This window comes from Diabrotica virgifera, chromosome 7, assembly GCF_917563875.1.
Source record: "Diabrotica virgifera virgifera chromosome 7, PGI_DIABVI_V3a".
Taxonomy (NCBI): Eukaryota; Metazoa; Arthropoda; class Insecta; order Coleoptera; family Chrysomelidae; genus Diabrotica; species Diabrotica virgifera.
Genome location: NC_065449.1, coordinates 137,090,184 through 137,378,541, shown reverse-complemented (window position 1 = coordinate 137,378,541; position 288,358 = coordinate 137,090,184). Strand labels below are relative to the sequence as shown.

Below are 288,358 nucleotides of genomic sequence, written 5' to 3'. Positions count from 1 at the left end.
GGAACCTTCGCTGGTTACACCTCCGAGGCTTCTACAATTTGCAAGCCATACGGATGCTGAGACTAAGGAAGATGAGGGAATTCTACAATTTACAATTCACGTCCCATCTGCTCAGCGCGGTAAAGTTCCAACGACAATGGTTCCCTTCATACTCCACACAGAGTAAATGTAAATCAAAAATGAATAACCATTTTCAATTTCGTTGCAAAACGAAAACACAGCCGAACCATATTTTAGTCCAATCAGAGAGTGCTGCAAGCACCCCTACCCGTTTCGAAACTTATTAGTCTCTCATCAGGAGGCACATATGCTGCTCTCCCTGATCCAACCAAAACAAACCCCAGCATGCAGTCCCGGATTGCAACGAACGAAATGGCATAGATGCCCTAGCGGCAACTGCTTGCAAAAAGACTAAGTTTTCACTCTAATGGCATATGAAACAACATAATGCTATTCTACACCCCACCAGAATGAAAACAATGGGAACCTTCTCTGGTTACACCTCCGAGGCTTCTACAATTTGCAAGCCATACGGATGCTGAGACTAAGGAAGATGAGGGAATTCTACAATTTACAATTCACGTCCCATCTGCTCAGCGCGGTAAAGTTCCAACGAGAATGGTTCCCTTCATACTCCACACAGAGTAAATGTAAATCAAAAATGAATAACCATTTTCAATTTCGTTGCAAAACGAAAACACAGCCGAACCATATTCTAGTCCAATCAGAGAGTGCTGCAAGCACCCCTACCGGTTTCGAAACTTATTAGTCTCTCATCAGGAGGCACATATGCTGCTCTCCCTGATCCAACCAAAACAAACCCCAGCATGCAGTCTCGGATTGCAACGAACGAAATGGCATAGATGCCCTAGCGGCAACTGCTTGCAAAAAGACTAAGCTTTCACTCGAATGGCATATAAAACAACATAATGCTATTCTACACCCCACCAGAATGAAAACAATGGGAACCTTCTCTGGTTACACCTCCGAGGCTTCTACAATTTGCAAGCGATACGGATGCTGAGACTAAGGAAGATGAGGGAATTCTACAATTTACAATTCACGTCCCATCTGCTCAGCGCGGTAAAGTTCCAACGAGAATGGTTCCCTTCATACTCCACACAGAGTAAATGTAAATCAAAAATGAATAACCATTTTCAATTTCGTTGCAAAACGAAAACGCAGCCGAACCATATTCTAGTCCAATCAGAGAGTGCTGCAAGCACCCCTACCGGTTTCGAAACTTATTAGTCTCTCATCAGGAGGCACATATGCTGCTCTCCCTGATCCAACCAAAACAAACCCCAGCATGCAGTCCCGGATTGCAACGAACGAAATGGCATAGATGCCCTAGCGGCAACTGCTTGCAAAAAGACTAAGTTTTCACTCTAATGGCATATGAAACAACATAATGCTATTCTACACCCCACCAGAATGAAAACAATGGGAACCTTCTCTGGTTACACCTCCGAGGCTTCTACAATTTGCAAGCCATACGGATGCTGAGACTAAGGAAGATGAGGGAATTCTACAATTTACAATTCACGTCCCATCTGCTCAGCGCGGTAAAGTTCCAACGAAAATGGTTCCCTTCATACTCCACACAGAGTAAAAGTAAATCAAAAATGAATAACCATTTTCAATTTCGTTGCAAAACGAAAACACAGCCGAACCATATTCTAGTCCAATCAGAGAGTGCTGCAAGCACCCCTACCGGTTTCGAAACTTATTAGTCTCTCATCAGGAGGCACATATGCTGCTCTCCCTGATCCAACCAAAACAAACCCCAGCATGCAGTCCCGGATTGCAACGAACGAAATGGCATAGATGCCCTAGCGGCAACTGCTTGCAAAAAGACTAAGCTTTCGCTCTAATGGCATATAAAACAACATAATGCTATTCTACACCCCACCAGAATGAAAACAATGGGAACCTTCTCTGGTTACACCTCCGAGGCTTCTACAATTTGCAAGCGATACGGATGCTGAGACTAAGGAAGATGAGGGAATCCTACAATTTACAATTCACGTCCCATCTGCTCAGCGCGGTAAAGTTCCAACGAGAATGGTTCCCTTCATACTCCACACAGAGTAAAAGTAAATCAAAAATGAATAACCATTTTCAATTTCGTTGCAAAACGAAAACACAGCCGAACCATATTCTAGTCCAATCAGAGAGTGCTGCAAGCACCCCTACCGGTTTCGAAACTTATTAGTCTCTCATCAGGAGGCACATATGCTGCTCTCCCTGATCCAACCAAAACAAACCCCAGCATGCAGTCCCGGATTGCAACGAACGAAATGGCATAGATGCCCTAGCGGCAACTGCTTGCAAAAAGACTAAGCTTTCGCTCTAATGGCATATAAAACAACATAATGCTATTCTACACCCCACCAGAATGAAAACAATGGGAACCTTCTCTGGTTACACCTCCGAGGCTTCTACAATTTGCAAGCGATACGGATGCTGAGACTAAGGAAGATGAGGGAATTCTACAATTTACAATTCACGTCCCATCTGCTCAGCGCGGTAAAGTTCCAACGAGAATGGTTCCCTTCATACTCCACACAGAGTAAATGTAAATCAAAAATGAATAACCATTTTCAATTTCGTTGCAAAACGAAAACGCAGCCGAACCATATTCTAGTCCAATCAGAGAGTGCTGCAAGCACCCCTACCGGTTTCGAAACTTATTAGTCTCTCATCAGGAGGCACATATGCTGCTCTCCCTGATCCAACCAAAACAAACCCCAGCATGCAGTCCCGGATTGCAACGAACGAAATGGCATAGATGTCCTAGCGGCAACTGCTTGCAAAAAGACTAAGTTTTCACTCTAATGGCATATAAAACAACATAATGGTGTAGAATAGCATTATGTTGTTTTATATGCCATTAGAGTGAAAACTTAGTCTTTTTGCAAGCAGTTGCCGCTAGGGCATCTATGCCATTTCGTTCGTTGCAATCCGGGACTGCATGCTGGGTTTGTTTTGGTTGGATCAGGGAGAGCAGCATATGTGCCTCCTGATGAGAGACTAATAAGTTTCGAAACCGGTAGGGGTGCTTGCAGCATTCTCTGATTGGACTAGAATATGGTTCGGCTGTGCTTTCGTTTTGCAACGAAATTGAAAATGGTTATTCATTTTTGATTTACATTTACTCTGTGTGGAGTATGAAGGGAACCATTCTCGTTGGAACTTTACCGCGCTGAGCAGATGGGACGTGAATTGTAAATTGTAGAATTCCCTCATCTTCCTTAGTCTCAGCATCCGTATGGCTTGCAAATTGTAGAAGCCTCGGAGGTGTAACCAGAGAAGGTTCCCATTGTTTTCATTCTGGTGGGGTGTAGAATAGCATTATGTTGTTTCATATGCCATTAGAGTGAAAACTTAGTCTTTTTGCTAGCAGTTGCCGCTAGGGCATCTATGCTATTTCGTTCGTTGCAATCCGGGACTGCACGCTGGGGTTTGTTTTGGTTGGATCAGGGAGAGCAGCATATGTGCCTCCTGATGAGAGACTAATAAGTTTCGAAACCGGTAGGGGTGCTTGCAGCACTCTCTGATTGGACTAGAATATGGTTCGGCTGTGTTTTCGTTTTGCAACGAAATTGAAAATGGTTATTCATTTTTAATTAGGTTATTGTTTATATTACTGAGTAGACAATGAAATAACCTTTCAAATAAAAAACGACCTGTCTGAGGATTTCTCTTTAAATTTGCCCGTACTCGAGATAATGAATTTATGCAAACTCAAACGTCCTCACTGTATACCTATGGGTTTTCCCTCGTTATATAAAAATAGTATATTGCACAATCACGCACCGTACTATCCGTTGCAAGATAATTCGGATGGAATTCCGACAAAATATGTACAAAATAGTATATTGTACAACAAGAGAGAAAAAAGACATATTTCTCACGAGCGCAGAAGTTTGTTGGCACGAGGCGAGTGCCGCAAATCAAGCGAGGGAGAAGTATGTCGTTTTCTCACGTGTTGTACACTGTACTTTTTCTATGAATGCGTTTTTGTCAAGAGTTCAATCTTCAAAATTAAATAATTTAGGTGCTATTATGTAGATTATATGCTAAAATTTAAATAAAATACATATTATATACATATGTAGGTATTTAATATTCTCAATATTTATATACTTTTAGTTATTTAAAATTATTGTTACCAGTTATATTTGAACAGTTTTGAAAGGTAATTCCTGGTAAGTTTTGATTTGACACATTTTATTTGACAAAAATATTTGTTTTTGTATTGTGCATGTTACCATGGAAGTCGCGATTCTACGTATGGAACCCGTGAGAAAAAATATTTCTTACTGCAATGGCCGACTTTTTTCACAGCCTGAGACATTGTTCGTTTTGAATGTATGTAAGTAGTGAGAGAAGTTGCACATTGTATAGCATCCATAGAAAAAGTACATATTTTGTCGGAATTCCATCCGAATTATCTTGCAACGGATAGTACTTCTCTAATAATTGTCACCATGCACTGTACTGGCCGCATGGAACCGTCCGTTGGGCCCGTTTGCCCTGGCCCGTGGTCCAAACAGTATTTTTTCAAGAAAACGAGAACATTCTGTAACACGTGGTTTGGTAAAAAAACGTGGTTAACAGTGAGTAAAGAAAAACAAAGTTTATTCTTTTTTATTGTTTCGCGGTTGAAGGGTTGTGAACAACTGTAGGTTGTAAATATCTCAAACATTTAAGTAAGGGAATTAAGACACATGAAGAAAGTGCACTTCATTTAGAAAATGCGTGTAAATTTACACTATTTGGTACTGTCAACATTGCTTCAGCGATGGACTCTGCTCATAAAATTTCAATTCAGAAACAATGAACAGGTCACAAAGAATAGGCACATATTAAATAGAGTTATTGAATGTTTAAAGTATTGCAGCCGTCATGAACTAGCATTGAGAGGACACAATGAAGCACAGGAATCGGCAAATCGTGGAAATTTTTTAGATTTATTCTCCTTGCTTAGTAATCTTGAAGAGTATTAGAAGAACATTTAAATAGTACATCAGTTTTAAATTTACCTCGCATATTATACAAAACGAACTATTGCATTGCATGTATAAGGTTTATTGTGAAGAATTAATCAAAGATATTCATTCTGTCAGTTTTGTAGCTTTAGAAACTGATGAAACAACTGACATATCCTGCAAAAGCCAATTTGTTATTATTTTGCGATATATTAAGGGTGATAAACCTGTTGAACGGTTTTTGTCCTTTGAAGGCGTGCAAGATCGAACAGCTTTCGGCCTCAGTGAGGTTCTAAAAAAATGCCTAGAACCTTACAATATTGGAAAGAAACTCGTAGCTCAAGCATACGATGGCGCCGCAGTAATTAGTGGCAACAGGAGGGTGTTCAGACCCTGATGCAAAATTATTCTCCTTACGTAAAGTATGCACACTGTTACGCTCATCAACTAAATTTAGTAATAAAAAGTGCTTGTAGCAAGAACATAAAATCAGTTAAGATATTTTTCGCCAATATTACCGGGTTCACTACTTTTTTTCTACTTCGCCTAAATGCAGTGATCTTGTAATGGGTAGGCTCTTTCAAGACGACAGACTCAGTAAAACGCAGGTTAAAAACAAAGTAAATATATTTAAGATATTTTTCTATTCTCATACTATATCAATTATAATTTCACTATAGTTTATTTTTTAACCAGGAGGAGTAAACTAAAAAGACAGATTCACACCCAAGAAAGTCACTAGAATAATAACCAAATACATCTTTTTTGGTTGATCTAGTCGGCCCTCAACGGTAATCCATAAATATTATATTAAATTAATACGTCATCGCTAAAGAGTTCCAAAAACAACTGCTTTTTATATAAAAGTAGACTAACAATCTAAAAATTAAAGGAACAACGCAGAAAACACAAAAATCTCCGATATAACTTAATTAACCTATGAAATGTCACTAGTGTCAAAATTTGATAAATGTCATTAGTGTCAAAATTTTATAACAGTGGAGTAAACTTGCCTGCGGTTGTACCAATTACAAACAAGCAATACAGCGCGGTAAATTTGAATCACTCCTCTTGGTTAAAAAACAAACCATACCTGTATCATAATGAACTTCATTACGATACAGATTTTTAACCAATAGAATCGCGATGAAGGTGGCACACGCGACCAATGGCGAGTCAAATACATACGCTTTGAGAGTTCGCAATATGCAAACAAACTGACAAACTACTTAATTTATTTGCGTTACAAAATTAATACATTTGAATATACACTCACCGGCATGAAAAACGGGCACCCCAAAAAATGGGTCATTTTGGATGTCTCGTATCTCCTAAACCTGTTGTCCGATTTAAGTAATGTTTTCAACATGTTATAGCCTTATTCTTTATCAATATCGCTGTTATAATATTGTTGCTAGACAGGTAAATTTTGATTGTATACCGGGTGTACCAATCAAACTGGGTTTTTTTCTCAATATTCACAACACCCTGTGGAATATTCTAGCCTTTATAAAATATTGAAATTAAAACCCAACTATAGCCCCAGGTTTTCTTAACATTCTTTTTTTTTATTTATTCACTTATGTTGGATAATAAAAAAGTTAGGGACTTAAACAACTAGCCATGTTCTTTATCAATACAGGGTGTTTCTAAATAAGTGCGACAAACTTTAAGGGGTAATTCTGCATGAAAAATAACGACCGTTTGCTTGTTAAACCTATGTCCGCAAATGCTTCGTTTCCGAGATACAGGATGTTGAATTTTTTCTTACAAACTATTTATTTATTGCTCTAAAACCGGTTGAGATATGCAAATGAAATTCGGTAGGTTTAAAGAGGTAGTTATTGCGCATTTTAACATACAATTAAAAATTTTATATTCACCAGTGGCGTGCATGCGGGTAATATGACTCGTATGCACGCCAATGGTTAATATAAAATTTTTAATTGTACGTCAAGAAATGCGCAATAACTTCCTCTTAAAACCTACCAAATCTCGTGTGCATATCTCAACCGGTTTTAGAGCAATAAATAAATCGTTAGTTTGTAAAAAAAATCAACATCCCGTATCTCGGAAACGAAGCATCTGCGGACATAGGTTTATCAAGCAAACGGTCATAATTTTTTCATGCAGAATTACCCTTTAAAGTTTGTCGCACTTATTTAGAAACACCCTGTATTGAAAAAGAACATGGCTAGTTGTTAAAGTCCCTAACTTTTTTATTATCCAACATAAGCAAATAAATTAAAAACAAAATGTTAAGAAAGCCTGGCGCTATCGTTTGGTTTTAATTTCAATATTTTGGCTAGAATATTCCACAGGGTGTTGTGAAAATCGAGAAAAACACCCAGTTTGATTGGTACACCCGGTATACAATGAAAATGTACCTGTCTAGCAACAATATTATTACAGCTATATTGTTAAAAAATAAGGCTATAACATATTAAAAAAATTACTTAAATCGGACAACAGGTTTAAGAGATAAGAGACATCAAAATGACCCATTTTTTGGGGTGCCCGTTTTTCGTGCCGGTGAGTGTATTTTTTGTTGTGAATGATCATAGAAAAAATCGCGTATACAACTCACATTTAATTATCATTTTGAAGCTCGTACTCTATACGAAAGTCGTATCCCTAGGCGGCTCGTTTCGTATCCCTCATACTCGATTCATAAGGTCCATCATTAAATGCTCGTAGCATAATATACTGTTATATACAGTTCAAAATAAATAAAATATAATTATATCTTCTGTAAAGGAAAAATAGCATTATACCTGCTTATTACTGTCATCAAAACATAATAGTAATATTAAAATGATACAATACACAACACAATATATACAATAGCAATCTCGCTATACGGAATCAACCTATCTACACATTCAGACTCGGAGCCACCGCATTTCAATCCAATGCGATAACATTAAACAGCGACACACCGCTGCCCGTCCATCGTCACCACCGCTCACTGCGGTAACGGTTCCGGTGGAACGTCACATCAATATTGAAGAGCCTACCTCGACAAAGTACCGAGTACAGGCTCAACCCGCCGCATCTCTGCCATTGAGCCCTTCTTGATTCAATTTGTCAAGGACTGATTTTACCATTCTCCTCCTCGTCTTAAATACACTGTCGGTGCCACTTCTCCTTCGGTTTCGTCTAGTGATGTATGTAGAGGGGATGCGCCAACATGGATTCTCCTTTAATCATCTACGGTTGACCTGCCGATCGCTAGCTGTGGTCATCATATCATTACACTCCCTTCTCTTTGGAAAACAAAAAAAAATATAGCATACATTTTTTTGTGCCGTGTATGCTACACGGCTTGGACTCATCAACGGTGTGGTCTTCGTCGGTTCTTCGTTACTTAATAAACTGGTCCTGGATGGCTGTCAAGAAGATGCTTCCCTCTGTAGATCTTGGGAGTGGTCCCCTCAAATCCATTGCGACAGTGTGCCAAGGCTTTTCTACAGCAGATGGTCGCATCTTTCTTGCTTGTTTTATCAGCGACAGTTTACTTTCGGTTCGGTTCATTTTCGGTTTCTTTAGAATCTAAAAACAAAGAAACTCGATCATCTTTGAACGGGTTCTATGTATCCACGACGTGCATGTAGTGGACCTGTTACTGAGTCTGTGTCTTGGCCCGTTGTCAAATTGTGACGTTTACTTGTATAATGTCTTATTTTTGCACAGATGCCAATTTGTAACGGGTAGCTTATTAAACGCAGCGCAGGTTAAAAACAAAGTAAATATATTTAAGATATTTATATACAGTTCAAAATAAATAAAATAAAATATAATTCTATCTTCTGCAAATGAAAATAACATTATACTTATTACAGTCATCAAAACGTAATAGTAATATTAAAATGATACAATACACAACACAATATATACAATAGCAATCTCGCTACATGGAATCAACCTATCTACACAATCAGACTCGGAGCCATCGCGTTTCAATCCAATGCGATAACATTAATCAGCAACACACAGCCGCCCGTCCATCGTCACTACCGCCCACTGCGGCAACGGTTCCGCTGGAACGCCACGTCAATATTGAGGCGCCCACCTCGGCAAAGTACCGAGTACCGGCTCAACCCGCCGCAGGGACGCCGCATTTCTGCCATTGAGCCCTTCTTGATTCCATCCGTCAAGAAGGACTGATTTTATGATTCCGCTTAGGGATGCTCGATATACATCGATGTATCGAAAAACATCGATATTTACCATTCGATGCATCCAATCAATCCGATACATGTGGGATACGGTGAATATTTATGATATATCGATGTATTTTTTTCGATGCATCGAATAAACTAGTCAAATTCAAGTCATCTTTTCCAACCAATCCTCTCTTTGTTTCATTCTGTTTTAGCTCAAGCGCAGAGTTGTTTTAGTCTTCTTTTTTTTTCTCCTGCCTTATCCATTGTGGATAATGGCATTAACTTCCTCCTCTTCTCTCATTTTTCCAACATCAAACCCGTTTTCATTCCATGCGCGTGTCACATGATAATTGACACGCACATACGCACTTGATGTTTTATCGATGCATCGAAAACATCGATGTAATAATTCGATGTATCGAAAAACATCGATGCATCGCAAAAAACATCGATGTATATTTGAAATGAACACCCCTAATTCCGCTCGTCTTAAATACGCTTTCGGTGCCACTTCTCGTTCGATTTCGTCTAGTGGTGTATGTAGAGGGGATGCGCCAACATGGATACTCCTTCGATCATCTACGGTTGACCTGCCGATCGCTAGCTATGGTCATATCCTACTTATATATACCTTATCCATGGTCATATAATTACAATTTTTTGCGGTCACTGGTCAGTCTAATAATCGCATTCCCACTATTTCTACAAGGAGATGAAACTTTCAGTCGCATGTCGTGAACGCTGTTTATGAAAATAAATCTGATTTATTGGAATGCTTTGAGAAGATCGAGGAGGAAAATAATTGGGATTCTATCACAACGAGAGAAGCCTATGGTTTAAAAAATTTGCTTCTCAATACACAATTTCTGTTTTTTCTTGATTTCTTTTAATTCAGATGCGAAATGCCAATACAATTACAATATCTAATGCATTCCACCACTTTGAAATAACTGTATCCAAAATACGACAAAATATAGGAATGGATCCAAATGGATGCCAAAGAAATATGTGATATTGGGGTTGGTCAAGTTAAAGACCGATTTGGACAATCTGAAATATTTGCCACTTTTGAAATTATTGACCCAATTTTTTTTTCTATATTCAGAGAAGTGTTCCCAGAAACTTTAGTCAGTACTTTTGCGTCAAGTTTAAATCCCTTAATTTGTAAAGATACATTGAAAAAGGAACTTTTAGTGATATATCGCAACGACACATTAAAAAATATGTGTTCAGTCAGTGAACTTTTTAGTTTTTTCGTCCAGTATTCCTTTGAAGAATCATTTTCTGAAGTTTACAAACTGTTACAAATTTCATTAACCACTCTAGTTTCAACAGCAGAAGCAGAAAGAAGTTTCAGCACTTAAAAAGGAATTAAAACTTTTCTTCGGAATACTATGGGCCAAGAAAGGCTGAATTCACTTGCTGTCTGTTCGATTCATAAGGAAGTAGGTACTTAGTGAAATTCCTAACTGTAACAATAGAGTTATATCGACATGTTTGCTAGCCAGAAAACCAGACGTGCTCAACTTTTGTACAAGTAAAGCTGCTATTGGGTAATTTAATAACGTGGCAGTTGAGCATCGTAGTACCGACAGACGTGGGCTTGATGGCCACACCTTTCGGGCGCTCAGCCGTCGAGGAGAACAAAATTTATTTTGCTAATTCGGCGGCTGAGTGACCGAGCACACACTGTCCGGACAGCGGAACACCGACTTAGAACGGTGCCGTGCTGTCCGGAACTCGATTAATAGGGAGAAAGGCTTTTCTAGCTATCCCTAAAATCAGGTGGATCGTGCTATAACTTGGAGGTCAGACAGGTACCACTCCATTACGGAGTAGGACCGGTTTGATCTTCGGACATGTGGTTCCCACTGTTCCATTGGAACACGCATGTCCCTCGAGGCTGGGGTTGTACGAGTATGTGTGTGTGCGTGCTATTGGGCCAGTTCAGTACAGTCTCTCTCTCTCTCTCTCTCTCTCTCTCTCTCCCTCTCTCTCTCCCTCTCTCTCTCCCTCTCTCTCTTGTCGTTTCCCCATTACTGAGGATCGTGATTTCTTCCAATATTCCTAACACTGTTTCTCCATTGGCATCTATCTTCAGCTGCTCTAAGAGCTTCGCAGAATGAGTTTCCAGTTGAATGCTTTATTTGGCCAGACCATCTAGTTGGTGATCGTCCTCTTGATCTTCTCCCCGGAACGTTTCCAGAAACAATTAATCTCTCCAAACTGTCGTCACCTCTGCGAACCATGTGACCAAAGAATTGCAGATTTCGTTGCAGACATATTGTGAACAGCCTTTTTTTTTACTATTGAGTTGGTTTAGAATGGAAACGTTTGTCCTATGAGCTGTCCAAGGTATGCGCAGCATTCTTCTCCGGCACCACATCTCAAAGGCATCAATTTTTTGGCGCTCTGGTCCGTATAGAAATATTGAGAATACAAGGGCATTCACCAGTCTCATCTTGATATTTTGAGAGATAGATATGTCTTTCCAAACTTTAGTTAGGCGACTCATCGCATTTTTTGCCATACCAATACGTCTCCGAACTTCTGCTTCACAGTTACCATCGTTAGTTATACTAGACCCAAGATAGACAAAGGTGTTTACTATCTAGTATTCCTGTAACATGTTAGTCAGTTGAATAGTGTCGAATCTGTCGACCACCATTATTTTTGTCTTAGCTTTATTGATTTTCAGACCAACCTTATTGCTTTCGTACTCAACTCTTCGCAGAAGAGTACAGTAACTGTACTTATATATTTTTTTTAGTCATGTTTTCCATTCTTCATTTTTAGTATTATAATTTCGTCAAATTTATATGCGGCCCAGGCTCCACCAACTGAAATTGTCACGAGGCACCACTAGTAAAATCGTCAGATTTTTTAAATATAGGTACACTTGTACTTACCTTATCTTAATAATGATATCGAATTTTCTGAAAAAATTCCACTTCCCGTCTACCTGAACAATTTGATATTTTCTGAAGATATTAATATATTAAAAACAATTTACGAGCATATCAAAAACTGTAAATATAGATTGTAGCAATAAAATTTACCCTGTATTTAAGAAATTTTGTTAAAACAAAGCAGGCATGTTTGTTAAAACAAAACAAACATGTTTGTTTTGTTGTTATTTTGTTTTAAACCCTGTAGATTTAAGTAATTATTGTATATTATAATTGAAAAAAGAAAAGAACAAAAAAAGAGAAAAGAAAAGAAAAAAAACAGAAAAAATAAAAAAAGCAAAAAAAAAAAAAAAAAAAAAAAACTAAGAAGATGTAAACATCCGCGAGGATGAATCGGGTTTACGTCTTAGCGTAGTAAAAAAAACAATTTATAAAAAATAACAATAAAAAAAATAATAAAAAAAAACAAATTAACAATATAACAAAATGCAACAAAAAATACAAAAAAAATAAAAATTTACAAAAAAAAATGAACAACCAAAACAGAGTATTATTTAGATAATAATTGTAGATAATAATGTTAGTTTGTTATGTATTTAGAGTTAGAAATACAAAAAAAATTCCTCTGATTGAAAAATCAAATTTGTTTGTTTTTAAAATAACAAAATGTCTGGCTAATTGGCTCGGCCAAGGCCATCAAATTCACTCAAAAAAAAAAAAAAAAAATTTTCTAAGGACAGAATTTTTTTTCGGGTCCCCCTTAACGAACTCTGCTGTATTAAGAGTCCATATATGGTAAGGGTACATTTACAGGGTACAAGGTTTCTCCCCATGTGGTTTTCTGACGCGTTCGAGTCACTGCAAGAATCCCCGCTTGGGCTCCCCTATTATAAGTACATAATAGGATAGTCATAATACGCCAGTCAATGGGAGCAAAAATAGGATATACGTCTGATTTATATCCTAATGCATGGATTTTGTTGGGATTTTGGAAATATGCGCTCTACGTACCTCCTAATTCAAAGTCTAACCTATGCCGATATACTTTTATTATTTTTTAGGAGTGAAAACTACCCCTTCTTGCCAACATTGAATAAAACTAGTTGTAACGTAAAACAAACTACTTTCTACGCTTTAATAGCGTTTGATGAAGTTATCTAAATATCTTTTAATATTTTAAGACAATATTGTTGGATAGCTGAATAATTTAACACTTATATAAACCACCCCCTTTAATTTAATATATAATTAATACCAATTTTATATCAGTAATTTGGAGTCAATGTTATTTTCCTTTGTCTTATTTTTGAACTCTTAAAACAACCCATATTTTAATAAGATAAAAATAAAACATACATTTGAACATATCATTTATTTATCTCTTTGCTTACATGACATTGATACTTTTTGAAGTGAAAACTTCTTTAGGGGCGTTGTGCGATTTTTATATAGGGGAAAATGCATTGAATTCGCGACCGTCGACGTCGCGGACCGTCATCGCTTATACTATATATTATGTATATATATATATATATATATATATATATATATATATATATATATATATATGTAGAGGCATTTAAATTTAAAATAAATGTAAAACCTATTTTAGGATAGGGAAAAGGGATTGATTTCGCGGCCATCACCGCGACCGTCATCGCGTCAGCGAAATAAATTTTTTAGATATATTATGTGTATGTATATAATATATAAATTGTATAAAAGTATTTAAATTTAAAATAAATGTAAAATCTATTTTGGGATGCGGAAAAAAGATTGATTTCACGACCGTCATCGCTTCGACGAAATAAATTTTGTACGTGTATTATTATAATGTACGTATAATAATAATAATATTATTGAAGTGAAAACTTCTTTAGGGACGTTGTGCACTTTTTAGATGGGGAAAAAGTATTGAATTAGCGACCGTCATCGCCTTGTCCAAATAAATTTTTGAAGTGAAAACTTTTTTAGAGACGTTGTGCACTTTTTAGATGGGGAAAAAGTGTTGAATTAGCGACCGCCATTGCTTCTGCGAAATAAATTTTTGAAGTGAAAACTTCTTTAACGACGTTGTGCACTTTTCAGATGGGGAAAAAGTATTGAATTAGCGACAGTCATCACGTCAGCGAAATAAATTTTTGAAGTGAAAAGTTCTTTAGGGACGTTGTGCAGCTTTTACATGGGGAAAAAGTATTAAATTAGCGACCGGTATTTGTTCGACGAAATAAATTTTTGAAGTGAAAACTTTTTTAGGGACGTTGTGCACTTTTAAGATGGGGAAAAAGTGTTGAATTAGCGACCGTCATCGCTTCGGCGAAATAAATTTTTGAACTGAAAATTTCTTTAGGGACGTTGTGCACTTTTTGGATGGGAAATAGGTATTGAATTAGCGACCGTTATTGCTTCGACGAAAATAAATTTTTGAAGTGAAAACTTGTTTAGGTACGTTGTGCCCTTTTTAGATGGAGAAAAAGTATTGATTTATCGACCGTCATCGCGACCGTCATTGCTTCGACGAAATAAATTTTTGAAGCGAAAACTTTTTTAGGGACGTTATACACTTTTTAGATGGGGAAAAAGTATTGAATTAGCGACCGTCATCACTTCGGCGAAATAAATTTTTCAAATGAATACTTCTTAGGGACGTTGTGCACTTTTTAGATGGGGAAAAAGTATTAAATTAGCGACCGTCATTGTTTGACGAAATAAATTTTTACAGTGAAAACTTCTGTAGGGACGTTGTGCACTTTTTAGATAGGAAAAAAGTATCGAGTTTGCGACCGTCATCACTTTGCCGAAATAAATTTCGTACGAACATAATATATATTATGTGTATGTATACACACATAAATAGCATAGAACGTACGCAACGCTTATATAATATAGGTATAGCACTTCTTTTTGGATGTGGAAAAGCTTTGAGCTTGCAATTTATATACTATAAGAAGTTTTCACTTCTGTGGGCACTCCCATGAGTGCTTTAAATTTTTTTGTTATTTACAATAAACATATCTTTTTGTAATATTACATCCCTTAGAATTACTCCCCATGATGGAAAATATAAAAGTAGAGAAAAAATGATCTTTGCAGAAAAAATATAATAAAACTTAGGTATACAAAATATAGAGCACCGTTTTGGCAGGTAATACCTGCATGTCCCCCATATGTAGCGTCAGATAAAAGCCCGATCTTTCTGCAGGTGCATGAAGCGCTGCACCTTTTTTGCATTTGCAAAAAAAATTCTAGTAATTACTGCAGTGCAGGTGACATGCATTTTTGTGGCCTGCAAGTATCCATTAGCATTATCCCATCGCCATTCAATTGGATTGAGAGAATTCAATTTTAGAATAGAATAGAAATACGCTTTATTGTCACTGAAAATTTTACAATTTTATGGACAAAGCTTACATACAGTCAAAAAAAAATATCAGTAACAAATAACAAATACAATTTACTAGAATTAGATAAATCGTCAATATCAGTATATAATAGTATTCAAGTAAAGCAAAAACAAAAACAATATATTGAAAAATTTATATAAATTACAAATTAAACATCAACAAATAAAATCAACATTAGGAACTAATAAGTTTAAGTTGCTGCATATGAAACCGAATTTTCTTAGTTATTCATTAAGAAATTCTTCTATTGAATAATATGGTATTTTAAATAGATAGGCTTTTGTCATTTTACGGAACTTTGGGAAAGTTGTTGCAGATTTAAGTTGTAATGGGAGATGGTTGTATAGTTTTTTTGCTGACTATAATATAGATTTCTTTACTAACTCAGTGGACGGGATCGGTAAATAAATATCAAAGGTTGAATTTCTGGCGGAGTAGAGATAATTATACCTTGCTGGAAAGACATGAAGGTGTTTACAAATTAAACAAACCGTTTCTAGAATATATAAAGATGTTAAAATTCCGTGATCTCTGAAGTAACTTCTGCAATCTGTAGTTCTTCTGACTTTACAGCAGTGCTTTTCACCACCAGCTGTGAAAACTGAGTAGTCGGTATCCTTAGTTCTCTTTCATATTTGCTCATTTTCATATTTGCTCCAAAATTGAAAAATAAGTTTTTTGGTTTTTTACAATAACTCAGTTCATTTTAAAGATACCGTATCCATTCAAAAACCATTTTATAGGCAATTTCAAGGACTATAAAACCACATTGATCACATATTTTCAAAATCTTTAGTTTTTAATAGGTAATTGGTTAAAGGGCGCAAGAAAGGTGATTAACCGCGCCATTAGTCTAACTTAAAGTAGTGGTACCTCTGACATATTTTATACTACAGTAATGAAAAAACAAAATTTTTGTAAAAAAACCCTACATTTTTATATTGAATCATATTCAAGTTGCATGGAGAAAAAGGCATATTTTTAAGAAAACTTAAAAATGCGCTCTATAATTTGATATACTTTTTTTCAAAAACCATACATTTTAAACCAGTTCAACTTTTTGAACAAAGAAATAACATCAGAATAAAAGTTATTGTAGAAAGAAAACGATGTATTTACAATTCTGGTGGATGCGGTGTTAAATATCTTACTAATTTTTTCTTACAATATTATATGAGTCATCAATATTTCAAACACAACAAAATATATTCTCGGTATTATATCCGTAAAGTCGACAATTTTTCGGTTATTTCAAGTTGAATGCACTGATTCGAGCATGCACAAAAAATCTCCTTTCACCTACCATATCTCTGTGTCTTGTAGCTAGAAGATTTATGAAAAACGAATATCTTTGTTTTTTTTTCATAAGCTACAAAAACGTTTGTGAAATTTTCTTTCTTGTCGATGCGTATTTTTTTAGTTATTCGCAAAAAATCGTCCGAAAAGGTGTTACTTTTCAATGAAAATGGCAAATTTTCAACCACGAATAACTCAAAAAGTATTGATTAAAAAAAATTATGGAACCGGTTTGGCTTAGAATTAGGTTCCCTAACCACTCCAGTAGTTACTTTGACCAATAAATGTTCTACCCTGAGAAGGGATGAGAGCCGCGCCAATTTAAAAGCGTATTTTGGCATAGGGTAAACTTTATTTCTTCAACTATTCCCTACAGACTGGGCAAATATCAAGTAAATTGATACATTAGGATAGAATTCGGAGCCAAATATCCTCATTGACGACACTAGGAATAATTATATTCGCTATAATATACCTACTCCAAAGTTAGCAGGACCACTTAATATAAATAAAAATTGCACAACTTAATAAAATTTTTTGATAATTCAAAAATCCGCCATTTTTTTCGTAATTGAAAGGAATATAAAAAATTCAATCCATTCAAACAAAACTTTTACTAAAACATAACATTTCAGCGAAAACCGCATATTTCTATTAGACCGGGAGATATTATACAGAAGTTCAGCCACGATTTTCTAAGTCCTGCCTTTTGCAATAGTGGAAGGGTAGACGAGGTACTTACAATTTGTGGATTTTCCTGTAAAAATTAGATTTTCCCAAAAAATAAAAATAGGGTTTTGCGATGAATTTCTGAGTCCTGCCATATCAGTAGAATGACAGGATACTATGGATTTTATGAAGAAAATTTTTTGGGCAAGAGGGTTGCAAACGGGCTAACGGAGTATATACACTGTGTCCGTAAAGTATGGAACAAATTCTTTTTTAGCTAAACAGAGCATTTTAAGAAATAATCCTGAAACACGTCGATTTTTGATTTTAATTTACCGTATTCTAAAATAATATTCTAATACACTGGGTGAATTAGTTTCGAGTAACGACGTCACCGTCATTTTTTTTAAATGGAATGCCCTCATTTTGTCTCAATTTTCGGATTACTCTAGCTGAGCTGATTCCAAAAATGTATCACATGTTGATTCAAATTGGTACAGGGTGGACAAAAATACAATAAATAGTTTTGTGTGTGCTCATAAAGTAACGCGTTAGTTAAGTTAACAATATCAAAAATACTTATTGTCTAGCGGACATAATATGAAAAAAATTATTTCTTATCAATTTAAAAGAAACATAGTAGGCTATGTTTTTGTTAAATGTCATTATTTGTTTAGTAATATATTGATGTTCAGTGATAGTTTAGTACTACAATATTTTTGGTATTTGTGAATGTTTTAATTATTGCTTAGATTTAATTTGAAGTAGAAATGGAGTTAAGTGTAAAGCAAAGAATTGAAATACTTGTGATGATTGGGTATGGAGGCAGATCACGAACTCAGATGGAAGTGTGCAATTTGTTTAATGATAAATATCCAGAAAGACCTCTAACGCGTTCAACAGTCAGTAGGATTGAAAATAAATTTCGAGAAACTGGTAAGGTTGAAAATGCACGGAAATCAGGTCGTCCCTCCGCAAATTCTGATACAGCATTAGATGTTTTACTTAGTTTTGAAGAAGATGCGCACACTTCTGTGCGTACAGTTAGTCGCGATATCGGTGTTAGCAAAACAACGGTACACAAACTATTAAAGCTTGAAAAATGGCATCCTTATAAAATCAAACTTGTACAGTAATTAAACGAAGATGATTCCGATAGAAGCATTCAAATTTGCGAAGCAATGATGGATAATTGCCACCGAGACCCTCTCTTGGTACAAAACATTATTTTTTCTGATGAGGCCACTTTCACGTTAAATGGCGAGGTTAACCGTCAGAATTGTAGATACTGGGCAAAAGAAAACCCCCACTGGATGCGTGAGCATCATACACAATACTCGCAAAAGGTAAATGTATGGGCTGGAATTGTAAGAAATCGAATCATCGGACCCTACTTTATCGAAGATAATTTAAACGGGGCAACGTACCTTGAGTTTTTAAGGGGGTATCTCGTACCTACTTTACGTAATTTGTTTCCCAGCAGACGTAATCCTGGAGGTTTTGATGAAAGTTTATGGTTTCAACAGGATGGTGCACCTCCACATTATGCTGCAGATGTTAGAAGGTACCAAGATGAAATTTTTCCGAACAGGTGGATTGGTAGACGTGGACCTATTGAATGGCTAGCGAGATCACCAGATTTCAATCCTTTGGATTATTTTATGTGTGGCCATCTGAAGAATGTTGTGTATCAAACGAAACCAGCAAATATTCAAGAATTAAAGCAGAGAATTCGGACAGCAATAAACAATATTTCTCAAGACACAATAAACAAGGTTCAACAAGAATTTGTACAACGATTGGGTCACTGTCAAATACAGCAAGGGCTGCAGTTCGAACATTTATAAAGTCATGTATTGTATCATATTCTGTCCGCTAGACAATAAGTATTTTTGATAATATTGTTAATTTAACTAACGCGTTACTTCATGAACACACACAGAACTATTGTATTTTTGTCCACCCTATACCAATTTGAATCAACATGTGATACACTTTTGGAATCAGCTCAGCTAGAGTAATCCGAAAATTGAGACAAAATGAGGGTGTTCCATTTAAAAAAAATGACGGTGACGTCATTACTCGAAAGTAATTCACTCTGTATATTAGAATATTATTTTAAAATACGGTAAATTAAAATCAAAAATCGACGTGTTTCAGGATTATTTCTTAAAATGCTCTGTTTGTTCCATACTTTACGGACACAGTGTATGTATACAAACATGTAAGGAAAATAGTGAAATTTTCATGATTTTCTGGGTCCTGCTAACTAAATAAATTAAACATATTTATTTCAAAATGATCAAAAAAAATGTTGGCATGACGTCTCCTACTGTTTAAGTATACTTGGAAAATTATGCGCAAAATTTTTACCCTGATTCCGTGATTTTCTGAGTCCTGCCTTTAAAAAGTTATAATACTCAAATGCAATCAATACTTTTTCGGTACTCGGCAGGAAGGTTAAACGGTTCTTGTAAGACGGCAGCGGCAGGAGTCCTGGATTTGTAAGAAAATTCGTGAAAAATTCCACGATGTTCTGAGTCATGCCATTTTGCATATGTTTCAAGAATCTTAATATAAGTCTATTTACAAAGAGGCAGGATGGTTTTATAGTTATTTCGTATACAGGGTGGGGCATTAGCGTGACAAAGTCCAATTACTCGTTTGTCGTAAGAGGTACGAAAAAAAGTTATTTAGGTAAAACTTGGGGCAAAGAGAGGATCATAATTTAAAAATATTTTCTAATATACAGGGCTACCCGTATTGACAGGGCGACACAAACTTATCTTTTTTTTAAATGGAACACCCTGTATATAATTTTAAGATTCCTAAGATAATTTTAAGACAATTTAACACAATTCACATAATCCAAAAATGTTTCCTAAGGGAGCTAGAGCTCTTTGAAGATGACGCGTTGACATTAGATTTTTTTTATCTCCAGAACGCTTCCATTTCGATAGACAAAAACTGGTCCGCCTTTTTATCTTCCAGAGATAAATCGATTCCATCAATTGCGAATCTCTAGTACCGGTCATACGAGTCCGTTTTGGGTAGGACAACGGTTATTTTATCGCATAACTTTTTTGTCTTTACCTAAGCATTTTTGACACTATATTATTAAATCCTGAGGTATTCTAGTACTAAACGGTACTCTTACTTTAAGTCGGTAGGATGCACCATTTTCTAGAAAAATCAATTTCAAAATTTTTCCTATTTTGAATTTAAGAAAAATTTGAAAAAATAAAAAAGAACGGTGTATTTACCAACTTAAAGCAAGAGTAACTGGTAGTACTAGAATACCTCATAATTTAATACTCTACTGTCAAAAATGCTTAACAATTAAAGCAAGTTATGAGATTTCGTTGATCTACCTAAGACGGACGCCTATGACCGATACTAGAAATTGACAATTGATAAAATATTCATCTCTGGAAGAGAAATAAACGTACCAGTTTTCGTTTTTCTAAATAGTTTTTTTTATTTTCTTTTCAAATTCAAAAACCGAAAAATTTTTCAAATCCATTTTTCTAGAACACGGCGTATCCTACCGACTTAAAGCTAGAGTACCTTTTAGTACAAGAATACCCCATAGTTTAATGATCCAGTGTCAAAAATGCTTAACAGTTAAACACAGAACAGTTATGCGATAAAATATCCGTTTCCCTACCCTAAACGGACGCCTATGAATGGTACTAAAAATTGACACATGAAGAAATCGATTTATCTCTGGAAGATAAATAGGTGTACCAGTTTTCGTTTTTCTAAATAGAAGTATTCTGGAGCTATTTAAAAAAAACTAATTAGAATACGCCATCTTTAAAGAGCTATAGCTTCCTTGGGAAGCATTTTTGGACGAGGTGAAATGAGTTAAATTTTCTTAAAATTATCTGAGAAATCTCCGGGCTTCGATTGTTAAAAGAGTTTCTGGACACTCTGTATAATAGGTATAATCCCTACTATAACCAATTAATTGTAAAATTATTGATTTTCTTCCTATTACTTTTATTACGTTTACTTAGATACAAATATGATCTAATCGCTTAAAATAAATATCAGGTTACAGTTTGGTATTAGATTCGAAAGGTGTGTAAAAATCCGAGAAATTACTCAGGAAAATAATATTTAATACCGTACGATTCTTTTAAAGATGTAAAAATTAATTTTTATGTATTAAATATCTTTGCGGTTATCCTGCCACGCTGTAAACGGTTTTAGATTAGTGTTTTTTAAGCATACTTGACATGGCATGACTCAGAAAATTGTGGTGATATGAATATGTTTGTATAACAACCTGCAATAATTTTACTGACTTAAAATTTTATTTTTATACACGAAATAACTACACAACCATCCTGCCTCTTTGTAAATAGCTTTATATTAACATTTTTGAGATATGTCCAAAATGGCATGACTCAGAAAATCGTGTAACTTTCCACGAATTTTCTTACACATTTTTAAATATGTGTAGTAAAAAAGGTGTAACTAAACATCCTGCCATTTTGAATAATGTTTACTTAAATTATTTATTGTATAATAAAATTTATTTTATGACTCACGGAAGCAGTGTGAAAATTTTCCATAGAATTTTCCAAGGGACAAGTGCAGTTAAACATTAGAAGACGTCATGCCAACATTTTTTTCGATCATTTTCAAATAATTATGTTTAATTTATTAAGTTGGCAGGACTAAGAAAATTATGAAAATTTCATTACTTTCATTACATGTTCGTATACCCATATACACTCTTAGTCCTTTTGCAACCCTCCTGCCCAAAAAATTTTCTTCATAAAATTGATAGTATCCTGTCATTCTATGGATATGGCAGGACTCAAAAATTCATCGCAACTTCACATTTTTTTCCTCGTGGAAAATCTAATTATCCCAGGAAAATGTCACAGGAAACCCGTGGATTTTTCCATAAATTGTAAGTACCTTTTCTAACCTTCCAGTATTGCAAAGGGCAGGACTTAGAAAATCGTGGTTGAAGTTCTGTTAATATCTCCCGGTATATATCTTGATCCGTTTAGAAGTTATACGCAGTTAAAATGGGGGAAATATGAGTGGACACCCGGTATTTACCTTTACCTCGAATAGGTATAAATATTTCGATACCTAATTGTGGCACAGCATATTATTCACAATTATACATTATTATACATAATTATTACATTATTATACACAATTTTTTAGTTAAATTGTGGCTTATTTCCCATTTAGAACAGTTAATTACAAAAATGCCACAAAGAAATAGCTTATTTGTCAGAACAGCATATTATTCATCATGATCATCATTATCTCTACTTTATCCCTATGCGGGGTGGGTTTCCCTAATTGCGTTTCTCCATATGTTTCTATCTTGGATCATATCAATTTAATCCCCTGCTTTGGTCTTTCTTTCCTACTCCTTCTAGGAACCTGTATTTCACCAATTTTTGTATTGATTGATTAACGTCTCGACGTTGAACATGACCAAACCATCTTAACCCATGCTCTCTCATTTCGGCATCGTTTGATGCCATCCCTAGACTTCCCCTAATTCTTTTTTAATTTTATCTTTATTTGGCACTTCACTCATCCATCTAAGCATTCTCATTTCTGCCACATGCATTCGCTGTTTCAATTTCTTTTTAACTGTCCAACATTTGGTTGCTTACATCATAGCCGGTCTTATGGCTGTTTTATAGAATTTTCCCTTCAGCTTCATTAGATTATTTCTGTCACACAACACACTACTCGCTTCCTTCCACTTTATCCATCCAACTTTAGTTCTACTGCATGAATCTCCATATATTTCCCCATTTCTCTGTAATATCGATCCTAAATACTTAAAATTATTGCTTTTCCAATAATTTCACCATCTAAAGATATCATTTTAATTGTAGTAATTCCATCTTTAAGTGAGCATTCCAAATATGTACTCTGTTTTTGTTCTACTAAGTTTTAAACCTTTTTGCTCAAGAGTTTTTCTCCACTGTTCCAGTTTTTGTTCTAAGTCGCTTTCACTATTTCCTACTAACACTACCATCATCAGCATACATTAAGCACCATGTAATGTTACCGTCTAGTTTCGCTGTTATCTGGTCCAAAATTAATAGAGAATAAATAAGGACTAAGCACCGAGCCTTTGTGCAATCCTACTTTCACATGAAATTTATCAGTCTCTCCCACATCTGCCCTTATCAGTCAGTTCCTTATATTGTACCTATTTTATTTTATTTGTTGTATGTTCAATTTGCAATTTATATATATTTTACAATAAATTGTTTTTGTCTTGGCTTTTATATCTTATACTGTACATTATTGACGATTTATCTAATTTTAGTAAATTGTAGTTGTTATTTGTTATTTATATTATGTTTTTCTTTTGACTGTATGTAAGCTTTGTCCATAAAATTGTAAAAATTTTCAGTGACAATAAAGCATATTTCTATTCTATTCTATTCTATCACTAATCGTTACTCCCTCATACATATCTCACACAACACAATCTTTATGTATTTACCAGGTACCCTTTCTTATTAAGTGCCCACCAGAAAATCTCTCGAGGAACTCTGTCATATGCTTTCTCAAGATCAATGAATACCATATGAGCGGTGGTTTCTTTATCCCTGTATTTTTCCATCAATTGCCTTATAATGAAAATTGCACCTGTTGTTGCTTCGGCTTCTTCACGTATTTGTATTTCAAACATTCTCTCCCATATTTCCATGGTGTGACTAACGTATAAACGTATATCTCCCTTGTTTTTGCAAACAGGTGCTAACATACTGCTTCTCCATTCGTCTGGGATTTGTCCAAATTCCATAATTCTATTAAATAAAACTGTTGGCCCAATTTGTTTCTGTCTCTCTTAATGATCTCCATACTTCTCCGGGAATATCATCTGATCCAACTCCTTTTCCTTTCCTTATTTTTTGTAGTTCTTGAGCCACTTCCTTGTTTGCTATTTTGGTGACCATTGCTGTAACTGTCTGTTAATTCAACTGGTCAAGTTTTTCTAGCAAATGTCGCTAGGGCATCCCTGCCATTTCGTTCGTTGCAATCCGAGACTGGAGGCCGGAGATTATTTTGGTTCAGTCAGAGAACGCTGCCTATGCACTCCCTGACGAGAGACTAGTAAGTTTCAAAACCGGTAGGGGTGCTTTGCTGCCTCTCTGAATGAACTAAAATATAATACGGCTTTTCCCATTCCCTCAGGCCAAAAATATTCAGGTAGCCTTTCATGTTTTGGTGACGATCCTAGGGGAGAGCCCTTAGCTGGGGTAGTTAATCAGGATACAAAAGTATTTACTCATCACTTATTTATTAATGCTCACTAATTACAAAAATTACAGTTACGTCGGCTAGTACTTAATTGAGAATGTACCGAGCGTTACTTGACACCTTTATCAGATATCCGTAGCTCAACTTACTGATATCCGGTTTTAATATTAAATGTGTCAGATCTCCCGCGTGCTTCTATTTATAACAACAAATGTTATGTGACACACCGTCCTACGTGGGTCAGGTTGTGTATTATACAAATGTGTTTATATTGCAAATTGCAAGGGTTAACAGAAAAGCATTGTGTCATCGGGCACGCGTGTAGTATGAAATTATGCGCTCCAATTTAAAAAGTAAACAAAAGTTATTGCAATGTTTTTGTTTCTATAATTAAATACATATTATTATAGTAATTCGGTATTTATTTAATATTTTAAGATTCTAAGTATTTGTATATTTAACTTACCACACTTCTGGTGGCAGTAACATTATTTCAAACAATGTTTTTCAACCACAGAATGCTAGAGTCCATAAGATCGAGACCAAAATTTTTTTTTTTATTTAGAAATAACCGCATTAACCACGAAGGTCATCAGCGGGGTAACGAGAATACAATTAATAAGTTTACAAAAGTATGAAATTGTGTACAATTAAATCTTACTTACTAGGTTACATTTATTAAGGAATTGGAAAAGAGGTTTACAGTCGGTTTGCAGGTTAAGAATGTCTCATATTGTTTGAATAACCAGATATAGATTGTTTGTAAGCGGCGAATTCATCACATTCTGTTAGCACATGTTTTACTGATACTGGTATATTACATCTTCTGCATTTTGGTGCTTCGGTATGGGTAATGAGATGCTCATGAGTAAGTTTACAGTGTCCTAACCGAAGACGAGATAAGATGACTTGGTTCGATCTGTTGGTTGTATGTGGATTCCATGGACCAGTATCTTCTTTAACGTCTCTTAACTTGCTCGTGGATGTTTTCCATTTTTCACTCCATAAATTGAGAGTCATTGATTTTAGTAATTGTTTTGTATCTGCGGCTGGAATTGATTGTTCTGCCAATGTTGGTAATTGCGCAGCTGTGTAAGCCCAACGATCAGCGTTTTCATTTCCCTCGATTCCAGAATGAGAGGGAACCCATAGAAAAACTATTTTTGAGTCTGTTTGATGCAGACTGTGTAATATTTCTTTGATTAATATGACTATTGGATTTTTCGTAAAGGTTTGTTGTATGAGTCTCAGTGAATTGAGTGAGTCAGATATTATTAAGGAGTGTTTGGTTTGTGCATTGGAAATGTGCTTCAACGCTTGTAATATGGCATAAAGTTCACCATTTAAGATGCTGTAGGAGCTGGGAAGCTTAAATAAATATTTGGTTTCATTGTTTATGTATACTGCTGCTCCTACACCTTGGGAAGACTTAGACGAATCAGTGAATAAGTGGGTATAATTTTTATATTTTGCGACTATTTGTTTATAATTTTGATATATAAGACGTGGATTGGTATCGTATTTATTATATTTCGTCAATTGGGTGTTTACATGTGGGGTTCTGATAATCCATGGAGGAATGCTGTGTTCATTCATTAACCACGTTCTGGGGAAATTTTGGAGATTTAACGTTGATATATACCGGTGAATTCTAATATAAAAGGGTGGTGGAGAGGTGCTATGTTGAAAAGTTGATTTGAAACGATTACAGAACGTGTTTTTGTGAGCAGGAATTGATGGTATTGATGCTATTCTGGAGGCATAGGATAAACTAAGAATTTGTCGTCTGAAAGATAGAGCTGGTTCGCCCAGTTCGCAGTATAGGCTTTCTACAGGCGTTGTCCTGTAAGCCCCTAGAATTATTCTTATTGCTGTGTTGTGTATAGTATCTAAGCATTTTAATATTGAAGGACGAGCAGATGTGTATGCAATACATCCATAATCAATTTTCGATCGAATAAGGCTTCTGTATATTTTTAGCAGCATTAGACCATCAGATCCCCAAGACTTGTTTGCTAAGCATCTTAATAAATTTAAGCCCTTTTGACAAGAAAGAGTTAGTGTTTTAATATGATTTTTCCACGACAGACGTTCGTCGAATATCATGCCCAGAAAATTTATGTGTGGAGTATAGCTTAGTTTCTGGTTGTATAGGAATATTGATAGTCGATGCTGCTCTGGTATGTTTCTTTTTGAGAATAATATGCAATTTGTTTTGTTTGGGGAGAAATTGTACCCAGACATTATAGACCAACGTTCGAAGGATGTTATGCATTGCTGAAGGCTTTGAGCCATGGTGCTAAGACATCTTCCCTTGATAAACACGATCATGTCATCTGCGTAAAGTCTGGCTACAACTGGTTTCTTTAAATCTTTTAAGACATCATTCATAGCAATTAAAAATAAAGTTGGGCTGAGAATTGATCCTTGTGGTGTGCCGTTTAATTGTCTCTTGGTTGATGATATTGTTCCAGAAATTCGGACTTGGAATTCTCTTTGAGATAAAAAATTGCGTATGAAATTTATTATATTGCCTTTCAATCCCCAGTGATGTAGTTTATTTAGGATGATTTTATGGCATGTAGAATCAAAGGCTTTATTAATGTCAAAATAAATTGCTAGACATTTATCTTTAGTAGCAAATGCTTCGTGAATATGACTTTCTAGGTCAATAATGTTATCAAGTGTGCTTCTAGATGGTCGAAATCCGGATTGTTCGGGAATTAATAATTTGTGAGTTTCCAAAAACCATATTAGTCTCTTGTTGATTATTTTTTCTAGCAATTTACTCATGGAGCAGGTTAGGGAGATTGGCCTGTAAGATTCAGGCAAGAGTGAAGATTTGTTAGATTTAAGTATGGGGATGATTGTTGCTTTCTTCCAGATTAAGGGGAAGTCACTATTATTCCACATGTGATTAAAGATATTAAGCAGGATTTGTTTCGCCGTTTCTGGGAGATTTTTTAGAAAAACTGGAGGGATGTCATCGGGACCAGAAGAACTGTCTTTTAGTGATGAGAGAGATTCCTCCATTTCTTCCTTTGTCAGTGGCTTGTTTAGAGAATTAAGGTTTGCCAGCTCTTTGAATTCCGTAGGGAGGGCAATGTTATCATTAGTTATATTTCTGTTTATGGAAAGCTTATGATAATAGTCTGCGAATGCTTCACCTATTTCTTTTGTTTGGTTTATTCGTTTGCAATCATAATCTAATGCTTTAATGACATGGTAAGTTTTGTTTCCATAAATACCTTGTATCTTCCTCCATGCCGATGATATTGTAGTGTTTCTGTTTATGCTTCCTACGAACTTCTTCCATGACTCTTTTTTACTTTTGTTGGTAATATATCTTGCTTTTGCCCTATGTTTTTTGTATTCAATTATACTTGTTGCGGTTTTCTCCCTCCTACATCTATTTAGAGCAGATTTGCTGTTTTGTATTGCTTCGGCACATTCGTCATTCCACCAAGGCACAGGTTTAAATTTCTTGATATGTTTTGTTTTTCCTATTGAAAATTCAGCGGCTTTTATGATTATTTCGTTAAGTTGAGTTACTGCTGTATTTGCGTCCTTCCACTCATTAATTTTGTATATGTTATTCTCAATGGTTTTTGAGAAAGAGCTCCAGTCGGCTTTCTTTATTTTCCATTTCTGATGGATACTATCTCCGTTTGATATTTTGTCTTTTATAATTGAATTCGTTAATTTTATAGGAAAGTGGTCACTGCCTAGTAAGTCATCAATAACTCTCCATTTAAGGTAAGGACTAATAGTTGGGCTACATAATGAAAGATCGATGCAAGAAGAATTGCCAGTAGCTATATTGAATCTAGTATTGCTGCCATCATTCAGTAAACTTATGTTCATGGTGTTGAATATGTTTGATAGAATTCGTCCCCTTCTGTCTGTTTTTTGAGAACCCCAGGAGTAATTGTGGGCATTAAAATCTCCTAGAAGAATGAAAGGAGTTGGAAGTTGATTAACTAGAGACTCCAGTTCATCCTCAATTAAATAATGGTCAGGAGGAATGTATATGTTGCAGATGGTGTAATTTAGTTGTGCTTTAATTTTTACGGCTATCGCTTCTAGGTTTGTATTTATTCTAATTTGTGTTGCTTGTAGATTCTTTGAGACGTAAATGGCTACGCCGCCACTCGCAACTTGTACATTTCGGTTTTTAACGAATTCATTGTATCCCCTCATTTTGTGGACATTTTCGTCTCGGAAGTGAGTTTCTTGTAGACACAATATGTCCAGAGAATGGAGGGCTATGATATGCTGTAGCATATTTAAACGGGTATAGTACCCATTTAAGTTCCACTGGAGTAATGACTCGAATGTATTTATTGGGTATCTTGAGATGTATTTGAGATATCAGATTGGGTATCACTTAAATCTTGGGATTGCTTTAGTAATTTCTTTTTTAGCCTTGTGACACGAGTTTTTAGTTTCTTAGTGTTTGCGTGAGGATGTAGTTCTTCTAACATATCTATTAGTTTTGGAATATCTTCTGTGAAGTCTTCCGCAATGCTAAGAACATCCCTCGATCCGTATGTATTTTCTAGGAGCTGTTTAAGCTGATGGCTGTTGATTATGAAGTGAGGAGAATGAGAGTCGATATAGTTTATAATAGATTCAGTAAGTTCTATTTCTGGATCTGATGTATTAGATTTGGGTTTTTTGTTTTTCTGAACGACTGTTTGGGAAGAGAGAAGGTAGAAGTATTGGGTGGCATTTGTTCTTCTGGAGTGGCTGGGGTCATATCTTCAGCTGTTCGCTTTGTTGCGGATGAAGTTGTTGACTTAGTAGTTTTGTCCGAGGTTGGGATATTTTCAGATTGAGCAGTGTGATCTGGATTTGTTACCAGATTGGATGTGATCAAAGCAGTATTGGCGACGTTTGCACAATTTTCTACTACTGAGGAACTTTCGGGTAGAATATTATTTATTGAGTGGGAATTTAAGTCATTAGGAGATGTTTCATCCGGTTGAGATATTGACGAGATTGGAACATTATGTGTGGGTTGTGATGATTGTTGGGAATGTGGGTTAATATTGCCCGAAGGGCATTGGGATGCAACATGACCCGATAATTTGCAGGTGAAGCAGCGTTGACTGTCTAGGGCTAAAAAGATATGATATGATAGATTATCATGTGTTATTTCTAAGAATTCGGGTATGGTAATATCTGGGGAAGGAGCGATATACACCTGTCTTCTGAAGCTGAGTATGTGTTGGTATTCTGGATTTGATGCACCTATTCTAAGAAAGTTTATTGGAGAAACTAATTTTAATCCAATATTTTCCAGTAAGGTTACAAGAGTTTCGTGTGGGATCGTTGGGCTTACATTCGATAATACTAGTCTGTCTGCTGGTGAAATTAGACGTCTTGCTTTAATGACTTCATTATTGACAACAATTTGACCATGATTAGTTAAAAACTCATCAACCAGTGATTTATTGGTTAGATAAACACATATTCTGTTGTGTGAAATTCTGCTACAGAAAATTATGTTTATTGGTTTTACCAGAGGTCCCAATTGGAGAAGATAATCTTGAAGTTTTGCTCCCTGAATGGAGCCGAAGATAAGTGCCTGGTCTTTGTTAGGATACTTGTAGATATTTTTTGAGACAGTGCTTGCATAAGATGTGTTGGAGGTATTCATATTATTTAAATTATTATCTGGGTGAGTGTTGGTGGATGAAGATTGATTTGTAAATGTTGGTTCTGACATTTTATTTAAAATATTCAAATTTGCTAAGTTATTTTGTTAAATATAATTATTGTCCAAAACATTTTTCCCAGGCCGACCCTGCCTTTTGTTGTTAAAAATTCTTTATTTCTCTAGGCGAGTTTTTACTAGCTAATTACTTTTCAGTCTTGTGTATCTGATATCTAACTTCAATCAGCCTAACAAAAATCGTCTGGATGCAGTTAATATTAAAAATTTACTCACAGTTGCTGTTCTTGGTATTTTATGTCACTGCACTAGTAAAACTTAACTATTAAAAGGCTTTTATTTAGCGGTAATTTGTTTAAATCGACCGTAAATTATAAAACGTGTGTTTACAAACAGGTCTCACAAACAAGTCGAGACCAAAATTTAATTTACACTTAAGTACACTTAACCTAAAAGGATCAGGTTAGGAAATTTTTCCAGAATTTTCCATAGAGGTAAATATTATAACATAGTGAGCCTACCCTCCGCGCTTCCTGACGACAAGATATCTTGCAGTGGTTTGCGGTATCTCTTTCTAGCACATTGTATCGAGAAACTAAGATGACATTAAGTAAGTAAGAGTATACGCTCTGAGCTTCGCTGGTGTCGCTCATAGGGGACTACTAATTCAACTTTCACCGGTAATTTTTAAATTTATTATTTAATTGTTATCGCTTAATATTTACAACTCAAAAAAGTAATTAAATTGTAATCGATTTTTTTTAAGATTTTGCTAATCATTTTGACGTTCTATTGATAAAATATGAATTTCTTACTTCGGATACTTTCACAATTATCGTGTAGATGGCGCTAAGATTAATAGATTAATTTATAATTACATATTACGGAACATTAAAAAAACTTAAATTCAGTATTTAAAACGTAAGTATATTTAAGGTAAAAATATATACAACAACTTTGACCAACTAATATTTTTTATAATCAATGTTTTTAATTTTAAATTAATCACTTTGACATTTATGCCAAATTTCCGGTAAAGGTTTACAGACTTGTCACTACTGGCGCTCGCGAATTTGTAAATATCTCCGCTACGTACGAGCTCACAGCGTATACGCTCTGAGCTTCGCTGGTGTCGCTCCTAGCGGATTACTAATGCCGTTCACCGGTAATGCTTAAATTTATTATTTAATTGTTATCGCTTAATATTTACAACGCAAAAAAGTAATTAAATTGTAATCGATTTTTTAAAGATTTTGCTAATCATTTTAACGTTCTATTAATGAAATATTAATTTCTTACTTCGGATACTTTCACAATTATCGTGTAGATGGCGCTTAGATGAATTTATAATTACATAATATTACGAAATATTAAAAAAACTTAAATTTAGTATTTAAAAATTAAGTATATTTAAGGTAAAAATATACACCAAAGCTTTGACCAACTAATATTATTTCCTATTAATGTTTTTAATTTCAATGTTTTGAATTAATCACTTTGACATTTATGTCAAATTTCCGGTAAAGGTTTACAGACTTGTCACTACTGGCGCTCGCGACTTTTTAATTATCCCCTCTACCTACGAGCTCACAGCGTATAGGCACGGAAAGGGAGTACCATAGATAAATAATATATAGTATTACCGGAGGGAGTACTACTGTCGCAACTTTACTATGCCTACGAGTGAAACAGCACTGAACCAAATAAAAAAGATGGTGTCGTCACTTCGCTCTGAATGACACTCTGTCTATGATAATATATAAGTTTATGTAATTTTCGAATCTAATTTTCTCTTTATTTTTTGAGAACGATTTCCGGACTGGTAATCGAAACGTTACTAAACAGTAGTTAATTAAGAAATGCAATTTCCATTACACCAACAATTCTGGTTCAATCCCATATAAACATACCTACTAAAATATACGTATGACGTCGAACATATTTTTTATTTCGCATAATGTAAAAACTGATTGAAGACAATACAGCAAATGTAAATAAAAACAGTTTAATTAGTATGTAGTAATTTTTTAATCCAAAATTAAATTATTGATCAAGAATAATTTCTACTATGATTTGAGACGTCGCATAAACTGTTGTCAAGATGGGATATTAAAATAAAATGTTTTCCGACGTCATACGTATAATTATGATTGAAGTCAACTAGCCACGTATAAGAACTACCTTTATCTCGTACTATCTCAGAATTTAATATGTTTTCCATCTTTTGAGTTATTTTGCTGGTTCTTAGCGCACTCATCACTGTATTGAAGTCTTCTTGTGAACTCAGCGTTGTCGAGGAACTGGACGCCTTAAGATTTGCAACATTGTGGAGTCATTGTTCGTGACTACTTACCATATTTTTGATGATTCTAGTTACTTTTTCACATTCAGGTATTCAGGTGCTTTGTCGAGAATGTTTTTGTGGATCTATCAAGGAGCATCAAAGACGTTCTTCCGTACCTACTTTATTTTAAAGCCTCTGTATGATTTCGATGCACCTTACTTGACATATCCCCATAATTGTCAGGCATAATTATATTATATATACAAGGTGATTGATTATTGTGATAAAGCTCAATAGATCCACTATATGGGTCATTCCACGAACATACGCCTGTTTTGGATTACTTCGACAACGAATATTTTACTGTGCAACATAAGAAGCACGAAAGTAAATGGCGCTAATAATTATTCCAATAAACAACAATGTAATTTGCAATTTACTTTCGTTCTTCTTATTTTGCACAGTAAAATATTCGTTGTCGTAGTAATCCAAAACAGGCGTATGTTCGTGGAATAGGGTATAGTAATAGATAATAATAACAGCAAAACACTTGTACATACGTACAAAACCTTCATAAGACCAATAATCGACTACAGATCGTGTCTCTATACTCTGCTAAAACCACGAGCCAACAACAGAATTGCTGCCACAGAACGTAGGGTTCTGAGGAAGTGCCTGAGGAAGGGAAGGCTGTATCCGTCTGTACTAGTACATCCACTCGCTAAAATCCCCAAAATAGTCGACAGAATACGTTCTCTCGGCAGCAAGTATACAATGCGCGTCATCAACGGCTCTAACATTAGAGCCAAAAACATCCTAAAAACACCTTGCAATAGGCGCGGTTTTAGACTCACCGGGATTCCCAAAAATAAAGTTCCGTTCCCTCCGGCTAAACTTCTTCAATTAGCTAGAAACGAACTTCCCGATGAGTTCCACGAAATTCTAGAAAACACTCCCCTACTATATCGCAGATAACCAAACTGCATCCCAAAAGCTGAATCCAAGAGCCGTTCCACAAGTGACAGCTACCTTCGCTGTTTGGCGGGTATCTAACGCAGAGATTAGCAAATACAGGACATAGCATTTCTTCTCGCTCGCTCCAGCTAGCCCAGCACATAGCAAAAAAAATCACCGTCTAAACCCACACTTCTCAACAACATGCTTCCCTTTGGAATCAACCATGTTCCACACACTCCCGCAAAACAAAAAGGGAGTTCCAGTACCCTGAAGAGGCTCAAGCCTAAACGGGGAATAAATAACATGTCTTGATTGATTGATACCAAAAAAGTTAATAACCAAAATTGTAACCAACTTTGAAATTCACATTATAAAATTAGTTAGAATGTTACAGGGTGTTCGATAACATAGTGGCAGACCAAACATTTTTTTTAAATAGAACACTCTGTATTTTATTTTATATTCGAAATCTTCTTAACTTCTCCATTACAAAAATATAAAGGTTTGTTATGTTATACAGGGTATTTACAAAGTTATATGAAAATCGTAACAAGTTAAACAACTCACTGTATAAATAAAAATAAGCACAACTGCAATGGATTATTGATGCCATATTTTTTTATTTATTGTCAAAATTTTCAAAAATTATTGATATTGCTAATTTTCTTTATATCGAATACAGGGTGAGTCAAAACGCAAGTACATTATTCTAACAGTAATTTTAAATGGAACACCCTATATTTTATATCGAAACTATCACTAGCGAAAAGTAGCATTACCGTACTTTAATTTTTATATAGGTAACATTATCTATGTCTACATTTATTAGTTTTCGAGATATTTTTAGTTTTCACGGCAGATTATTAATTAAGTGTCTAAATTTTTTCCAAATTTTAAGTAAGTCATGACTGAATTGTCTAAAACTGACGATTTACGATTACTGATTATCAATACGGTAATTACCATAAGAATGTAGCAAATAAAGAAAGAAAAATAATTTATTAATAATAAATTTTACAAAATAAACACAACCAAAAAATACAACATTTTTGAAACAGTTAAAAACTACTGTTGTATGCATGTATTATTAAAAATATGAACACGAAATACATTTTTGAAAAAATTAAAAGCTACTTTTAATAAAATATTTTAAATATTTAATTACATAAGGCGTTCAAAATGATCCGAACACATTTATGCACATCTAACGATGGGCACTGAATGAGTTACTTACACTACGTAAACTAACACTTCGAAATACCCTTTGTATTCTATTTTTCATCTCATCCCTTGCTGTTATAGGTATTTTATAAGCTTCATCCTTAACGTAACCCCAAAAAATGAGTCCAGTTTATCTGCCACGCTACTCGCCCATTTCTTACAATCCATCTGTCAGGAAACCGATCGTCAAGTTTACTTTTAATTAATGCATTATGGTGAACAGGAGCACCGTCATGCAAAAATCGCATTTTTTCACGTAAGTATACGAAGTGGAACGTCTTCCAACAATATGGGAAATCGATTCACCAAAAAATTTAAAAACATTTCACCATTTAGATTTTTCTTTTAAAATATGATTCCACATTGTTACCAACAATACCTCCCCACATATTCAGCGACCATCTAGTTTCTAGTTTGACGGTGTGTAACTATGTGGTATGGATTAGTTGTGGCATAATAATGAAAGTTATGTCTATTAACTGAACCGTTGTAAAATATCTCGAAAACTAATAACTTTAGCCATAGAGAATGTTATATAAAAATTAAAGTACGGTAATGGTACTTTTCAATAGTGATATAAAATACAGGGTGTTCCATTTAAAATTACTGAGAAAATAATGTATCTGCGTTTTGACTCACCTTGTATTTGATATAAAGAAAATTTGCAATATTTCTCATTTTTGAAAATTTTGACAATAAATAAAAAATTTGGCATCAATAAACTATTGCTGTTGTGCTTATTTTTATTCATACATGGAGTTGAACTTGTTACGATTTTCATATAAAATTGGTTATAACTTTGCAACTACCCTGTATAACATAACAAACCTTTATATTTTTGCGATGGAGAAGTTAACAGGACTTCGAATATAAAATAAAATACAGGGTGTTTTATTAAAAAAAAAAAACATGCCAAGTTTGGTCTGCCAGTATGTTGTCGAACACCCTGTAACATTCTAACTAATTTTGTAGTGAAGATCAAAATTGGCTACAATTTTTGATATTATCTTTTATTGCTATCTATTACTATAGCGTATCTACGCAGCTTTATCACACTAATCAATCACCCTGTATATGTTTATGTATTTTTTAATGGCCTTGGCATATCCAATTGACCAGGTGTTTATGTAGTGGGAACATATTTTTTTATCTAATCTCTCATCGTGTATAATATAATGTACATTGTTTCACAGCGGATCACTTTAGCATCAGAGGTGATACCCAATGATATTTGGACATCATGTATTCTGACCGAAATTTTTTAATTCTCTTGTTTTAAAGTTGCCATTAATTGACCCCGTTTCCTTAGATAGTACATTTCTTGGTTTAAAAAGGATTTTGATTGTCATTTTGAAAACAGGTTGCAGCTTATTGGTTTAAAAGTATTTTCTCAAAAATATTGTCTCATTGATATTAAGTAGTGATAATTTGTATGTGGTATATTCATTTAAAACACTAATCTAAAAAGACCATGGAACTCATCTTCATTTTTTTATATTTTTTTGTGTCCTTTTGTATTTAACTTGTGTTAGATTGATAGATTATACATATATAAAACATTTTTATTTTGAAACAAATAATTCATAACAATTTAAAAAATAATTTGGATTTCGACAATTGTCATAAGAATATTGATTCTGTATATAATTTATAATTAAGAACAAGTATAAATTGAACAAGATAGAATAGGGCAAAATATAACAATAGACCCATATAACTTTGAAAGGGTGGAAAGTTTTAAATATCTTGACAAGCACCGCAGATAACGATATTACGGAAGAGCCAAAAGGGATAATTCAGGAAACAAACAGATGTATATATAGCCTCCACAACACTATTAAATTCAAGAGCCTAACACGAACCTAAAAAATCAGGATATATAAAACAGTGACTAGACCGGTGCTCATGTATGGGTGTGCAAACAGATGTATAGGGCTAGCGGCGTAGTCCAAGAGATTAAATACCAACGTCTAAGATGGGCTGGCCATATCCATAGACTCACTAACTCACAATAACCGCCTAATTTGGGAGGATTCCCGACAGAGAGAAGGCCCTCGAACCCATGAATCCGATGGAGAGTTACTATATGGTCAGATTTAAGAAGAATGGGGCTATGCACTAATTCAACTATCAAGGACGACCGTTCGAGATGGAAGCGGGTTTTGCAGTCAGACAAAACCCTTCCCGGGTTGCAATGCTACGAGAAGAAGATGAATAACTTGAACATGTCCACCATTTGGAGTCATCGATTGTAAGCATACACTATTTTATATCAAATTGAGATAAATACCACAAGAAAAAAGTTTTAGAAAAATCAAATATCAATATCAATCAATAAAATACACTTCAAATGGAGGATTAAAAATTAAGATAACAAAATTAAAGTGATGATTGTTGACAGGTTCACCAGCATTCAAACAGGACCAAAACAAGCTAAAAAAATATAAGATTATTCTATAGCGCGTTTCGCAGTGACTTTGCAGTAGGAGCAACATAGGGCTATGTAAATCTTACGGAACCTTGGAGCCCAGTGTTGCCGGTTTTATAATTTTTAACTAATTCATAGATACTATGAAAGGTGTTTATACGATATTAACTATACAATAATTGCCATTGCATTATTTTTGTTTTGCCATGGAGCATATTGTGAAACATTCGCAGGGAAAGGCATTATACGTTGGCGAAAAACAGATGTTGATGAATCTGGTGAATATATCGAATAAACCAAGGGAAACATTCATATTCAACGGTAATCAAACATATATTTGAAGAAACAGGCATTTCCGAAAGAACAATTTATGCTATACGCAAAGAAAGTTCTTCGGCTATTGGATCGCAGCAAAGAAACGAACAAATGGTAGAGAGCTGTCTACATCGCGAGAGAAAACCTACGACGAAGAAACCAGAAGCGCTATCCGCAGAAAAATTCACGGATTTTTCTTGAAAAACATACCTACGTCGTACTGTTGCAGCTACAGTAAATGAGGATGAGGATTTACCCCATTTTCAAGAACAACGCTGTATAGATTGATGAAGGATTTGTGTTTGCAAAAAGAGGTAGGAAGTCAATATTAATAGAAAAACCTGAGATTATATCCGGGCGCCATCAATATCTTCGTCAAATTCGAAGGCGCCGCGAAGAAAATTAAAACATAGTCTACATATACAGAGTGAGTCTGTAATTTGGAATAAATTCAATATCTCAAATACTAATTGTTTTTTTGAAAAATGCTCAGACTTGTCGATTAGTATTTCAAATTGTCATTTTTGACATACAATAATAATGTCTACAGGGTGTCCCAATTTAGAGATATGACATCATCGTTGATTTTCTTAAATAGCAACACTGTCATTTTAGTAGCTGTTTTGATAGGGTGTGTAAACTGTGTAAAGTTAAACATAACTGCAACATTTCAAATTTTTATTCCCTACCATTTACAAGATAATAAAAAATAACAAAGCTATGAAACACAAGTAATCAAATAATAATTGAATTTAATTATTTCAATTAAGCAAATGCTCATAATGTTGCCCGCATTGACTATTTGAGAAGAATTGAGGACAACATTATGAGCATTTGCTTAATTGAAATAATTAAATTCAATTATTATTTGATTACTTGTTTTTCATAACTTGTTATTTTTTATTATCTTGTAAATGAATAAAAATTTGAAATTTTGCAGTTATGTATAACTTTAGACACCCTATCAAAACAGCTACCAAAATGACAGTGTTGCTATTTAAGAAAATCAACGATGACGTCATATTTCTAAATTGGGACATACATTATTATTGTATGTCAAAAATGACAATTTGAAATACTAATCTACGGGTCTGAGCATTTTTCAAAAAAACAATAGTATTTTAATTATTGAATTTATTCCAAATTACAGACATAACTTTGTTATTTTTATTATCTTGCAAATGGTAGAAAATAAAAATTTGATATTTTGCAGTTATGTATAACTTTAAACACACTATCAAAATAGCTATCAAAATGACAGTGTTGCCATTTAAGAAAATCAACGATGACGTCCTATCTCTAAATTGGGACACCCTGAATAGATATACCCTGTATAGAAACTGACTTCATTTGCGGCAAAATGCCAGAATTGCATACGAGAGCTGCCCTTTTTACCTATAAAACGCATTTTAATTTTTGCGGATAGGACATTCTAATAAAAAAAATTGGATTTTTACCATCGAGTCGATACACATTTTATTTAAAAAAATTATTTAGCTAATAACTAATAACCCCCCCCCCCCCATTCGATGAAAGTTTTAGGGGAAAACCCGGGGGTAGGAATAGCAAACTTTTTTGCCTCTTTTTTGGGATCCCAAAATTAACATTCACAGCAAGATTCAGCTGGTTTCTATGATTTTTGGGGGTCAAATATATAACTATTGCACTTACAATATTTTGGAAAATGTACCTACAGTAGAACGTCAATAATCCGGATTAATTGGGACCGGACCCCATCCGGATTATCAAATTATCCGGATTATCGAAATTACCTCAAAAAAAGACCAGTATACACATTAAATAAATAGTTAAACAAATAAAAGTACACAAACGTTTTAAAATTTTATGTTTTCTCTTGTACAGTAAAGTGTCTAGAGGTGAAATTAAATAAAACATTTTTTATGTTTAAACACTGTATTGTAATTAATTTATAATAGCACCATGTGTACAGTAAAACATCAGACACTATTTGGGCTTTTAAAAAAATGTGTAAAATATTTTTGAACTGCGGTAGAGGTTCGTTTTTCACAGCGAAGTTGTTAATTTATTTTATAAGAATCAGGTATTTTTGCTAGATACAAATCCGGATTATTGACGTCCGGATTATCGACGTTCTACTGTATTAAATTTTTGAAAAATTTTGGAATGTGTTTAATTCGGAAAACAATTTTAACGTTTGTTTTTAATACAGATTTCAATCCTCTACATCTACAAATATTTTCTCATGACTTTTGATGTAAAATTATTAGGGAAGCAGGAATTCAACCATTTAGAATTTCCCATTGAGTTTCTTATGACCCGTTTGACGATTCAACACCCGGTATATACTCTTAGCCCTTTTGCAACCCTCCTACCCAAAAAATTTTCTTTATAAAATCGATAGTATCCTGTCAATCTATGGATATGGCAATACTCAGAAATTCATCGCACCCCACTTTTTTTCACGGAAAATCTAATCTTCACAGGAAACCCGCGAATATTTCTACAAATTGTAAGTATACTACATTCGCTCTCGCGAGATTCCTTTTGACACATTCGGAATAGGAAACATACAACACAAAAATTCCTACCTCACACTATTAACTGCTAAAATCAACTCAAATCAACTTAATCTTTTATTAAAAAAAGAAGAATTATTAGAAATAGTGGGAGTGTCTACTAATCTCATAAAATTTTGTGAAGTTTATTTCTACAAAATATTTTTATTTTGTACAATAAAAAATTTATGATTTGTTGGAAGCAGGTGCCTTGGTTGTGTAGTAATTTCCACTCACTTCTGACAACTGAATTTCTCAAAAAAGAAATTACTAACGTCAGTGTCAAAGTGAATCTCGATAGAGCGAATTCAGTATACCTACTCTAACCTTCCAATATTGCAAAGGACTCAGCAAATAATGGCTGAATTCTATCTAATATTTTCCGGTCTATGATAAGCTTAATGTAGGTAAGGTATTGTATAGGCAACACTGTTCTTTATAAGAGCAGAAAAGGGTCTGTACTGCAAAGTGACCGCGAAACGCAGTATGTTTCATCCTAAGGTGGTGATCTCCAATAAACGCCGTATGCTTTATGGAATAAATAATTGATGCGGTCTTTTATTGTACGCCGAACGCAGCGTGCAACTACTGTACAAGCATACAGACGCAAGGTATGGCGTAACGTCATACGCGGTATACGGCGTTTATTAGAAAACACCGATTAAAGGCTGATTTATGTCAGAACGGGCCGTATACGAAACAGCTGTCTTGCGGGGCACGTTGAAAAATCTCGTGATATGAAAGACGTTGGGTACAACGGGACGGGGCGACGAAGACGGGCCCCGTCGACCGGTCGTGCTTGCTCCGTCGGTGATCATCCTTCTCCCGTACCCGTCCCGTTCCCTTCTTACATAAACTACTTGTCAGCGTGCTTTTCACGGAGAACTATTGTATTTCAATTATTGTTTTTGAACTATCCGGTTTGTCGGTATGTTTATATATAACTAGTGATTTTACCCGTCGCCATGCGACGCGGATACAATCAATAGGGAACTTGCATAAAATTTAAAATTCGAAAAAAATGGTATAAATCACAACAGAACATAATTTAGAACCTGTATCAAAAATAAAAAAGTTTTGTTTGTCTTTCGTTTGGCCCCTAGAGACGACTAAAAATTCAACTTATACCAGCCACCCCAAAACGCGTCGTGACGTCACGGGGTTGTATGCTTACATTCTACACCAATTGTATTATATAATTTTAAATTAGACATTATAAACGTCAGTAGAATATACAGTTATGTGACGTTACAAATGTTTTTGATCGTTTGAACTATTCATAGAAAATTTGTACTTTTACAAAATGGTTTTATTTTCAATAGTAAACCTTCTTTCCTTTCCTTCAAAAACTGTATCAAAGTGCAATCTCAACAAACTGGTATATTTTATTACAATGACATACGATAAATGCCATAAGAATATAAATATTTTTCCTTTATTCCCCGACGACGATCTGGCTAAATACCCAAGTAGGTGAAGGCCAATAAACTAAAGAAGAAGAAGAAGAATATACGTAAATATAACCATAAACTGAACCACATAGTTAAACTCTGTGACGTCACGGCTCGTTTGAACTATTTTAAGATAAAGAAGACTTTAAATTTGTACTTCTAAGTTATTATGAGTTTTTGACGCGTGAAATTTTGGAAATCTCATTTTTATACAAAACTGAACATTATTATGTAATAAAAAAATGTGCAAGTTCCCTATTGCCTCCTACAGTTACTGCACTCATTTTTTTACTTCCTCCTATTTTATCGTATCTCCCTCAAATTTTTTCTGGCTCCTTCTTATTTTTCTGGCACCCTCCAATTTCTTCTGACACCCTCCTATTTTTTCCTACTCCCTCAAATTTTTTCACCCCCCTAATTTATTTTTATTATAACCAGCTTCGTACGACCTTTCACTAGATGTAGCAAAACAGTTTGGCTGATTTTGTCTTCAGATATATGTTTGAGGAATCCCTTTTGGGGGACTGATATATGTATGACATTTCTCAAGCATTAAATCACATTCATATGCTTTTTCTCATGAGGATCTTTCAGTGCGTCACAGTTTTTCGATTTCTTTCTAATGCATTAAATTGCATGTGATAGAAAAAAACGTAGGTCGGTGATTACATTACGTCGGTGACATTTATAACATTTATTCTAGTTGTCAATAGATGGCGCCATAATCGAAATTTTTTTTTTTACGAATTATATAATGTATCTACGAATATAATGTGTACAATTTATAAGACTATACAAATCAAAGAAAATGCCATTTTATAAATGCAATAAACACAATTGATTTGATTTTATGCCAAATTGCAAATAAAATGTGACAACTGTCAGATTCAACTAAAATGTCATGTCACTAAAATGTATATTATCACGGACTTACCTTTTTTTCTATCATTTGTGACGCACTGAAAAATGCTGATGAAAAGAAGCATAGTAAATCGTTGGTAGGTATATAGTCTGTCCAATGTTATGGTAGGTACATGAAACTATTTTAAATTAGCCGATTTTGTCACTTTCTTTGATCTATGTTAAATATAATATAAAATGTCATTATTATCTTATATTTATTTTTAATTACTTAATTTTTATTATTATTCTATTGTAAAAATAAAACTACTGGTTTGTGACGAATAAAAGGAGATTAACTATTTTATTTTAGTTTATTTTATTCATCATTTTGTTTATTTATTATCATTATTATCTTGGGTAGCGATAAGAAATATTCGCTTTAAAAATCACAAGTTATGTTAAATATGAAGTAAATGTGGAAGATATACATACACTGGTTACTTATTTCATTTTAATTTGATTGATTTTTTAATCATTTGTAAGATTATGGGCCGGTTGTTCGAACGCTAATCAACATTGATCACTATCAAATATTTAATTACTGTCACAACTGTCAATGTCAACTTTGGTTGGGTTGCTGAAAACATAGTTAATTATAATTATGCGATTAGTTAGTCAATTAACATAACAATTATTAACATAATTGATGAACTAATTTCATAATTGTCATCAATAATTATGTTTTCGGCAACCCAACCAAAGTTGACATTGACAGTTGTGACAGTAATTAAGTATTTGATAGTGATCAATGTTGATTAGCGTTCGAACAACCGGCCCTTAAAATAACAAAAGATAAAAAGTTATAGGTATTTAAAAAATAAAAAAAAATTCTCACTGCTAGGAACTCGAACTCATTCGCGATCAAAATAAATAAATAGACGCTAAGATGGCTGCAGTTTTTAGTGACGTCAATCTAAAGGAGTTTATTATAACTGTATATGAAAATTTCCAATTTTATCACATTTTCTCAGCTTTAAACCTTCCTTGGATGTCTACAAATGTTTCAAAATAGAAATGAGCTAAATGGATTCAGCCGTTCTAAAGCTGTTATAAAAAAATATAAAAAAATAAAATGACGTTTATTAAACGTCATTTAACGTTTACATTTCGACAAATGCCCCGGAAAGACTGCGGTATTTGTCGCATCAGGCTTTTATAAGATTAGAATATATTATACGGATTACCAAAAAAATATAAACTAATTGTGACCTTAAAACAACACTCTGCATATTGAAATTTTCAAAATCCGTTTGCACATTTGAAAAGTTCTCAAGAATTTTGCGCAGACAGACATTAATTTTGAAATTATATCGAAATTTTGTTAGTTCTCAGAGTGCTTAAAAATCCGGACATAATTTCAAAATTAAAGTGATTAAATTGCCTGGTTAAAAAATTGAAACTAACCATTAAATTTAGTTTTTTGTGCTCCTTTCAAATATAAAAACGGACTTTGAAAATTTCGATGTACAGGGAGTTGTTTCAAGGTCACCATGATTTATATTTTTTGTTAATCTGGACCTGGATTTTTCTTGTGACATATGTGTACGAAATATCAAAAAATATACACGGTGCTTCTAAAGATACGGATCCAGAAAGGAATTGGTAAAACCGATAGAACACCCTGTAACTCGGTTATAAAAATCGGTGGCGCAATAAATGTAGTATATCTAGAACCGCCCAGTGACATATTCACCATTCAAGTATTTCCGTTTCTCAATGAAACACCCTGTAGTTAGCAAGGTTGTAAAATTGTTTTCTTGTGACATGTTTCATTTAAGTACAGTAGAACCCCGCAAATCTGAACTAATTGGGGGGACAGCCTGTTCGGATTCCGAAAAGTTCGGATTATCCGAAAGTTAGCCTTAACTAGTAGTTCAAAGCTTTCATTGTGATTTTGAGTAGCCAAACGTTCTCGCAAGAGTGTGGACAATATTTTTGGACTCAAGTTGACTACGAGAGAACCAAAGTAAGTTTGTGTTTAACCTTTATAAACACTTTATAAACCTATATATTAAAGTATAATATTTATTTTTAAGAAATTTTAAATGTCAAAGTCCTAGTAATCCTACATTGTCCAATTTTCTGGCTTTACTCTGTATAATAAACATGTTTTTAAGTTTTTGTCTTGAATTTTTAAATTTTTTTCACTTTCCGTTGGTTCGGATTTGCCGAAAGTTCGGATTCGCGGGGTTCGGATTTACGGGGTTCTACTGTATTATTTTTATATGGGATTTAGTAACAATTATTGGTGTAATGAAAATTACATTTTTAATTTACTAATTTTTTGACGTTTCGATTTCCGCTCCGGAAATCGTTCCCAATAAAAAACTTTCCCAGAATTTCTTTTTCCTTTTTTTAGAGAACGATTTCCGGAGTGGAAATCGTAACGTCAAAACATTAGTTAATTAAAAATGTAATTTTCATTACACCAATAATTGTGGCTAAATCCCCATATAAACATATTACCTCTATTATAGTTACATTTTAAAATATCCAAAAGTTTAAAAAAGTATAAAAGATCCAAAAATCCCAGTTAATTTGAAGCGAAAGTTTTTTGACACATATGTATCCTTCCTGTCATGACTTATGCAATGGAGACCATAACGCTTACTAACCACTCTCTCTAGACTTGGAACATTTCAGAAAGCTTTTGAGAGACTTATGAGAAATATAAGCTTAAGAGATCATTATATGAGAAACGAAGATTTAAGAAGAATAACCAAAGTAAAAGATATTATCGAAGCTATTAAAAAATCTAAATGGAAATGGACAGGTAAGAAAAAGCGAAGATAAGTACGAAAATAGAATAATACAATGGCGACCAAGAGCACATAAACAAGACAGAGCAAGAACGCAAAAAATGGATCGACGACATTGGAAGAAACTAGCACCAGATAGCACAAAGCAAGCGAATATGGAAAGCACAAGGGGAAGCCTATGTCCAAGACTGGAGGACCAGAAGAGGCTTCTAACGAAGAATGTTGTTCTGAAGGTATTTCCTTGTGGCATTTTTATAATCAACTATTTTCAATGGGAAATAAGCCACAATTTTACCAAAAAAATGATTAACGTTTCGAAGCCCAAATCGGGTTTCGTTGTCAAAATACAAAATACTACTAAAATAAACAAAAATGTTGTTGCTAAGTAAAAAAATTCTTCTAATAATTTATTTAATGTGACTCATTTATATTGGCAATTTAGACGTATATTATACATTTTAAAGTAGAAGACTTTAAAATGATATCGTCAATATTTATGAGTTGCGTTCCTAGGAAGATTTTACTAAAAGATAGTTCATTCGATTACATGAAATCAATCCCAACTCAAGAATATCCGTCACAAAAAAATCATAGCATGTGATCTGTCTTTAAAAAGACAACCAAATGCAACGATGACAGTAAAATTATCGCGCTAGAGATTCAATAGTAAATCACGAGGGAAAACCAGAAAAAAAAAAAGAAAAAAAACCTCGTGATACTATCCCGACATCGTAAGTACAAGGGGAAGCCTATGTCCAAGACTGGAGGACCAGAGGAGTAATACGATTCTTACATTTAATTTACTTTCAAAAAACTAATACCAAATGCTGACTTTATTATGTTTAAATTATAAATAATATTAATAATACATAGATATACAATAAGTAATACTAAAATATAAAATTTGTATTAACTCGATATGTTATTGACTTACTAATCGTGGTATTTTCTTTCTATTGACTTCCTCTTTCAGTATGGGTAACCCCATCCTACTGCATTCTACCGAGGAATTTGCGACACAATTGGTTTCATTTAGCATAATTAGAGCCGCTTATTTGATTTTTCTCTTTTTATTATCTGATTCTTTCAGGACTATACTTGAATCACTCCACTGAACTCTATGTTCATTATCCCATGCGTGTTGACATATTTGAGATCTATCAAATTCTCTATTTTTAATATAAGACTGATGTTCACTTATTCTAACGTTTAAGCGTCGTGATGTTTCACCTAAATAAAATTGTTCGCATTCACAAGGTATTTGATAAATGCAATTCTTTGTTCTTTCTTGTTCATTGTTAGGTTTAGTTTTAGATAGAATAGATCTCAATGTGTTTGTTGTTTTGAATGTTGTTGAAATGTTGAATTTATTTCCTATTGTTTTAAGTTTCTCGGATAGTCCTTTTATATATGATATTAATATTTTCCTCGTATTATTTCTTGTGAATGTTGTACGATCCCGTTCTAAGTTGTTCTGTTCCATTGGATCCAATCTTGACAATTCCTTATTTATAAACGATAAAGGATAATCATTTTTTAATAAAACAGATGTTAACAATTGTTTTTCTTCTAAAAATGAATTTTCAGCTTTCTATACACTTGAGTCTCATATCCAGTATCCTTCTTTGAGACTAAAACATCGAGGAAAGGCAAAGTGTTATTGTATTCCTTTTCCATTGTAAATTTTATTGTCTCTTCTTGATCGTTTATAATATTCAGGAATGTATCCAACAATTCTGATCTATGAGGCCATATTGAAAACACATCATCTACATATCTCCACCATACTGTGGGTTTTAAATTTTGTTTAGAAATGATATTAGTTTCGAAATCCTCCATAAATATATTAGCCAATAATGGAGATAAAGAAGGGCCCATTGGTTATTATTAAACCCAATGGCTTCGAAACGTTAATAAAATCATTTTTTTTTTGTAAAATTGTGGCTTATTTCCTATTGAAAATAGTTGATTCTAACGAAGAAGTTGCATTCTACATGAACGATGAACATTTTTTAATTGAGTGCGCAAGGAATGATAACCCAGCTATATCCATGCTGGGTAGACTGCCCATCGCCTTTTCCTTCTTTCATTTTCAACCAAAGCTACAGCTATCGCTAGCAATTCCATGTTTGTAAAATTAATTTAACTAATTTAAACTAGGTATTTTAACTAATTAAAAAAAAACCGTGCAGAAGCCGGAAGCGACTCGTCGGTCGTAGTATAAACGCCGGCGCCCACTTATACGGAACAGCCCGCTACGTAACGGACCACAACGATCGGAATTCTTTTGCCGTTCGCCGTAGTGCAGTGTAGTGATTCGATACCCAGTGTATAGTTAGCGCTTCCACAACGAAACAACAAACAAGTGGGCGGTCCAAGGTTGTCTTTATTTTATGTAAGCAGATGTTAGACTAAATGCTGAATTCAATGTGATGCTATCGGAAATCATTATAAATAATGGTATTAGTTTTCAAAGAAAGCATAGTATGATTTTTAAAGTGAAAGAATTAAATGTATTTTGTTTTGTTAGATGAGTTTTTATAATAGATCCGAGTTCTTGATGTTTTTCGTAACTCATTCTGAATTATTGATAAAATTTGTTTTGATGATCGATTAAATCAGGAAATAAAATATGTAGCAAATTCCCTTTCCGTGTTTCGATTTTACAAATTTCATGCACTCCTTTATTTTTGAAAGTTTATTTTGTTGGTCCTCTTCCACGCACAAAAATAGAATAGGATGGAAATATGTTTTATTGTCATTGAACATTGTACAATTTTATAGACAAATCCTAAAATAAGTCAGAAAAAAAAACAATAGCAAATACGATATACTCAAATTACATAAATCGTCAATATAATTAAAAAATAATGAAATATAACAAAAACAATCTGTTGCAGAATTTTAATAAATTGCAGATTGCATAATCAACCTTATAGTCCAAGAGGCAGCGCTGAAAAATTTCTCTGAATTTACTAAAGCTAGTTATTTCACAGTTTATTACTGTGATTGTGTAGAGAAACATACTGCGGTCGGTCAAGCGAAACGTAGAACAGATGGTACTGACAGCTTGTCAAAGTTGCTTACCTGCGGAGGTAATTAAATCCATTTACTAAGGCTGAAAATCAGTACACATATTCTAAATTGAACATAAATAAAAGTTATTATACTCGGTCAGCTGTATGATGGGATAGAGCCGCTCGGTCGGCCCCCAATGAATGTACAGGGTTATTCACTACATTTTGACCTCCCTCTAAACTGCTTTTTTTACAGAATTAGAAAAAAATGTAAAATACAAAACTTATTCAATTTTTCAATTATGATTTTTTGACATATATATCGTACTAGTGACGTCATCCATCTGGGCGTGATGACGTAATCGACTATTTTTTTAAATGAGAATAGGGGTCGTGTGCTAGCTCATTTGAAAGGTTATTCGATTCCCTATTCAGTAATATTAACATTAACATGATTGTTTATACAGGGTGCCCAAAAAATTTTTTTTAATTAAATTAATTGTTTAATTATTAATTCAAAATTTTTTTTGGACACCCTGTATAAATAATTATCTTAATGTTTATATTACTGCATAGAGAATTGAATAACCTTTCAAATAAGCTAGCACATGACCCTTTTCTCATTTAAAAAATAGTCGATTACGACATCACGCCCAGATGGATGACGTCATTAGTACGATATGATTAGCCCCAGACTAATTTATCCAGACTATATCTCTTAAACGAATAGAGATTTTAATACACTTTAATATGGCGTAGAAAAAATCATCCCCTAAATATTCATCCCTTAGTTACAACCCCTAACTTAATTTTTTTTAATAGCATCCTGTATATTTTTTATAGGTTTGGATGTGGTCTTCTATTGTCTATTCAACAGATTTTTTAAAAATAAAATCGGTTTGTAAATAATCAAGAAAATATTAGTTTATTTTTTATTTTTGTTATCTGTCCCAGACTAATTTATCCAGGCTATATCTCTTAAACGAATAGAGATTTTCGAGTGGGACAAAAACTTATATATTCCATTTGTAATACAGTTTAATATTGCGTAGAAAAAATTTATTCCCTAAATGTTCATCCCTTAGTTACAACCACTAACTTTAATTTTTAATAACTACACCATAATTAACAGAAATTAAAAATAAACTGATATTTTCTTAATTATTTACAAACCGATTTTATTTTTAAAAAATCTGTTGAATAGACGATAAAAGACCACATCTGAAACTCTAAAAAAAATACAGGATGCTATTAAAAAAATTAAAGTTAGGGGTTGTAACTAAGGGATGAATATTTAGGGGACGATTTTTTCTACGCCATATTAAAGTGTATTACAAATGGAATACATCAGTTTTTGTCCCATTCGAAAATCTCTATTCGTTCAAGAGATATAGCCTAGATAAATTAGTCTGGGACACATAACAAAAATAAAAAATAAACTGATTATTTCATTCATATGAGATTCTGACCAATAGAAAGCTACAGAAATCTAAATTAAACTGATTATTTTTTGATGATTTTAACTTCCAATCGTATAGTAAGATATTTGATCACGTATTTAATTATGTCCAAGCAGATTAAAATTATACTGAGAATTATCTACTGTAGAAAATTACCGATATAATTTACCAGTTTCCTAGTTTTGACAACTGTCACATTTAACAAAATATCCATAATACAGGGTGTCCCGGAAAATAGTGCGTTCCTTTAAGGTATGGAGAGAATACACAATTTGGAACAAAAAAGTCCTATACCATTTTTTTCTAAAGTTAACCGTTTCCAAAAAAAGTTAACATTGTTTTCCATATATGTACCTGTATTTTAATGTTTGGAAATTTTAATAAACTGGCAACATCGTACGCACTACGGAATAATAACAGATAATAAAAACTCGTTTGTGATTGTGATTAACAGTATTTAAAATAATCCAACCTAATAGTAGGTAATACTTATGTATTTACGATTTGTTTACTAAAATTATTTTCTTTTGAAATGTAGTGAAATACCTATTGCATAATTTTAAACGAATTACACATCTTTTAACTGAACTAGTATTATGTATTTAGTAAGGTTTAAATGGGTTGAATGCTGAGTATTGCTGAGGGCTTTAACTGAATTACATAGTTTTAATAGTTTACAGTGGAACATAAATACACAAGATAATGTCTCAGTAATTTGTTTACTTGTGAACTGAAATAACTAAGTTGTACTTACTTGAAAATAATTATTACACCGAATAGATGTTTCAAGTAACCTTTCACAAACACCATTCATAGGTAATAACATAATAGGTAATACACTCACTATTCGAAAACATTTTCGGCATTGACACTAAACAGGATTCTTTAAAACTATCTGTTTACTAGCTATGTATCTTCTATCTATTTACATGGGACTGTCTATGCTTAAATTTGCGTACCGCACATAGTTGTCAGATTTAAATTTACATACCAAAATACATTTTAATTTTTTGGTCAAACGGTTGCATTTAGAAAAAAATGTTATAAGAGTTTTTTGTTCTAAATGGTGCCTTCTACCTATACCTTTAAGGAACGCACTATTTTTCGGGACACCCTGTATATGTATGTATTAAAAAATAATCTTACGAATATCACACGACAGTAAGAATAAATAAGAAAATAATGCTTCATTTTTTTTCAAATTTGTTGTCATTGGGCAATAGCCACACGAGCCCTGCGGGCTCTCGTGTCTATTGCCAGACAAAAAATTTTCGAAAAACTGTCGCATTATTTTCAATTTATTCTCACTCTCTTGTGATATTATACCCGATAATTTTTGATAATTTCCCGTCGTCAAGTATATTACGTCAGATGCCCTTCGTTACTATGAAAAAATTTATTCAGTGACATTAATGACAATTAATGTTTTAAAAATTATAAAAGTGATGACTTTCAACCGTAAAATATTTATAACAACTGTGTGTTTAATTGTACTAATTTGTACTTACATAAATAAATTACAATAAAATTTTGGTTTTGAACAGTTTTATTCATGAAATAATCGCAACAAATTGCACTCGATCTCTAAAATTAATATAGAATTTTAGAGCTCTTGTGCAATTACTACTGATAATTCCTTGATTATTTACGAACCGATTTTATTTTTAAAAAATCTGTTGAATACACGATAGAAGACCACATCCAAAACTATAAAAAAATGTACGGGTGCTATTAAAAAAATTAAAGTTAGGGGTTGTAACTAAGGGATGAATATTTAGGGGATGATTTTTTCTACGCCATATTAAAGTGTATTACAAATGGAAAATATCAGTTTTTGTCCCATTCGAAAATCTCTATTCATTTAAGAAATATAGCCTGGATAAATTAGTTTGGGACACCCTGTATATGTCAAAAAATCATAATTAACAAATCGAAAAGTTTCGTAGTTTACATTTTTTTCTAATTCTGTAAATAAAGCAGTTTACAAGGGGGTCAAAATATAGTGAATAACCCTGTACATTCATTGGGGCCGACCGACCGGCTCTGTCCCGTCATACAGCTGACCGACTATAATAACTTTTATTTATATTCAATTTAGAATGTGTGTACTGATTTTCAGCCTTAGTAAATGGATTTAATACTTCCGCAGGTAAGTCACTTTGACAAGCTGTCAGTACCACCTGTTCTACGTTTCGCTTGACCGACCGCAGTATGTTTCTCTACACAATCACGGTAATCAACTGTGAAAAAACTAGCTTTAGTAAATTCAGAGAGATTTTTAGGCGCTGCCTCTCCGTCTATTAGGAACTAATAAGTTTAAGCAAAATAACAAACTAACAATAATAATTTTTGGATCCATCTTCTCGGAAATATGTAAATACACTGACTGACCTGACGAGTCGATAAATGCGCACTTGGGCATTTAATTCTGGGCTGTAGCTGTGCGTTCCGTTGCTGACCGATTCGATCTAATGAGCGCAGACCTTAAATCAAATCCCGTACGAAACCCAGTTGTTTCACGTCCCATGTCGTCCACGTCCCGTTCTAACATAAATCAGCCTTAAAACAACACGTTGCAACAACATAATAACAAGAGTTTGGAAATACATTTACATTACCAAACTAAAGACGGTTAACACTTTGATAGTATTGTCAGGTTTTGAATTTTTTAACTTTCGAGAAATTCTGAAATATTTGAAAATAAATCATTTGAAGTCTTTCAAATTTTTCATCTTTCAAATATTTTATAACATAATATGTGTTTGAATAGATGTTATAAAACCAACTTGAAAAGGTCAATGCATAATTTTTGATGAACAATAAGCTGTACGATATAGTTTTTCCATTTTATCTTTGCCCAAACGTCATGATTCATTTTCAAACAAGTTATATCAAAACAATAAGTGAAACGTACGTCGATTGATACGTATTGTCAATGTAACAATTAGGAAATGGCTATTATCTCGGTGACGTATTTTAAGTTATTTTATTGAAATGTTTAATCTTTTTTCACTATTGAGGATATTGATGGACTCAACATTAAACAGTTAGAACATCATACCGACTATAACTAGTATAAAGATAAATATAGAACGGTAATAAATAAATAAAAAAAAAACAAAAAGTTAAACAGTAATCTCTAAAATAAATAAGTTTCCATTGGACAGAACTAAAGCCACATTCATGTATTATAATGACAATTTGTAGGTTAAAAAATATTACTTGTCACATTTGTGTAAAAAATAAATAGGTACTTACCGGAAGTAATCAAATAAGTAAGAGAGCAACAATAGTCGTTCTAACAATTATGCTTGAAAATGACATACACAAATACTAAAAACAAATACTACAAATAAACAATAAATTTAAATAAAAAACTAAACAACAAATGCGCTAATGTCACTCTCACTGAAAATTATAACCATCAAAATTCATAGTAAGCAAGGTATCAAAGACAGAGATATTGTTTATCCTTGTTTAACTTATTTTGGTTTCTATGTACAAGCGGCTTAATTTACTATTTGCTTAATACTAGTTTCTGTGAGTAAAAAAGAGACCTAGTATAAAAAGTAATTCATGAATAATTCCATGCATGGGAAAAGATAGAGTGGAAGAACTATACTTAAAATACATAAATGTGGTTTTATTAGTACGAATTCACAAAAAGTTTTTCACACTCTTTTTGGTATAAAATGTATCAGTATATTTTAAAATTTAAAATACATCTAGACTTATTTTTCTTTGTTTAATGCTTGTATAAATTCTTCTAATTTTTCTTGAATCTGCCTCACTCTCTCTGAAACAATGATATGAGTTAATATATCAAAATAGTTTTTGAAAAATAATAATATGTTTATGAACAGATAGAATATATGTATATGTTACGGGTAAAGTTAGGTAAATGGGTAATTCTAGGATTATCCGTTAAAGTGCGAAGTACTCGCGAGGGATCGTTAATGTCCGATAATAAGTCCGAAATATAATTTAAATAGTTAAAATTTCGGGCTTTACTCTAGTAAAACACATTCTACCTGCTGCCTCTTGGATACATGCTTAATTGGGCATACTAGTAATGACAAGGCCGTAACTGTTTGAAAGATATCTTAATTGAAGCAAAAAACGCATTTTATAAAATTAAGGAAAGTCAAACTATAAACACTGCAGAAATAAAAATTATAATCTATTTGTTAAAACAAGACCAGCTGTTGAGTTACATATTTTTCCAGCAGCTTTACAATTGAATTTATTTTAACGAAACCTGGCGAATAGTTCGAACTTTACCCGGGTAATCCTAGATCTCCCATAACAATGCAGTTATTATGATAGAGGTATATATTAACATAGAGTGAGCCTACCCTCCGCGCGTCCTGACGACAAGATCTCATGGACTGGTTTGCGGTATCTCTTTCTAGCACATTGTATCGAGAAACTAAGATGACATTAAGTGTGAGTATAGGCACGGAAGGGGGAGGACAACTGTCGCAGCTTTACTATGCGTAAGAGTGAAACAGCACTAATCCAAATAAAAAAGATGGTGTCGTCACTTCGCTCTGAATGACACTCTGTCTATGATAATATATAAGTCTATATGGTTATTATATTAACCATATTTTAAACTGTCATTTTTATTTTATCATTTATTGTTTAAAAATCAATAAAGTTAATAAGATATCCCCAGTTGAGGAGAAAGTATTAAAAATAAAGATGTTTTATTCAGTCAATAGTGTGCGCACTGATAGTTAAATAGTTACATGTGGCCTAATTTTTACACACATACCTACTGTGACAAATGTATTATATTTTTCAAAATTTTGGAATGTGTTTAAATCGTAGAACAATTTTAACTTTTGTTTTTAATGCAGATTTCAATCCTCTACAAATATTTTCTCATAACTTTTGATGTAAAATAATTAGAGAAGCAGGAATTCAACAGTTTAGAATTTTACAACATTGAGTTTCCTATGGCCCGTTTTACGATTCACCACCCGGTATAGTTTTGGTATATAAACCCTATAATTTGGAACCATATGGGAAACTTTTTTATTATCAATTTTACGAAAAAAGTTATTCTTCATAAATTACTCTTCGTAGAATAAAATCTAAGATCTAATCATCAGATATCTAATGTTATCAACAGTGTACAAGATATTAGGTCTGGATCCCGCGTATGAAAAAAGGTTGATTAATAGCAAGCTGAAAATTTGTTAATAACTTAAGGGTGTCTAGTCGGACAAACTTTGATATATGGGAACACTGGAACAGGGGAAGTTTTAATTGTGGAACAGGGGAAGTTTTAATTGTGGAACAGGTTAAAAATTTGGAACGGTGAGACCACGAAAACGTCACATGTATTTTGTCCGACAGAACTTCCAATTGATTTGTTACCCTTTCATTAAACTCTCATACAAAAATCAGACTGCTATTTAACACCTGTCATAATTCCTGTAATTTGACATATTCTACGTGTTCCACTCATTATAATTCCCATTTGATGATAAATAGCAGCCTGATTTTTGCATGAGAGTTTAATGAAAGGGCAACAAATCAATTGGAAGTTCTGTCGGACAAAATACATGTGACGTTTTCGTGGCCTGACCGTTCCAAATTTTTAACCTGTTCCACAATTAAAACTTCCCGTGTTCCAGTGTTCCTATATATCAAAGTTTGTCCGACTAGACACCCTTAAGCCATTAACAAATTTTCAGCTTGCTATTAATCAACTTTTTTTTCATACGCGGGATCCAGACCTATATGTTAAAAAATATGAATTTCACTCAAGAGTAAACTACCTTTATATTTCAGAATATCGAAAATTGTTATTAAAAAAAGTTGTTTGGAATTATGTTATAATATGCAATTACATTCTTCTAATTGAAATTTTTTTTTTGGAAATTATTCTCAAATTATGGATAGAGGCTGTGTCAAATCAAGTGGCGAGCCCTTCCACGAAATAGTTTATCGCGCAGATAATTGAATATCAATTAATATGACCGATGCAGTAGCGTTGCAATATTAAACAATGTGAGAAGAATGTATATTTGAAACCGCACTAATTACAAAATTATTACTTACTTAAATAATAAATGGAGTTTGATTTTACACAGATTGTTTTATAGGTACCAAAATTTTAACAAAATGTAATAATACCATCTTTAATTCATACTCTATAAAGTTTGGTAAAGGTTGCAATTTTTTTAATTTAGTATCGGTTACCTTAAAACCGTAATTATAAAGTCAATATTAATGACCCTTAACGACTCATTAAGGATATAGAAAGAACTGAATTTCTAGTCACCGGGCTTAAAACGAGTTCGTAATTTAGTATCATTATGTTGTTGAGTCTCTTGCGCTGATCCAGCCAATCAGCCATCTTTCAATTTTGACTAAGAAACGCAAGAGCGTCCAATATTCCAGGATAGTTTTAACACACAAAAAATTAAAGAATTAACTCAGAACAACAGAAAAAGAAAACCGGGAATACTAAAAGAGGACAGAATACATAAATGAATTGTTCAAAGACAATAGAACAGAGGAGATGGAAGTCGAAGTAGAAGATAATATGGTGTTAAAGATATTAAAAGAGGAAATTAAATGGGCATTAAAAAACAGCAAAAATTGTAAAGCAGTAGGTCCAGACCAAATCCCAGTAGAAAGCTTAAAATGCATAAATGATGAAACCTTATGACATTATCGTAGACTTGTTTAACACAGTGTACAAAACAGGAAATATACCAAAGCAGTGGTTACTCTCCACCTTTTGTGCTATCCCTAAAAATACAAACGCTAAAGATTGCAGTGAATACAGAACAATATCATTAATAAGTCACATTCTCAAATTATTCTTGAAAATAATACATGGCCGTATAAATAAAAAACTGGAAGAAGGAATAGATGATAATCAGTTTGGGTTCAGAAACGGACAAGGAATCAGAGAGGCGTTATTTGCTTTTAATGTGTTAGCTAATGCATGGACATGAATGTGGATGTGCATGATGTTACGGTGATTTTGGGAAAGCATTTGACAAAGACATGAAAAATTAGTCCAACAATTCTAAAGACAAAAAACATAGAAAAAAGGGACTTAAGAATAATAACAAACCTTTACTGGAATCAAAGAGCACAAATTGTAATAGATAACGAACCCAGTCCAGAAATTGAAATCAGGAGAGGGGTTAGGCAGGGATCTATTATGTCTCCATTACTCTTTAATGAAGAAAATGAAGAAAACTAAATAATGGAAAAAGTCAGATCATTAAATAAATTAAAAAACAAAAAGGGCGACATAACAACAAATAGAGAGGAGCTTTTAACAATAGTAGAAGACTTCTATGGAGAACTTTATAAAAGCAGACGAACAAACCAAACACAGCTAAAAGATGCAATAAACTAAACAATATTAAATCAAAGCTCTGAACTCATGCCAGAAATAACTCTCAGTGAAATTAGACAAGCGATGAATAAAATGAAATCCAATAAATCGCCAGGAGACGATGGAATAGTGATCGAGGCTGTTAAGAATGGCGGTAAACCTCTAATGAGAAAAATAAAAGATCTCTTTAATCTATGTTTGGCAAAGAAATCCATACCATCTGAATGGAATAGAGCCAAAATAATTCTTCTGCACAAAAAAGGAGAAAAAACTGACCTGGAAACTTACCGACCAATCAGTCTGTTAAACCATCTTTATGAACTTTTCACGAGAGTAATCACCACAAGATTAGACAAGAAATTAGACCTATATCAAAGTAGAAAACAAGCTGGATTCAGAGCAAACTTTGGAACCAACGATCACCTCCAAACAATAAAACAACTCATCGAAAAATCCATAGAATATAACAAGCCCTTAGTTTTAACATTCGTAGATTTCCACAAAGCATTCGACTCAGTAGAACTCGACAGTGTTATAGAAGCACTAAACGAGAGCCGCATTGATAGCCGATATTCGAGGCTAATATGTAATATATATATAAAAATGCGACAAGCTCGATACAACTACATGCTAACAGCAACCAAATAAAAATCCAAAGAGGTATCCGACAAGGTGATACGTTGTCACCTAAACTTTTCATATCGGCTCTAGAAAAAGTGATCAAAACCCTCGAATGGGGTGACAAAGGAATAAATGTGGACGGAGAGATGCTACACCACCTAAGCTACGCAGACGATATAGTACTGATTGCAGACGATTTGGGACAAACAAAGAAAATGTTGGAAGAACTTAGTACAGCCTGTCATAACATAGGCTTAAAAATTAATATAACAAAAACAAAATATATGACGAACTTAGTACCAAGTAAACACCTTGAAATACAAAATGAACAAATAGAACTGGTGGACAAATATATATATATATATATATATATATATATATATATATATATATATATATATATATATATATACAGCGTGTCTACTTAAGTTGGAAACATATGGGAAACTTTTTTATTATTAATTTTACGAAAAAAAGTTATTCTTTATAAAAAGTTCTGCATACCCCAAAACCTAAGATTCAACCATCAGATATTAAATTTTCTCAATATTATACGAGGTATGTAAAAAAATATTAATTTCGGTCAAGGGTAAAGTACCTTTATTTCTCTCAATATCGAAAATTCTTATGATAAAAAGTTGTTTGGAATTAAAACCTAAGATCAAATATGCAATTACATGCTTCTAATTGAAAAAAAAAATTTCTCAAATTTATGGATACCCAACATCGTTTTTAATTATTACAAATATGATAACTCGTTTATTATTCATTTTACGAAAAAAAAGTTATTCTTCATAAAAAGCTTTGCATGGTCTAAAAGCTAAGACACAACCATGATATATCAACTTTTATTAATTTTATACGAGGTGTGTCAAAAAATATGAAATTCGCTCAAGATTATAGTATCTTTATATTTCACAATATTTCAATTAGAAGGATGTAATTGCATATTGAAACATAGTTTTTAATTCTAAACAACTTTTTTAATAACCGTTTTCAATATTGTGAAAAATAAAGGTACTTTACTCTTGAGTGAAATTCATATTTTTTGACATACCTCGTATAAAATGTGATATCTGATGGTTGCATCTTCGGTCTTAGGACATACAGAGCTTTTTATAAAGAATACCTTTTTTTCGTAAAAGTAATAATAAAAGAGTTATCGTATGTGTAATAAATAAAAACGAAGTTAGTATCAATAAAGGACATCGCACACATCTTATGGAAAATATAATGTCACTCAAATTCAATAAAATTTATACGAATAAATTCGTTTTAAATTAACGGTCAAATCTTATCATTGCGCCAACTCTATATTTTCAATATTAAGAGCAGAAATTGATATAAATAAATCTGAAATCAAATGGGTACGTACATAAGTTAGAGAGAGAAAAAATATTTTAAAACACCCAAATTGTCGGTACTCCATAAATCAGCGGATTAGTTTCACTAATCCGCTTAGGCCCAGCGGGGTTTAAGCTCTTTTAAATAGCACCCAGAGCAATAGTGATTGTAACTGACACTTTTACTGACTCCAAAAATGTGATTTCGATAAACTTTAATTGCAATTTACGCCGTAATTAATCATAATTAAGAGTTGGCGCAATGATAAGATTTGACCGTTAATTTAAAACGAATCTATTCGTATAAATTTTATTGAATTTGAGTGACATTATATTTTCCATAAGATGTGTGCGATGCCCTTTGAGAAAAATTTGGAAAATATTTTTTTCCAATTAGAAGCATGTAATTGCATATTTGATCTTAGTTTTTATTTCCAAACAACTTTTCATAATAAGAATTTTCGGTATTGAGAGAAATAAAGGTACTCTACTCTTGAACGAAATTCATATTTTTTGACATACCTCGTATAATATTGACAAAATTTAATATCTGATGATTGAATCTTAGGTTTTAGAGAATGCAGAACTTTTTATAATGAATAACTTTTTCTCGTAAAATGAATAACAAAAAAGTTTCCCATATGTTTCCAACTTAAGTAGACACGCTGTATATATCTGGGTCACGAAATTAAGATAGGTAAGGACAATCAAACAACCGAAGTATCCAGAAGAATAATACAAGGATGTCTTAGGAATGTTTTTAAGAGTGACATTCCAACTAATATGAAGAAAAAAGTTTTCGACCAATGCGTGCTACCGGTGATGACCTATTGTGCAGAAACATTATCGCTCACAAAGAAAAACGCACAAAAACTAAGAGTAGCGCAGAGAAGAATGGAGCGATCAATGATAGGGGCCACCCTGCGAGACAGGATTAGAAACGAAGATCTACGAGCTAAGACCAAAGTCATAGACGTCACTGAAAGAAGCTGTAACTTAAAATGGAAATGGGCTGGACACGTTGCCAGAATGAAGGACGGAAGATGGACTGGCAAACTAGTCGAATGGAGACCAAGAGCCGATAAGATAAACGTAGCAGAGGAAGACCACCAACACGATGGCAAGACGACTTACGAAAAACAACAAAAAACTGGATACAGCAAGCACAAGATAGAACACTTTGGAGACAAACAGGGGAGGCCTATGTCCAGCAGTGGATTGAGAGAGGCTGATGATGATGACTCTTTAATGCAGATAGTGAAGCCATTTTTGAAGAAGCATTACTATCTCAAAGTGAAGGAATAATAATTAACGGAAGATCTATTAAGAACATAAGATATCATGATTATGGCAAGTTCTGCTGAGCAACTCCAATTACTACTAAATAAAACAAACGGTTTCTGTGAAGAATATTGACTAAAAATGAATATAAAAAAGACCAAATACATGATAATAACTAAGAAAACAAACATACAAGCAAGCATACATTTGGGAAATGTACCGATTGAAAGGGTTGATAAATACAAATACCTAGGGACCTGGATTTCAGAGAAAAATGATCAAACAACAGAAGTAAAGACCAGGATAAAAATAGCAAGAAATGCGTTTGTAAAAATGAAAACAGTTCTCTGCAACAAAGATCTTAGCTTAGAACTGAGAGTAAGAGCTTTGAAATGCTACGTGTTCTCGATACTGAAAGCTGAACATTGAAGCAAGAACACATAAATAAGTTAGTCATTTGTGGTGTTAAAGAAGGATCTTAGAATAGCATGGACAGAGAAGAAAACGAACACGGAAGTATTGCGAGAAATGGGCAAATAATGCGAAATAACAAACACAATAAAAGTAAGAAAGTTACAGTATCTGGGACACGTAATGAGACAGCGATATGAAATGCTAAGACTGATAATATAGATAAAGATAAGAGTAGGAAAGAGTATAGGAAGAAGGAAAGTGTCATGGTTGAAGAATTTAAGGAACTGGTTTAAATGCAGTTCGATAGAACTCTTCAGAGCAGCGGTAGATGGAGTAAAGATAGTGATGATATCCAACCTCCGATTAGAAGACGGCACTTAAAGAAGAAGAATATCACCATTGTATCTTTAATATATTTTTTTAGTGTCCCTGACGATGTTAACGACTGCTGACGAAATATAAGATTCCGTAGAAAAGAGTATACGTAGTCTTTATTGAGCTGTCTACCCAATAATTTTAGTGATTTGTTATATACACATACGTTGAGTAAACAAACGACACGGCCTAGAATTTGCATTGTAAAAAATTCAACGCCATACTTACAAAATCAACGTGATACTTACTTAACTCTTCTGCTAGTGTAACTCTTCTACCTGTAAGTAACTGAATTTTCTTATCATTATCTTGGCTATAGTCTTCTAACACCTCTTTAATCTCCTTGTCTAATCTTCTAGCTATAAAAATATATAAATAAATTTTAATAATGTTCAGGGAGTATTTCTTTTTAATTAAGTCGGCATATGGGAAACTTTATTATTGTAATATGGAAAAAAATATCGAATATGTGAAGAGGATTTCTTTTCCAAATGCGATTTAAAAAATGTCAAATACAAATGCTCGATCGGATTTAGATCTGATATGGGCTACATGGTGGCCAATATAATATTTTAAACTGAATCTCATCAAGTTAGGTATTCACCATTCTAGAGACATGAGGACGTTCGTTATCGTTCATTAGCACGATTCTGTCATATCCCATATGGCTGGCAAATGACAAAACATGACCTAAAATGTTTTCAATCTACATGTCAGCTCTCATTCGCCTAATCACCTCCACAAGTGCGTTATGTCATTTCCAAGTAAGTAATACCGCTGCATAGTACTATGACGCCACCATCAAAACTAACGCTTTGTATGAGGTTGCAACTGGCAAACCGTTCGCCAACTCTTCTATAGACGAAATGTCGTCTATCTCACTTCCCTACAGGGAACGTTATGTCAGTTAGAACCTCATACAGAGCGTTAGTTTTGGTGGTGGTGGTGGTATAGTGCTATGAAGCGATATTGCTTGGAAACGACATACTGAATTTGTGGATGTGATTAGGAGAATACACATGTATTATAGGTACATGCCAGACAGCTGGCATGTACATTAACCCTTTGACTGCGGGGACTACGCATATTTGCGTAATTTCAGTAGTGCACGAGATGTGCGGGAAACGCATTTATGCGACAGGGCTAACCGCTTCGCTGCGGTTAGCGATTATTTGCGGATAGACAAAAAATAACGTAAACAAAATATAAAATATAGTGTCATCAGATGTTTTCTTAATGAATGGGCGTGAACCGCCCACCTAAAGTGCCTCGAGCGGGATGAGTAGGAGGGGTAACTGAGAAGGTGTTTAGTATTGCGAATGCGTTAGTACCGTAAAGTGAAATTGTCGCTAATTATTACGTTTTGTTTGAGATAAAAAATACTGGTAATAACTATTACATTATGCCGCTGCCACCAAAAAGGGGTAAACATTATTCGATGGCGGAATTGGAAGAACCATAAGAACAAATGAACACTATCATTTGTTTTACTACATTATTTATTATATATATATATATATATATATATATATATATATATATATATATATATATATATATATATATATATATATATATTTGTTTGACCTCTTATACAGTCCCAAAACGTCATACTTCACCGCCTATTCAGTCCAAAAGTGACGTTGTCAGACCCGGCTTCGGGTCTGACAACGTTTACTTATAGTATTGGATTCTAGGGGTGTAGGGGGTGCAGGGGGTGAATTTTTAGCTGGGCTTGAAAAATCGGTAATACATCATATTATATACAGATTTAGTTCACCGTTCGGCAGATTCGAGGGCGCTTCGGTCGCGCTCAACTAGCTGTATATATTTCGCATAGTTAACATACGCCTAGAAGCCCTACACCTGGCAACACCGTATGGTGTATAAATAAACCAAGAATATATATTCACAGGGCTCATACAGTCCCGATACACTAAAACGACCTAAAACTTATTTGATCCAAAATTTAACAAGTTTTAAGGATTATGAGGCTTTTAAATATACGTTGATTGGGTATATATCTACAGTTCTGATACAGACCCGATATGCTAAAACTGCCTACTAACTACTGTTTTTTTTATTATTTCGCGCTGGTAACGATGATACATTTGTGTTGAATTATTCCCCAAAAAGAGAACAAAGTTTTGTTTATCCAAAATGCGATATTTTATTTTAGAAAATTGAAAAAAAAACATGAAATATTGTAACAGTAATTTTTACAGATTTTTCTTTGAGATACTCAAAACACATTCACAAACATGCAATATTCTCGTTTAATAAAAAAAAACTAAAATTGTTAACTAAAAATTAAAAGTAAAAATTAGACTTCAAACTTATATGAGTTTAAATTTATTTGTAAAAGAGAGCTTACATAAAGGGTAACATAATCTATTTTGCGATTAAGCAGGCGACATTTGTGGATATCATAAATGCATAAAGAATTGCATTTATTTTCGACGAACGAAACTTGTTCATTTTTTAAATAATATACTGTTATTTTTGATAGTTCGTTAGTTTAAATCAGCGAAATTTTATATATGTATAGTCTTTTTACTACAAAAGCAAGATTACGTAGGTCAAAATTTCTGGCGTAACAGCACTGTCAAACATTTGAATGTAACTTTTCATCATGGCCACGTTTATGTCATTACTTGTCAGATTTTTTTGTTTACTATAAAAATAATAGCTACGGTTATTTATTCAAATTAATGATGTCAATTTGTTTTTCATTACATGCCGAAATATATTATTTACCAACAATATTACCACAATGTAGGTATAATCATTAAAATAGATTATTTAATATTTTTAAAACTAAGTACTGCAAACGCTAAAATTCATAAGAAAACTTTCAGATCTTTAAATATAATAATAAACTTATTTCTAATAATAGGTCTGGATCCCGCGTATGAAAAAAAGTTGATTAATAGCAAGCTGAAAATTTGTTAATAGCTTAAGGGTGTCTAGTCGGATAAACTTTGATATATGGGAACACTGAAACAGGGGTAGTTTTAACTGTGGAACAGGTTAAAAATTTGGAACGGTCACACCACGAAAACGGCACATTTATTTTGTCCGACAGAACAGACTTAAACTCTTCGAACAGAGATTAAACTCTCATGCAAAAATCAGACTGCTATTTATCACCAAATGGGCGTTTTAATGAGTGGAACATGTAGAATATGTCAAATGACAGGAATTCTGACAGGTGATAAATAGCAGCCTGATTTTTGCATGAGAGTTTAATCTCTGTTCGGAGAGTTTAAGTCTGTTCTGTCGGACAAAATAAATGTGCCGTTTTGGTGGTGTGACCGTTCCAAATTTTTAACCTGTTCCACAGTTAAAACTACCCCTGTTTCAGTGTTCCCATATATCAAAGTTTGTCTGACTAGACACCCTTAAGCTATTAACACATTTTCAGCTTGCTAATAATCAACTTTTTTTTCATACGCGGGATCCAGACCTATAAAGCTAATCTGAGAAATCTAAATTCTTTAACTTACATCTATTCTCTGCAGTTAATGGTAAAATGGAATCCAATTTTTCGTCCTTGTTTAAAAATAAATAATCTATTAAAGAAGCAAGAATGTTTCTCAATACGAACACAAACACAATAGTATAGGTACACAACAATAATTGCAATAGTTTTTAAATTAAGGTATATTTTAATATGTGTAGGTATTTATAAAAACAGTACCTACAGTGTAGAGCTATATTTTGAATCAAATTGTGTAGGAAATGAAGAAAAATGTAGCAACACAGAACTGTTACATCAGTACGATTACAGCGTTACAGCGTACGATTGTCTGATATATTTAAATAAAATTATTATTTTCTGGAGTATTTAACTTAAAGGAATGTTTCATAAAATTTATATTATTAATAATAAAATATGTTTTTGGTTATTTAATTAATATAATTCTAAAATTCTCAATGTACTCGCGATTACGTTTTTCTTATAGGGCTTTCATCGATTGTCATTTGTTTCGAGCTTCCGTCATATGTTGTATAATCTGTGTATAATATTAATATACCCGGATTATACAACATATGATAGAAGCTCGAAACAAATGACTGTGAATGAAAAGCCCTATTATTATATCATTTTGACACTTTTGCAAGATCGGTCAGTTCGGTCAGCTAAAGAAATGTCAATTTTAAAGTTGATTTAATTAACATTACAAATATTTCGGCGTATTATTAATATATTTCGGCAAGAAATGAAAACCGATTGACATCATTAATAGGAAAAAATAATTAGATATATTATTTGTACAGTAAACAAAAACAAAGAAAATATCTGACAGGTAATGGCATTAACGTGGCCATGACGAAAAGTCACATTCTAATAATTTGTCAGTGCTCTGACGTCAGAAATTTTGACCTACATAACCTTGCTTTTGTAGTAAAAAGACTATACCTACCTTTAGCCCCGTCGGGATAGCAGTCGACCTTGCATGCCAAGCTGTCCCAAATTAAATTTTTCTAATCTTTAAGAAGGGTTAATAGTAATATAAATTTAAAATCTCGACTGAATTCCGCTGTAGCGTTAGCCGCCATCTTGATTTTAAACGAGAACGGTTTTTGCTCAATATCTCCGCCATTCTCAACTTTTCGACAAAACGTGTAAGTACTAAAATTGTTGAAAATTCAATTTTCGATCATTTTAATTTTTTTCGTGCGGTCGATATTTTCCGAGTTATGGGGGAAGCAGTGAGTTGGAGCATAATTATTGAATTACTTCTTTTATTATTAGTTTTACGACAAAAATGTACCTATACAAAAATAAAAGTGAATTAAATTTTATACAATTTTCATTTGATCCATTTTTTTCATAAAATCAATATTTAACGTAGTACGTATGCGGTAAAGGCGCGAGCGTAAGACCTGATTGGTTTTATAGTAAATGTTTTTGTTCCATATCTCCGCCATTTTCAACTTTTCGACAAAAATCTTAAGGACTGAGTTTGTTACAATAGCGAGTTACCACAATTTTTCGAGAGTACCAGTGAACCTACGAAGGCTCGTTCTCTGGCTAGAGAGACCACAGAACCTACGAAGGGGGAGGGGTGGGGAAATTTCCCAAACAGGGTCCAAAATTAAAAAAAAAATATTAGAACAAAAGTATATTCAGTTGACAAAAAACTTAATGGAAGTTTCAAAAACTGTATAAAATATAATTCTCTTTATTTTTGTTTACGTACAATCATGTCCTTAAATTAATGATACACGAGACAATTATTCAATAATTATGCTTCCCCTCCGCTTTCACTATTTTACCCCTTAACTCGAAAAATAGTGATCGCATAAAAAATGTGCAAAAGAAATTGTAGGAGATTGCATTTCCAACAATTCTATTCCTACCATTTTTTCAAAAAGTTGAAAATGGCGGAGACATTAAGCAACAACGCTTCTTCTTTAAAATCAATATGGCGGCTAACGCAACGGCGGAATTCAGTAGCAATTTTAAATTTACACTACTATTGACCTTCCCTAAATGATAAAATTATAAAACTTGGGATAATTATGCCTCCCACCCCTTTTTACTATTTTTCCGCTTAACTCCAAAAATATCAACCGCACCAAAAAAATTGTTAATGAGAAATTGTAGGAAATCATATGTGGAACAATTTTAGTTCCGGCCGTTGTTATCGAAAAGTTAAAAATGGCGTAGATGCTGAACAAAAACCATTGCTATAAAATGAATCAGGTCTTACGCTCGCGCATTTACCGACTACGTACTACCTTAAGTATTGATTTTAGCAAAAAGGTGAAAGAAATCAAAATTGTATAAAATTTAATTCTCTTTATTTTTTATCGGTACATTTTTGTCGTAAATCTAATAATAAACGAAATATGTAATTCAATAATTATGTTCTAACTCTCATTATTTTCCCCCATAACTCGGATAATATCGACCGCACGAAAAAAATTATAATAAAAGAATTTATAGAAAATCGAATTTTCAACCATTTCAGTTCTTACACTTTTTGTTGAGAAGTTGAAAATGGCGGAGATATTGAGCAAAAACGGTCCTCGTTTAAAATCAAGATGGCGGCTACTCAACGGCGGAATTCAGTCGAGATTTTAAATTTACACTATTATTAACCATTCCTAAAGATTAGAAAAACGAAATTTGGGGCAGCTCGACATGCAAGGTTATAGGCCTTTTATTCGTCTAACCCGACTGGACTACTTTGTATAATTTAAATATAGTAAATAATGAATCCCAAGGTCATGATACTTTATGGAGACAAATTTATTAACTTCTAAAAATCCAATAATTGTGACCACTTAGGGATTGGTATATGGTATAACATTTTCGACCAACGCCACGAATCCCGATTGTCTGGCAACACCGCTGGGTCTGGTTACGATGGTGGGATATTATCAAGTAGTATATATGGGCTCGAGAAGGTGGTAAAATGAATTAGGTTTAAAAACTGTTATTCGGTATGCAACTTTTTATGTAAAAAGAAATGTTTTCCCCTCTAAGCATGCTTAAGAAGTTATATTTTCGAACTGCTTATTTCCTGTTTATATACACACCTAAATCATTTGGATTAAGTGGGTCTTAGGTAGCCTGAATAATATAGCGGGACTGAAAACGTGGGCCGGATAAATATATATATATATATATATATATATATATATATATATATATATATATATATATATATATATAACAGGTATATAATCTTTGCTGAACAGTTAGGAAACAAGGTTGAAATATTGGGGTAGCAGCAATCTCAAAGAAAACTCTTTATAATAATTCCAAGCTTTCGATAATGTTTATTCTCATCTTCAGGAAACTACAAATATAAATATACAGTATTTAACAATTAGTCTAACTAAAATCAATAAAAATTGTTATCTTTGTGCCATCAAAAATCCAAAACACCATAGTTTTTTCTCTCACTAAACTAGGTGTCTAGGATCCCCAGAAACACAAAAATAACAAAATATTGCTCTGAGAAATGCAGAGCTAATACTCTCACTATAAACACCGCATATCACAGAACAACCTTACTAAAAAATTATTTATATGTTTTGGTACTTACATTATTTGAGGATGTAGAGCCTAGTTGTTAAATACTGACATAACAATGAAATTTTGTCTTGGTAAATAGTAAATAATATAAATTAAAGTAAAAACTATTTAAAAACTTATAAAAATCTGAGTATAAAGTGATAAAAGCTAAAATATTTTTTAAAAAATTATGTATGTCTAATTGGCATTTTACAAAATGTCTAACAAAATGTTATGGATGTTTATTCATTTTTCTTTGAATTCATACGGAAACGTCACATTCACTGAACCAATTATAATTTTGTTATAAATTTCTAATAATTTTGAAATAGGAAAAGAGCGAAATGATAATATAAAAGTTTTAATAAATGCAAAATTGTTTCATAGTCCTTGTCATTTATTATTATGTAGTATACTGAAAAAATCTACAAATTATGTATCAAATTAAAGAAGAATCTGAATTATTAAATTTAAATTGGTTATTTTTGTCTAAAGTGAGCAAATAAGAATAAATTTCACTGAGATGTCTTACATCTGATTGTTTGTTTATCGAATTTTCTTCTTGAAAGATAAAAGCCATTTCCAAAAAAAGTCTTTTTTTATATGAGTTCTCAGAAGCTAGTACTTTAGTATGTTGATAATCCATTACATGACCCTCTTTGGAAACATGTTCTGCTAAAGCACAACGTTCAGGATGTAGTCTAGAATCACTTTTATGTGAAATTATTCGAGATGATAAAGTTCTCGAGGTGATACCTATATAGCTCATATTACAACTACGACATGGTATATTATAAACTACATTTGAACAAGACAATGCAGGAGTTTTATCTTTCAGTCTAGTAAAAATTGAGTTAATAGATAATGTGATACTATTAGCTATTTTTATGCCACTAATTTGATTAAAGATTCTGCTTAGCTTTGGTGTGATGTTCTTAATGTAAGGGAGTGAAAAATATTTAAAGTTAATGGGTTCCTGGTTTTCTGCAACATTAGTAAGATTATTTAAATTTTGGTTGTTAATACTATTATTATTTGTGTATGAGATGTCAGATGTATTAAAAAGTAATTTCTTTATAAGGGTTTTTGGATAGGAATTGTCAATGAATATATTATATAATATTCTTAGATTTGTATTATGAAATGAGTTGTCTGATATTTTTAAAACCCTTGATTTCATTTGTTTTATTAAATTAACTTTTTGAGAAAATTTATGGTAAGACCAGTAATTCATATACCTGCCTGAGCTTATTGGTTTTTGGTACCAGTCAATCATTAAGGTGTTTGTAGTAGTATTACGAATAAATTTAGTATCTAAGAAAGGTAGAGTACCATTTTCATCTTCTCTTTCTAAGGTAAATTGAATGTAAGGATCATAACTGTTGAAGATGAACAAGATTTCATCCAAGGCATTGGAAGGTAGGCTAAGTATTATGTCATCAACATATTTCTTAATAAAACAAAGGTCAAAAGGTAGTACTGGTATTACTACGTCCAACAAATCGTCCATCACATAACATGCAATAATAGGTGAAATTGTCGCTCCCATAGGAGTACCAAATTTTTGAGAATAATATTGATTATTAAAAGAAAAATATGTGTTATTAAATAAAAAGCTAATTAAATTTAAGAAAGTGTCTTTCTCAATGTTACAGAAATTACGAATAGAAGACCATTTTTTTATTAATAGCTCTTAGAGCTGCATCTAAGTAAACATTACTAAAAAGGGAAACAACATCCAAGCTTGCAATAACATAATTAGGTGGAAGTTTAAAGTTGTTGAATTTGTTAGCAATTTCAAAAGAATCTTTTATGTAGTAATCATTATTAGTGTCATAAGCTTTAGTCAATATATCAGTTAAAAAAGAAGCCAAAAACTGTGTAGGAGCATTAATACAAGCTACTATAGGACGTACTGATAGTGTAGGTTTATGTATTTTAGGAAGAGCATAAAATTTTGGTGAAATACCACTATAACACATAAGTTTCTTTTTTGTATTAGGATCTATTTGGTTTGTATCTACTAGTGATTTTATTAATTTATTACATTTTTGTTGAATAGAAGAAGTAGGGTCCTTTGATAACATAGAATAGGCTTCTCTATTATTTAGTATATTTGAAGATAATTCTAAATATTGTTCTTTATACAAAATTACTGTTATATTACCTTTATCAGATTTTGTAACAACAATATTAGGATTATTTTTCAGAAAATATTTAGTTTTAACTAGTAGTTTATGGTAAAAGACAGATGCGCTACTTTGGTACCTCCCATAATTGTGAATTTGATTAGTAATTACGTTTGTAGATTTAGCTATCAGTACATTCCTTACAAGTGTATCAGATATAGACGAGGTGATGTTGTCGATACAAGATAACATTTTTTTAATAGGAATGTGTATTCCTAGTATAGGTTCAATACTAAATTTGGGGCCAAGAGCCAAAAAACGAAAAATATCATCTGGTATCACAACCTCTGTTAGATTTTTTATCCAGTTTGGTTTAATATTTAACAAAGTATCAACATTATCTTTATATAGCTTATCAAATTTTTTTAAATTATTATTTTTAATTATGTGAAATTTACGGTTATATACTCGTTGTTGTTTTGATTGGAAATTTAAAAAAATTAATTCTGATGTTAAGTTAATAATGTCTATTTTAAATTTTGTTAAATCTGATTCTAATTTATTAATAAGTTTATGGTTAGATTTAATTTCAATATTCAGAACCTTAGATCCCATTTTATTACATAATCTTATAGATTCCTCAGTGTAGGTATTTTGTGAGAGGATCGGTTTCGTACTATGTCTAATTAAATATTAGACATAGTACGAAACCGATCCTCTCACTGATCCATAGACGAAATACCTACACTGAGGAATCTATAAGATTATGTAATAAAATGGGATCTAAGGTTCTGAATATTGAAATTAAATCTAACCATAAACTTATTAATAAATTAGAATCAGATTTAACAAAATTTAAAATAGACATTATTAACTTAACATCAGAATTAATTTTTTTAAATTTCCAATCAAAACAACAACGAGTATATAACCGTAAATTTCACATAATTAAAAATAATAATTTAAAAAAATTTGATAAGCTATATAAAGATAATGTTGATACTTTGTTAAATATTAAACCAAACTGGATAAAAAATCTAACAGAGGTTGTGATACCAGATGATATTTTTCGTTTTTTGGCTCTTGGCCCCAAATTTAGTATTGAACCTATACTAGGAATACACATTCCTATTAAAAAAATGTTATCTTGTATCGACAACATCACCTCGTCTATATCTGATACACTTGTAAGGAATGTACTGATAGCTAAATCTACAAACGTAATTACTAATCAAATTCACAATTATGGGAGGTACCAAAGTAGCGCATCTGTCTTTTACCATAAACTACTAGTTAAAACTAAATATTTTCTGAAAAATAATCCTAATATTGTTGTTACAAAATCTGATAAAGGTAATATAACAGTAATTTTGTATAAAGAACAATATTTAGAATTATCTTCAAATATACTAAATAATAGAGAAGCCTATTCTATGTTATCAAAGGACCCTACTTCTTCTATTCAACAAAAATGTAATAAATTAATAAAATCACTAGTAGATACAAACCAAATAGATCCTAATACAAAAAAGAAACTTATGTGTTATAGTGGTATTTCACCAAAATTTTATGCTCTTCCTAAAATACATAAACCTACACTATCAGTACGTCCTATAGTAGCTTGTATTAATGCTCCTACACAGTTTTTGGCTTCTTTTTTAACTGATATATTGACTAAAGCTTATGACACTAATAATGATTACTACATAAAAGATTCTTTTGAAATTGCTAACAAATTCAACAACTTTAAACTTCCACCTAATTATGTTATTGCAAGCTTGGATGTTGTTTCCCTTTTTAGTAATGTTTACTTAGATGCAGCTCTAAGAGCTATTAATAAAAAATGGTCTTCTATTCGTAATTTCTGTAACATTGAGAAAGACACTTTCTTAAATTTAATTAGCTTTTTATTTAATAACACATATTTTTCTTTTAATAATCAATATTATTCTCAAAAATTTGGTACTCCTATGGGAGCGACAATTTCACCTATTATTGCATGTTATGTGATGGACGATTTGTTGGACGTAGTAATACCAGTACTACCTTTTGACCTTTGTTTTATTAAGAAATATGTTGATGACATAATACTTAGCCTACCTTCCAATGCCTTGGATGAAATCTTGTTCATCTTCAACAGTTATGATCCTTACATTCAATTTACCTTAGAAAGAGAAGATGAAAATGGTACTCTACCTTTCTTAGATACTAAATTTATTCGTAATACTACTACAAACACCTTAATGATTGACTGGTACCAAAAACCAATAAGCTCAGGCAGGTATATGAATTACTGGTCTTACCATAAATTTTCTCAAAAAGTTAATTTAATAAAACAAATGAAATCAAGGGTTTTAAAAATATCAGACAACTCATTTCATAATACAAATCTAAGAATATTATATAATATATTCATTGACAATTCCTATCCAAAAACCCTTATAAAGAAATTACTTTTTAATACATCTGACATCTCATACACAAATAATAATAGTATTAACAACCAAAATTTAAATAATCTTACTAATGTTGCAGAAAACCAGGAACCCATTAACTTTAAATATTTTTCACTCCCTTACATTAAGAACATCACACCAAAGCTAAGCAGAATCTTTAATCAAATTAGTGGCATAAAAATAGCTAATAGTATCACATTATCTATTAACTCAATTTTTACTAGACTGAAAGATAAAACTCCTGCATTGTCTTGTTCAAATGTAGTTTATAATATACCATGTCGTAGTTGTAATATGAGCTATATAGGTATCACCTCGAGAACTTTATCATCTCGAATAATTTCACATAAAAGTGATTCTAGACTACATCCTGAACGTTGTGCTTTAGCAGAACATGTTTCCAAAGAGGGTCATGTAATGGATTATCAACATACTAAAGTACTAGCTTCTGAGAACTCATATAAAAAAAGACTTTTTTTGGAAATGGCTTTTATCTTTCAAGAAGAAAATTCGATAAACAAACAATCAGATGTAAGACATCTCAGTGAAATTTATTCTTATTTGCTCACTTTAGACAAAAATAACCAATTTAAATTTAATAATTCAGATTCTTCTTTAATTTGATACATAATTTGTAGATTTTTTCAGTATACTACATAATAATAAATGACAAGGACTATGAAACAATTTTGCATTTATTAAAACTTTTATATTATCATTTCGCTCTTTTCCTATTTCAAAATTATTAGAAATTTATAACAAAATTATAATTGGTTCAGTGAATGTGACGTTTCCGTATGAATTCAAAGAAAAATGAATAAACATCCATAACATTTTGTTAGACATTTTGTAAAATGCCAATTAGACATACATAATTTTTTAAAAAATATTTTAGCTTTTATCACTTTATACTCAGATTTTTATAAGTTTTTAAATAGTTTTTACTTTAATTTATATTATTTACTATTTACCAAGACAAAATTTCATTGTTATGTCAGTATTTAACAACTAGGCTCTACATCCTCAAATAATGTAAGTACCAAAACATATAAATAATTTTTTAGTAAGGTTGTTCTGTGATATGCGGTGTTTATAGTGAGAGTATTAGCTCTGCATTTCTCAGAGCAATATTTTGTTATTTTTGTGTTTCTGGGGATCCTAGACACCTAGTTTAGTGAGAGAAAACTATGGTGTTTTGGATTTTTGATGGCACAAAGATAACAATTTTTATTGATTTTAGTTAGACTAATTGTTAAATACTGTATATTTATATTTGTAGTTTCCTGAAGATGATAATAAACATTATCGAAAGCTTGGAATTATTATAAAGAGTTTTCTTTGAGATTGCTGCTACCCCAATATTTCAACCTTGTTATATATATATATATATATATATATATATATATATATATATATATATATAAAACAGATGAAATAGAGAATGTGGAAAAATCCCCTTACGAACAGTTCACACATCCACCATTTCGGGTTGGGAAAAATTTTTTTGAATAGAATCAAAGATCCAAAATATATATATATATATATATATATATATATATATATATAAATATATATATATATATATATATATATATATATATATATATATATATATATATATATATATCCTCTTAACATTGCGGACTCGGTATTAAGGTTTTGACCATACACAACGGACTCGAGCGATTTACGGCCTCAATATACGGAGTCCGTAATTTTTTTCATGTATTTCTTTTAACTGGTTGTCATTTTCTACCAAAGTTTTGTTGAATGAGAAACTAGAGACCTCTACCTACCAAACAAAAATGTTACAAATCTTGTTGGTGTCTTAGAATTCCTGTAAATCTTAAAACAAAATGAGTCCGTAACGTCGCTTATAGTTCAGCCATTTGCCGTTGGAGGTCGCTTTTATGTGTATATTCAATGTGTATATCCTTCATGTGTTAAACTATCATACGACATTATGGCCTCGACTTAGCTGGCAACACTGTTGCTCGACTATTGAATCATTCTATCCCGCATATTTTACAATCGTCTTGCTTACAGGTGATTTACTGGTATTGTTCATTTTTATGTGTTAGAAAATGTATTGAATTGCATTAGGTATATTTTATTTTATTAATAGTCATACGCGAGGATATTTTGTTTCACAGAAATTTTCCACAATTCTTTAAATTTTCATTAACACATGTATTAAGGTAGGTATGTATATATGTTTGTAATTCAGAATATAACTATCGCTGTTACATAAATAAAAATAAATATTGTTTTCGCCCATTCCAAAAAAATGTGAAAACGTTGAATTTATGCATGTCTGTCTGTCTGTCTATAAACACAACTTCTTCCCGTCATTAGACCAGATAGAAGGATAATAAATGAGGCTAAATGCAATGTTGAATGAAAGCTTATAACCTAAGGATGGTATTAATCAATCAATCAGCCAATCGCGTCCACTGCTGGACGTAGGCCTCCCTCAGTTCTTTACAGTATTCTCTACACTGGGCCTCTTGTAGCCAGTTTCCTGCAATGTCGTCGGTCCATCTAGTCGGTGGTCGTCCTCGGCTTCTTTTATAGTTTCTGTGCCTCCATTCCATGATTCGTTGTGTCCATCGTCCATCTTGTGTTCTAGCTAAGTGCCCTGCCCAGTTCCACTTAAGCGTCGTATCGTTTTCGATGACGTCTTGAACTCCTGATCTTTGCCTGATTTGTTGGTTTGTTATGTAATCTCGAAGGCTCACGTTCAGCATTGCACGTTCCATGGCTCGTTGTGTGACTCTGATGTTATTTGCTGATTTTTGCGTCAGTGCTAAAGTCTCTGCTTCATAAGTTTGTACTGGCAAAACACATTGGTTATAAACCTTTCGCTTAATACACCTAGGAATTGAGCTTTTTAGAATATGGCTTACTTTGCAAAATGATGCCCATGTAAGGCCTAATCGCCTCTGTGTGGATAGTATTAAATGTGGTAAATTTGCCCTTGCACTTCCGGTTTTATAGTTACAACCGGAAGTACTGTTATAAAGTCACCGAAATAGTCCATGCGATATATTATTCGACGCACCTTAGCAAGATGAGAACAAATTAATATATACTTCCGGTTTCATGCCTGTCCGTCCGTCAGTCTGTCTGTCGGCGAATATAACTCCTCCGTTATTAAAATAAATAGTGACAAATGAGGTGTCGAATGGAAATTTCTAACCCAAAAATTTTATTAGAGGTATATTAGAAATTTGATTTCCGACTTCCGGTTTTACAGTTGAAACCGGAAATATTGTTTTAAAATCGAGGAAATAGTACAAGCGAAATATTAGTTGACAGGCCTTAGCAAGACGAAAACTAATATATACTTCCGGTTTCATGCATGTTTGTCCGTCCGTAAACACAACTTCTTCGTCATTATACTAGGTAGAATGACAAATGAGGTGTCAAAAGAAAGTTTATAACCAAGGAAGGTACTAAAGGGGGTAGAAATTTGACCAAGGATTTCTGGTTTTAGAAATGAAACCGAAAATACTGCTTTAACATCGTCAGAATAGTACAAGCGATATATTATTCGACGCGCCTTAGTAAGACGAGAACAAATATATATTTCCGGTTTCGTGACTGTCTGTCCGCGAATATAACTCTTCCGTTATTAATACCGATAGAATGACAAATGAGATATCGAATGAAAGCTTGTAACCCAAGGGTGGTATTAAAGATGAGAAATTTGACGCCCGACTTTCGGATTTAGAGTTGCAAGCGGAAGTACCATTTTAAAGTCACCTAAATAGTATAAGCGATATATTATTCGGCGTGCCTTAGCAAGATGAAAACCAATGTATATTTTTGATTCTTACATCATTTCCGATTAAATAATTCTAACCGGAAAGTGCCATATTATAGTTGCAGAAATAGTACATTGTGACATAGCAATCGAAGCTTATTGAAAAGTCGAGCATGAATTTTTAGTTCAGGTTTGGAAGTCAGTTCAGGTTAAACAGTTATGACCGAAAGTTTAGTAAAAATTACTCAAAATTAGTGAAATCGTATATCAATCGACGGACGCAAAGTTACACGAATAGTTCAAATATCGACTTCCGGTTCTACTTTCGGTCACTTTGGATAAAAACCTAGGATTTACGAATTCCAATTACTTGTTTTGAATAGTAAGAAGAATAATCGCAAAAACACTATTGGACAGATAAATGAGTACTGAGATTAGACACATATGCAGAATAAACAACATCAAAGAATGAGTGCAAAAAAGAAGAAGAGAATGGAATAGGCTTACCAGTAAAATGTAAGAAGACAGAATAGTTAGAATAATACGGGATAAATAGCATTTCAAAAAGAAGCACATATCTACAACGAAAGAGACGAGATGATAATATTTCATTTGAGTAGGAGGCACAGCCGAAGAAAAACAGGCATTTTGCCTATTAGGTAAATGACGGATTTGCTTGAAAATATGGATTTAGGTTCCTTTTCCCCTTTACTTCAGTTTTGGACGTGAGCCCAGGGTTGCTTTTACTTGAAGGGTGAAAGCCACCCCTTCTCAAAAATGGATAAACTGACTAATTCTAAGCAACTTTTGTTTTATTGGATCTTTTCACGTTTAAGATAATACTTTTTGAGTTATTTGCGAGTGAAACTGTCCATGTTTCAACAAAAAAAAAAACACAAATTTATAGACGGTTTTTCACAAATAACTCAAAAAGTAAGTATTTTATCCAAAAAAATATTCTTAGCAAAAATGTAGCTTATAAAAACATGAAAAAATAGAATATGAATTAAGTCTGTAAACCCCGTAGAAGCAGAGTTATGAAAAGTAGGTTCTTAGTCGTCAAATTCCAAATTGAACATGTCAACGTTAAATAACCAAAAAATTAAGGACTTTTCAGGGAAAACTCATCAAAATTTTTTAAAAGTGTTTAATAAAAGCTTTGTTTTTGATTTTTATAACATTTTTAGCACCAAAATTAAGCAAGTGACGCGACGCTCAAAATAAAGTTGTTCCCTTTTAGTGGAGTCACTGAAGGTGGATATGAGCTATTACCTCCGATTTCGTTGAACCTCCATCGATTTGTATGAAAATTTGTGAGTAGTTAGAGGATATCTCAAGGAACAAAGGTGACATGGTGCCAACTTGCGCTTTTACCCTGGGGTGGATGTCACCCCTTCTCGGGGGTGAAAATTATTTTATTCAAAATAACCCCATAATTCGATAGAGGAACAAATTCTAAGCAACATTTGTTATATAAAGTTATTAAAATAAATGTAAACTTTTTGAGTTATTAAAGATCATAGATTTTAATTTTTCTTGAGAAAAATACATGTTTTTAACCGATTTTTCATCAATAGCTCAAAAACTATAAGATTTTACAAAAAAGTTATTATTACCAATATTGAAGCAAATAAAAAACGGAATAAACTCCTTACTAGAAAAACCTTTTAGTGTTAACTAAAAGTGAGTTATAGGTGATTGAATGTATATTTTTTTCGGCGAGTAAAAAATCTAAGTGTTCAAGCTGAAATAACGGAAAAATGATGCATTTTATAACATAAACTTATTAAACATTTGTCAAAGTACTTAAAAATATCTATCAAATGAGCCCCGAACATGTTGATGGCATTAAAATTTATGCTCCAAAATTTTTTCAAAATTTATCTTTTAAAAATGTTTCCAAAAAATGTTATGTTTTTTTTAATACCTCCGTCCACTTTTACGATATCATGTTCACCTAAAAACCGTTTGAAAGTTAGTTTGAAGGGCTATTTCACCACGTAAAACTTAATCTTTTATACCTCTTACTTTTTTAAAAATAAAAGGTTAATTCAAGATTTAAACGTTTCTATCTCGGCTATTTTTTACCCTATAGAAATAGTAAAATATTTGACAGAAAAAACTAAAATTTGGTTCTATATAATTTTTTACGTATTTTGATTATTTTTGGAGTTATTATCAAAAGAATATGAAAATTACAATAATTTGAAAAATTATGATTTTTTTAAATTATATCTTTTTTTCAAAAATATGCATTCTAAACCGGTCAAAATTATTGAAATCATTACTTATGCTAATATAAAGAAGTTCTTGTAAGGATTATTATAAATTTTAATTTTTGTGGAAATGGAATTTTTTTGTGAATTCCAAGGGGTTCTCTTATTTTCATAATAACTTGCTTAATTTTGACGCTATTAACTTATTCTTAAGCTCATTTGATAGGTATTGCGAAGTACTTTGACAAATATTTAGCAGGTATATTTTATACATTGCATCGTTTTCCCGTTATTTAAGTTTGAATACTTAGATTTGACTACTCGTCGAAACATGTATGATCTTTAAGTTTCACCCACCGGTTCAAAGTGCTTATTTTTGAAAAGAAAGTGGTTACTGATAAAATAAAAAAAAACTTCGAAATGTTGAAAAAAAATGCTTTTTTTAAAAATTATATTAAAAAGTGTTAGTCATAAGAAAGGAAAAATTTAGAAAAGTAAATAAAAGTTTTGAGTTTTCTGCATATTTTCCCAAAAAGTGCTTCATTTTTTGGTAATTTCACGTTGAAATACTCGATTTGTAATTTGAGTCTACAGACTTCATGAATGTACCGCTTTCTATTTTTTATAAGCTATATATTTGCTAATATTATTTTTTTTCAAATTATTTAGTTGTTGAGTTATTTACGAAAAACCGTCTAAAATCGTGGTTTTTTTCGTTGAAAAATTAACATTTTCACTCACAAATAACTGAAAAGTATTAACTTAGAGCAAAAATTCTATAGCACAAGAGTTGCTTAAAATTAGCTAATTTATCCATTTCCGTACATTTTTTGAACGTACGTTTTTCGCCTACAAGATTTCAACTCCCAAGTAAAAGCAACCAATGGCACAAGTTCAGAAGTAAAGTTGAGTACTTATAAGAGGAACCTATATCCAAATTTTTGTGAAATTTTATCGCCGTATTTCACGTTAATTCATCGCCGTATTTCATTTTACTGACCTATATACAGGTTGTCCCGAAAAGATTGGTCATAAATTATACCACACATTCTGGAGTCAAAAATAGTTCGATTAAACCTAACTTACCTTAGTACAAATGTGCTCATAAAAAGTTACAGCCCTTTGAAGTTACAAAATGAAAATCGATTTTTTTCAATATATCGAAAACTATTAAAGATTTTTTATTGAAAGTGGACATGTATCATTCTTATGGCAGGATCATCTTAAAACAAAATTATAGTGAGATTTGTCCACCCCATAAAAATTTTATGGGGGTTTTGATCCCTTAAACGGCCCCCCAAACTTTTGTGTACGTTCCAATTAATTCATTATTAGTTAAACACAACGTTTTTAAAACGTTTTTTGCCTCTTAGTATTTTTTTGATAAGCGAGTTTTTATCGAGATGCGGCTTCTTTTTAATGTATTTACATAAATATTTTATGGGAGTTTTGTACCTTTAAACCCCCCAAATGTTTGTGTACGTTCCAAATAAACTATTATTGTGGTACCATTAGTTAAACACAGTGTTTTTAAAACTTTTTTGCCCTTAGTATTTTTTTGATAAGTCACCTTTTATCGAGATGTGGCTTCTTTTTTTAAAATATACCTAAAAATGTAAATTATAAATAGGTTATTAACAAATTTTCAGATTATTAACAGGTCTCTATAATCGTACTTAGACATATACAAAGATGTGGTGGATTCGATAAATATTCAAAATATCTCGATAAACACTGGATTATCAAAAAAGTCTTAAGAGGCAAAAATTTTTTAAAAACAGTGTGTTTAACTAATGGTGCCACACTAATAATTGGAACGTACACAAAAGTTTGGGGGGTTTAGGGGAACAAACCCCCCATAAAATTTTTATGGGGTACACAAATTTTACTATATTTTTTATTTAAGATGCTGCTGCCATAAGAATGCCACATGTCCATTTTCAATGAAAAATCTCTAAGAGTTTTCGATATATGAAAAAAAAATTATTTTCATTTTGTAACTTCAAAGGGCTGTAACTTTTTTTGTGTGCTTTATTTATATAGGTAAGTGAATTTCAATCAACCTATTTTTGACCCCAGAATCTGTAGTATAATTTATGACCAATCTTTTTGGAACACCCTGTATAAAAAATAAATTTAATAAAAATTCAAGAAATTTGCTTTCTAGGTGTATATTAACTACGAATCTAATTATATTCTATATTACCTAATTATCTAATATAAAGTTAGATTCTATATATTTATGTATTATCGTTGAGAAATTAAACGAATGAACAACGTGAAATATTAAAAAAGTATTACATTGACCCAACCAAAATTATTATATTTCTTTCAATACAAATTATCGTGTTCAGATTATTTTTAGAAGTCATTAAAATATTTTACCAGTAAAGTTATAAGCGTTTGTTTAAAAATACAGACTATTAAATTATTATACTTTTGTCGATTTTAAAACCATATGTTCCGATTTCATGTATCCCGTTACTTAAACAATCGCGAAATAGGAAATAACTTCGTTGAAATCACAAAGGGGAAACCCCAAATTATCTAAATACGCAGTGAGCGAATTGACAACACTGTTTGAGTCTATAATGTTGTGTATATGAGGCCGCAACACCACAATACTGTTTAAAATTATACTCATGAGGCTGCAAAAGTAAGAAATCGTAATGAGTTTATAATGATAACGGAACCAAAAAGACAAGTATATATTAATTTTCATCTTATCAAAATAGAAATTTGGGCATTAAGAATGTTTTGTCACTAGATTCAATATATTCGATAATTAAAATATTATATACACCTCTAAATAGGAGAGGCTGTACAGTTGCGGTATGGATTGAGTCCTTAAGAATAGTAGGATGTAAATATATATATATATATATATATATATATATATATTATATATATATATATATATATATATATATATATATATATATATATATTAAAATAGTTCCAGAATTGGCAATAAATAGTTGAAATAAAATAATAAAGTAAAACAAATGATAGAATTCCAACAATTAAGTCAACTGTAACCTAAAAGCCAAAAATATTTGCTTCACTGCGGGAGACGTCTATTAGCGCCGCAGTGACGAGATACAAATACTCTCAGTAGCTCCGCAGCGAAAGGGTTAAAAACATTTTAGATAATGTTTTGCCATTTGTCAACATGATGATGACCGGAACGAAGCAATTTATTAAAATCGCTTTCTACCCATCGTACTACCATTGATTATAAATATTCCTGTACTTATTAATCAATGGTACTACTGAAGTATTTAAATATTTACTTCTTCTAGAACAGCGCTCTATTGATTGTATGTATTACATGAGAACGATTTGTCAGCCTTTGAGTTTTAAATTGTTCTCATCCGCTAAGGTTATCTGAATGCAACCTAAACACAAAAGCCAACGAACGTCTCCTCAAAACTTTCCATTAAGTAGTAGTAAATGGCGCCATCGTACGATTATTCTTGTGTTAAAAAGGAAAGAGAATAAGGAAGGAAACAAGGTATTACTGCAGAAATTGTTAAAATGCAGAAAATGCATTAAGTGGTTAAATTATTCTCTCGATAATATTATTATGCACAACAATTATACCTTCTCTATTCGTAATTTGTTGTCTTAAGGCATTCGATGTCACTTTCATCATCTGTTGTATCCTATGAAATAATACAACATCTGAACAATCCACATCACTCGCTTGTTGATGGTAGAGATAGAAAGCTTTTCTACAGTCATAAGCTCTTGTTAAAGATGCATTTAGGAAGTGCCGTCGATATACAGCATTCCAAACTTCCCTTATAAATTCATTATCGACTTCAATACTAGAACGTTGAAGATTGTTTCTTATTGTAGTTAATTCATCGTAACTTAATCCTGGTGGATGTTTCTAAAAAAAGGAAGACGATTGACAAATACTTAAATATTTTATGATTATTTTTATAATGGTATTTTGAGAACGATTTCGGATGTCGAAATCGAAATGTATAACAACTTTCAATGAAAATTGTAGTCTATTGCCATGAAATAGAGTAGATATTTTAATCATAAAAGGAAACACTGTGATTAGGCCTTAATATCCACTTATCCAAAATTATTGTCATCACAGTGGGCTCTCAAGGACAGAGCGCATGTCAGTAGTCAGCGCAGATATACTTGTCAATTTACGTCAACTTTGACTATGTTCAGATATACTTGTCAGTTTACGTCAACTTTGACTTTTCAAGGTTTAGTAAACAAAATTACCATTAAAAATGGTTTTCACGAATGAATAAAAGCGATCAATGCTCGAAATGTTATTTAAAAATGGCGAAAGAATTAACGGAAAATGGGTTTACTCCAACCGAGATGCCTTTGAAGATTTTATTGAAGAATTTCCCAATGTTGCGGTTCATTATGACGTCTCTTGCAGAACTATTCGTCGCGTTGTAGACGTTTTAGCCCAATCGGGATAGCATTTGACCTTGCATGCCGAGCTGCCCCAAATTTGATTTTTCTAATCTTTAGGGGGGTCAATAGTAGTGTAAATTTAAAATCGCGACTGAATTACGCCGTTGCGTTAGTCGCCATATTGATTTTAAACGAGAACCGTTTTCGCTCAATATCTCACCAATACAAATTTTCGACAAAAAGTGTAAGAACTGGCATTGCTAAAAATGTGATTTTCTATAATTTCGTTTATTACAATTTTTTTCGTGCGGTCGATATTTTCCGAGTTATGGAGGAAAATAGTGACAGAGCTTAATTATTGAATTATCTCGTTTATTATTAGTTTTACAACAAAAATTTACCTATACAAAAATAAAGAACTATTAAATTTTATACAATTTTGATCGCTTTCATTTTTGAAGTTATACTTCTTTAGGCGCGATTGAGAGTAAAATTTCATAATACTGCGCGCAAGCGCACACAGACAGTATGGCGTTTAGTTGCTAAATCTTTCTAGTTATGTATGTATAAATATATCAGTGCAAGAAAAGGTGTGAAAAGAATATATTACTGTTTTTAGTAAATATATTTATTATAATTTTTGTGTCTTTGGATTTGTCTTCCTCAGGAGTAAGATGAGTATTATTAAAACATTTTATCTTGTCTGTTTGTTACCGTGAATTGTTATTAGGTACGTTCGAACCGATACAGACACAGTCCTCGTAGCGTATTTGGTATAGCATTCGGCCAGAGATCGAGAGGTCTTGAGTTCGAATCCAGTGCAATCCTATACTTTTTTTATTTTTTTGAAAGCGGTAAGCACAAAATTAGTTTGGTGTTTAAAAAAAATTAAAACAAACCGTTTAAAGTATATTTATTTTTAAGAAATCATATAATAGAAGTATAACTTCTTACGTGCGTACAAAGTACACACACATTCTTTTTTGCTAAAATCTATATTTAAGGTAGTACGTATGCGGTAAATGAGCGAGCGTAAGACCTAATAATTAGTTTTATAGCCACTGTTTTTGTTCAGTATCTCCGCCATTTTCAACTTTTCGACAAAAAGTGTAAGGACTGAAATTGTTACAATTGCGATTTACTACAATTTTTTGAGAGAACCGGTGACGGATCAACGGGGGGGATGGAGAAATTACCCCCAATAGGGTCCAAAATTAAAATATATATATTAGCTGACTTGAATCTTATATCGACAGACAAATTCAACCAATAAACTCGTTAGTTAATAAAATTAAGTGAACTTAGCAGATTTATTATTTATGTCTTATGTAGTTTGGTTAGTGTTTCATTGAAACATCATCATTGGTTTCATGATTTTCAAAAATGGTATAAAATATAAATCTCTTTATTTAATTTTATGTACAATTATGTCGTAAAGTTAATAATAAACGAGACAATTCAATTATTATGCTTCCCCTCCGCTTCCACTATTTCCCCCGTAACTCGGAAAATATTGATCGCAAAAAAATTGGGCAAGAAAAATTGTAGGAAATTGCATTTCCAACAATTTTAGTTCCTACCATTCACGTCGAAAAGTTGAAAATGGCGGAGATGTTAAGCAACAACGGTTCTCCTTTAAAATCAATGTGCGGGTAACGCAACGGTGGAAGTCAGTCGCGATTTTAAATTTATACTACTATTGTCATTCCCTAAAGGTTAGAATTACAAAATTTGGGGCAGCTCGAAAACACGATTCAATTCAATAATTATGCTCACCCCACCCCTTCTTACTATTTTCCCGCTTAACTCGGAAAATGTCAACAGCACAAAAAAAATGTCAAAGAGAAATTGTAGGAGATCATAATTATTTGGAACAATTTTAGTTCAGGCCATTTTTGTCGAAAAGTTGAAAATGGCGTAGATATTGAACAAAAACAATTGCTATAAAATCAATCCGCTCAAACGCTCGCGCCCTTACCGCAAACGTACTATCTTAAATATTGATTTTAGCAAAAAAAAAATAAAAGAGATCACAATTGTGTTAAATTTAATTCTCTTTATTTTTCTATAGGTACATTTTTGTCGTAAAGCTAATAATAAACGAATAATTCAATAACTATGATCTACTTCTCACTATTTTGCTCCATAACTCTGAAAATATTAACCGCACGAAAAAATTGTAATAAAAGAAATTATAGAAAATCACATTTTCAACAATTTTAGTTGTCATACTTTGTGTCGAAAAGTTAAAAATTGCGGATATATTGAACAAAAACAGTTCTCGTTTAAAATCAAAATGACGGCTAACGCAACGGCGGAATTCAGTCGCGATTTTAAATTTATACTACTATTGACCTTCCCGAAAGATTAGAAAAATAAAATTTGGGGCAGCTCGGCATGCAAGGTTAGGCCTGTTATAGGGGAGACCGAGGAGAGTTGAAACAAAGGTAAGTTGAAACAACAATAATTTCTCGGATCCTAAAAATATTAGAGAACTGGCAACGTTGTTAATTTGCCTCTCCCGTCACCACCCAACCCAAGCAGTCAGTACCAGTACTAGTTCAAGCACCACAATCGACGGTTACTCTGCTAGAAAATCTCGAGCGAAAAAATTTATAAAAGTAAGTTTTTGTTATAATTTTGTCTTTATCTAAATTCTGATTAAGCAACTGTTTTATCCTAAGTTTTTTACGTTATGAGCAAGCTTATTCATTGAAGATTTAAGAGGTAATAAAGATTTTGCTTGAATGTGTTGTGTCACAGGGTTATGCCAAATCAACTGCAATGGCGGCCGATTTATGTACCTTAGGAGAGTTGAAACAGCTTGTTTCAACTTACCTCGTTTGCAATTTGTTTGGCATTGGAATTTTTTTTGCGTTGTTGTTTTGATTTAACAATTTTATTAGCATATTCGAGACTAGCTAATTTAATTTAGATAAAATTTTGATAAATAAAATGATAAGTAACCATGATTACAAACTATACAGTCTGCGTTAGAGCTGTAAGTTTTCCAAATAAATAAATACAATAAGTAAATAAGTAAAATAAATAAATATTTTTTGAGAGTTGAGACTTCTGAACTTCTGAGCTTCACCGATGAGGCATAAGGATGCTGAAATAGCTATATGGAGATGGTGGTCCAACTCTGAATCAAATATAAACAAAACCTGCCTTGATCTTTTTTATCCAAATATTTTTTTGTTTGTTATGTTGTACATGGCGCTTAGTTGTCATGTATTTTTTGTTTTAGGATGCCGAACATATACAAACGGAAGACTGACCGGGGTATGGCAAGCAAAGAAATATACGAATTAGCCGCCGAAGAAGTAATCATACGCAAAAAGTCTCTTCGTGATGCTGCCAAAAGCTATGATTTGAACTACACATCGCTTTATAGATACATAAAAAACAAAAAATCCTATGAAAGCAATGAAACAACCCAAGCACCATCAGTTGGATATCATAAGCCTACAGTTTTTTTAAATGATGAAGAAAAATCTCTGTGTGAATACCTATTGACGTGTTCTGATGCTAATTTTGGGTTGAGTACAAAAGAAGCCAGAAAACTTGCGTATAAACTCGCTGTGGCATATAACAAAAAATGTCCTCCTTCCTGGATACAAAACGAAATGGCTGGTGAAGTTTGGCTCAAATTGTTTATGAAACGCCACGTTGTTTTATCTTTGAGAATACCACAAGCGACCAGTATTGCTCGTGCAACCAGCTTCAATAAAACCAACGTAAAATTATTTTTCAAAAATTATACTTCTATACTGGATAAATACCACCTGGAAGCAAAGGACATCTGGAATGTCGACGAATCTGGAATAACCACGGTACAAAAACCAGATCGAGTTATTGCAAGACGAGGTCAAAAACAGGTCAGTGCCATGACCTCGGCAGAAAGAGGCACTTTAGTCACCATAGCGTTAGCTGGTAATGCCCATTTTAATGACCATTTCATTCGTGACGGGCCATTTGGATCCATTGGATCAGCTAACGGATCTGGATGGATGCAAGAAGATGATTTTTATTTATTTCTGGAACATTTTAAAAATCAAGTCAGACCTTCTAAAAATAATGTGGTTCTTTTGTTACTGGATAACCACGCCTCTCACACTGCAGTCAAGAATATAAATTTCTGCAAAGACAATGGAATTATTTTATTAACATTCCCGCCCCATTGTACCCACAAACTCCAGCCCATGGATCGAGCTATTTTTGGCCCCGTGAAAAAGGCAGTCAACACAACATGTGACAACTGGATGCGCTCATACCCGGGAAAAGTAATGACAATATATGATATTCCAGGGATTGTCAAAACTGCCTTTGACATTGCAATCACCATAAAAAATGTGACTGCGGGATTTCGGACGACTGGTTTATGGCCGCTTAATACGGAAATATTTGGAGATGACGAATTTTTACCCAGTCAAGTGACTGATCGAGCTTTGCCGCCATCAATTGTGCAAGAAAATCCTGTTGTCCAAGTAGATCCACCTGGAATTGAAAGAGAAGATCATCGAACTCCAAGTCCTTCGATCATTGATACAAATGCAGCTGAAGTATCATCGCATTCTCCTAACTTGATGGCATCAGTTCCTCGCGCTATTTCAACTCCATCTCCAAACGATGATTCAATGCCAACAACTTCGAATATTGCTCGTTGGAATGTCCCTTCAACTTCAAACGAATCAACAAAAACACCAATAGCTACTGCAACTGCTGTATTTTCTCCAGAAACGGTCCGTCCTCTACCGAAAGCAGAGCCTAGAAAAGGCACACAAAATAGAAGGAAGGTAAAGTCTGCCATATTAACTGACACGCCAGTGAAAGACGAGTTAGCAGCTATTGAAGCCAGAAGAAAGTGTAAGAAATTAAAAAGACCTGCCTTAGACCTGGATAAGAAACTTACAAAACCTGTGAAAAAAACAACAAAATTGGTAAAACCTATGAAAACAACGAAAAAAACTATTAAAAAGAAAGGAAAAGCTAATAAGAAAGAAGATAGCAGCAGTGATGATGAAGAAGACTGCTTCTGTGTAGTTTGTGTGGAGCCTTTTTCACGAAGTAGGCCAAATGAACAATGGATCCAATGTGTACAGTGTAAGGCATGGGCTCACCTAGAATGCACTGGAAGCGAGGTGTTTTATGTGTGCCACAATTGTTTATCGGACTAAAATTCTTTTTGTTTTAATAATTTACTATTTTTTATGTTTAGGCTATTATTTGTAACTACAGTGGAACCCCGATAAGTCGGCCCCCGATAACCCGGACCGATTTTCATCAGATAAACATTTTGATTTTCAGTACATATTTTGTATTTTGACAATGACACCCGTTCTGGGCGTCGAAATATTAATAAAATTATTTTTTCAATTTAATTGTGGCTTATTTCCCATCAAAATAGTTAATTATCAGATAAACATTTCAACAATAAAAATGTATGTATGTAATATAATATTTGAGAGATAATGTGTATTTGTGTAATTTGAACTATACGATAGTAAAAATGACTCATGGCACAAGCCGGCAGAAACAACAGGCACCTGTCTGTAGTATTCCTTTATTTTTTATTTCAAACTGTGTTAGCATTGTTTAAGAAAGACTATTTAAAAAATTCTTTTTTAATAAATGGTCTTAGTTTTCACTGTTCTTAATACATAATAACAAAACATCGTTCCGATTGTGACTGTATGAATACAGTATTGTATTGTTCGCTTCCGTTGCTTAGGTTTGTGTTTGCGTGTTTTTAGTAATTTAGATGTGTAGGTACTGTGCATATTTATATATATTTCATGTTATTTCAATTCTAACGGAGTTTATCTGTAAGTATACCGTATTTTATTAATTTTTACCATATTCTCCGGCTAACCCGGATTTTCGATAACCCGGATCGGCCGCGGTCCCGATTAATCCGAGTTATCGAGGTTCCACTGTAATATAACATTTACTTCCAACAACAGTGTTTTAATTATTAACAGATTGCTTGCCAAGTAATAAGCGTTTCAACTCTCCTAGACTATTGTTTCAATTTACCTCGGTAAGAGGAGAGTTGAAACAAAGTCACCAGTTGTCTTCAAATCGAGTTTTTATTGGCGAAAGGCAAAAAATAGCAGGTTTTGTCCTGACCATTTGTTAGACCAATCAACAAGGTTTCATTTAGTAAACTACAATTTCTATGTTATCACTTATTTAAAAAGTTATGGGTAAAATTATAAAAACTGTTTCAACTCTCCTCGGTCTACCCTACGTCTAACCCGACTGGACTATTTTTATAGAGAAACGGGCAGCGTAACTCACAAGCTAGGGGCACGCAGGCCTAAATTGCGAACTAAAGAAAACATCGAACTGGTCAGAACAGTTATTGTAGATTAACAACATACATCAATTAGGCATTTACATCAACAGGTAGATCTTTCATATGGAATTTGACAGCGTATTCTTAAACAATATTTACATTTTCATGTGTATCGTTTACAAGTATGCAGTCATGAAATCACCCTAAACGACTATCCCAAGGGCTTCTGATTGGTTTCTGAACAATCTCAATGATAATGATGATGTATGTATGTAAAAACGCTCGGTCTAAATGAACATCTTTATAAGATCATGCAGAAAGCTGTATTACTCGCGATGGCCAGAAGTGTATGAAGTTTTTTGGGAGATACACCTGCATACCAAGTCACCTAGGGCTCGATAAGATGGAACGAGTCCCACCAGAGCTCAATCCTTTTGATAACGTAGGTATCTGGGATGAGTCAATTTTCCCCTTAGAGGGAGTGTGAGCCGTAACTAAATCTGGATGATGATGCATTAGGAAAAACCTTTTTTACTGACGAATGTTGGTTTCATTTTCTGGTTACACAAATTCTCAGAATATGAGGAACCCGCATTTTTTTGCCTTTATACCCACAGAAACTTGTGAGTTTGCGCTGTTAAGCAAGCAACGTATTGCATGGCCCATATTTTTCGAAGGGATTCTAAATGCTGAAAGATACCGTCAACAAATTTTAACTTCATTTATAAATCAATTGATGGATGATGAATTAATAGTATATTTTCAGCAAGACGGAGCTCGAATTCATACAACGCTGCAAAATTTGAATTTTATTATGGACTTTTTCGACAATAGGGTCATTTAAAATGCGATTTCTTTCTGTGGCCACATTAAAAAAAAATTCGATTCTTAAAACCCCTGTAGTAGATTTTGAACATCTTAGAAAAAAAAAATAGAGAATCATATTGAAGAATCAAATAATACTCCGTGAGTCCTAAACAATGTTATAGACTCAATGAGAAGAAAAGTTACGTTATGTAGTGATGTTGGTGGTGGACATATATTACACAACATCTTCTTTGATTTTATTTATCGTTTTTTATTTTTTTTAAGTTCTGCGTTTAAGGTTTTGGCTGATTTTTTTATGTTTACAATGTTAATCCAAATTAATTTATAAAGCAATGATACACATTCAGATTAAAACAAGACATACGTAATTTTTTGTATAATTAAAACAACAATAAAAAAACCACTAAACGCGGTAAAAATGAGTGGCGCACACAATATTCCAGCTGGTGTCAGTGTCAGTAACATGACAGGGATAAAAGTCACATCTAAAAACGGACCAGATTAGCCCATAAGCATAGCAATTAGGTACCTACCCATGTGTCTAGTACGGTGGCCCTTAATGTATATTCATATCGTTTGTTATTATTCCGGTAACAAAAAAATTTGCTTGCATGGCATTATACAGGGGTGAATGGAAGCGTTGTATTTTGTCCTAACTTAAAAAATTCTGTGGAAAAATGGAAGAGCTGATTTTGTTTCATAGTCCTGTTAGATTATCCCGGAGACATCACTAAAATTTTGTTTTTTGAATTATCCGAATCTCTTTTTTTGTAAAATCTGTACCATTTTTTGTAAATAAAACACTGATTGACTCATAAACATAAATATGTTAAATAGAGTTTGGATTGAACATTTACGGGATGAATTTTATCCTAGCCCTCCAGAAAATTTGGTAGTTATGGCCCTGGTAGAGGAATATCGGGCTATTCCCCAGGCAAGGATAACACATCTTTATTCGTTACCAAATAGATTGCGAGCAATCGTTGCTGCAAGAGGTGGACATACTCGCTATTGAATTGTTTTGTTATTAATTTTGTTTTGTTTTGTTAATTATAGTGCGTTTGATATTTTTAATTAAATAAACCTTCAAAGCAGTGTTTTTATTTACAGCTCTTACAAGAAAAGAGATATTCGGATAATTCAAAAAACAAAACCGTAGTGATACCTCCAGGATAATACAAAAGGAGTATGAAACAAAATCAGCCCCCCCAATTTTTCCACAGAATTTTTTAAAGTTAGGAGAAAATACAATGAAATAAATGAAATAAATGGCGACTCGATTCTAGTTTTCTGTTGACCTAGATATCAAAATATCAACAGGCACCGCTGGGAAATATTCCAAAAATGCGGTTCAGAGAAACTATATGAAACGAGTCTTTGTACTCTTATACAGAGTATGGCATTAGTAAAAATACAAAAATAGACGGTTTAGTTTTGATTTAAATCTGTCTCCTGCCATCCCCCGATAGCGCTATTTCTAGGTCTACCTTTTGTCAAGGAGGCTATGCAAGAAGACAAATCTAAATCAAAACTTCCGTAGTTCTCGGTATACAATAAAACTATTTATACCGGAGTAAGGTTAGAACGCCCTCTAACGGGGAATAAGTGAAATAAATGGCGACTCGATTCTAGTTTTCTGTTGACCTAGATATCAAAATATCAACAGGCACCGCTGGGAAATATTCCAAAAATGCGGTTCAGAGAAACTATATGAAACGAGTCTTTGTACTCTTATACAGAGTATGGCATTAGTAAAAATACAAAAATAGACGGTTTAGTTTTGATTTAAATCTGTCTCCTGCCATCCCCCGATAGCGCTATTTCTAGGTCTACCTTTTGTCAAGGAGGCTATGCAAGAAGACAAATCTAAATCAAAACTTCCGTAGTTCTCGGTATACAATAAAACTATTTATACCGGAGTAAGGTTAGAACGCCCTCTAACGGGAAATAAGTGAAATAAATCGAGTCGCCATTTATTTCACTTATTCCCCGTTAGAGGGCGTTCTAACCTTACTCCGGTATAAATAGTTTATTGTATACCGAGAACTACGGAAGTTTTGATTTAGATTTGTCTTCTTGCATAGCCTCCTTGACAAAAGGTAGACCTAGAAATAGCGCTATCGGGGGATGGCAGGAGACAGATTTAAATCAAAACTAAACCGTCTATTTTTGTATTTTTACTAATGCCATACTCTGTATAAGAGTACAAAGACTCGTTTCATATAGTTTCTCTGAACCGCATTTTTGGAATATTTCCCAGCGGTGCCTGTTGATATTTTGATATCTAGGTCAACAGAAAACTAGAATCGAGTCGCCATTTATTTCACTTATTCCCCGTTAGAGGGCGTTCTAACCTTACTCCGGTATAAATAGTTTTATTGTATACCGAGAACTACGGAAGTTTTGATTTAGATTTGTCTTCTTGCATAGCCTCCTTGACAAAAGGTAGACCTAGAAATAGCGCTATCGGGGGATGGCAGGAGACAGATTTAAATCAAAACTAAACCGTCTATTTTTGTATTTTTACTAATGCCATACTCTGTATAAGAGTACAAAGACTCGTTTCATATAGTTTCTCTGAACCGCATTTTTGGAATATTTCCCAGCGGTGCCTGTTGATATTTTGATATCTAGGTCAACAGAAAACTAGAATCGAGTCGCCATTTATTTCACTTATTCCCCGTTAGAGGGCGTTCTAACCTTACTCCGGTATAAATAGTTTTATTGTATACCGAGAACTACGGAAGTTTTGATTTAGATTTGTCTTCTTGCATAGCCTCCTTGACAAAAGGTAGACCTAGAAATAGCGCTATCGGGGGATGGCAGGAGACAGATTTAAATCAAAACTAAACCGTCTATTTTTGTATTTTTACTAATGCCATACTCTGTATAAGAGTACAAAGACTCGTTTCATATAGTTTCTCTGAACCGCATTTTTGGAATATTTCCCAGCGGTGCCTGTTGATATTTTGATATCTAGGTCAACAGAAAACTAGAATCGAGTCGCCATTTATTTCACTTATTCCCCGTTAGAGGGCGTTCTAACCTTACTCCGGTATAAATAGTTTTATTGTATACCGAGAACTACGGAAGTTTTGATTTAGATTTGTCTTCTTGCATAGCCTCCTTGACAAAAGGTAGACCTAGAAATAGCGCTATCGGGGGATGGCAGGAGACAGATTTAAATCAAAACTAAACCGTCTATTTTTGTATTTTTACTAATGCCATACTCTGTATAAGAGTACAAAGACTCGTTTCATATAGTTTCTCTGAACCGCATTTTTGGAATATTTCCCAGCCGTGCCTGTTGATATTTTGATATCTAGGTCAACAGAAAACTAGAATCGAGTCGCCATTTATTTCACTTATTCCCCGTTAGAGGGCGTTCTAACCTTACTCCGGTATAAATAGTTTTATTGTATACCGAGAACTACGGAAGTTTTGATTTAGATTTGTCTTCTTGCATAGCCTCCTTGACAAAAGGTAGACCTAGAAATAGCGCTATCGGGGGATGGCAGGAGACAGATTTAAATCAAAACTAAACCGTCTATTTTTGTATTTTTACTAATGCCATACTCTGTATAAGAGTACAAAGACTCGTTTCATATAGTTTCTCTGAACCGCATTTTTGGAATATTTCCCAGCGGTGCCTGTTGATATTTTGATATCTAGGTCAACAGAAAACTAGAATCGAGTCGCCATTTATTTCACTTATTCCCCGTTAGAGGGCGTTCTAACCTTACTCCGGTATAAATAGTTTTATTGTATACCGAGAACTACGGAAGTTTTGATTTAGATTTGTCTTCTTGCATAGCCTCCTTGACAAAAGGTAGACCTAGAAATAGCGCTATCGGGGGATGGCAGGAGACAGATTTAAATCAAAACTAAACCGTCTATTTTTGTATTTTTGAAAATACAATGCTTCCATTCACCCCTGTATAATGCCATCTAAGCAACAATTTTTTGTTACCGGAATAATAATAAATGACATCAATACATGTACCTACAAACTGATGCAAGAACCTTGAAAATCGGAGTACAAATAAGAAATTGTCAAACTTAATCAAAAATTTTGGGTGGCGTAATTTTGTGCCGGTGAGTGTATTCTTTTAATATAATTTTTGTGTCCATCGAATGTACACTATACTAAGTTTACAATCAAGATGCAGTAGAAATAAACAAACCAAGACACGTTAAATGCTACTAGGAGCACCCCGAATCATAATTTACAATGTATAAACTTTGGAAATCACGATTTGGGATTTACATACAATGTATATATATTGTAAATTATGATTCGGGAGTGCTCCTAGTAGCAGTTAACGTGTCTTGGTTTGTTTATTTCTACTGCATCTTGATTGTAAATTTAGATCGATTTTTCTTATTCGAAAGATTGAAAAATGTATATGGGAATAACGGGCAAATGAACTCGTATTGCCCGATCAAGTTTAACGTCGTAACCCCTAGACCATTTTAACCACTAGACATGAGTTTTAACCTTTTGACTGCCACCCACAATAAGATGTTATTGACCCATAAGATGAATGATATTATGATGATATGATATGATAATGGAGTTTATTTGTAGCAAATAAATTGTACATAATATAAATAAACTCAGTTTCTCACTGAAGTTGTACGTACAACTTGTGCGTGAAGGTTAAATTTTGATTATATTAAACAACACTATAATTTTATCATAATTTTTAAAATCATAATTGATTTTAAAATTTACAAAAGGAATCACATATAGCCTTTTTCGCTCATCTGTCTACAAATTTGGGCTTCTCTTCTCACTAATTCAGTTACTGTTAAATGTTGTTTATCGGACCTAGGAATATCTGTCATAAAATTCAAGAAAAGATTGCGAAACATTTCCTATAGGACTCTGATGGGATTTCCGTTTTCTATGAGAATTATCATGACTTTTTGAATGGGTTTTATTCATTTATACAATAATTTTCACAATTTAAACACTTATAAGTGACATTTTGAATAAATCATTTTAATATAATATGAATCATACGAAGAACGCGACATAAACAAAGTTTGTCAAAACGCGAGAGGCGCGTTGCTGGCAGTCAATAGAGCTATTGACAAGTAGTACATATCCGATGCTTCTACGGTCAAATAGGATATCTGAAGGTATTGTACTGATTTACGCGGTTGACTTTACTATTTTATTATTTATGTTTTTAGGCACTAAGTTTAATTTAAATAAAGGAAGACTTACTTTATATTATTTTATTTTACATCACTTATTTAATTTATTTAAATACATAGTTACAAATAATTCAAGCTAACACATCTAATTTATTTACAAACTCAAATTTATGATTTTACTAACTAAACATAATAATTACAATAACTAATACATTTCAAAATACACGGCGCACAACTCGATTCGAATATAATAATATTATTACACGTCGATCACTGACTGGCCTGCTGACGGAATTTCCCTTCTTATATACTTCGGCAGCGCTCGTCTCGAATGCCGTGGTAAGGACTCGTATTCTCTCGTAACGACTCGAATCTTCGATCAGAAATAGGCCAGGTTCTGAGCAGCATTATAAATAGTGTCACACTGCCCCCTCCTTAAAAGATGGTTCCTCCTGGAACCTTGTCGGGACTGGAACTGGATGCTGGTATCTGCAACTGGACCCTCTTTTACAACTCCCAGTTGTATAAAAGTGACAGGGGACGGTCTTCGCTCCGCACCAGTAACTATGCGGATTGCAACAGACTAACACCTGGACCTCGGTGTCTTGGAAAATTTCTTCTACCCTATTTCGGATAACTCTCCAGTCTAATTGGCTGCATTCTAACTTTGGCATGTCTAACTTTTGCACGTCGGACTCCAACACGTGCTCTCTCAATTGAATTAATGCATCCCATACATTTTGGTAGGTAGGTTGGTCATGGACAGTGTCTTTTGTTACCAGATAGAATAGGTAACGTGATGCATCTTGGAGTTTCAATGTTTTGCCAGGAGCTGGCAGTTGGCATTGAAGTTCTGCAAGTCGACCAAACCTTCTTCGAAAGGCAGATGCCAACCCCCGTGCGTCTTTGATACTGGCCGGGGTGGTATGGGCCAGTGAATAGTCATCGGGAAGTGCGAGTAGATCTCGCTTTTCTTTAGTGGTCACACCATGTCTCGCTTTACCGGTGCCTCCGTAGGCCCCCATGAACTCTTCAAACGTGAGGTCAGATATTTCTCGAACTTGGTTGACTTCCACTTCTTCATCTACGTCGTGGTCTACCACTTACGGCGCCAACCGGTTATGGTGGACTATCATCGGCTTTCCCCTAGGAATCTTGCTTATTCGGTAGATAACGTCATTAATTTTCTTGACAATGAGGTACGGGCCTTCCCAGAACTGCTGCAACTTGGGAGAGCAACCTGTTCGCTTCTTTGGATTATAAAGCCAGACTTTGTCGTTCTGCTTGAAACATCCCTTCTCGGCTTGGGTATCGTATCGTTCCTTGATTCGGTCGCTAGCGATCTGAAGATGGGAACGGACCAACTCATGTATATCGTCCATTCTTCTTCGCAATTCACATAATCCTCACCAGCCGCATCTTCTCCAGGTCGACATCCAAACTCTAGATCACAGGGTAGACGCATCTCACGTCGAAATAGAACTTTTGCTGGTGTTTGGCCCGTTGATTCATTAACAGCAGATCTATACGCCATTGCGAAGAATGGAAGGTACTGGTCCCAGTCTCACTGATGATTGGACACCATCTTTGTCAAATACTTGCCGACTGTCTTATTCATACGTTCCACCATTCCATCCGATTGTGGGTGATAGGCCGTGGTTCTTGTCTTCTTCATGCCTAGTCTATCACAAATTCCCTGAAATAGATCGCTCTCAAAGTTCCTTCCTTGGTCACTATGGATCTCCAGAGGCACTCCAAATCGGCTGATGCAGTCTTTGATTAACACATCTGCAATAGTGGCGGCCTTCTGGTCTGGAATTGCGTAGATCTCAACCCATTTCGTGAAGTAATCCATTACCACCAACATGTATTTGCATCCATTTTCACTTTCTGGAAATGGCCCGGCAATATCCAAAGCTATTCTTTCAAACGGACTTCCAACATTGTACTGTCTCATAGGAGCCTTTCTTTTTTTTTTCCGGTAGCGTCCGTTACTTGTAGCACAGGTAGTACGTTTCTTACACTAGTCCTTCACATCGTCGGAACTATTCATCCAATAAAATCGTTCCCGAATTCTCTGAAGGGTCTTCTTTACACCAAAATGCCCTTCTGATGGACTGTCGTGTAACTGACGAAGTACTTCGGCTACTCTGCTCTTTGGAATCACCAACTGTGTTTTCCTCGCTGAACCATCATTATTTTCCATTACTCGTTTAAGCAAGCTGACTTCCAAAAATGAGTCCCACTGGGCCCAATACGTCTTAACTACTGAGCCTAGGCTTGACATTTCTTGCCAAGATGGTCGACCGATTTTCTTCTTTCCATTTTCGAATCTTCTGTAAAACTGGATCTTTTTCTTGTTCTTCCTTGATCTTGGTAGGCATCCACTCGTCGTTGACCACTGTTGTTCTTAGTACTGCTGCTTCCTTTGACTCCGTTTTGTTGCAATGGGAACACTCTGCTGGGCACGGTCTTCTAGATAGAGAATCAGCGTTCCTGTGGCTAACTCCGGCCCGATGCTCGATCATGAAATCATATTCTTGAAGTCGTTCAATCCATCTGGCTATCTGACCCTCTGGATTCTTAAACTGCATTAACCATTTAAGGGCGGCATGGTCGGTTCGGATTAGAAACTTCCTTCCATAGAGGTATTGATAGAAATGTTCCACTGATTTCACTGCTGCTAGAAGTTCTCTTCTCGTGACGCAGTAATTTCGTTCAGGTTTTGAAAGCACTTTACTAAAATATCCCAGAACTCGTTCCTGTCCTCCTTGAATCTGAGACAGCACTCCTCCAATTCCCACATTACTTGCATCCGTATCTAAGATGAACTCTCCTTCTGGCAGTGGATACCCTAGTATTGGCGCTGTAATTAAATGCCTCTTCAAAGTTTCAAAGACCGTTTGGCATTCTCCATCACAGCAATAATCCCTTGCTTCCTCTGTAAGTCGCGTTAATGGCTTAGCGATATCTGCAAACTTCTTAATGAACCTCCGGTAGTAAGTACATAGTCCCAGAAAACTTCTCACTTGATGTTTATCAGTTGGTTCAGGCCATTCCTTAATGGAATCTATTTTTCCTTTATCCACGGCCACTCCTTCTTTGCTGACTATATAAGCTAAATAATTGACTTTACTTTGAAATAGCTGGACATTTCTTGAGGTTTAACATTAACTAGGCAGCTTTAAGTCGATTAAAAACGTCTTCTAAATTCTTCAGGTGGTCTTCAAACGTCTCCCACAAAACGATTATGTCGTCTAAATACACCAGGTACGTTTTCCAAGATAACCCTCTCAACACATTTTCCATAAGCCTCTCAAATGTCGCAGGAGCATTAAAGTCCAAACGGCATAACGTTGAATTCCCATAATCCAGATCCTGTAGTGAAAGCCGTCTTCTCCTTGTCCACTGGATCCATTTCTACCTGCCAATATCCAGACTTCAAGTCCAACGTAGAAAACAATTTACTTCCAGCCAATGTGTCCAACGTGTCGTCGATCCGAGGCAGAGGATAACTATATTTCTTGGTAACATTATTCAACTAAAGGTAGTCCACAAATAACCTCGTAGTTCCATCTTTCTTCTTGACCAGGACTACCGGAGAGACCCATGGGCTCGTAGAAGGTTCTATCTTTCTTCATTTCTTGAACAATCCTTTCAGCTTCCTCTCTCTTCGCCTGTGGTAATCGTCGAGATGTTTGACGAATTGACCTAGCGGTACCAGTGTCAATTTTATGTTTGACAACTGTCCTTCTTCCTGTCTTTCCTCCTTTCGGTACGAATATGTCACGATATTGCCTAAGAAATTCCCTCTATTTTCTTTTCTCCATTTGATTTAGAGATTGGCCTGCAACTGCAACCATTTGGTCGAACTTGTCGGTGGAATTATCTGATGTTGTCGTCTGACGGATTATGGACGTCACGGGTACACAAGCTCCTACTTTTGTCTCCTTGATGGTCACTGGATAGTCATTGACAATAATCAATCTCACGGGAATTTCTTTAGCAGAAGTAACTAATTCCTTTCCAATTATGATTCCTCGGCCAACCTCCTCGTCGTGGTTCCATGGCTCCATCATAACAGGTGTTCCATCTTCTACAATTCCCTGTAGCCGCGCTACGATGATCGTTTCACTCCTCGTAGACACAACTGTATCTTCTTTAATGGCTGCTAGCACAGTGCTGTCATCATGTGGATGAAGAAATACCTCCTCGTTGCCAACTTTGATGACCCTATTCTTAAAATCCAATTGAAATCCATGCAAATTCATTACGTCCATTCCTAATATAACATCTTCGATGTCTGCAACTATGACAGTATGGACGAACTTTTCTGCTCCAATCCCTAATTGTATCTGGATTTCTCCGTGGGTGTTGGCATTTTCACCTATGGCAGTCCGCAGTCGCAACCTCGTTGGTAAGAGTTTCTTACGGCTGTTTATAACTGACGGTCGTATAATGGTCCTGATCGCTCCGGTATCCACCAACAATGTATACTTTTTACCATTTATTTCTCCATCTACATAGACACTATCTTCACGACATTTCAAAGAAGCTATTAGTATTAGATGGTCTTTAGAGAAGTTCTGAGTCGAGGCTGCCCCCTAGGGTATGTCCGTTCTCTTATTTCCTACTGGCGAGCTTCTTGATTTGCGTTCTTACTTAAACTCCGTGCGTGGCCATTTTCGCCACAACTGCATGGTCTTCGTTTTCTTCGATGTAAAGCCTTTCACCATATTTATCAGCTGGTCAAGTTTGTCTTCATTCTCTTCTTCTTTTACAGTTCGAACTGCACTGTACTCACCAAAGGCCTGCGTAGCTGATTCGAACTCGAGGGCCGCGGACAATACATCGACCAGCGTCTTGTGACGAGCTAATCGCAGTGTTCTCTGCATTTCAAAATCACGAAGACCATCGATAAATGTTTGAACAGCCAACATTTCCATCATGTGTTGGATAAGCAAATCGTACTAGCCTGGCAATATCTAGCTCATATTCTTGAAGAGCTTCATCTTTCTTTTGTTGTCGGTTTTTAAGCCGCGCCTGATAGACATACTCCAAATGTTCGTGCCCATATCGCATGTTTAGTTTCTTCATAAGTTGTTCAAAATCATTCGTCTCCTCTACAGCTATGGTCTGAAGTACATCCAAAGCCTCTCCTCGAAGAGCAATAACCAGATTGACAGCTTTGTCTTTTTCAGACCATCCGTTCGCTCTTGCAACTGTTTCAAACTGTTTCTTATAACTGTTCCATGACGACTTTCCGTCGAAATTTGGCACCTTAACACGAGCAAGACTCACACTCCCTTTAACTATCGCCCGTGGCTCCAATTTGTATTTGGTTTCATCATCTTTAATGTCTGTTAAGATGGGTTCCATCCCTTTGTCTACTTTTTCCGTTTCCTCCATTTTCTTTTCTATTTCCTTGATCTTTTCTTCAAAAGTAGATTTTATGGACGATATCTTGTCGTCAAAATCGGAGGTGACTTTAGAGATGCTAGCAGAGATCTCGTTAGTCATCTTGCTTTCAAGGGATGAAATATCACCCGAAACTTTCAAAATCTCACTAGAAACTTTATTTTCTAATGATGTTATATCCGCCGAAACTTTGTTCTCTAACGATATATTGTCTGTCGAAACTTAGGAGATTTCACCAGAAACTTTCGAAATTGACGAGATCACAGCAGCATGTTTGTCTTCAAACAAATAGGTTTCTGGATCTTGACCCTCTTCTTGCAGAGCGTTCTTTAGACGTTCGACTAGATCAGCCTTTTTCCCAGTAGTGTCCATGTCTCTCTCCTCCAATTCGTTGTGTAGCTCCTTAACGAGCAGATCAGTAATTTTCTGCTTATGCCGTGAAGACATGGTCACACACTTTATTTATTACGGTTTATATTTATTTATTATTAAAGGTTCCACACTGTATTTTAACCGAGTTTATGTTTATTTATTTAAACTATCCTACTTCGACACCATTTGTACTGATTTACGAGGTTGACTTTACTATTTTATTATTTATGTTTTTAGGCACTAAGTTTAATTTAAATAAAGGAAGACTTACTTTATATTATTTTATTTTACATCACTTATTTAATTTATTTAAATAGTTACAAATAACTCAAGCTAACACATCTAATTTATTTACAAACTCAAATTTATGATTTTACTAACTAAACATAATAATTGCGATAACTAATACATTTCAAAATACACGGCGCACAACTCGATTCGAATATAATAATATTATTATTTACGCGTCGATCACTGACTGGCCTGCTGACGGAATTTCCCTTCTTATATACTTCGGTAGCGCTCGTCTCGAATGCCTTGGTAAGGACTAGTATTCTCTCGTAACGACTCGAATCTTCCATCAGAAATAGGCCAGGTTGTGAGCAGCATTATAAATAGTGTCACAGAATTATATGATTTAGTGAGCTTGAAAATTAGTTTTTTTAGGAAATGGATATGATCATACTTATGAGGCCTATAAATATAATTATAATGTATAATATAATTATAGTTTTTCGGCTATACTGAACCGTATGTATATTCGATCCTGACCAATAGGTACCATTTGAAAGCTAAGTTCAAGCGCTATTGATTTGGTGTATTTGCGGTTTTCTCTCTTTGAACCTGAGACACATTTATCCATAAAATATGCCCGTTGTACCTACCCACTCCAATAGTAGGATGGTCAAAAGTCACAAACAACACCGGCTCTAAATCGGCCCCGATCCCCTCTTGAAATATAAAAAAAATCAGATCGGTGTAACTTTTCCACATACATACATACACAACCAAACTTATACGGAATCATCATGTATTTGAGAGCTGCAACTTTTGGAAACTATAGGTGTAAGTATTTCAGTTGAAACGATAAGAAGAAGAGTTCGCGTACCCAAGGACTATATAACAAGAGAAAGTTACGGGATCCCGAGTTATCCAAGCAACAAAAGGTTGATCACGTAAATTGGTGTCTTTAACACCAAAACTGGAACATTGGAAATTGACAAAGTGTGCTATTTTCAAAGGCAAGTAGGATATGTAAAATCAGATGATTAACGAATTCGTGTACTTAGAGGGCGAGAGAGACAAGCAAGAACGAAAACTGCCAAATCTGTCCACAAATATAAAAAAGGAAGTGTCATGTTCTTCCCACACTATGATCGGTAAAAAATTATTTAATTTTTATCCAGCCAACTTTAATAGTTCACAGGTATGTTGATCCGGTAAAATAAGTACCTTGGGTAAAACGAAGAGTAATAATAGGCGGTTGAAGCGTAGCGCTGGCCCTGTTACCTTCCTTGTATACCGTAGGCCCTAGATCTAGCAGACTACCCTGCTATAATCCCAAAGCCGCGTTAGCGGTATAAAACGGGAGACTACTATATATTATGTTGATTTGGTTCTATAACCTGTAGTTAGGCTCCGGAGAGGTGCAATGGAGCAAAATTTAACTTAGCTTTAATTCACTTAAAATAATAAAAAATATCATATGATTCCATATAAGTTTGGTTGTGTGTACACACATATTCCAATATTTAAATAGAAATTGAGTCAAATTTCTGAGCACGGTGACTTTTGAATGGAATAACCGATTTTCAAAATTAGACATGCGTTGGAAACGTAATGATCAATATGTACTATCAGAAGGGAAGTCTGACTTAAATTCTCGAAATTTTTTGAAGTTTTGGGGACGATAACGAAAAACAGACCCCAAATGGGGAGGGCCGTAAAACCCACACCCTTGGACCAAAATGAGTGGTTGACATCTGGATTAACGGATCTTTTCCTAAACTTTAAGATGGGATTTGGCAAATTTTTCAGTTCAGTCAGGTTGACAGAATCGAAAACTATGTAAGTAGGGGGTGTGCGCCACTAGCTACAACTGCCGTTCTCTAGGATACAAATACAATACAATACAAATATCAACAAGGAAGAATTTCCTGTAGCTGGCTGTATACCATTAATTACAAGTAAAATTTAATAAAAAATGTTTGGCTTGGTAAAAGGTATATTAGTTTAAAAAGCTAGAAATAGGGCTAGAAACATACAAACAAAACGTTTTCGCTCTGTAACAGGAGCATCATCAGTGTTACCTGAAATAAGTATAACCATATTAATTAAAGCAAAATGTTAAAGTTAAAATGATGACCAAGGTAAAAGCAAAGTTTGGTTATACTTACAAGAACATGGTGAGCCAACCAAAAAATACAAAGGTCAAAGCCTTTCAAAAACAGACTAAAAGTTTTATATAGATGCCAACATAGCAAAATCCAAAGGATGGATAAAATTCCTATGGCTACGGCTCTAGGGCAACATATGACTCCCACACGTGGTAAGTCGGTCAATAGGTAACAATTAGGTCATTATGTTACAAGAGGTGATAGGCAACTAAGAAATGAGACTTCAAAAGCGATTCTGTCTGATGTCAGGGCAACAATTGTCAATGGAACTTGAAGTTTTATGAAATGTCGGTTACGCAGCCACTAAATTTAAAGTTGTTTATGGTACAAGCAATGATAACAGCTAACATCAGTGTGTTGGAATTATAAAAATACAAGAGTTAGTGAAAATGAATTATCTAAGATGCAAAAAAGGTGGCGAATTTGAAAACCCGCAATCATCAACGAGGTGTACTTGAATTGATGATGCAAAGATAGGCAAACCAAGATACAGAAAGTATGTTTTGTGGTTTGTATTGGAAATAGATAATTAATATTTGTGACCCAACACAAATGATGGCTGATAAAGCTGGCTGAAATAAAGATGAGACAACTAAATAGGGGTTGTGATATCAAGTGCTGAGACATGTTGTAAATGCAACACTTATCTTCATCCGACCTCACTTTAGACATAGCTTATATACTTTTATCCAATTGTATTAATTTTTCCTTGCCCTAGATGTTATTTAACATAATAGGACAGAATAAAGAAATTTGTACTAAGCTTTTTAAAACAACCAGTCTTTTAAATTTGTGTTGATGAATCCATCTATATCCTATAAACTCATAAACAAGTTTCGCATTTACAACATGTCTCAGCACTTGATATCACAACCCCTATTTAGTTGTCTCATCTTTATTTCAGCCACCTTTATCAGCCATCATTTGTGTTGGGTCACAAATATTAATTATCTATTTCCAATACAAACCACAAAACATACTTTCTGTATCTTGGTTTGCCTATCTTTGCATCATCAATTCAAGTACACCTCATTGATGATTGCGGCCTTTCAAATTCGCCACCTTTTTTACATCTTAGATAATTCATTTTCACTAACTCTTGTATTTTTATAATTCCAACACACTGATGTTAGCTGTTATCATTGCTGGTACCATAAACAACTTTAAATTTAGTGGCTGCGTAACCAACATTTCATAAAACTTCAAGTTCCATTGACAATTGTTGCCCTGACATCAGACAGAATCGCTTTTGAAGTCTCATTTCTTAGTTGCCTGTCACCTCTTGTAACATAATGTTTTTGAAAGGCTTTGACCTTTGTATTTTTTGGTTGGCTCACTTTCTTGTAAGTATAACCAAACATTGCTTTTACCTTGGTCATCATTTTAACTTTTTGCGTTAATTAATATGGTTATACTTATTTCAGGTAACACTGATGATGCTCTTGTTACAGAGCGAAAACGTTTTGTTTGTATGTTTCTAGCCCTATTTCTAGCTTTTTAAACTAATATACCTTTTACCAAGCCAAACATTTTTTATTAAATTTTACAATACAAATAATTGTGGATCGCTTGTTAATATGTACTTACTTCATTAGCATACAAAATTTTATCGAGTTCATTCTTAACACTTCTGCTTTTGCTTTCTAGCTCCGATTGATATTTCCAATAAAGCCATCTTTCTTTGGCGGATGGCCCTAATAATTGTTTTAGATTTATTTCGCTTTCCCGAAGTTTTTCTTTAACACTTGATTCAAGGAACTTAACTGCTTGATCCCAATCCCTTTTATCACCTATCGTCCTATCCTCTAATGTATTGAGTTGAATCACCTACAAAATATTTTATATTATATTTCTGGTCAGGTATTCTAATGATTTTACGATATCAAGAATTATGTACATATCAATAAATAAATACATAATTCCTAAAATTTTGGACTCTCTTTAGTCAATGTTGACAAGGTATGTAATTATACTCTTGGCAAATTAGGAAAAAAAAACAAAGAAAAGTTGTTTAGCAGATATTTTATTGCTGCAATCAAATCTTAAGACTGCATATATTATTGGTAATATCGGCATGCAAAGTTTGCAAAAAGTTTGATATTTTTTTATTAACAAATTAGCGCTTCGAATCTTTTTTTCAATTATTGCTCTGTAACTCGGAATATTTTAACTTTAAACCAAAAACACCCCAATAAAAGTTCACTGTAATTTAATTCGGCACTGAGAGATTTTTTCCTATTTCCTCCGACGAAAATTTTTCTTGGAAAATCTGAGTTTTCCCAACAAAATCTTCTATTTTCAAATAAAATTATGGGAAAATTATTTATCAATAATTATATAACTTGGTTATAAAAAACGGCGTAGACGCCGTATTTGTACTAAGAAAAATATCAGAAAAGGCCATTGAGTACAATAAAACAGCATATCTATGTTTTATAGACCTGACAAAGGCTCTCGATCTCATCCAAGTCGAAGATGTTTTACATTTACTGTATAGAAGAAACATACCAATCAATATTATACAAACCATCGAAAACATCTACTTTCATAATCGAATACAGGCAAAGATAAATGGAAAACTAACGCAGTTTATACCAGTACAAAGCGGAGTCAGACAAGGTGAGTCATTAAGACCACTGCTCTTTAATATAATAATGGACGAAATAATACAAGCAGTACGTAAAGGTCACGGTTACAGAATGGGGAACAAAGAAATCCAAATATTATGTTATGCAGACGACGCCGCATTAATCGCCGAGACAGAAGACGATCTCCAAAGATTAACACACATCTTCAATACAACAGCCAAGAAATACAATATGATAATATCAGCAGAAAAAACCAAATTGTATGACAACATCTAAATACCCACTACGATGTAAAATCGAAATCGATGGGAAAATAATAAAGCACGAAGTAAGGTTTAGATATCTGAGAATAGATATAACCAGTTACGGAGATGTTGAAGAGGAAGTACGACAACAAAGCTTAAAAGCAAGTAAAGCGGCGGGATCTCTTAATGACACGATCTGGAAGAACAAACATCTAAGATAAGACACAAAAGCAAGAATCTATAAAGCAGCAATTAGACCTATATTAACATACACGGCGGAAACAAGACCTGACACATCTAAAACGAGACGACTACTGGAAACAACAGAGATGAAAATACTCTGACGAATATCAGGGAAAAGTCTGTTGAATAGGAAGAGAAGCGAAAACATAAGAAGATCATGCAATATAGAAGACATAAATAGATGGGTGACAAAACGGAAACAGGAGTGGAACGAACACATTAGTATAATGGCAGAGGATAGGATAGTACGAATAGCACGAGATAAGTCACCAAATAGACGAAGAAGTATTGACAGACCAAGAAAAAGATGGTGCGATAACCTAAACAATTTAGGAGGCTAATATTGAAGAAGAAACAGGCTTTAAAGCCTACATATAAGAAAGAAGAAGAAGGTTATAAAAAAGCTTTGTGTACTAGATTGTATTTTTGGGAGCCTGCGACAATCGAACAAATAATTTAGCAACAATTCAATTGTTAAAAAAAACCAATAAAATCCTTTATAAAAGGTATATATTTAAAATCCCTAAAAAGGGCTACATCACAGAACTAGTTTTCGATTGGTTGACAAATCATCATCAGTGCTTACGTGATCTAACATGCTAACCACCAAAATACAATATTACAAAAATATGTGGGTAACAACCCTTTAAAAGTAATCCGTCAAGGAAACATCGATGAAATATGCTAACTTAAGAATGGATGTTTGAAATATTCCATGTAATACGCCCTAGGTACCATCTGAGCTCTGATTCGACTTGTTCACATGATGACAGTATGGTAGCATCCATGCTTAAGTTCGCATATTTCATCGATGTTTCCTTGACGGATTACTTTTAAAGGGTTTTTACCCACATATTTTTGTAATATTGTATTTTGATGGTTAGCATGTTAGATCACGTAAGCACTGATGATGATTGGTCAACAAATCGAAAACTAGTTCTGTGATGTAGTCCTTTTTAGGAATTTTAAATATATACCTTTTATAATGGATTTTATTGGTTTTTTTTGTATTATATGGTATACAGCCAACTACAGGAAAACTTTTTCCTTGTGGATAATAAAATTGTTAATTAAAAATTTACGGTAGCAATAATAACCACTGTAAAAAGGCGTTATACTGATCTAACGTATTTTACAGAATTGAAATTGGGCTATTTGAGCGTCCTCAGAAATGTTTTAAAGTTATAAACAATTTCTTGTCTTATATACAAATAAATAAAAGTTTGGCTAGTTATTAACCAAGGCAAGAATCAGAACAAAAAAAAAAAAAAGATCTTGGTAACTATTAAATTAAATTAAATTAAGAAAACGGCGTTGAAAAGGACTCGGTAAGATGCTTCTTTTAAAAGAAAAAAGTTGAATTGCGACTGAGTGGTTTCTGAGATACAGCCGGTTAAAGCTGACCAGCATTTGTCATTAAGTTATAAACAATGGGATGGTAATATTTTTTATTTCGGTCCTCTTTCTCAATACAAACTTTCATATCTTCAAGAGATTCCTAACATACATATTATAATCATAAAAACGATCGGTATTACGCTTGAAAAATACCAAAATCAAATAAAAAACTAGGTTAAAGGAAATAGATACGTTAAATAATGTATTTTCTCGACTTCTCATAAAGCAATTTTTTTTCAATATATCAAAAATGCTTTCGTTTTCCTAATAATACATTAATTTATTTGTAGCAAAATACAACTACATATTTCTCCTATGTCGTACACTATTTTTTAGAAAAACTTACCAAACGTGTACCTCTTAACGTTCAAAATACAAATATTCTCATTTGACCGCTGTATAATTATTTAAATAATCTTTGTTTAAACAAATAAAAATTTTTCCTTAAAATTTTTTAGCGGACGGCGAACTAAACGGTTTCATCGGCTCTGATTTTGCTCCAGAAAATATGTGTTTATATTTCCTTGATGAAATACAAACTATTTAATTAAACAAAAATAAAAATAGACGGGTTCGTTCTGATTCAATTCGAGTTCCTTGCCATCATCTGCCACGCGTTTCTAGGTTTACCCGTTATCAAGGAGGCTTTGTAAGAAGACTGAATTGAATCAAAACGCACCGATTGCTTGGTAAATATATTTAAATATATTGCACCAGCGTATGCGTTTAGTGATCTCTAACGAGGGAAGATGAAGTGAGTGTCGATAAAGATTAAAGTAAACTGTATACCCAAGGCATAGCCAAGTCACCGGGAGATGCTAGAAAGCTGTTCCACTAATGCATCAACCAGCAGTTTACCCGTATAAATCTCTATCATAAATTTTTAATTAGTTATTTAATTTTTGCTAAACTTTTTGTTCGACTGTCGCCGGCTTTCAGAAATATAATCTAACTACAAAAAATCTTTTATGTCACTAAGTTATTAAATTATGTATTATAAATAATTACTTCATTAAAATTGTAGTTGAAAGTATAAGAGTTTGTTAGAAAGATCTGGATTTATGATGAAAATTTTCGTCGAAGGAAATCGGGAAAAGATATGTGTGCAGAATTAAATGACGGTGAATTTTTATTTGGGTGTTTTTGGTTTAAGGGGAACGGTGCAAAATGCAAAATTTTGACGCATGTCAAAATTTTCAAAATGTTTTTAATATATTCATTTTTTTCGAATCCTGAGAAAACCAATATATATTTTTGAAAAATTTAAACGCAGAATGAAATATTACATTATTACCGAGGGCCGAACGTCCCTGAAAACTTATATAACGTTTATTTAAATAATATACAGGGTGAAAATAAAAGAGAAAATTTAGTGTGATTTTCAATTGTAAATATTTCATTCAAAAGAAACATTTTATTTATTTTAAGGGACTTTCGTCCCTCGGTAGTAAAGTAGTATTTCATTCTGCGTTAAAATTTTTCAAAAATACTTATTAGTTTTCTTAGGATTCGAAAAAAAAATGAATACATTTAAAATACATAAAATTTTGACATGCGTCAAAATTTTGCATTTTGCTTCGTTCCCCTTAAAGTTAAAATCTTCGGAGTTCCAGAGCAATAATTGAAAAACAAGGAATATGTCGAATCGCTAATTTGTTAATAAAAAAAGCACACTTTCTGCGGACTTTGCATACCGATATTACTAATACATGCAATCTTAAGATTCGATTCCAGCTATAAAATAACTACCAAACAACTTTTCCCAAAAAAGGTTTTTTTTTCGATAGCTTGCCCAGACCATTATTACTGTTGCTCTTTATTTGTACTTACTCTAAGCATTTCGGAAGCTTTACTTTCCCACACATGTCTAACCATTGCCTCATTAACAACTGCTTGTTTAAGTAGATCAAATATATCATCATGATCAGGTGCTTCAGCTGCTTTTTGCAAAAACCTTTCAAATTCAGTTCGGAGAGTCTCCCAACCTGACTGTACCGATTGTGTCGGTAATGCCGTATCTGCCCATTGTCTGAGTTTAATATCAACAGCAGTATTAAAAGTCTCTAAAAAATCGATACATTTTAGAATAAAAGCAAATTTATTGTCAGACAAAATTTGGCAATAATTAATAAAAATAAGCTTTTAGTATTTCTTATTTAATTTGATAATTGTTAAAGTTTTTCTCACCAAGTGATTTAGTGAATATAATTAACTGCATAATTCTAAATAAAAACAAGCAATTGGACTTCGTAAGTCCTACGTTTTTACCCAATGTAACCGAAAATAGAACTGGAAGCCGATATTTGAAATATCGCCGAATAAACTTTGCGTCGATTTTTGAGAAAACTAATTTTGAGTCATTTTTGCCAAACTTCCGGGCACAGCTTTTTAAACGGAAATGACACCAAAACTGGAACTAAATATTCGAGCTCAACTATTCAATACGTAACGGTTGATATATCACATAATATGTACTATTTATGCCACTATAATGTGAAACTTCCGATTACACCTTTTTAACCGGAAGTATATATTTATTATCGTCTATAAGTCCGATGTTAAATTTATTACCTTTAATACCATCCTTGAGTTATAAGTTCTTACTCGACGCCTCATTTGTCATTCTATCAGTTCTAATAACATAGGAGTTATATTCGCGGACCGACAGACGGACGGATACAGACAGGCATGAAACCGGAAGTATATACTTATTCTCGTTTTGCTAAGGCGCGTTGAATAATACATCGCTTGAACTATTTCGGCGACTTTAAAACAGTACTTCCGGTTGCATCCCTAAAACCAGAAGTCCTATGTTCCTACAGCATCAATTTACGTCAGAATTTGAACTTTTTAGATTCTTTAAAAAAATTTTTTGTAGGAATATAGTTTACTGATTGCTCCCAAAAAAGTCTTTGTTATTCAAATGTTACGCTTTTTTTTTCTCCCCTCTCGTAGTGATAAGCACTGTAAAGTCAGTTAGGGTCGTGCATTATCATGTTGCGTCGTCTCATAAAATATCCGTATGTTACACTCAAACTCCGAATTCGGACAATGTCCGAAATTTTTACTCACTTCGCGATGTGAACAACGTGAATTACCCACGTCGCGGAGTGAGCATTTTATTCGGACATTGACCGAAGCGAAATACACAGAACGCGTTGTGGGTAAACGAAAGTACTCAATTGCCGAAATAAACACGTTCACCGGAGATTGAGCAAAACCAGAATACCCATAACCCGACGTGGGTAATCTATTTTACCCACTTTGAAGCTATTTTCTTGTGGCATTTTTATAATCAAGTATATTCAAATGGGAAATAAGCCACAATTTTACCTAAAAATGATTTTATTAACGTTTCGACGCATAAGTCGGGTGTCGTTGTCAAAATACAAAATAATACTAAATAAACAAAAATGTTGTTGCTTAGTAAAAAATTCTTCTAATAATTTATTTAATCTGACTCATTTATATCGGCAATTCAGACACGTATTATACATTTTAAAATAGACGACTTTAAAATGATATTGCCAATATTGATGAGTTGCGTTCCTGGGACGACTTTACTAAAAGATAGTTCATTAGATTACATGAAATCAATCCCAACTCAAGAATATCCGCCATAAAAAATCATAGCATGTGATCTGTCTTTAAAAAGACAACCAAATGCAACGGTGGCAATGAAATTCTCGCGTTAGAGATTCCATAGTAAATATGAAACGTTAATATAATTTAAAAATAAAAACGAAACGTTAATAAAATCATTTTTAGGTAAAATTGTGGCTTATTTCCCATTTGAATATACTTTATTTTACCCACGTCGGGTTGTGGGTATTTGTAATTTACGCAAACGACAAAAAGCTTCCATACACAACCATACCCTACACTAATTCCATAATAACAAGTAAAATAAAATCAAATTTTCAGTAGTAATGGCACGAGAGCTCTAAAATTATCGATTTATATCCCGAGTGACACTTTCGACAGTTTTAATTTCACGACGCGAAGGGGAGTGAAATTATGTCAAAGTGGCACTAGGGCAATAAGTCGATAATAATTTTAGAGATCGAGGATAATTCGCTGAGATTATTTCATGAATAAAACTGTCTTTTTAAATCATTTAACTAATATTTTATTGATATCTTCACCTGAATATTTGCTAAACCTGTTTCTTGATGTTCTCTGTGACAAGTTGTAAAACATGAATTGTCATTAATGTCACTGAATGTTCATTTTTGCGTGGTAACGAAGGGCATCTGAGGTAATGCTTGACGATCGGATATTATCAAAAATTATCGGGTATAATATCACAAGAGAGTGACAATAAATTGAAAATAATGCGACAGCTTTTCGAAAATTTGTTGTCTGGCAATAGACACGAGAGCCCGCAGGGCTCGAGTGGCTATTGCCCAATGACAACAAATTTGAGTAAAAATGAAGCATTATTTTCTTATTTATTCTTACTGTCGTGTGATATTCGTAAGATTATTTTTTAATACGTATATTATGGATATTTTATTAAATGTGACAGTTGTCAAAACTAGGAAACTGGTTGCCATTAAACAGAAACAATCTACTTAAAAAAATTCTATCGGTAATTTTCTACAGTAGATAATTCTCAGTATAATTTTAATCTGATTGGACAGAATTAAGCACGTGATCAAATATCTTCCTATACGATTGGAAGTTAAAATCATCAAAAAATAATCGCTCTAATTTTTATTTCTGTAGGTTTCTATTGGTCAGAATCTCCTATGAATGAAATAATCCTTAAAATTCCATTTATTTTAATTAAAAAAATTAAAGAGTAAAATACAACAAGCACCTATTTTATTATTGAAAATAGAAAAAAATTATTAAAAGTTTTCATACACAGATATACGTCTTTTATATGAGTCTTGCATATTATGCATGATTTTACACATTTGCAAGATTTACCCGAACAGTCCTTCTTGCATCCACATCTGATGAAACCTTGTTTGGACCCGGATGACATCATTGCTTCCACATATACGGACACTGAGCTGTTCATCAGGTACATCGATGTTATTATTAAATTTGTTAGGAGCTGCCTGGAATTGGTTTCTAGAAAACTGCTTGTGTATAACGATACTGCACTAATGTCAATGAAAATAGACAGTATTCGTTGCCAACAGTGAGGATAGTGGGGGTGACATGTCTCGACCTTCACGTCTGAACCGTGAGAAACGGATTTCAGCGTTTGCGCAAACTAGAATTACCTACGTCGGGTTATGGGTATTATGGTTTTGCTCAATCGCCAGTGAACGTGTTTGTTTCGGCAATTGATTACTTTCGCTTACCCACAACACGTTCTGAGTATTTCGCTTCGGCCGACGCGCGACGTCCGAATAAAATGCTCACTGCGCAACGAGGGCAATTCGCGTTGTCCACATCGCGAAGTGAGTAAAAATTTCGGACATTGTCCGAATTCGGAGTTTGAGCGTAATACGTACACGATAAAACACTGTCTGTAGAACCTTTGCCAGGCACCTATGCGCAATCAACTTCCTACTCTCATTAAAGACTAACTCTTTGCAAGCACAAAATGCTTGAAAGATATATCTTTTCATGTCATAAGTCATGCTTCATTAAATGGAAGTTACTCGAAGATACGTGTCTGTGAATTGCCCTCGGCTAGCCATCGCCCAACTCTTACGTTCGAGAAGATAGTCCAGCAGCCTGAAGTCGTATTCTATCTATCCACTCATTTACGTTTATATTTCTTACTTCTTGTTGATCATTTAGAAGAAATCAAAATAACAAAAGGGTGTATGTTTTCAAAAAACTGATAGTGTGTAAAAATTTTATTAAAATTCAGCTAAGTACTTTCAGCATATCAAAATGCCATCATCAGAGCTTTCCTATAAAAAGACTAAGTTAAATGACTTATTCATATCATAAAAAATACAAAGATGTAAAAAACTTACGTCTCATAGGTATACATACCACAAATCAAGAGTAATCGTTGAACAACACATTACAATAATTAAAATTAACTCAGGGCTTAGCCTCGGTCATGGGTAAAAACCCTTAAAATAAATAAATTGTCACGTTAATGTGAGTAAAATACAATGGCTACCATTTTACATTGAACCGTTGTTACTGGCAATTTTGAATTGATGAAGAACGGAAACAGAGTCCGAAGCGACCTCTATATTATTAAATAATAATCAAAAAGTTAGAAAATGACTATGTTGTCATGTGTAGGTTAAAAATGAAGTAAATTGAAGTTAATATAAAATTATTGAAGCTAAATTTTTTAAATTACAATTGTTAAGTTTAATAATTTAAAAAATAAATACATAATTTAAATAATACCTAATTTAAATATTAAAAAAAAATAAAAAAAAATTTAGCTTCAAAAATTTTATATTAACTTCAATTGACTTCATTTTTAACCTACATAATGACAACTTAGTAATTTTCTAACTTTTTGATTATTATTTAATAATATAGAGGTCGCTTCGGACTGTGTTTTCGTTCTTTATCAATTCAAAATTGCCAGTAACAGCTGTTCAATGTAAAATGGTAGCCATTGTATTTTACTCACTATTTATTTTAAGGGTTTTTACCCATGACCAGAGGGTAAGTCCTGGGTTAATTTTAATTATTGTAATGTGTTGTTCAACGATTACTCTTCATTTGAGGTATTTATACCTATGATACGTAAGTTTTTTACACCTTTGTATTTTTTATGAATAACTTATTTAACTTAGTCTTTTTATAGGAAAGCTCTGATGATGTCATTTTGATATGCTGAAAGTACTTAGCTGAATTTTAATGAAGTTTTTACACACTATCAGTTTTTTGAAAACATACACCCGTTTGATATTTTAATTTATACTGGGTTGGGCTAAATAATGGAACCAAGCAAATATCTTTGAAACGAAAAGAACAATCTTTTTGAAACTTTGCATGCACTTACAGTGACGCAAAACGCATCTGTTGCTATACTTTTTGTTACTAGTTCACTTCCGGTTTCACCGGAAATACCCTTAACTTATTTGTTTTAAATGGGACACCCTGTATATTTTTGCAGATTTTGAAAGAACTTATTATTTTTAATTCATACATACCAAATTTGGAAGAAAAAAATAGTTGAAAAGTGTCTGTAGATAATTTTTTGTATTAAAAACAAACGAGTACTACCATCCATACTATAGACTAAAACTATTGTTGTATTTATTTGAATTTAGCATAGTAGGTAACTGTTACTGAACTAATTGACAGAAATAAGTTTTATTCAAAATGGTTCATTTAAGTGAAAGAGATCGCATTGAAATATTAATGATAATCAGTCATGGTGATCGTGTTAGAACTCATGACGAGGTGTGTAATATTTTTAATGAATTGCATCCTGAAAGAAATCCTATATCACGTTCAACGGTTACTAAAACATTGAAACGTTTTAATGCAGCTGGAATAGTCAAAAATTTGCCAAAAACTGGAAGACCACGAACTGCAACGAACGAAGTTATTAAACAAAATATTGCAATTGATTTAGAGGAATCACCTCAAACTTCCACAACAAATTTGGCACTAAACCATGGAATAAGTCAACGTTCTGTAAGGAGAATATTGAAAATGGAAAAATATCATCCGTATAAGATACAATTGGTTCAAGAATTGTCAGATGATGATTTTGACCGACGGCTAGAGTTTTGCAAACGAATGATGGACATTTGTAACAATGACGAACATTTTGCAAGTAATGTAGTGTTTTCCAATGAGGCAACTATTTGCTTAAATGGAACCGTTAACCGCCATAACTGTAGGTATTAGTCGAATGAGAATCCTAGTTGGATTATTGAAGCACATACCCAACATCCACAAAAGTTAAATGTTTGGATGGGAATTGTTCAAAATAGACTAATAGGCCCTTTTTTCATAGACGGAAATTTGAATGGTGACAAGTATTTAAATTTACTAAATAACCAAATTATTCCTGCACTTCAACAGAATGGCCAGTTACCACAAAATTTTTGGTTTCAACAAGATGGAGCGCCTCCTCACTATGATCGACGAGTTAGGGATTTTTTGGATATGAATTTTCCAAATTAATGGATTGGACGTAGAGGATTCCTAGAGTGGACAAATCGTTCTCCCGACCTCAACCCGTTAGAATTTTTTCTTTGGGGTTATCTAAAATCACGGGTTTACGTTAATAGACCAACATGCTTGCAGGATTTGAGACAGAGAATAATTGATGAATGTGATCTAATACGAAGAGAAATTCTGGAAAGAGTGACTCAAGAATTTATTTATAGGCTTGCACGTTTTCAAGAGGTGAATGGCGGGCATTTTCAACATTTGAAATGATTTTTGTTTATTTTTATTATCATTGGTCTAAAGTAAATAAATTAACCTATTTTTTAACTGTAAAGAGATTTATTTCTTGTTTTAATAGTTTTTCTTCCAAACTTGGTATTTATGAATTACAAATAAAAAGTTCTTTTAAAATCTGCAAAAATATACAGGGTGTCCCATTTAAAGTAAATCAGTTAAGGGTATTTCCGGTGAAACCGGAAGTGAACTAGTAACAAAAAGTATAGCAACAGATGCGTTTTGCGTCACTGTACTTGCATGCAAAGTTTCAAAAATATTGTTCTTTTCGTTTCAAAGATATTTGCTTGGTTCCATTCTTTAGCCCAACTCTGTATAGAAGTGTGTACAAGTCATACAGTCTTTTTCCATTTCGAAGAAAAACTTCGGTGATTATTTAGTTTCTCAAAGCACTAGAAACTAGAAAGATCATCTCTAGCTGTCGTAGTCTCGCCCTGAATCAGTATTCGAGTGAGCAGACCAGTCTCTTTGTAAAGCCAGCATACTCATTGTACATTCGAAAGACCTACAAATTCGTGTCACCATTCTTTGCAATGAGCTAACAATGACAACACAACATAAACAATCTAATAATCGTCAATAAAGTCAGAGAAACAAAAAATATGCTGATATTGATTATTATACAGGAATTTTGATGAAGGGCTTTTATATTGTGAAATGCTTATTGAAACCATAACTTTTTTTAAGCAAACGGTAAGTAACCGAAAAAAAATACGAAAAAATATTTATATACCTACACCGGTATTTTAGGCGTCAACGCCCTTCCGGTAGGGATTTTTGGGGGAGTATCACCGAGCCGCAAGCCCTTATCCCTTGCCGTACTGCTCCCTCATAGGCCGATCAGATGCCCGCATATTCCAGTCTAAGCGCCAGATTCATATTTAGAATTTTATACTGACACGTTAGCCTTTTTTGTTTTTCCGATGGCCTGGCTGGGCTTGAACTCACATACCTCACGTCGAAGTGAAGTGCGGGTCAGCCGCTAGTCGCACTGAGCTATCCGATCGACCTACGAAAAAATTTAAAATTTCCAAATTTACAATTAGGGGGGTTCCTAATTTTCTACTCGGCAGTGTATCTCCCGACTCCGGCGGTCTACCTACACATGCTAAATACATGATGTTTTTTAAACGTCTTTGCACCTTATCAATTAGAATTCTACGCACACCATCCAGGATTCAGAAAAATCTGAAAAGAATTGGAAATATAGTGTTTGATAAAATATGTAAATTAAAAAAATAGACCTGCAGCCATCTCCAAAAACGTTTCCGCTTTTTCTAAAAGAAAAATATTTTTTGGAGGTTATACACTCAACCTGCGCCTGCGAGTCTATAAAAAAATAGACATATTCTGTAAAAGCCTCAAATATGCGTGTGAATTTTTTGAAATTCTAAAATTGATTGCGGTTCACAAAAAAAATAACAATAATAACGAAAAATGATGTTTTTGATGCTGGGGAGAGGGGAAGGATGCTACTATAACTTCTGATCTACTCACAATAAAATCCTGGTCCGATTCTAATTTACTCTCTTTTAACGTAGATAAAACAGTAGCATTATGCTATAGAGGAGCTCTTCAACCCTTACCTCTTCATAACAGCCAGATCAGTATCGTTGATTCTGTAAAGTTTCTTGGTATTTTTTTAGAGAGCAACCTTAAATGGTCCCTTAATATCGATGTGTTAAGCAAGAAACTATCCTCTGCTTGCATTGCAATAAGATCTGTTTCGAAGGAAATGAATTTAGACTCTTCCAAAATAACATATTTTTCTTTGTTCGAGTCCCATCTTCGATATGGTCTTCCTTTTTGGGGTTCTGGCACAGCTACCCAATCCGATGTTATTTTTAAATTACAAGAAAGAGCAATAAGATATATGTTTGGCCTCAAAAGAACAACACATTGCAGAAGCTACTTCAAAGATCACAGGATTCTAACACTACCTTCTTTATATATTTTAGAAACTGTTTGCTTAATTCGTAAACATCTACACGTCTTTCCAGCAAGACCTAGACATGACTATTCCACCAGAAATTCTACCTTTGACATCTATTTACCGATCCCGTCCAGTGAGTTAGTAAAGAAATCTATATTATATTCTTCAAAAAAACTATACAACCATCTCCCTCTACAATTTAAATCTGCAAGACCATATTATTCAATAGCAGAGTTTCTTAACCAATAACTAAGAAATTACAGTATTCTTATGTATAAGTAGAATCTTAATCTACAGTGAGCATGTAAAGGTTGGAATAAATTCATTTTCTCGAAAATGGACGGTTTTGGAAAAAAATCCCGAAACAGGTCAATTTTTAGTTTTAAATTACGACTTATTGGAATATATATCATAATAGTGACGTCACCCATTTGGGCGTGATGACGTCATCGATGATTTTTTTAAATGAGAATAGGGGCCGTGTGATAGCTCATTTGAAAGGTAATTCAATTATCTATTCAGTAATATAAATATTAACATAATTATTTATACAGGATGTCGAAAAAAAAAAATTTTTTGGATTAAATTTATTGACATAAAAAGAAGAATATGTGTAATTTATTTAATTCAAAATACATTTTACTGCTCTCAGAAAATAGAAAAAAATGTTTATTTGAAAAAAAAATCATTGCTTTTCGCTTAAATTAAATGCTCAAATTGTCAAGAGGCAGGTGGGTGGCTGCTTTAATATTGAATTTGCAAAAAACAATAATTATTTGTCGAATAAACATTTTTTCCTGTTTTATGATAGCAGTAAAATGTATTTTGAATTAAATAATTTACACAGATTCTTCTTTTTATGCCAATAAATTTAATTTAAAAAAAAATTTTTTGGGCACCCTGTATAAATAATTATGTTAATGTTTATATTACTAAATAGAGAATTGAATTACCTTTCAAATGAGCTATAACACGACCCCTATTCTTATTTAAAAAAATCATTGATGACGTCATCACGCCCAAATGGGTGACGTCACTATTATGATATATATTCCAGTAAGTCGTAATTTAAAAATAAAAATTGACCTGTTTCGGGATTTTTTTCCAAAACCGTCCATTTTCGAGAAAATGAATTTATTCCAACCTTTACGTGCTCTCTGTATATTTGAGTGTCATATGCAGCAGCTTAACTTATTAAATTTCTTAAGGTAGATTACGCAATTTGCAATTTTTTTTTAATTTTGCAATAGATTGTTACTGTTTTTTGTTTTACTTTATTATAATTTATTTATATTGACGATTTATATAATTTTAGTAAATTGTATTTGTTATTGTTTTTATTTATGATTCTTGTAAGCTTTGTCTATAAAATTGTTAAATTTTTCATGACAATAAAGCATATTTCTATTCTATTCTATTCTATTCTATAAGGCGGTAGTGGGTCAAAATTGCACTTAGTCTTATTTTTTAATCACATAGAATAATTTAAAAAAATGAATTCTGGAAGTTCATTGTGCCTATCTTAAGGGGACACCATTTAATTTATTTAGCCTGTCCAAAGTGGAAAGCTTGATGTCCCTGATGACGCATGTGCCTGTTGCATGATTAGCAAATTTTACCTATTCCGGCTCTTAGGCTATAATGACTAGTACTATCTAACAACAAATAAATAAAAAAAAGAAACACGAAAACTAAAAAGTACAATAAAATTATATTAAATAAAAGAAACAACGACCTTCACCGATCTGTTTAATGGATAAAAAATATTTGATAAGAAATTTAGTAGGGTTCTAAAACTATTGACTTGTGGTAACTACATTGGAGTTAAATGTTATGTTTATATGGAATTAGCCACAGTTAGGTTTACCTAAAGTATTTTTAAAAAATTTACACTCATAGTTGAGGCTTTCACAAAAGATGTATATTTTTAATAGACCCGTATGTTGAGTGTCATAACCTTAATTTTTTTTTATTTTTTTTTTGTAAAAATGCGTACTACTTTTTTGGAGATGGCTGTGGGCCTAATTTTTATTTTGTGTATTTTTTATCAAACACTATATTACTAATAGTTTTCAGATTTTTCTGAAAACAAAATTTAGTAAACATCATGGATGGTGTGCGTAGAATTATAATTGACGGAGTGCAATAAACTTTAAAGAATATCATGTATTTTGCATGTGTAGGAACATCGCCAGAGTCTGGAGATACACTGCCGTGTAGAAAATTAGGGACGCCCCGTAATAATTTAGAAATTTCAAATTTTTCGTTTTTTCTTCCATTACTTACTGGTTTCTTGAAAAAAAGTTATTGTTTCAATAATTGTTCGTTGACTTGTGGCATATTTGAGTTAAATGTTATGTTTATATGAGATTAGCCATATATAAACCCATAAACATATTTATTGTAATTTAGTATGTTAAAAATTATAATAAAACAAGTGGTACTACTACTATCGGTTTACAGAGTTCTCCGAATCTTTACCGCCATTCTCCTCTGTTTAGCCATAGACCCGAAGGAATTTCTCTTTCCTCTAGTGCTCGATATAATTTTATCCGGACTATAATTAATTCATAAATTAAAATTTTTTTTTATAAATTATAGTTAAATTTTTTCGTCCCGGAGTGATCTTATTTTAAATTTTTTGGATCATTCGAAACAAAGAAGGTCTTTTGTAAATTTTCTCTAAAGTTGATCACTTTCGAGTTATAAACAATTTAAAACTGAAAAAATAATGAAAAATGACGATTTTCAAAGATCAAAAACACAAGTAAAAAATATTATTTTTGTAATCTGTTAATGTTTGTACATTAATTTTAAGTTCAAATCTTGTTCAAACCAAAACAAACAGCGTTTAAATAAGAAAGACAGACAAAAGGATAACATTTACATCGTTAGAAATATATTAAAAAGAAGTATTGACTCGGGGGGAAAGCTCATTCTGGCATTCATAGATCTAAGAGCAGTGATCGACTCTATAGAATGAAAAAATATATGGCATTGCTTGCAGAACATGAAAGTACCATTTACACTGATAAAAATGATTGAAAGTATATGTATAAGAGTAGTAAAAGGACGTGTACATATAGCAGGAGAAAGATCTGAAAAATTCAATTGAGAAAGAGGCATTAAATAAGGAGACGGTCTTAGCCCACTAATATTCATAATAGTCGTGAATGAATCGACTAGGAGAAAGAACCAACCAAATACGGACACTTAGGATACCAAAGATTACAGCAAGTAAAAATAGAAGCCTTATTGTATGCTGATGACATAGTCCTTATAGCAGATTCTGTGACAAAAATGCAAAAAATTATAAACATATAGACAGACGAAATAGAAAAATTAAAAATGGAAATAAACATCGAGAGAATTAAAATAATGGTCATCGGCGAAACAGACGAAAATAAAATAAATATAAAATGCAAAATTACTCAACTGGAAGTAGTACCGCATATGATTATCTTGGAAGTACCAATGGATATCTTGGATACCAATGATGGAAAATAGACCTCGGAGAGTAACAAACAGAACAATGAAATCAAAAAAACTGTACTATGCACTGGCGCCTGTTCTGAGGAAAAAAGAATTGTCACAAAAAACAAAAATGAAAATAATACGATTATGATACCGACGATACTATATACGAGTGAAAATTGAACTTTGCAGAAAAAGCATAATAGTAGAATAAACGCAATGGAGATATGGCATTTACGAGCTATAGCCCGAAAGACCAAATGGGATAGAATAAGAAATGAGGCAACAAGACGGATAACCAAACAGGAACCAATAATGAACAAAATAATAAAGAGACAATTAAACTGGTATGGACATCTGATGAGAATGGAACCCAGTAGACTAACGAGAAAAATCGCGAAGCAAGAAATATTACAACAAAGAAAAAGGCAGACGGGGAAAAATGGTTACATCAAATAGTAGAAGCGGGAAAGATTAAACAGAAGACGCTTGGAGAAATGAAATTATTAGCACAAGATAGAAAAGAATAGAAGAGATGGTTGAATATGTAGCTAAACTAAACCCAAATCCGACACCTGAAAGGGTATAAGGAAGGGGAGAAAGAAAGAGTTATAAACAATTTAAAACTGACAAAAAAAAGAACGAAAAATGACAATTTCAAGGCTCAAAAACACAAGTAAAAAATATTATTTTTGTAATCATCAAGTACACAAATTCAAGTTCAAACCTTCTTCTAGCAGGTCCCAATAGGAATTTTTGCCATGTTTTATTCTAAAATATATTTTTTAATTGACAATGAGGAAGGTTCCTTATTGGAAGAAGGACGATGGGCTGCATTACCAACTAAAAAACAATGTTTTAAAATGAAAAAATATTTATTAAGGTGATACAGTAGCGATCAACAGGTAGCAAAAACGCGTTCCAAGATTGCGGCTGTAATTTTGAATATTTTTTCGAGATATTTGGCACACGTATTCGTAATATAATAAAGAATGGCGGTACAGAGCCCAATTTGAAAAATATATTAATATGTGGAAATTACTCTGTAATTAAATACACTGTTAAAAAAACGAGCCTGTACCGCCATTAAGAAGAACAAAAAATACACTTTCTTCAAATAAACTTTTTTATCCGATGCCTAGATTTTATCGGGTCGAAAAAATTTTAGTCGAATTTATAAAAAAAAGTAATTTTTTAATTATTAATTAATTATAATCTGGACAAAATTAGATCGGGCACCCCTTGTTTTTTATAATTTTTAACATACTAAATCACATAGGGGAAACTGGGTAACAGTGAGACACTTTTTTTTCATTTAACCATAAGTCCACTACTATGACATGTATAAATAAAAATTTCTCCCGGATTGTACTTTCACATGTATTCATTACGCAAGAAAAAGTCAAATTTGAAAATAGCTCGGTTTGTTTAGTTTGTATAAGTTCAAGTAAGGTCATAAGGTACATAAGGTCAAGTTGTCATTTGTCTCACTGTTACCCATACATGTGTAACAGTGAGACAGTATAATATTTATAGAAAATAAAACAAATAAAAAAACAAATTTAAGTTACAAAGTACTTATTTATTAAAAAAATAGTGATCGGAATTAACGTACATTTATTATTAAATTGAAATTTATCTCGAAAAAAAAATTGCCGTTTAGTATGACCATAACAAACTGGTCTTGGCAATATCATCTTAATGTCTTTTACTACAAATTTTAGAAAAAAAATACAAAATGTAATTTTTTATAACATCTGCGTAACAGTGAGATATGTCTCAATGTACCTCGTCTCACTGTTACCCATTTGCCATAAAATTTGAAAAATATTATATTTGTTATTATAAAACTTAGTTTGCATTGCTAAACTGTGGCATCATGTTTACTAATCTACACACACTGTCATAGTAATACTAGAAAAATCTTAATAATTAACATGCTTTTATAAAAAATTCTCAAAATCCCTGTATTATTTTACTTAGTGCCCACCAAACACACTTTAGCACGATAAATCCTAAACTGAAACTGCACGGCCGCCGAACATATTAGAAATCAGTAACTTTGAATACATCAAGCACGCACAAGTAATGATATCTCCACGTGGCGAAAAGGAGGGAAGATAGTTCAAGTGTCTCACTGTTATCCATGTCTCACTGTTACCCAGTCTCCCCTATCACATAATTTTTATCCATTAAACAGATCGCTGAAGGTCGTCCTTATATCCGATCTTAGACTATCAGTAGTAATTGCACAAGAGCTCTAAAATTATTGAATTTTTCACGAGTGACACTTTGACAGTTTTAATTCCACGAGCCGAAGGCGAGTGAAATTATGTCAAAGTGTCACGAGGGCCAAAATTCTATATTAATTTTAGAGATCGAGTGTAATTTGTTGCCATTATTTCATGAATAAAATTGTTCAAAACCAAAATTTTATTGTAATTTATTTATGTAAGTACAAATTAGTACAATTAAACACAGTTTTCATAAATATTTGACGGTTGAAAGTCATCACTTTTATAATTTTTAAAACATTGTCATTAATGTCACTGAATGTATTTTTTCATAGCAACGAAGGGCATCTGATGTAATATACTTGACGACGGGAAATTATCAAAATTTATCAGTTTAATTTAGATTTCTGTAGCTTTCTATTGGTCAGAATCTCCTATGAATGAAATAATCGGTGTAATTTCCTTGAAATTGAAAAAAGAAGGAAAAATTACGGTTCAAAAACACAAGTAAAAATATTATTTATAATCATCAAGTACCTAAATCCAAGTTCAAACCTTCTTCTATCAGGTCCCGATAAGAAATTTTGCCATGTTTTGTTCTACAATATATTTTTTTAATTGTTAATGAGGAAGGTTTCTTATTGGAAGACGGACGATTAGGCTGCATTACCATCTAAAAAACAATGTTTTAGAATGAAATAAGCTCAAAATACTTATCAAGAACTGATAGAATAATGTTTGAACTTGAATTTAGGTATGCACTTGACAATTTCAAAAATGACATTTTTTACTTATGTTTGTTTTTGGGCCTTGAAAATTGTAATTTTTCGTTTTTTTTTTAGTTTTAAATTATTTATAACTCGAAAACGATCAATTTAAGAGAAAAATTATAAAGGATCTTTTTGTCTCGAATGATCCAAAACATATAAAATACACTGAGCGGCACAAAAAATGGCCACCCCACAAAATGGGTAATTTTTGATGTCGTGAATTTTCTAAATCTGTTGTTCGATTTAAGTGTTTTTTTTAACATTTTAATAATATTAACTGTAATAAAATTATTGCTAGACAGGTAAATGATCATTGTATACCGGGTGTACTAATCAAACTGTGTTTTATTCTCAAAGTTCACCACACCCTGTGTAATATTCTAGCATTTATAAAATATTGAAATTAAAACCCAAATATAGCCGCAGGTTTTCTTAACATTTTGTTTTTTGATTCATTCGCTTATGTTGGATAATAAAAAAGTTAGGTACTTTAACAACTAGCCATGTTCTTCATTAATACAGGGTGTTTCTAAATAAGTGCGACAAACTTTAAGGGGCAAATCTGCATAAAAAATAATGGCCGTTTGCTTTATAAACACATGTCGACAAATGCTTCGTTTCCGAGATACTGGATGTTGAATTATTTTCTTACAAACTGATGATTTATTTATTGCTCTAAAACCGGTTGAGATATGAAAATAAAATTTGGTAGGTTTTAAGATACAGTTATTGCACATGTTTTGACATGCAATTAAGGATTTTATATTCTCCATTGGCGCGCATACGGGTAATATTACCCGCATGCACGCCAATGGTGAATATAAAATTCTTAGTTGTATGTCAAAAAATGTGTAATAATTGTATCTTAAAACCTACCAAATTTCATTTTCATATGCCAACCGGTTTTAGAGCAATAAATAAATCGTCAGTTTGTAAGAAAATTATTCAACATCCAGTATCTCGGAAACGAAGCATTTGCCGACATGTGTTTATAAAGCAAACTGCCATTATTTTTTTATGCAGATTTGCCCCTTAAAGATTGTCTCACTTATTTAGAAACACCCTGTATTAATGAAGAACATGGCTAGTTGTTAAAGTACCTAACTTTTTTATTATCCAACATAATCGAATTAATCAAAAAACAAAATGTTAAGAAAACCTGCGGCTATAGTTAGGTTTTAATTTCAATATTTTATAAATGCTAGAATATTACACAGGGTGTGGTGAACTTTGAGAATAAAACACAGTTTGATTGGTACACCCGGTATACAATGATCATTTACCTGTCTAGCAATAATTTTATTACAGCGACATTGTTAAAGAATAAGGCTATAAAATGTTAAAAAAATCACTTAAATCGGACAACAGATTTAGAAAATTCACGACATCAAAAATTACCCATTTTGTGGGGTGGCCATTTTTTGTGCCGCTCAGTGTAATATCTATCCGGACCGAAAAAAAGTACCCCGCACAAACCTTATGAAAATTAGGTCCCAGTGGATTTGGTTCATACTTTGGGAAAAGACTCTTTGAAGCATCCTGATGAAAAGTTCTCATGGGCAGATCTCGATCTGATGGAGGATTTTTGAGATATAGAGGCGCAAACTCGGAAAATTGTAAGATTTACCGGGTATTCCAATTCCCGGAGTTACTCACTAGTTATCTGGCAAGATGTAGAAGTTAGGATCAAAGAAAAGTGCTAGTAGTCTAGGACGTTTTCCTGGCTATCCATTGGCGACATTTACTTTGACTTTGACCTTCAAGATCATGCCAAGGTCACATCTACATTTGAATATGATCTTGAAAATCATGGTCAAGGTTATTGGGTTATATATTACAAAGTAATGTAATAGAAGTTTGAGATTTTTCCACCGCTTAACGATACCGACCTTGAATTTGACTTTGATCATGACATTCTTAATCGTATTAATGTCATGAATTTTTATTCAAAAGTGGACATATTTTTTACTCTGAAAACGGTATAAAGGACGTACAAAGGACGGGTTACAGGGGTTAGGATTAATGCAGTGGCGTGCTGGAACTTTTAAGTGGCCCGGTGATTTCATAGAAAAGCGGCCTCGCATCCTCATTTTACCTTCTATTATCAGGATGTTCTATTCGTTATTTATATTTTAATAAAAAAAATATAAATTATTTTTAAATCAAACAAAACGTTAAATTCAATGATTTTTTTTTAAATTTGCTATATTTTTTTATTTAAGAGTAAGCAATCTTACAAATAATAAATGACATGTATGACAATATTGTATGCAGTAAGGCAGAAACCATAATTTCCTGATTAAATATAGGTATATGAATTTAATTTAATTAAGATAAAAGTAAAATAAAATAATCTCAAAAGTAATTTTGAGAATTTTTCAATTATACAGGGTGTCCCGAAAAGATTGGTCATTTATATCACAGATTCTGGGATCAAAAATAGTTCGATTCAACCTAACTTACCTTAGTACTAATATGCTCATAAAAAAAGTTACAGCCCTTTGAAGTTACAAAATGAAAATCGATTTTTTTCAATATGTATATCGAAAACTATTAGCGATATTTTATTGAAAATGGACATGTATCATTCTTATGGCAGGAACATCTTAAAACAAAATTATATTGAAATTTGTCCACCCCATTAAAATTTTATGGGGGTTTTGTTCCCTTAAACCACCAAACTTTTGTGTACGTTCAAATTAATTCATTATTGTGGTACCATTAGTTAAACACAACGTTTTTAAAACTTTTTTGCCTCCTAGTATTTTTTCAATAAGCCAGTTTTTATCGAGATGCGGCTTCTTTTTTAATATATTTACATAGAAATTTTATGGGGGTTTTGTTCCTTTAAACCCCCCAAATGTTTGTGTACGTTCCAATTAAACTATTATTGCGGTGCCATTAGTTTTTTTTATGGCATAGACTTGGGTGTCAATTAGCCAGTCACAACTTTTTGTTTTCTATTCATACATAAAGAAGGCAATGGGGTCCTTACGAGTTCCATAGCAAACTCTTCCACAGCTCTCTACTCAGTTCAAAAGCTGTAGCTGGCCGCTATGGACTGTCCAAGTTGCTCATTAGTTAAACACAGTGTTTTTAAAATTTTTATCTACGACTGATATATAATATATATATTATACTTGTGGTGTTTGCAATATAATGCCATATAATAACCCGTGTTGAGCTGGCCCCCCCCACTTGCAAAAATTAAAAAACAAATAGCCTTGATTTATGAGCTATTTATGAGCTCTCATATTCCGCAAACTAAAAATTTTGAGCTCGTTCCACTGAGCAGGAATTTAATACCCTAGTGGGGGGGGGGCTGAGTCAGCCCCCCCCACTACTTAAAAATAGGAATATTGAATCGGTTTTTGCGGCAGAATTACGAGCTATTTATGAGCTCTTGAAATTATATAGTTTCGATTTTTGAGCTCATCCCCTTCACCCCCAAACAACCCTTTAATTGATTTAACTTAAGAGAAAGATGCTGAGAAAACTTAAAATATATCGTATTGCGGATATAATTCCTATAGCTTATATACTCTAAGAATAAACTATTAAATCAAGGGCATTTCGATTATTGAGCTGCAACCCCTTCGCAAGAAAACCACCCTATCTCCCGGCTTAAGAGAAAGTTGTATTTAAAATGCGTTAAACTAATTATTTGGCGACTGCATATCATTTAATAATTTATAAGCTTCCAAATTACGCGCATTTAGATCAGTAAATTGCAATTTATTTTGTATAGTGCAGTCACTGAAGGTAAAAATCAACGATTACCTTCAAGTTCGGTGAACCTTCATCGATTTTCACGAAAATTGGTCAGTGGTTAGAGGATACGTCAAGAAACAAAGGTGACATGGTACCACCTTGCGCCTTTACCCTGAGGGTGGATACCGCCCCTTCTCGGGGGTGAAAATTATTTTATAAAAAATAACTGCACAAATCAATAAATGAACAAATTAAAAGCAAAATTTATTATATAAAGTTATTAAGATAAGTCAATACTTTTTAAGTTATTAAAGATCAAAGATTTTAATTATTTGTAAAAAAAATGCATGTTTTGAAGAGGTTTTTTGTAAATCACTGAAAAACTGTAAGTTTTTACAAAAAAGTTAATAGTAGTTTAATTCGCATAGCTTATATTCTAAGAATAAACTCTTAAATCACGCACCTTTCGATTACATAGCTACAACCCCTTCGCAAGAAAACGACCCCATTTTCCCGGCTTAAGAGAGAGTTGTTCTTAAAATAATTTAAATTAATTATTTGTCGACTATATATTGTTTAATAATTTATGAGCTCGCAAAATATACGCATCTCAATTATTGAATTGCCATTTTCTTTCTATAGTGCAGTCACTGAAGGTAAAAATCAACTATTACCTTCGATTTCGGTAAATCTCCATTTATTTTCACGAATTGACAATAACAACTTGGGGTTTTAGCCTGGGGTATATGTCACCCCTTCTCGGGAGTGAAAATTACTTTATTAAAAATAACCCCACAAATCGAGAGAGGGACAAATTGTAAGCAAAATTTGTTATATAATGTGATTAAAATAAATCAATACTTTTTGAGTTATTAAAGATCAAATATTTTAATTTTTGTAAAGAAAATGCATGCTTTAGAGCGATTTTTCATAAATGACTCAAAAACTGTAAGTTTTTACAAAAAAGTTTTCATCACTAAAATTGAAGCTAATAAAGAATATAATAAATTGCTTACTTGAAAAACCTTTAATGTTAATTTAAATTAAGTTATTGGTAATTAAATGTATATTTTTTTCCGCGACTGTTCAAATCTAAGGGTTCAAGCTTAAATAACGGGAAAAAGATGCATTTTATAACACTTAGGTACTAAATACTTGTCAAAGTACTTTGAAATACCCATCAAAAATAAGATCCAGAAAAAGTTGATAGTATCAAAATCCGCTCACCAATTTTCGTGAAAATGAATGGAGATTTACCGAAATCGAAGGTCATAGTTGATTTTTACCTTCAGTGACTGCACTATAGAAAGAAAATGGCAATTCAATAATTGAGATGCGTATATTTTGCGAGCTCATAAATTATTAAACAATATATAGTCGACAAATAATTAATTTAAATTATTTTAAGTACAACCCTCTCTTAAGCCGGGAATAAGGGATGGTTTTCTTGCGAAGGGGTTGTAGTTCAATAATCGAAAGGCGCGTGATTTTAGAGTTTATTCTTAGAATATAAGATATACGAATTAAACTACTATTAACTTTTTTGTAAAAACTTACAGTTTTTCAGTGATTTACAAAAAACCTCTTCAAAACATGCATTTTTTTCACAAATAATTAAAATCTTTGATCTTTAATAACTTAAAAAGTATTGACTTATTTTATTAACTTTGTATAATAAATTTTGCTTTTAATTTGTTTTTTTATTGATTTGTGCAGTTATTTTTTATAAAATAATTTTCACCCCCGAGAAGGGGCGGTATCCACCCTCAGGGTAAAGGCGCAAGGTGGTACCATGTCACCTTTGTTTCTTGACGTATCCTCTAACCACTGACCAATTTTCGTGAAAATCGATGAAGGTTCACCGAAATTGAAGCTTATAAATTATTAAATGATATGTAGTCGCCAAATAATTAGTTTAACGCATTTTAAGTACAACTTTCTCTTAAGCCGGGAAGATAGGGTGGTTTTCTTGCGAAGGGGTTGTAGCTCAATAATCGAAATGCCCTTGATTTAATAGTTTATTCCTAGAGTATATAAGCTATAGGAATTATATCCGCAATGCGATATATTTTAAGTTTTCTCAGCATCTTTCTCTTAAGTTAAATCAATTAAAGGGTTGTTTGGGGGTGAAGGGGATGAGCTCAAAAATCGAAACTATATAATTTCAAGAGCTCATAAATAGCTCGTAATTCTGCCGCAAAAACCGATTCAATATTCCTATTTTTAAGTAGTGGGGGGGGCTGACTCAGCCCCCCCACTAGGGTATTAAATTCCTGCTCAGTGGAACGAGCTCAAAATTTTTAGTTTGCGGAATATGAGAGCTCATAAATAGCTCATAAATCAGGGCTATTTGTTTTTTAATTTTTGCAAGTGGGGGGGGGGGGCCAGCTCAACACGGGTCATATAATAATCCCTTAGGGATTAATAATGCGGGATTAATAGCTATTAATCCCTCTGGCACAACAATCACAAAATTCACCACGGAAACAAAATAATCAACCTCAACAAGTGTCACTGTCAAACGAATAGTATATTTGACAGTTTGTGTTGAGATGGACGAAAATGAAGAATCTTTTAATTGTACACCACCAGAAATTGTAGAACTAGCTACAGCAACAGCATCTACCTTAATACCTTATGTAAATATTTGTATTTAAAATTCTACTAAAGTTAATGATGATTCTCAAACAATTCAGTTTATTAATTGTACTATTACTAATTTTAATGTTTTTAACAAATAAAGTTGTTCATTAAAAATCTTAAATTAATTAATTTGTCGTAGATAAAGTAGAGTATACTACTCGCAATAATGGCTCTCATTCCCTCGGAATGTTACTCCCTCGCCGCTAACGCGGCTCGGTTCGTAAATATTCCTCGGGAATAATAGCCATCATTATTGACTCGTGGTATAATCTACTATTTGCCTCTTAGTCTTTTTTTGATAAGTCACATTTTATCGAGATGTGGCTTCTTTTTCAAAACATACCTAAAGATATAAATTTAACAGGTTTCTATTATCGTACTTAACCATATACAAATATGTGGTGGATTCGACAATTATTCAAAATATCTTGATAAACACTGGCTTATCGAAAAAGTACTAAGAGGCAAAAAAGTTTCAAAAACATTGTGTTTAACTAATGTTGCGACAATAATAATTTAATTGGAACGTACACAAAAGTTTGGGGGGGTTTAAGGGAACCAAACCCCCATACAATTTTTATGGGGTGCACAAATTTCACTTTAATATTTTTTTCAAGATGTTGCTGCCATAAGAATGCCACATGTTCATTTTCAATAAAAAATCTCTAAGAGTTTTCGAAATATGAAAATAAAACGATTTTCATTTTGTAACTTCAAATTCTTCACTTTTTTTGTGTGCACTATTGTATATAGGTAAGTCATGTTCAAACAACCTATTTTTGACCTCAGAATCTGTGGTATAATTTATGACCAATCTTTTCGGGACACCCTGTATATTAAGTTGAATTTTGGTAAATACAGGTACAGTGCAAATACTTTAATTTAACAATATTTAAATATTATTACAACCAAAATTTTCAGGGGGGGGGGCAGACGTGATGATTTTGCACATTACATTTTGTACACTATGGATGACAATATAAAGCACCCGAAAATCTAGGGGGGGAGGCACGGCCCCCCCTGCCCTTGAGTATGGGCGTCTATGAATACAACGCAATAATCTAAACATTCTTTTGCAATTATTTTATAAAATAATTTATTAACTCTCGATCAATAATTTCCGCATTAAAGTAGTGGTAGGGGAGCCCAAGCGGGGATTTTTGCAGTTACTCGAGCGCGTCAGATTATCACATGGGAAGAAACCTTGTACCCTGTAACTGTACCTCTACTATGTATTGCCTCTTAATACAGGGGAGTTCGTTAAGGGGAGTCCGAAAAAAAAATCTATCCTTAAAAAAACTCGAAATCGTCAGATTAAGATATGGTAAGTTAAGTATGTATATGCAAAAGAGTGTATATTTCCAAAAATCTGACGATTTGAGCGGGGGCGTAAGGTAATGGGTGAGTCACAAAGTTTTACAAAAAAAGCGAATATTTCGTGAAATGAACGTCAGATCGGAAAACTAAAAATACGTATTCAATATTTTTCAAAAATCTATCGAATGATACTAAACACGACACCACACGGAGAGGGGTGGGGGGTAAATTTAAAATTTTAAATACGAACCCCGCAATATTTCGCGAAATGAACATCAGATCGAAAAACTGCAAAATACACGTATTTAATATTTTTGAAAAATCTATCAAATGGCACCAAACACGACTCTCCACGGAGGTGGGGTGAGGGGTTACTTTAAAATCTTAAACAGGAGCCCCCAAATTTTATTGCAGATTTGGATTTTTTACGTAAAAATAAGCAACTTTTATTCGAGACACTTTTTGGAATTATGGATAGATGGCGCTATAATCGGAAAAAACCATTGTTTAAAATGGAAAATTAAATTGAAAAATTGACAGTCCCCACTAAAATCGAAAACTTAATTTAGCTTTTTTGGTTTTAGGACCTACTCTTCACAACCAAATAGGTCCCCATACCGCTCGAGTAACTGCAAATTTAGCATACTTTCCTCCCCTACTATATATTTTTGAGCAAATTCGTCGATTATTTATCATTATCAAAGTGTTTAACCACACTGATATAAGTTGTACTTATGCAAAACAGCATAACAGCAAGCTATACAATCTTTACACTTTTTAGCACCACACGGGGGTGAAGTTTTCACGATATCAACAACATTGTCATTTGTTACTTCATGTTCATTATCACTTAGATTGATAATATCATCCTTCATATTTTCTGTAGACTGAACATATTCATCATTAACTCGATCTTCTATAATTTCAGTATTTTGCAAAATTCTATTTTTTAATACAATCCATGAGTTCTTCTCTACTTGCAGTCGCAGATAATAATATGGTAGGATATTTTTTTTTATTTTTTAGTAAATGATTTAAATGCCGTTAGAGGTATACCAATTTTTATTATATCAAAATTTCTAGGATGTAGAATGCTTATATTATCATAAAATGATTTGTCTTGATCAAATCGTTTTCGATACTTCCAATAATTCGGTAAAAAATGTGCATAACGTTTTTCCATTTTTTATTCTGCAGAGTACATATTAGATGTTTCAAGGATATTGGAAAACCATAATAATATACTTGCATGTATGAAAATAAAGGTTATCTGTAGCAATAATTTATGTATATAGTTATTTATTTACGTAAACTGTATTTTACAATTAAAAAAAAATTAAATTTTTTTGAAATGATTTTGAAATTAAAAAAATATTTTTTTGTTACATCTAAAATTTTGGCCGCGGCCTCTCGGTTATTGCACCGATTCATTTATATGGCCAGCACGCCACTGGATCAAAGTAACATCTACAAGTTTGTGTCAATATCTATATTCGTTTATGTTTTGACAAATATAGATGCTGTTGACCGATCAGATAGAAAACCTGTGTTTATCATTACCCACTATTAACGACGCAGACGTAACATGTATTTGATTCCATATATGCGACGGGGCTAATTGCTTCCGATTATTTGCGTATAAACAAAACATAATTTCATTAGATGTTTTTTAGAGAAAAGTTTTTTTTTAGAGAAAAATCATTCGTTTAAAATAATCATTTATTTTTCATATTTATGGTGAAAAGAAATGTTTAGTAGTTGCAATAAAATAATAAAGTAAAACAAATGATAGAATTCCGAAAATTAAGTCAACTGTAAGCCGCTTCGCAGCGAAAAGGTTAATATTTTATCATGTTTCATATCTTATACTATTAAGCAACTTTGTATGATGAACATTTGGTTGATTTCTAGCGTATCCTAAAAACCTTCAAACGTATGCAACATGACAGCAGGTTCCTACAGTTCTAGCTCCTGACTGACAAGTGCAGTAATAGCCATGTATAGTATTTTTACTACAAAAGCAAGATTACGTAGGTCAAAATTTTTGACGTATGAGCACTGTCAAAACATTAGAATGTGACTTTTCATCATGGCCACGTTTATGTCATTACTTGTCAGAGATATTTTTCTTTGTTTTTGTTTACTATAAAAATAATATCTATAATTATTTATTCTAATTAATGATGTCAATTAGTTTTCATTAGTTGCCGAAATATATTAGCAACAATATTATCATAGTGTAGGTATAATCAATAATCATTAAAATAGATTATTTCATAGCTCACAGCATAATTGACCGCAACCAGCCACACTGAACTGTCATTTGCGTTTGAATGTATGAGTAGTGTATGAACGAATGTCTAAAATATTTAACTAAAATTATTATTTTTTGGAATATTGAACTTAAATAATTGTTTTAGAAAATTTATATTATTGATAATAATAAATGTTTTTGGTTATTTAATTAATATAATTCTAAAATTCTCAATGTAATCGCGATTACGTTTTTTTTTAAAATACCATGAGGACGCTTATACAAGATCGGGCAGTTCCGTGTTGGTGTCGTATTTTAACTGTGCTACACAAATTTTAATTCTAGAGTTGATGTTATGCAATATCATTATTTTCGTTAATGTTAACAAATATTTTGGCATATGATTAATATATTTCGGCAATTGATGAAATCCAATTGACATCATTAATTAGAATAAAGAATTATATATATTATTTTCATAGTAGATCATGCGGATGATCAGATTCTTATGGCCCAGGATTCTCACGATATTGAATATATGACCCGAAAAATTATAGAAGAGTACCGGAACTGGGGTTTAGAAGTGAATACCAAGAAAACGGAATATATGTGCGTTGGAGGTATACAGCAGGATCTAGCGTTGGAAAATGAAATAACTATTAATCACTGTCAGGAATATAAATACTTGGGTCTTACAATTACACAAGATGGAACGTTGGACAAGAATATCCAAGAAAGGTGCACACAAGGAAGGAAAGCTATCGCATTATTGAACAAAATCCTATGGGACCAAAGTATCTCCAAAGAAAATAAACGTAACATCTATAACAGCATTGTTAAGAGCATTATAACATACAGCAGCGAAGTTTGGCCACTTAAAGAAAAATCCGAAAATATGCTCAGAACAACTGAAATGGACTTCTGGAGAAGATCTGCTGGTATATCAAGAATACAAAAAATCAGAAATACAAGAATATTGGAGATAATGGATGTAAAGCATACAATAATGGACGATATAAAAACAAAGCAACTAAGATGGTTTGGCCACGTACAACGTATGGAAGAAGACAGATTACCCAAGCAAGTGCTACGATGGGCACCAAAAGGACGGCGGAAGAGAGGAAGACCTAGGAAAAGCTGGATAGAAGGAATCCATAGGGAAATCGGAGAAAGAGGCTTGAACGAAGACATGTGCTACGATCGAGAGCAATGGCGATTGGGAATCGGAAGACGTCGTAGAACGTTATGAACCGATTATATATATATATATATATATATATATATATATATATATATATTTTCATAGTAAACAAAAACAAAGAAAAATATCTGACAAGTAATGACATTAACGTGGCCATGAGAAAAGTCACATTCTAATGTTTTGACAGTGCTTTTACGTCAGAAATTTTGACCTACGTAATCTTGATTTTGTAGTAAAAATACTATATAGGTTTTTCGCCTTCATCAAAAGCTTCACCTTCAGTCTCATAAGCGATAAATATTTTATGGCTAGTTGTTCGTCCGAACCTTGACTGCACTTTCAGTCTAATAAAACCAGGTTAACTCAATCTTCGATCTAAAAGTATTCCGCCATTTAATTCGACATTGTCTTGCACATATGATGCTGCAAGATTTATCTGGAACACACCCATTGTTCTGTCACGTAAATAATTCATGTCTAAAACAGGGAAATCAGGCAAATCATTTTCATCAAACGTAGATATATCCATTCTATTCATTGTTGCAATTAGAAACATGGGTTCCGCTGGAATATGAACGCGTGACCTTGGCATGACCTTGAAGGTCAAGGACAAAGTAAAGGTTGCCATTGGATAGCCAGGAAAACGTCCTAGACTACTAGCACTTCACTTTGATCCTAACCTCTACATGTTGCCAGATAACCAGTAACTCTGGGAATTGGAATACCCGGTAAATCTTATAATTTTCCGAGTTTGTGCCTATATATCTCAAAAATCCTCCATCAGATCGATATCTGCCCATGAGAACTTTTCATCAGGATGCTTTAAAGAGTATTTTCCCAAAGTATGAACTAAATCCACTGGGACCTAATTTCCATAAGGTTTGTGCGGGGTACTTTAGTAGAATTTATATAAAAATGTAATTTTTTAATTATTAATTAATTATAGTCTGGACAAAATTATATCGGGCACCCCTTGTTTTTTATAATTTTTAACATACTAAATTACATATCAAATAATTTTTATCCGTTAAACAGATCGGTGAAGGATCTTATATGGTTCCGACATAATTAAACCAATGAATCGACTGCTCGAATACTAAAAAATTGAATATGAAAAATACCATTAGCACGAAAACCACCAATGTCGTGTACATTAAATTGTTTTGACAGCCGTCAAGATGATATTTAAAAATAGATTAGATAATGTAATTTCTACTATTCTCGGCGAAACACAAATCTTCGACAAAAGAAAATTCTTAATACTACATACTGCAATTTTTGGCGATACACCAACTGATGCAGAAATAGAATTAGTATTCTACAAAAAAAATAATCAAGAAATTGTAACCTTTAACGATATGAAGGATTATTTTCAGGCAAAATATAAGTTTTTTAAGGAGACTGAATTACAAATATTAGAAATGTTTAAAGCGATAGATGTGGAAACTAAAGGTTACGTTACGGCTAGAGATTGCATTGAGGCTTGGAAAACTACAAAAATACCATTTTCACTAGAAAGTTTAATGGACTGTTTTGATGCAACAGTAACGGAGGAAACTATGGATTTTTTTTCGTTTAAAAAATTGTATCTGGAATATAAATAAAAATATTACTTTTAAAATATTCAAACAACTTTTTCTTCTACAATATCACCATCGATCTACGAGGGTCATTCGTAAAAAAGGTTCCCTATGCTCCTGAGAAAGAGTGCGACGTGTTGGGAGAAATCTGGCAACACTGTCTTACACATCAACTCTCCCTCTCTCTCTCACCCCACCACTTTAGTCTCGCTGCATTGCTAAGTGTCGGCCTAGCAGCCTTCGAAGATGGAAGACTCGGTCACTGTTACCGCCAATGTGAAATTCATGCTGTGATACAAACTTTAAATGCAAAATGGATTTCACCTATTGCCATTCATTATCAGTTAATCGAAGCTCACAGTAAATCAAGTTAGTAAAAAATAAGCCGTTTTTCAACATAATTGAAAAAACGAGGTTTGACAGTTGAAATGTGTAGTATAGTCGATTCGCTAAACTCAGACACAACTGGCTAGTGATTTTAGTAGGTAATTTTTTCGTTTTTTGCAAATTTTGCCAAAATTGGCAAAATTACTAACTATTTAGTAATTATTAACTATTTAGTAATTATTTTTTTTGCCAATTTTACCAAATTGGCAAAATTACTTGCTAAAATCACTAGCCAGTTGTGTCTGAGTTTAGCGAACCAACTATATGAGATATTACAAAAAGACTACCATCTTGGGATTCATCAATTTTTTAGTGAAACAATTTTTAAATAAACAATCAAAACGTCAAACTTAGTTTTGTGCTCATAACTTAAAAACTTGTTTATTTAGAGATTTGACGTCCAGAGGTAACTTTTTCAGAAAAAAAAAAAGATACATCGAATGAGATACGCTAAATGAACATCGGTTAATAAACAAAAAAGTTATTGCAAAACGGACGAGAAAATCGCTGTTTTTGAATATTGTTAATAACAATTTTATTGTTTATTAAAATATGTTTGAATATACCTAAACTTGAGGGCATTATGGTGTTTGAATGGTGTGCAGAAAATGGTCCAGATCTGTTAAATAGTTTTTGCAAAATTGAATTTGTTTATAAAATTTTTTGAAAAACGAGCTAATTTCTGATGCTGGTCCAGTTAATTTGGCTGAATGTATCTCAATAATCCGGGGCTCATTTCCTTCGTTAAGATGTATACTAATAGCCTATGAAAAAAAAAGTACAAAAAATTACATGTACGTACACAAAATTATTTGTTAATAAATAGCAGTTTTTAAGCTTATAAACAATTACAATAATTTCGTAGAAATTAGATCAAATTAAATGGCAATAAAAAATAGGGAAAGTTGGTTAAAATACACAACTTCTAAAAAAATTTTTAGGTCCTACGACCCTTAGGCTCTGAGATGGCCCCTTTCTTTGGAAAAATCACTGTTACGTTAATTAACAACACTAAAAGCTGAAATTAACCAATTATAAGAAAAGTCAAAGTTTTTAACAGAGTTTTTAGCAAGAAAAAATGTTAAAATTTGTTTAAACAGGAGTGTTATAAACAAAGAGTATTTTGCGTTCCGACTAAAGTAAAAAAAATTGTGGGCGTAGCCGAATGAGAATAAATTCGCCCCACTACCATTCGCTAGACCGTTGCAGCTCATTTTTAACATTGAGAGTATACCGGATTTGAAGCTTAATATTATATATATTTTGGTAGAAACTTGAATTTTATGAATATTATTATGTTGCACGTTTATTTAGTAGAATTATATTTTAAATAAATAAATTTAAAAAATAACAATAAAAAGGCCACTGCAAAAAAGGTTTATACATCCCATTAGCTGTTTTGTTTTGAATAATTTTGCAACGAAAATAAGATAAATGTTATTATTTTAATGTGGTATCATAGATAAAAAAATTAGTAACTTGGTATAGTAGAACCCGATAGGTAAGGCCATTTTTTCCGGGAGCTCTATTTTGAATCCGTGTGTAGTACATGCTGTATCGTCGATCCCGTTAGGTAAAATATTCAGATTCGTATTTATTGCACAAACTTACTCAAAAAGTTCCTTATAACAAATCCAGAGGGTACCAAGAGGTACCGCGGTCGGAAAATTGTTTAAACAATTTTTGTCAGATTTCATTAATTTCATGTTTACTTATAAAAGTTGGGTGACAAACTGTTTAGTTTATAATTTTAATCAACGCAGTATTAAAACATAGGCCATGAAGAAGTTTTCTGCAAAATTTCAAGTCAAAATATGCAACAGGAAAAAAGTTACGCAACCTTATAGACGAGTGGCACTACCCCAAAAAAACGCTTATTTCTCGAGATAGTAACCACGGTGTGGTGAATGGCTAATTTTGGTCTTACTTTATGTTTTTGATGGTGCTGAAAACGAAAATGAGGTTTATTTTGAATTTTAGATTGGGGAACATTGTCAAAATCGCAATTTTACCTTAAAAATAAAATAAAAATGAAATCACGTTTTTCTTAAAATTAAAAGTTACACCATATTTTTGCTATAAAACATTTTGTTCTTTGTACTCCAGATTTTAACATAAACTTGATTAAACAGCTCAATTTCAAATTTTGTCACTCAACTTGTTCGATTAATCTTTGCAGTTCAAGAATCTGCACCTTTTACTTCAAACAATTTATAACTTTCTTTATGGTAAGACAGAAAGATTGAAGCAGACCCCATTGTCTTCTGAAAGGTGAGAAATATATACTATAAAAATTTCAGAAAACAATATTAAAATGGAAGAGTTGTAGCGAGTTAAACGCAAAAAAAGATTTTCTTTTTATTTTTATGGTAAAATTGCGATTTTGACAATGTTCCCCCATGTAAAATTCAAAACAACCCTAATTTTCGTTTTCAGCACCATCAGAAATATAAAGTATGACCAAAATTAGCCATTCACCACACCGTGGTCAGTATCTCGAGAAATAAGCTTTTTTGGAGTGTGCCGCTCGTCTATAAAGTCACATAACATGTTTCCTATTGCATATTTTGAATTAATTTTTTTTGGAAAACTTCTTAATGAATTATATTTTATTGCTGTGTTGATTAAAATTATAAACTAAAAAGTTTGTCACTCAACTTTTTGAAGTAAATATGAAACTAACGAAATCTGACAAATCTGTTTAAAAATTAACAACTTCTCTTTTAATGTGTTTAATCATTTTGGGCAAATCTCATTGTTATCTAAATGCTTCAAATATGACACAGTAAAATTTTCAAAAGGAAATGTTTACAGCGACCAAAAATATGAGGTAAAATTGAAAAATCATCAAAATTGATTTTTCGCATTTTTGCATAAAATTTGATTTTTGAACATGATCCACTAATTCTAGAAAAAAATAAACTCCATATTCGGATTCAGAGACCTCGAAAACATAAGGAATGACCAAAATTTGTCGTTCACCTTAAAGTTGATTTTTGTGGTCGGCATAACGTAATTTTAGGGGTTGCTGGCGCTCGCCAGCCGCGCCTAAGATTCAGTCAGTCGACCACGATTCAGCTATTTTTTACTTTAGTCGGAACGCAAAATACTCTTTGTTTATAACACTCCTGTTTAAACAATTTTTAACATCTTTTCTTGCTAAGAACTTTGTTAAAAACTTTACTTTTCTTATAAAAGTTGTTAATTAACGTAACAGTGATTTTTTCAAAAAACGGGGCCATCTCAGCCCCCAAGGGTCGTAGGACCTAAAATTTTTTTTAGAAGTTGTGTATTTTAACCAGCTTTCCGTATTTTTTATTGCCATTTAATTTGACCTAATTTCTACGGAATTATTGTAATTGTTTATAAGCTTAAAAACTGCTATTTATTAACAAATAATTTGTGTACGTACATGTAATTTTTTTTACTTTTTTTTTCATAGGCTATTAGTATACATTTTAGCGAAGGAAACCACCAGCCTTACAAATTAGCTCGTTTTAAAAAAAATTTATAAACAAATTCAATTTTGCAAAAACTATTCAACAGATCTGGACCATTTTTTGCTCAGCATTCAAACACCATAATGCCCTCAAGTTTAGGTATATTTAAACATATTTTAATAAACAATAAAATTGTTATTAACAATATTTAAAAACAGCGATTTTGTCGTCCGATTTTCCATAACTTTTTTGTTTATTAACCGATTTTCATTTAGTGTATCTCATTCGATGTATCTTTTTTTTCTGAAAAAGTTACCTGTGGACATCAAATCTCTAAATAAACAATTTTCTGAAAAAGTTACCTGTGGACATCAAATCTCTAAATAAACAAGTTTTTAAGTTATAAGCAAAAAACTAAGTTTGTCGTTTTGATTGTTTATTTAAAAATTCTTCCACTAAAAAATTGATGAATCCCAAAATGGTAGTCTATTTGTAATTAATATCTCGTACTACACATTTCAACTGTCAAACCTCGTCTTTTCCTTTATGTCAAGTAACAACCTAACTTGATTGGCCTATAGGTCAAAGTGCATATCTGTTCAACATGCTCGCAAATGGTGTAGAGAATTCAGTGAAGGCCGAACGAAAATTCACGATGAATATGAAGGCCTTCCGCTCTAATCTCCATCGTGAATTTCCCTTCGGCCTTCACTGAATTCTCCACACCATTTGCTAACATGACAAATATGCATTTTTGCAATTTTTGCATAATGGCAATAGGCGAAATCTGTTTTGCATTTAAAAAACGTATCACTCCATCTTCGAAGCCTGCTAGACCCACCCCTTACACTAAGCAATGCAGCGTCGCGAAAGTGGTGGGATGAGAGAGAGAGAGAGAGGGAGAGTTGATGTGTAATGCAGTGTTGCCAGATTTATTTCAGCACGTCGCACTCTTTCTCAGCGGCATAGGGAACCTTTTTTTATGAATGACCCTCGTATATTTTTTTAGCGCTTGAAGTACCCCGCACAAACCTTATGGAAATTAGGTCCCAGTGGATTTAGTTCATACTTTGGGAAAATACCCTTTGAAGCATCCTGATAAAAAGTTCTCATGGGAACATCTCGATCGTATCGAGAATTTTCAAGATACATAGAGGCACAAACTCGGAAAATTGTAAGATTTACCGGGTATTCCAATTCCCTGAGTTACTGGTTATCTGGCACCATGTAGAAGCTTGGATTAAATAAAAGTACTAGTAGTCTAGGATTTTTTCCTGGCTATCCATGGCGACCTTTACTTTGATCTTGACCTTCAACGGACGTCATCTTCTACAGTTTCGAGGGTTTTCAGCATTAAATTGATATAAACAGATTACTCATGGTTTTTTGGGATCGCTTAACAGGAATATGCCATCAGAATTGACCTCCGGAGGACGTGGTGGCCAGGGCCACTGAAAGTGATGTCATCCTCTAGAGTTTCGATGGTTTTCGGCATTTAATTGATGCAAATGAATTACTGGAGGGTTTTTTGAGGTCGCTAAACACGAATATGCCACCTGACCGACTCCCGGAGCACCTGGTTTTTAAGGTCAATGAAAGGGGCTCCTGGAGTTTCGAGGGTCTTCGGTACTACATTGATGCAAACGGATTACTCATAGGTTTTTGGAGTTGCTGAACACGAATACCCCATTAGAACAGACATCGGAGTACCTGGTGCCTAAGGCACGTTATGCTTTGGAGATTCGAGAGCTTTCGGTACTAAATTAATGTAAACTGATTTCTCACAGGCTTTTTTGGGCTGCTGAACGTGAATACGCCATCAGATCCGACTCACGGAGCAGCTGATGCCTAAGGCAGGTCTTCTTCTGAAGTTTCGACAGGTTTCAGCATTAAATTGATGCAGATGGGTATTACACATGGGTTTTTGGAGCTGCTGAACACAAATACGCCATCAGAACAGACACCGGGGTACCTGGTGCCTAAATTAAAATGTCATCTTCTGGGGTTTCGAGAGTTTTTGGTACTAAATTGATGCAAGCAGATTACTCTTTTATTTTTGGGGCTGCTGAACACGAATATGACTTAGATAAATTACTCTGGAGTATCTAGTGACCACGACGGATAGCACTATCAAAATGAAATATAGTAAATCGAGCTTAAAATAAATGAAGGAAAAACATTGCCAGATATAAATTGAGTTTATATTTATAAATACTTAAAACAATTGAATAGCACAACATAGTTATTTTAATAAAAATCTACAAATAGCAAAAAAAATTTTCACCAATTTGTACGCTTTCTTTGAACAGCAACTCAGAAAACCTCCGAATACTCGGTGTGTACCAATCCGTTTGCATCAATTTAGTACCGAAAACTCTCAAAACTCCAGATGATGACGTGCCTTAGGCGATAGGTGCTCCGGTGTCTGTTCTGATGGCGTATTCGTGTTCAGCAACTCCAAAAAGTCATGAGTAATCCATTCGAATCAATTTAATGCCGAAAACTCTCGAAACTCGAGAAGATGAATAACCTTAGGCACAGGTGCTCCGTGGGTCGGATCTGATGGCGTATTAGCGTTCAGCGACCCCAAAAAGCCATGAGCAATCCGTTTTTATCAATTTAATTCAGAAAACCCTCGAAACCCCAGAAGATGACGGGCCGTAGGCACAATGTGATTCGTGGGTCGTATCTGATAGTGTATGAATGTTCAGAAACCTCAAAAACCTAAGAGTAATCCATTTGATTCCTCCGAAACTCCAGAAGATATCCTGTCTTAGGCACCAGATGCTCCTGTGTCTGTGCTGATCACGTATTCGTGTTCAGCAACCAAGAACCTATAACTAATCCGTTTGCATTAATGTAGTACCGAAGACCATCGAAACTCTAGGAGCCTCCTTCATTGACCTTGGAAATCAGGTGCTCCGGGAGTCGGTTCTGGTAGCATATTCGTGTTTAGCGACCTCAAAAAACCCTCCAGTAGTTCATTTGCATCAATTAAATGCCGAAAATCATCGAAACTCTAGAAGATGACGTCCCTTCCAGTGGCCCTGGCCACCACGTGCTCCGGAGGTCAATTCTGATGACATATTCGTGTTTAGCGATCCCAAAAACCCATGAGTAATCTGTTTATATCAATTTAATACCGAAACCCTCGAAATTCTAGAAGATGACGTCCGTTGAAGGTCAAGGTCAAAGTAAAGGTCGCCATTGGATAGCCAGGAACAAATCCTAGACTACTATTGGAATACCCAGTAATTCTTATAGTTTTCAGAGTTTGTGCTTCTACATCTTGAAAATCCTCCATACGATCGAGTTGTGCCCATGAGAACTTGTCATCACAATGCTTCAAAGGGTATTTTCCCAAAGTATGAACTAAATCTATTGGGACCTAATTTCCATAAGGTTTGTGCGGGGTACTTATCGAATTTCCAATTTAAATGATGAAAGGATTTGCCCTTTATTGTGGATGAAATCACAACTACCGCTAGACCTCGTTTTATACTTTTCTATTACGTAGTGCAGCTGTACCACACAACATTCAGCAACTCAAAGGTGCTCTTTCGGATAATGCCTATGGATTGGCACTTTTTGTAGTTGATATTCTCTGTGACACATTCTCCATCTGTGATTCGGTGATTACCAGGCGTAGGGATTGCAATCCAGCTGCATTTTCAGTCCAGTTGGATTTTTGCAAGATTGGCCTAAATCCAGCACGGATACAGCAAAATGTGGAATAAGAAATAAAAACACGATTTTAGGTGATAAGACGACAGTCTGAATGGCAAGTTGCCCACTCACGGCTTTAAATAAAGAGGCTAATGAAGACATGAAGTAACTTATTTCGAATTTGACACGTTTGCTGGATTAAGCATGTACAAAAACGCTGGATACAGCTGGATTGCCGGATGCTGGGTCCAGCAATTACAATCTCTAACCCGGCGCCATTAACTATACCTAATTTATTTTAACAGAAGGGAGATAATTGATATAAACTTTTTTAGCCGGAATATTAATTTTGAATGGAATGACCACATAAGCCGAATGACAACAAATAGAGTAGTAAGGACGGCGAGAGACGGTTCCCCAATAGGAAGACGATCAGTGGGAAGACCACGAAAAAGGTGGAATGACAACCTACTGGAGGCACATTGAAAAACAGAGTCATGTCTACACAAAAAGAAGTAGAATCTTTTAAGCTAAAATTTAATATAGTCATATTCAGGGGTGGGCATAGGCAGTTAACGCTGTCTGACGCGCTTGCGTTACCGAATTGTTGCGATGAGAGATGAGGAGTGTGGCACATGTTAGCTTACGATTGTCTATCACCGTGTTCACGCCGCCATGGCAGTCGCCCCAACCAGTATCAAGTGTACTATAGAAGAAAAAAATCTGTCTCTTGATTTCGTAACTGTGTTATTAAGCAGATTACAAGACGATATTTAATGAATTCACCACGAATTGCCCAAATAGGACTGCTGCATAAGAAGACTACAAGTTGCATAAGAATGTTGTTCTCAAGCTATTTTCTTGTGGCATTTTTGTAATTAACTATTTTTAATGTGAAATAAGCCACAATTTTACTTAAAAAAATGATTTTATTAACGTTTCGACGTCCCAATCGGATGCCGTTGTCAAAATACAAAAAATATTAATGAATCAAACAAAAATGTTGTTGCTTAGTAAAAAATTCTTCCAATAATTTATTTAATCTGACTCATTTATATCGACAATTCAGACATACATTATAATACATTTTAAAGTAGAAGACTTTAAAATGATATTGCCAATATTTATGAGTTGCGTTCCTGAGACGACTTTACTGAAAGATAGTTCATTCGATTACATGAAATCAACCCCAACTCAAGAATATACGTCACAAAAAAATCATAGCATGTGATCTGTCTTTAAAAAGGCAACCACATAAACGGTGACAGTAAAATTCTAGCGTTAGAGATTCCATAGTAAATCACGAGGGAAAACCAGGAAAAAACCTCGTGATACTATCCCGACATCGTAAGTATTAGGTCTTAAATGCGTAAGTATTAGGTCTTTATCGCGCTGAGCAGATGGAACGTGAATTATAAATTGTAAAATTCCCTCATCTTCCTTAGTCTCAGCATCCGTCACGGCTTGCAAATTGTAGAAGCCTCGGAGGTGTAACCAGAGAAGGTTCCCATTGTTTTCAGTCTGGTGGCATGTAGAATAACATTATGTTGTTTTATATGCCATTGGATTGAAAACTTATTTTTTTGCTAGCAGTTGCCGCTAGGGCATCTATGCCATTTCGTTCGTTGCAATCCGTGACTGCACGCCGGGATTTGTTTTGGTTGGATCAGGGAGCAGCATATGTGCCTCCTGATGAGAGACTAATAAGTTTCGAAACCGGTAGAGGTGCTTGCTGCACTCTCTGATTGGGCTAGAATACGATGCGGCTGTATTTTTGTTTTGCAACGAAATTGAAAATGGCTATTTATATGTTTACTCTGATTGGAGTACGAAGGGAACCATTCTCGTTGGAACTTTACCGCGCTGAGCAGATGGGACGTGAATTATAAATTGTAAAATTCCCTCATCTTCCTTAGTCTCAGCATCCGTTATGGCTTGCAAATTGTAGAAGCCTCGGAGGTGTAACCAGAGAAGGTTCCCATTGTTTTCAGTCTGGTGGGATGTAGAATAACATGTTGTTTGATATGCCATTGGATTGAAAACTTATTCTTTTTCTTTTTATTAGGTCTTACTTTAGTTTACTCTCAAAACTAATACCAGAATTCTGATTTTAATATGTATATATGTTATTTTAAATTATAAATAATATTAATAATACATAGATATATAAATAATACTAAAATATAAAATATGTACTCGATACGTTATTGACTTACTAAAATATATGTTATTGCAGTAGGATGTGGTTACCCATATTAAAAGAGAAAGTCAACAGAAAGAAAATACCACGATTAGTAAGTCAATAGCATATCGAGTTAGTACATATTTTATATTTTAGTAAAATCCACGAGGAAAATAAACTACCGGTAGCTGGCTGTATACCATAAATCACAAAATACCAGGTATTTGTAAAAGGTATATTTTAAAATACCCTAAACAAGGGTCACAATACAAAACGTTTTCGGATTAAGAAATCCATCATCAGTGTTTAAAAGCCCTAAAATTAAGTATAACCTAATTAATTGAGATAAAAGTTAAAAATTGACAGAGGTTTTAAAAAACAAGAGGCCATACTTACAAAAAATGCATGCCTGAGCCACCAAAAATGTATTGGGTAAAAACCCTTTAAATGTAAACGATTTAGTTGTTTTACATATTTATATAAAATTCATGTGATGTCAAAGATATGCCTGGATGTTACCCAGGGCAACACAGAACTCTTCCCACGTGGTTGAATTTTTTTTGGAGAAAACCTCACATTGGTGAAAACCTTGGAGAAATACAATATGTGAGGTTTTCTCCAAAACAAAATTTCAACCACGTGGGAAGAGTCCTGTGTTGCCCTGGGTAACATCCAGGCATATCTTTGACATCACATGAATCTTATATAAATATGTAAAACAACTAAATCGTTTACATTTAAAGGGTTTTTACCCAATACATTTTGGTGGCTCAGGCATGCAATTTTTGTAAGTATGGCCTCTTGTTTTTTTGAAACCTCTGTCAATTTTTTAACTTTTATCTCAATTAATTAGGTTATACTTAATTTTCGGGCTTTAACACTGATGATGGGTTTCTTAATCCGAAAACGGTTTGTATTGTGACCCTTATTTAGGGTATTTTAAAATATACCTTTTACAAAAACCTGGTATTTTATATTTTAGTATTATTTATATATCTATGTTTTACAGTCGAACCTGGGTATTAGAATACCGGTTATCAGAATATCCCGTTTTAAGGAATAGAAATTTGAGGTCCCGAAACGTTTCTAGTAGCCACCAATGATCGGTTATTAGAATATCCCGGTTATACGAATAAGTTTGCTTGGCACGAAGGCTATTCCAATAAGCGGATTCGACTGTATTAATATTATTTATAATTTAAAATAACATATATACATATTATGGTCAGAATTTGGTATTAGTTTTGAGAGTAAACTAAAGTAAGACCTAATACGATGTCGGGATAGTATCACGAGGTTTTTTCCTGGTTTTCTCTCGTGATTTACTATGGAGTCTCTAATGCGAGAATTTTACTGTCACCGTTGCATGTGGTTGTCTTTTTAAAGACAAATCACATGCTATGATTTTTCGTGACGGATATTCTTGAGTTGGGGTTGATTTCATGTAATCAAATGAACTATCTTTCAGTAAAGTCGTCCCAGGAACGCAACTCATAAATATTGTCAATATCATTTTACAGTCTTCTACTTTAAAATATATTATAATATATTTTTGAATTGCTGATATAAATGAGTCAGATTAAATAAATTATTAGAAGAATTTTTTACTAAGCAACAACATTTTTGTTTAATTCATTAATATTTTTTGTATTTTGACAACGGCATCCGATTTGGACGTCGAAACGTTAATAAAATCATTTTTTTAAAGTGAAATTGTGGCTTATTTCCCGTTAAAAATAGTTAATTGCATAAGAAGTCCCAACAAAGTGGGTCGGTAATACATGCTTAGCATAGTGTTCGCTCTTCTGCTACCTCGTGAACTCGTTGCTCATTATTTGTTAAGACGCGCAAGCAATCCACAGTTCGTGCATCGCTTCAATTAGTTATATTCGATATATTATGATATTACGATACACAATGATATATTAGTTACAGTCGGAAAAATGAAAGAATACCCATGAACGATCACATCAATCACTTATTTTGTATTTGCTGTCTTTTTCTATAAATAGCAAACGTTTGCTATAGAAAAAGACAGCAAATACAAAATAAGTGATTGATGTGATCGTTCATGGGTATTCTTACATTTTTCCGACCGTATATGGATACACTATATTCAATGAATTCACCACGAATTACCCAAATAGGACTGTTCCTACAAGGAACAAGTGTACAAGTTGCATAAGAAGTCCCAACAAAGTGGGTCAGTATTAGATGCTAAGCATAGTGGTTGCTCTTCTGTGACCTCGTGAACTCGTTGCTCAACGTTTGTTGAGACGCCCAAACAATCCACAGTTCGTGCATGGCTTCAATTAGTTATATTCGATACATAATGATATTCCAACGATATACAATATTAGTTACATTAGATATACGATATTCAATGAATTCACCACGAATTAACCCAAATAGAACTATTCCTGCAAGGCACAAGTGCACCTATGGTGTACAAGTTGCATAAGAAGTCCCAATAAAGTGGGTCGGTATTAGATGCTCAGCATAGTGGTCGCTCTTCTGTGACCTCGTGAACTCGTTGCTCAACATTTGTTAAAACGCCCAAGCAATCCACAGTTCGTGCATCGCTTCAATTAGTTATATTTCGACGAAGTTTACGTTGCATTTTAAAGAAATTACATTATCACTATTATCATCCACGTTTGATACATGCGTTAACGAAAGACGATCCTGACCGTATAGTGAAATTTTACGACTGCTTCTTGATTTAAAGGGTATTTTTTTTAAAATAATCCAGAGTTTGCAGGTATTCGCTATTTTCAACAAGACAGCGCTATACCGCAGTTCAGATTTGCAGTTCGCGAATACCTGAATGCCGAGTTTGGCATGTGGATATTGACCTGAATACCTGAATTGACTGGCCAGCACGGTCACTCGACCTAACGCCATGCGATGTTGCTTTGTGGGAAGTACCAAAAACAAAGTGTTCGCCATCCAATTACGTGATATTGAACATTTGAAAACAAGAATTCAAGAGAAATTCGATGAAACCCGCAACAACCCCGAATTATTTTATAAAACCTGCCAAAGCGTAAATAAGCAGTGTCATAGCTGTATTAAGGAAGCTGGCCTGCGTTTTGTACACAAAAGTAATTTTAAAACCATAATTCCTTTTGTATATAAATAATTTTGTATATATAGGGTGAGGCAGATAAAGGGCCTATTAGAAATATCTCGAGAACTAAAGGTAACTGAATTATGAAAATTGGAATAATGGGGTTTTGAAGACTGATCTATTTAATGAAAATATTTTCATCTACATGGTACTTCCGGTTATACCGGAAGTTGCTTATAACTTCGTTTTTTAAAATGGGACACCCTGTATATTTTGACATTTTTGGATTCTCCTCGATTTCTTCTTTCTTAAAACATAATGTTTTGTAACATTATACAGGGTAGGTTAAAAGATAATTACGTTTTCTTATTAATTTCGTAGCAATATTCACACCCTGTAGGATTGTAGTAGTTTGACATAATAAACTCTATTTATGTTCAAATGATTTTTAATATAGTCTACTATTGTTAACAATTATTAGTATACCTAAGTTTTTAATTTTAGTATACAGGGTGGGTCTAAACTCGGAATGAGTATTTTCTGAGTTTTCTTAAATGGAACACCCTATATTTTAGTATTGTAATGAAATGATATTTCATGGTACTTTTTTATTTCTTAAGCATTCCCTATACCTAACTGCTTGAATTTGTGCTTAATTGTTAATCGCACCAACAATCTTAACTTCGATGGTATTTTGACAGTTCAACCATTATTGGCAATTTTAAGTATCAGTCTAGATTAATATGTATTTATTTCCAAAAAATTATTTGTGATTGAATATTTTCACGGCTAACCTAATACAATTTCACATATTTTGTGTTGCAATTAATGTTTTGCTTGAATCACCAATAACTCACAAATTAAAGCAGTTAAGTTAGGTATAGGGAGTGCTTAAGTAATTAAAATGTAACATAAAACAACATTTGATTACAATGCTAAAATACAGGGTGTTCCATTTAAGAAAACTCAGAAAATACTCATTCCGAGTTTCGACCAGCCCTGTATGCTAAAACGACAAATTTAACTATACCAATAATTCCAAATAATAGTAGACTATATTAAAAATTATTTGAACATAAATGGAGTTTATTATGTCAAACTACTGCAAGCCTACAGGGTGTGAATGTTGCTACGAAATTAATAAGAAAACGTAATTATCTTTTAACCTACCCTGTATAATATTACAAAACCTTATATTTAAAGAAAGAAGAAATCGAGGAGAATACAAAAATTTAAAAATATACAGGGTGTCCCATTTAAAAAAACGAAGTTACAATCAACTTCCGGTATAACCGGAAGTAGCAAAGAGACCAAAATATTTTCATTAAATAGTTCACACCTCAAAACCCCTGTATAACAATTTTCATGATTTTCTTACTTTTAGTTCTCGAGATACTTCTAATAGGCCCTTTATCTGCCTCACCCTGTATATAAATAAGCAATAAACTAGTTTTTTTCTTTTTGTTCGGTATGCAAATTGATTGACTGACTTATCGACTCCTGTATACAAATTAAAGGAATGAATTGTCATATTCTTCGCTTTTCACATTAAATGGCATAATATTTAATCTATAAAATATTTGACAATAATCCAAAAATCTAGTTCCTCAAATAAATTATGTATTTTCGATTATTCTCTTTGGTATAATTACCTGCTGATCCTGTTTGGGCAGCTGGAAAATAAATATTTTCAAAAACATGAGGAGACACTTTTTCCCAAATATTTTGTAACAAAGTCTCTTCCCAATGCTTCGGACTAACTTGAGATAAATTAACAATTTCATCTAGAATTTCGGTTCTAGCTCTTTCAAAAAGCTCGTCCCTGTCTTGTTCACGAAGTCTAAAAAAACTCAAATTGAATATATTAATTATACGCCAGTCAATGAGAGCTAAAATACCTCAGATTTCTATCCTAGTGCACGGAATATGATGACATTAGGTGAATAGGCTCTACTTATCTACCACGTAATTCAAAGTCTACTCTATGCCGATATACGCTTATTATTTTTACAGGTAAAAAGTACCCCTTATTGCCAAAATTGAATAAAACTAATTGTAACGTAAATCAAAATACTTTTTAAGCTTTAATAGCATTTGATAAAGTTAAGTAAAGATCTTTTTATATTTTAAGACATTATTGTTGGTTGGCCGAATAATTTAACCCTTATAAACCACCTCATTTCATGATAATGATGTGTAAAAAATTATTTATTAATATTTTTAATTAACAATTTTATTTCGGTATTTTGGGTCAATGTTACTTTTCTTTGTTTCATTTTTCAACCTTTATAACGAGTCCTACCTTTATAAAATAAAAAAAGATATATTTGAACATATCATTTATTTATCTCTTTACTTACATGACATTGATACTTTTTTGTTATTTACAATAAAAATATCTTTTTGAAATTTTACATCCTTAAAACTACTCATGATGGAAAATAAAAGCAGGTGCATGACAGCACCTGCATAAAATCTTTATGCAGGTGCATGACGTGCTGCATCCTTTTTGCAGTTGCAAAACATTATGTCTAGTGATTCCTGCGGCGCAGGTGATATATGCAATTTTGTGGGTTGCAAATATCCATTACTATTATCCCATCACCAATTAATAGGATTGAGGAATTGATCGCCTAGCCTAACTTGAATTTCGAAATAAACTCTTAATGTCCTCGTCAAAAGCATCCGAGTGATGCTAATATTAGGCTACGGCTCCACGGGCGAGAAATTGACACTAGCAGTAGCCGTAAAACGAACTTAAGGTTCCGCGGAACGGAATAGGAATAGCCGAACTGTACCGACTACAGGACTTGTGCGTAGTCGGTTCAGTTCGGCTATTCCTATTCCGTTCCGCGGAACCTTAAGTACGTTTTACGGCTACTGCTAGCGTCAATTTCTCGCCCGTGGAGCCGTAGCCTTACAGCAGTGCTTTTAACCAGCAGCTGTGAAAAGTAAGTAGAAGATCCCATTCTCATCTGCTTCAAAATTGAAAAAAAGTTGTTTGGGTTTTTTTTACAATAACTCTGAAAGATACCTTATCCATTCAAAAACCATTTTATAGTAAATTTCAAGAACCATAAAATCACATTGATCACATCTATTCAAAATCTTTAGTTTTTAAAAGGCAACAGGGCAAGGCACAAGAAAGGTGATACTCGCGCTAGCAATCTAATTTAAAATAGTGATATCTCTGACAGCTTTCATGCTACAGTAATGAAAAACAAAACAACATTTTTGTTAAAAAAAAACAGTTAAATTTTTGTACTGAATAAAATTTTCCATATCTTTTATTATTTTCGAGTTACCTAGAGGTAAACAGAGTTAACAAAAACCCTCAAGGTCACTTGCACCCTATAGACGAACGTCTGTCATCTCTTCTCACGGTTGCAGACAAATTGGTTTTACTGTACATGGAGAAAAAGGCAGATTTTTAAGAGTAAAAGACTAAGTTTTCACTCTAATGGCATATAACATATCCCACCAGAATGAAAACAATGGGAACCTTCTCTGGTTACACCTCCGAGGCTTCTACAATTTGCAAGCCATACGGATGCTGAGACTAAGGAAGATGAGGGAATTCTACAATTTACAATTCACGTCACATCTGCTCAGCGCGGTAAAGTTCCAACGAGACTGGTTCCCTTCATACTCCACACAGAGTAAATGTAAATCAAAAATGAATAACCATTTTCAATTTCGTTGCAAAACGAAAATACAGCCGAACCATATTCCAGTCCAATCAGAGAGTGCTGCAAGCACCTCTACCGGTTTCGAAACTTATTAGTCTCTCATCAGGAGGCACATATGCTGCTCTCCCTGATCCAACCAAAACAAACCCCAGCGTGCAGTCCCGAATTGCAACGAACGAAATGGCATAGATGCCCTAGCGGCAACTGCTAGCAAAAGACTAAGTTTTCACTCTAATGGCATATAACATATCCCACCAGAATGAAAACAATGGGAACCTTCTCTGGTTACACCTCCGAGGCTTCTACAATTTGCAAGCCATACGGATGCTGAGACTAAGGAAGATGAGGGAATTCTACAATTTACAATTCACGTCACATCTGCTCAGCGCGGTAAAGTTCCAACGAGACTGGTTCCCTTCATACTCCACACAGAGTAAATGTAAATCAAAAATGAATAACCATTTTCAATTTCGTTGCAAAACGAAAATACAGCCGAACCATATTCCAGTCCAATCAGAGAGTGCTGCAAGCACCTCTACCGGTTTCGAAACTTATTAGTCTCTCATCAGGAGGCACATATGCTGCTCTCCCTGATCCAACCAAAACAAACCCCAGCGTGCAGTCCCGAATTGCAACGAACGAAATGGCATAGATGCCCTAGCGGCAACTGCTAGCAAAAGACTAAGTTTTCACTCTAATGGCATATAACATATCCCACCAGAATGAAAACAATGGGAACCTTCTCTGGTTACACCTCCGAGGCTTCTACAATTTGCAAGCCATACGGATGCTGAGACTAAGGAAGATGAGGGAATTCTACAATTTACAATTCACGTCACATCTGCTCAGCGCGGTAAAGTTCCAACGAGACTGGTTCCCTTCATACTCCACACAGAGTAAATGTAAATCAAAAATGAATAACCATTTTCAATTTCGTTGCAAAACGAAAATACAGCCGAACCATATTCCAGTCCAATCAGAGAGTGCTGCAAGCACCTCTACCGGTTTCGAAACTTATTAGTCTCTCATCAGGAGGCACATATGCTGCTCTCCCTGATCCAACCAAAACAAACCCCAGCGTGCAGTCCCGAATTGCAACGAACGAAATGGCATAGATGCCCTAGCGGCAACTGCTAGCAAAAGACTAAGTTTTCACTCTAATGGCATATAACATATCCCACCAGAATGAAAACAATGGGAACCTTCTCTGGTTACACCTCCGAGGCTTCTACAATTTGCAAGCCATACGGATGCTGAGACTAAGGAAGATGAGGGAATTCTACAATTTACAATTCACGTCACATCTGCTCAGCGCGGTAAAGTTCCAACGAGACTGGTTCCCTTCATACTCCACACAGAGTAAATGTAAATCAAAAATGAATAACCATTTTCAATTTCGTTGCAAAACGAAAATACAGCCGAACCATATTCCAGTCCAATCAGAGAGTGCTGCAAGCACCTCTACCGGTTTCGAAACTTATTAGTCTCTCATCAGGAGGCACATATGCTGCTCTCCCTGATCCAACCAAAACAAACCCCAGCGTGCAGTCCCGAATTGCAACGAACGAAATGGCATAGATGCCCTAGCGGCAACTGCTAGCAAAAGACTAAGTTTTCACTCTAATGGCATATAACATATCCCACCAGAATGAAAACAATGGGAACCTTCTCTGGTTACACCTCCGAGGCTTCTACAATTTGCAAGCCATACGGATGCTGAGACTAAGGAAGATGAGGGAATTCTACAATTTACAATTCACGTCACATCTGCTCAGCGCGGTAAAGTTCCAACGAGACTGGTTCCCTTCATACTCCACACAGAGTAAATGTAAATCAAAAATGAATAACCATTTTCAATTTCGTTGCAAAACGAAAATACAGCCGAACCATATTCCAGTCCAATCAGAGAGTGCTGCAAGCACCTCTACCGGTTTCGAAACTTATTAGTCTCTCATCAGGAGGCACATATGCTGCTCTCCCTGATCCAACCAAAACAAACCCCAGCGTGCAGTCCCGAATTGCAACGAACGAAATGGCATAGATGCCCTAGCGGCAACTGCTAGCAAAAGACTAAGTTTTCACTCTAATGGCATATAACATATCCCACCAGAATGAAAACAATGGGAACCTTCTCTGGTTACACCTCCGAGGCTTCTACAATTTGCAAGCCATACGGATGCTGAGACTAAGGAAGATGAGGGAATTCTACAATTTACAATTCACGTCACATCTGCTCAGCGCGGTAAAGTTCCAACGAGACTGGTTCCCTTCATACTCCACACAGAGTAAATGTAAATCAAAAATGAATAACCATTTTCAATTTCGTTGCAAAACGAAAATACAGCCGAACCATATTCCAGTCCAATCAGAGAGTGCTGCAAGCACCTCTACCGGTTTCGAAACTTATTAGTCTCTCATCAGGAGGCACATATGCTGCTCTCCCTGATCCAACCAAAACAAACCCCAGCGTGCAGTCCCGAATTGCAACGAACGAAATGGCATAGATGCCCTAGCGGCAACTGCTAGCAAAAGACTAAGTTTTCACTCTAATGGCATATAACATATCCCACCAGAATGAAAACAATGGGAACCTTCTCTGGTTACACCTCCGAGGCTTCTACAATTTGCAAGCCATACGGATGCTGAGACTAAGGAAGATGAGGGAATTCTACAATTTACAATTCACGTCACATCTGCTCAGCGCGGTAAAGTTCCAACGAGACTGGTTCCCTTCATACTCCACACAGAGTAAATGTAAATCAAAAATGAATAACCATTTTCAATTTCGTTGCAAAACGAAAATACAGCCGAACCATATTCCAGTCCAATCAGAGAGTGCTGCAAGCACCTCTACCGGTTTCGAAACTTATTAGTCTCTCATCAGGAGGCACATATGCTGCTCTCCCTGATCCAACCAAAACAAACCCCAGCGTGCAGTCCCGAATTGCAACGAACGAAATGGCATAGATGCCCTAGCGGCAACTGCTAGCAAAAGACTAAGTTTTCACTCTAATGGCATATAACATATCCCACCAGAATGAAAACAATGGGAACCTTCTCTGGTTACACCTCCGAGGCTTCTACAATTTGCAAGCCATACGGATGCTGAGACTAAGGAAGATGAGGGAATTCTACAATTTACAATTCACGTCACATCTGCTCAGCGCGGTAAAGTTCCAACGAGACTGGTTCCCTTCATACTCCACACAGAGTAAATGTAAATCAAAAATGAATAACCATTTTCAATTTCGTTGCAAAACGAAAATACAGCCGAACCATATTCCAGTCCAATCAGAGAGTGCTGCAAGCACCTCTACCGGTTTCGAAACTTATTAGTCTCTCATCAGGAGGCACATATGCTGCTCTCCCTGATCCAACCAAAACAAACCCCAGCGTGCAGTCCCGAATTGCAACGAACGAAATGGCATAGATGCCCTAGCGGCAACTGCTAGCAAAAGACTAAGTTTTCACTCTAATGGCATATAACATATCCCACCAGAATGAAAACAATGGGAACCTTCTCTGGTTACACCTCCGAGGCTTCTACAATTTGCAAGCCATACGGATGCTGAGACTAAGGAAGATGAGGGAATTCTACAATTTACAATTCACGTCACATCTGCTCAGCGCGGTAAAGTTCCAACGAGACTGGTTCCCTTCATACTCCACACAGAGTAAATGTAAATCAAAAATGAATAACCATTTTCAATTTCGTTGCAAAACGAAAATACAGCCGAACCATATTCCAGTCCAATCAGAGAGTGCTGCAAGCACCTCTACCGGTTTCGAAACTTATTAGTCTCTCATCAGGAGGCACATATGCTGCTCTCCCTGATCCAACCAAAACAAACCCCAGCGTGCAGTCCCGAATTGCAACGAACGAAATGGCATAGATGCCCTAGCGGCAACTGCTAGCAAAAGACTAAGTTTTCACTCTAATGGCATATAACATATCCCACCAGAATGAAAACAATGGGAACCTTCTCTGGTTACACCTCCGAGGCTTCTACAATTTGCAAGCCATACGGATGCTGAGACTAAGGAAGATGAGGGAATTCTACAATTTACAATTCACGGACTGGAATATGGTTCGGCTGTATTTTCGTTTTGCAACGAAATTGAAAATGGTTATTCATTTTTGATTTACATTTACTCTGTGTGGAGTATGAAGGGAACCAGTCTCGTTGGAACTTTACCGCGCTGAGCAGATGTGACGTGAATTGTAAATTGTAGAATTCCCTCATCTTCCTTAGTCTCAGCATCCGTATGGCTTGCAAATTGTAGAAGCCTCGGAGGTGTAACCAGAGAAGGTTCCCATTGTTTTCATTCTGGTGGGATATGTTATATGCCATTAGAGTGAAAACTTAGTCTTTTGCTAGCAGTTGCCGCTAGGGCATCTATGCCATTTCGTTCGTTGCAATTCGGGACTGCACGCTGGGGTTTGTTTTGGTTGGATCAGGGAGAGCAGCATATGTGCCTCCTGATGAGAGACTAATAAGTTTCGAAACCGGTAGAGGTGCTTGCAGCACTCTCTGATTGGACTGGAATATGGTTCGGCTGTATTTTCGTTTTGCAACGAAATTGAAAATGGTTATTCATTTTTGATTTACATTTACTCTGTGTGGAGTATGAAGGGAACCAGTCTCGTTGGAACTTTACCGCGCTGAGCAGATGTGACGTGAATTGTAAATTGTAGAATTCCCTCATCTTCCTTAGTCTCAGCATCCGTATGGCTTGCAAATTGTAGAAGCCTCGGAGGTGTAACCAGAGAAGGTTCCCATTGTTTTCATTCTGGTGGGATATGTTATATGCCATTAGAGTGAAAACTTAGTCTTTTGCTAGCAGTTGCCGCTAGGGCATCTATGCCATTTCGTTCGTTGCAATTCGGGACTGCACGCTGGGGTTTGTTTTGGTTGGATCAGGGAGAGCAGCATATGTGCCTCCTGATGAGAGACTAATAAGTTTCGAAACCGGTAGAGGTGCTTGCAGCACTCTCTGATTGGACTGGAATATGGTTCGGCTGTATTTTCGTTTTGCAACGAAATTGAAAATGGTTATTCATTTTTGATTTACATTTACTCTGTGTGGAGTATGAAGGGAACCAGTCTCGTTGGAACTTTACCGCGCTGAGCAGATGTGACGTGAATTGTAAATTGTAGAATTCCCTCATCTTCCTTAGTCTCAGCATCCGTATGGCTTGCAAATTGTAGAAGCCTCGGAGGTGTAACCAGAGAAGGTTCCCATTGTTTTCATTCTGGTGGGATATGTTATATGCCATTAGAGTGAAAACTTAGTCTTTTGCTAGCAGTTGCCGCTAGGGCATCTATGCCATTTCGTTCGTTGCAATTCGGGACTGCACGCTGGGGTTTGTTTTGGTTGGATCAGGGAGAGCAGCATATGTGCCTCCTGATGAGAGACTAATAAGTTTCGAAACCGGTAGAGGTGCTTGCAGCACTCTCTGATTGGACTGGAATATGGTTCGGCTGTATTTTCGTTTTGCAACGAAATTGAAAATGGTTATTCATTTTTGATTTACATTTACTCTGTGTGGAGTATGAAGGGAACCAGTCTCGTTGGAACTTTACCGCGCTGAGCAGATGTGACGTGAATTGTAAATTGTAGAATTCCCTCATCTTCCTTAGTCTCAGCATCCGTATGGCTTGCAAATTGTAGAAGCCTCGGAGGTGTAACCAGAGAAGGTTCCCATTGTTTTCATTCTGGTGGGATATGTTATATGCCATTAGAGTGAAAACTTAGTCTTTTGCTAGCAGTTGCCGCTAGGGCATCTATGCCATTTCGTTCGTTGCAATTCGGGACTGCACGCTGGGGTTTGTTTTGGTTGGATCAGGGAGAGCAGCATATGTGCCTCCTGATGAGAGACTAATAAGTTTCGAAACCGGTAGAGGTGCTTGCAGCACTCTCTGATTGGACTGGAATATGGTTCGGCTGTATTTTCGTTTTGCAACGAAATTGAAAATGGTTATTCATTTTTGATTTACATTTACTCTGTGTGGAGTATGAAGGGAACCAGTCTCGTTGGAACTTTACCGCGCTGAGCAGATGTGACGTGAATTGTAAATTGTAGAATTCCCTCATCTTCCTTAGTCTCAGCATCCGTATGGCTTGCAAATTGTAGAAGCCTCGGAGGTGTAACCAGAGAAGGTTCCCATTGTTTTCATTCTGGTGGGATATGTTATATGCCATTAGAGTGAAAACTTAGTCTTTTGCTAGCAGTTGCCGCTAGGGCATCTATGCCATTTCGTTCGTTGCAATTCGGGACTGCACGCTGGGGTTTGTTTTGGTTGGATCAGGGAGAGCAGCATATGTGCCTCCTGATGAGAGACTAATAAGTTTCGAAACCGGTAGAGGTGCTTGCAGCACTCTCTGATTGGACTGGAATATGGTTCGGCTGTATTTTCGTTTTGCAACGAAATTGAAAATGGTTATTCATTTTTGATTTTTAAGAGTATTTAAAATGCGCTGTATAATTTGATCTTTTTTTCCAGTCCAACTTTTTGAACATAGAAATAAAACCAGAATGAAAGGTATTGTAGAAGGAAAACGATGTATTTAAATTCTGGTAGATGCGGGATTAAAAAATAAAAGTCTTTTTTTAAAATATATGAGTCGTCAATCTTTTTTTCACCAATATCTTGATTAGTTTGAATGTAATTGACATTTAACAGTGCTCATTTCAACAGTATTGATTCAATCAATACAAAAAGTATTGTCAGCATTATACTCACAAAATAGACCATTTTTCTGTTATTTCAAGTTGAATGTACTAATTCGAGCATGCACAAAAGAAAATCTTTTCACCTACCATATTTCTCTTTGTTTTTACTAACTACACTCCTGGCCAAAAAAATAGAACACCTTAAAAATGGGTCATTTTTGATGTCTCGAGTCTCCTAAAGCTGTTGTCCGATTTTAGTGATTTTTTTAAATATGTTATAGCCTCATTCTCTAAGAATATGGATGTAGTAATAGTGTTGCTGAACATGTAAATGTCATTGTATACCGGGTGTAACAATAATACTGTGTTTTTTCCTGAAAGTTCGTAACACCCTGTGGAATATTCTAGCATTTAAAAAATATTGAAATTAAAACTCAGTTGTAGCCCTAGCCTCTCTTAACATTCTGATTTTTGACTCATTCACATATGTTGGATAATGAAAAAGTTAGGTACTTTGACAAGTAGCCATGTTCTTCATCAATATAGGGTGTTTCTAAATAAGTGCGACAAACTTTAAGGGGTAATCCTGCATGAAAAAATAATGACCGTTTGATTTATAAACATATGTCTGCAAATGCTTCGTTTCCGAGATACCGGGTGTTCAATTTTTTCTTACACACTGACCATTTATTTATTGCTCTAAAACCGGTTGAGATATGCAAATGAAATTTGATAGTTTTAAGAGGCAGTCATTGCGCATTTTTTGACGTACAATTATGTATTTTATATTCACCATTGACGTGCATACGGGTCATATTACCCGGTCATATTACCTGTATGCACGCCAATGGCGAATATAAAATTTTTAAAAATGAATAACCATTTTCAATTTCGTTGCAAAACGAAAATACAGCCGAACCATATTCTAGTCCAATCAGAGAGTGCTGCAAGCACCTCTACCGGTTTCGAAACTTATTAGTCTCTCATCAGGAGGCGCATATGCTGCTCTCCCTGATCCAACCAAAACAAACCCCAGCGTGCAGTCCCGGATTGCAACGAACGAAATGGCATAGATGCCCTAGCGGCAACTGCTACAAAAAGACTAAGTTTTCACTGTAATGGCATATAAAACAAAATAATGATATTCTACATCCCACCAGAATGAAAACAATGGGAACCTTCTCTGGTTACACCTCCGAGGCTTCTACAATTTGCAAGCCATACGGATGCTGAGACTAAGGAAGGTGAGGGAATTCTACAATTTGCAATTCACGTCCCATCTGCTCAGCGCGGTAAAGTTCCAACGAGAATGGTCCCCTTCATACTCCACACAGAGTAAATGTAAATCAAAAATGAATAACCATTTTCAATAAAATTTTTAGATGTATGTAAAAAAATGTGAACTACCTCTTAAAACCTACCAAATTTAATTTGCACATCTCAACCGGTTTTAGAGCAATAAATAAATTATCAGTTTGTAAGAAAAAATTCAACATCCCTTATCTCGGAAACGAAGCATTTGCGGACATATGTTTATAAAGCAAACTGTCATTATTTTTTTTATGCAGAATTAACCCTTAAAGTTTGTCGCACTTATTTAAAAACACCCTGTACCTAACTTTTTTATTATCCAACATAAGTGATTGAGTCAAAAAGCAGAATGTTAAGAAAGGCTAAGGCTACAATTAAGTTTTAATTTCAATATTTTTTAAATGCCAGAATATTCCACAGGGTGTTACGAACTTTCAGGAAAAAACACAGTATTATTGTTACACCCGGTATACAATGACATTTACATGTTCAGCAACACTATAGTCCTGTCGCCAGGGGGGGTACAACGGCCTCCTTAATTCAGATGGACTTACCCAAGTTTTTTTATGTATTTTGACCCGTAGAACACGAATTTTTTGGGTAACAGTTGATCCGGATGTCGATAAGATTGTTATAAACAAAGAACTTGAGGAATTACATAGCAGCGATTTTTCGCAAAACAAAATATTTTTTTGTATTTTTTGGGCAATTCTCAGCAAAAAATGGTCTTACAAGTTTTTTCGTAGGACGCGTAGTTTTCGAGATAAACGCGGTTAAACTTTCAAAAAATCGAAAAAGGGCAATTTTTGAACCGGAATAACTTTTGATTAAAAAATAAAATAGCAATTATGATTAATGGATTTGAAAGTTCAAGTCAAATTCTATCGGTTTTGATTGTTTGCATTGCTAAAAAATAAGTTTTTATTTGTTAAATAAAGGTATAAACACATAGTGTTTCCCGGGCCCAATGCATGCGTTTTAATGGACGTAATGTACGTAGAAATTCTGTGGAAATTCCTACTCGTTCGATTTCAAATTAGAAATGCATTGAAAACATCATTCAATCACTATGTGTTGATAGCTTTGTTTAACAATAAAAAAATTAATTTCTAGCAATGAAAATAATCAAAACCGATAGAATTTTACTTGAACTTTCAAATGCGGTAAGCAGAATTGCTATTTTATTTTTCAATCAAAAGTTATTCGGGTTCAAAAATTGCAATTTTTGGATTTTTTGAAAGTTCAACCCCGTTTATGCCGAAAACTATGCATCCTACCAAAAAACTTGTAAAATAATTTTTTGCTTATAATGACCCAAAGAATACAAAAACATGTTTTGTTTTGTGAAAAATCGCTGTTATGTGATTCCTCAAGTTCTTTGTTTATAACAATCTTATCGACATCCGGATCGACTGTTACCCAAAAAATTCGTGTTCTACGGGTCAAAATACATAAAGAAAACTTGGGTAAGTCCATCTGAATTAAGGAGGCCGTTGTACCCCTACTGGCGACAGGACTACTATTACTACATCCATATTCTTAGAGAATATCTCCCGTGAAAAGGAAAAACCTAGTAACTGAGTTTTGATAACTTTTCAGGAAACGAAAAGAAAGAAAAGTATATCGCCGTTTAATAGAATTATATTATTTTTTGTTTTTTTTTTCGTTCAGTGGATTTCAAGTGTATGTCCCTGTAACTGTAACTTAGTTTTTTCCAAATATTTGCAGTTTTTTTAATTCTATGTCACTTACTATTTTTGAAATGCAAAGAAATATTGATTTTGCTGCGGAAAAAGCTAGTATGCTTACTTAGTTCCTAATTCATACTATTTTTGCCAAGGAAAAAACTAGTAGGTACTATATTACACTTGCTAATATGATACTTTATGATTGCTTTAAAACTATGTAAAATCAAGTAGTTAGGTACATTTTGGTTTTTAAAAATAAAAAGTAGGTAAAGTTATAATTTTTACATATATTTTATTAGAAAAATTACAAAAAGTTTTTGAATTCAACATTTAATTACATAAAACAAACAAAAATAATAAAAACTAAACTCGATTATTTAGTAAATCATTTGATGTTTCAGAAACAGGTAGTTTCTCCCAAAAGAATCTTTTTTGGCTTAGCATTGCAGGAAGAAGCTCTGTAATTATTTTTTGTTTTTTTTGAACATTTACACCCCTATCTTCAGTTTTGCTCTCAGGCATTTCCAGATTAAATTTAGGTTTTAAAAAGTCAAAATTAATAAATTCGTTTTCAGTATGACTTTTCTTATAAAACATTTGTCTTGACCCTTTTCTAAATTGTACTACTTTAATCACGTTAAGTTTTGGGAAATTTTCATCTTTTTTTGTTCTTTGTTTTACACCGTCTTTAAAGCGATAAAAATCATCATGTTTCATTAGTAAGGTTTTATTTTTTCTAGAGGCTTTTAATATTAGCTCATTTAAGTCGTTCATTTCATAAATGTTGGATCTCTTTTTCCATAGCTTGCCAATGTTTCCGTGGACACTGTCGGCTCTCATAAAAGAGTGCCCAGCTTCAAAGTATTTTAAAGTAATACTGTTTGGACCCCAGTTAGAATTGACAATTACCACAAATGACGTAAATAATTTCCAGTTTTTATTTTGGGCACTGCAGTTGTCACACCAAAATTCGTAGTGCTCTACGTTAACTGAGGATCTTTGAATAAGCCCGCAATATGCTGATGCCACATCTTCCGCCGAGCGACCACTTATAGCTTCATGCCACAAAACGCAAATATTTTCTTCATCTTTTGTTAACGAAGCAAAAGTTTCATTGAACACAACTAATTTACTAACAAAGACAGATTTTTTTAAAGATAACTTTGGAAGTAGTAACACTTTTTGCATATCCGCGCAATAAACTTTAAATGAGTCTGGATAGTCGTGCTGTCTGTCATTATCATACGCTTTTCTGGCAGCAATATATGCCATATGGTGATCATTAAACGTATTACATTGATCACAAGTCTCTGGAATTGTACATATTTTTTTGTGCTCTTTTTGATGTACGCAAATGTCACACTCATCTTGATTTGGTTGATCAAATCCAATGTTAAGTGAATTAAATTCAGTTCTATATCTGTCATAAGATATTTTTTCATGAGTTTCACAAAAATGTTTCCACATATCAGTAATAGATAGCTCTTGAGATAAATATCTTCTATTGGGAGCATGTTGCAATTTATAGTGTGATATTTGCGGATTATAAGATTCAATATGGTTTCTTATTAGAATGGGATCCTTCTTGTTAGATGGAACAGACGAGCCTCGTTTATCCTTAACCAGTTCTAACCCCATAGATTGTTTATATCTGTTTTTGAAGTCCGTTATCATACCATCAGTTTTCATTCCATGTGTATGTAAATACATTTGCTTACACACATTCATTTCAATACCATCATCCTTGAGCAACGAGTATGTAAGGACGTGTTGACGTTTATTTTCACTATCTACTTTTCTTCTCTTAATACCCCCAATCTTTATACTGGCATTAAAATATTGACTTCTCTCGCCAAAACTCATTTTCCAAAATGACTGGCAAATATTTTGTCTTCTTTCTTCTGATAAAAATTCTCTACATTTTTTTTTACAATTACATGGTTCTAATAACTGATATTTTTCTAGATGCCTCTCAATTTGCTCTTTCGCTGTTCTTGCTCTTTTTTTTCTGTTTTTCTCGTATCCTTCATCGGTTTTATCACTGATTTGTGCTTCTATAAAAAACGTAGATATTAGTTAATTCATGTGAAACACAAAATACAAAGCATTTTTACCTGGCAGAGTTTCCTGGTTTATATCTTTCAATTGTTTATCTACTAAACCTTCATTTTCCATAACAGTGCCAACTACACTTTTTTCATTTTCAGTTTGAAAAAATTTTGCTATTCTCCTTTTTTTCTTTGTCTCATAACTTATTTCTTCAGATTCTTGTGGGTCATAACTAGGGTCTAAATCTGAGTCATCGTCAACTGTGTCATCTAAAAAGTATAAGTTTGGTCTAATTGTTTATAATAATTAATATTTTATTTAGTAACCTTTATTATGCTGACAAACGTCTATAACATCAACCGATTTTTCTTTGTGACATTCATTATTAACATCCGTATCATTTTGACTACCATCCTTTGTTCCATCAATTAATGGTAGCGGTTTTAATTCGGTATAAACTTTTGTGTTTTCTTCCTTCCTAATATCTCTTACTAAACATATTGGTTGAATATCATAAAAATGGTTTTCATTAGTAGAGGGGTTATCATTATCACTAAAAATAAAAAAATAAAAATCAAAAATGCTAGCGACAAACGTCCATATTATTATTATCATTGTAATAATACTCCAAACCAAAAGCTTTTGAGTTCGAAGGCTCTTCTGAATAAACTGTTATGCTTAGTTTATTTGATTTTTGTTTATAAATTACTCTAAAAATAATGATAATACACATATTTTAACTTCTGAAGTTTAGAATTAAAAATTGCTACATTTGCTATAAATACACAATGTGTTTAAGAAATACTTTTTAGTATACGAATATGAGCAAGATAATTAAAATAATTTCCACGAAACATAGTCAATAGAAAAATGTTTTGGTAATTGAATATCCACTGCACACAAATATAACGATTTTTGTTACATAAGTAATGGTAACCTAAATATTTATTAACAATCAGCTGACATGCGAATTTTCTAAATATCAACTAAATTAATTTGTTGTAACCTATCACCTTTTACAGTAATAAATAAGTCGGTTCATATTATTTTTTGTTTCAAGAAATGTTGATTTATTCAGAATATGTTAATTTTATAATCAGAAGTCCGTATAAATAAATCTAGAAACCTACTTTTGATTTTGTAAGCCGTCCATCATCAGGTTATCAACCAAATAATCGTCTTTCACAGTATCTTGTATCGATTTCAAACAATCTTGACCAAAGGACGCAAGTTCACTATACCTATAACAAAAAGAATGCATTCGTTACAGCATTTCTTTTGAATTATCTACCATTTTACTGATTGTTTGTTTTTTGAAAATCAAACAAACAAAATTGTACTTTGTTTGTAATGTAAAAACTAATACTCACCGCTTTTCAAGATCACCCACTTCCTGAACACAAACTACTTTATTTTCCTTAGCCAAAGCCATTATAATGTTTTTTCTTTTAGACATAGTTTTCAAAACTTTATATAATTAGATTAAAACAAATTCACCACCAGACGAGTATGTAGGTATACACAGTTGAGACTGGCTCGACAGACTGAATAATTTAACGAAGTGCATTGGAAGAACATAGTAAAAGATCCTTCGTTTTCGCGCCAAAGCGGAATTAAATTGGAAATACCTAGCATACACACTTTAAAATAATTCGCCGAGTTTAAATGACCGGAAAAAATATGGATATATCTAGTAAATGACTTTGCTAGTTTTTTGTTTAGAAATATGACGTTTTTGTCTTTCGGCTTAAAAATGGTAAGGTATGTTATTAGGAACTTCCAATTTAAAAAAAATATTTATATATACACTTTTCAAAGGAAATATTTAGTAAAAGCCTTTGTTATATTTTTCCTTCTGAAATAAGTAGAAATGTATCGTTCACTGTATAAGTTGCTATGTTTATTCTAAAAAAATAACAAGATGCTAGGTTTTTCCAACCAAATTTATTGAAATTACCATTTTGCTAGGATTTTCCATCTGAAATAACTTTCTTAAAAATGCAAGTATTTACAAGTTTTAAGTACCAGTCGATAAAGAGCTTCATGGGGTTTCACACAATTGATACTAAGCATAAACCTAGTAAGTCACTTTACTAGGTTTTTCCTTTTCACGGGAGATATAGTCCTGTCGCCAGGGGGGGTACAACGGCCTCGTTAATTCAGATGGACTTACCCAAATTTTTTTTATGTATTTTGACCCGTAGAACACGAATTTTTTGGGTAACAGTTGATCCGGATGTCGATAAGATTGTTATAGACCAAGAACTTGAGGAATCAAATAACAGCGATTTTTGGCAAAACAAAACAATATTTTGTATTTTTTGGGTCATTTTAAGCAAAAAATATTTCTACAAGTTTTTTAGTAGGATGCACAGTTTTCGAGATAAACGCGGTTGAACTTTCAAAAAATCGAAAAACTGCAATTTTTAAACCCGAATAACTTTTGATTAAAAAATAAAATAGCAATTCTGCTTAGCGCCTTTGAAAGTTCAAGTCAAATTATGTCGGTTTTGATTATTTGCATTGCTAAAAATTTATTGTGTTATTGCTAAACAAAGCTACAAACAACTAGTGCGTGAGTGATGTTTCTATGATTTCTCATTTAAAATCGAACGAGTAGGTAGAATAGGTACTAGTGCAATCAAGACTATTTCTACGTTACATGCGTTAAAACGCATGTAAAAGCACGGGAAACCCTACGTGTTTATAGCTTTGTTAAACAATAAAAAAATAAATTTTTACCAATGCAAATAATCAAAACCGATATAATTTGACTTAAACTTTCAAATGCGGTAAGCAGACTTGCTATTTTATTTTTTAATCAAAAGTTATTCGGGTTCAAAAATTGCAATTTTTCGATTTTTTTAAAGTTCAACCGCGTTTATCTCGAAAACTGTGCATCCTACGAAAAAACTTGTAGAAATATTTTTTACTTAAAATGGCCCAAAAAATACAAAATATTGTTTTGTTTTGCAAAAAATCGCTGTTATTTGATTCCTCAAGTTCTTGGTCTATAACAATCTTATCGACATCCGGATCAACTGTTACCCAAAAAATTCGTGTTCTACGGGTCAAAATACATAAAAAAAACTTGAGTAAGTCCATCTGAATTAACGAGGCCGTTGTACCCCCCCTGGCGACAGGACTAATAAGCCTATAACATATTAAAAAATCACTAAAATCGGACAACAGGTTTAGGAGATTCAAGACATCAAAAATGACCCATTTTTAAGGTGTCCCATTTTTTTTGCCAGGAGTGTAGATTTACCAAAAAAAAAACGAATTTATTTGTTTTTACATAACCTACAAAAATATTTCTTACAGTTTCTTTAATTAACTAATCTAATTGGGAAATACGCCACAATTTAACTTGAAAAAAATAATTTTATTAACGTTTCGACATCCACATCGGATGTCGTTGTCAAAATACAAAATATTATTAATTTAAACAAAAATGTTGAAACATTTTTGTTTAATTAATTATTAATATTTTGTATTTTGACTACTACATCCGGTGTGGATGTCGAAACGTTAATAAAATTATTTTTAGAATTAGAATAGTTAATTATAAAAATTCCACAAAGAAATAGCTTCAGAACAATATACAGTTTCTTTCGTTAATAGCTGCAGAGTTTTTAACTTTTTCGCAAAAAAACCGTCCGAAATTGTGTCATTTTTCGATGAAAATGACAAATTTTCAACTACGCTAACTCGAAAAGTATTGAGTTTTCAAAAAAAACTTATAGAACAGTTTTTGCTTAGAATTAAGTTCTATAACCACCCTTGTGGTTATTTTGACAAAAAAAATTTCTGCCCAGAGAAGGGAGTGAGAACCACTCCCAAGATAAAATCATATTTTGGCATAGAGTAGACTTTATTTCATGAGCTCTTTTATTCCCTACTTACTGTGTAAATATTAAGTAAATTTATGCATTAGGACAAAGTATGGAGCAAAATACCCTCACTGACTGCACTATTATGAATAGTAAAATGCACTTTACCTTGGGAAATTATTTTTCCACTCTGTTTCTAAATTAAATCGCCTTGCCTTAAATGCGTCTGCTTGCTGTTCAACCGTCTCCTTCACCATCTTCCAGAAACAATCAGCAACGGCAAGACTTAAATTTCTCGTCGTCACTTGTGTTGACTTTACTACTCCATCTCTAAAAATAGTAAGACAGATACAAATTATGTGTAATTCATTTAATAATACAGGGTGCACCAAACCACTAGTCATGGTTACTCTGTTCTTTCTCTCCTATGGCGCTACAGCCCAAGTCGGGCCCTGGCCTCTTACAGCATCCGCCTCCAAGTATCTCTGTCCCTGGCTGCTCTGCTCCCATTATCCATCCTCAATATCTCTTAAGGATCGGTTTTCCCTTCGTCTATCCACCTATTCCTTGGTCTTCCTACTGGCCTACGTCCCATCAAAGTTCTGCTAAGTGTTCTACTAGGTATTCTGCCGTTATCCATTCTTATAAGGTGACCTGCCTAGGGCAATCTTTGTATTTTTGAATAATTTGCTATAGAGAGTTCTTTATAATATTGGTATAAATCGTGGTTGAACCTTATTCTCTATATACCACTGTCGCAAGTTTGTCCCAATATCCTCCTTAATATCTGTCTTTCAAAAGTATTAATAAGGTTTATTGTCTTTTCAGATGTTTCCAAGCTGTATGGTGGTTTTATATATTTTAAACTTTACTTCTCTGTGGATGTCTTTGGAAACTTTCTACGAGGACCTAGACAATATTTTAAAACCCATTAAAACGCAGGATGTTACAATTTTAATGGGAGATTTTAACGCAAAGGTTGGAGACGAAAAAGTAGAAGAATGTACAGGAGGATATGGTCTAGGCAACAGAAACGAAAGAGGTGACAGGCTTATCGAATTTTGCCAAAACAATAATTTTGTCATAACTAATACATTGTTTAAAATGCCAAAGAGAAGACTATATACCTGGAAGTCACCAGCAGATCAAGAAGGGAGAATTGTAAGAAACCAAATAGATTACGTATTAATTAGACAAAGATACAAGAACGCAATTATATCTTCAAAAACCTATCCAGGTGCCGACATAGGATCAGATCACAACCCAGTAGTGACCAAAATTAGGCTCAAAATAAAAATAATAAAACGCAGAACAACAGATGTAAAAATCGATACAAGTAAACTAAGAAACTCACTCATAAAACAACGCCTGACAGATGAAACTAATAACCGTTTAATGAATGTTAAAGAACAAATCCAGCAAAATACTGAAACAGAGACAAAATGGTTATTAATAAAGACAGAAATAGATAAGTATCAAAAAGAAATTCTTACACCAACCAGATACAAAAAGAAACAATGGATGACGGAGGAAATCTTAGATTTAATAGAAGAAAGACGTCAGCATAAAAACAAAGATAACCAGATGTACAAAAATGTGGATAAACAAATAAAATCCCAAATTAAGCAGGCTAAAGAACAATGGTTAAAAGAACAATGCACAGAAATAGAAGAACACCAGAAAAGACATGATAATTTTAACACACATAAAAAAATTAAGGAATTAACTCAGAACAACAGAAAAAGAAAACCGGAAATACTCAAAGATACAGATGGGAAACTTGTGTTGAGTACTAAGGAAAAATTAAAGAGATGGACAGAATACATAAATGAATTGTTGAAAGACAATAGACCAGAGCAGATGGAAGTCGAAGTAGAAGATGATATGGTTTTAAAGATATTAAAAGAGGAAATTAAATCGGCATTAAAAAACAGCAAAAATGGTAAAGCAGTAGGTTCAGACCAATTCCCAGTAGAAAGCTTAAAATGCGTAAATGATGAAACCTTATGACATTATCGTAGACTTGTTTAACACAGTGTACAAAACAGGAAATATACCAAAGCAGTGGTTACTCTCCAACTTTTGTGCTATCCCTAAAAATACAAACCCTAAAGATTGCAGTGAATACAGAACAATATCATTAATAAGTCACATTCTCAAATTATTCTTGAAAATATTACATGGCCGTATAAATAAAAAACTGGAAGAAGGAATAGATGATAGTCAGTTTGGGTTCAGAAACGGACTAGGAACCAGAGAGGCGTTATTTGCTTTTAATGTGTTAGCTCAAAGATGACATCATCAACAAAAGTTTGAGACACCTTGTAGGGAGAAAAAGGCACAAAGGTGAGTATACCCCAATATTATGTTGTAGTCTCATATTTTTTGAATATTTTATTTTTTTAATTTCTCTGATATCTTTAATAACAAAGAAACTAGACGGTATTACTCTTTAATATGCTTTTCTATGTTTCACATGTGTGATGTGACGCATGTCGTCAGTACAAACACATATTAAAGAGTAATATCGTCTAGTTTATTTGTTATTAAAGATATCAGAGAAATTAAAAAAATAAAATATTCACAAAATATGAGACTACAACAAAATATCGAGGTATACTCACCTTTGTGCCTTTTTCTCCCTACAAGGTGTCTTAAACTTTTGTTTCAGTTAAAACACATGTTAAATTACAAAACCGTCTATTTTTTTTATTTCTAAAGATATCAGGGACATTCAAAAAACAAAATGTTCACAAAACATAAGACTACAATACGATTTCAATATATACTCCCATTTGTACCTCGTCCTCCCTACAGGGCGTCTCAAACTTAACATAAGAAAAACATTTCTTTTCTTCCACCCGGTATAAGTACAAAAAACAAAAGTTTGAGTAAACCTTTGCAAAGCTGTGTAAATACTAAAGAAAAGTCTAAAATAATAAAAACAAAATTAGCGGAATCCGTTAATCTGTTCACGAAAAAATCGACTATAAAAATTCAGCAGAATTTTCTATATCCCAAACTTTTGACGAGCAGTTTATTACAGCGAGCATTTCATTGGCTAGAATGAGTGACGAGTATATATGACGTCATTATTATATTTAGTGAGATGGTAAATGGTAACTGACGTCTGTTATAATATTGGAGGTTAAATATAATTTCAAATTATTGTTTTCAAATTATATTTTATTTATTTAGTTTATATTTTGACAGTTTATTTTTTAACTAACTTCACTTTCCCTTACCTATCCTTGATTGGTAGATCAGGTTCGTAATAGTCTTGTTGCATGGTAGGCGTAGTTGTTTAGTTAGGCGTTAATTTTAAGAAATTAATGTTGCTGGCTAAATGGGTACAGCTCCCAAAGGCCATAAAAGAAGAAAAAAATAAACAAAAATCTCACATAACCTTCTATAAGACAACATGCCTTTGACACTTATATACAGATAGTTTGTACAGTATTTGTTTCACACTCTTAAAGACAAAGAGAAACAGTGTAGCCGGTAGCTTCTGTGGTAAATATCATCATCATCATGGCTTATTCACTCCTGGCGGAGTGTTTGCCGCCCTTTTGGGCTCTCTGATTCATTTGTTGCGGAGAATCAGTCCGCTGTTGTCTTTTATTATTATAGCAGCGTGTGTGACTTGGCTTTGTCTACAACTTTTCTCCATTATTTCCGGTCCTTACAGCGCTCCTTCCAATTGTAGATTCTCAGCTTCTTTATGTCTCAAGACTTGATCTCTCCATCTTGTTTTGGGTCTTCCCTTTGGTCTCCCTGTTGTTGGTCTCCAGCCAGTTACTCGCTTTAGCGTAGAGTCTGGGTTAGCTCTTTCTGTGTGTCCCAGCCACCTGAGCCTCTGCGCCTTCACGAACTTGATTATGTCTTCACCCTGGATTACTTCTTTAATTTCTTCATTTGTTAATCTTCTAAATTCGCCTACACTTATCCTCACCGGTCCCATTATTCGTCGAATTATCTTTCTCTCTAAGATTTCTAATCTCATTTCATCTTTTTGTGTTAGGCACATCGTCTCTGCACCATAGGTGATCACTGGCCTGATTGCAGTCTTGTAAATTTTTAATTTGGTTGTCTTACTAATGTGTTTTTCTTTCAAGAATTTTTGGTAGTTCCAATAGGTTTTATTACCCAGTAGGATGCGTTCATTTATTTCATCCGTTCTATCATTTCTGCCATTCACCATCACTCCCAGATATTTGAAACGGTGTACTCTTTCAAATGTATATGCTCCAAGCTTAATTTCTTTCTCGATGTTCGTATTCTCTCTTAAAAATAAACAAAATAATACTTGAGGTATTTCGTTTTGCTTTGGTTTATTACTAGCCCTCTCTTCTTTGCTTCTTTATCTAGTATTAATATTGGCTTGCTTGTAGTCAATAAACAGTATATGTAGATCTATTCCATGCTCGTAACTTTTTTCGACGATTTGCGTTACAATGTGTATTGCATCTATTGTTGACTTACCTTCTCTGAATCCATGCTGGTATTCACCTATTTTTGTTCTCGTTTCTTTTTCTATTCTTTGTCTGATCAAATTAGTTAATATTTTGTACATTGTATTTAATAGCGTGATTCCCCTGTAGTTAGTGCATTTCGTCTTGTCACCTTTTTTAGGGATTGGTGTTAGCAGACCGCAATTCCAGTCGTTCGGCATGCGTTCTTCTTCCCATATTCGTTCTACCAGCTTGTGGATTCTGTGGGCTAGTTCCTCTCCCCCTTTCTTGAAGAACTCATTTATAATGTCGTCTGGTCCTGCTGCTTTCCTTGTCTTTAATCTGTTTATGGTCGCCAATGCTTCGTTGTATGAGGGAGGCTCTGATTGTTCTTCATTCCTATTTACTGTTTGTTCTTCATTTTCTGCATTTTCAGCATCGCCTTTCTTTTTGAACAATTCTCTATAGTGTGTTTCCCATTCCTTTTTTCCAATATTTGCCGGAATCTTTTTCTTATTCTGTGCTTTTATGTGTTTATATAGTCTTGCATTATCGTTACTATTAGCTTCGAGTTCCAGCAGTAAGTCTTCAATCCATTTCTTCTTTTTAGTTCTGCAACATTTGTCTGACTCTTTCTTTTTCTCTTTATAGTGTAGGAGATCTTCTTGTTTCCCTGTGGCCAACCACCTGTGTCTTGCTTGGTCCTTGCCTTTACTAGCTTGCTCGCATTCTTCATCGTACCAATCTTTTCTTTTATTGTCGTTCATTAGTCCTATCGTCTCCTCTGCTGCTGTTAAAATACTATCTTTTATGTCTTCCCATGTTTCATCTATGTCCGATGGTTTTAGGACTAGTAGTTTTTCTTCCAACTTAGTGCAGAATTTTCTGTTTGCATTATCTGTGTTTAGTTTTGACCTATTCCACCTCTTTCTTTTCTTTCTGTCGTTTTTGTCTTTAAGTATCTTCAATTTCATGTCGCCTATCACCAAAATGTGATCCGAATCAGCATTGGCTCCCCTGTAGGACCTCACATTCTGTACAATTGTTCTCCATTTTTTTGAAATTAGGATGTGGTCTATTTGGTTTCCGTCTGTCGTTCCAGGTATTAGCCACGTTACTTTGTGCTCTTTTTTGTGCTTGAATTGGGTGCTAATAATAAAAGTATTGGTTGCTGCTGCTAGATTACATATTCTCCTGCCATTGTTGTTCGTATTTTGATGGATCGTTTCTTTTCCTGCGATTTCTCTGTTCGTGTCTTCTTTCCCTATCTTTGCGTTAAAGTCTCCTAATAGGATTAGTATGTCGTTCTTTGGTATTTCTTCGTACAATTCTTCAAGTTTCTCATAGAATTCATTCTTTTCTTCTTCGGGAGCATTCTCTGTAGGTGCATATATATTAACAAATGTTAAATTTGCTTGTTTATTTTTCATTCTTATATATGATATTCTTCCATCAACCGCTTTAAAGTTAATAATCTTGTCTCTTACGCTATTACTAACTAGAAAGGCGGTTCCATTGCGACCCTGTTTGCTTTCTCCTGCGTAGTACATTGTGTGGTTTCTTCTATTGATCATCCCTTCTCCTGCCCACCTTATTTCTTGTAACGCTAGTATTTCCATCCTGTATTTTGTCATTTCTTTTGCCAACTCTTCCATTTTGCCCGGTCTTAGAAGTGTTTTAATGTTCCACGTTCCTATTCTTATTTTCCTGTTTTTGTCTTTTATTTTATTTGTTTTTGTTTTTGCGTCTTTTCTTACAAAATATTTTCATGTCCGTATTCATTGCCAACTCCGTTATACTGTCGCCGCCTTTTGTTATATGTTTTGTTAGTTTTTTGACGTCATTTTTATCAATTTTCCGCGTGAATCTATATCATCAGATAGGGGGGATCTGTCGTTTATTGTCCTAGCGTTACTCTTCTTCTCTTCAGGTTTCCTCCAGTAATTTACATCCATGCCTTCTAGTTACTCCAGTGAGAACAGTTCACCATTTATCCATAATTTGTTGTATTTTAGTGCGGCTGTGTGTCCTTCCTGGCGTACCATTTTCATGTGCTGGAGAAGATGCTTCCTTTCTTGTAGTATTTTTTTCGGGAAGTCCTCATTGATATATATTTTAGTTCCTCTTAGGTTTTTAGCAGCCTTCAGAATTTCCATTCTCGTAGATTCCTTTTTCATTTCTAATAAGATGGGTCTGGGTACATTTTGGGGATCACCTTGTCTACCTATTCTTCTCATCTCTACCAGTTCTTCATCTAGGATTGGTTGTACGTCGATTTTTTTCATTATCCCCTTTATCTTATTTATCATCTCTTGTTCGCTTTCTGTTTGGTTTTCTTCGACCCCCTGTATTATGTTTTTTCTTCTGGCTTGTCTTTCCAGTAATTCGATTCTAACTTCTTGTTCCGTGATTTTAGTTCTCATTGCTTGGTTATCTGCTTTCAACTGCTCGTTTTCTTTATTTAATTTATCCAGGTCTACTTGCATTTTATCTATTTTGCTTTCGATTCTTACATTTCTTTCATCCATTCTCTCTAATTTTTCTAATATCTGCTCCATTGTACCGCGGTAAGGGGGTCAGCCCAATCGACTTGGCGGAGCGTCAACCCTTCTCAGCACTTTGTAGTTTTACTCAGATATAGATTTTCGTATTAATGTTTCGGCTTTATTGCAGAAATTTTTCAATAGCCGGCAACGTCGCTTTTATTTTCGACGGAACTTCACCTCTTATCGGAATGTTTTTGTCTGTTGTTTATTAATTGTTTGAGAGGTTATTATGCTTTTTGCAACGCTTACTCACTAGTTTCTACTGCATTTTGACGAACTATTTTTATCGGGAGCACTGTCGTCTGTCTAAATTCACTATAGTTTGTTTATATTAGTTTATTTTTCACTCTGTTACACTAAATTTTTATATTTTAATACGGAACGTATTTTGAGAGTATCGTTCAAGTTCAAGCCTCGATGCCAAGTCCGTGGTAAATATACATACGTTTTTTATCTGGCAACAGCGCTTTCCTGCTAAACATGACGGGCGCGAAAATAATAATAATATATGAGGAAAATTTTGTTGACTTTGTTTACCGTCAAATTTGTACCGGTGGGTTATGATGTCATTAAATCTATAACGTGCACGCCTAGTTGCTTGACTTTTAGTATAGACATTTCATCGGGTGTTGTCAGTGTTAAATATAATATTTATCTGAAATTCATTTACTAAAAATGCGCTAATAACCATGACCTCATCAATACTCACTTAAATAATTTTGAACCCCTGAAAAAATTTTCCTCATAATCTTTAATTGTTTGTATAGAATCATCTTTTCGTCCTCTTCCTGTAACAACAGCAAAATATCCGAGAGCCTTCATAGGAAATAATTTACCCGATAATATCTTTCTTATCTGAAAAGAATGTTTTTTTAAATATAAGATGAGATTAAATGGTTTTTTATATTATATCTTTTTATTATACAGGGTGATTGATTAGTAGGGTAAAGCTCAATAGCTCCGCTATAGTAATAGATAGCAATAAAAGTTAATAACAAAAATTGTAGCCACCTTTGAGCTTCACATTACAAAATTAGTTAGAATGTTACAGGGTGTTCGATAACACAGTGGCAGACCAAACTTATGTTTTCTTAAATCGAACACCCTATATTTTATTTTAAATTCGAAATCCTGTTAACTTCTCCATCACAAAAATATAAAGGTTTGTTATGTTATACAGGGTATTTACAAAGTTATAACCAATTTTATATGAAAATCGTAACAAGTTCAACTCCCTGTATAAATAAAAATAAGCAAAACAACAATGGTTTATTAATGCCATATTTTTTAACGTATTGTCAAAATTTTCAAGAATGGTCGATATTGCTAATTTTCTTTATATCAAATACAGGGTGAATCAAAACGCAAGTACATTATTTTCTCAATAATTCTAAATGGAACACCCTGTATTTTATATCACTATTGAAAAGTACCATTACCGTACTTTAATTTTTAGATAACATTCCCTATGTCTAAATTTATTAGTTTTCGAGATATTTTCATTTTCCAATGGACCAGTAGCGTGGCCACCCAAATCACCAGAATTTAATAAACTGGACTGATTTTTTTGGGGTTACGTTAATAATGAAGTTTATAAAATACCTCCAACAACAAGGGATGAGATGAAAAATAGAATACAAAGCGTATTTCGATGTGTTAATTTACAAATGCTCCGTAGAGTAAGTAGCTCATTCAATGATCGTTTTTAGGCGTACATAAATGTGTTAGGAGACAATTTTGAACACCTTATGTAATTAAATATTAAAAATATTTTATTAAAAGTAGCTTCTAATTTTTTCAAACATGTTTTTTTCCAAAATGTATTACTGATAAATTATGTTTCGTTCTTTATTTGTTACATTGTTACATTTACATACAAAAGTAGTGTTTAATTGTCTTCACAAAATATTGTATTTTGTGTTTGTGTGTTTTTTTGTAAAATTTATTACTAATTTTCTTTGTTTATTTGTTGCATTTACATAAAGACAGATTTTATTTGTTTCAAAAATGTTGTATGTAGTGGTTGTGTTTTTGTTTGTAAAATGTATTACTAATAAATTATTTTTATTTCTTTATTTGCTACAGTGTCACATTGATTACCGGATTGATAATCGGTAATCTTAAATTGTCACGTCAGTCATGGCTTACTTAAAATTTAGATAAATTTTAACACACCTAAAATAATTTGCTCTGAAAAATGAAAATATCTCGAAAACTAATAAATTTGGGCATAGGGAATGTTATATAAAAATTAAAGTATGTACGTTAATGTTACTTTTCAATAATGATATAAAATACAGGGTGTTCCATTTAACATTACTGAGAAAATAATGTACTTGCGTTTCTACTCACCCTGTATTTGATATAAAGAAAATTAGCAATATCAATAATTCTTAAAAATATTGACAATAAATAAAAAAATATGGCATTAATAAACCATTGCTGTTGTGCTTATTTTTATTTATACAGGGAGTTGAACTTGTTACGATTTTCATACAAAATTGGTTATAACTTTGTAAATACCCTGTATAACATTACAAACCTTTATATTTTTGTGATGGAGAAGTTAACAGGATTTCAAATATAAAATAAAATATAGGGTGTTCCATTTAAAAAAACATAAGTTAGGTCTGCCACTGTGTTATCGAACACCCTGTAACATTCTAACTAATTTCGTAATGTGAAGCTCAAGGGTAGCTAAAATTTTTGTTATTAACTTTTATTGCTATCTATTACTATAGCGGAGCTATTGAGCTTTACCCTACTAATCAATCACCCTGTATTTAGGACACGTCTACCAACAAATGAAATTTCAAATAAACCGAAGTATGTATCAACATCGGAATACATTTTTGTCGCAGATTAATTAAACTAGAAATAATATGAACTGAAACGAAAGCATAAGAAAGGTAATACTGTCAAATTAAGTGTTTAACTCATCAAACCTGAAATTTAAAAAAATTACAGCTTTTGGCAAGGTACGTTGTCTTTCGGTTCAGTCCACCTAGAGTAAGTGAACTCCTTGATTAAATGATGTCTTCTTTTCAACCATTTGGTTAACAACTGCATCTTATCCAGTTTTTGGTTTAAAAATAAAGCCCTGAAATTAGTCTTCCAACCACCACAGAAAAAACACAGTATCTTGTGCTCTATCACATCATCATCTCCAAAGTTGGACATAGGCCTCCCCTAATTTCTTCCAGTTCTGTCGGTATTGAGCTTCCTGCAATCAATCCCCAGCTATCCTTTTGACGTCATCTGTCCATCGTGTAGGTGGTTTTCCTCTACGTCTTCTATCTGCTTCGTGGTCTCCACGTGTAATTTTTTGGGTCCACCTCTCGTCCTTCATTTTGGCCACAAGGGTCACCCAATTCCACTTCAGCCATGGTATTCGCTCTGTGACTTCTGTCCTTCTCCTGATTTCCTCGTTTCTAACACTGTCTCTGAGAGTCAGTACAAGTAGTAACTGTTCCATCATTCTTTGGGCCATTCTAAGTTTGGTTGCTGTGGCTTAAATTAATGTTAGTGTTTCGGCGCCGTAAGTCACGACTGGAAGTACACATTGGTCGAACGTCTCCTTTTTCAGATAATTTGGCATGTTGCTCTTAAAGATGTTTGATAGAGTTCCATATACGACCCATGCTAAGGTGATTCTTCTTTGCAGTTCGGCAGTTTGATTGTCCCTGGCAATTTGGATTTTTTCATTTGGATTTTATATTTATAGACCAAGAGGCAGCGCTGAAAAATCTATTTGAATTTACTAAAGCTAGATTCTTCACAGTTGATTACTGTGAGTGTGTAGAGAAACATACTGCGGCCGGTCAAGCGAAACGTAGAACAGGGGTTACTGAGAGGGTATCAAAGTTGCTTTCCTACGAAGGTAATTATTTCTATTTACTAAGGCTGAAAATCAGTACACACATTCTAAATTAAATAGAAATAAAAGTTATTATAGTCGGTCAGCTGTATGACGGGACAGAGCCGGTCGGTCGGCCCCAATAGTCGATTGAGGAAATGAAGCATTTTGGCTCGCAATTTTTTCGTCCAGCATGGATTTACTTGAAATTTTCACAGAAGGTAGGGAATAGTCCAAGGATCATTTTCTATGTCATGCCGCTATCATACGCTAAAACCTTGGGGGTGGTTGCCACCCCATCTCGGGGGTGGAAATTTTTTATTACATTTTAACCATGTAATTCGATGGAAAAAGTAATTCTAAGAGAAAAATGTTTTTTACATTTTCTTCGTAAAACTAATATTTTTAGAGTTATTCGCGCTTGAAAATAATAGTTTTTCGACGAAAAAATCGACTTTTTTAGAGGGTTTTTTGAGAATACCTCGAAAAATATGCATTTAATAAAAAAACTGTAGATATCGAAATTGTATCTTTTAGTAACACAAACCAAATTCTTTTCCTATATCTTTAAGACCAATACAAACCGAGATACGGCATGTTAAAGGTTAGCTTTTTTCGTCAAATAAACAATTTGAGATATTCAAAGCCAAATAAGCGCTTAATTTTCATGATAGAAAATTTTTATTATTTTTTTTTCGAAAGGTCTAATTGTATACTTGAAAAAAGATTATTTAAGTTTTCCTCGAAAAATGCAAACTTTTCCCATTATTTGGCTTTGAATATTTCAAATTATGCATTTGACGAAAAAAGCTAACCTTTAACATGCCGTATCTCGGTTTGTATTGGTCTTAAAGATATTATTGGAAAAGAATTTGGTCAATTTACAAACAAGAAAAATCAATACATTCCTGTTAACTTAAATAATACTCAGATACCATATGTCGACACCGCAAAGTATTTGGGTATTACACTAGAAGCTAGGCTACGCTGGAAGGCCCATGTTAAAAAGAAACGAGAACACCTAAACATGAAGTATAAAAAAATGTATTGGCTATTGGGAAGACAATCCACTCTCTCGATCTACAATAAAATACTTTTGTATAAACAGATTATAAAACCTATATGGACATATGGCATCCAACTATGGGGCTGCGCTAGTAATACAAATTTAATTATCATTCAACGATTCCAAAACAAAGTGCTAAGGAGCATTGTCAACGCTCCATGGTACTATAGGAACAGTGATCTCCATAGGGACCTAGACATGGATACTGTTAACAAGACCATAGAAAAATTTGCCAAGAGTCACGAACAACGACTTCTTCAACACGTCAATGTTGAGGCCATCCAGCTCCTCGACAACACGGATCTAGACTACAGATCTTCTAGATCTGTAGTCTACAGATCTTCTACAGATCTAGAAGACTTAAGAGGAAGAAACCCTTCGAGTTAGTTAAGTGAAAAATAGTGCACGGTGGAAGTGATGGTACAAGTTAAAATTTGTGCAATATATTAACAGAACCTAGGGGGTACTATCGAGTTTGTCCTTAGTCTTAAGTTTTTTAGTAGTAATTTAGGTTAGAAATAAGTTGCTCATTGATCACATTATTTGATCAGATTGTAATGTCCTTAAGCATCTTATTGGTGTTTAATAAATAAAAAAAAATAATTTAGAATGTGTGTACTGATTTTCAGCCTTAGTAAATGGAAATAATTACCTTCGTAGGAAAGCAACTTTGATACCCTCTCAGTAACCCTTGTTCTACGTTTCGCTTGACCGACCGCAGTATGTTCTCTACACACTCACAGTAATCAACTGTGAAAAATCTAGCTTTAGTAAATTCAAATAGATTTTTCAGCGCTGCCTCTCCGTCTATTATATTTGTGAACCACTGATATTTCGTTGCAGTCGACTTTTGGATTTTCTGTTTTTCTAACATATACACAGGGAAGATATCAACAAAAATAACCAAACACATAAATAAGAAAGGAATAACACCAGCTTTCAGAACAAACAACAACTTAGACAAATACATTAACAACAATAAGAGCCAAAAGAAAAAGCAATAATTACAGAGTGGTGTATACCCAAAAACTTACATCAGTCAGACTGGCAGAACCTTTGACAATCGTAACGTAGAACACAAAAAGGGCTTTCAATAACAGAAAAACAGATTCTACGTAAGCACTTCACCTTCTAAATCATAATCATTCTTCTAATGAACAATTTCAAATTCTTCATGCTCATAATAAAAGCCTTAAGCTATCTTTACTAGAATCAATGGAAATCAACAAATTAAAAATACAGATATAATTCTGAATGACCAACTTGAGACCAACAGCTCCCTACTCCTCAGCTCCCTATTCCTATCCAGTTAGAGACTTTAAAGTGCAGACACCGTAAAATACATCACTTGAAAAAGATACTCTGCCGAAACAGCTGTAGTGACATAAATTGTAATAAATTTTGCCGAAGTATTGAAAACAAAAAAGTTTTCAGTGTTTTAGTGTTGGACACTATTATTTATTTATTATATCTTATTCTTATCTTTTATTGAAAATTAATATTATAGATACAATTATTGAACTAAAAAATTACCCTGTTAGGATCAGCTAAATTTTCTTCGGCCATATCAACTTTGGTTAAAACAAATATCGTTCTTTTGCCGCTAGGATCACACGATGCCACAAGATCTGTAACGTTACTTCGTTCTGCATCTACAGCACCATCCTAAAAATAAAAGTATTTTCTATTTTATTAAAAAAATAAAAAGTATATCCAAACTCAAATGCCAATTTTACGAGGAGTTTCAAATATATTATATAACAGAGCTGTTTTACTACACGAAGCGCTGTGCGTAATATAACCAACCAATTCAAGATATCCTCGTATTTTCGAAACACATCATGAGATGTTCCATCTCTTTTGTTGAGGTGAAAACAAAGCACAGCGTAGCCATATGTTAAATAAATATTCGATTTCTTCAAAAGATTCTAAACAACAATCCTAAAAATGGCTGTAGAATTAATTTTGTACTTCTATTGATTCAAGATTATTTTTAATAAAAAATTCATACATAAACTGCAGTTGTACTTTAAGCTTATTATTAGTTCAGTTTCAATTTTAAGTTAAAAGATTTTTATGTTCGGCAACGTCGTCTAAAGAATAAAAATGTTTAGCTACTTCACTGTCGTTCCTGTGGTAAGTTGATGTGTTTATTGTTGATTATAAAATGTCGACCAGGAGTTTTACAACCAGAATTTGCATGTTCAAGAACAAAAAATGAAAATTCAACCCCGCATGAAATTATCAGTAGTAATTGCACAAGAACTCTAAAATTATTGAATTTTTCCCGAGTGACACTTTGACAGTTTTAATTTCACGACCCGAAGGGGAGTGAAATTATGTCAAAGTGTCACGAGGGCAAAAATTCTATATTAATTTTAGAGATCGAGTGCAATCTGTTGCGATTATTTCATGAATAAAACTGTTCAAAACCAAAATTTTATTGTAATTTATTTATGTAAGTACAAATTAGTACAATTAAACACACAGTTGTTATAAATATTTGACGGTTGAAAGTCATGACTTTTATAATTTCTAAAACATTAATTGTCATTAATGTCACTGAATGTATTTTTTCGTAGCAACGAAGGGCATCTGACGTAATATACTTGACGAAGGGAAATTATCAAAAATTATCAGTTTAATTTTTATTTCTGTAGCTTTCTATTGGTCAGAATCTCCTATGAATGAAATAATCAATAGAATCTGTAAATTAACAAAAATGTCAAATAGTTCGGTTTATAGGGTCATTACGAGGGGAGATGTCACTGCTCACAGCTTCAAAAGAAAACGTCACGAACAATAATTTCATAAAATTGATGACGCTTCAAGAGATGTAATTCGAAGAACGGTATACGATATTTATAAAGAAATCAAAGTTCCAACATTAGAATTAATGCACAGTAAATTACAAACCTACAGTTGTTATTCTTATTAATCCTTGAAAATTCTTCGCGAAATTCTTGTTCATTGCGGATTTACACAAAACAAATATGCGAATAGTTATAATGGAATCAACCTGTATTGTGAACCTTCGTCAAATTTATTTAAAAAATAATAAACATTATCGAAAATTAGGCAGGAACATTGTATACTTAGATGAGACGTGGTGTGATACTCATGGCGTAGTTAAAAAAGGGTGGGTGGATAATTCTAAAAATTGCACGTTGAAAGCAACTTGTTCGAGGGGAAAACGCGTAATATTTTTACATGCAGGACATGAAGACGGATTCGTACAAAACGCGCTTCTCATATGTGTCAAAAATATTAAAAAGTCGTGGCAGACTATCACGAAGATATGACTAGTGAATTGTTCGAAAAATGGTTTTTACAACAACTGTTACCAAATATACCACTGATAGTCCTGTCGCCAGTGGGGTTACAACGGCCTCTTTAATTCAGATGGACTTACCCAAGTTTTTTATGTATTTTGACCCGTAGAACACGAATATTTTGGGTAACAGTTGATCCGGATGTCGATAAGATTGTTATAAACAAAGAACTTGAGGAATTACATAACAGCGACTTTTTGCAAAACAAAACATTTTTTGGTATTTTTTGGGTCATTCTAAGCAAAAAATGTTTTTACAAGTTTTTTCGTAGGATGCATAGTTTTCGACATAAACGCAGTTAAACTTTCAAAAATTCGAAAAATTGCAATTTTTGAACCCGAATAACTTTTGATTGAAAAATAAAATAGCAATTCTGCTTACTGCATTTGAAAGTTCAAGTCAAATTCTATCGGTTTTGATTACTTTCACTGCTAAAAATTAATTTTTTATTGTTAAACAAAGCTATAAACACATAGTGATTGAATGATGTTTTCAATGCATTTCTCATTTGAAATCGAACGAGTAGGCGCGCATACAGACAATTTCTACGTAGATTACGTACATTAAAACGCATGCATTGGGCACGGGAAACACTATGTGTTTATGGCTTTGTTTAACAAATAAAAACTTAATTTTTAGCAATGCAAATAATCAAAACCGATAGAATTTGACTTGAACTTTCAAATGCAGTAAGCCGAATTGCTATTTTATTTTTTAATCAAAAGTTATTCGGGTTCAAAAATTGCACTTTTTCGATTTTTTGAAAGTTTAACCGCGTTTATCTCGAAAACTATGCATCCTATGAAAAAACTTGTAAGATCATTTTTTGCTAAGAATCACCCAAAAACTACAAAAAAATGTTTTGTTTTGCGAAAAATCGTTGTTATGTAATTCCTCAAGTTCTTTGTTTATAACAATCTTATCGACATCCGGATCAACTGTTACCCAAAAAATTCGTGTTCTACGGGTCAAAATACATAAAAAAACTTGGGTAAGTCCATCTGAATTAAGGAGGCCGTTGTACCCTCCCTGGCGACAGGACTATGAATTGGGCAATAGTTATAGATAACGCTGGGTGTCATTCTTCACAACTTCATAAAATTCCAAATGTCAATACGAAGAAATCGGATATTTTAACATTTATGCCAAATAAAAATCTAGAAATACCTCAAACCGCTCCAACAAAAAACAAATTAGAAATAGTAAAATCACAAAATTTTCAGCCAGAGTATGTAATTGATAAATTAGCAGAATAACGAGAGCATTCAGTTGTTAGGTTACCTCCTTACTACTTTATTTTCAATCTAATAGAGTTAGTTTGGTTATATAAAAAACGTAATTATAGAAAAACAATAACTCTCTTTGTGGCACTTACATCCTTTTTTACTTCAAGTTTTCAATTATTAACTTCTTCACTATTTTGTAATAGCAGCTATGTTAATTTTTATATGGTGATTAAGCCTACAGGGATATCACAAAAAATGTGTCGGAACTCTACCTCAGGAAGGTGTGGAAACGAGTTTGTTATTTTTGTTTTATTTCATTTACGCGAAATCATTTAGTGTTACAAACCAATATGTAAAGACAAGTTAAGTTATATACATCATAATTAAGTATTCTAGAAAACTAAATTTTGTACTTTCATGAGTTTCTCAGATATTACCGATAAGCTCGAGACTTCCGTCTTCAATTGAGTTTGGACTTTACAATAAAGTTTACTTACCTGTATACATAAAATAATAGCATTAGGATTATTCATATAAGCTTGAGTCATTTGTTTAATACTTTCTCTAGTATCAGCAGCCATGTCTGTCGTTTGTGTCTAGAAAATAAAAAAATTAAATAAATCAAATGCTTGAAATAAAACTCTCTCCCTCCCTCCCTCTGGATACTCACTGAAATTATTCCTGGTAAATCTACAAGTACCATTCTTTGTAATCCAGGACCTAAATAAAAACAAATATAGTTGTGGTTTTAAAAATTATTAAAGCACACTCAATATAGTTTAAAAAATTTCAGCCATTTTGTAGTCATTAGACAGATTTATTGCTATTGTGGGTCTCTTTCAAATACATGCAAATTAGTAAAATAGAAAATCTACGGTTTCGTTTTGATTTAAATTTATCTCCTGCCATCCCCCGATAGTACTATTTCTAGGTCTACCCGTTGTCAAGGAGGCTCTGCAGAAGACAAATTTACACCAACACGTCCGTAGTTTCTCGGTATAAAATAAATTATTTATACCGCAGTATGGTTAGAACGCTCTCTAACGGGGAATAAGTGAAATTAATGTCGACTCGATTCAAGTTCTCTGTTTAACCCAGGTATGACAATACCAAAAGGCACCGTTAGGAAAATATTCCAATTTAAGGTTCAGAGAACCTGTATGAATCGAGTCTTTGTACTCTAATACAGAGTATGGCATTAGTAAAATAGAAAATCTACGGTTTCGTTTTGATTTAAATTTGTCTCCTGCCATCCCCCGATAGTACTATTTCTAGGTCTACCCGTTGTCAAGGAGGCTCTGCAGAAGACAAATTTACACCAACACGTCCGTAGTTTCTCGGTATAAAATAAAACTATTTATACCGTAGTATGGTTAGAACGCCCTCTAACGGGGAATAATTGAAATAAATGTCGACTCGATTTAAGTTCTTTGTTTAACCCAGGTATGACAATACCAAAAGGCACCGTTAGGAAAATATTCCAATTTACGGTTCAGAGAACCTGTATGAATCGAGTCTTTGTACTCTAATACAGAGTATGGCATTAGTAAAATAGAAAATCTACGGTTTCGTTTTGATTTAAATTTATCTCCTGCCATCCCCCGATAGTACTATTTCTAGGTCTACCCGTTCTCAAGGAGGCTCTGCAGAAGACAAATTTACACCAACACGTCCGTAGTTTCTCGGTGTAAAATAAATTATTTATACCGCAGTATGGTTAGAACGCTCTCTAACGGGGAATAAGTGAAATGAATGTCGACTCGATTCAAGTTCTCTGTTTAACCCAGGTATGACAATACCAAAAGGCACCGTTAGGAAAATATTCCAATTTAAGGTTCAGAGAACCTGTATGAATCGAGTCTTTGTACTCTAATACAGAGTATGGCATTAGTAAAATAGAAAATCTACGGTTTCGTTTTGATTTAAATTTGTCTCCTGCCATCCCCCGATAGTACTATTTCTAGGTCTACCCGTTCTCAAGGAGGCTCTGCAGAAGACAAATTTACACCAACACGTCCGTAGTTTCTCGGTATAAAATAAACTATTTATACCGTAGTATGGTTAGAACGCCCTCTAACGGGGAATAATTGAAATAAATGTCGACTCGATTCAAGTTCTTTGTTTAACCCAGGTATGACAATACCAAAAGGCACCGTTAGGAAAATATTCCAATTTACGGTTCAGAGAACGTGTATGGATCGAGTCTTTGTACTCTAATACAGAGTATGGCATTAGTAAAATAGAAAATCTACGGTTTCGTTTTGATTTAAATTTATCTCCTGCCATCCCCCGATAGTACTATTTCTAGGTCTACCCGTTCTCAAGGGGGCTCTGCAGAAGACAAATTTACACCAACACGTCCGTAGTTTCTCGGTATAAAATAAACTATTTATACCGCAGTGTGGTTAGAATCGAGTCGACATGCATTTCACTTTTTCCCCGTTAGAGGGGTTCTAACCATACTGCGGTATAAATAGTTTATTTTATACCGAGAAACTACGGACGTTTTGGTGTAAATTTGTCTTCTGCAGAGCCTCCTTGACAACAGGTAGACCTAGAAATAGTACTATCGGGGGATGGCAGGAGACAAATTTAAATCAAAACGAAACCGTAGATTTTCTATTTTACTAATGCCATACTCTGTATTAGAGTACAAAGACTCGATTCAACAGGTTCTCTGAACCGTAAATTGGAATATTTTCCTAACGGTGCCTTTTGGTATTGTGATACAGGCTGATTCTGGGCTAAACAGAAAACTTGAATCGAGTCGACATTCATTTCACATGCAAATTATGTTAAGCAGAAATTATTTTCTTTACAAAAAGATGTTGGTACTGGCTAAAAATGCCTTTGGTAACTTTAATAACTATAGGAAAAGTCAAGCAATAAGGGATGCACGAAATTTTCCCTTGTTGCCAGATTCTAAATTTGAAAAAATATGTTCGCGATGTATTAAGTAATTAGGTAACAACGACGACCTCTCGTGGACTTCGGCTGAACTAGCTTTGAAGGTGTTTTCAATGTAAAACGCTGAGCCCACATGCATTTGAAACAAGTAGGCAATATTCAGTATTTATTTTTATGTTTTTTAAAATAATTATTGCGCAATATAAAATGATTAACATGGAATCTTCACCTTTCAATAAAAGTTGGCATCGTTGTATATATACTATTTGTAAAAAAACATTTAAAAATAAATAATGAATACATATTACCTACTTGTTTCAAATGCATATGCGCTCAGCGTTTGACATTGAAAACACCCTCGAAGCTAGTTCAGCTGAAATCCACGAGAGGTCGTCATTGTGACTTTACATCGCGAATAGGGAATAATCAGATTTTTTTGACATGCCATGTCTATTACAGCGAGCATTTCATTGGCTAGAGTTAGTGACAAGTTTATATGACGTCATTATTACATTTGGTGAGATTGGAAATGGTAACTGACGTCTGTCATAATATTGGAGGTTAAATATAATGTCAAAATATTGTTTTCAAATTATAATCGGGGAAGACGAAATACAGATATATTATTGTTTTAATATAATTCATTAAAATATCCAACAATTTGAAACAAAATTAGAGAAACTAAAGTATATAAAATAGAGAAACTAAAGTATAGTCGGTTCGCTAAACTCAGACAAAACTGGCTAGTGATTTTAGTTAATAATTTTTTTTGTTTTTGGCCAATTTTGCCAAAACTGGCAAAATTACTAACTATTTAGTAATTAATTTTTCCTCAATTTGACTAAATTGGCAAAATTACTTACTAAAATCACTAGCCAGTTGTGTCTGAGTTTAGCGAACCGACTATAACAGAATTTAGTGTGTAGACAGATTCATAGGACAGTTTATATTTTAACCAACTTCACATCAATAACCAAAACTCTTACGTAACCTTCTATAGGACAAAATGAGTTTAGACATTCATAGTACACATGGTTATCTTTGTTTCACACTCTTAGAGACAAAGAGAAACAGTATAGCCGGTAGCTGCTGTGGTAAATCAATATATGTTTTTTATTTGGCAACAGCGCTTTCCTGATAAACTTGACAGTAACAAAAAAACTAATATAAATATGAGGAAAAATGTGTTAAATTTGTTGCCGTCAAGTTTGTACCATTGGGTTATGATGTCATTAAATCTATAACCTGCACACCTAATTGTTTGAATTGGACCTTATCTCCTCCTACGTGAAGTTTCTTTAAATCCTTGGGCACGGAAGTGAGACCTGGTCACTTAAGTAAGATCTTTGAATCGTGTGGAAATTTTCGAAATGTGGTGTCTTATAAGTCTGCTCAGAAATCCACGAGTAGGCTACATTATAGATGAAGAGGTCTTAAGAAGAGCTAATATCCAAAGAGAACTACTAATCTCATTTAACGGAGAAAGTTTTCATACTTCGATCATACTCTAAGAAATGAAAAATAAAGCCTGTTAAATATCATCTTAATCAGACCGGGAAGAAGCATACAAGATTTAATCTTCACCTTAAGGCAGATAGTTGAAACAAACGTTGAAAGAAATGGACAGGTATTTATGGGATTTATCGACTGCGACAATGCTTTTGATAGAGTCCCAAGGCAAATCATTTGGAATTCCTTAATCAGGAAAAATGCCCCGGATAATCTAACTAATGCAATTAAAAGTTTCTATGCCGAAAATGCGGCGGTAAGACAAGGAAATAAGATCTCGGAAGCTTTCGGGACAAGAGTTGGAGTACGTCAAGGAGGCATACTAAGCCCATTGCTGTTTATAGCTGTCATGGATGAAATATTGAAAGCATGCAAACAAATGACAAAAGCCTATCACCTAGGATACAGACTCATGAAGCAGGTATCAATACACGCAATGGCGTAAGCGGATGACCTCGTTATTCTGGCACCTACAGCAAAACAACTGCAAGAAAATTTGGCTATATGGAATAAAGCATTCAGAGACACAGGACTAATAATAAATGCCAGGAAAACACAAGTGGTGAGTATGCTGTATCAACAAGATTTTCAAATCAGAATAGACGATGAAACAATTGAACAAGTGTCATGGTTCAAATACTTGCGAGGGTTCATTAACGAAAATGGAAATATTGAAACAGAAGTAGACAGCAGAATAAGAAACACCGGAAGACTTTTTCATGCTTTAGGAATGGTTCTGATCAATAAAAAGGAAATCACCAGACAAATGAAGATGAAGTCTTTAATTCCATCTACGTGCCGACATTAACCTATAGCAGCGAATCATGGATAATAAACCAACGGAGTGCTTCGAGAATACAGGATGTGGAGAATACCTAAGAAGAATACTTAAGGAGTCTCCAGGAGAGATCGTATCCGAAACGAGGAAATCAGAAAGCGATTGCAAACAAAAGTAGTTCTGGATAGAGTTGAAAAAAATCACCTACGATGGAAAAAAATTCAGACATTCAAAGTGAAAGTTATCCTCCAACACCAAATTGTTCTATATGGTCCACATAATGATCATAAAAAAGTCACACCATTTAAGCGTCGGGTTCGTGGGGGGGGGGGGGGGGGGGAGAAATCGGTAAATTCGTAGTTTTTTCCGTTTTTCGTCAATATTTCTAAAACTATGCGGTTTAGCATGAACAACCTTCTATACAAAAATGTTCTACATTAAATTTAAAATAAAAAAGGTCCCATGCACAATCCTTCTAACATGAACGGTTCCAAAGTTACGGCGGTAGTATAGTGTAATTGGTCCAAAAAACGCCTAACCCAGAAATCTAAAGTAAAAGTTTTCCTCCAACACCAAATTGTTCTATATGGTCCACTTATTGTTCAGCAAAAAGTTACATCATTTTGAGCGTCCGGTTTGGGGGGGAGGGGGGAGATGAAGGAGAAATCGGTAAATTAGTTTTTTTACGTTTTTCGTCAATAGTTCTAAAACTATGCATTAGCGTAAACAATGTTCTATACAAAAATGTTCTACATAAAATTTAAAACAAAAAGGTCATATACATAATTGTTATAAAATCAACGGTTCCAGAGTTACGGAGGGTGAAAACGATACTTTTTATATTATTTGGACAATTGATGATGATTTTGGGTGGTGAGGTTGACGTTTCTTCAAGGGCTTATCACTAACATACCATCAGCCACTGAAATAGCAAATTTTATTTACAAAAAAGTTTCTTTCATCAGTAATAATATTATAAATTGCCCAAAAAATATAAAAAGTATAGAAAACCTCCACTTTTCACCCTCCGTAACTCTGGAACCGTTGATTTTATAACAATTATGTATTGGACTATTTTTGTTTTAAATTTTATGTAGAAAATTTGTGTATAGAACATAATTTACGCTAAAGCATAGTTTTAGAAATATTGACGAAAAACGTAAAACAACTACTAATTTACCGACTTCTCCCCCGTCTCCCCCCCAAACCGGACGCTCAAATTAGTACTTTTTACTGAACAATATGTCGACCATATAGAACAATTTGGTGTTGGAGGAAAACTTTTACTTTGGATGTTTGGGTTAGGCCTTTTTTGGACCAATTATAAGATACTTGCCCGATTTCACCAACGATACCTAAATATTTAAGAATTACCTAAGTGGGTTTAGGTACTTCCTAACTCTAAAACGGATTTCACCATACGATAAGAATTGCCTAAACCGCTTAAGCATTACCTTACGTTAGGATACGGATTTCGATCTCCCTAAACTTTAGGTATTACTTATCGTTGACAGTCGGGTTATATTTTTACAATTTTGACTAATGTACTTGTGACGTTTGTCAATAATTTGCTTCTTACCTTAATTTTTCAGTTATTCTGTAATATTAGGTATATTATTAGTTGTAATTTTGTATTTTCTTTTATATTATTAATATAATATGTGTTGGAAAATATAGAAAATCCTTTGGAGTTTTTTTACAGGTCTGTTGCCAAAATTATGTAGTCTACCTACTACCTAACAAACTAGTGTTGTGTTTCAAAAACCCATTCATGATATAACTAAAAGTGTGTCATTAAAAAATTAATAATAAAAAGCAATTTTCAACATATTATTTATTTTAAAATTATTTATTTTAAAATTATTTCATTAATGACAATTCAACTAACTTCAATTTTTCGTCATATGTGAAATTTACAACTCTTTTCTTTTCCTCCATTTCACTGTACATATACAAATAACATACAAGACTATATTTATTATATACAAACTTAATGCACAAATAACTAAATACTAAATAAAATAACTATAACAGTACAAAACTGAATAAAACCAAATTGGCAAACAAACAATAATGACACATAATCGAAAAAGTAAGGAAATGTCATCTTATTCTTCTTTTTATTTATCAAAAATAGTTCAAACGTACCCTAGGTAATACCTAGGAAAGCATTTCCTAGATAAGCACTTCTTTTAGTTGTGAAATGCGATTGTTCCTAAGTATTGGCTTAAGAAGTTCCTATCGATAAGAATTACTTAATAAGGCAACTGTTTAGGTATCGTTGGTGAAATCGGGCAATTGTCTCCGTAACTTTGGAACCGTTCATTTTACAATGATTATGCATAAGGCCTTTTTTATTTAAAATTCAATGTAGAATATTTTTGTATAGAAGGTTGTTCATGCTAAACTGCATAATTTTAGAAATATTGACGAAAATCGTAAAAAACTACGAATTTACCGATTTCTCCTCCCTCTCCCCCCAAACCCGACGCTTAAAATGGTGTGACTTTTTTCTGAACATTATGTGGACCATATAGAACAATTTGGTGTTGGAGTATAACTTTCACTTTGGATGTCTGGGTTTGGGTGTAGTTATACCATATTAAAAATAGTCTGCGAGTATAAGGCGTAAGACAAAAGAAAAAGAGGCAGACGTCAGCTAACATGGAATAAACCAACGGAGTGCTTCGAGAATACAGGATGTGGAGAATACCTAAGGAGAATACTTGGAGTCTCCAGGAGGGATCGTATCCGAAGCGAGGAAATCAGAAAGCGATTGCAAACAAAAGTAGTTCTGGATAAAGTTGAAAAAAATCAGCTACGATGGTTTGGCCACCTGAATCAAATGCCAAATGAGAGACTTCCCAAAATAGTCTGCGAGTATAAGGCGTAAGACAAAAAAAAAAAAGAGGCAGACGTCAGCTAACATGGAACAACACCGTAGAGAAGGCGTTAACCAAAAGAAATATAGACTTCGGGCAGGCAAAAACTTTGACAAACAATAGAAGAGAATGGAAAACATATACTGCAGTCCCACGATAAAAGACGATAAGAGTTATAATTTATTTTTAGATTTTTATTTTAAGATTATAATTATGCCGTATGTAGATATGAGTTTATATTTATTTCAGAAAACTAAAACTTTGATTTTCGACACGCATCAGTCGGAAAAGGAAATAAAGATTATGTATGTATGATGATGTTAATATCATCTTAATTTGCAAACTTGAAACTCGAAGCGGATCTGGTCGCAATCAGCATTTATAGTTCAGAGATATACGAAACTGGTGCGAAATACCTGATATACACAATAATCAGAACAATGAAGAGCTGTGTGCGTCCACACATGTTGTGTGAACACCGTGCATTCGACAACCAGCATGAACGGCCACACGCTGCATAGTGTGTGGCTCCAAAAGAATAAAAAAAAGAGGGGAACTGTGAACTAGCAAAAACTAATCGATTTTCATCTTGTATTAAAAATTCTTGAGGCAAAGAAAAATTTATTGTAATAGCAAACTTTTGCGCTCTATTTTTCTTCACGCAATGTTTTCATTAGAATAATGCCAATCAGATAAGGAGATAACATATAGTGGTAGTCAAACAAAGTACAAGAAAAAATGAAAGGGAGGAAAAAATTATATAAAACGTCGCCAAAAAGTAACCGAAAGTAGCAGTAGCAAAAGCGTATGCAAATATATACGTTCAACTTAATACCAGAGAAAATGAAATAAAGATATATAAAATAGCCAAACAGAGAGCAAAGAAGGCAAAATATTTTAATCAAATTATATGTATCGAAGATTAAAATAATGAGGAAGTGGTTCAAGCACTACAAAAAATAAAGAAAGGAAAAGCAGTTCGACCAGATGATACTACTGGAGAAGTGTCGAGGCATTTGGGAAAGAAAGCAATTGTTAGACGGATACACGAAGAAACCGAAATATCCGATAAATCAATGTGGCTTTATGCGGGACAGATCAACCACAGATGCAATTTTATTATAAGACAGTTAATGGAAAAATACAGGAATAAACAAACAAACGCTCATATTAGTTACTCGAGAGATTCTGTGTTGGTCACTAAATAAGAAAGGAGTTCCCGGTGAATAGGTGAAGATTGTGAGAGGTAAGTATGAGGTAGTAACAAGAAGTGTTAGGACAGGGGTGGGAGCGAATGATAAATTTCATGTGAAAGTAGGATTGCACCAAGGCTCGGTGCTTAGTCTTAATTTATTCTCATTAGTTTTAGATCAGATAATAGCGAAACTACAGGGTAAATGGAAATTTCCTGGTGCTTAATGTATGCTGATGATGTGGGAATAGGTGGGAAATAGTGAAAAGACTTAGAACAAAAACGGGAACAGTGGAGACAAGCTCTTGAGGAAAAAGGTTTAAAACTTAGTAGGACAAAGGCAGTTTTTGGAATCTTCGGTTAAAGATGGAGTTATTAAAAATAAAACGATATCTTTTAATGGTGACATTATTGTAAAAAACAAAAGTTTTAAGTAACTAGGATCGGTATTACAGACTAATGGGGACATATATATGGGGATGCATGCAATAGAATTAGAGTTGGATGGATGAAATGGAAGGAAGAGAGTGGTGTGTTGTGTGACAAAAAAAATTCCAATGAAGCTGAAGGGAAAACTCTATAAAACATCCATAAGTCTGGCTATGATGTACACCACTGAATGCTGGGCAGTTAAGAATAAGGAGGAACAACGAATGCATGTGGCGGAAATGAGAATGCTTAGATGGACGAGTAGAGCAAAAAAAAAGAATCAAATTAGGAATAGTCCAGGCATTGATTATAAATATTCCTGTAGTTATTAATCAATGGTCCAGGGTAATAAGATTTTTCCATGACACTTCAACAGCCAGGGTACAGAATAGTTTTTTAGACAGGTAAAACCTATAAGAACAAATTGTAACTATTTCCTGCGTAGGATCTGGCGGCTATTTTTATTTATAAACAATTTAGTGTCAAAAACGGCTTTTTTCCTTTTTTTTTCAAATCAATGGAAAACAGTGAAACATGGTTTTTTTTAGTACAAACATCTTCGAGAGCATGGAAAAAGCTTTAAAATTGCGTATTACAAAGTTTGATATATTCATTTATTGTTAATATAATTGCGAAAAAACTCGAAATTGCAAAAAAAATTAATTTTGCAATAACTATTATACAAATTAGTGTACGGCTTTGAAATTTTTGTCAAATGAGTGTTCTTTGGTGCTTAATATGTGACAAAAATTTCAAAGCGATTCATTCAATTGTTTAAATTTTATTCAAATTGTTTATCCCACAGAGCCTTTTTTTGCAATAACATAAGCTAGAAAAAAATGATGTTAGAACCATTCTACAGGTGTCAAATGAAAAAACATGAGCTAAATTTTCAAAATGGTTTAAAAAAAGTGAATAAAAAATGCAATTATTAGTATTAAATAATTATGCAAAAGTATCGTCAATTTTTCCTTATAAACTTTTTATTGTTTTATACAATAAATTACATATATATTTTTAACAATTTTTTATTAATTATTATATACATAACATTACTTGGTAGTTCTGCATCCAAACACGGTAAAAAATAGATTTTTTTAAAAAAAGTTATTCAAAAAGTTTATAAGGAAGAACTGATAATACTTTTGCATAATTATTTATTACTAATAAATGCATTTTTTATTCACTTTTCTTAAACCAATTTGAAAGTTTAGCTCATGCTCTTTCATTTGACCTGTAGAATGGTTCTAAAATCATTTTTTTCTGACATGTTATTGTAAAAAAAGCTCTCTGGGATAAACAATTTGCATAAAATTTAAACAATTGAATAAATCGCTTTGAAATTTTTATCACATATTAAGTACCAAAGAACCCTCATTTGACAAAAATTTCAAAGTTGTACACTAAATTTTTACAATAGTTATTGCGAATTTAATTTTTTTAGCAATTTCGACCTTTTTTCGCAATTATATTAACAATAGATAAGTATATCAAACTTTGTGATATGCCATTCTAAAGCTTTTTCCATGCTCTCGAAGATATTTGTACTAAAAAAACTCTATAAGTTTTACTGTTTTCCATTGATTTGAGAAAAAAGGAAAAATGCTGTTTTTGAGACTAAATTGTTTATAAATAAAAATGGCCGCCAAATCCTACGCAGGAAATAGTTACAATTTGAAAAACTCGAACATGAAGTAAAAACCACTTCTATGTAAAAGGTATAAAATTTTTAAAAAATCCCAATGGATTGAATAAAATATGTCCAATTCAGAACGTTTTCGGACCTATCAGTCCATCATCAGTGAATTCAAATACTTGCTAAATAGCCCCAGAACCAAACAATGGTTGTAATTATAATTAATCTACATTATGTTGATGAAATATTGAAAAGGCTAAACGCCGATGCTAATAGATATAACCTCCGGGAACATGGTGAAACTCTAATCGAGAAACTTAATCAACCATCTTAGGCCAACGTTGACTACCAAGTGTGATTTGAATTCACTGATGATGGACTCATAGGTCCGAAAACGTTCTGAATTGGACATATTTTATTCAATCCATTGGGATATTTTAAAATTTTTAGTAAATATACCTTTTACATAGAAGTGGTTTTTACTTCATGTTAGTTTTTTAACTATATGGTATACAGCCAACCTAGGGAACTAACCCTTTTTAGTTACAATTTGTTCTTATAAGTATTACCTGCCGAAAAAACGCTTCATTACCCTGGCTGTTGAAGTGTCACGAACATGGTTTATTTTTGCCTTACTACCCTGGCCTAGAATGAGTATATTAGAAGGAAGTCTAGGGGTGGCACCAATTGATGCCAAAATAAGAGAGTATAGGTTAAGATGGCTTGGTCATGTTCAACGTCGAGTCGTTAATCAATCAATACAAGACATTGGTGAAATACAGATTCCTGGAGGAAGCAAGAGAGGAAGAACAAAGAAGACCTGGGGCAGACGATTAGGCAGAACATGTCGGTAAAGAGGATTGATGTTGATATGCTCCAAGATATAAACTTATGAAAAAGTGCAATTAGGGAAGCCGATCCTCCATTGAGATAAAGGCAAAGAGAATGATGATGATAGTGAGATAACATATCCCAAATGTAAAAGGATTTCATGTTTCATGTTATCACGATAAATTTCGTCTTTGGACTTCTATTCTAGTATGTTTTCTATTCTAGTATGTGTGTTTCTTCAAGTTTATGAAATATTATTTTTTACAGATACTAACCTTTAACTGTCATGGAGATAACTTCGGATGAAACAGTCTTTCCACCTTTAACACTATTTCTCATTCTTAGTTCTACTTCCCGACGCAAATCCGATAAGTCAGACTCTTTTGTGAGATCAAATTCTCTGGTAGAATCCCTGAATTGTGCTATGTGGTATGGTCCTTCGGACAATGTAACCTTTACTGGAGCTCTAGTAAATATAGTTAATTAACAAAAGACAACAATAAAGATATTTATATATTTTCGGTTTCGGTCAACCAGAAAATATAAAATTTTATAAATGTTGTACCACTGTTCTATATGTATTTGTTAGGTACAGTAATGTACATCGGACATTAACGTTACAGACCAGGATTTGTTGTGAATGTCCATTTTCCCTGGTTATTAGCGTCAAAGCCCGGCCTTTAACGACAGAAAATAACATTAGTTATTGGCCAATGTTGTAAAAATAAATTAAAATTGGGGTTTTCACACATAACCGGTCAATCTTGACATTGGCTATTTGTCCATTTACTCACGGTAAAATATTACAAAACCTCCAAATTTTAAAGAACTACTTGGATTGACATGCAATTTGGCATACACATAGCTAACATGTCAAAGAAAAAAGTGATATTGTGCCGTTGTGTGATTTTATCCTGGGGTGAATTTCACCCCTTTTCACCTAGGGGTGAAAAAAACGCATGTTCAAAATAACTCCGGAATTGGAAAAACTAATTCTAAGCAAGTTTTATTCTATAGAGTTTTTTCACTAACTCAATACTTTTCGAGTTATTTGCCAGTGAATATGGCAATTTTTCAACACACGTTTTTAGACGTTTTTTCACAGTAAAAGTAGAGTTGTAGCTAATAAAAATAGGTTCTAATTCGTCAAATTCCAAGTCGAATATTTCAACGTGAAATAACCAAAAAATCTAGCACTTTTAGGGGAAACCTCGTCACAACTTTTTTAAAGTGTTAAAAAAACTTTATTTTTGTTTTTTAAAAAAGTTTCTTACCTCAAAAGTAAACAAGTTCAGCTTATAATGTTGGTCTCTTTTTTTTGTAAAAAAATCGTGAATATCACCCCTAATTAGCATCCTAATTGAAATTAATCATTACCGCTTGACAAGTTACTTTTTTATTGTTTATATGATCTACATAATGAACTTATGTATTGTAAGTTTCATCGGTTCAAAGTGCTTATTTTTGAAAAGGCTGTAGTTAAAAGGGCCTAAACGAGTTACTAATCACGAGTGTGTGCAAATTTGAACATCCATATCTTAACCAATTTTCGTCTTACAGTAAAACAAAAAATCCAACATATCCAGAAAAGCATTGCCAATAAAAGGAGAAAAAAATTTTGGTATCACTAATAATTTTTTAAGTTATTTAGAAAAAAAGTATTTCTTTCAAAATTCAAAATTAAATTTTTTTTATTTTAAAACAAAATTTTTTCAAAACTTTGAACCCATGAAACTTATAGATCATATAAACAATACATATACAATAAGTAATGTAACTTGTGATGCAGTAAAGACTAATTTCATTTGAGATGCTAATTAGGGGTTGATTTTCACGATTTTTTTTTACAAAAAAATGGGACTAACATTATTTTGAACGTAACTTGCTTACTTTTCATGTTAGCAACTTGTTTATAAAACAAAAATAAAGCTTTTTTCAAAAACTTTAAAAAAGTTGTGATGAGTTTTCCCTAAAAAGTGTTTCATTTTTTGGTTATTTCGCGTTGGGAATATTCGATTTCGAATTTGACGAATAAGAACCTACTTTTTATTAGCTACAACTCTGCTTATACTGAGACTACGGACTTCTTATATACACCATATTTTTCACCTTTTTATAAGCTAAGTATACCTATTTTTGCTATGAATATTTTTTTGGATAAATACTTACTTTTTGAGTTATTTGCGAAACACCTTCTAAAAAGGTGAATTTTTTGTTGAAAAATGAACATATTTATATTCACTCGCAAATATCTCGAAAAGTATTGACTTAGTGAAAAAACTATAGAACAAAAGTTACGCAGTTTATCCATTTCCAGACTTATTTTGAACGTATATTTTTTCACCCCTAAGAAGGGGTGAAAATCACCCCAGGGCAAAACTGCACATGACAAATATTTTTTTTCTTTGACATGTTAGCTACGTGTATGCCAAATTTCATGTCAATCCAAGCGGTTCTTTAAAATTTACAGCAAAAACCGTAAGTAAAAGGCCAAAGTTGAAAAATAAATAAAATTATCCATGATGTATTTTTTTTTATTTGAAACAACCTTTGAAGACTTATCATTTTTATTTTGACAAGATAGTGAACCGTGGCATTTTGAATTAAAAATTTCATTCTTTGCATAACATGCACACTAATGTTTTTACAACCACCTTTTCATTGGCAACGCTTGTAACCTTAACTTTCTAATATCCTATTTTCCTCTGCAGCTTGTCTGCATATTGAAATCATTTATATTGAAGAGAACAGAAATGAAGTAAACGATGAACTAACCCTACCTTTTAGTTAAAATTTCAACATTAACCAATTATCAACGGGCAGTGTCGACATTGTCAGTACAATGATAAAAAGGTTATCAAGAATTTCAAATTGTCAACAATGTCCAGTTTCTATGGACAATAACGTTAATGTCCAGTAATTGTCGACAATGACTAATTCACCAGGCCATTGTTGATATTGACCGGATTTTCGTTATTTTCCGTAACACATATAAGACATTAGCATTATGTTTCGCAGAACGGAAAAGATGGCAGAAATATACTTGCAACTAAAAACAGTGGCAAAAGAGACCGGACTACAAATAAATATTCAAAAGACAAAAAGCTAACACAGGCAAAAGCTAAGGGAGACATAGGCTCAGTTGAATTATAGGAGACATTAAAACTGTAGAAAGTTTCATATATTTGGGAGTTGCATTAACCATGGATAGAACAAAAGAACCAAAAATTCAAAGGAGAATAGTAAAGGAAAACAAAGATTATTTTTCACTAGACCATGTATTTCGCTCTAAAAACACATTGGAGCTCGAAAATCAGGGTCAAAAAAACTTTGAAGGGGCTTTGAAAGAGACTTTAGCTTTAAAGTTAACATCTAATATAAACTGTAGTTATATACACTAGTGAAATTGGTTCCTTGACTTAGACTTCATTAGCATATATACCCGAGCATGGGGTTGTGTTTAGTTTTTTTCCTTCAAATAAAAAGATATGTTTTTTGCCTATACTTTTTAAGTATTTATATATAATTAGTTATTAGATTATTATTGATTCAGTCAATTTGTACTCAACGAGCTCCCTAGTGGGAAAGTTTTGGGGTAGTTCTGATTTCTTTCATTATATATGAATTTTGGGCTGCTAAATCCGAATATGAGGTTTGCCGACAAAATTTCTTGCTGGAACATTGAAAAAATCGCGAAAAAAACGGAAAATTTCAGCTTTTTTCCGCTTTTTTGCTCAAATCTCGAAAACTATTAACTTTTAGTAAATAGTCTGTTAACAGAAATTAGAGTACTTAAAATTATCTACAAATATCACTATTTACTTTTTTTTCAGACGAACCGTTCGGTCTAAAGTGCAAGCTGAAAATTGCCAATTTTTAACGGTCTCGGCAAAACCCACTTTTTACATTCCAAAACTTTAGTTTTTATTAGAATGCTGTCATTTGATAAATTTCTCCTAGTTTCTGTACAAATAATAAATGTTAGTTCATAATATGAATATGGTATGTCTCCTCTCACAGCTTCCATGAATCCATTCCATCCTAAAATACCGAGAATGTCTCTGCTTTTCCCTTAGAGCCACAGAAGATCAGGCACAGATGGACTCACAGTTTTAGTTGGTGTGAACATTCCCTTCGGATCTTGATTTCTGATAAACCTTGAGGTTTTGTCCTTTCAAATTGTATTAGTTGAACAGCTCTCTGACTTCCATAAACCTCAGGTGCGGGTTTAGTTTTTAACCGAGGAATGGATTGGTTAGGAGCTATTGCTTGTTTTGGTGCAATACAAGAAATGCCACCCATGACGTAAAAAGTGTGGTATCCGTCGATTGTATGTACATTAACCCTTTCTGTCCCAACGCTGCATATATTCGTTTTTTGAAAAAATGGGTCTGTATTCCCAGCCGCCGTATACGTTCAAGGTGTTATGGTCTCAATTTACCAAAGCCAAAAATATGCGTTGCTTATAAAATTTTAGACTCATTGGTGTCCCAATGCCGTAAAAATATGTCCGAAAATGTTAGATTATTCTTCCCAAAGCCTCAAAATGTTGGCACCTAAGACAGGTCATGCGGACCCATTGCCGTATACATTTGTTCACATATTTTAGATATATGCTATATTGTAGCACTGGTGGCAACGCTTATAGGTAGGTGCTAGAATGTGAAGCGTTTGTAGCCACAAAAAGACCAGAAAAAAGAAGCGAATCGAGATACATGTGTGCAAGATGCGGAGTCGGCCTTTGCGTAGTCTCATGTTTTGAGGAGTACCACACAAAAGAAAACTTTTAATGTTAATTTACATTACATTATTTTTTTAAGTTAGTTACATTTTTTCAAGTTGGTTTTACTCTGATGAGTACTTTTGAAAAGAAAACGTTTAAGTTGGTTAAAAAAAACTCATTAAAACATGTTTTGGTCATTAATTTGTTTATTTATATGCGACGTATATATAAGGCAATGGGACTCTAAGCATGAAAATCCTCTGGGATTGAGGGACCAACATGCAAATTAAGGTCTGGCAAAGAAAGGGTTAAAATCAGCGTTTTCGTACACCTGTTGTGTAAAGCACGGCTGGTCAATTTTCTGCGGATCGCCTGCGATTGCTGACACTTCCAGATAAGCAACGCGCTTGCTCAAAGTCTTGTAGCGGCAGTAAGGCCCAGATAGTTGGTCTCACCATTCCTTGCAGGGTTAGCCGTTTTCTCTCCAAAAAGTACGGCTGAAGAAAATAGGTTGATGTAGTTTCCTCTTTGGGGCTTTGTTCATCCTATACAGAAGCTGTTTGCCTGGAAGTGTCAGAATTCGCAGGCGATCCGCAGAAAATTGGCCTGCCGTGCTTTACACAGCAGGTGTACGATAACGCTAATTTTAAAGTACATACAATCGACGAATACCACACTTTTCACGTCATATGTGGCATTTCTTGTATTACACCAAAACATGCAGTAGCTCCTAAGCAATCCATTCCTCGGATAAAAAAGAAACCCGGTTTATGGAAGTCAGGGAGCTGTTCAACTAATTCATTTTGAAAGGACAAAACCTCAAGGTTTATCAGAAATCAAGATAACAAATCCGAAGGAAATGTTCACACCAACTAAAACTGTGCCTGATCTTCTGTGGCTCTAAGGGAAAAGTAGAGACATTCCCGGTCTCTTAAGACGGAATGGACTCATGGAAGCTATCACAAGAGACATACCATACCTATGAACTAACATTTATTATTTCTACAGAAAACTAGGAGAAATTTATCAAATGACAGCATTCTAATAAAAAATAAAATTTTGGAATGTAAAAAGTGGGTTTTGCCGAGACCGTTAAAAATTGGCAATTTTCAACTTGTACTTTAGACCGAACGGTTTGTCTGAAAAAAAAGTAAATAGTGATATTTGTAGATAATTTTAAGTACTTTAATTTCTGTTAATAAACTAAAGTTTTATAAAGCCTATAAACCATTTACTAAAAGTTAATAGTTTTCGAGATTTGAGCAAAAAAGCGGAAAAAAGCTGAAATTTTTCGCTTTTTTCGCGATTTTTTTAATGTTCAGGCAAGAAATTTTGTCCGCAAACCTCATATTCGGATTCAGCCGCCCAAAATCCATATATAATAAAAGAAATCAGAACTACCCCAAAACTTTCCTAGTCAAAACACAATTTTATTGAATCATATATAAAATAAAATATTCTTTTTAATTGATTGAGTTTTAGTCTGTCAGTTTGAAGTAGTTATAAAAATAACTATGAATAAAAATGCTATGACTCGAGATTAAAACATTTACCTGGTCATCATTTCACCTGCTCCCCTGGGGAAGATTCTAGCTTGCGCAATCATTTCTAAAACTGAAGTCTTTCCGCTGCTTTGATCTCCAACAACCACAACACGGGGTAACTGATCTTGAGTATTGTATCCACTGTCAAAATCAGCAAGTTCGTCTAGTACTTCACTGTACATATCAATAAGGCTGCGTTTAATTTTTCTAGTAAGTGGCTTCTTTCCTTGTTTCAATAATAAGTTTTGTTTTCTCAATTCTTTATTTTCTTTTTCTAACCTGGAAAAATATGTGATATAGTTATAAAAATATTTGAATTCTAAATATTAAATATTTGAATTTAGTAATGCATAGATTCACTGAATGAAGTTTGTGCTTTAACTGTGACAAATACAAATGTAAATGGAACACCCAAACCACCATACGGTACAAATAAAACGGCAGAAATAAGTAGAAGAATCCGAATGACTTGGGCAGCAGTAGGAAGACTCAGTGATGGTTTGAAAAACAAAAAGATACCAATAAATCTAAAGAAAAGGGTATTCAACAGTTGTATTCTACCAGTTATGGCCTATCGAATGGAGACGATGACACTTACAGAGGTATCAGCCAATATATTGAGAACGACACAGGGCAATCGAATGAGCTATATTAGGAGTATCTCTGAGGGAACATATACGAAATGGGGACGTGCGAAGCAGGACGAAGGTGGAAGATGTAATTGGGAGAATTGCCCAAATGAAATGGAACTTCAAAACGTAGGGCACGTGGCAAAACAAAACAGCGAAAGGTGGACGAGAAGCATTGTACATTGGAGACCACGCGAACACAGTCGTAGTAGGGAAGGCCACAAAAACGATAGCTAGACGACATCAAAGCAAAAAATGGGGAGAAACTGGCAGCAAATAGCTCAAAACAGAGAAGAATGGGGAACTCATGGGGAGGCCTTTGTCTAGGAGTGCATCCAAACAGGCCGAAGAAAAAGAAACCGCCTCAAAAGTCTTACTCTTTTATAGTCCAAGTAATGAAGCTTAAAATAGGACAAAACCTTGCAATTTTTACAGAATGCATCGATTTTCTTGAAAATTTGAGAATAAGTAGTGGATAGTCCAAGGATCAAAATCTATATGAGGCCGAAAGGCGCTTTTACCATAGGGGTGGTTGCCACCCCATCTCGTGGGTGGAAATTTTTTATTTTATTTTGATCGCAATATTTCGTAAAAACATTCATTCTAAGCAAAAAACGTTATATACATTTGTTTGATAAAATTAATAGTTTTCGATTTATTCGCTATCGAAAGTGTTAGTTTTATATCGAAAAAATCAATGTTTTTAATCAGTTTGCTGCTAATAACTGAAAAAGTTTTCGTTTTATCAAATCAACTGTGCTTAACAAAAATGTACCTTTTGAAAAAATAAACAAAACCGTTTTTTTATATTTTCTTTAAAACCAATAGTAATCGAGCTATACTTTATTATATGTTAGTTATTCTTCGTCAAATGCTAAATATTGTAGTTTCAAAGTCAAAAGACGGGAAACTGTGCATTTTTCGAGGATAACTGGTTTAAACTAATTTAAAACATTTAAAAATATCTATCTCCAGATATAAAAAAAATAAATCTCTAGCTCAAAAATTAAGTGACTTATAATGAGAAGATTGTCAGTCCCTATTTTTTTTTCAGCGAAAAAGTGATCAGACACAACCTCCTAATTACCACCCTAATTTAAATTAGTCATTGACCTTATTTGGTCTTCTTTATTTGTGTATTATTAATAGGTTCTAGAAGTTTAACCGGCTTAGAATGATTAGTTTTTAAAAAAATGGAGTTAAAAGCGAATAACAAATTTTTGTAGTTTGGTAAAAAATGCCCTTTTCTTCAGAATAGAGAAATTAGCATCAGACATACAAAAAAATATTTAAATATAAAATTGTAGCCTATTTAATTCCCAAGAACTTGGTTTTCAAAAATTTTTTCTATGGCAAAATTTGCGTGAGCTATTAACAATTAAAACTTGTAATAACATGCAAAAACCACCTTTACCAACTCTTTCAAAGTCACCTCTTACTCTAGGCTAATTAGCAAAATACAAGGAAAAGTTATTTACCAGCAATTTTATTGCTGGAATCGAATCTTATGATTATATATACAGTGCTAGTCAAAAGTCCGTACCCCTCCTCGTATCTTTTGAACGGTTATACCTATAATAGTGAAATTTAGAGGGAGGAAATAAACGGACGTAAGCTTCTTAACTAGTCATGACAGGTGACGTAATAGTGACAGATGACGTTACAGAGCCACTGTGACCGATAATTTTAAATGGGACCTTATGGCAAGTGATACCTCGTTTGAAAGGTATTGAAAATACCTATTCAGTCATACTAATTCTGTTTGAGTTTAAGCTAATTTTGATGTACAAATGAAATAAATATAAAATTGTAGTTTCGCATTTAATTAATAAAAATGAAAAATTCCGCCTATGATTACTTGTCAAACAGGTTGACGTTGACGTAAAAACTACTAAAGAATTAAAAAACGTCAACTTTTTTAACAAAAAATCCATAGGCGGACATTTGAATTTTTATTAATTATATTCGAAACTACAATATTATATTTATTTAATTTATTCACCAAAATTAAAATCAACTTAAACCCAAAAAAATTAGTATGACTGAACAGGTATTTTAAATACCGTTCAAACGAGGTGTCACTTGCCATAAGGTCCTATTTAAAATTATCGGTCACAGTGGCTCTGTAACGTCACCTGTCATTATTGTCACCTGTCATAACTAGTTAAGAAGCTTACGTCCGTTTATTTCCTTTCTCCAAATTTCACTATTATAGGTATAATCGTTCAAAAGATACGAGGGGGGTACGGACTTTTGACTAGCACTGTATTAATAATATAGGTATGCAAAGTCCACAGATATATGCAAAGTCCGCAGTTAGTGTCCTACTTTTTTATAAACAAAATGGCGTCCGAAAATCGTGTTTTTTTCAATTTTTGCTCTGTAACTCCAAAGATTTTAACTTTACACCAAAAACACCCAAACAAAAATTTACCGTCATTAAATTCTGTATAGAGACGTGTTTTTCCCGATTTACTTCGACGTAAATTTTCGCCGGAAAATGCGGTTTTTCCAACAAAATCTTTAATTTTCAATTAAAATTTTAGATAAGTAATTGTCTATCAATAATTAAATTACTTGGTAATATAAAAGCTATTTTCGTATAGATTATAATTCCAGAAGCCGATGGAAATTGAATGAACAGTTTAACAACAATTGAATTGTTAATTAAAAATTTACGGTCGCTGTAATAACCACAATAATTATGATACATAAGAATAACTCTGATTTTTGTATAAAAAGACACTCTACCTATCTAATGTATTTTACAAAATTGAAATTGGACTATTTAAGCGGCCTCAGGAATATTTTAAAATTATAAACAATTTTTTGGCATATAAACAAATAGAATACAAATAGAAAACACATGAAAACGGTAGTGAAAAAAGCGGCAGGACGCTTCTTTTAAAAGAAAAAACGTTTAATTGTGATGAGTGATTCCTGAGATATAACCGGTCAACGTTGACCTGCATTTACGGCAAAGATATAAACAATAGGATCATAATTTTCAAACCATCACCTTTTTATTTTTGTCCTCTTTCTCCACACCAATTTTCATATCTTTAAAATACTCATAACATATATTATTATAATAAAAACTATCGATATTACGAGTGAAAATGCCAAAAATAGCAAAATTCCAATCAAAAATTAGGTTGGAGAAAATGTAATCTCAAAGTTCAAAATCGGTCTACGTTAAAAAAATGCATTTTCTCGGCTTTCCATGGAGAAACTTTCTTCATTCTTTTTTTTTATTCCCAAGTAACTCGAGTAGAGCCATCTAACTAACGCATTATTAAATGTCAAACTTGCTTTTGTTTTGTTATAATAGATTAATTTATTTATAAGAAAACTACATATTTTTTCCAGTTGTAGACTTTTTTTAGAAAAACTTACTACACGTGTACCTTTTAACGTTAAAAACACAAATATTCTCATTTGAAAAATGAAGCTCTCTTTGAGAAACTCTCTTTGAAAGCTGTATAATTATTAATAAATCTTTATTTAAACAAATTAAAAATTTTTGTTATAATAAATAAATTAGTTTATTATAACAAAACAAAAGAAACTTTGACATTTAATAATGCGTTAGTTAGATGGCTCTACTCGAGTTAGTTGCGAACAAAAAAAAGAATGAAGAAAATTGCTCCATGGGAAGCCGAGAAAATGCATTTTTTTACGTATACCGATTTTGAACTTTGAGATTACATTTTCTCCAACCTAATTTTTGATTGAAATTTTGCTATTTTTGGCATTTTTCACTCGTAATATCGATAGTTTTTATTATAATAATTATGTTATGAGTATTTTAAAGATATGAAAATTGGTGTGGAGAAAGAGGACCGAAATAAAAAGGTGATGGTTCGAAAATTATGATCCTATTATTTATATCTTTTCCGTAAATGCCGGTCAACTTTGACCGGTTGTATCTCAGGAACCACTTATCACAATTAAACTTTTTTTCTGTTAAGAGAAGCGTTCTGCCGCTTTTTCTCCAATACCGTTTTCATGATTTAATTTAATTTAAAATTTCCCGAGATATTCTATTTGTTTATAAGAAAAAAAAAATGTTCATAATTTTAAAATATTCCCGAGGCCGCTTAAATAGTCCAATTTCAATTTTGTAAAGTACATTAGATATGTACAGTGTCTTTTTATACAAAAATCATAGTTATTCTTATGTCTCATAATTATTGTAGTTATTATAGCGACCGTAAATTTTTAATTAACAATTTATTTGTTGCTAAACTGTTCATTAAATTTCCATCGGCTTCTGGAATTAAAAATATATACGAAAATAGCTTTTATATTACCAAGTTATTTAATTACTGATAAACAATTACTTATCTCAAATTTTAATTGAAAATAATAGATTTTGTTAGAAAAACTCGGATTTTCCGGGGAAAATTTTCGTCAAAGTAAATCGGGGAAAACACGTCTCTATGCAGAATTTAATTACGGTGAATTTTTATTTTGGTGTTTTTGGTGTAAAGTTAAATCTTTGGAGTTATAGACAAAAATTCGTAGCACAGTAGCACACTATCTGCGGACTTTGCATACCTATATTATTAATATATACAATTATAAGATTCGATTCCAGCACTAAAATTGCTGGTAAGTAACTTTTCCCAAAAATGGCCTATTCTCCGATAATCTGCCCAAACTATCTTGTTGCGACTGAGGATTTTAAAAGGATTTAATATTAACAGCCTTATTATAGATCTTGTAAAAACCTACAAAATTCTTTTTTACGAAACTTTCTAGAATAAAAAATAAAAAGATACGTTTAAAAATCAATACAATTTTTTGAAAAAAAAAAAGAGAAATCTAATAATTGGAAGCATAATAATGTAAGTTAGCGGTGATTTTAGTCATTGGCCATACTCATTCTTCTTTATTTATGTATTATTAATAGATTCCAGAAGTTTGACTGGCTTAGAATGATTAGTTTTTAAAAAACTGGAGTCAAAGCGAATAACAAATTTTTGTAGTTTGGCAAAAAATGCCATTTTCTTCAAAATAGAAAGATTAGCATTAGAGATACGAAAAAATTTTAAATATGAAATTGCAGATTATTTTTAATTCCCAAGAACTTGGTTAAAAAAAAAATTCTACGGCAAAAATTGAGTAAATCGTAAATGAGTATAATATCAAAAAACATTGATTTTTTCGATATAAAACTAACACTTTCGAAAGCGAATAAATCGAAAACTATTGATTTTATCAAAAAAAAGTATAAAACATTTTTTGCTGAAAATGAATGTTTTTATCAACTTTTGCGGTCAAAATAAAATAAAAAATTTCCACCCACGAGATGGTGTGGCAACCACCCCCATGGTAAAAGCGCCTTTCGGCCTCATATAGATTTTGATTTTTGGACTATCCACTACTTATTCTAAAATTTTTAAGCAAATCGATCCATTCTGTAAAAATTGCAAGGTGAAAAGCTTCGGTTCCTGGACTATTAGTGCCTATTCGTTTCGAATATTGGCGATCACTCTGGCTATAATTATTTTATTAACTCATGCTTTAAATGGATTAGTTGTTATTGTGGAGAACCATTTCCTCAGGTTCTTTAACCATGATATTCTCCCAATTCCACGCTTTCCGAATACTTTTCCTTGAAGGATTACCTTCAGTAATCTGTATTTATGTAAAAATCAGTAAATGAAAGCGAAATACGGCAATACCGTGTACTTTTTAGTGTCACCACCGAATTGCATGAGAATTTAGATTTAGGTTCTATTTACCTCCACTTCAAAATTGGACTTGTACCGTTGGTTGCTTTTACTTGGGGAGTGAAAGTCACACCTTCTCGGGGGTGAAATAACATGTTTAAAATAAGTCCCGAAATGTATAAATTGACTAATTCTATGCAGCTTTTGTTCTATAATGTTTTTTAACTAAGTCAATACTTTTCGAGTTAATTGCGAGTGAAAATGTTTATTTTTCAACAAAAAAAAAACACGCTTTCAGACGGTTTCTCGCAAATAACTCAAATACTAGGTATTTTATCGAAAAAAAAATCTCAGCAAAAATGTACATTGACCGGCACAAAATTCCGCCACTAAAATTTTTTGATTTGACAACCTATAACTTTATTATTTGTGTTGTTCTGAAGCTATTTTCTTGTGGCATTTTTATAATCAAGTATATTCAAATGGGAAATAAGCCACAATTTTACCTAAAAATGATTTTATTAACGTTTCGACGCCCAAGTCGGGTGTCGTTGTCAAAATACAAAATAATACTAAATAAATAAAAATGTTGTTGCTTAGTAAAAAATTCTTCTAATAATTTATTTAATCTGACTCATTTATATCGGCAATTCAGACACGTATTATACATTTTAAAGTAGACGACTTTAAAATGATATTGCCAATATTGATGAGTTGCGTTCCTGGGACGACTTTACTAAAAGATAGTTCATTCGATTACATGAAATCAATCCCAACTCAAGAATATCCGCCACAAAAAATCATAGCATGTAATCTGTTTTTAAAAAGACAACCAAATGCAACGGTGGCACTGAAATTCTCGCGTTAGAGATTCCATAGTAAATCACGAGGGAAAACCAGGAAAAACCTCGTGATACTATCCCGACATCGTAAGTATTTGGGTTTACATTTAGTTTACTCTCAAAACTAATACTAAATTCTGACTTGATATTTTAAATTTTAAATAATACTGAAATACTAAATATGTACTAACTCGATATGTTACTGATTTACTAATTGTGGTATTTTCTTTCTATTGACTTCCTCCTTTAATATGGGTAACCACATCCTACTGCATTCTACCGAGGAATTTGCGACACAATTGGTTTCATTTAGCATAATTAGAGCCGCTTCTTTGATTTTTCTCTTTTTACTATCTGCTTCTTTTAGGACTATACTTGAATCTCTCCACTGAACTCTATGTTCATTATCCCATGCGTGTTGACATATTTGAGATCTATCAAATTCTCTATTTTTTATATAAGACTGATGTTCATTTACTCTTACGTCTATTGGTCTTGACGTTTCACCTATATAAAATTGTTCGCATTCACAAGGTATTTTATAAATACAATTCTTTGTTCTTTCTTGTTCACTGTTAGGTTTAGTTTTAGATAGAATAGATCTCAAAGTGTTTGTTGTTTTGAATGTTGTTGATATGTTGAATTTATTTCCTATTGTTTTAAGTTTCTCGATTTACTTTATTACTAAATTTATTTCTAATTTACTATGGAATCTCTAACGCGAGAATTTCAGTGCCACCGTTGCATTTGGTTGTCTTTTTAAAGACAGATTACATGCTATGATTTTTTGTGGCGGATATTCTTGAGTTGGGATTGATTTCATGTAATCGAATGAACTATCTTTTAGTAAAGTCGTCCCAGGAACGCAACTCATCAATATTGGCAATATTTTAAAGTCGTCTACTTTAAAATGTATAATACGTGTCTGAATTGCCGATATAAATGAGTCAGATTAAATAAATTATTAGAAGAATTTTTTACTAAGCAACAACATTTTTATTTATTTAGTATTATTTTGTATTTTGACAACGACACCCGACTTGGGCGTCGAAACGTTAATAAAATCATTTTTAGGTAAAATTGTGGCTTATTTCCCATTTGAATATACTTGTTTATTATTTGTACTCCGATTTTCAAGATTCTTGCCTCAGTTTGTAGGTACATGTATTGATATCGTTTGTTATTATCCCGATAACAATTTTTTTTCTTACATGGCATTATATGGGGGATGAATTAATAACTTTAAAAAATTCTGTGGAAAAATTGAAGGGCCGATTTTGTTTCATACTCCGTTCATATTATCTCGAAGGAATCCCTAAGATTTTGTTTTTTGAATTATCCGAATATCTTTTATTGTAAGAACTGCGCAATTTTTTTTAAATAAAAACACTCATTGACTCATAAACATATCTAAAATAGAGGTTGGATTGATAAGGTTAGAATGGCCCGCATGCAGCACAGATCTCAATCCTATCGAGCATTTATGTGATGAATTAAAAATAGCTATATCGGGCTATTCCCCAGGCAAGGATAACACATCTTATTTATTCGATACCAGATTGCGAGCAGTCGTTGCTGCGAGAGGTGGACATACCCGCTATTGAATTGTTTTGTTGTTAATTTTGTTTTGTATGGTTAATTTTAGTGCGTTTGACATTTTTAATTAAATAAATCTTTGAAGTAGTGGTTTTATTTACAGCTTTTACAAGAAAAGAGATATTCGCATAACTCAAAAAAACAAAATCTTAGGGATGCCTCCGAAATGATATGAAAGGAGTATAAAACCAAATCAACCCTTCAATTTTTTCACAGAATTTTTGAAAAATTAGGAGCAAATACAACGTTTCCATTCACCCCCGTATAATGCCATCTAAGCAAAAATTTATCGGAATTATTATCGGAATAATAACAAACGATATCAATACATGTACCTACAAACTGATGCAAGAATCTTGAAAATCGGAGTACAAATAATAAAGTTATAAATTGTCAAACTCAATGAACAATTTATAGTGGCGGATTTATGTGCCGGTGAGTGTAGCTGAAAAAAAAAACGAAAAAGAAAATGGTGTAATCGTCAAATTCCAAATCGAATATTTCAACGTGAAATTAGGCACTTTTCGGGAAAACCCATTGAAACTTTTTTAAAGTGTTATAAAAAAATCTTATTTTTATTTTTGTAAAAGTTTCTAGCATAAAAACTAAGCGAGTTACGCTCTAAATAAAGTTAACCGCATTTTTGGCAAAAAAATATGTGAAAATCTCACCCTACTTCAAATGAAATTAATCGTTACCACTTTACACTTATGTATTTTTTATATACACTGGGGTGCAAAATTAACCGGACACCTTAAAATGGGTCATTTTTGATGTCTCGAATTTCCTAAACCTGTTTTCCGATTTAAGTGACTTTTTAATACGTTATAGCCTTATTCTTTAACAATATCACTGTAATAATATTGTTACTAAACAGGTAAATTTTCATTGTGTACCAGGTGTACCAAAGAAACTGTGTTTTTTTCCTTAACTTCGAATCACCCTGTGGAATATTCTAGCATTTACAAAATACTCAAATTAAAACCCAACTATAGCCTCATGTTTTCTCAGCATTCTGTTTTTTGACTCATTCGCTTATGTTGGACCATAAAAAAGTTAGGTACTTTAACAATTAGCCATGTTTTTCATCAATACAGGGTGTTTTTAAATAAGTATGGCAAACTTCAAGGGGTAATTCTACATAAAAATAATGACAGTTTGCTTTATAAACCTATGTCCGCAAATACTTCGTTTCTGAGATAGAGGGTGTTGAATTTTTTCTTACCTACTGCAAAAGATATGCAAATGAAATTTGGTGGTTTTTAAGACGTAGTACATTTTTTGACATACAAGTAAGAATTTAATATTCACCATTGGCGCGCATACGGGTAATATGAGCCGTGATATTACCCGTATGCGCGCCAATGGTGAATATTAAATTCTTACTTGTATGTCAAAAAATGTGCAATAACTACGTCTTAAACCCCACCAATTTTCATTTGCATATCTCAACTGGTTTTAAAGCAATAAATAAATCGTCAGTTTGTAACAAAAATTTCAACACCCCCTATCTCGGAAACGAAGCATTTGCGGACATACGGGTTATAAAGAGCAAACTATCATTATTTCTTCACCCAGAATTACCCCTTAAAGTTTGCCATAATTAGTTAAAAACACCCTGTATTTATGAAAAAACATGGCTGGTTGTTAAAGTACCTAACTTCTTTATTATCCAACATAAGCGAATGAATCAAAAAACAAAATGTTGAAAAAACATGAAGCTATAGTTGGATTTTAATTTTAGTATTTTATAAATGTCCCACAGGGTGATGCGAACTTTGCCAAAAAAACACAGTTTGATTGGTACGCCCAGTATACAATGAAAATTTAACTAATTAGCAACAATACTATTATAGCGATATTTTTAAACAATAAGGCTATAATATATTAAAAAAATCACTTCAATCGGACAACAGGTTTAGGAAATTCATTGTTAAGGTGTCCGGTTAATTTTGCACCCCAGTGTATGTTCGTTTCGCCGGTCCAAAGTGCTTATTTTTGAAATGGTTGTAGTTGAAAGGGCTTGAACGAGACACTAATCACGAGTGTATGCAAACTTTGAAGAGCCATACCTCAACAAATTTTTGTCTTACGGAAAAACAAAATAAAACCAAAATATTTAAAAAAGCAAAAACTACATTTTTTTACTCTGAGATTTTTCGTATTACTAATGCTTTTTAATTTTTTACCATTTTGAACAATTTTCCAAAATAAAAAAAAATGTTTACTATAAAAATAATTTTTTTCAAAAATAAGCACTTCAATCCGGTCAAACTCACAGATCATATAAACAATACATTATATAAAGTAAATGGTAAAGCGGTAACGATTAATTTCATTTTGGGTACTAAACCGAAAAAAAGGGGCCAGCTTTACTTTGAGCGTAACTCGTTTAGTTATAATGCTAGAAACTTTTATAAAAATAAAGCTTTTTTTTTTAAGTTTTAATGAGTTTTCCTTCCAAAAAGCTTCATTTTTTGGTAATTTCACGTTGAAATATTTGATTTGGAATTCGACGAATAAGAACGTATTTTTCATGAGCTACACCTTTGCTTTTACTGGGCCTATAGACTTTATGAATACACAATTTTTTTTTCGTTTTTTATAAACTACATTTTTGCTAAGAATATTTTTTTCGATTAAGTAGGTACTTACTTTTCGAGTTATTTGAGAACAACTGCCTGAAAACGTGTTCTTTGTTGAAAAATAAACATTTTCACTCGCAAATAACTAAAAAAGTATTGATTTAGTTAAAAAACACTATAGGACAAAAGTTGCTTAGAATTAGTCAGTTTATCCGTTTCAGGACTTACACTCACCGACAAAATTAACCGCCCACCTTGCATTTCTTTCAATTTGCAGAAATTGTCAATCTTGGACCACATTTTATGAAAGATACGATGAGAACTACCTTTGAGGACAAGGCTGTTTAAAAATCTTCGAAGGAAATTCAAACAAACATAATTTTGAAAATCATAGTCTAATTAGAAAAACTATGAGTGTTAATAATGGGTGCTGCCGCCTCTGGCCCTGAAGACTTCTTGGAGCCGGTTCGACAATTCATTTTTGATATCCTGGATATCCGATTGGGGGATATCGTGCCAATCCTCTGCCGCAGCAATCCTGAGCTCTCCGAAGGATGTAGGGGCTGAACTACGGTACGGGATGCTATCAGACGATTTCGGGAGACCCGTTTATACACCTGCAGACCAAGTCTAAGCCCACATAGATGCACGATACGAGATGACCTCTTCATTGCCAGCAACATGTTGAGAAATCGCTTTTAAACCGCTCCTGAAGCTTGTGCGCGTCTTTTTAAGGTGATAAATGTTAGTGTGAGTGAGGTGCCATTAGAAGAGGACTGTCAGAAAGAAATTTGAGGGCTTTCCGTCCAGCTCAAGCCCCACAGCTGCCCTCCCAACACCGTATAGCTAGACTTGGTTTTGTACGAGAATATGCTGACTGGACTGACTGGCTGACTGTAACGAAATGGAAGAACATGTGTGTTCTTAGGTGAGAGCAGAATAGCCTTAAGAGGTCCAGATGGACGTCAGCGTGTCTACAGGCGTCAAAATGACAGGTTTGCTCCTTGCAATATAGCCGAAACAATGGCTTACAGAGGAGGGTACGTAATGATTTGGGGAGGTATCTCTTACGAAGCTTGTACCGATCTTGTTGTGTTCGATAGAAGTAGTGTGAATGCTCAAAGATACGTGGAAGGAGTTCTCCAAGACCATGTCATGCCTTTCGCACCTTTCATTGATGAAAACTTTAGATTAATGCATGACAATGCACGTTGTCATACAGCAAGATCCAAACGTGAGTACCTTAATGAGGTCGCGATTCAAGTTTTACCATGGCCGACATGCAGTCCCGACCTTAACCCAATTTAACACATTTGGGACAACCATAAAAAACGGGTAGGAGCAAGAGTACCAGCTCATACATCCTTAGGAGAGCTCAAGTGGCTCAAATGGCTGCGGTAGAGAAGTGACATAACATCCCGCCAGTAGCATATCCAGGATATCATGAATGGATTACCAAATCGGCGATTACCCAATTAGACTATGATTTTTAAAACTATGTTTGTTTGAATTTTCTTCGAAGATTTTTAAGCGTCCCCTAATAAACGACTTTTCTTTAATAATTTTATTGTTTTAATTTTTCCTAAAAGGTCGTTTACACCGTATCTTTCATAAAATATGGTCCAAGATTGACAATTTCTGCAAATTGAAAGAAATACAAGGTGGGCGGTTAATCGGTTAATTTTACCGTTTAGTGTATTTTAAACATGTTTCTTCAGCCCCAAGAAGGAGTGATTTTCACCCCCCAAGAAAAAGCAACCAACGGCACAAGCCCAATTTTGAAGTAGACTAAAAATACATAGAACCTTAAACCACAAATCCGCCATGACGCTGAAAATTGCAGTCCAACACGGTTATTTACTGGGCTATAACGTGTTTCTTTGTTTATCTCAATTCATGAATTTAGATTATTATTCTTTGATACTTCTTTTTTGGTTTTAAGTTTGTTGTTGAACATATTCTGCAATATGCTTGTTGTTAACTCTGTGATTTTTGTCACAAAGTATATGAAGAACAGATTACCAAAATGTACGGTATGCGGCAAAATAAACTGTACTGAAATGCGTACTTATGCATTATATGCCTCGAAAAGCTCGCGAAAACGGTCCAAGCTTAAAATCAACAATGGTTTTAGCAGGACGGGGCAACCTGCTACACGGCCAGGGAGTCTCTTCGAATACTACGCGATCATTTTGAGAGATCGAGACTCACCACACCTAAGTCGGCGAACACAGTGGAGGCGGTTTCCGCTTACGGTTAAACCGCGCGGACCCGCTTTTAAATGTTTTCAAAATGAATGCACGTCTTTAAATGTACACCAACATAGTCAAAGCAGGTTCGCGCCGGCCAACCGCTTTTACTAGAATGAGAATTTAGTTTTTTCCGCGCGGTTTTAATGTTTACTCGAATGAGAATTTAGTTTATTCCCTCTTTTTGTCGCGCGAGTTCAGTGATTTTACAATGAATATGTAAATATGTTTTTATGTAAATTACACCAGTTTTTAGTTAAACGATACTACACTTTCTCCAAAATATAATTAAAAGTCTCTTGAGTCATTCTCATATACTGGAAGAATCGTTCATTATCTTCTTTTAATTTTTGAACTAGATGATGATAATCTCCATAAATTAATCTTTCTCGATTAATAGGATGTACACCAACTCTCTTTCTTTTCACTTTAGTCAAAACAGAATCTAAATCAATTATATCGTCATCGGAAGACGACATTTTGCTACAAGTAGTAGACGCAACTGACAAATTTGAACGATCTCTCTCGCTTTTACCCGTCTTCACTGTGTTACCATACCCGCGCGCGAGAACCGCGCGGTTTGCCCGTAAGCGGAAACCGCTTCCACTATGTGTGCCGCCTAACGTCACATGATGCGTATACATATATTATGGGGAATGCTGAAGGAGGTAAACCGATCCGCCGTCTGACATTCCAGAATGCGTATTATAATTAAAGTTTTTTTCGTGTCAGAGGGCATCTTTAACATCTGGTTTATCGGGAATATCGTCGTGAATAATGTTTGCAAGACTATATCATGTATACTAAATATATAAATAATAATAAACATTTCAATATTCATTTCAATACTGTTTATTTTGTCGCATACTGTATTTCCTACCTTTCTAATTCTCTTTGGTACTTAATTTGAGTTTGCATCATTTCATCTTGTATATTATTTAACCTCTCTTGAGTCTCTTTTCTAGCTTTCTCATCAGCAGAAAATGGATTAGCTGCATAAACCATAGTTTTTTGAATGATTTCCTTTTTGCCTTCTAAAACACAAGTAATTATTTTTTAAAATAAAAAAGAACTTTCATAAACGAGCATACCTGAGTACAGTCTGTATAAAAGCTTGGCAACAGCACCTGAAGAAGAGAAATAGAAAAACCAAAATTATATTAAAAATAAAAATTTAACGGAAGATTGTACTCAGTGGGGGATAATATAGATTATATATACCTTCTTTATTAGGTTGTGCAGATTCTTGCGCTTCTGCTGCAGCAATGGCATCATCCAGTCTTTGATCAAACCATGACTTAAACTCATTGTATTTATTTTCAGTAAGTGCTTTTATTCTAGGATCTACAAAAAATAAATAAAATTAATCAAACCTACATAAAACAGTTCGAAGTTTTAGATCCAAAGATCTAAAGACTTCTACTGAAACCAAAATCTGGTAACAACCTCGGGTAATAAATTCAGTCGGAGACAAGATTCGTTTTTGTTAAGACATTTATTTTGAATAAACATACAAAAGAAAAGTGTGGTGTGTGTGTGTGTGTGTGTGTGTGTGTGTGTGTGTGTGTGTGTGTGTGTGTGTGTGTGTGTGTGTGTGTGTGTGTGTGTGTGTGTGTGTGTGTGTGTGTGTGTGTGTGTGTGTGTGTGTGTGTGTGTGTGTGTGTGTGTGTGTGTGTGTGTGTGTGTGTGTGTGTGTGTGTGTGTGTGTGTGTGTGTGTGTGTGTGTGTGTGTGTGTGTGTGTGTGTGTGTGTGTGTGTGTGTGTGTGTGTGTGTGTGTGTGTGTGTGTGTGTGTGTGTGTGTGTGTGTGTGTGTGTGTGTGTGTGTGTGTGTGTGTGTGTGTGTGTGTGTGTGTGTGTGTGTGTGTGTGTGTGTGTGTGTGTGTGTGTGTGTGTGTGTGTGTGTGTGTGTGTGTGTGTGTGTGTGTGTGTGTGTGTGTGTGTGTGTGTGTGTGTGTGTGTGTGTGTGTGTGTGTGTGTGTGTGTGTGTGTGTGTGTGTGTGTGTGTGTGTGTGTGTGTGTGTGTGTGTGTGTGTGTGTGTGTGTGTGTGTGTGTGTGTGTGTGTGTGTGTGTGTGTGTGTGTGTGTGTGTGTGTGTGTGTGTGTGTGTGTGTGTGTGTGTGTGTGTGTGTGTGTGTGTGTGTGTGTGTGTGTGTGTGTGTGTGTGTGTGTGTGTGTGTGTGTGTGTGTGTGTGTGTGTGTGTGTGTGTGTGTGTGTGTGTGTGTGTGTGTGTGTGTGTGTGTGTGTGTGTGTGTGTGTGTGTGTGTGTGTGTGTGTGTGTGTGTGTGTGTGTGTGTGTGTGTGTGTGTGTGTGTGTGTGTGTGTGTGTGTGTGTGTGTGTGTGTGTGTGTGTGTGTGTGTGTGTGTGTGTGTGTGTGTGTGTGTGTGTGTGTGTGTGTGTGTGTGTGTGTGTGTGTGTGTGTGTGTGTGTGTGTGTGTGTGTGTGTGTGTGTGTGTGTGTGTGTGTGTGTGTGTGTGTGTGTGTGTGTGTGTGTGTGTGTGTGTGTGTGTGTGTGTGTGTGTGTGTGTGTGTGTGTGTGTGTGTGTGTGTGTGTGTGTGTGTGTGTGTGTGTGTGTGTGTGTGTGTGTGTGTGTGTGTGTGTGTGTGTGTGTGTGTGTGTGTGTGTGTAATAAAGTATGATTTGTTAAAATGGATTGCAGATACTTAGGTGTGGAAATATCTAGCGACAGGCATCTGTGGCAAGAATCAAAACAGCAGGCAACGAAAGCAGCGAGAATATCTGGTTTCTTGAGGGATATAATCTGGCGGAATAAATATATGAGCATCGAAAGCAAAGTCCGCATTTATAAGACATGTGTTAGACCCGTACTGACATACGCAGCTGAGACAAGGACCGAGACAACAAAGACCAAACAAATAATGAGAACAACAGAGATGAAAACCCTAAGATCCATAAGAGGTATCACACTAAGAGATAGAATACGAAACGAAGACACATTGAGAGAGCTAGGCGTTTTTTACTGCTAGCACTCTGCTAGCATAACTGCTTGCACTCTGCTAGCATAACATTTGTTGGAGTGGATACCATTGCACTCAAACATATTCTCAAGCATCTGTATTGTATCCGATCTAAGATAATTATCATTAATTACTTATTAACTGCGTAATTTAAAATAAAAAAATATTCTAAATATAGGGCTTTCGTAAACCTCAGATTAATTAAGAGTCGCATTTATTTCTCAACGCGAAATAAATTACTGTATAGGTAATAGGTAAGGAAGTATCAGGCTCATCGCGACAGGTGTTACAGAGCCGTTGGATAGGGATTCGTCGATTTCGCTCAACTCACCAATTCGACAGGGTTTGGAAGGTTTCGGAATACATTCAGCGGACCTATCCTGACGGTTGGGTATGCTCTGTTCAGCACACAGAGAATGCTCTAGTCCTGTTGGATTTCTGTTCTAATCGGTCACCTGTACTAACGGCCAGTTTCAAAATTCTCCAAACCAATTATATGTATGTAGAGTCCTTTATTTATGACCTGGTATTTAAAGCGACCCTTATAATCCGGACTCGGCCCAATAATCTCATATTTTTAAAGCCTTCATAGAAATTTACCTGTTAAGCTTGTCACGCACAATTATTAATAATTTCTAATTAATAAATTAAAAAGAAATTAATGCTTACCTCATATTTAATTATTAAACTCAACACCAAAGTCTAAATATCACAACTCACAACTTAACAAAACACTTCTTCTTCTTGTGCCACTCCTATCGAAGAGTGGAAATCATCAAGGCTATCCTGACCTTGTTTACACCTGACATTAAGATTTCATTAGTGGTGCTGCCAAACCACTCTCAAATTCCGCAACATGGCATTCTTCTAGGGCCTGGATTCCGTCTTCCTTCTATTTTTTCTTGCATTATATTTTGAAGTATTTTTTCAAATATTCAAATTATCAAATATTCAAGTTTTTTTCGTTTTATCGTTAACAAAATTTCCGGTCTTTTCCTATCCTTCGTATTACTTCAAAGTTTGTGACTCTTTCAACCCAGCTTATCTTCAGCATTCGACAGTGGCACCAGGAAAATTCTGCTGCAACAGAGATATAAGCATACCTCTACGATTAAGAATGCTAAGAGGCTACGAATTTAACACACTATTATAAGGTGTACAGGCCTGAACTCTCAAACAAAACAACATAAAAAATATTGAAAGTTTCGAGATGTAGTGCTACTGTCGAATGCTGAAGATAAGTTGGGTTGAAGGAGTCACAAACTTTGAAGTAATACGAAGGATAGGAAAAGACCCAGAAATTTTGTTAACGATAAAACTCTAATATTTGGGTCACCTGATGAGAGGACATAAATAAACAAAATTACTTCAAAATATAATGCAAGAAAAAATAGAAGAAAACGGAATTCAGGCCGTAGAAGAATGCCATGGTTGCTGAATTTGAGAGAGTGATTTGGCTGCACCACTAATGAAATGTTTAGGTCAGGTGTAAACAGGGTCAGTATAGCCTTGATGATTTCCAATCTTCGATAGGAGTGGCACGAGAAGACAAAGAAGTGTTTTGTTAAGTTGTGAGTTGTGATATTTAGACTTTGGTGTTGAGTTTAATAATAATTAAATATGAAGTAAGCATTAATTTGTTTTTAATTTATTAATTAGAAATGATTAATAATAAAGCTCTCCGTGCGTGACAATCTTAACAGGTAAATTTCTAAGAAGGCGTTAAAAATATGAGATTATTTGGCCGCGTCCGTATTATAAAGGTGGTCGTAAATACCAGGTCATAAATAAGGGAATCTACATATAATTGGTTTAGAGAATTTTTAAACTGGTAGTTATTTTGAAATTGACCGTTAGTACAGGTGGCCGATTTTAACAGGTGGCCGTTAAGACAGGTTTTATTATACATGGCTTAAAAGATCTACTGATTTTTTGAAAGTAAAACTACTGAAGAAATAAAGGCTGACCTGGCAACCCTGTTCGCTGTATATGTTTCCGAAATGTAGGTTATATGCGATTTCTGTGGGATATTGCTTTGGTGTGGCCCGCTAAAACATAGACGGACTCTGGACGATAAAAGTATATTATTGTTACAAACCAGAATCTTGTTCTATAACTTTTTCCGAATGGCATCTGTTTTTATTACATACATATAACACTTTATTTGATACTTTAGGTGAAGCAAAGACGAGGCAAACAGAACAGAAGTATCAGAGGCGTAAACAGTTTTGTAGGGATATTAGTGTTAAAACATGGAATGTCAATTATAATTTACTTACCAAGTTCAATATTATTTTTAATATTATCTTTAAAATCAACTAAATTGGCTCTCCACTGTTGAAATTTTTCATTGTCGGGCAGAACTTCATCTAGCCATTTCATATCTGGCAATCCATCTTTCCAATCATTATACTTCTAAAACGTTGAAATGATTTGTATTATACCGGGTGCCCATTTATATTTTCCCCCATTTTAACTGCCTATAACTTCTAAACGGCTCAAGATAGAAATATGCGATTTTCGCTGAAATGTTGTTTAAAAAAAATGAATAACCATTTTCAATTTCGTTGCAAAACGAAAATACAGCCGAACCATATTCTAGTGCTTGCTGCACTCTCTGATTGGACTAAAATATGGTTCGGCTGTATTTTCGTTTTGCAACGAAATTGAACATGGTTATTTATTTTTGATTTACATTTACTCTGATTGGAGTATGAAGGGAACCATTCTCGTTGGAACTTTACCGCGCTGAGCAAATGGGACGTGAATTGTAAATTGTAGAATTCCCTCATCTTCCTTAGTCTCAGCATCCGTATGGCTTGCAAATTGTAGAAGCCTCGGAGGTGTAACCAGAGAAGGTTTCCATTGTTTTCATTCTGGTGGGATGTAGAATAGCATTATGTTGTTTTATATGCCATTAGAGTGAAAACTTGTCGTTTTGCTAGCAGTTGCCACTAGGGCATCTATGCCATTTCGTTCGTTGCAATCCGGGACTGCACGCTGGGGGTTTGTTTTGGTTGGATCAGAGAGAGCAGCATATGTGACTCCTGATGAGACTAATAAGTTTCGAAACCAGTAGAGGTGCTTGCTGCACTCTCTGGTTGGACTAGAATATGGTTCGGCTGTATTTTCGTTTTGCAACGAAATTGAAAATGGTTATTCATTTTTGATTTACATTTACTCTGATTGGAGTATGAAGGGAACCATTCTCGTTGGAACTTTACCGCGCTGAGCAGATGGGACGTGAATTGTAAATTGTATAATTCCCTCATCTTCCTTAGTCTCAGCATCCGTATGGCTTGCAAATTGTAGAAGCCTCGGAGGTGTAACCAGAGAAGGTTTCCATTGTTTTCATTCTGGTGGGATGTAGAATAGCATTATGTTGTTTTATATGCCATTAGAGTGAAAACTTGTCGTTTTGCTAGCAGTTGCCACTAGGGCATCTATGCCATTTCGTTCGTTGCAATCCGGGACTGCACGCTGGGGGTTTGTTTTGGTTGGATCAGAGAGAGCAGCATATGTGCCTCCTGATGAGAGACTAATAAGTTTCGAAACCGGTAGAGGTGCTTGCTGCACTCTCTGGTTGGACTAGAATATGGTTCGGCTGTATTTTCGTTTTGCAACGAAATTGAAAATGGTTATTCATTTTTTATTTACATTTACTCTGATTGGAGTATGAAGGGAACCATTCTCGTTGGAACTTTACCGCGCTGAGCAGATGGGACGTGAATTGTAAATTGTAGAATTCCCTCATTTTCCTTAGTCTCAGCATCCGTATGGCTTGCAAATTGTAGAAGCCTCGGAGGTGTAACCAGAGAAGGTTCCCATTGTTTTCATTCTGGTGGGATGTAGAATAGCATTATGTTGTTTTATATGCCATTAGAGTGAAAACTTGTCTTCTTGTTTTGTTTTAGTAAAAGTTTTGTTTGAATGGATTGAATTTTTTATATCGCTTTTAAATAAAAAATGGCGGATTTTTGAAAAGAATGTTGTTGACTTTTTTTAATGAAACACCCAGTATATTTTTTGGTAAATTGAAAGAACGATCATTCACCTATCCAACGATATAAAGTTTTTTAAAACCTGAGTAATTAATTTTAAAAATGAGAGATGCAATGTGGAAATCTGATGCATAGATGCATATATTATGTTATTTAGTTATGTGATATGCACGTTGCACCTCTCATTTTAAAACTTTATTACTCAGTCATTTGATAACCGATTTTAAAAAACTTTATATCGCTGGATAGGCGAATGACCGTTCTTTCAATTTACAAAAAATTATACTGAGTGTACCATTTAAAAAAGTCAACAACGTTTTTTTTTCAAAAATCCGCCATTTTTTTCATAATTGAAAGTGATATGTATAAAAAATTCAATCCATTCAAACAAAACTTTAACTAAAATAAAACATATTAGCGAAAACCGCATATTGCTTTCTTGAGCTTTTTAGAAGTTATAGGCCATATGCAGTTAAAAGGGGGGAAAATATAAGTGGACACCTGGTACAATATATACAAGACATGTATACAGGATATACAATATTATATACACTGCCGAGCAAAAAAGGTCACAGGTAGGGTCACTCAATGAATTATATAAGTTTGATGTCTCGAATTTCCTAAACCTGTTGTCCGATTTCAGTAATTTTTTTAGTATATTATAGACTTATTATTTAAGAATATCAATGTAATAATATTGTTGCTAGAGAGGTAAATGTCATTTTATACCGGGTGAAATAATCATATTGTGTTTTTTTTAAGTTCGGAATACTCTGGAATATTATAGCATAGATAAAATATTGAAATTAAACCTCAATTATTGTAGCCTTAAGATTTCTTAACATTTTCTTTTTTGATTAATTTGCTTATGTTGGATAATAAAAAAAGTTAAGTACTTTAACAACTAGCCATGCTCTTCATCAATACAGAGTGTTAATAAATTAATGCGACAAACTTTAACGGGTAATTCTGCATGAAAAAATAATGACCGTTTGCTTTATAAACATATGTCCACAAATGCTTCGTTTCCGATATACGGGATGTTGAATTTTTTCTTACAAACTGACGGTTTATTTGTTGCTCTAAAATCGGTTGAGATATGCAAGTGAAATTTGGTAGGTTTTAAGAAGTAGTTATTGAGCATTTTTTGACATACAATTAAGAATTTTATATTCACCATTGGCGTGCATGGATGTATCTAAAATGTTTATACCCGTATGCATACCAATGGTGAATATAAAATTTATATTTGTATGTCAAAAATGCGCAATAACTACCTCTTAAAACCTACCAAATTTCATATGTGTTCTAATGTGTTAATAGTGCCAATTGATTCATTTACTATTTCTACTGTTATCCTACCAATGAATGTTAACCTTTATTTTATACAATGCTAATCTTAAACAGAAAAGTACCCCTCAATTGAAACTGTAACAGAATGTAAATCCATCAATGGGTTGTGTTTATTTACATTAAAAAAACATCATCTCCATAAGAGATAACTTTGTGTAATGTATTCTTCTTATGAAATTAGTCTCTGGTTTACATTTAGTTTTAGTATTTATTTACTAATTTTGCTATTTAAAGGTTTATCCAGACCAACAGCCACGGTACGATCAAATCACCGTCAAGTCCAGAGGCAACCCATTCACACATACTGTCTGGGCAGACCACTGTCAGTCTACACCAGCATTCAGGTCGATCAAGATTATCGAGTCTTTGGGGAGTTTTTAGTATTGCAATAATTGCAACAAGTGAACTCCAGTATTGCATTCTTCTGAAATAATTAGAATGAACCATATAACAACAATATGTGAAGGTCAAACATATCTTCTTTTATAGGATTAAAATCTACAATTTTCGTAATGTCTCATTGGAATACTCAGGTATTTATTTTTGCAAGCTGTTTGGTATTTTAAAAAACGTTCAAAAATATTTTTTTACATAGTCCTGAATATAACTCCTATAATAGTAGAACATAATTTCTTGTGGCATGTAGGCCATGAACCGAAGGTTTTCACCTCGCAATTTTTACAGAATGGATCGATTTTCTTGAAAATTTGAGATTAGGTAAGTAGTGGATAGTCCAAGGATCAAAATCTATATCATGCCGAAAGGCGCTTTTACCCTGGGGGTTGTTGCACACTCCATCTCGGGGGCGGAAATTTTTTATTATATTCTGACAGCAAAAATTGGTAGAGATTAATTCTAAGCAAAAATTTTTTTATACATTTTTTTGATAAAATAAATAGTTTTCGATTTATTCGCTATCGAAAGTGTTAGTTTTATATCGAAAAAATCAATGTTTTTATTCAGTTTTCTGCTAATAACTCAAAAATTATTCATTTTGTCAAAACAACTGTAATTAATAAAAATATACCTTTTTAAAAAATAAACCAAACGGTTTCTTTTAATTTTCTTTAAGACTGTTAGTAACCGAGCTATACTTTATTATAGTTTAGCTGTTCTTCGTTGAATGCCAAACTTTGTAGTTTCAAAGTTAAAAGACGGGAAAACTATGCATTTTTCGAGGATAACCTATCAAAACTAACTTAGTGCATTTAAAAAGGTCTATACTAAAAAATAAAAAGAAAGTCTTCAACTCAAAAATTGAATGAGCTATGATGAAAAGAAAGTAAGTCCCTATTTTTTTTCAGTGAAAAAGTGAGCGGAAAAACACCCTAATTATACCCTAAATACAAATAGTCATTGGTCTTGTTCAAGTTTTCTTTATTTATGTATTGTTAATAGATTGTAGAAGTTTGACCGGCTTAGAATGATTAGTTCTAAAAAAATGGAGCAAAATGCGAATGACGAATTTTTGTAGTTTGGTAAAAAATGTCTTTTCTTCAGAATAGAAAGATTAGCATCAGATATACGAAAAAAATGATTATGAATGAAATTGTAGATTTATTATTTCCCAAGAAGATGGCTTACGAAAAATTTTTGTACGACAACAATTTAGTGAGATATTGATAATTAAAACTTATTATAACATGCAAAAACTACCTTTACCAACCCTTTCAAAGTCACCCCATTAAGTTACGGGTAAAAAACCAATATATTTTTTTGGGAAAGAAATGGAGAAATTCAATTGGGAGCATAATAATGTAAGTTAGCGCTGTTTTTTGTATTGTGTACGTTAGAAACTTACATACACGCATATATTGATTCATACTAGACTTATGGAACCATAGAGCACATATGAATATGTATATATTACATGTTTGTGTATGCGTGTATCCAGGGGCGTAACAGAGGGCCCCGCAGCATGAAGCTTGCGGGGGGCCCCATCTTGTCATCTGATATTATGTAAAAATCTGTTATTGTTATATTATTTTTACGTTGTCTGTTTAAATTTAAAAACGTAAAAATTTCTAACTAGACGTATTTGCCAAGTGAATCATCTCATAATATCTAGAAAGTTAATCCCTTCCGGCCTACCGAAATTTTATGGCAGCGACAATAAACTATATAATGCTTTGTACGTGACTATTGAAAGATATTAGAATTGCAATTTGCCGAATTTAAGAACAATATTTTTAAATCTAAACATGGGTTTTCGTTCTCTCTGTTCTTTACCTACTTTTAGTATTTCAATACAATATTATCGCCAGTAATTTCATATTGGTTGTTTGCATTGTTATGTTATTTATGTTTGTGTTGTTTTACGGTTATAGTTGCATCAGTTTAGTAAACATTTATTTAACGATTATTGACGACTTTTCTTGTGTAATCATTGGACAGTCTCTCAACAGATAAACGGTAAGATTATTTAAATTATAACACTTACACTTTAGGGGAGTCAATGTAGAAAAACTTGCATTGTTTCGGTTTCGGAAAAAATCAAACAAGCTTATATTTTTCTTAAACATTTTTTGTTAGTTTATATGTCTTATCTTAAAGTGAAACGTTCTACTCACAGATGCCTCTAATTGTTTATTCATTCTTTAAACAATAAAACTGTTTTATATATTAAATAATTTTAAAAGATATCGGTGAATTCATCATTTTACTTTGTTCAAAAATGTTTCTATTTGCTTTTTGATTATGCTGAATTCGAATATGTCATTAACTCAGGGCCATAAGTACGATGTTGAGGGCCCCGGGGCAAACGTGATCTGGGGGCCCCCTACCGGCGGTCTGGGGTTAATCACCCAGCAGAAGGAGTCCGGGAAAATTGATATTTAACCACTTGAAAACGCATTTTAATGTACTCCATGACTGAAGTTTCCTGTACCTACCTACATATTGCTATTTTAGATGACCAACACAAAAAAAATTTAAATCACATTATTTTAAGCTAAACATTTACCATCAATATAACATCTTTTCTGTTTTCAGAAAAAATATACTACATATAATGTTACTTACATTCTTCGGCTATAATGTAGGTTTTTAATCGCGTTATATTGCTATAGGCAGTACATATAACGCGATTACAATCGCGGGGCACCCTTCGCCGGGGGCCCCGAGGCACTGCCCCGGTTGCCCCAATGGTAGTTACGGCCCTGTCAGACATTACAATTTGAAAATTCAAAATAAATTTTTTTGAGCACTTATACGGTATGTCTGCGTGGCTTCGAACCATATGGGAAACATTTTATTATCAATTTTACGAAAAATGTTATTCTTCATGAAATGCTCTGAATGGTCTTAAATCTAAGATACAAAATAAGCCAGATAAACCATCAGATATCAAAGTTTATCAATTGTATACGAGGTAAGTCAAAAAATAGGAAGTTAACTCAAGGATAAAGTACTTTTATATTTAACAATATACGATTTTAATTTTAATATGTAATTACATCCTTGTAAATAAAAAATTAATTTTTCCAAATATATCTCAAATTACCTATAACCAACATCATTTTATTACAATTATAATAACTATTTTATTATTAATTTTTTATTTTTACGAAAAAATTCTTTATAAAATTCTTATCAGATTCTTTATAAAAAGCTCTGCAGTATCTCAAAACGAAGATTCAATCGTAATATGTATATCACATTTTACCAACTTTATACGAGGTATGTCGAAAAATATGAATTTCTCTCTAAGTACCTTTAAGTAGTTCACAATATTTCAACTGGAATGGTATGTTTGCATATTTAAACATAGTTTTTAATTGCGAACAACTTTTTATAATAAAATTTTTCAATATTGTAAAATATAAAGGTAGTATAGTATAAGTACTATTGAGCGAAATTAATATTTTTTGATATACCTCGTATAAATTCAATAAAATTTAATATCTGATTATTGCAACTTAGGTTTTATACCATGCAGAGCATTTTATGAAGAATAACTTTTTTTCGTAATATAGATATGTAATAAAAAATTTCCCATAGGTTCCAAGCTACGCAAACACACTGTATAAGAAATCAAGAAAGAATTGTTTTAACATTTACTATTTTTAAAGCTGGTTATTAAATGTATTGTAGGTAAGTTGTACAGAAAACAACAAAAGAAGTTGTTTATTTCATTTTCAAAGTAAAATAATTACATTTTAAAGATTACATCTTAGGATTTAAAAAAACACCAATACAATTGTAATATAGGCGTTTACATTTAAGTAATATCCAGTTAAAAGTGGTAGTTATTCTGTAAAACTACGAAGTTTTCAAAAATTACATTTTTTGAGACGTTGTATTATTTGAATAAAATGTTGTTCTAAAGCTATTTTCTTGTGGCATTTTTACAATTTTAACTATTTGTAATGGGAAATAAGCCACAATATTATTAAAAAATGATTTTTATTAACGTTTCGACGCGCAAATCTGGTGCCGTTGTCAAAATTCAAAATACTACCAACATAAACAAAAATGTTGTTGCTTAGTAAAAAAATTCTTCTAATAATTTATTTAATTTGACTCATTTATATCGGCAATTCAGATACATATGATACATTTTAAAGTAGAAGACTTTAAAATGATATTGCCAATATTTATGAGTTGCGTTCCTGGGACGACTTTACTGAAAGATAGTTCATTCGATTACATGAAATCAACCTCAACTCAATAATATCCGTCACAAAAAAAATCATAGCATGTGATCTGTCTTTAAAAAGACAACCACATGCAACGGTGACATTAAAATTCTCGCGTTAGAGATCTCATAGTAAATCACGAGGGAAAACCAGGAAAAACCTCGTGATACTATCCCGACATCGTAAGTATTTGATCTTACATTTAATTTACTCTCAAAATTAATACCAAATTCTGACTTTACTATAATTTTGTTTAAATTATAAATAATATCAATAATACATGGATATATAAGTAATGCTAAAATATAAAATATGTACTAACTCGACTATTGACTTACTAATTGTGGTATTTTTTTCTATTGACTTCCTCTTTCAGTATGGGTATCCACATCCTACTGCATTCCACCGAGGAATTTGCGACACAATTGGTTTCGTTTAGCATAATTAGAGCCGCTTCTTTGGAACAGAACAACGTAGAACGGGATCCTACAACATTTACAAGAAATAATACGAGGAAAATATCAATACCATACATAGAAGGACTATCCGAGAAACTTAAAACAATTGGAAATAAATTCAACATTTCAACAACATTCAAAACAACAAACACATTGAGATCTATTCTATCTAAAACTAAACCTAACAATGAACAAGAAAGGATAAAGAATTGTATTTATAAAATACCTTGTGAATACGAACAGTTTTATGTAGGTGAAACATCAAGACCATTAAACGTTAGAATAAGTGAACATCAATCTTATATTAAAAATAGAGAATTTGATAGATCTCAAATATGTCAACACGCATGGGATAATGAACATAGAGTTCAGTGGAGAGATTCAAGTATAGTCCTGAAAGAAACAGATAGTAAAAAGAAAAAAAAATCCAAGAAGCGGCTCTAATTATGCTAAACGAAACCAATTGTGTCGCAAATTCCTCGGTGGAATGCAGTAGGATGTGGATACCCATACTGAGAGGAAGTCAATAGAAAGAAAATACCACAATTAGTAAGTCAATAGTCGAGTTAGTACATATTTTATATTTTAGCATTACTTATATATCCATGTATTATTGATATTATTTATAATTTAAACAAAATTATAGTAAAGTCAGAATTTGGTATTAATTTTGAGAGTAAATTAAATGTAAGACCAAATACTTACAATGTCGGGATAGTATCACGAGGTTTTTCCTGGTTTTCCCTCGTGATTTACTATGAGATCTCTAACGCGAGAATTTTAATGTCGCCGTTGCATGTGGTTGTCTTTTTAAAGACAGATCACATGCTATGATTTTTTTTGTGACGGATATTTTTGAGTTGGGGTTGATTTCATGTAATCGAATGAACTATCTTTCAGTAAAGTCGTCCCAGGAACGCAACTCATAAATATTGGCAATATCATTTTAAAGTCTTCTACTTTAAAATGTATCATATGTATCTGAATTGCCGATATAAATGAGTCAAATTAAATAAAATATTAGAAGAATTTTTTTACTAAGCAACAACATTTTTGTTTATGTTAGTAGTATTTTGTATTTTGACAACGGCACCCGATTTGGGCGTCGAAACGTTAATAAAAATCATTTTTTAATAATATTGTGGCTTATTTCCCATTATAAATAGTTAAAGTTTGAATAAAAGTTTTGATATATTTTTTTAATAAAACATGGTTTAGTACGATGTTTAAAAATAATTTGTGTAAGTTTTAGATATATATAGGTAAAATTATATTAGTACCACATTTTACACCCACACTGTACTTATGCACATAATTTTTTTTCTTTGTGATATACCTAACTATAAGATATCGTTAACGTTCTTCTTTCATTGCCAATTTGTAAAATTTAATTTGATTAATTAGTTAAAAAGTAATGAAATGAATGTCGACTCGATCCGGCAGGAGACACATTTAAATCAAAACGAAACCGTAGATTTTCTAATTTTAAAAACTAATGTTAAATTAACTCAAGTGCTCGCTACGACGAACGCTACATACAGTGCGCCACTGCCAATGTTTGTGGAAAGGGTGACTCGAGCGTTATAATTAAAAAAATATAGAAGCTGTAGATGTAATTTTAGAAAAACCTTTAATTTTTTTGTTATGTAACATTTTCTGAATTTTTAATGGTCGAGTCAGTTTTTTCTAAAAATTATATTTTCGTGTATATTAAAAAAAACTAATTTCGCAGTTAATTTGTTAAATAAAAAATTAAGCATCCACTTTTGGAGTAGAACTTTTTGATATGCTGTTTATTAATTATAGTACGTTTCTTAATGAAATTATAAAAAGTTTTGTTAAATAAGTCGTATTTAGTAATTGTTTAACGCGGGAGCAGTCGCGCTCACTTCTGTCACGTAAGCAGTCGCGCGTAGAACAAAATCTAACAATACGAATTTAAAACAAATTTTAATTTTATAATATTTTTGTTTGCTTGTTATGTTAAAAATATCTATTTCTAACAATTTTAAAACTAATTGGTTCCCAACAAAGCCATAAATTCCACAAAAAAAAATAAAAATGAAATTAAAAATATTAAAAAAAATCCTACGCATTACTACAATCTTCTTCGGAGGCACTTACAAGTGGAAAGTTATGTTGCAAAATTTTTCATTAAGTTATCACGGAAAATGATAAAAAGTTGGATTTTTTCTAACGGCGCGACTGCTCCCGGGTTAAAAGGGGCCCCATTTCAAATTCTGCGGGGGGGGGGGGGCCCGACGGAGTTTGTTACGCCACTGCGTGTATCCGTAAATATTCGGCGGGGCGAATCTACGCCCGCAGCGCCAGGTGAAAGAAGAAACATCTTCTGATGTGTTTAAGTAACTATCTTTTTCATTTTGGAGGTGCTTGCCAGTATTTTTCAACTATCTTTGTATATATTTTTTTACAAATCATTAAATACAGGGTGTCCCCGAAAATAGTGCGTTCCTTTAAAATATATTACACAATTTCGAACAAAAAAGTCCTATAATATTTTTTTCTAAAGTTAACCGTTTCCAAAAAAAAAATTACATTGTTCTCCATATAGGCAAATTTTCATTTTCAGACAATTGAATAATCTGGCAACACCTATAATTGTGAATTACGAAATTTAACATAATGGAACCCCATGCACAACCCCATGTTTATTTACTCTGTTTGGGAGGTTGTTGACATCTGAAATATGGGTTAGCTTGTTACTTACTTTCAACATAATTGTTGCTTTAATAATGGTTAATTTGCTATTATCTGAATTAATTGAGGTTTTGGTTTAAGGTTCGAAATTCTACTTTTTCGAAAATTATTACTTTTACTTAAGGACATAAGCGCAAAATATCGCCTCTGATGCATTTTAACTGCATTCATTTTTTTCTAATCCTGAGAAAACTAAGAAATATTTTTGAAAAATTTAAACGCAGAATGAAATATTACGTTATTACCGGGGGCCGAAGGTCCCTGAAAACTTTTATAATGTTTATATTAATAAGCTACAGGGGTAAAAAAAAGAGAAAATTTAGTGTGACTTTTAATTTCAAATATCTCATTAAATAGTTATTTTCCTAACTAGTGCGGAAAGTGATACTTTCACGCACGAGACTGCCGTTGACCCGAACGACGCGATAGCGGAGTTCGGGCAAGCAGTCGAGTGCGGGGAAGACACTTTCCGCATGCGTTAGGAACAATATTTTTTCTAGGGCCGTGCGTTTGGAAAAAAGCCACAAAAAATAGAATAATATCAATTTTTATTTAGGAGTACAAATACACAAATTAATTCTTTGACAAGGTTGTGAAAACCAAACTTTCAATATAATGGGTTACCACGACAACGATATTGGTTTCCATGACGACGATTTAAAACCATTGTAATTTTCTACTGATTTGACTTTTAAATATCATGTCAAAATAATTTTATTTCATCGAATTATTGCGTTAATTTCATTAAAACATGAACACAATAAGATACATTTGAAATAAATTAGTAAATAATATCTAAATATTAAAATTAACATGAAGTAAAACTCCCTAGTGTAGTTGGTATATTTAATAAAAATTATAAAAATTTTTAAAAATCCAAACGGATTACGTTCAAAACGTTTTCGGACTTATCAGTCCATCATCAGTGAACCTAAAAGTAAGTAATCTCACTTAGTAAAATTGAAAAGGGTGAAATTTTGAATGTTAAAAATTGAAAAGTGTGGTTACGATTACTTACTCTCTGTCCTTGCTAAATAGCCACAATGCCAAACACTGGTCAAGATGTATGTTCTAACTACATGGTGAAATCTGATCTACAATTTGGCTTACATTGGATGCCAACGGATTAGTACTAGGAACATGATGCTCTACTCCATTAATTAAGAGATTTTTTTAATAATTAGGTCTACATTGAACTACGTTTAGTCTGTCAATGATTTAGAAGGAAGTTGAAATACTTCAAATGTCAGTAACATTGACATCCAGGAAAGGGAATTTTTAAGGTATTAACCAAGGTCAAGATCCAATGTGGTTACGGAAATTTAAGTTTAAGACTGTGTTGGAATTTTAATTTTTAATATTAGAATTTAAAATTTACTATTTTTATAAAAATATTACAACCATTACCATAAACTTGACTATAAAATTAAATTTGATCGAACTTATTGTCATAATATGGTAATGAAAACAAAATGTAAGATAGAATTATTGGTTAATGAAAGTTAATAATTTTTTGGCCTAAAATAGCCTTGTGGGTGAAAGTTAAAACGTTGAAGTGATACAACCGTTGTTTAGTGTGTATAGAAATATAAATTTGTTAACTGTAATGTTGGTTGTATAAGTCTAGTAAGATATTGATTCTGTATGAAATTAACCAATTAAAAAAATTTGGTGAGAATTGAGGTAACTGATATAAGATTGTTAAGTGAAAAATATAAATAATTGACGGGATGTGAAAATGTGTTAGTTATAGTCAAAAATATAGGAAGTATTATAACATTATGCATATAAAAGAAAATGGAATTATTTGATTGTTAAATTAAAACTAAGTTGATAAAATGTGTAAATGAACAAAAGATTCAAAAGAAGTGCGTCAACCGGATGCACAAAACACAAACTGTATTTGGAAAATAATTAAAAGTTAAAAATAGTAAAATAAGAATAAAGTTGTAAAGTTAGAGATTAGAGTGGCTAGAAAGATAGATGCAACATATTAAAATTTTTGAATTTTTTAAGAAAAAATGTTTTTTAAAAAATGAAAAATAAAAAGAAAAAGAAAGAGAAAAATAAACTAAAAAGGAAAAAGGACCTGTATGAAAAAGGAAGAATTAAATGAATAGCGTAGTAAAACATTTTGGAAAAAATCAACGAACGAAGTAAAGACCCAAGCGGCGAATAGACAAATAGATAAGGTCAATGATTTATGAAGGGAAAAGTAGGGTGAGAAAATGGCAAAGGGTGAATTAGTTGTGTTGGTGTTACTGGGGGTTGTAGAGTAAATGATTAGTATGAAAGGAGATTTTGGAAATAGAAGGAAGTGAAGTATGAAAAAGAATGAAAAAGAAGGTTAAGTTAAAGGTTTTATGGGTGAAGTCAGGAAAGTTGCTAAGAGTGAAGGATAAATTGAAAAAACAAGGAATTTAGGAAAAAAGTTGACGGTGAATGGGAGTAAAATTGCGATTAAGGGAGGTTTGTCTATTCACACAATTGGGACTGGACCTCAAGTCTCGGATAATCTCCAAATCCTCATACAAGTCCAATCGGAGTGTGTTTTTCTGCTGTATATTGTGCACCAACTGGACACCCTCAGGAATCTTAAGTTCATGTCTATTGACTTTAAGGTGATGTGAGAAGGAGGAAGTAGTATCTCTCTTACTATGTTCTAGGGATCTGGTGGCAAGAGATCTACAAGTTCTACCGATGTAGGTAGCATCACAATCTGAGCAAGAGAGTTTATATACACCACTACGGTTCATGTAGTTGATTGGATCCTTAGTATTGGTCAAACTCTTGTTAAGGGTGTTATTAACTTTAAAAGAAATTTTTATATTATCACAGGAGTTGGTAATAATGTATTTAACTCTTTCAGATAGATTAGGGTTATGGAAAGGCAATGAAGCATAAATCGGAGTTGTTGTAGATGAAGTAGAAGAAAAAGCTGACTGTTGAAGTAATCTGAGCTCTCTTTTATGTTGGAGTTTATTGATGATATCAGGGTCATAACCATTGTTTATAGCAATCTGTTTAATGATGTTTAATTCTTTGTTAAATTCTGTTGATGAAAGAGGAATAGAATTTAATCTGTGGATAAAACTACGGAATGAAGAAAGTTTGTGGGAAAGAGGATGATTAGATGATGAATGAATTACCTGATCTGTTTGAGTAGGTTTACGGTAGATCCCAAAGCTGAAATGGTCATCTAGTCTGGTGATAGAAAGGTCTAAGAAATTAATGGAGTTAGAAGTTTCTAGTTCCATAGTGAAAGTGATTTTTGGATGAATTTGATTTATTTTATGAAGTAAATTCTGTGCTGAGTTGGAATCGCCTGAGATCAGAAGTAAACAATCATCTACAAAACGGAACCAGTGTAAAATCTCAGTATTTTTTATGATATAGTTGGATTCTAAATGATCCATAAAAACATCAGCTAGGAACGGGGATAAGCAACTACCCATTGCTAGACCATCAGGTTGTTGGTAAAAGTTGTTATTGAAAACAAAGTAATCTTGAGATAGACAAATTTTGAGAATGTTTATGATAGACGAAGTGGTATTAGGGGTGATAGAGTTATTTAAAAGAAGTGAGTTAACCAGACTAATAGATTCATGTTTGGGTACTGAGGTAAATAAATTGCTAACATCAAAGGAAAGCATAGTAATATTCGGATTAAGATTAATAAGTTGAAGTTTTTCAACTAATTGGCGAGAATTCAAAACTGTAAATTGGGGAGTGAAGTTTATGAAGTTCTTGATAATTTTTAGAATGAATTTAGATAAAATAGAAACTGGGGTGTTTATAAAACTGACGACGGGACGGATAGGAATGTCAACTTTGTGGATCTTTGGTAAACCGTATAACCTAGGGATCAATGGATTAGATGGAATTTTATTGTATGGTGCTTCATGTTCAGAGAAGAAATCAGAATATTGTTTTAAATTATTTTTCAATTTTGAAACAAAAGATTTAGATGGATCAACAGGAAGAAGGGTAAAATTATTGGTGTCAAGAAAGGAAGTGACTTTATCAATGTATAGTTGTTGTTCTAAAATAACAAGACAGTTGCCCTTATCTGCTTTACTAAAAACAAGTTGATGGTTTTTAATCTTATTTTTTATTGACTTTAAGGTGGATAAAAGAGAATTGGTTTTTTAAGAGAAAAATTGGGAAATGAAGAAGTTGAAGAAATGTTGTTACTGTGGGCTGGATTAGGTGTAAGAGAAGAAGACGATGATGAATTGTTGTAATTAATAGAATGGTTATTGTTAGAAAGTTTATTTTTGAATTTATTGATGGTTTGGATACAAGAATTTCTGATAGAAGTTTTTTGTGTAAGAGAAATGGAAAGATTTTGAATGACTGTATCGGTCTCAATAGAAAGACTCTCAAGATCTTTGACAGACAAATTGGTGGGAATGGAGTGTTTGAGGCCGAGATTCAATAGTTTTAATTCATCATCGGAAAATTGAACTTTGGAAAGATTTTTGATTCTTGGATGGAATCGAAAATTGGAGAACTTATTCTTGTTTAAAGTTTTTTGTTGATCAGATCTAATCTTATTGTTAACCAAACGTTGTAATTTATTATTGACTGTATTGAATTTAACTGTGCGAGAGTGATCAACCTTATCCTGAATGTCTGACATTAAAAAATTGATGTTAATATAACCTAAAGTATCAAGTAGAGAATCATATGTTACCTTAAGTTTACAATTGATGTAATTAAGCTTACTGTAGTGCTTACAAATTTCTTTCCTCAAAATTTTATTCTGAATGGAGATCCTGGTATTGGGATGTACATTATTGGATGTCTTAACTCTACAAAAGGTTGGAAAAACTTTATTGTGTAAACATCTTGAGATGAACCATATGTCCAGTTGAACATTGCTCCGCTGTGTGGCTAGTCGCAAGTACTCTAAAGCCAAATTGACCATACTGTCATATACAAAAATAAAACGGGATAATACCCGAAGGTTGGCTGTATACCATCTAGTTAAATAAAATTAACATGAAGTAAAACTCCCTAGTGTAGTTGGTATATTTAATAAAAATTATAAAAATTTTTTAAAATCCAAACGGATTACGTTCAAAACGTTTTCGGACTTATCAGTCCATCATCAGTGAACCTAAAAGTAAGTAATCTCACTTAGTAAAATTGAAAAGGGTGAAATTTTGAATGTTAAAAATTGAAAGACTATACATTGATAAAGTCACTTCCTTTCTTGACACCAATAATTTTACCCTTCTTCCTGTTGATCCATCTAAATCTTTTGTTTCAAAATTGAAAAATAATTTAAAACAATATTCTGATTTCTTCTCTGAACATGAAGCACCATACAATAAAATTCCATCTAATCCATTGATCCCTAGGTTATACGGTTTACCAAAGATCCACAAAGTTGACATTCCTATCCGTCCCGTCGTCAGTTTTATAAACACCCCAGTTTCTATTTTATCTAAATTCATTCTAAAAATTATCAAGAACTTCATAAACTTCACTCCCCAATTTACAGTTTTGAATTCTCGCCAATTAGTTGAAAAACTTCAACTTATTAATCTTAATCCGAATATTACTATGCTTTCCTTTGATGTTAGCAATTTATTTACCTCAGTACCCAAACATGAATCTATTAGTCTGGTTAACTCACTTCTTTTAAATAACTCTATCACCCCTAATACCACTTCGTCTATCATAAACATTCTCAAAATTTGTCTATCTCAAGATTACTTTGTTTTCAATAACAACTTTTACCAACAACCTGATGGTCTAGCAATGGGTAGTTGCTTATCCCCGTTCCTAGCTGATGTTTTTATGGATCATTTAGAATCCAACTATATCATAAAAAATACTGAGATTTTACACTGGTTCCGTTTTGTAGATGATTGTTTACTTCTGATCTCAGGCGATTCCAACTCAGCACAGAATTTACTTCATAAAATAAATCAAATTCATCCAAAAATCACTTTCACTATGGAACTAGAAACTTCTAACTCCATTAATTTCTTAGACCTTTCTATCACCAGACTAGATGACCATTTCAGCTTTGGGATCTACCGTAAACCTACTCAAACAGATCAGGTAATTCATTCATCATCTAATCATCCTCTTTCCCACAAACTTTCTTCATTCCGTAGTTTTATCCACAGATTAAATTCTATTCCTCTTTCATCAACAGAATTTAACAAAGAATTAAACATCATTAAACAGATTGCTATAAACAATGGTTATGACCCTGATATCATCAATAAACTCCAACATAAAAGAGAGCTCAGATTACTTCAACAGTCAGCTTTTTCTTCTACTTCATCTACAACAACTCCGATTTATGCTTCATTGCCTTTCCATAACCCTAATCTATCTGAAAGAGTTAAATACATTATTACCAACTCCTGTGATAATATAAAAATTTCTTTTAAAGTTAATAACACCCTTAACAAGAGTTTGACCAATACTAAGGATCCAATCAACTACATGAACCGTAGTGGTGTATATAAACTCTCTTGCTCAGATTGTGATGCTACCTACATCGGTAGAACTTGTAGATCTCTTGCCACCAGATCCCTAGAACATAGTAAGAGAGATACTACTTCCTCCTTCTCACATCACCTTAAAGTCAATAGACATGAACTTAAGATTCCTGAGGGTGTCCAGTTGGTGCACAATATACAGCAGAAAAACACACTCCGATTGGACTTGTATGAGGATTTGGAGATTATCCGAGACTTGAGGTCCAGTCCCAATTGTGTGAATAGACAAACCTCCCTTAATCGCAATTTTACTCCCATTCACCGTCAACTTTTTTCCTAAATTCCTTGTTTTTTCAATTTATCCTTCACTCTTAGCAACTTTCCTGACTTCACCCATAAAACCTTTAACTTAACCTTCTTTTTCATTCTTTTTCATACTTCACTTCCTTCTATTTCCAAAATCTCCTTTCATACTAATCATTTACTCTACAACCCCCAGTAACACCAACACAACTAATTCACCCTTTGCCATTTTCTCACCCTACTTTTCCCTTCATAAATCATTGACCTTATCTATTTGTCTATTCGCCGCTTGGGTCTTTACTTCGTTCGTTGATTTTTTCCAAAATGTTTTACTACGCTATTCATTTAATTCTTCCTTTTTCATACAGGTCCTTTTTCCTTTTTAGTTTATTTTTCTCTTTCTTTTTCTTTTTATTTTTCATTTTTTAAAAAACATTTTTTCTTAAAAAATTCAAAAATTTTAATATGTTGCATCTATCTTTCTAGCCACTCTAATCTCTAACTTTACAACTTTATTCTTATTTTACTATTTTTAACTTTTAATTATTTTCCAAATACAGTTTGTGTTTTGTGCATCCGGTTGACGCACTTCTTTTGAATCTTTTGTTCATTTACACATTTTATCAACTTAGTTTTAATTTAACAATCAAATAATTCCATTTTCTTTTATATGCATAATGTTATAATACTTCCTATATTTTTGACTATAACTAACACATTTTCACATCCCGTCAATTATTTATATTTTTCACTTAACAATCTTATATCAGTTACCTCAATTCTCACCAAATTTTTTTAATTGGTTAATTTCATACAGAATCAATATCTTACTAGACTTATACAACCAACATTACAGTTAACAAATTTATATTTCTATACACACTAAACAACGGTTGTATCACTTCAACGTTTTAACTTTCACCCACAAGGCTATTTTAGGCCAAAAAATTATTAACTTTCATTAACCAATAATTCTATCTTACATTTTGTTTTCATTACCATATTATGACAATAAGTTCGATCAAATTTAATTTTATAGTCAAGTTTATGGTAATGGTTGTAATATTTTTATAAAAATAGTAAATTTTAAATTCTAATATTAAAAATTAAAATTCCAACACAGTCTTAAACTTAAATTTCCGTAACCACATTGGATCTTGACCTTGGTTAATACCTTAAAAATTCCCTTTCCTGGATGTCAATGTTACTGACATTTGAAGTATTTCAACTTCCTTCTAAATCATTGACAGACTAAACGTAGTTCAATGTAGACCTAATTATTAAAAAAATCTCTTAATTAATGGAGTAGAGCATCATGTTCCTAGTACTAATCCGTTGGCATCCAATGTAAGCCAAATTGTAGATCAGATTTCACCATGTAGTTAGAACATACATCTTGACCAGTGTTTGGCATTGTGGCTATTTAGCAAGGACAGAGAGTAAGTAATCGTAACCACACTTTTCAATTTTTAACATTCAAAATTTCACCCTTTTCAATTTTACTAAGTGAGATTACTTACTTTTAGGTTCACTGATGATGGACTGATAAGTCCGAAAACGTTTTGAACGTAATCCGTTTGGATTTTTAAAAATTTTTATAATTTTTATTAAATATACCAACTACACTAGGGAGTTTTACTTCATGTTAATTTTATTTAACTAGATGGTATACAGCCAACCTTCGGGTATTATCCCGTTTTATTTTTTTTTTATCTAAATATTAGTTTATTGCATGTATTATAGTATATTATAATGCCATGTTAGAAGGCATTCTACTTTCCCGCACGCCGTGCGGGAAAGTGCAACTTTCGAAAACGAAATGCGTGCTAGAAAGTGTAGTCCATTCTTTCACGGTTTTTGCTCTAAATTTTTAAGAACCGCTTGGATTGACATGAAATTTGGCATACGCATAGCTTACATGTCAAAGAAAAAAAGTGATATTGTGCCGACGTGTGCTTTTGCCCTGGGGGTGACTTTCACCCCCTCTTGGGGGTGAAAAAATATATGTCCAAAACAACTCCGGAAATGGGTAAACTGACTAATTTTAAGTAACTTTTGTTCTATAGAGCTTTTTCGCCAAGTCAACACTTTTCGAGTTATTTGCGAGTGAATATGTTCATTTTTCAACAAAATAACCACATTTTTAGACGGTTTTTCGCAAATAACTCAAAAAGTAAGTATTTTGTCGAAAAAACCGTTCTTAGCAAAAATATAGCCTATAAAAAAGTAAAAAAAATGGTGTACACGTTAGGTCTCTGGATCTCGTAGAACCAGAGTTATAGCCAATGACATATAGATTCATATTCACCAAATTTCAAATAGAATATTTCGACGTGAAATATCCAAAAAATTAAGCACTTTTTGGGGAAAACCCATTTTAATTTTTTAAAGTGTTTAAAAAAAGCTTATTTCTGTTTTTACGAAAAGTTTCTAGCATTAAATTTAAGCAAGTTACGCTCAAAATAAAGTTGGTCCCTTTTGTTTTTGCAAAAAAAAAAATCGGGAAGACCACCCCCTAATTAGCAACTTAAATGAAAGTAATCGTTGCCGCTCCATAAATTATTTTACATATACATATTGCGTTTATATGATCTGTAAGTTTCATCGATTCAAAGTGTTTATTTTTGAAAAAATTTGGTTTCGAAGTAAAATTTTGAAAAATTTAAATTTTGAAAAATATGCTTTTTTTCAAAATAACTTAAAAATTGTTAGAGATACCATCGTAACGAATAAGTTCATTTAGGAGGTGATTTTCTCGATTTTTTTACCAAAACCAAAAGGGACTAACTTTATTTTGAGCGTAACTTGTTTAATTTTGATGCTAGAAATTTTTTTTATAAAACAAAAATGAAGCTTTTTTTAAACACTTTAAATAAGTTTAAATGAGTTTTCCCCGAAATGTGCTTCATGTTTGGTTATTTCACGTTAAAGTATTCCACTTGGAATTTGACGAATATGAACCTATATTTCATTAGCTATAACTCTGCTTCTACTAAATAAAAAAACGTGATATATTCACTATTTTTTTAAATTTTTTATAGGCTATATTTTTGCTAAGAATGCTTTTTCGACAAAATACTTACAATTTGAGTTATTTGCGAAAAACCGTCTAAAAGCGTGGTTATTTTGTTGAAAAAATGAACATATTCACTGCCAAATAACTCGAAAAGTATTGACTTAGTGAAAAAACTCTATAGAACAAAAGTTACTTTAAATTAGCCAGTTTACCCATTTCCTGACTTTGTTTGGACGAATATTTTTTAACCCCCAAGAGGGGGTGAAAACCACCCCCAGGGCAAAAACATATCGGCACAATATCACTTTTTTTCTTTGACTTGTTAGCTGTGTGTATGCCAAATTTCATGTCAATCCAAGCGGTTCTTTAAAATTTAAAGGTTTTGCAATATTTTACCGTTAATGAATGGACTAGTGGCTGTTTAAGCACGGCCGTAGAAAAAGAACTTTTTGTTTATTCTAAGGGAATTTCGGCCCTCGGCAATACTGCAATCTTTCATTACGCGTCTAAAGTTTTCAAAAATACTTATTAGTTTTCTTAAGATTCTAAAAAAATGAATGCATTTAAATAGCATTGGACCAAATTTTTGCGCCTGCTTCCTTAAGTAACTATGGTTTAATTCCCAAAATGCAATTATTAATGCAAACTAAGAAATATTATTTGTAATGTTTTTCTGAAATGTAGTGGAATATGGAATAATTTTAAACGAATTAATAAAATGTTAATTATTTACAATAAGAAACACTTTATCTTTTAACTAAACTACATTGTATTATGTATTTATTAAGCTCTAAAGGTGTTTAAGGGCTTTAACTGAATTACATAGTTTACAGTGGAAATTGAATACAACAGACAACCTTTAATAATTCTAAATTAGTTTTTTTACAGTGTTCTCGGACTATCAGTGATTTGTTTACTTGTGAACTAATATTAAATTAGATGTTTATACTTACGTGACCATATCTTTTATAATAGATGTTCAAAGTGAGCTCCACCTGCGCGAAAACATGCATCGATACGACGAATCCAGTTGTTGGTAATGCCATTGTCCAATAACAAATATTCAGAATTCATATCCGATATTGAACAGAATAATTATATCACCCAGTAGATCGCACGAATTTATTTGTTGTTATATTCACACATGTGGATTATTAGTTTAGATACAAATTGGTCAATTATCAACAATATAATTTGGAAATGATAAGAAAGTGCTGACGAAAGTAGAATTATTTACCTTGATTAGATATACAAATCACGCGGGCATCGTGTCACCGATGACCCAATTTAAGCTTCTATAAAACTAATAAATCTCGCCTAGAGAGAGAGTCTTCATCAGTCTTCAACAAAACGCGTTCCGGTAACGAGTCAGTGTTCAGCAGTTCTCCCGGGGTACAAATACCCTAGTGTCGGTTCTATCAATAAATACCTTTATCGCTATTTGGTGTTTCCATTATACATGGTCCTTATCGAGAAAAAAGGAGATCCTACAACTACAGTCCACACTAAACAAACCCAGTAGCAGATAGACGACGCTAGGCCCGGGAGAACAGAAGCAGGAGAGCCGAACCAGAGCCAAGAGCCGAACCAGAGCCGTACCAGAGCCAAGAGCCGAACCAGAGCCAAGAGCCGAACCAGAGCCAAGAGCCGAACCAGAGCCGCAGAGCCGAACCAGAGCCGCAGAGCCGTACCAGAGCCAAGAGCCGAACCAGAGCCAAGAGCCGAACCAGAGCCAAGAGCCGAACCAGAGCCGCAGAGCCGTACCAGAGCCAAGAGCCGAACCAGAGCCAAGAGCCGAACCAGAGCCAAGAGCCGATCCAGAGCCGAACCAGAGTCGCAGGGCCTAACCAGAATCAGGAGAGCCTCAACGTCCAAAATAAAAAAAAAACCGTAAGTTTTTGAATAAGTTAATATTTTTCCAACTTTTACGTATCGTATACCGAAATACTTTTCATTTAACCCCAGATTATTTAACTTATACATATATACAATATATCTTTTTTTTTCTAGTACATTCTATACAATATTTTTCATTTAAACACAAACTATTTAACTTATACATAGATATTTTTTTTCCTATATAATAATAATAAACGGTATTTATCACTAAAAATATTTACTACATATTTATTTTATTTAAAAAATTTGATAAAGAAAAAACGTATACTTTAATAGGTACATATTGCTGTTGTAGTTGATTCAGATTGCATAATTTTAATTAAACATCGTAGCCAAAAGGTTTCAATTTATATTTGTGTAACATAATATTATATAACATTAACCTACACGTATAACTGACCTACAGAAAAACTGAGTGTCAGCAAAGTCAAACAGAATAACATTCCCTCATCATTTAAACGTGAATCATAGTAATTGAAAATATAAACAACATTTTAAAAATACAATAAAAACACTTACTACTGGATAAGTAGGTGAATTTTTAACATGGAAGCTGTACACAACAAGCAGGCGGAGATCGGATCAGAGATTAGTAAACAAGTATCGTCTCTTAAGAGAGACCCTGGATCTCGCAAGAATCAACTATATATTAAAGAGCGTCAGGATAGGTTGGAGGATTATTGGACAAGATTTATGCATAACCACGAGAAATTACTAGAGAGTGGAGTAACGAAAGACAAATACTTCGAAACAAAATACTACGATCAGGTCTTTAAGACATATATTGAGGAAAAAACCCTATTGGAAGAATATGGAAGAAATTTGAAAAGAGGAAAGACAACAAAAGTAAAGGAGATACAGATAAGAAAACAAAAAATCGAAGAATTATTACAAGAATATGAACAAGACTTGCAGTACGATGAAGAACTGCAAGCAGAGTTAAAAGAACACATGAAGAAAATAAATACACTCGTCATCGAAGCAACAGTAAATGAGGAGCTAGACGTGTTAGACAGTGAAGAAGTAGAGAGAATAAATCAGCTAAGGAGGAAGGTCAGGGAAACTGTAAAGAAAATACGGCCTGGTGTAACAAAAATACTACTTTGCAGTAGTATTTGGTTGAACTAAAATGATAAGATGAAATGAATGAAGGAAGGGTGATGAACTGATAATGGAAGTATGGAGAGACAGAGGCAAACTGAATAGAGTTGGCTAGCTATAGATGCAAGAGAGCAACTTGACACTCAAGGATGGATACGGCTCGTTTGCATGCCTGTCGAAGAACAGTAGCTCAACCTAAAGAGAGATGATGACTAGAAAAAGGGAAATCTTTTAAGATAAAAATATATGTTCAGAAAATAAATTAGATAAATATAATAATATAATAAAAATAGAAGAATATAGGAGATAAATAAAATAGACTGAATTATGGGCGCCAGAAGTTGGAATGGACCAAACTTCCAGGTATCTTACACTGCTGTTAAATAGTAAATATATTAAATTCAAAAATGGGAAAAAAAATAATTGATATACAAAACAAATAAATATTTATTAAATATAACTACTTAGATTTTTGACAACCTCTGAGTTAGAAAAATACAAACTATGTAACTCTAAAATGACAATGGGAAATAATTACCTATATTAATACAAATATAATCTATAGTTACATTAGTAATGGAGTAGCTCTTATATGGAGCATACCCCCAACTTACATATACTAGGTTAAATAACAACCTTCACCAAATAATTGTACGATTGCAATACGTACAGCAACGTTAAACCCTATAGAACTAATGAACCAGAATATAATTAAGGGAGGATTATTCACAATGAATAATTTCCGTAACTCTCAAAGAGTTAAATAGGCACTAGCCTCATTAAGGTGAACCTACGGTCTACTTGATATATAAAAATCAGTTGCTTCGACACGTAGTCACTAAAAAATATAACAAGTAAAATGGATAGCTATTCAAAGGGAATAGCGTCCAAAGATATAATTAGAAATTGATTAAATGAATTTAAGTAAAGTTAAGCAAATAAGTTAAATAATTATGATTGACTAAAGAAAGATTAAAGTTATATGAATAAGTTAATAAATTAAGCAAATTAAGAGGAAAAAGTATATAAATTTAAATTGATAAGTGGAGACAAGCAAGGTTAGTACTAAAAATATAAAGTTAATTAAGTAAATAAATGGTACAAGTAAATTTCAGGTAATATATAAAGGTAAAGAGAATCTCATATGGGGAAAAGATGATCTGAGCTCAAACCTCTTTGACCAGAGAGTCTACTGGTTTGGGGAACACTATCAACTATTATAGATATATAAAAACAATATGCAACTTAAATATTGAAACAAAATATGTGCGATAAACTATAAAACTTAATCATCAAAATAAATGTCCCGAGTCTTATACAAAAAATGAATGTGGTGTAATAGTGGAAGTGACAATCACTAGCAGATACTAAGTGTCCCAAAACAAACCCTAAATGGTCCCCGAGAGTGTCCTTGCTACGGATTCCAAAATCCCTGGTAGGCGAATTAGCACAGGGATGGTGCTAGCTTGTACCAATTAATATACCGATGCCCTTCTGGGGTGCAGAGGGCAGGATACAAAGTAGGTATGTGGGAGGTTCTCCAGGCTGGTCTCCAAATGACCTGGCTTGGCGTAGAACGGTTGCTCCCAGTTGTGAGGGGAGCTGACGGACTGGTTACAGTTTAAGATTTCCCCCAAGTGGAATTCCTCCGGGATCTCCCAAAACTTAGTCTCCTAGCTTCTCCAAAGCACCACCAATAATTTGCCACTAAATATCACTTATAAAAGCTTGAAACTATTGTATTAAAATTTCCATCCTTTTCAATCAGTCATCCGCCACTTTTCCGTTCTAGCGTACCAAGCGAAGTCTCAATTATTTCTCGTCGTTAGACGAGGAGCCTCACAGAACGAAACTCACATGACAGCGAATGGTGTCTAATACCAACTGAAGTACTTGTGCCAACTAATAGTTAAGTATGACGTCAGTCAAAGATTTATTTTAGTTAGATCTTATTATTTTTAAGTATAATTTAATGACAAACCGTTATTAAAATTTAAATAAAATAACTATAAAGATAATTAAAGTTAACGGACTGTTATATTCCCCTTCTACTCGGAGAAAAAAATTTTAAGCAAAATTTTTTTTTTTTAATTCAAAATATTAATAACCAAGTGGTAATAATCTATCATTCTACGTTGACCCGCAAGATTACAAGTAACCACAAATTAGGGATCAGGGAAAGAAGGATGATTACTACACCAAAACTATGAATCGGAAAAGATGACTCGAAGTCATATTAAAATGTCATCGACATTTTGTCTGCAAACCAAAACATAAGCTAAATAATGTACTAAAGTTCATAATGACAAATAAATGTCGAATTGGCACTAAGTCCAAAATTGAACTATCCATGGACATCAAATTTAAAAAGGGTATATCCAAGGACGAACAACCAGGCAAAGGTATGAGCCAATTCGCACCATAAACCAAATAAATATACTAAAGTAAGACAAAAGAAATCAACAACTGAAATAAGTGAAGAATGGAACACTTCATCCAAAATTGAACTACCAATGGACACCAGATTCGTAATAGCATATCCAGAGAAGAACAATCAGGAATATTTATGGAACAATTCTCACCAGTGCCAAATAATACAAATAGTAAGCATATGAAAGTTATCCAAAAACTCATTAATCAAAATAAATGTGGAATCGGACACTTAATCCAAAGTCGGACTATCAATGGACACCAGATTCATAAAGCATATCCACAGAAGGACGACCAGGAAGATTTATGGACCAATTCACACCAATACTAAATCACATAAATTAATTAGGCCTATGTACAACCACAACCGGTAATACGAGCCTATACAACCAAATAAACAAAATAAGTGAGGACTCGGACGCTTTATCCAAAATCGGACTATCAATGGACACCAGATTTATAGGAGCATATCCAAAGACGAACGATCAGGAAGATTTGTGTACCAATTCTCACTAATACTAAATAAACTAAATTAGGTCCATCGACTCAAGTAAGTCGTTGACTAACTAAAATTGGTCCGTGCTGTTGTTCACTAGCTATAGCTATAGCTGATAACGTACCAATTGTAATAAAAAAAAATCTAAAAGGTGAACTGACAAGGTCTATGACACCATGATAAATGATAGAAAAAAAATATGACAAGAACGAGCAACCAATTTGGAATAAAACTGTAGATTCATACGTTCTCGCATACATAGAATTATCCAGGAAATATTCCTGAATCTCAACAACAAACTAATGCCTCAGGAAAGAAGAGGAAATCTACTAAAATAAGCAATTCATTTGTCCAAACACCTCAAATACTAAAAGGAACCTACTACCTATGAAGTATGGGACATAATGTAAACTAAATATTCCCTATCAAATGCTAAAAAATGTAACTGGAATGATTGGAATAATTACACAAGGATGGTCAGGACATGGGGCCAACATTTCCTGACCAGAAATATTTTGATGAATAAACATCTGCGTACTCTGCTATGAAAACATAGGTTACGAAATCGGATAGCAGTGATCAGTTGCTGAATTTCGAACCCACGCATTCACTAGGTTACCTAGGAACCCAAATTACAGAGCATTGGCAGACTAGTTCTTAAGAAGAAATCCATACATACATCAGAATTCCAAACTAATTCCAGAATCATACTGTGTAGGGCATAAGGATATAAATTATTATAAAGTATTTAGGATATCTGTGACAAATGTTGATAAAGTAAACCAATATAAAATTAAGAACCACCCCATCTTTCCAATATGGCAAATCTAATAACAAGATAATAAAAGATACATATAAAAAAAATAGTGTGTAGTCAAATATCAAAAATACAACACACAACCTGAGATAAGTAGTGTATAATATTCTTAGTTCCATAGTTCCATACCAAATATCAATATTAAACCAACGTACTTGCATGAGCTTACATATTCAAATATATAAATATACAATAATCAACAACCCTTCTATGCTAAGGGGTAGGTGCACAATCTAAAAATTACAAGTAGGATTTTATTAACTGGGTAATCCTACTAACAGTATTAATAATTAATAATGTTGATGCATAATAATTAAAATGCAACATTAATAATGAAAAAAAATGATAAGCTCATACATAAGCGTACTAAAAAAAATAATTAACCTAATGATTCATAAATTGGAAGTCATCTAACAACCATGCCAAAAGATAAAAATGGAGATATGTACCTGCTCTATCTGGTGAATAAAATATTAAACTAAAATACTGAATCTTAATAAGGATCGAGCTAAAGACAAATAGAGGAAGAAGTTAGCTCAAACAACCCTATAAAGTTAATCTTCTTCCGAAGATGATGAATCAACCTCATCCATGGTGTTATCAGGCAGTAAATCCTTTATGTGAAATTGTCCAATTCGTTTGTTAGTCGAATTGTCCTTCAATTCATACACTAAAGGAGATATTACCTTCACAACCGTACAGGGAATATATTTCTGGCAAAATTTTGCCGAAATAGCATCACCCTTATTAGACTTTACAAAGTTTCGCTTCAACACTCTATCCCCAACGAAGAATCGCAGATCTCTTTTCCTCAAGTTATACTGCTGCTGGTTCCTTAGATAGGAAGTTTTTAACTTCTTCCGAATGTCAGAAAAAATTTGAGGTAGAGTCTGGAGATCTTCTAAGCGATGAAGGTTATCGGATATCTGAGGGAGATTTGTGGAAGTGTCGGAAATTGTACCAAAATAGTCACCAGATAAAGCAACATTTCTACCAAAATTGAGATATGCAGGAGAACATTGGGTAACCTCATGGACAGAGGTCCTTATGGCTTGAGCTATGGAATGGATATATTGATCCCAAGCTCTGTGATCTGGGAATGTATAGGACCTTAGGGCGGTGACGATACTGCGATTCACTCTCTCAGTATGATTGGCTTGGGGATGGTAGGCAGCATTATAAAAGGTCTTCTGGACCTTATATTTAGCTAAAAGATCTTTAAAAGCCTTCGACACAAACTGAGGACCATTGTCACATGACACAATTTGGGGAACACCAAACAACAAAAAGACTTGTTCCTCTAAATATTTCAGAATGGCTGGAGTTGTGGCCTGACGAAGAGGACAAACTACAGGAAATTTGGTGAAATAATCCACAACTACCAAGCAGTAAGTATTACCCTTATAACTACGAGGATAGGGTCCAATGAGATCCAACGAGATCATCTGCCAAGGAAAATTAATGTTCCTAAAGGAACCCATGAGTCCAGCTTGTGGTAAATTACTGGGTTTACAAGTCGCACAAACTAAACACTTAGAAATATACTTTTTGATAGACTTGCGCATGCCAGGCCAATAATATAATTGCAATACGATGAAAAGTTTTATAAAAACCAAAATGTCCAGCAGTAACTTCATCATGAAACATACGTAATATGTTCTCCCTATTTGGCGTAGGTACAACTATTTTCCAATCTGACATATTGGATAAGGCCTCTATAGGACTTAAGATATGTTTGTACAGTATATTGTTCTCTACCTTAAAATCAGGATAATTTTGTGGGTCTTGAGTAACCCTATCAATCATATTCTGATACCACTCGTCAGGAGTTAAGGTGGACAAATCTAAGACATTAAGATCATGGACACGGGAAAGAGCATCAGCAACCACTACACCGTTGGCCTTTCGATGAACAATCTTATATGAATAGGCAGCCAGTTTGCATATCCATCGGGAAAGTCTCTGAGATGGGTTTTTCATACTATGAAGCCATACCAAGGAACTGTGGTCCGTAATTATGGTGAAATTACGGCCCTCTAAATAATAACGAAATGCTTCCAACCCATGTATGATAGCTAAGAGTTCTTTCTCAGTGGTGGAATAGTTTTTCTGGGCCTTATTCAATTTCTTACTCGTGTAAGCTATGGGATGTTCCGAGCCATCTTTCAACTGGAACAATACGCCACCAGAAGCAGTATTAGAGCAATCAGTCATCAAATAAAAATGCTCATTAAAATTAGGTGACATCATGACTGGTGCGCTAGTTAAAGCCTCTTTAACGCGCCTAAAAGCTTCATCAGCCTCAGGAGTCCAGGTAATGGTCTGCCCCTTTTTCCTGTTCTTCAAAAGATCCGTAAGAGGTGACAACAAGGTAGAGTATGAAGGTACAAACCGGCGATAATATCCACACATTCCCAATATCCTACGGACTTGGGTGGTGGTCTTAGGTATAGGAAAATTCTTAATAGCAACTATTTTCTCAGGATCAGTCCTTAGACCCTGATTATCAACAACATAACCCAAAAACTTAAGACTAGGACGACAAAACTGACACTTATCCAGATTAATTGTTAGATTAGCTTCCTTAAGACGTAAAAACAATTTATCTAAAATTTCCATATGAAGGGAAAAATCAGGGGTGACTACTAAAATATCGTCCAAATAATAGAAAACATAGGGCTCTAACTGTGGACCAATGACTAAATCCATCAGACGACACATTGTCTGAGGAGCAGAAACAAGACCGAAAGGCATGGTGACAAACTGGAATAATCCTTTACCACTGACAGCAAAAGCAGTATATTTCTTGCTCTCTTCACTCAGTGGGATCTGTAAAAAGGCCTTAGACAAATCAATCGAAGAGATGTATTTGGCATTCTGAAGTTTGCTCAAAATCACGTCGATTCGGGGAATTGGATAAGCATCCCTGTTAGTGGTGATACTGTTTAGTTTTCGACCATCAAAGCAGATCCTGAAGGATCCATCCTTCTTCTTTGTTAACCAGAGTGGGGAACAATAGGACGACGTTGAATGTTCTATGATATTTAAAGCAAGCATCGAATCTACTTATTTTTCTAAATCTGCCTGCCAGGCTTGAGGTATGGGATACTGATATAATCTGAAAGGAGTAGGATTTCCCACCTCAATAGTGTGAGATATTAATGAAGTACGACCTAGTTTGTCATTTGAAGAAATAGTAGTAAACTGAGAGATCATATTCTCCAATTGCCTTTGTTCAGAACTAGATAAACTGGAAAAATCATGAATAGCACTAAGGGTAGACAGATTAAATTCAGATATGGAAAAAGAAAAATCAGAACAACTTAAGGTGCTATTAAAAGCATTGAAGAAGTCCATACCTAAAATTATAGAATTCTGTACAGAAGGAATAACATAAAATGTAATTTTCCTACATAAATTTGCCACTGTGATTTCAATTTGGAGTTTGCCTGTAATAGATTGGACTGTACCATCTGCAGTAGATACTTGCAAAGATGAAATGGGCATAATGGGAATATTAGCATTTTTCAATAAATTTAATGAATGTGCTCCTATCAATGAAATATTAGAGCCACTATCTAATAAAGCTAAACACGATTGTCCTAAAATTTGAATAGGTAGATATGGCCTATTATCATTTTGTTTCCTAACTAATAAAGAGTTAATATCTAAATCTAAAATATTTGGTTGGATACAACCATTATATGGAACTACTTCACCATCAAAATTATTATTATACTTAACACTACCAATTAAAGAAGAATTTGTGGCTTTGCAACCCTGTGAATCATGTGCGTTCAACGTATCATGACTAAAACTTAATTTCTGGACTGATTTTGATTTGTGGTGTGTGCTTGTTTCCTGAACGATGCCTTCTTCCCTTTCCGATTGGAAGATGGGTTTGAGTTGCTTGGTGTGCTTGGGCCAGCTGTCTCGTTTTCTGATGGGGTTTGATTCCCTGATTGGGTGTTGGACGGAGAAACGCTCAGGGGACGGACCTCCGACATTTCGTTTCCCGAACACTTGACACAATTTCTTTTGAGGGTATTTTCCCTACCACAACCGTGGCAGAAAATACGAGTTTGTGGGATACCACAATCATTGAACTTATGATTAGACTGGTGACAATTCCAGCAAACAACGGAACTAAAAACAGAAACATTACGTTCAGGGCCCTTATTTTGCCAAGAACGTTGTCTAAAGGAAGTTGGCTGAGAAGAAGAATTAGAAGAGGGTCGAGATGTGGATGGAGGCTGAGAAGACCAGGATAACGTTTCCTCCAAACGTTTGCACTTTACAGTGAGGTCATCAATACTCTGGATGTCCATAAGAGCTAACTGTTGATGGTAAAAAGGCAATAAACATTTTAAGATGATTTTTATTTTGGACAAATCAGATAACGGAGTATCTAAACGGCTACACATGCCTAATATAGTATTAATGAACATAGTGACAGACTCTCCTGGTTTCTGCTTACGGTTTTTGATTTCATCCAAGAGATCATCCTGGTATGAGTAAGGAAGAAAATCTGACTTCAACTTGCGAACCAGATCAGACCAACAAGATAAATTACCTCTATTATTCATGAACCAGGTAAAAGCAGGACCGGTAAACAATTCAGCTGAAGCAGCAAACAAATTTTCTTCAGAGACACCTCTAGATACACGAAGACATTCGACCTTTTCTAAAAATGTAATCACATCATTGTGCTGTTTTTCACCGGAAAATGAAACACCCCATTTGTGTACTTGCACAGGTTTGGAGTATGTGAAACTAGGAACAACACTGACTGGAGCATTAGGAGTAGATGTGGCTATGGGGTTAACCTTAGAATCAAGCTCACCCTCCAAGGTAAGGATTTTAAGAGAAACAGACTTTTTAAAAGGTTCCTGCTCTTCTGTAGTACACTGTAACAAGTGTACTCGGCCAGAAATATGAGCTAGACGAGATATTAATCTAACATATTCACTGTCCTGTACAGTTCCCCTAAACTTCTCTATTTTCTTCGACAAGCTATCCAACGTTTCGGATATTCCTTTCCGTTGGTCCTCAAAAGGGATATGTACAGCCGAAAGTTGGGTGAAACTCCTATTGCCTTCTTCTTGCTTCAAAGCACCCCGCAGAAGATTGCGTTTCCTATCGACAGTTGCCGACTCCTCTGGTACTACGTCCCTAATTTTCAACTCATAGTCCAATTCGTCCACCAGAAGATGTTCAACTTTAAAAGCACACATGATGAAAGCAAAAATTATTGACAAGCAATCCAAAGGTCAGAAATATGAAATATACTTAAGTTTGTACGCAAAATATATAAGTACGGAGAAAATATTAGCAACACACCAACAAAATCAAAAATGGCCAGCAAAATATATGTATCAAATAAATAAAGTAAATAAGGTATAATCAAGTAAATATAGTACCTAAATATTGGAAAAAAAAATTAATTATTATACTTGTACTAGAAAAAAAAATATGTAAGTATTAACGATTACTGTACGTACAAATACAACACTGGCTGAAAGAGTAAAATAATATAATCTAATATATGCTAGTTACTTATACTTCGTTTCAAATTCAACCCAGAATGTAAGCTGTATGACAAAACTATAAACGAGGTTTCAAAATCTCAACTAATTAATAGATACAGCAGTGACAGTGTACCTGTTTAGTATTAGTAAATAGTTAAAGACAAAATAAATCAGAACAGAATGTATAAAAATAATATATAATATAATCTGCCAAGGAAAATTAATGTTCCTAAAGGAACCCATGAGTCCAGCTTGTGGTAAATTACTGGGTTTACAAGTCGCACAAACTAAACACTTAGAAATATACTTTTTGATAGACTTGCGCATGCCAGGCCAATAATATAATTGCAATACGATGAAAAGTTTTATAAAAACCAAAATGTCCAGCAGTAACTTCATCATGAAACATACGTAATATGTTCTCCCTATTTGGCGTAGGTACAACTATTTTCCAATCTGACATATTGGATAAGGCCTCTATAGGACTTAAGATATGTTTGTACAGTATATTGTTCTCTACCTTAAAATCAGGATAATTTTGTGGGTCTTGAGTAACCCTATCAATCATATTCTGATACCACTCGTCAGGAGTTAAGGTGGACAAATCTAAGACATTAAGATCATGGACACGGGAAAGAGCATCAGCAACCACTACACCGTTGGCCTTTCGATGAACAATCTTATATGAATAGGCAGCCAGTTTGCATATCCATCGGGAAAGTCTCTGAGATGGGTTTTTCATACTATGAAGCCATACCAAGGAACTGTGGTCCGTAATTATGGTGAAATTACGGCCCTCTAAATAATAACGAAATGCTTCCAACCCATGTATGATAGCTAAGAGTTCTTTCTCAGTGGTGGAATAGTTTTTCTGGGCCTTATTCAATTTCTTACTCGTGTAAGCTATGGGATGTTCCGAGCCATCTTTCAACTGGAACAATACGCCACCAGAAGCAGTATTAGAGCAATCAGTCATCAAATAAAAATGCTCATTAAAATTAGGTGACATCATGACTGGTGCGCTAGTTAAAGCCTCTTTAACGCGCCTAAAAGCTTCATCAGCCTCAGGAGTCCAGGTAATGGTCTGCCCCTTTTTCCTGTTCTTCAAAAGATCCGTAAGAGGTGACAACAAGGTAGAGTATGAAGGTACAAACCGGCGATAATATCCACACATTCCCAATATCCTACGGACTTGGGTGGTGGTCTTAGGTATAGGAAAATTCTTAATAGCAACTATTTTCTCAGGATCAGTCCTTAGACCCTGATTATCAACAACATAACCCAAAAACTTAAGACTAGGACGACAAAACTGACACTTATCCAGATTAATTGTTAGATTAGCTTCCTTAAGACGTAAAAACAATTTATCTAAAATTTCCATATGAAGGGAAAAATCAGGGGTGACTACTAAAATATCGTCCAAATAATAGAAAACATAGGGCTCTAACTGTGGACCAATGACTAAATCCATCGGACGACACATTGTCTGAGGAGCAGAAACAAGACCGAAAGGCATGGTGACAAACTGGAATAATCCTTTACCACTGACAGCAAAAGCAGTATATTTCTTGCTCTCTTCACTCAGTGGGATCTGTAAAAAGGCCTTAGACAAATCAATCGAAGAGATGTATTTGGCATTCTGAAGTTTGCTCAAAATCACGTCGATTCGGGGAATTGGATAAGCATCCCTGTTAGTGGTGATACTGTTTAGTTTTCGACCATCAAAGCAGATCCTGAAGGATCCATCCTTCTTCTTTGTTAACCAGAGTGGGGAACAATAGGACGACGTTGAATGTTCTATGATATTTAAAGCAAGCATCGAATCTACTTATTTTTCTAAATCTGCCTGCCAGGCTTGAGGTATGGGATACTGATATAATCTGAAAGGAGTAGGATTTCCCACCTCAATAGTGTGAGATATTAATGAAGTACGACCTAGTTTGTCATTTGAAGAAATAGTAGTAAACTGAGAGATCATATTCTCCAATTGCCTTTGTTCAGAACTAGATAAACTGGAAAAATCATGAATAGCACTAAGGGTAGACAGATTAAATTCAGATATGGAAAAAGAAAAATCAGAACAACTTAAGGTGCTATTAAAAGCATTGAAGAAGTCCATACCTAAAATTATAGAATTCTGTACAGAAGGAATAACATAAAATGTAATTTTCCTACATAAATTTGCCACTGTGATTTCAATTTGGAGTTTGCCTGTAATAGATTGGACTGTACCATCTGCAGTAGATACTTGCAAAGATGAAATGGGCATAATGGGAATATTAGCATTTTTCAATAAATTTAATGAATGTGCTCCTATCAATGAAATATTAGAGCCACTATCTAATAAAGCTAAACACGATTGTCCTAAAATTTGAATAGGTAGATATGGCCTATTATCATTTTGTTTCCTAACTAATAAAGAGTTAATATCTAAATCTAAAATATTTGGTTGGATACAACCATTATATGGAACTACTTCACCATCAAAATTATTATTATACTTAACACTACCAATTAAAGAAGAATTTGTGGCTTTGCAACCCTGTGAATCATGTGCGTTCAACGTATCATGACTAAAACTTAATTTCTGGACTGATTTTGATTTGTGGTGTGTGCTTGTTTCCTGAACGATGCCTTCTTCCCTTTCCGATTGGAAGATGGGTTTGAGTTGCTTGGTGTGCTTGGGCCAGCTGTCTCGTTTTCTGATGGGGTTTGATTCCCTGATTGGGTGTTGGACGGAGAAACGCTCAGGGGACGGACCTCCGACATTTCGTTTCCCGAACACTTGACACAATTTCTTTTGAGGGTATTTTCCCTACCACAACCGTGGCAGAAAATACGAGTTTGTGGGATACCACAATCATTGAACTTATGATTAGACTGGTGACAATTCCAGCAAACAACGGAACTAAAAACAGAAACATTACGTTCAGGGCCCTTATTTTGCCAAGAACGTTGTCTAAAGGAAGTTGGCTGAGAAGAAGAATTAGAAGAGGGTCGAGATGTGGATGGAGGCTGAGAAGACCAGGATAACGTTTCCTCCAAACGTTTGCACTTTACAGTGAGGTCATCAATACTCTGGATGTCCATAAGAGCTAACTGTTGATGGTAAAAAGGCAATAAACATTTTAAGATGATTTTTATTTTGGACAAATCAGATAACGGAGTATCTAAACGGCTACACATGCCTAATATAGTATTAATGAACATAGTGACAGACTCTCCTGGTTTCTGCTTACGGTTTTTGATTTCATCCAAGAGATCATCCTGGTATGAGTAAGGAAGAAAATCTGACTTCAACTTGCGAACCAGATCAGACCAACAAGATAAATTACCTCTATTATTCATGAACCAGGTAAAAGCAGGACCGGTAAACAATTCAGCTGAAGCAGCAAACAAATTTTCTTCAGAGACACCTCTAGATACACGAAGACATTCGACCTTTTCTAAAAATGTAATCACATCATTGTGCTGTTTTTCACCGGAAAATGAAACACCCCATTTGTGTACTTGCACAGGTTTGGAGTATGTGAAACTAGGAACAACACTGACTGGAGCATTAGGAGTAGATGTGGCTATGGGGTTAACCTTAGAATCAAGCTCACCCTCCAAGGTAAGGATTTTAAGAGAAACAGACTTTTTAAAAGGTTCCTGCTCTTCTGTAGTACACTGTAACAAGTGTACTCGGCCAGAAATATGAGCTAGACGAGATATTAATCTAACATATTCACTGTCCTGTACAGTTCCCCTAAACTTCTCTATTTTCTTCGACAAGCTATCCAACGTTTCGGATATTCCTTTCCGTTGGTCCTCAAAAGGGATATGTACAGCCGAAAGTTGGGTGAAACTCCTATTGCCTTCTTCTTGCTTCAAAGCACCCCGCAGAAGATTGCGTTTCCTATCGACAGTTGCCGACTCCTCTGGTACTACGTCCCTAATTTTCAACTCATAGTCCAATTCGTCCACCAGAAGATGTTCAACTTTAAAAGCACACATGATGAAAGCAAAAATTATTGACAAGCAATCCAAAGGTCAGAAATATGAAATATACTTAAGTTTGTACGCAAAATATATAAGTACGGAGAAAATATTAGCAACACACCAACAAAATCAAAAATGGCCAGCAAAATATATGTATCAAATAAATAAAGTAAATAAGGTATAATCAAGTAAATATAGTACCTAAATATTGGAAAAAAAAATTAATTATTATACTTGTACTAGAAAAAAAAATATGTAAGTATTAACGATTACTGTACGTACAAATACAACACTGGCTGAAAGAGTAAAATAATATAATCTAATATATGCTAGTTACTTATACTTCGTTTCAAATTCAACCCAGAATGTAAGCTGTATGACAAAACTATAAACGAGGTTTCAAAATCTCAACTAATTAATAGATACAGCAGTGACAGTGTACCTGTTTAGTATTAGTAAATAGTTAAAGACAAAATAAATCAGAACAGAATGTATAAAAAGATATCAGAAGGGAATAATATAAATAAAAGAAAAAAATATGAACTAAAAGAACTACTGTCTTAGAACCTATAAAAGGTTGGCACCAAGTTGGGCTGCCGATGTAACAAAAATACTACTTTGCAGTAGTATTTGGTTGAACTAAAATGATAAGATGAAATGAATGAAGGAAGGGTGATGAACTGATAATGGAAGTATGGAGAGACAGAGGCAAACTGAATAGAGTTGGCTAGCTATAGATGCAAGAGAGCAACTTGACACTCAAGGATGGATACGGCTCGTTTGCATGCCTGTCGAAGAACAGTAGCTCAACCTAAAGAGAGATGATGACTAGAAAAAGGGAAATCTTTTAAGATAAAAATATATGTTCAGAAAATAAATTAGATAAATATAATAATATAATAAAAATAGAAGAATATAGGAGATAAATAAAATAGACTGAATTATGGGCGCCAGAAGTTGGAATGGACCAAACTTCCAGGTATCTTACACTGCTGTTAAATAGTAAATATATTAAATTCAAAAATGGGAAAAAAAATAATTGATATACAAAACAAATAAATATTTATTAAATATAACTACTTAGATTTTTGACAACCTCTGAGTTAGAAAAATACAAACTATGTAACTCTAAAATGACAATGGGAAATAATTACCTATATTAATACAAATATAATCTATAGTTACATTAGTAATGGAGTAGCTCTTATATGGAGCATACCCCCAACTTACATATACTAGGTTAAATAACAACCTTCACCAAATAATTGTACGATTGCAATACGTACAGCAACGTTAAACCCTATAGAACTAATGAACCAGAATATAATTAAGGGAGGATTATTCACAATGAATAATTTCCGTAACTCTCAAAGAGTTAAATAGGCACTAGCCTCATTAAGGTGAACCTACGGTCTACTTGATATATAAAAATCAGTTGCTTCGACACGTAGTCACTAAAAAATATAACAAGTAAAATGGATAGCTATTCAAAGGGAATAGCGTCCAAAGATATAATTAGAAATTGATTAAATGAATTTAAGTAAAGTTAAGCAAATAAGTTAAATAATTATGATTGACTAAAGAAAGATTAAAGTTATATGAATAAGTTAATAAATTAAGCAAATTAAGAGGAAAAAGTATATAAATTTAAATTGATAAGTGGAGACAAGCAAGGTTAGTACTAAAAATATAAAGTTAATTAAGTAAATAAATGGTACAAGTAAATTTCAGGTAATATATAAAGGTAAAGAGAATCTCATATGGGGAAAAGATGATCTGAGCTCAAACCTCTTTGACCAGAGAGTCTACTGGTTTGGGGAACACTATCAACTATTATAGATATATAAAAACAATATGCAACTTAAATATTGAAACAAAATATGTGCGATAAACTATAAAACTTAATCATCAAAATAAATGTCCCGAGTCTTATACAAAAAATGAATGTGGTGTAATAGTGGAAGTGACAATCACTAGCAGATACTAAGTGTCCCAAAACAAACCCTAAATGGTCCCCGAGAGTGTCCTTGCTACGGATTCCAAAATCCCTGGTAGGCGAATTAGCACAGGGATGGTGCTAGCTTGTACCAATTAATATACCGATGCCCTTCTGGGGTGCAGAGGGCAGGATACAAAGTAGGTATGTGGGAGGTTCTCCAGGCTGGTCTCCAAATGACCTGGCTTGGCGTAGAACGGTTGCTCCCAGTTGTGAGGGGAGCTGACGGACTGGTTACAGTTTAAGATTTCCCCCAAGTGGAATTCCTCCGGGATCTCCCAAAACTTAGTCTCCTAGCTTCTCCAAAGCACCACCAATAATTTGCCACTAAATATCACTTATAAAAGCTTGAAACTATTGTATTAAAATTTCCATCCTTTTCAATCAGTCATCCGCCACTTTTCCGTTCTAGCGTACCAAGCGAAGTCTCAATTATTTCTCGTCGTTAGACGAGGAGCCTCACAGAACGAAACTCACATGACAGCGAATGGTGTCTAATACCAACTGAAGTACTTGTGCCAACTAATAGTTAAGTATGACGTCAGTCAAAGATTTATTTTAGTTAGATCTTATTATTTTTAAGTATAATTTAATGACAAACCGTTATTAAAATTTAAATAAAATAACTATAAAGATAATTAAAGTTAACGGACTGTTATACTGGGATGCAACGGCCAGACAGCACACAGAGAAGAGATGGTGTGATATTACCGCAGGTAAAAATCCCTGTGTATGAAGGAAGATATGAAACGTGGAGAACTTTCCACGATCTGTTTACTAAAGTAATACATGAAAACGATCAATTGTCGAACGCAGAAAAAATGCAGTACCTAAAAACTCAAGTAAGAGGGGAAGCCAACAGGATGATACAACACTTACACATATCCGAGGCTAACTACGAAGTGGCATGGAACATGTTAAAGGAAAGATATGAAAACCCGAGGATGATATTGTTTAAACTAATAGACAGGATGCTACTAGCGCAGGAAGTAAAGGAATCTTCTGCTAGAGCACTGAAATCATTACATGACACCTTCCATGAGTGTCTGGAAGCCATAGGAGGATTAGGAACAGACACGGAAGCGTGGAGCCCATTGATAGCGCGAATTAGCATAACAAGGGGACAATGAAACAAGGAGGCTATACGAAAACCACATCGGAGACAGTAGAGAGATACCGACGTACAATTCAACACAAACATTCTTACAGCGACGATTCCAAACACTGGAACTGCTGGAGTCAGAAAAGAGACAAGAGAAGCAAGGAAGATCGGGTAAGAAAACAAGAATGAGTTGCGTGATATGCAACGGAGATCACGGAGTACCATACTGCGGAGAATTTCAGGAACTCAATGTAAGAGACCGGAACAGGATAATACGAGAAAAAGAATGGTGTGCGAATTGCCTAGCACATAAGAAGGAGAAACAATGTTTTTCACAGATGAGGTGCAGACAATGTGGCGGAGAACACCACAAAATGTTGCATTATGAAAAAGGAAACACAGGCAACAGAAGAACCACAAATGAAACAAAAGGAGAACAAACACAAGAAAGAAATGGAAGAGAATCGAACAGTAGAAGAAACGGGTACCAATCGGACAGGTACAGAGGAGGAAATAATTATTCCAACAACGCCAGAGAACAAAATAACGGAAGACGAGAAAACACGCAAGAGAACAATGGGCAAAGAAACAACAACACACAACAAAGAGGACAGAACTCAGTTAACTGTGCAAGCCATAAGGAAGGTGAAGCATTACTAGCCACAGCAGTGGTAGGCATAAGGGATGCGAAAGGAGAGTCTCACATAATGAGAGCATTGATCGACCAAGGGTCACAATGTGCATTTATAACAGAACAAGCGGCGACGGCGCTAGGAACAAAAAGGCAGCCAATACAGGCGACCATATCCGGAATAGGCTCGTCAGGGGAAAAGACAGCCAACTGGAGTATGAAACTTTTGATCGGAACTCATTACCAAAGTGACTTCGAGATGGAAATAGAGGCACTGGTACTACCGAAAATAACAAGGGATTTACCGGAACAGGACATAATCCTACAGGACTATAACGAGAAAAATGCACTACTGGCAGACCCAAGATACTACAGGGTAGGAAAAATAGACTTATTGCTAGGAGTAAAAGAATATAGTTACATATTGACAGAAGGGATGCACAGAATAAGTAATGGACTCCTAAGTCAAAACACCAAACTAGGATGGATAGTTTCGGGGATAGCACAAGAAAAGGAGACTACAAAAGCAGAAGTATGCTGTATGATATCCAGACAAGAAATGGACATACAAATAAATAAATTCTGGGAATTAGAAGAAGTAAATCAAGAAACAAGTTTATCAGTAGCAGAACAAGAATGTGAAGAAATGTATCGACAGACAGTAAAAAGAAATGATGAAGGGAGATACGAAGTGAGAATTCCGTTTAGGGAAGACGTCACAAAGTTAGGAGAATCTAAGCAGCAAGCATTCGCCAGATTGATGCAACTAGAAAGGACGTTTACGAAAGACAAAACAGTTAGAAGCGAATTACAGACAATTCATGGAAGATTATGAAAACCAAGGTCATATGGCAATAGCAGAAAACCAGGGAGACGGTTACTACCTACCTCATCATCCAGTGAGAAAGGAGGACAGTACTACAACAAAAATAAGAGCCGTGTTTGATGCATCAAGTAAAAGCTCATCAACAGTAAGCTTGAATGATATTATGCACACAGGGCCAAAATTACAACAGGATTTGACAGATATACTATTAAGATGGAGATCCCATAAGGTAGCATACTCAGCGGATCTGGAGAAAATGTTTAGACAGATCAGAATGGCAGAAGAAGACCAAATGTATCAAAAAATACTCTGGAGAAAGGACACAAAGGATCCAGTGCAAGAATATAAATTGAAGACGGTGACATACGGCACGGCCGCAGCACCATTTTTAGCGTTAAGAACAATACAACAATTACAAGAAGATGAAGGAGTGAATTTCCCTATGGCATCGAAAATAATAAAAGAAAATATGTATGTAGACGACATCCTAGGAGGAGCGGAGACGTTAAAAGAAGCAGAAGCAGCCCAAAAGGAACTAATACAACTTTTCATGAAAGGTGGATTTACACTTAGAAAATGGTTGAGCAACGAAGAAAAAATAATGGAGAACGTACCGGAAGAAATGAGGAATGTAGACTCCAAAGCATTCAAGCAAGCAGAAGTACGAAAGACGTTAGGAATACATTGGTCACCTAAAGAAGATACAATCAGATTCAAAATAGAAATAACGACGACAAAGAAAATAACGAAAAGATACATACTGTCAGAAGTAGCAAAACTATATGACTCATTAGGATGGATAGCACCAGTAGTAATTCAGGCGAAAATGTTCATACAAGAACTTTGGGAGCAAAAGACCAGTTGGGATAAAGAATTAACTAGCACGCAACAAAGCCGGTGGAAAGCATATCAGGCACAATTAATAAATCTCGAGAAAATAACAATACCCAGGTGGAACAATTTAAATAAAACAATCAGAGTAGAACTACATGGATTCGCAGATGCGTCTCTGAAAGGATATGGAGCGGTAATTTATTCAAGGGTGCTAGGCCCGGAAATTAAAACGAATCTAATGATAGCAAAATCGAAAGTCGCACCATTGAAAGGGAAAACGACATTACCAAGATTATAATTGTGTGCCGCGGTACTATTAGCAAATTTAATGAAGAAAACCCTACAAGCATTGAACAGGGAGAACACGGAAGTATATGCATGGCCGGACTTAACAATAACCCTGGCTTGGATAAAGGGATCGTCAAAAAGGTGGAAAATGTTCGTCGCCAACAGAGTAGAGGAGATAAAAGGAGTTATAGGGCCAGAAAATTGGCATAAAGTGGATACGAAAGAAAACCCAGCGGACATCCTCTCACGTGGAAGTACCGCATCAGAGTTATTAGAAGCAGAGTTATGGTGGAAGGGACCAACTTGGCTGACAAGTAAAAAAGCACTTAGGCTGACGGCAGAGGAAATACCTGAAACAAATTAGGAGGAAGCCAAAACGAAAGTAACGGCGCACATGGCAACGATAAAGGAAGACATATGCGAGAGATTCTCGAATTTAGAAAGAATGAGAAGAGTAGTATCATATTGTATGAGATTTGCAAACAACTGCAGAAAGAAGGACAAAAATCAAGGACAACTTACAGTCCGAGAATTAGAGGAAACATTGTTAAAAGTGATAAAGCTCACACAGCTCACCAACTTTAAGCAAGAAATCAACAAGCTGGAGAAGAAACAGCAACTAGACAGGAAGAACAAACTAGCATCATTGGTACCATTCCTGGATAAACAAGGGATTCTAAGAGTCACCGGAAGGCTGAGGCACACGAATCTGCAGTACGCGGAAAAACATCCTATAATTTTACCAAAGGACTAACAAAATTAATTATATCGGAGAATCATACAAGAAATCTACATAGCGGGCTACAACAGACATTACAGTGCATAAAGAGGAAATATTGGATAATAAACGGAAGAACTGTGAAAAATCAACTAACTAAATGTATAAAGTGTAGGAGGTATAAAAGTCAAGTAGCACAACAGTTAATGGGAGATCTGCCGAAGGACAGAGTGAACCCGAGTCATCCCTTTACGAATACAGGGATAGATTATGCCGGGCCGATAAAAATAAGTACTACCAAAGGCAGAGGACAAAGGAGTTATAAAGGATACATTGCAGTATTTGTGTGTCTGTCAACAAAGGCAGTACACCTCGAGGTAGTAAGTGATATGTCTACAGATGCATTTATTGCGGCGTTCAAAAGATTTACGGCACGCAGAGGACAGTGCATCAATATTTACAGTGACAACGGAACCACATTCGTAGGAAAGGCAAATTTACTAAAAAAAGAAAATCAAAACATAGAGGACGAGATAAAACAAGGATTAGTTGCACTAGGCACCCAGTGGCATGTCATACCTGCATATGCGCCACACTTCGGAGGATTGTGGGAAAGCGCAGTGCGAATAATGAAATATCATTTGAAAAGAATCATAGGGGAAACAGTATTAACATATGAAGAACTGAGTACGGTGCTAACACAAATAGAAGCCTGTATGAATTCGAGACCATTATGTGGATCATCAGAAGACCCAGAAGGGAAAATAGCAATTACACCAGCTCACTTCCTTATAGGGAAAGAAATATTATCACCGAATCGGGAGGAAGAGCTCACGACGTATTTGAAGATGCCAGCAAGGTGGCGAATATTGGAAAAAATAAAAAGAGATTTCTGGAAGATTTGGAGGCAAGAGTACCTGCAACAGTTGCAACAAAGGAATAAATGGCATAAAACGCACCCAAACATAAAAAGAGAAGAAATAGTCATAATTAAGGAAGAGGATACACCTCCAGGCAGATGGCCATTAGCAAGGGTAATAGAAACACACCCTGGAGCGGAGGGATTAACCAGAGTAGTGACAGTGAGAAAGGCAAACGGGAAAATAACAAAAAGACCTATACATAAGCTGATAAAATTGGAAGAAGAGAAACAGGAAAAACCAAAGAATACATCAGGATCAAGATGGAAGAAAATACTCATCGCAGTAATGTTTTTAACTCTATTAAAACCCATGAATGCAGAACTGTATAAAATATACAATCCGGAACCAGGGTTATTTACAGAAGACCTTGGAGAGGTTTATATAGACCGGGGAACATTCCGAATAAAGGTGCTACTCGAAAAAGGAAGAATTCAAAAGGAGCACCAACTGATAGGAAGTATGATACAAGGCATACAGGATCTGTGTCAAGAGACAAAAATCGTAAACTGTAAAGATATAATAGGGAAGTTAGAGGAAGGACAAATGAAGGCGGAGTCAGTAAGTGAGGCGTTGACAGTAGAAATAAAAGGAAGAAAAAAAGAGAAATATTAGGAACAATATTAACCTCCATATTTGGAGTGAACGACGAAGTCTATAGTAACATTGAGGCACTAGACAAAAACCAGAGAGAATTGATAAAGGGGTCACAGCATCAGGCAAAGATAATGTTAGAAACAATAACGTCAATAAACCACACGGAGATGAGGATAAACGAACAACTGAACAAGTTCCACAAAGCACTGTGACGCCTCACAACCCGGCCTAGTTGTTCTTGAATCTTCTCGGCGTTACGAGTAAAGGCCAGACCTTCCACGGCGATTCGAGACGACCGCTGTCAGAGTATTTAAGAACAGGAATTCGAGCACAGGCCAGTCAGTCAATGAACAAGCCGCGACGCGTGATATAATTGTATTCGAATCGGATTTAGTGAAATGTATTTATTAGTTATCGTAATTATTATGTTTAGTTAATTAAATCATAAATTTAAGTTTGCAAATAAATTAGATGTGATAAATTAGTTGGTGTTATTTGTAATTATTAAAATAAATAAGTGATGTAAATAAAATAATATAAGTAAGTCTTCCTTTATTTAAATTAAACTTAGTGCCTAAAGATATAAATAAATAAAATAGTAGAGTCAATCGCGTAACAGCACTAACAACCGGTCTACAAGACATATCTAGAGGCCTCAACGAAGTAGAGGACAAAGCACAAAGACTAGAAACCGAATATAGCACGTTACGAATACAAACTATAGCATTACAAGTTACGGAGTTCAAAAAAGAATATATTCAATTTTACGAGGGAATATTAAACCTTCACTACAACCACGGCCATTTCATTGATATAATAAAACCGGGTCAAATAGCCAAGTTAATAGAAAGAGCAGGGAAGATACTATCACAAGGAGTGGAAATACGACGACAACCCATTATAGAAACAGAAGTCGCCCTAACGAAAAACATTACACTATTCCCCACTAGCAGTGGAGTGCAGACAACGATAACCAGTTACCTAAAGACTCCTATCACTCCCGTAGCACAACTGGTGACGATGACACGACGTAAGTTAAGTACGACCCAACCCACACACATTAACATACAAGGAGATGAGCTCCGTACTATATTAGTGGAAGAAGAGAGTCTGGAGCAAGAAGTAGCGCATACGCCTTGGCGAAAGATACAATAATCACATTGGGCTTATTTAGCGGCCACCGGGATCATTACTACGATAGTGGTGATTGGGCTGCTCACATTGTGGAAATACTGTCCTGTTACACGAAAATGTCGCTCAGTTAAAACACTTAGTCAGAACCTCGAACACGACGTACCTGCATTAGCTCGGAACCGGAAAAACTACTCCCCGTCGACTTCCAAAGCCGACGTCCCTCTCACCACATTTTTATCCAATAGTCCCAATTTTGATCTAAATATAGAGTCGGACATTGAAAGCTAAGTTAACAGTTGGAGAAATATTGATTATTCTTAAACTATTTATTATTAAACTATTTATGTTATAATGTTAGAAATATACCTATTATATCTTACGTTTATGTTATACTTGTAAACTTTGAACACTGACACTTGGGACAGAGTTGCCGGCGGGCAGTATGTCCAATAACAAATATTCAGAATTCATATCCGATATTGAACAGAATAATTATCTCACCCAGTAGATCGCACGAATTTATTTGTTGTTATATTCACACATGTGGATTATTAGTTTAGATACAAATTGGTCAATTATCAACAATATAATTTGGAAATGATACGAAAGTGCTGACGAAAGTAGAATTATTTACCTTGATTAGATATACAAATCACGCGGGCATCGTGTCACCGATGACCCAATTTAAGCTTCTATAAAACTAACAAATCTCGCCTAGAGAGAGAGTCTTCATCAGTCTTCAACTAAACGCGTTCCAGTAACCAGTCAGTGTTCAACAGTTCTCCCGGGGTACAAATACCCTAGTGTCGGTTCTATCAATAAATACCTTTACCGCTACTTGGGGTTTACATTACACAGCCATAGTTATCTAAATTATGTCGAATGGTTTCTGCAGCATCAAAAATTCGTTCCCCTAATTCAGCTTATGATTGGATTTCATCTCGGTTATCATAAACTAACGATTTCAGATGTCCCCAAAAATAAAAATACATTACATTGAATTCGGGGAGACCAAAGAATGGGTCCATTCCTACCAATCCAACGACGAGGATATGTGGTATCCAAAAGATTTTTCACAACTGTGGTAAAATGTGCTGGGGCTCCGTCATGAAGAAACCACATTTCACGGCGTGTTTGCAATGTCAGGTCTTCAAGCAGAACCGGCAAAACATTTTGCAAGAAATTATGATAGGCCTCTCCATTTAGAGTTCTGGGTAATTCATATGGTCCTATCAAACGATTGTTGATTATTCCTGCCCATAAATTTATGCTACGTATTAAATTAGGGTTTTCGTCACTCCATATGTGGCAATTATGAAAATTATACACACCATTTCTCGTGAAACATGCCTCATCCGCGCATAACACTTTAGATGGAAATTCAGGTTCTCTGCCGAGTTTATCTTGAAACCACCTGCAAAATGTTAATCGTCGAGGAAGATCACCTTGGTGTAAATCTGTACTCTCTGATAGTGATATGGATGTAGAAGTTGTTCCCGAAATGTTCTATGAACAACGTTTTTCGATATGCCAATCATTTTAGCCACATCTCATGTGCTTACATTTGGATTATTCCCCACTGCATCTAAAATGTCGTCTTCTACATTCAATCGATGGATACTTCTTGTTCTTCCGCTATTTTTTTTTCGGTACAACAGAACCCGTTTCTAATAAACTTTGAGAAACATTCACAAAAGTTCGAGCTCGCCTTTCGGGATACCGATGCACATAAATTTGGACAGCTAAATTACTGTTGCATTGCGCTTCTCCACAAACAATCAACATATCATGATATTCTCGGATGGAAAACATTTTCACGGTGACAATAAACACAATCGCGTTTACACTAAACACAAAAAATGTTCCAATCTATCTCGTAACGATGAAAACAGTACCTACCCTTTACAAAGTAACGGATATACTATTTGAACTACCTACCGATTCCTCGTTGTTTTGATAATCACTTGTTCCTCGAGAAAGACTGGTTCTTTTGGTACAGAATAAAACTAATAAATTAACCGAAATATCCAGATGTCGGTATAATATCAAACAAACAAATTCTTCTTTTGTTTGATGTTGAGGCGCCCCGACAGGTAATGTAAACACTTAGGGGTATTCCGATATGGACAAGGGTTTCATTGATATTTACATTTTATTACTTTACAGATATAACAGTAATAAACAGGAACCCACTATTTTCGTTTTGTATTGCAGAGTTGCCATATTTCAATTTGCATGCCAAAATGTATTTTCGTTTTTTTCCAAACGGGTGAATTTAGAAAAAAATGTTATAAGACTTTTTTGATCTACATGGTACCTTCTACCTACACCTTTAAGGAACGCGCTATTTTCGGGGACACCCTGTATAAGTATGTACTCATATATAATGTATTTAAGATATTTAGGGTATCAAATGATTGAAAGGTGTGTGTAGATTGGACATACTTGTTGAAGGACTTTGAACTAAAACATAATCTATAAATTTAAACCATGCCAATCAATTACTGACAATAAATATACACTCCAGAGGATGCAAGGTTCTGGAACTGTTCTCTTGTGGCATACAAATACAAAAAAAATTAATATGTCTATATGGTATTGAGCCATAATTGTTGGTGTAATGAAAATTACATTTCTGGATTAACTATTTATGAAATTTCAAAGGGTTGAAATATTTACAAATTATACTTAGAGGACCAAAAAATCATTATTTAATTCATCGTAGCTAATTTACACTGTTTAAGTATAAACTTTTTAGTAGAGTTCTGAATTAGGGGTAATTTTTAACTTCAAAAATAAATTTTTAAGAGTTGAAATACTCAAAAATTATATTATAGAATGTTATGCTAGAATATTATATTAAGAATATCAAACCATTATTACCTAAATGATCCGATCCAAATTTTATCCTCCTTAAGGTTTTTTGCGCAAATTTGAGAAATTAGGGCTAGTTTTCACCGTTTTTTTTTCTTCTTTTATGGCCTTTGGGAACTGCGCCCATCTAGCCAGCAACACTTCTTAAAATCAACGCCTAACCAAACCTACCATACACCAAGACCATTACGACTCTAATTGAACAATCAAGGGTAGGGAAGGAAAAAAAACTTTTTGCACCCAGGTCGTTCAGGGTGACTAACACAGACTAAGTAGTAGGGACACAGGGTATTATTACCAAGGAGATAAGGCAAAGGTAGCAAAGCTAGACCTAATCTAAAGTTTCAATTTACACGACTTAACATAATCTAGAAGAATCCTAAAGACTGACGGTTTGTTCAAAGCTAGTAAGTTCATCAGATTATATGGGGGATAAACGTTTTCTTGCAATAGCTATATATTCAATAGATTTCGTTGTGTCACATGCAAAAAATATATGATCCAAGTCACTTATTGTATTGCAATTTTCGCATAAATCCGACTGTATTACATTGATTTTATTTAGATGTGCGGGATAACAGGCATGGCCAAATCTTAGTCGAGAGATAGTAACAATATCTTGTCTTGAAAAATTTAAATTTTTATGCCAATAATCTGTCGGATTTTCACCCTTACAAATGAACTTTTCAAGGGTTGAAATAGTTAATAATTAAAGTTAGATTATTAGATCATAATATTTAATGCATTAGAACAAATTTCACTCCTTTTAAGCTTTTTTATATAACTTTTGGTAATAAGGGGTAATTTTCACTCTTAAAAAATAAAAAGCCCCCTTCGGCACAATATAGATTTTGAAGTAATATAATATATACCTACTAACTAGGCATAATTTGTTAATGTGGTTTGAAAAATTAAAATATATATATATATATATATATATATATATATATATATATATATATATATCAAACAAATGAAATAGAGAATGTGGAAAAATCCCCTTACGAACAATTCACACATCCACCATTTCGGGTTGGGAAAAATTTTTCGAATAGAATCAAAGATCCAAACACCAGTTCTTAGAAATGTGTTTCGCCCTCTTCAACCTCTCTGGGCTTATCAATAAAGATGAGAGGTTGAAGAGGGCGAAACACATTTCTAAGAACTGGTGTTTGGATCTTTGATTCTATTCGAAAAATTTTTCCCAACCCGAAATGGTGGATGTGTGAATTGTTCGTAAGGGGATTTTTCCACATTCTCTATTTCATTTGTTTGATGTCGTACGAGTGGTCGTCAAACCATTAACCTTGGATCTTTTGATCACTGAGTGTGTTTCAAGGATCTACATCTCATGTTTATATATATATATATATATATATATATATATATATATATATATATATATATATATATATATATATATATATATATATATATATATATATATATATATATATATATATATATATATATATATATTTGTACAAATATTATCGACCGTACTGTGTTAAATAGTAATGTTTGAATAACGGCAATTCGGTCAGTTGAAAGAAAACTCTATTTGTTTTAAGTCTCAATATTTCGTCACTATTTGGTGACTTCTTCAGGAGAAAACTGCAAATTTATTAATATTAGACATGGACAAACTTAAATATTTCGATACTTACAACTATAAGAGTACAAATTTAAATTTCTTTAACATTATTTTGAAAATTGATTTAGAAAATGACAGATTTTATTTTGACTTATTGGGGAGTTATGGTAACTGCAATATATTTTATATTAATAGAATGTTATCTGATATATACAATTTTTAGTGAATAGGTCAAAGTAAAAAAGGAAATTATACATTTACGAAATTTTAAGGTGGAAAGGTAATAGTAGAAAACTAAGAAAGGACCTAGAGTAAGTTAAATTGATTTATAAAATGTAATTGATGGTACTTCATGAGTTAGTGTAAGACTGGTATTTAGAAATTTAAATAAAATTGAGGTAGATTAACTATTAGAAGATAAATTGGGTAATTTGTTTATTTAAATGTTATGTATTAGTTAGAATATTACAGTAGATATTACTCAAATGGTTAGTGTCAGTCTTATAATTAATTGATTCTGGAGTTTTGTTAATATGTACCATCTCAAGGAAAAGTCGCTTTTTATAATTATCAACTTGTTCCAATATTTTTACATTATTAAAATCAAATTTATGTCCTGTATTTATGTGGTGATCTACTAAGGCACAACAGTTTTTTCTTATATTGCAGTCACTTTTATGTTGAGTGACACGTTGCTTAAGCCATTGTTTACTTTGACCAATATAACAACCTTGACATCCAATGCAATTTATTTTGTAAATTATGTTGCTCTTCAATGTGTTTGGAGTATTAGCTTTAGTTTTTGAGAACAAACTTGAATTTAGAAGTGGATTGTACTTAACTAATTTGATGTTGGGAAAAGTTTTTAAAAGTGGGACAATTTTGTCTGTTAAATTTTGGACATAGGGTATTTTTTTGTAAATAACTGGTTGTGGATTATTTATCAAAGGTCTATTAGAGGAGTTGGTGTTATAAATAAGTTTTTTTAAAATGTGTTTTGGGTAGCCATTGTTTAAAAACATTTCAAAAAGTTTATTAAGATTGACATTTAAGAAACTTCGATCACAAATTGTCGTTACTCGATTTTTCATGGATATAATTGTGTTAAATTTTTGATTTCTAGGATGATTCGAATAATAATTTATAAATCTGCCGGATGCAGTATCTTTTTGATACCAATCTAATATGATTTTGTTATTATTTGTTCTTATGACTTTGGTATCTAAAAAAGGTATACTATTTTGATTTTCATATTCGACAGTGAATTGAATATTTTGATTAAATGAATTAAATATTGTTGCCACTGTCTGGATGTGGTTAAAGGGTACACTGCATATTATATCATCAACATATTTATAAATAAATGCTAGTGAAAACGGCAATTTTGAGATTCCAATATCAATTAAATGGTCTAGAATAATTGTTGCTAGGATAGGGCTTATAGGACTGCCCATTGGAGTTCCAAATATTTGTTTATAGAATTTATCACAAAAGCAAAAATACGTGTTATCAAATAAGAATGTTATTAATGACAGAAAATCTTTTCTAGATAAAGATGTGAATCGTTCTATTTTTGACCATTTTTCTTGTATGATTTCAATTGTCAACTTAATAGGGATGTTAGTAAACAATGACACTACATCTAATGAGATTAAAACATAGTTATCTGGTAGCTGAAGTCCATTTATAGAATTTACAAAAGAAAATGTATCTTTTGTATTAAAACTTGGCTCATGTTCAAATGTTTGTTTAAGTATGTCTCCCAAAAATTTGGATAGGTTATACGTTGTGGAGTTTATAGTACTGACAATTGGACGTAATGGTATATCCATTTTATGTATCTTTGGTAAGCCATATAATTTGGGTATGTCAGAGTTGTAAATTGTTAGTTCTTTGGCTTGTTGTTCTGTAAACTTCTTTTGATTTTTTAAAGATTTTATTAATTTATTATATGTAGTTTGGATAGAGGTAGTTGGATCATTGTTGATTTGTGTGTATGTTGTATTATCTTGGAGAAGAGTATTTGCTTTTTGAATATATAAAGGAGGATGTACTGTTGCAATGGACAAATTAGACTATATTCAAAAAGCAAATACTCTTCTCCAAGATAATACAACATACACACAAATCAACAATGATCCAACTACCTCTATCCAAACTACATATAATAAATTAATAAAATCTTTAAAAAATCAAAAGAAGTTTACAGAACAACAAGCCAAAGAACTAACAATTTACAACTCTGACATACCCAAATTATATGGCTTACCAAAGATACATAAAATGGATATACCATTACGTCCAATTGTCAGTACTATAAACTCCACAACGTATAACCTATCCAAATTTTTGGGAGACATACTTAAACAAACATTTGAACATGAGCCAAGTTTTAATACAAAAGATACATTTTCTTTTGTAAATTCTATAAATGGACTTCAGCTACCAGATAACTATGTTTTAATCTCATTAGATGTAGTGTCATTGTTTACTAACATCCCTATTAAGTTGACAATTGAAATCATACAAGAAAAATGGTCAAAAATAGAACGATTCACATCTTTATCTAGAAAAGATTTTCTGTCATTAATAACATTCTTATTTGATAACACGTATTTTTGCTTTTGTGATAAATTCTATAAACAAATATTTGGAACTCCAATGGGCAGTCCTATAAGCCCTATCCTAGCAACAATTATTCTAGACCATTTAATTGATATTGGAATCTCAAAATTGCCGTTTTCACTAGCATTTATTTATAAATATGTTGATGATATAATATGCAGTGTACCCTTTAACCACATCCAGACAGTGGCAACAATATTTAATTCATTTAATCAAAATATTCAATTCACTGTCGAATATGAAAATCAAAATAGTATACCTTTTTTAGATACCAAAGTCATAAGAACAAATAATAACAAAATCATATTAGATTGGTATCAAAAAGATACTGCATCCGGCAGATTTATAAATTATTATTCGAATCATCCTAGAAATCAAAAATTTAACACAATTATATCCATGAAAAATCGAGTAACGACAATTTGTGATCGAAGTTTCTTAAATGTCAATCTTAATAAACTTTTTGAAATGTTTTTAAACAATGGCTACCCAAAACACATTTTAAAAAAACTTATTTATAACACCAACTCCTCTAATAGACCTTTGATAAATAATCCACAACCAGTTATTTACAAAAAAATACCCTATGTCCAAAATTTAACAGACAAAATTGTCCCACTTTTAAAAACTTTTCCCAACATCAAATTAGTTAAGTACAATCCACTTCTAAATTCAAGTTTGTTCTCAAAAACTAAAGCTAATACTCCAAACACATTGAAGAGCAACATAATTTACAAAATAAATTGCATTGGATGTCAAGGTTGTTATATTGGTCAAAGTAAACAATGGCTTAAGCAACGTGTCACTCAACATAAAAGTGACTGCAATATAAGAAAAAACTGTTGTGCCTTAGTAGATCACCACATAAATACAGGACATAAATTTGATTTTAATAATGTAAAAATATTGGAACAAGTTGATAATTATAAAAAGCGACTTTTCCTTGAGATGGTACATATTAACAAAACTCCAGAATCAATTAATTATAAGACTGACACTAACCATTTGAGTAATATCTACTGTAATATTCTAACTAATACATAACATTTAAATAAACAAATTACCCAATTTATCTTCTAATAGTTAATCTACCTCAATTTTATTTAAATTTCTAAATACCAGTCTTACACTAACTCATGAAGTACCATCAATTACATTTTATAAATCAATTTAACTTACTCTAGGTCCTTTCTTAGTTTTCTACTATTACCTTTCCACCTTAAAATTTCGTAAATGTATAATTTCCTTTTTTACTTTGACCTATTCACTAAAAATTGTATATATCAGATAACATTCTATTAATATAAAATATATTGCAGTTACCATAACTCCCCAATAAGTCAAAATAAAATCTGTCATTTTCTAAATCAATTTTCAAAATAATGTTAAAGAAATTTAAATTTGTACTCTTATAGTTGTAAGTATCGAAATATTTAAGTTTGTCCATGTCTAATATTAATAAATTTGCAGTTTTCTCCTGAAGAAGTCACCAAATAGTGACGAAATATTGAGACTTAAAACAAATAGAGTTTTCTTTCAACTGACCGAATTGCCGTTATTCAAATATTACTATATATATATATATATATATATATATATATATATATATATATATATATATATATATATATATATATATGAATTAAATGAAAAGATTTCTCTGGTATACAGAAGAAATCTTTTCCGTAGCGGACGCGAACATGTAAATTTCAAAGTCTTCATAAAAGACGATGAACGACAAAAGACACCTCTTTGTGTCACAGATTTGTCTACAAAGCCACGTTATTCGCTACACATTCGTCAATAACGGAGAAGAACCGTGATATGAAAGGAAACGGCGACTGCATTTTATTTCTTTTGTCGTTCATCGTCTTTTATGAAGACTTTGAAATTTACATTTTCGCGTCCGCTACGGAAAAGATTTCTTCTGTATACCAGAGAAATCTTTTCATTTAATTCATATAGATGTCGTACCAAGTGTACTGAAGTCTGGTTATTTTATTATTACCAGAAAGGCCAAAAGCATTTTCTTACACCTCGACCATCCACCTAGATGTTCCTGACGAGAGCTTGACATGAGCTCGAAACACGTCGTGTAGAATATCGGTGGTGGTCGAAGTGAAATAAAATGCAGTCGCCGTTTCCTTTCATATCACGGTTCTTCTCCGTTATTGACGAATGTGTAGCGAATAACGTGGCTTTGTAGACAAATCTGTGACACAAAGAGGTGTCTTTTGTCGTTCATCGTCTTTTATGAAGACTTTGAAATTTACATTTTCGCGTCCGCTACGGAAAAGATTTCTTCTGTATACCAGAGAAATCTTTTCATTTAATTCATATAGATGTCGTACCAAGTGTACTGAAGTCTGGTTATTTTATTATTACCAGAAAGGCCAAAAGCATTTTCTTACACCTCGACCATCCACCTAGATGTTCCTGACGAGAGCTTGACATGAGCTCGAAACACGTCGTGTAGAATATCGGTGGTGGTCGAAGTGAAATAAAATGCAGTCGCCGTTTCCTTTCATATCACGGTTCTTCTCCGTTATTGACGAATGTGTAGCGAATAACGTGGCTTTGTAGACAAATCTGTGACACAAAGAGGTGTCTTTTGTCGTTCATCGTCTTTTATGAAGACTTTGAAATTTACATTTTCGCGTCCGCTACGGAAAAGATTTCTTCTGTATGCCAGAGAAATCTTTTCATTTAATTCATATAGATGTCGTACCAAGTGTACTGAAGTCTGGTTATTTTATTATTACCAGAAAGGCCAAAAGCATTTTCTTACACCTCGACCATCCACCTAGATGTTCCTGACGAGAGCTTGACATGAGCTCGAAACACGTCGTGTAGAATATCGGTGGTGGTCGAAGTGAAATAAAATGCAGTCGCCGTTTTCTTTCATATATATATATATATATATATATACATATATATATATATATATATATATATATATATATATATATATATATATATATATATATATATATATAGGATACTATAAAACACATAGTAAAATAATAATCACAAAACAAAATAAAAAAAAATGAAACAAAAATAAAAAAGAAAAGAAAAATAAAAAATAGAAAGTAAAAAAAAGTGTTTAGCACAAATTAAAATACTTATATATTAAAAAAACACAGTAAAATAATTAAAAAAAAAACAAAATAAAAAAAAGCAACACAATGTACCTATGTATCTAAAAATAATATTGTAGTATGTACTTATGTTATGAAATAAGAAATTTATGACTATGAATCTGCAATCAATCACAAACAGTCTGACTAATAGGCTCTGCCAAAGCCATTTTTCAAAAAAAAAAAGTAGAGGGTAAAGTGAACTTAATTCCAAATTTTCGTATAAATTGATCCATTCTGTAAAAATTGCGAGGTTTGTCCTATTTTAAGCTTCATTTCTTGCACTAATGTGAATAAATTAGTTTCCTGTTATGTTTTTAATTTTTGCTGAGAATCAGAGTACAGTGAATGCGATAAATTATAGAGCGACGAAACAAGTGACGAAAAATATGATACATCAACTGAAAATATGTTGCTGACTGACTGTGCCATATTCACACCGCCAGCAGTCTAGTCCAGTCTGCATCAAGTCACAGTCTTGATCGCTGGCAGAACGATCAGACAGGCAGTGACTACCGTATTTGACTGTGATTTGATTGCTGGTCTGACTAAGAAGAGTTTTCATTACCAGGTTTAGATTTGATAACTAATCTCATATTACTAATTTATTATAAAAAGGTTTGGTTATGTTCAATTTTAATCATCCAATATGAAGAATTGCTGATCTCTGGGTTCCTGGGAAGAGCAGGAGATGAAGACCTGGCAGAGATCCCTGAACAGGACATGTTGATAAAAGGGAATCATATTGGTATGACCAAAGATAGAGACTTATAGATAAATGTAATTAGAGAAGCCAACCTTGCATAGGGATAAAGGCAAAGATAATGATGATAACCAACTTATTGGTACAAGATCTGACATCAATTTCCACAGATGTATTTTTTATATTTGTATGTACAGTAAAACCTCGATAGAACAGACCTCTATTTAATGGACTTCGGATATAATGGACAAAAAATCCGATCAAAAAAAATTTGAATGCAAGAAAACATGAAAAGTTGAATTAATCAGCAAGGATAGCTGACTGACTGCCATAATTGTTGGCAAATCTTGTAAACCTAGAGTTGTTTCATATTATAGCGCTAATAAGGCATGGTTCACCACAGATATTTTCAAAAATTAGATTTTTAAAGAATTTGTACATGCAGTGAGAAAATTTCAAGAAAAGAAACTGGAAATACCTCCGTGAAATGTTTATTGATTTTAGGCAACGCTCCTGCTGGTCTCCCTGAAAATAATCGACATTTAGAAGATGGCAACTTTAATTGTATGTTTTGGATCAGGGAATAATTTTGACAACCAAACGAGTATATTGCAGAACGTTTTTAGATGAAGTAGAGAAGTAAAATAGTAGCAAACAAAACTTGATGCCTTTTTTAACATACAGATTTGTACACTATATCTAAATACAGTACATATTTTCAAAAAAAAAATTGATTGATTTTAAACCTATTTTTATATAACAGACTTTCGGCTTTAACAGCCATCCCGTCCCCCCAATTAGTGCATTATATTGAGGTTTTACTGTACAGTAGAACTCCGCAAATCCGAAATAATTGGGGGGACAGCCTGTTCGGATTCCGAAAAGTTCGGATGATCTGAAAATTAGCCTAACTAATAATTCAAAGCTTTCGTTGTTGTTGATTTTGAGTCGGAACATGTTCTAGTACGAGTGTGGACAATTTTTTGGGACTCAAGTTGACTAGAAAGTTTATGTTTAGCCTATTTAAGCATTACGTATAAAGTATGTATTCATTTTTAAGAAATTTTAAAATGTAAAAATCCTACATTGTTCAATTCTCTAGTTTTACTCTCTATAATAAATATGTTTTTAAATTTTTGTCTTAAATTTTTAAATTTTTTTCACTTTTCGTTGGTTCGGATTTGCCGAACGTTTGGATTAGCGGGGTTCGGATTTGCGGGGTTCTACTGTATTTGTATTTTTTATATTTATATTTTATAGATGTATTTTTAACTGAAGTATGTAGGTGACCAAAACAATAAGTAAGTAGATATATCCAAAGCCTTGAAATAGTACCTATTGACATTAAATGGCAGACTACTCGTTACAATGAGTTTTAATACAAATACTCAAGATATTGATTGATGAAAAGAAGGAAACAAGAGAAAAATCATACTTGGCAATTCAAAATATTAATGTTTTATTGATATCTACCTTTAGATTCAAAGAATACTAAGAATACTTAATTACCATGAGAAACGATCTACCCTTCAATCAGGTCTATCATCATCATCAATGGTGCTACAGCCCTATGAAAGAGCCTCGACCTTCCCAAGTCTATTACGCCAGTCAGTCCTATCCATTGCCAACCGTTGCCAGTTTGCTGCGCCTATTTTTCTCCCATCCTCATCTACACCATCTTTCCATCTAAGTTTTGGCCTACCCCTATTTCTACTTCCCACAGGTTGTGACATAAGGATTCTTATAGGAGGGTTGTTATGCTGTGATCTTGCTAGATGTCCTGCCCATCTTAGTCTTCCTATTTAAGAGATACTACGTCTTTACCACCAAATATATGTTTATATCTATGGTATACCTCGTAGTTGTACCTCCTCCTCCTAATCAGGTCTATAACTATTTGATTTAATTTCTGAATGTGTAAGTTACTAGCATGGCATGAAGATATAAATTTCTAGTTAAAAATTTCTGTATATATATATTTTAATGATGGGGTTCTCCAATACCAAGAATTCAACTAGTATTTGATTCCAGAAAGCTCTCAAAGTTAAGAGAACTTAAACCAAAGTATTCGAACACTAGCAAATGAAGCAGTTTCCCAACAAATGAAGCAGTTTCCCAACAAATGAAGCAGGATTCCCCCATTTAACAAAGAAAACGTGCTTATTCTCAAGATCATCAAAACGACCAATTCAGCCTATCACATTTCTCTAAACATATTTCAGTGAAAGTGGGTGTTATTGACAAATATAAACATAAAACAAATCAGTAATTGATGTTTGTATTTCAATCAACTTTAAAATGAATACAGTTCTCGGTACTTAAAAAGTTCTCGATTCTTAGAAGTTCCAACTATTGAGTTCACGATTCTTGAAAGTATTTGATGCTGCCCATCACTAATATATTTACAAATCCCATTTAGATCTATACAATATTAATCTACCTTTTGCAATGCTCCTCCACCTGCTACAGCTCCACCAAGCAACAAATATCTTATTTTTAATACTCCTCTAAGGGCTCGTGCTATAAGCATACCATATTCTCTTCTTTGATAAATATATTGTTGTTTTAGTAAAGGTCTAGATCTATCAAGAGTTCTTCCACTCCACAATATACACATTCCTCTTTGACAAGATTTTTGAGGACCATACTTTAAAGGTGTATGGGAATATGTACTTATTATGATTCGACTAAAATATAGGTATTTTTTGTTAATTAAAATGTATGTTTGTAAAAATCTGCACAATAAAGGTATCCTTTGATACAGTACGTAAATCGTTCTGCTGTACATAGAGAACATACATTGAGATCATTGTGGCAACTGCTCTAACCTGTGTTAGTTGAAACTTCTGTTTGAGTACGAGTTTCTGGTGCAATCGAGCTATTAGAACGAATAGAATGAGTAATTTTGAATGCAAGACAGTCCATAAATAAATCAAAAACATATTATGGCTGATGAATTAATAATTTTACATCTTTTATTTAAAAATTAATTTCCAAATTAAACAGACAGTTTTCCCATTAGGTCAAAAATAGTTCTACTACAATGTCATGTTTTGACGTTTATTTGTGTCACCCGAAAGTAATTATCAATTTTGAGGTTAATGTCCCTTAATGCTTACAACTTATTGTCATTGAGAGAGCGAAGTTGCCACAATTATCTTAATATAATACAATGTATGTATTTATGTATCTAAATATGTACAATGTATGTTCCCTATGTCCAGCTGAACGATTTACTCATTGTATAATTCACTTTATTCATACGCCTACTGATTTTGCCATTCTATAACATTAAATATAAAAGTTATTTGTAAAGGATACGGCACACACCTTATGGACATTTTAATGTCACTCAAATACAATAAAATTTACATGAATAGATTCAATTGCACCAATTCTGAATTTTGATTAATAGAAATGTAAATTGCAATTAAAGTTTATCAAAATCACATTTTTAAATTCAATAATAAAAGTGTACTATTCATAAATTATATTAGTCTAAAATATATTATCGCTATTCAAAACAGCTTAACCAAGCATGAGGCTGACTCTTATTTTCGGGTGCGTCACTGGAAGTGAATTGTCATTTATCTATAAGAGACCTTAATACCAGAAGAAAGATTTAAGAAGTGCCATTTAACTAAATCTTTTTCTCTCTCTCCCTCTCTATCTTATGTACATACCCATTTAATTTCATGATATGAAATTATTGTAATTTCGAGACGAACCTATTCATGTAAATTTTATTGTATTTCAGTGGCATTTTCCATGTGTGCAGTGTCCATTACAGTAAAAAATTTTATTTTCTTCGCAATGTTAGCTTTTACAAAATTATCCAGTTCAAAGCTAGGTGACATTTGTTTTAAATAAAGGTGTTAAGTTTTCATTATTGCTGCTTGTGAGAATTTCAATAATTCAAGGAACAGATATACATATTACTGTAAATGACAAAAATCTACTTACTTTTTCTTATTGAAAGTTCATGTTGAAAAGCAATGAGTAGCAAAACTTGAAGAGACACCTTTTACATTTTACAATAATTTTTAAATGATTAAAACGTTGACATAACCTACAACTTTATAAAATTATTCCACTTACCCAAATTGACCTCTTAATAAATGCTCCATGGCAATATATTTGTCAATTATTTTAATATTTTTTAATACATGTTAAACCTATTTTTAAGCGAACTAAAAATTAGATAACCAATGTTCTGTCATTACTGTTTCTTGAAAGCTGTTTGACATTGCCGCATCTTCTTCTTTCTTTATTTTTGGCATTGGCATGCATACTAGTGCATTTGCCAGCACGTTTGGTCTTGCTCATGGCACCGAACAACCCGAAGGCACAGGCACAGTCGACTCGGCGGGAAAAGTTCGCGCATCTGGTTTGCGCACGGCTGGCGGCCATTTTTTCGGTCCACAGGTCCGCTGCTGACACGATCAATTTGTGATTGTTGTTGTCAGATCACGCTTGTTTCGGGGTTACTTTGATTTTGTGTTGTTCTGTTCGGTGATTTTGTTTTTGTGCATTGTGCAATAATAATTATGGATATGGACAAAAAGAAAGGCAGTTCGAATTTAATCTGTGCAGCGATCAACTGTAAAAACACGGTATCAAATTTCAGCTATAGTTTTTTTCCGTTTTCCAAAAGACGAATCAAGGTAAGCATTTTTAAATTCACAATGTTTTTATAAATGTGTATGTACTTAAATGGGTAGGTACTTGAAAATTTGGTGTTAACTATGAAACTTTACCTAATCAATTATTTTCAATGGGAAATAAGCCACAATTTTACCAAAAAAATTATTTTATTAACGTTTCGACGCCCAAGTCAGGTGTTATTGTCAAAATACAAAATAATTCTTGTATTCAATCATTGAAAATAGTTGATTATAAAAATGCCACAAGGAAATAGCTTCAGAACAAAACTTTACCTATATTATGTATACAGGGTGTCCAGAAACTCTACCGACAAACGAAGACAGGAGACTCCTCATATAATTTTAAGACATTTAAACCCAATTCATCTAGTCCGAAAATGCTTCCCAAGGGAGCTAGAGCTCTTTGAAGATGGCGTCTTGTAATTAGTTTTTCTTAGATACCTCCAGAACCCTTGTATTTAGAAAAACAACAATTGGTACACACATTTATCTTCCAAAGATGCATCGATTTCATTCATCGTGAATTTCTAGTACCGGCCATAGGCGTCCGTTATGGGTAGGGCAACGGTTATTTTATCGCATAACTTTTTTATCTTTAACTTTTAAGCATTTTTGATATTGGATTATTATACTGTGAGATATTCTAGTACTAAAAGGTGCTCTTGATTTAAGTCCGTAGGACACGCCGTTTTCTAGAAAAATCGATTTGAAAATTTTTCGTCTTTTAAATTTGAAAAAAAAACTGCAAAAAAGTTTTCAAAAAAAACAGTGTATTTTACTAACTTATACCAAGAGCAACTTTTAGTACTAGAATAGCTCATAATTTAATAATCTAAGGTCACAAATTCTTAAAAATTAAAGGCAAAAAAGTTATGCGATAAAATAACTCTTGACCTACCCAAAACGGACGCATATGACCGGTACTACAAATTCGCAATTAATGAAATCGATTCATCTCTGGAATATAAATAAACGTACCAATTTTCGTTTTTCTAACTGTTTTTTTTTTAATTTTTTTTGGAAATTCAAGAAACGAAAAATTTTTAAATCTTTTTTTTTAGAAAACCGTGTATTCTACCGACTTAAAGGAAGAGTACCTTTTAGTACTAGGATACCTCATAATTTAATAATCCAGTGTCAAAAATGCTTAAAAGTTAAAGACATAAAAGTTATCCGATAAAATAACCGTTGCCCTACCCAAAACGGACGCCTATGACCGGTACTAAAAGTTCACAATAAATGTAATCGATTTATCTCTGAAAGATAAATATGCGTACCAATTCTCATGTTTCTAAATGAGAGCGTTCTGGCGTTATTTAAGAAAAACTAATTACAAGACGCCATATTTAAAGAGCTCTAGCCCTCTTAGGAAGCATTTTCGGACTAGAAGAATTAGGTTAAAATGTCTTAAATTTATCTGAGGAATCTCCTGTCTTCGTTTGTCGGTAGAGTTTTTGGACACCCTGTATATAAAGTATTGTTGAAAACGCACTTATACATACTTTGTTATTGTAGAGCTTGGAACTCCTATTTTTTGTACAAAAAAATTACAGAAATAGAGATAAAATACATAGAATACAGAGAAGCTCTTATTAGATCGCTATTAGGTCACGTTATATTTTTTAATTAAAATTATATGTTAAATAAGTTTAAAGTAAATACATTTTATTTGATACACTTATTTGAAAAATCAACACCGGTGCTGCAACATCTATTTAAGCAAAGCCGGATCTGACCACTTGGACCGATAAAATGGCGCAAGGTCACAGAATCTGTCTGACAGCTAAACAATGAAATTTATTGAAGTGCACCTTCGGGTTGTTCGGTGCTCATGGCAATATGCAATGGACATCCTAAGTCTTGACGTCACAAAATAAGGAGGAGCTTATATTTGGCTCCAAACACTTTTGTTTGTAATGTTAAACACTCATAAGGAATTTTTCATTTATTGTTTACATGGTTTGTGTGACAAAATAAGACTTTTCACTTGGGTATTTAGTTAAAGAAGCGTGTCAGTTAAGAGATTTTTATTCGTTTTTGCCCAGGTGAGTTAATTTAATGCAATGATAAGAACGTAAACAGTTTTGAGGTTATGTCTATTTTCAACCACTAAGGAATAAAAACCACCTGAGCAAAAACGAATAAAAATCTCTTAATTGACACGTTTCTTTGACGAAATGCCTAAATGAGGTCTTATTTTGCCACACAAAGCACATAAATGAAAAATTCCTTAATGACAATTTAACCTTGCAAACGGGGTTGTTTGGAGCGCATGATTTGAGTTTCCACTAGACTTGTGTTATGGACGGATTTTACGGGCTGTGATTGGTCGTATTCAAATCAATGACATTTAAAAGACAACAACCCTAACCCTGTTTTCCCGTTTGTTTTTATTTATGTAGTGTGTTTATGTTTATGTTATTACAAAAGAAAAATATTGATATTTTAGTTATTAATCTTGGATTTTGAGATTATTTTATACGTTTATATATACTTGTTTATTGTATTCATTTTTAAACAGCCCTATTATTTCCAGCCAAAGTTATGGAACGTTAACAGATAGTAATATTATAAAAAAACAAATTACTTTCTGTTTGCTTCCTATATTTTGTAAATTTTTAAAGCTTCCTCCCAGACTCATTTGAGTATAAGGTGGTTAATTTTTCCGAAATAAATGGAAAGGATGGCGCATTTAATGCAATGATTTGAGCTAATATAACAACACAAGAAGATGCTCAAAATTGTCAAAAAGAATATGAAAATGTTAATAAAGTAAATTTTAGAGTTCTAAGAACTTATCCAAATGATTATATGAAGCTTGTTTTCAAGGTAAATATTGATGTTAATATAATATTCACTTTCTAACTTTATGGGTTTTATATTTTGTAGGGATGAATAATTAACATTGGAGAGAATTTTTAAGTACTTTGCTAAGCAACAAATTTTGTGTTCATTTTGATTTAAAGTTCAAAACATATATTCATATATTGTAAGATATTAAATAGATTATTTTTATTACAGAAAGACTATGGATGCCATCACAATACTCAGGCTAATTTGCCTTCATCAAAGACAAAAAGTCCGTCATCTAAACATGTTAACTGTCAGGCATTTTTAAGAATTACAGTGAAGCAATCAAGTATGAAAAGGTAAAGTCTATTTGCTAATCTGAGACACAACTACTGTCTAGTGACGTTGGTAATTTTTTTTGAGAAGTTAGGTTGCTAGACGTAACTGGAAAAGACTACAGAACCAAACATAACTACTCATAGCCAATATTATTATTAACACTAAACAGGCATAAATAACATAACATACACCATACACCAATCAATAATTATTTATTTACACCTTTATAATGTATTGATAACAGATGAGAAAAGTATTTATTGTACACAATAAAAATATTTTATAGAAATAAATTCCACAAAATTTTATGAGTTTAGTATACACTCCCATTATTTCCAACAATTATTTTTTTTAGTGAAAGATTAAGTTGATTTGAGCAGTTAATA

The 288,358-nt window shown here is 33.5% G+C and overlaps 1 protein-coding gene across 3 annotated transcripts; it reads right to left on the bottom strand.

Annotated features, from left to right (window-relative positions):
• Window positions 1–53,338: 53,338 nt before the first annotated feature.
• LOC114337779 (dynamin-like 120 kDa protein, mitochondrial) lies at window positions 53,339–284,496 on the bottom strand. 3 transcript variants are annotated; one of them, XM_050656057.1, is made up of 19 exons: window positions 284,278–284,496; window positions 282,620–282,866; window positions 223,275–223,410; window positions 219,238–219,360; window positions 219,108–219,143; window positions 218,897–219,050; window positions 204,447–204,716; window positions 198,446–198,636; window positions 186,677–186,726; window positions 186,504–186,602; window positions 182,982–183,113; window positions 177,236–177,381; window positions 169,698–169,859; window positions 151,936–152,123; window positions 109,891–110,123; window positions 105,174–105,413; window positions 82,317–82,608; window positions 61,362–61,472; window positions 53,339–53,506 (listed from the first exon to the last, which is right to left on the bottom strand). In XM_050656057.1, the coding sequence occupies exons 1-19, from the start codon at window positions 284,304–284,306 to the stop codon at window positions 53,442–53,444; spliced, it is 2,904 nt and encodes a 967-aa protein (XP_050512014.1). In that variant the 5' UTR covers window positions 284,307–284,496; the 3' UTR covers window positions 53,339–53,441. The 3 variants fall into 3 exon arrangements, with proteins under 3 accessions (XP_050512014.1, XP_050512016.1, XP_050512015.1); XM_050656059.1 differs by lacking the exon at window positions 284,278–284,496 and adding an exon at window positions 284,143–284,268; XM_050656058.1 differs by lacking the exon at window positions 219,108–219,143.
• Window positions 284,497–288,358: the final 3,862 nt, after the last annotated feature.

Excerpts from the sequence above, each read along its gene's own strand:
- LOC114337779 (XM_050656057.1), bottom strand. The coding sequence starts at position 284,306 with ATGGAGCATTTATTAAGAGGTCAATTTGG. Across the intron at positions 204,717-218,896 it reads TACCAAAGAGAATTAGAAAG|GTTAGAAAAAGAAAATAAAG; the intron begins GTAGGAAATACA and ends ATATTTTTCCAG. Across the intron at positions 152,124-169,697 it reads TGGAAAAATAATTTCCCAAG|ACTTCGTGAACAAGACAGGG; the intron begins GTAAAGTGCATT and ends GAGTTTTTTTAG.